Genomic DNA, 288,358 nt, shown 5'->3' with positions numbered 1-288,358 from the left:
TGTATTCCAAAATATTCCAGAAGTGATTATTTATTTTCAATCAAACAATTTAATGGAATTTCAAAATTCAAAAAGATTTGTAATGAGATCATCAAGAGTTTTGAAACGACATGTAACTTGACCCATCCTGTAAATAGGTAATAGTAACCCAATGAAAAAATATTTTGGCTATCTATTTTTCTATTAAAACATTTATTAAACAAAAAAATAATTTTTTCTCTCCAAATTTTAAGTTTACAATATAGATGTAACATAGAGCTGAGATAAAACGTATTTGTGATTCAACGCCAAACAGTGCTGTTTCGACCCGATATTCGTCTCTTCAGTGATGTTAGGCTGAACCATAAATGCATTGCTGGACTCAACTGTCCTTGAAGGACAAGTTTTTCACTACAGCTTTCACTGTAAGGCAAACCCATAGATGACGTCTTCGATAAAGGAGTTCCATCGCCCTCAGTAACTTAGGCTCGTCCGATAAGGACACTTAAGGGCAGCAATGCATTTGTGGTTTAGCCTAACACCACTGATGAGACTTATGTTGGGTTAAAACAGCGCTGTCTAGTGTTGAATCATGAATGCATTGCGTTCAGGCTCTAGTGTACAACTAGTTTGTCTTGCATGAAAACTGAAGTGAAAGACAGAGGACGATTCTCGTCGGCAGTCGGTGTCAAAGCTTCGCTTTGTAACTGACTACCTTAGGGAGCCTAGTTTAGCTTCGATTTTGAAGGATTGAGTTTTCTGTCGATCCCAGTGATGATGTCTTCGTGAGGAGAAGGTACATCGCTCTCATTTGCATCGATGTAATGTTCAAAAGAGTATTAGTATAAAATGGCACTTATAGGAATAGCTCCTGAAACTGTTGAAGTAATAAAAAGTATTTTTTTGCATTAATTTTTCGTTCTATTCCTATCTGCGTCTATTCGGGAATTCTCAATAAAGAAATAAGTGCTAAGCATATTTGAATTCAACAACTTCACGCATGAACACTATACTTCAATTATTCTACATAGTTATCACTCTTATTTCTCTTCTTCGTCGCATTTATGAACCAATCTACAAATTATTTCAATATGTCTTACAGAAATACGTTCTCTCGTATGTACACCACATCCGAATATTCTTGGTTGCTCGCGGTCGCATTCCAGTATTTTCGCGTTCAAAATCAACTCTCGACTCATATTCCATAAGAATATAATGTTTGTTATGTTACCACGTCAGTGAAGTAGATACTAGGTATTTTCGTCATGTGGTTTCTTCAACAGACGAAATCCATTATATAATGAAAGGAGGAAATTTGCTTTTGTGATTTTTTTTTCAATTTGTTCTTCTTGCTAATAGGGCGATTCATTGCCACTGTCCTTTTCTATATTCGAACAGGGTGTGTATTTCCGGTAATAAACGCACCCTAGAAGTCGAAATTTGTGCTCCCCTTTCAACATATGATTCCTAGGACGGGCCAGATAATACTCAGTGAAAATCGAAAGGCCTACAATTGGAACAAGCCGGATTGAATGGGTACTCATGCCAATCAACCGGTTCCTCTACGACAAACTCAAGAATAGGATACCTACAATAAACTAACACAATGATTAGTACTAAAAACTTATTTAATGGAGGTAACGGTTCATCCAGATGAATTGGAAAATATCTAATGTAGTTATTAGTCATCCCCTGATGATGCTAACTTGGTTAGCGCATTGAGCGTCGAAAAACAGTGTTTCTAGAGATAGAAAAAGTGCTTACATCAGATTCCATTTATGCCAGAGAATTTCACGATGAACATCAAAGGTTCAGAATTATTTTAGTTACCGCTATAGTTACCGACATATTTTCAATTTTTATACAACATATGAATTCAATTATTTGAATGATGAATATTCGGGACACAGTTTAATAATAAACAAGAATGGATGGATATATTTCGGAAATTCTGATTTTTTTTTTATTTACGATTTTTTTTTCAAAACGATAAAATGATGAGAACATTAAATGCTAGGCCACCGAAACCAAAAGTTTTGCAGCGATATAACCCTTTTTCCCAACAATGATAAAACTAACGGCCTTGTGTGATTCTCAGTCGCCTAGTTATGAATCATTCTCACAATTTCCGTCATTGTCCTAATCAAACTAAACAAATGAAATCAAATATTCAAATATGATTAAAACTTTGTGTAAATGCTTAGGTATATAGAGATTTACAGGTTTAATTCGATTTTATGATTATGATGGCAGTGACTAGAATCTAACTCTACTATGTAAATCAAATAAAACTCACCAATGAAGTGAACAAATACAAAAGAGACCGAAATGAAAATCGAATTGCCACACTCAACTGTTTCACATAACCTCACGATAATAAGACAAAAATTCTTCAATTCAAACCCAAACGTAAATACTGTCCCGAAACAAAACTGTTTTTGAATTTCGCGAGCTCCAGTGCAACGATCGCCTACTTCGAGTGAACACCAGGAAAATACGAAAAAAACGTCGGTTTTCCAGAATATTTCAGCTAAGTTCTGAAAATTAAGATGTGAAATATCGTTTTATAAGTGATAAAAAAATCTTTTGCAAGATTAGTAGCTTTCGCCAAGTTTTCAAATAGGGAAAAGGTAGATTTAATTTAAAATTGCCTTTTCAGTTATCTAGATAGGAAAATCGAGCTTTCTTGAAAAAAACCATCGATGGAGATTTTTAGTAGCTTTCGATTGACACTTCGATCACGTTCCCAGTTCTCGTGGTTCAATTTTTTTAGAGTTTGGTGAAAAATATTACATTTTTCAAACGCATTTTTCAGCCAGAACGACTGAAAATATCGAAACATGATATTTGAAGTTTCGTCTCAGGACGTGAAATCGAGGAAAACGAAAATTTGGAATTTTCGCGATTTTCCAAGGATAGCAGAGTGAGGCCGAAGACTGTTTGATTTTGTTCATCGTACGACGCATATTGAGGAAGTGAGACGACGGATGGACGGAATGAGACGCAAACAGCGGCAAGTGGATATCAAAGGAAAGTTAGAGAGCGGTTAGCGTACATTAAAAACCAGTACCATATGAAATGAGTTTTTTCGATTTGCAGACATCGGAATTTGAGTGACACGATTCGTACGATTTTATCGACCGTTTGTTGATTGGTCGAGAGGACATCGGGAAGAGTTCGCTTATTTTCTATAAATATGCCCAAAAAATGTTAGCTAGTTAGTAGGAGATTTGAGCCGGTTCTAAGCCTCCCCCCACCACTATGACGTATTAATTGCTTTTTTATTGGTTGTTGTTTGGTGAAGTCAAGGTGATGTGACCTTGAAGGGTGTGGTGTATGGATCGTTCAGAAATTTTTTCCCGGTTCTAATCCTCCCCCCACCAATATGACGTGTTATTTGCTTTTTTTTTGTTGTGCAGTGAAGTCAAGGCGTTGTGACCTTGAAGTATCTGGTGCATGGATCGTTCAGATTTTTTTTTTCATATGAGATTTTGTGTGTGTATGTGTGTGTGTGTGTTAGAGAATGCACGGTACAGGGTTTCATCATGTGCTTGTTTGTCTATGTACAAACATACGTCTGCATACTTCGAAGATCCTCCAAGTAATGAATGCTCCATCGGTGTGAGGGCACCAAGTTAGTAGTGGAGTGACGTCACAGCAATAACCGTTCAACGGCTAGAGAGCGACATGTTCACTCCACGACGTGTGGCAGAGTAATGCGTATTCATCGGTCTGCTCTCACCTCCCTCGATGTAGTGAAGGATGTGACGTAACGCCCCAGACTCGCCATCAATGGTGACACGCAGGCGGGCGAGGACTGTGCTAACGTCTGTCTTCTCCGAGAGCGCAACGACAATTGCTTGTTCGGCTATCGCTCTCGAAGCCGTGAATGATGTGACGTAACGCATCACCCTACCCTCGCTATTGATGGTGACACGCAGGCGGGCGAGGACTGTGCAAACGTCTGCCCTCTCCGAGAGCGCAACGATCACTGCTTGCTCGTGCCGGCAACTGTTATCGCATCAAATTGGGAGATGGGCTTGGCTGTGACGTCAGGCATCTCTAGCGGATGCATCGATGTGTCCTTACCTACCCTCACTCTCTACGGTGATGCGCAGGCGACGTGGATTATGGTATTTAAGAAGCGGGCGAGTGTTGGTTATGTCAGTTTCCATCGAGTGAGTTAGTGAGAACATATCATAGAAAATGTATTCTTGTGAATGTGGTAAATCTTTTACCCGTAGTGACAACCTTCGTCGTCATCAGCTCCAGAGTTGCCAAGGAGGGCCATCAGTGAAACGAGTGAGATTAGATGACGCTGCAGCACCTATGTACACATGTAATTGTTGTAATGTGATGATTCCATTGACTCAAGTGAATTCTCACAATAGAACTCTACAACATAAGAATAATACATGTGTTCAATTCAGTGATGGTGTTCAAATTATAAAGAGCGCCTTCAAACGTCGGATTGCGACATACAGGGTGCAGAGTTCCATTGTTTCCACCGATTACATGTTATTCTTTAATGAAATCAGGCAGAAAGTTATAGAATTATTGGAATCGGCCATCAGGGTTCACAAAATCATCAAAGTGAATATGGAAGTATTTGGGAGTTATATTCTACAAACACAAGACCTGAAGGAAACGAAATCATTTAATTCACAGAATAGAACAGTTGATCAATCTACTGATTTGAATTCCTTATTTGATGGATTTCGAAATGGGATTATCGCTCAAACTACAGAATTCCAGGAACGTGATTCAGGTAAACATTTCTACCAAGTTTTAATTGGATGGATTAGTAATATTGTTCTGTATTTAAGGTTGGACTTGTGAAAAAATCATGTTTCTGGAGTTGAACATTAATAAATACAGCCCGCTCAGTGGATGTTCATATGTGAAGCTGCCTGAATGTATTGAGCGTAGGAAGGCCGTGGTTAATGTCCGTAATGAAGATCAGCATTTTTTTGCATGGGCTATCACTTCAGCACTACATCCTGCAATCGATAGAACATCAGAAGTTTCATCGTATCCACATTTCAGTACAGTCATAGATGTAACAGGTATGAATTTTCCGGTAAAGTTGAAAGATATTGTGAAATTTGAAGACAAGAATGATATTTCAGTTAATGTGTACGGTTTAGAAAGTAAATTCGAGAAGGGTAAAATAATGTATGAAATAATTGGACCATTACGTTACTCTCAGAGAAGACTTAGAAGACATGTCAATTTGTTACTTATCACAGATGATTTCGGTAATAATCATTATTGTTGGATCAAAGATCTTTCAAGATTAGTTTCAAGCCAATTATCGGCTCATGAACATAAGAAATATTTTTGTGATGGCTGTTTATTATATTTTTCTAATGAACAATTACTATTACGTCATAAGATAAATGATTGTAATCACTTGAGTACTACAACACCATCAACCAATTTCAAAGTCAATAAATATGGGAAAACGGTACCTGAAAATATACTAACTTTTGAAAACTTTGAGAAACAAATGAAGGTACCATTTGTAGTGTATGCAGATTTTGAATCAGTACTGAAGCCGATTCAAACCACTAAACCAAATCCTGAATACTCGTATTCGATCAAGACATTCAAACATGAGCCTTATTCATTTGCTTATTTGATTAAATGTTCATACAATGATGATTTATCAAAATTTGTTTCGTATAGGGGTGTGGATGCAGCCCAAAAATTCGTTAGCAAAATCGAAGATGATTTGAAAAATATTTATGAAAATCATCTCAGGTTTCCTATTCCTATGGATGTACAAACTCCTGAGGAAGAGGAACAGTTTGCTTCTGCCACAAATTGTGGCATTTGTTCCAAACAATTTAATGATGGCGAAGTCAAAGTGAGGGATCATTGTCACCTCACAGGAAAAAAAAGGTCCCCTGCTGCTCATTCATCTTGTAATTTGAATTTTAAATTGCCAAATTTCATTCCTATAATTTTTCACAATCTCAGTGGATATGATTGTCATTTATTCATAAAGGAATTGTATAAAAACAAAGATAAAGTGGATGTCATCCCACAAACTAATGAAAAATATATATCTTTCACAAAACATCTCTTTACACACTCCTATACGGATAAAGATGGTAGGGTGAAGAAGAATTATTTGAAAATGAGATTCATTGATAGTTTCAGATTCATGCCTAGTTCTTTGGAGAATTTAGGTGCAAATTTAACATCTGATCAGTGTATCGAGATGCGCAAACATTTCCCACAAATTGAAAATTTCAATTTGATGAGAAAGAAAGGTGTATTTCCCTATAGTTTTGTTGATGACATCGAAAAACTGAATCATCCAAGACTTCCAACCAAAAATCAATTTTATGATAAACTCAATTGTGAACATATATCAGATAATGATTATGGGAGAGCTCAACTTGTTTGGAATTTATTCGAATGTCAGGATTTGGGTGAATACTCTGATTTATATTTAAAGTCAGATGTGTTACTATTATGTGACATTTTTGAAAACTTTAGAAATATATCTGTTGATAAATATAAATTGGATCCGGCACAATACTTCACTGCACCCGGATTATCGTGGGATGCCATGTTGAAATATACTAATATTGAATTGGAATTACTAACTGATATTGATATGGTTCACTTCTTTCAAAAAGGTATTCGTGGTGGAATAAGTCAATGTAGTGAAAGGAAACATAAAGCAAACAATACATTTTTACCGGATTATAATCCAAATGAACCATCTTCATTCATTTCATATTTGGATGCAACAAATCTATATGGTCACAGCATGTCGCAACCATTACCAACAGGTGAATTTTCATGGTTAGCACCTCATGAAATTCTCAATCTTGATATAATGAATGTGGATATCGATAGTCCTTATGGATATGTATTGGAAGTGGATATACATTATCCCCAAGAACTTCATGATAAACATTCCGATTTACCATTCTTAGTTGAACGTTTGATACCTCCATATGCAAAATCGAAAGTTCCCAAATTAATTCCAAATTTAAACGACAAAAGAAAATATATTGTTCACTATAGAAACTTACAGCAAGCTGTCAATCATGGTTTGATAGTGATGAACACACATAGAGTATTGAGGTTTAAGCAATCATGTTGGATGAAGCCTTATATAGATTTGAATACTGAAATGCGTAATAGGTCTAATAACAAATCTGAAAAAGATTTCTACAAACTAATGAATAATGCAGTCTATGGAAAAACAATGGAAAACGTAGACAATAGAATTGATGTTAGACTCATTACACATTGGGAAAATATAAAAAGAACTATAGGTGCTAGTTGTCTCATATCTCGACCAAATTTTAAAAAATGCTCTATTTTTACAGAAAATTTTGTTGCCATTCAATTGGCTAGAGTAAAAGTTCATTATGATAAACCACTATATTTAGGATTTTCCATTCTAGAATTATCTAAAACAGTTATGTATGATTTTTTCTATGGATGTATCAAACAACAGTTTGGAGAAGATGCGTCCTTACTCTACACTGATACCGACTCCCTTATTCTCAAAGTAAATACAGACAATTTCTATGAATTTATCAAAAATAATATAAATAAGTTCGATACATCTAATTATAAAATAGGAAACCAATTCGATATTCCAGTGACAAAGTCAGTTCTGGGTAATTTCAAAGATGAATTCCCAAATGATCCAATAATCAGCTTTTACGGTACAGGTGCTAAAGCGTATTACGTGAAATCTGTTGATGGTGAACTGAAGAAGGCCAAAGGTGTGAAACGATCTGTTATAAAGAATGAATTGACATGTGAAGACTATGAAAAAATCATTGAAGAGGGAGGTATGATATTCAGGAAGATGAACTCGTTCAGAAGCGTATTGCATGATATTTACACTGAATTGAAAAATAAAGTCGCTTTATCGTATCATGACGACAAGAGATTCATCATTCCGAATACCACTCGAACTCTTCCATGGGGTCATAGCGATATAGAATTTTATCGAAATGATCCTAATGATAACATTCGTTGGGTGTCTGAAATCGTTCATTCTTTTTCTCAAGAGAGCGCCTTAGACCAACTAATCAATTTGTTGACTGTAGAGATGAATAATTGAATTATAATTCGAAGTATTATTGCTTATTCCTTCAAACCGGAACATTCTTATTTGTGATTATTTGTGATTATTGTATTATGTATTGTATATGTATCACTTTTACCAAGTTACTTAGATGAATAAAAAATGATAAAAATATTATTTGTTTCATTTCTATTTTCCTAACCAATTACTGTAAAGTATATAGCATAATGTAAATGAAAGAAATATCAGTTTGAAAAGAATCATCGTAGAGTGCACAATGTCTAAAACAATCGATAAGTTTGGTAGAAAAAGAAAATTGGGTGGTAATGTCATTCGAGGTCCTCCGGGATTGGTTTTAAATTAACAAAAGATGGTCATTATGACATGCAAAGAAAAATATTGAAAAATATAAGCGAACCAATTGACAAGAGTGATTGTGTAACTGTATCATATCTTGAGGGGGAAATTAACGGAACAAAGGAGGTTATACTTCTAGCCCTACAAGCTGCAATACAATCCACAATAGGTAATATTGCTCGCGATGCCCGTCAAGCATTTGACGATAAAATTGCAGAGGCTCGGATAACTTTCACTCGTAAATTTGACAAACTTACAAATGATGTGGACATAAAAATGTCTGACATAACAGCGTCTACAAATAAAAAATTTGATGCTATGTCAAACATAACAGGGACTACAATGAAAAAGTATGATGTACTAGAAGAGAGAGTTGAAGTTTTGGAGAAAAGCCATAAAGTCAGGCCATCAGGTGGACTGGGATATCCAGGACTGGACATTGATCCAAATGTTAGAATAATAGAACCAAAACCAAAACCAACAGATGACGTATTAATTGAACCAACATGGTGAATTTACTCCCGCGTTAGGTTAGATTAGATTAATACATACTGTAGGTTAGGGTCATAGGTGTTAGGTTAGGTTAGGTTTCACGGCGCGCGAAGCGCGCGGGTGGGGGTGGCCCCATTACGCTCGCGCCGGCGCGCGAAGCGCACCGGCGCGAGCGTAGCGAATTGGGGCGTAAGCCGCGCGGAGCGCGGCCCGCTTTCTTCCCACCATTGCTCACCCCGCCCACTTCCTACCATTTCTCGCCCCACCATATTCCAACCATTGCGCATGCACGCCCCCACCTCATTCCCTCCACTCCCAATGATGTTGATACCCCGAGGAGCACGTTCTTCTACATTCAGTACGACAACTCCAGTCATCCAGAGCAGTCCAGCCATACTCAACCAGAAGCAGTGTACTATACGACGAGGAGCTAAGTTTGAGTAAGTTAACAATGTACTTTAATTTTTTACATCTACTAACTTTGTATTATTTTACATTTTCAGAATGGCATCCAACACTCAGGAATTAAATAACGCTGTGGCATCCATCATGCCTATGACAGAGCAGGAGAAGGCATCCACTTCGCGAGTTAGGTGCAGATCCACCAGCCCTGACTTATTCGAGGAGGAGGAGGAAGTCAGGCCTGTAAAGAAGGTTTGCCAACGACCTGCAGCGAAGGTTGGTCCTATTTCTAAGTACCGAGCTACTTGCAATAGGACTAATCCTTATGCAGGTAGTTGGTCGACCGCTCCAAACAGCTTAAGGCCCTCCACACCACCCGCAGCAGTAGTGGAACAACCTAGGGCGCCTTCTCCGGAGGAGCCACCAGTTGTATTGTCCCCATCGGAGGAGGCTCCCATCGTATTCACTCCGTCGGTGGTGCCGCTTTCGCCGATGCTGGCAACACCGGTGACGAATCCTGAAGTGTTAGTGCCACAAGTGCGACAGCCTATCGGAGAGGTTAGTGAAATGTTGGACAGTTTTCTACAGAGATGTAAGGAAGCAGAACATGCTTCTCGAGCTAGTGAGGCCGCGTTGGTTAAAAGGAAGCGCGAAATGGCTGAAATTGTTAACCGACGGAGGGAAGCAGAAAAAGAAATAGCCGAACTAGATCGGAAGTATGCATCTCTGGAGAAAAAGTGTGAAGCAGATACCTCTTCGATAGAGACTTATAAAAAGTTAGTGACTTTTATAAAAACTTTCCCATAGATTAAGTGTAAGTGTAGTAAGATTAGTTTTAGGTTAGTTAGGAATATTTAATTAAGATAGTTTTAAGTTTATGTTTGTAATTTTAGGAAATAAAAATAAAATAAAAAAAAAGAAGTGAAATTAAGGGTGTACATTGTTTTGGTTTGGTACACATTGAACAATGCGATGGTTGGAGCATTTTTCTTCACTTCGTCTCATTATTATTTCATTTTTTTATTTCAATTACAAGTTCTTCTATGCAAATACCTCACATCAATTTTTGTGTTCTCTAATCTATTGTAAATAATCTCTTGGGAAGAAAATATGTTTCATAATGAAATCAATAAGTATATTTCATATAATTCATATAGTATTTTCAATTTTCTCTTTCATGGAATATAGCTCATGTCATTTTTGAAATTCATTCCCACTTAATCCCCTCTCCTCCCCACTCCTCCCCCACTCCCTTTCAAAAGTATAAAAGTAGGAATTATCTGTTGGAATATTCAGTTGATCAGCCACCTTCAACATGGAACCTGATTCAACTACTGAGCCGTACAGTGACCCAGCGCATCAACATCCTTACTGGGCTTCTATCCATGAAGGTTTCGTTACCTCCACGACGGCACCTCACTCGATGAATTATGATGACATAATTTATGATGATCGGATACAAGTGCTTCACGTTACTGGAACCGATCAAGCGGACCTGTCTGATGGGGATTGTCCAGATCCCTATGATTGGCGGAATGATTACGAATGGGATACACAGTCCGGAAACACAGACGACGACGACAGCGATGACGATGATGACGGTGACGCTGACAATGAGTCCGATGATAGTCCTCCACCATCCCCTATCCTGATTGATGAAGTCCTGAATTCAGACGATGATATGTAATCGTTTCCTCATTTCTCCCATCCTTTCTATTCCTTTCCTTTCCTTCCACGGAGTACACACTTTTTGGTTGGTGTACACGAGGCACTGCGAGGTTGGGGCAGTGTCTTTTTCCCTCTCCCTTATTAGTTTTTTTTATAATAATCACTCAGAGTTTCTCATAATAATAATCACTTAGAATTTCAAGAAAATTGTCATTCTTATTGCTTTCGAATTTCAAACACTGAATTGTTCTACATTTACACTTCACCCCCTCCTTTTTTTTTCAATATAAATAAAGCATCAATCCCAGTTCTATATCATTCTTCCACAATGTCGAGTGCTGATTCCACCACCGAACCGATGAGTGTACCAGAGTGTTCTATGACGAGTACAGGCCCCATCCAGGTACATGGAATAGATTCAACGTTCGATCATTTCAGTACAAATTTTGCACAAATGCTGCAACGTATCTATGATCTACCTGATGATTTCCCGGCACGTATGGAAGAAGGTATGCAAGAGGAAGTAGAGGCAGAGTTAGAGATGGATGTCAATGAGTTAGACGATCTAGAGGATAACGAGCTAGATAATTATGCTAATGATGATGCCATTAGTATATCGTCTGATTCAGATGATTATGAGGATGACATCATCAGTATATCATCAGATACAGATGATGATACAATCATCATTGTTTCTGATGATGATGAGGAGCATTAGTCCATACCATTGCATGGATTAATAAAAAAAACAGCCCTTTTCAGGGCTACAATTGAATACTGAAACAATAAAAAAAAATAGCTCTTTTCAGAGCTATCATTATACTTTCAAACAGAAACAGGTTCATACCATTGTTAACATTATAGTCTCAAACAAAATGTATGTATGTAAAAGTATTCATCATTATATGCATACAATGATTGACAAAATGCCAACTTCAACTTTCATTTAAAGTAGTACTCATCATATGCATAGATATTCAATGACTATCAAATTCCAAATATCGACTTTTCAGTCAAAGTAGTAATTTATTTGTCATATAATGTATAGATATTCAAAGACTAACAAATTACTTAGACTTTTATTAGTCAAAGTATTCATTTGTCATATAATCTATGAATACTAATACAACTAACTACTGTTTGTGTGAATAATGTAGCCCTGAAAAGGGCTGTTGTTTTTTTTTTGACCAGTAGGTCCACGGTTATTGTGCCACAGGTTGAACATTATTACATATAATACATGTAGATACTCGGGTGAAGTTTGTTAGTGGCCTCTCGCAAGCTTCACACCAATTCTGCCCCATTTCCATAATTGAGACAGTGTTGTGGGTGTTGACATGGGCATACCACCCTCCATTATTGTTTCTATGCGAATAAAACCGAAAGCAGCACCAACATAGTTTTTTGTTCTCTCCATCTATTGTGCTGATCAATACGTATGCATCCATTGCACAATACAAATCCAAGGGATCTTCCAGTGTCTCACTGACATTGAGCGTTCGCATACCGATCCTCAAAGCACCATCGCCTTCAGTTGTGTCAGCTTCTATCCCTTCATCATCTCCTTCTTCATCCATGACCCTCTCAAACTCCATCACGTCATCATCTTCGTCGCTTTGGTTGGCCTCGTTTTCAACTTCGTCTATCTCATCTTCATCGACTCCAACATCTTCTGCTTCAACTATCACTTCCTCTAGCGGAACATTGACATCCTCATCATCTGATTCGTCTATCCAATTGTTTTCATCAACAGCAGATATTCTATTTAATGCAGCATTTATTTTTGCAGAATTCATCTTGTTGTTGTTTGATCACAGTTGTAGAGAGTGAATGAATGAACTCTAGGTTTGCAAGTCGACTTATATAGGAGGTGATGCGACTCCCACTTGACTCGTTTAGAGTGGAATAGTAGGAGAAGTTATCCCACTATACTTTCACATGATGTTGATTTGTATAAATAGAGATCGTAGGTGTAGGAGAGAGCATTCAGAGTTTCTGTAAGTCATCTCTTAATATTTCTAATCGAATTAGTAAAATGCCGTTTCCAAAAGAGTGGAATGAAAAACCAAAAGTGTGTGTCTACCCAATGATGATTGCAGGGGCTATTGTGTGCTACTTTTGTCAAATAAGTAGACCTAAGGATTCAATCAATCCATGTACTGGTATGTGTAGTGATTGCGTGTTGCGGATTCAACTATCGCCTCCTTCTCATCCACCGAAGCGAACAAAATCGGATTATCGTCAACAACAGTTACAGTGTCTGAAGTGTTCCGAACCTATAATATTTAACAATATAGGTATCTGTAGAAATATTTGCGGTACCTGTGCTGCCGTTCCAACTTCACTGCAACGTTGTTTGCGTTGTGATACATATTCCATGAATTGTTGGAATCATGTATGCAATGCATGTAGAAGTACTTGGGATCTGTGTGAGAAGGTTGGTCAACTCTACCCCAATAGGAGAATCCATTTTTTTCAATGTTGGTGTTTGACGCACGAGCAACAACTATTGAGGAATAGAGTCAAAGAACGTTCCACATCCACAGAGACATATTAACATTTTTCATTTTATATTTTTTATTATCGTTATTGTCCTCTATTATTAATAAATATATATATATATATATATATATATATATATATATATATATATATATATATATATATTTTGAATTTATTTGTATTATTTTCTAACATTTAAAAATACATGCATGCAACACAAAGTTTTCCTCTTAAATGACAAAGATTGTTACATGCGTGAATAGTTTAGTGAGAGAGCGCATGTGCCAGTTGATGAAAGAGCGCATGCGCTAGTTTATTTTCTTCTATAAATGGTGAGGTCTCAGTAACATCATCACCTTTCCTATCCACATTCTATTGCTATCATATATCATTCCTCAGACCTTAATAATCATGAGCTCTATGCCGCTATTGATTGCTGAAGATGGTTCACCACTTGTTGATATCGATCAGACTGATTTTGAAAATATTCCAGTATTACATTTATCCAGTCAAGATTCGATAAATGATTTTGATATTAACGACTTCGTTAACTTTGCAGATGTGCCAGAACCAAATGAACAAATTATTATTGAAAATCCGATCGTTTCGCAATTATCATCACTCAAACACTCTTCATCTACCCTTCCTCTTGGTGTTGATAAGAAATCTAGAACAATCAAGAGGAAGGTTACTAAGGCATCTTCATCGATTGTCACTGACTTTAAAGAAAAGAAAGAATCCAAAAGTGTTGTGCGACAGAAAAAACCCGCAACGAAAAGTGACAGATCGAAGAGGAAGCCAAAAGGTACTCCTAAAGAAATGAAGAGTGATTTGAAAGCTGAACCGCTATCTTCTTTCAGTCCCCTCCATCGGTTTGGGGAAATGAAAAGGAAAGCAAAATACCGTCTTGTAAAGGCACAGATGACTATTGCTGAACTCGAAAAGAGTGAGCGAGCTATTAATGCTAATAATGAAACTCTTGAAGCATTAGATGCCAAGATTGCATTAGCGAAGGTTGAATTGGCTAGAATGTCTAAAGATGCTGATGAACTCCGTTCAAAAATAGGTAAAGATAAGCAATTCCATCAACGTTCGAGAATGCAAGCTCAGGCTGAGCTTGAGCAGTCGACTAAGCTTTATGAGACGGCATTATCAGTGAGAGATAATTGGCAAAAAGAGTTGGATACTGCATTTCAAAGTGACGGCGATTAGTTTTGGGAATGATAATGTGTTTTCAATATCGTGAGTTGAAAAATATAAGCGGGAATGGAGTATACAATTAATTTGGTTTGGTATACACAGAACATTGCGAATGGCTGGGGCAATGTTTACCGCTGCAATATTTTTCAATTCACATACTTATAATTGAAATGAAAACAATAATGAACTTTAATATTACTTTATTCATAAAAGTCACTATTAGATACATTTAAACCATATTTGATTCATCAATCCAAGAATTTTGTTCGCTAGGAAGACCTAACCACTTTACATATACTTTATTTTTTCTTCTCTTCAACACCTTCTCAATCAGATATACGTCAGGATTCTCGGTTCGTAATAACTCTTCTTCGTAAAAACATCCTCTAATCGGCTGTTCATTCATATCTTCAAGATTATAAGTCGTTGGGATGGTTTTATTAATTTTAACAATCTTGAATAGCTCCGTGGTAAAATTCGCAGTGTAAGACTTTTCAAAAATATTTTTGTATTTACTTATACGTACAATATCATTCAATTGGAATTTGGGTTTACTTTGTCTTCCTCCAATTCCATTGATACCCTTGAATTTCAATTTTGTTGTTGAATCAACATTGATGGGTGCCATACCTATTGTACGATGAACTTTATTATTATATCTACTAGTTATAATTGGAAGAATATCAAGCCATTTGTGGTGACCTCTCATCGAAAATTCCTTGTAGAGCCATGCCTTTATTGTACGAATCACTCTTTCTGCTATAGCTGCCTTCTTTGTGCTGAATGTTGAATAATGATTGATATTATATTCTCGCATGAGAGATGAGAAGCTTCTATTAAAAAATTCTTTCCCTTGATCGCTTTGTATATGTTTAGGGAAAAATTTGGCTTTCTTCAGTACATATTTCATTGCATTAGTTATTGTACTACCTGTTTTATCTTTAACTGGCACAGTCCATAGATATTTTGAGTAACAATCAATTACTACAAGTATATATCGGTATCCTTCATTACTTTTTGCATAAGGTTGTAGTTCAGCTAGATCTATTTGCCATAGATCTGCAAAACCTTTGATGGTAGTTATTCTTCTACGAAAATTACGTCTTGCAGGTCTATGTAATTCATTAACAACTTGTCGTTTGATATCACTTACTTCATTAGTCATTCTATTTCAATATGATTAAAGAGAAAAAAAGTGATAATGTTACTGCATTGAATGATGATGTGACAGTGATCATTACTTATGGATATATATTAATATATTATACCTTCTTCACGTAATTCTTCAATTATTGAAATTATTTCATTATCATGTCCGGTATGTCCAGCTGACTTTGATGCTACCAATAGTCGTAGGCGAGCAACTAACTCTTTCGGTGAATTCCAGTACACATAATTCGCAGGTTTAGAATTATATGTTTTCTCCATTTTCACTCGTTTGAGTGCTCCACCAATTTTACTTCTACTCCTAATTGGATATTGTCGTGAGTCTAATAGTGGTTTGATGACTTCACGAAATTTTTTAGAATTTGTATTTTTAAAACCATTCTTCAGATGATATTGTTTATATGGAGCATTCGTTATTTTCAATATTTTGGAATATACTTGACGAGTTTCTTCATTATCAACATCTTGTGGATTCTTCAAAAAGATCATATCATATAATTCTGGACTACCTGCGCATTCATATTTTTTCACTTTATTAGCATCCCAAAATGAAATGTTTCCATCTTTGAAATGTACCACTAGACTTCCCATTTTCAGCTTTTGTGTAATTGGATCCATACGTACGCCAAATGTTCCATCATATGCTGGATTTCTAGATTTTACATTATTCAAATGTTTCATCAAAACATCTTCACCACTTTCATTCATAACAGGTGAGATGTCAGGATCCGAGGAATCGATGTGGGACGATGATGGTGTTTCGAATAGAGTTGTTCTCATATCGTCTTGAAGTGTGCTCGTGTCACTATTCACAGATGATACACCATCAAAAGATTGTTTTCTTCCTATTGGAGTACTCATGGGATAATTTGAAGTAGATTGAACAGATCCACGATTTGGTGATAACACTGCTGATTTAGAAGTAGCGTTTGATGATAAAACATTCAATGGTTTCATTATGGGCTCATACAATCTTTCAAGTGTCGAACGATTTTCAATATTATCATTCTTGATAGAGTTGAATTTCTGTCTGACAGCTTCTGTTGTCTCTACTAGTTGACGTTTCAAATTCATTTCATTGTTTTTATGTTCAGAATCGTTTTTTGTATTCATAATGCCCTTTTCAAATTATAGCTCAATTCGTTGATGAAGTGACCTCTACAATATTCAGTGATCGAATAAGTTTCAAAAACAAGATCATGGGTATATAAAACTATCGAATCCTTTGCGATATCTACCTTCATCTATTTTTCTATCCTTATCAATTACTAGAAATCCATATTGATCCTCCCAGCATTTAACACACATCAATTGGAATTGTTTGAATGTTACATCGGGTGAAACATGATCTGAATAAATGTGATGTAAATTCGTCTCATCTTGTTTGAACATTATAATGAAATTGGTATTGTCACGCACTAACTGTTTGGGTACCCGTGAATATGTCTGTGCTAGATAAAAACAATCAACATCCTTATGACGTCCAATACAGAAATATGATCTAATAATATCTTGCTTTTCACATATCACATCATCGAAAATGAAAACAGAATTAGGCTCAGCGTCGGAGGGTTCCACTATTTCTGCATTATTGCTGAATGTATAAAAACCTAATCCTTTTATAGGTTCCAAAACACTTCGCAAGTACTGATATTTAGGTTGATTGAGTGACTTCGAATAGAGATACACATTTCTAAATCTCAATCCTTGTGTATGTGTTAATAGTGATATCATTGCATTCGTCTTTCCACAATTTGAAGGTCCTATAATGAGTCCTTGAACTGATGATGGAAGTAGTGGACCATGTCTGAATACTCTTTGTCCATTCAATCCACACCCAAATTTCTCATCTAGATTATCTACAGCAAACTTTTCTTTCTGTTTTACAATGCGCATCGTGCCGTGGTTGGAGACTATATAAATGTTATTAGCTTATTCATTTCAATGTGTACCATCAAACGATACGGACGTATTGAAAGTGATCGTAAAATTAAAAGAGGTTGTGGTTTTGTTAATGATTTAATAAACAAACTTCCTTTCGAATTACATCTACCTGGAGGATATCAATACTGTGGACCGGGTACAAAATTGAAACAACGTTTAGCTCGTAACGATCCTGGAATCAATAAATTAGATATTGAATGCAAAAAACACGATATTCAATATTCTAAGCATCCATCTGATCTTGCAGCAAGACATTTAGCCGACAAAGAACTTGAATACAGCGCTTGGGATAGGGTTAAATCGAAGGACGCGAGTATTGGGGAAAGAGCAGCTGCATTACTTGTCACCAACATTATGAAAGCGAAAAGACATATGGGCATGGGTTGTAGTACCAATAAGAAAAAATGTAAGAGGAAACAATCGAAGAAAAATAATATTAAAAAAGTTGCATTTGGTGCTGGGATAGTCCATAAAGTGCGAAATGTATTGAAGAAAGCTGGTGGGAATCAATTTGTGACGAATAATAGCAAAAAAGCTATCACTGTGGCATTGCAGGCGGCACGTAAATACCTTAAAGCTGCCGGTGGAAAGAAGAAAATCCGCACACCACGCATAATTCCTGTTCCCAAGATCGGTGGACTTTTACCATTGATACCAATTTTTGCTGGACTATCCGCACTAGGAAGTTTGGCGGGAGCCGCTGCTGGTATTACCAAGGCCGTGAATTCGGCAAAAGCCAGCAGAGCGGCTTTAATGGAAGCCAATCGTCACAATAAAACCATGGAGGCTGTAGCATTAGGCAAACGCGGAAGTGGAATATATCTCAAACCATACCGTAAAGGTTTAGGACTATATTTAAAACCATACAAAGCCACAAACAAAACAAAAAACTGATTGAACCCCTACCTCAGAGGCCTCTTACTGATCTCGATCTCAGTTATTATGCACAAAAAATGAAAATTCCACATTTTCGTGGTGTTTTTATGCGTGATAGATTACCATCTTCAGGTCCAAAACAAAACGAGACAGCTATTGTTAATTTAGATGGAATAAGTGGACCAGGAACACATTGGGTGGCATATAAAAAATGTGGGAAAGAAGTCACATATTTCGATAGTTTTGGAGATCTACCCCCACCATTGGAATTGACTCGATTCTTTCGAAAATGTTCGAATGTAAAAATCAAATATAACTATGATCGACAACAGAAATTTAATACAGTTCTCTGTGGTCACTTGTGCTTGCAGTTTCTCTCTAAATAATTTTCCAAATAAAAATGGATTCAACACCAAAACTGGATCGGGAGGCTATCAAGGGAATGGGGTTTTCACTTAGAATGTTTTCAAAATATGGTACCTTGAAAAAAATGGATAAAGTGATGCTTGCAAATATGCCTAAGGAAGTGATACTTGCATGTGTTGCACATGAGATTGCATATGTTTGGGAAAAGTTGCCTAAGCATCTGCAAGATGACATCGATATAATGAAACATAGATATTGTTATGAGCACCACCACGATCAAAATTCAGATTCGGATGTTAATGATGGTCCTATACCTCGAAAATCTATGTGTTGTATTTGTAATATAGAGGATGTGAATATTGGTATCAATAAAAATGATACTTATTACAATACAACACCTTCCAAAAAGTGTAAATTGTCTCAAATGTGCTGTTGCTGTGTACAATAATAAATTGAAATGTGTTTCAAAATATTTATCAGTCATGTCACGAAAGTTCGAGCTACAAGCTGTCGGGACAAGTGTCTTGAGTGCGGATTTTTTTCCACCAATTGAATTGGATAGGAACAGTCGTTATGGATTAGGACTTTTGGGATTCTATGGATGCAATACAATCAATAATATAACTGAAGCTAATAACTTAGTTAGTTTTAGAATCAGTAATGACAACTCATCGATACCCCAAAAGTTGACAATTGAAATTCCATGTGGTGCTTACGAAATAGAAGAGATCAATGCCGTCATACAGAAACATATCATGTTCAGATTGTTTCATGATAAAAAACCAAATGATGTCGTTGCAGATGATATTTTCTATCTACACGCCAATAATAATACATTCAAATGTGAAATGCGATCCAAATATGAAATTGATCTGACACATCCAAATTCTATAGCAGAAATGATGGGGTTCGCTCATGGAATATTTCCACCAAATCAGATACATGAATCATCATTACCAATAAACATTACAACTGTGAGACTTATCCGCTTAGATTGCAATATAATATCAGGTTCATATATAAATGGTGAAGAATCTCACATTCTTTTCTCATTCGATATTGATGTTGAACCTGGCTACAATCTTACTAAAGAACCACACAGTATTATATATATGCCTGTCAGTCCAGAAGGTCGTCAATTGATTCACAACATTACAGTGCGTATTTTGGATGAAAAAAATAACCTTATCGATTTTGGAAGTGAAGAAGAGATTTTCATTATTTTGGAATTGAAGAAAATCGAATAACTGTTGTTATGGGTTTCATTTACAATAGACAAAATCGCATTGAACAATCCCAAACGAGTTGCACTATCAAAAGAAAGGTGTGCATAAAAAGAAAAGTGTGCATAAAAAGAAGCTCATTCCACAAGTGTATGCTAAACAGTTAGCATATAACGCTCTGTCTGTGAGTGATCTTAAATTTTTGAAATCGATTGGATTGAAAGTGAGAAAATAACAATGGTGCTCGAAACAAACAGTGAAAAGTTGAATATATTCAATGAACCAGTGCTCGATCATTCTCTCATAAGTTTACATGAGCACACATATAAGCCCTATGGATCACCGCTATTCAGGAATTCGGATGAAATCAGAATTGCAATCAATAATCAAGATGTTATACTAGATATTGCCGACAGCTTCATTTACATAGAAGGTAAATTCACCCCAAAGATGTAGCGAAAACATGCTATCTCTCGAATAATGCAATTGCATTTCTCTTTGACGAAATTCGTTATGAAATGGGTGGTGAACAAGTGGCTGTTGTTAGAAAACCTGGGATAACATCTACAATGAAAACCATGATATCATTTGAACAATCTCATGCTAACACATTATTGACATCTGGTTGGGGACTTTCACAATTGAAGCAAGATATCTTGGATACAAACAGTCATGTTTTTAGTGGAAAACTACCACTGAAATATTTGATGGGTTTTGCTGAAGATTACAACAAAAGTATCTTGAATGCCAAACAGGAATTGATTTTGATTATCGCTCGATCATTCAAAAACTCGTATATAGGTGAGGTTGATGCTGATTTGGAAATAAATAAAATCGAATGGAAAATAAGACATATTGTACCAGATGATAAACACAAGCTAAAACTTTTGAGTAGAATAAACAAAAGCGGTCTGAATGCCAAAATCAAGTTGGCGTATCGTATGTGGGACCTCTATGAACTACCATCATTACGTGGGACTTCTTCAGACATATGGGCCATCAAAACAACTAATGCATTGGAAACTCCTCGTTTTGTCATCATCGCATTCCAAAGTACTACCACATCTGAAGATAGAACACAGGATATTACAAAATTCACAACTGCTGATATCAATAGTATTCGAGTATACTTGAATTCTGAAGTTTATCCATATGAGCGTTGGAATTTGAATTTCGATAAAAAACTTGATGCTCCTGCTTATTATGCTTTTGAGAGTTTCCAGCGAAGTTATTATGATAAAGATATGAGTGAACCTCTGATGGACATTGGGCAATTTAGAGAGAATCCACTATTCGTCATCGATTGTTCCCATCAACCGAATGCAACAAAATCATCAACTATTGATATAAAGATTGAGTTTGAGACGAGGAAGACCAAGTTTCCAGACAACACTAAAGTATATGCATTAATTTTGCATGATACAGTTTTAACATACAATGCATTGGATGGTTCAGTTCATAGCAGATATTGACACTTTTTTTCACTCTATCATATACTGTTTTATGATCTTTTTTTTATTTGTAACTGACTTATATCATGTATTGTATTTCATATCATATTTATTGTTTTGTAATCATTTTCTATTGTATTTCATGAGATTTAAATAAATAAAACATGAAAATAATTCAAAGTTTTTTATTTGACATTATTTATGATTTACAGGAACATACAGACTATCTAAAATAACTTCTTCCTCATAATCATCATTTTCGCGACCATCTTCAATTTCCTCTCGATTTTCATCATTCAATTCAAAGTGATGAATAATCCATTCTGGCAAGTATGGTTGGAGGCTATACAGGAATCTTCTTAGGTTCAGTTCAATCATAACCTCACAAAGTTGCCACAATTCCAATTCATTATCCAAAAATTTGTTACAAACTTCTGCACCACTCCAATACTTCTCAGCATCACGAAGGCATAATTCGATTTGTTTTTCATCATAGCATACACTCATATCATAATTGCTTGCATGTTCGGCTCCATCACCCAACACCTTCAATTTAGACGACAAATGTTGAACCGATGATTTGAGATCTACAACATCGACCCAATCTTGACTTGCGTACTGCATCCACATCTTTAAATGGTGGAACTGAAATCGAATAAAAAAAAACAATAAGCAACCTCCAATTTTTCAGTGATATAATACTCACATTCCCATTTTACTTGTAGTTACAAAGTGGGTGTATTCAACTAAGTTAGTAATGTTTATATTTCCATATAATTATCATCTAATATATGAATATTAATAAAACAATAAGAAATTCATTATAATTACTATTATTATTCAATCATATTGAATTTGACTAGAGTTAGCGTTTTCACACCAAAAAACTTTGTAAGCTATGACCTAAAGAAATTCGCTATAAATTATTACAATTATTATTCAATCATATTGAATTTAACTAGAGATCGCGTTTTCATGCCAGCAAAACTTTGTTGGCTCTGTCCTAAATACACCATCGTATATTTACCACCTGATGAGTTGATACAAGATATATCGTCATCACTGAATTGCAACGAAATACGTTTTGGTAGCCATGTTTTAAATAATTTATCATTGCTCACATCTTGCAAAGTTAATAAAATTGATTTACCAAATCGTGTAGAATAAGTTGACATATTTTTAATTATGTACACTTCATCAATTGGCAATGATGATAAGGCCTTTTGCTCTAGTATTTCAACCTCCTGTACAATCAAATTATTAATTTTATTCAAGTCTACTTTTGAAACGGACATGATGATAATATATATGAAAATATAAACAATTTCCAACAGACAAATACACTCACCGTCTTCCTTCTATTACGAACTGAATAACACTCTACCAATTGCTAACTGCTGCAGATATATTCGTCTACTGATTTCATAGTGTGCCAGGCATTTCTTTTATATTAAACAGTGCGAGTCACCCCCACCATGAAACCGTGAAAGGTTCACATTGCTAGTTGCTATCCACTAGAGATGCCAAGCCCATCTCCCAATTTGATGCGATAACAGTTGCCGGCACGAGCAAGCAGTGATCGTTGCGCTCTCGGAGAGGGCAGACGTTTGCACAGTCCTCGCCCGCCTGCGTGTCACCATCAATAGCGAGGGTAGGGTGATGCGTTACGTCACATCATTCACGGCTTCGAGAGCGATAGCCGAACAAGCAATTGTCGTTGCGCTCTCGGAGAAGACAGACGTTAGCACAGTCCTCGCCCGCCTGCGTGTCACCATTGATGGCGAGTCTGGGGCGTTACGTCACATCCTTCACTACATCGAGGGAGGTGAGAGCAGACCGATGAATACGCATTACTCTGCCACACGTCGTGGAGTGAACATGTCGCTCTCTAGCCGTTGAACGGTTATTGCTGTGACGTCACTCCACTACTAACTTGGTGCCCTCACACCGATGGAGCATTCATTACTTGGAGGATCTTCGAAGTATGCAGACGTATGTTTGTACATAGACAAACAAGCACATGATGAAACCCTGTACCGTGCATTCTCTAACACACACACACACATACACACACAAAATCTCATATGAAAAAAAAAATCTGAACGATCCATGCACCAGACACTTCAAGGTCACAACGCCTTGACTTCACTGCACAACAAAAAAAAGCAAATAACACGTCATATTGGTGGGGGGAGGATTAGAACCGGGAAAAAATTTCTGAACGATCCATACACCACACCCTTCAAGGTCACATCACCTTGACTTCACCAAACAACAACCAATAAAAAAAGCAATTAATACGTCATAGTGGTGGGGGGAGGCTTAGAACCGGCTCAAATCTCCTACTCTAGTTGGTTTTCGAACACGATTCAGTGCTGTTATTTGGTGGAATTTGAGGAATTTTTCAGATTGTTGAATGTCTGGGACCCAATGGAGATCAATAAGGAGTAGATTACCGATTGGATATTTTATTGGAGTGCTAAACCATACTTTACGTTTGTCCAGGTTCCTTTTGGCACTCCGCCAGAGGAAAGCAGCTCAAATCATCCAAAGGAAGAGCAGGTCCCTACTGAAGTTGCTCAGTTTTCGGTACCTTGTGGAAACCTAACGGTGTCAACGAAGCAGAGCTTAAATTTGAGGGGGTCAAGACAACATTAGATCAGTACTTCAGGCTATCGACTCAACCTTTGGGACCTGCCAGGGCATCGACAACCCCATATCCAAATCTTGCGAACGGCCCTCATCCTAGGATGCAGTTCATCAGTTAGGCTTCGTGTTTCTTATCTACTAGCTCAGTTCACCCTGTAGGTCTCCCCTCTATCTATTTCCAAGCCAGAGTAGGGAAACTTTCCACAATCCGAAATGCAGACTAGGGCCAGACAAGCGCGAGCGCAGCTTGCATACGATACGACGGTGCCAAATCGCGAGGTAAGCCACTTCGACTAACCTATCTTTGATTCAGATAATTTTAGTCGCCTCAGTGCGACTTCGACAGAACGACGCGCAACCCACTTGGAATCTGTGTGCACCAGGCACAGTATTCCACGCACTCTGGCAGAGATGACTAGTATGAGGAAGGCTCCTGCTCAACGTACCAATTCTGACAACGAGGGCACTAGTACCTCATCCTTGGTCGCAGAGCGATAACACCCTGGCACTTTCGGCTCGATTGCAAGTCGAGTAGATAGAAACAGCGAAATTTCCCAAGGGACTATACCCTAAAAAAGCGAAAAAAATTCGGCAAGTCAAGTAGTATTAAACCGATTCAGGGCCCTTAATACTCCTAGCACACTAAGGATGGACCAGAAAATTTTCGCCAGGGAACGTTAGGAGATGTTGCCTAAGAACTACACTGGACATCAGACACAAAGGCTGAATACCAGGACTCATAGCGCGCCCAAATTAGGGCTCCGCGCAATGTTGAATTTGGCACGCAAAACCCCTATGCTGAGATCGGCCGCCAAACCAGCCAGCCGTTCGAACGGAGCAAAATTACTTTTTCCACGGGAACAGCGAACCGGCAGGAGGAGTCCCTCCGAAAGCGATGATTTTGCACGAATGAAGGAAAATCTTCAATACTCTGGAGATGTTGCCCACTTATGTGGGAACACCAGGACCAACTTCGCACAGGGTGTACAGCCACCCTGACAAATTATGAAGTTGCCAGGCTATTAACAAACCAGACAAGAAGTCATACTACAACGAAGGACAGAACTTTCGAAACAGGGAAAAATTCGAAAACTACAACAAAGGAAATAACTTTCGAAACAGGAAAAGTTTTGAAAACGATGTTGAAATGGAATTTGGAAATAACGCAGTACAGGCCGTCCGATGCCAGGCGTCGAGATGCCCCCAGGTGGAAACCCTTAGCGGTCCCTGAGAGGTGGTGGACACCTTGCGCACAAATGCGCCTCGTGTCCCGATCTAGGAACTGGCACCCTAGTGAAAGAGCTAGGGGGTGGTGGTAGGCCAGGGGGTCACCCTGAAGCCAAGAGAGGCTTGGTGGTGGCTTCATGATGGGGCCAGTCCTTAAACAAAAATCAAATTCCAAACCAAAGGCTAGCCGAGACACATAATCCTAACGTAGTACCTAGGCTGTGTATGGGCTTCGAAATTCCTGAAGCCCAGGTTTGGGAGGCCAGGAGGCCGTTACGCGAACGGGATGTGAAAACAGCGGGAACGATGCGCAGTGACACGCCCCCTCCCCAACCGCACAGTCCTTTAGGACAATACCAACAATTTGTATACGATATTCAGAAATCTCAATGTGTTATTCGAAACTTATTGGTGTAATGAGACATGTTTAATTCGAATCGAAACATTATTCTGAATAGTAGCAATTTCATTGAAATCGAAAAGAATAAGCGATTTACAATTAATGTATGCAGTCGCGTTATGTTACGATAGATTTCAACAATAATACCTTATTGTTAGGTAATTTAAACACTCTGTTCATATACTCACGAAAATAAGACAACAATCCTTCAATTCAAACTCCTCCTTGAATACCAACAATTTCTATATGTAGATATAGCTGTTTCGTGAGAGCTTTTTCTTCCAATTTGTGTCTGAAAGTTACTTCTTTGCATGATCTCATCTTTGTATAGAGTTATTTTTTCGAAATGAATTGTTTCCTTCCTTTTTTTGGAAGTAGAATTCCAAAACCTTTCTTTCCCAAAAATTAATATCTCCTAAAAATATACCTTTCAATTTAAGTCACATATTGTTGATAAATACTAGCTTAGTCTATTCATATATTTGAATATTTTACTTTCGAACAAATGTTCCTGCTGAAATTCATCGTTATTCAGGTAATGAAATATATTCGACATCTACAGAACCACTCCTCATTGAATCTATCACAAAGGAGACGGAAAGCTCACAAGAGGCCCTTAAACCTCCTAGAACACCTTCAAGTAGACTATCGTTGAAAAGATACAAAATCGTAACATAGAACAAATCAAAACGAGATCGGGTCAAAGGAAAGAAAGTGAATGACATTTTGCTCAGGACGATTCATGTATTCTGAAAATATAATCCATTCTGTCATTCTCCTAGAACACCTTCAAGTAGACTATCGTCGAAAACAGACAGGAATCTACCAGAGAAGATACAAAATCGTATCATAGAACAAATCAAAACGAGATCGGGTCAAAGGAAAAGAAGTGAATGACATTTTGCTCAGGACGATTCATGTATTCTGAAAATATAATCCATTCTGTCATTATAAATTTATATTGTTTTTACTAGAAAAACTGCAATTTTATATAAATTTGTCACTTTACCAAAAACTCATTATTTTCCATTCATATATATTCAGTACTATAGGTAGCACTCTGATATTTGAGTTCTCAGAATGGACCAATACATTAGAGATTTTAAAATAGACTCTTTAAAAACGTTTAAACTTAATAAACCTGAAGAATGCAAAGAGAATTTGAAACAAAACGAAAAAAAATCCAACTTAAAAATGATTCACAATAATATTCGCAGTTTGAATAAAAATATCGATGATTTCAAAATAATGTTGGATGAGATAAACTTCGATTTTGATTGTGTGATATTAACAGAGACCTGGAAATTACGTGACCCTCATATATATTGCATACCAGAGTACTAACTAATTTAAAATGAAGGTGAATACAATCAAAACGATGGAGTAATGATGTTTATAAAAAAAGATTACGAATTTGATAGTGAAATTATTGCAATAGAAAGAGTTAAATTTCTCAAAGCAAAAATCAAAATCGGAAACAAAAATGATACGTTCATGACTAGCTGCTACCGATCAACCTCAATGAACATAAATGAATTCAACCAAATTTTAATAAGATATTTTGAAACTATTCAACAAGAGAAATATGATTATAATCTCTTCATAGGTGATATAAATATTAATCAGTTAGAGGAAGATGATAACACAACCGATTATCTCAGTATATTGAACGAACTTGGGTACATATCCAGTATTAATGATCCCACAAGAATATATAATAACCAGAAATAATGTCTTGATCATATTTTCATCAAGAGTAAATGGAATATACTTGACATGACAATACCAATTGTTCTGAAAAGCAGTATCACCAATCATTTTACAACTATATTACAAATTGTTATGGATAACAAAATTTCAAAAAAAAACTACGGAATGAGATATAGAAAATATAATAATAAAAAAAATTAAATAATACATTACACCATGAAAACTAGAAGTCAGTGTACTCAACAGAAAATCCATATACTGCTATGGAAAAATGTATTGATGTTCTAACAAACGCTATTGAAAAATGTACTGAAATTAAAAAATGTACTAGGAATAACACAAAATTTGAACCATGGTTAACGAATACCTTATTGAAATCCATCAACACTTAAAACGATTTGTTTGCGGAACTAAACAACAACCCACACAACTAACAATTGAAAAACTATTATAAAAATTATAAAAATGAACTCACCAATTTAATGAATAGAGCCAAGCGTGACTACAACCGAGAAGAAATTAAAAATAACTCATGCAATTCAAAAAAACTATGGAATACAGTGCAGAACATCACTGGTAAAAAACAATCGGAAAAACAAATACAACATTCAAAGGTGAATTATTGAATGGAAAGAGAGAAATTGCAAATGAACAAATAACAGATTCATTGAAACTGGTAAAAAACTGGCTGAACAAATTATTAGGAACCAAAATTTCAAAACAAACACAACACGACTAACAAATTCTATAGGTATCCGTCCTACCGATACCACTGAAGTAAAGAATCTCATCAATGAACTGAAAAAAAAATCCGTAGGGGAAGATCAAATATGTGAACTAGCATCACTGTCGACGGCTACGATGGAGGCAAATGATGGCTGCGGGCAGAATTACACATTTCTTTTGTTGCATTGGTTTTTTGGTAGTTAAGGATTCATAAAAATAGATAAGGTATGGGTGGAAAGATTTGGAAGAGAGAATGTTAGTTCTTTTTATATAGGAGTACAGTTCGTTGATCAGTAACTGTCTTAATTATTATTGAAATAAAAGGTTGTTTAAGTGGAGATTCAGTTCATCTCACTTTCTCAAGTTCACATCAGAAGTGGGATTATACAACGGCAAATTTCATCAAATATGGGCAGTCGAAAGAGGAAGCGTTCTAGGTCTCGTTCCCCAAGGATACCGAAAGGAAGTCGAACAAGAGGAGATAGGAAAAGGACCACAAGTCGGGAAGGTGGCAGCTCCAATGAGCAGATGAAAATGAATTTAAAACTGTGTGGTGCCGACGAAGTCAATTTAATTGTGGGTGGTTTGAACAGTACGTCCATAAAATTCGCTGTTACGGCCGCCAATATCGATGATCCATCGAAGTTGGCAACTTATTTGAAGTCGTTCGATCCGAACTTGTCAGGTTCATCCCCAGATAAATATGTACGAAAATGGAACGACAGTTCTCGTAAAGACGGTAAGAGATTTAAGAATGTCCACACAACTCGAGAAAATATTATTTGTTTTCGATGTAACAAGGTGGTCCACAAGCAAATGAATTGTCATCTAGATCTTTCACAGGGTGATGCGATGAAATACTGCAATTTTTGTCGTCGTAGGGGGCACACAGTGGATAGTTGTTTTAAAAAGTCGAAAACAACCGACATACAATTAGATAAAAAGAAAGAAACAGTCACAAGAGATGATAAGCGGGTATTTCTGGTAACTAAAAATCGGAATAAAAACAAATTCTTCGAAAGTATTCTCATTGGGAATCAGAAGGAAACATGTTTTGTAGATTTTGGTAGCGAGTGTTCCCTCGTTACACACTCAATGGCAGACAAACTTCAGTTGAAAGTCGAAAGTTGTCCCAACGAAATTATATTAACGGCATTTGGAGGTTCTGAAATACTAGTAACAGAGTGGGCCGCATGTAATGTCAAAATAGATGATGTCGCCTTATCAATAGAAATATTGCTAGTGGACACTTGTATACCGGGTGCGGAGATAGTGATTGGACAAAATTTCAGTGAGGATCCTGGAATTACTTATTCGCGGATTGGCTCTCGATTAACTTTCAGTTACGTTCTGACCGTAAATTCAATTGAAGTTCAGCCTCAGGTCATTCACATTGATGTGGCAGAGGCGTCAGCTCAAAATGAAATACGAGAATTTATAAAAAAAAATCCAAATTGTTTTACAAGCAATATAAGAAAATTAGGCACGATAGCTGGTATCGAAATGTCCATCAGACTGAAGACAGACACTCCTATTATTCATCGGCCATATAGATTATCTGATTCTGAAAAATGTAAACTTCGAGAGTTTATCAACGAATTAATACAGAATAATAATATCAGGCCTTCCCAGTCTCCGTTTGCAAGTCCTGTGATAATGGTGAAGAAAAAAAATGGTGATACTCGTTTGTGTGTCGATTACAGACGGGTTGATAAACAAACAATCAAAGACCCTTTGCCTGTCATTGAGGATTTGATTGACAGGATAGTCTGTCAGAAATTCTTTACTATATTGGACTTGGAATCAGGATACCACCAAATAAGACTTTCGAAAGAGTCTGTTCCAATCACTGCTTTCATCACCCCGGAGGGCAAATACGAATATCTCAAAGTCCCCTTTGGCCTAATGAATGCCCCCTATTTTTTTCAACGCGCTGTGGATAATATTCTTGGTGATTTGAGATTCAATAAAGTTGTGTATTTGGACGATATACTTATTCTCTCTAGAACAGTTGAACGTTGAAAAGTGTACCTTTTCAGCTGATAAGGTTGAATATCTTGGATACAGAATACAGGAGAAAGAGTTAAAGCCCAGCGCTTGCAAAACTGCTGCGATACGGAGTTTTCCTCGCCCAGGTAATATACATCACATCAGACAATTTTTAGGACTAGTTGGTCACTTTCGTAAGTTTGTACCTATATTCGCGCTCCAGTCGAAACCCCTCACTAAGCTACTTAGTAAAAAATCATCCTTGGACTTGGGAAACCGAACAGGAGAATGCCTGTGCGTTCTTCAAAGAAATATTGACGTCCTCCCCAGTACTTACTCTTTTTGACAATGGCAAAGAAACCATACTGTATACAGATGCCAGTCGCTGGGGTGTTACTTGAATGTTGGTACAGCTGAACGATGGAATGGAAAAAACGATTGGATTCTTCAGCAAAGCAACCACGCCCACCGAACAAAGATATCATTCGTATGAACTGGAAGCACTAGCCATCGTTCGTCCCATAAAAAAATTCAGACATTACTTAGCTGGTATTAAATTCAAAATCTTCACAGATTGCTCAGCTGCTCGTAACGCCATGTCAAAGAAGGATCTAAACCCGAGGATTGGCAGATGGGTTCTGGAATTGCAGGACTATGATTTCGAGATAGTGCACAAACCAGGTACAAGGATGACTCATGTGGACGCACTGAGTCGTAACCCAGAGGGAAAGAGAGAAAGTCAAGGCATATATGCTGCGATCTTGTCCGATGACAACTGGCTTATGGTTACTCAAGAATCCGATGCGGACATGAAAGCTATCAAGAATATTATCTTATCGGGTGACCGAAACAGAAAAATATGATGTTCGGAGGGGAAAAGTATACCGTCGTACTGATCGAGGAAACACGGCGGTATTGTCGAACGCTTGCATATGGCAGATTTTAAGGTTTAATCACGATGACGTAGGCCATTTCATTTTCGACAAAACCTTGGAGAGAATATCAAATAAATATTGGTTTCCAAAAATGAGAAAAATTATAAAAAATACGTAAAGGCTTGTATAGATTGTTTATATCACAAAACGGCGTCGGGGAAAAAGCCAGGATACTTACATCCAATTACAAAGATTGCTCGGCCTTTTCACACTATACACATTGATCATTTTGGCCCATTTTGTAAGAGTAAACAGCGGAACACTCAGGTTCTTTCACGAAATGCACGTTCATCAAGGCGGTAAAGAATACCAAAACAAAGCATGATATCGTTGCCTTGAATCAAATTATCCAAGTTTTTAGAGTGCCCAAAAGAATTATTACCGACAGAGATACCGCGTTCACATCGAGGAGATTCAGAGAGTTTTGTTCGGAGAAGAATATCGGTCACCACCTCAATGCAGTAGGGATGCCACCAGGTAATGGACAGGTGGAGATATACAACAAACCTGTATTAGACTGTCTAGCCACGATGGGTGCCAACAAAGAGGATAACGAATGGGATAGGAACGTCTCCAATATACAGTTGGGGATCAATGATACTTGGAATAGAAGTATTAATACTGGTCCAACAGAAATACTCCTTGGATATAGGACAGGTCTGCACAATATTGGCGAAATAGAAGATAAGAACGCTGAGAATGTTAGTAAGCTTCGTGAGCTGGCTGCTCAAAGGATTCACTATAACCAGACTCGTCAAAAAGCAGAGTTTGATTCGCATCGAGCACCACCTTCAATGTTCAGCGTCGGAGAATAGTGGAAATTTCTTCAATTGTAAACATGGGTTCAGGACGGAAGCTGGTTCCTAAGTGGAAAGGTCCACTTAGGGTTCTAGTTGTCGAGTATCTCGGCAACTAGAAAACGATCGATATGAGGGTACGAACATACCCGAATGTAAAAGAACACGGTCATCCTACGTGGGTGTTTATGCTGCAGAACATATGAAAAGATAGACCGTTGGAGATGATTGCTGCTGAAATAAGGTGTGTACATGTTGGGCCGTCGGAAACCTGTCCCTGTGCCATGTTGCGCCGTCGGGAATGTGTCCCTGTGCCATATGGGGCCGTCGGGAACGTGTCCCTGTGCCATGTGGGGCCGTCGGGAACGTGTCCTTGTGCCAAAAAGTAAAAGTGTGAAAGTAAACAAAACTTCAAAAAAAAGTTAAAAAAATATATAAATGAAAATGAAAGGAAAATGTTCTCTCAACTATTTGAACCCTAAGGGAACACAACCAATGTGTGTCATTGAAATTTTTTGTATTATTTGAATTGTGCATTCTTTATAGAATTTCAGCTGACTTAGTTGTATATTTTTAAAATTTTACCATTTGATCATTTTCATACATATATTTTTCCATTTCTATTGTTTATTTATCTGTTAATTTCAAGGAAACAAGTACTTTGCACTTATCCTTAATCACTTATTCACTCCATGCAATTGTATTATTCATATATATTATTATAATATGATGATGATGTTGTTGTTATCAAGTCATTTTAAATTTGTTTGAAGGTGTTTCATGATGAATTTCACAAGTTCGGACTTCCATTGTCTACTATATAAAATGATTTGAAATCCCTGGAACAACTAAAAAAGAAGAATTAAAAATGAATAGCTGAAAATAAGAATTATATTAACCAAAATAAACCTGAAATGAAATAATAGTGAAATAAAATACAAGTAAAAATAGAAAGAAAATATAAATAAAAAGTGGAGCGATTTCAAGTCACGTTAGTTCACGACGTTTCGATTGTTAGTATCTACAATCGTCTTCGGGTGATAACTGGACTCGAGAGATGACTATTTATAGGTCGTTCGAGTACTTTCACTTAACCCCGATTTCCATTTTCCGCTTCACTGGTTCCGTGGGAGATAACCGTTTTGGCGGGAGTTGGCCATTTTTCGCTTGATGATGAGTTTCCATATGTTGCGTATTTCTACGCTGGCTTGGCTGAATACGTTGTTTGACAATATGTATGCGGCTTCCTTGAATTTTCTCCTAAACCAATGTTCCTCTCTGTGCAAGATCTCAGCTTGAGACCACTCGATGTTGTGTTGATGGGTCCAAACATGGTCTGCTATTCCTGATTTGCTGGTTTCCCCTCGCTGTGTGTGTTTTTTTGTGCTCGGCAATGCGAACATTCAATGGTCTCTTAGTAAGAATTGCATTTACGGGATACCCTGTGAGTACGGAAAATCCTATATTGGTGAAACTTAATTTAGCGTGGCCGTCTCTTTCGTTGCCTCAAGAAGAATCCTTTTGGTAATGAAAAATTTGCCTCATCAGATGAGGCCAATAGCCAGAAACACGTGTCCGCGGTTTGCCTCCTTTTTGGAGTGTTGTGTCCACGAATTGTTTCATTTTTTATTTATATCATGCCCACTCGATAAAATCTTCATTTGTATTTATATCCTGTACCCGGATGTCACGCAGGTAGCTATAGTCGTGTTAGATGTAGCCTGAGAATTCTAGGTCTTCAAACTGGAACCACAAATGTGCGGTTGGCTCCTGTTGTTGACTCCGTGCGTTTGTGTTGTTTCCCGATTTCGGCAAACAAGTGTTGCCCATCTTTACACTTGGCTGCACCGCGCTGATGAGGCCAATAGCCAGAAACACTTGTTTGTGGCTATTGGCCAGAAACACGTGTTTCTGGCTATTGTGGTATTATTATCGATAAAGCACGTGGGGACTTGTGGTATTATTATCGATAAAGCACGCTTTGTACATATTTTCACACTTTCCGCACGTAAATTTATAAAAATAACTGAGATATGTGTCGTTAGAGGAGGAACCTATCGGTTGCAGACATCCAGAGAATCTGATGTAACGTTGAAAGATTTTTCATTACAAGTTATCATAGGTCAGATTACTGAAAAATGCATAAGAAATATTCCCAATAACAAGTTCAGCCAAAAATTATATCGGACATAATTTGAAAAAAAATATATATCTACAGAAAAAATAAGTATTCTGGAAAATTCATGGAAACCTTGAAATAACTTGAAATTTCGTTCTGAAATTATAAGATAGTGAAGTAACGTTTTCAATGAAACGTGATCTTTGGTATGGAAGAAAAACATAATATTAACTTTTTAATTCTGAAAATTGTTCAAGTGGATGATACCTACCCAAACATTTGTGATTAATTCATTTAATATTGTCAACTGGATTTTATTCAAACTCGAATGTAAATATGAGCCCCCTCCATCTTCAGTAAAAACTACTTTATGAGTAAAACATATAAACCAGGTTGGAAAGCAAGTGAAGGGGGCAAATGCAAGTGGGGGCAGTCTTTTTGAGTCACAGCATAATTTTTGGATAGCCGATTTCATGATGAATCAATGAAACTTGACAGAGTTTGGATACGTTTGTGGACGAATATACCGGAATTGCGATGCACTCTACCTGCTAGTTGTACTGAACTTTATGACATATGCAATACAAATACTTGATTATTTCATAATCCTTTGAGTTTCAGAAAAAATCCATACGAATGTGTAATATTCTAAACAGTCCAGTGGTTTTATATCATAATTTTATGTTTTAGACTTCCGAAAATATTTAGTTGATAAGTAAATACTCTAATTTTCTTCTGATTTTTGATCTATCATCACAGAAAGTCACCACTGATAATTTACATTGTCACTTCTCAGTTCTCTCAACTATTTTTTCCAGTTTTACGAATAATTTTCATTGTAATCAATTCTTATCGCCGATGCAGAAATCGACCAAGCACGCTACTGATTAGGTAGACTTATTCTTACTATACCGACAGACCCTCTATTATGTAGTAAAAAATACACAATAAGGCTCCCTAAACACCAAAACCGGCAAGTCAAATGAAGTAGTGCTTTACATCCTTTGTTGATCGAATGGGGTTGAATCTAATCTTTACATGGGGTGCTGTTGTCCTCCAATGATGGATGCAACGATAAACTACGCGGATCAAATCAGTTGAAATCATGAGTCATACGAACCGGGACGCCGATTATTAAAAGTGATAAATTCACACGTGTAAGACCGTTTGAAAATATGAAAAATTGAAATGAGTGTGCTGTGAAAAAGTCAGTGTTCTGTGAAGGGTATCTAGGATTCAAATTTTTAAAATGGTCAGTGGTTTTTTGATAAATTTTTAGATTTTGTTCAGTAATTTTCATACAAAAATCTAACCGAAAATTCTCAAGGCTAAATTTATACACAAATTTTAGGAATTGTATATTCAATCGAGAAGTCAATATATCTTAATAATGTACAACTAAAAAAATATGATATTTAATTGAAAACTAACATTTTCAGAAATGAAAGAAAATAAGCACACTTTGATAATTGTAAGGAATTGCAAAGTAGGTAAATTCAGTTCAAAACATCCTTGTAAAAACACGGTAACTATTCAGGAAAACCAAGAATTCACCTTGAAAATAACAAAAATAATTCCCTGTATCTCTATACAGAAGTACTAATTCAAGATGTCCATCCATACATACAGGGTAATTCAAATTCGAACCCCCTCTTTGGAATCTGCTAAACTACAAGAGATACGACGAAGCTTAAATTGGAACACAGTTGCGTTTTTTGTGCTTGACAAAATATCATTTTGAAACTTAGAACATTTTGAGTTATTCCGGAAATATCCGAAAAAAACTGAAAATCAGAATTTTCGTTTTTATTTTTTTCTAGCGTCATTTGACAACATAACTCAAAACCAAAAACACATTTTCATGTATACTTTTTTTCAGCTACACTTTTTCATGTTCAAATTTACTATCCGACGTTTTGTCTTCAGGCAATCATCATCAATGGTACTCAACACTGATTAACGGAAAAATAGATTTTAAACAGATTTTTTTTCAAACTAGTTGTCAGATCTCATCAAACATCAAAAGTTTGCACAAATACTTCAGTCAAAATGTCCTCATTCTCAAATTAAGAAAAACGAGATATGTTGAAACTTCATTATGAAAACGTGTAGCTGAAAAAATGTATCAATGAATTTTCCAAGTTTCACAATAGTATTTTGTTGAGCACAAAAAACGCAACTTTGCCCCCATTTGAGCTTCGAAGTATCTCCTGTAGTTTAGGGGATTCCAATGATGGGGATCGAATTTGAATTGTATAGCCTTTTCTTAGAAACTCTGCAAATAACTGTGACTCGGGACAGTAAATTTTTCATGAATTTACATTTTGCAAAGACATTGATCGCATATTTGAATTTTATGTAACCACTCAGAAAAAGTTTTATTTTATGTTAAGCGCGCGATTTCTGAGGGATGAGCGTATTCAGATCCCATTGAGATAGACAAAATGACATGTTCTAAGATGTTCAGTACCATTTTTGCATAAAAAAATATGTTCTTTCATTATTATTCAAACTATGAAATTATCGATTCTACGATTGATTTCTATTTCTTATATTATTCCTAGATAATGTGTCGGAAAACGCCTTATGACCTTTCATACCCGAAAACTCTGAAAAAAGATGTATGATATCGCCTATGAATATTTATCTTAATTGACTTCTATATAACAGAGAAGGAAACTTTTCGTAATTGGTTACAAAAGGCAAGGCGTTATGACATTTCCAACAATTTTATAAAATGTTAATTCATATGCCAAAATGAAAAATCATTTATTCGAAATCGCAATCACAACCTTTGAATATATAGCTCTTGAGGTGAAAATCTAAAAACTTTAGATTGTTTCGTTATACCACAATTCATAACGAGCATTTACAATAAAACAAAATTGAAAATATCGAAGAAAACTCTCAAATTTAAAATACAAGTATACCTACAAAATTCAACATTTTGAATACAACCACATAATATTCAATAAATTAATAGTTAAAAACATTGAGTGCAAGTTTTCATTACCAAGCTCTAAAAATAAGAAAATATTAGGTAAATTAAATGAAACTCATCAATTCATCACATTACACAATTATAAAGACATTTATAAAATGGACACATTACCTAACAATTAGGTAGGTAGCAGGTACCTACGATGTTACAATTTATTACCATGAAGGTAATCTCTACGAGATCATTAGTATTAACCTCAGATTAATAATAAGACATAGAGTTGCCATGCCTATACCAATACAATACATGTATTTAAAACGGGTATCTGACTTTCCTTTTCTGTACAACCTAATGACGAGGGGGGTTGGCGGGTAATGAGAGGTTATGGAGAGTTTGTTTACATTTTAAATAAGTTGAACCATAAGACAGTGCCGCTTGGTTTAGTTGATAATCAGAGGGATATTATATATTTATAAAATTTCAGGTGAAAATGTCTGTTCAAATAGTTCCTACAAGAAAATCTGATTTATTATTAATGATTATGGAAATGGGGACAGTTTTTCTACCACCTTCTAGATTTTTATTTATGTGATTTCATTCAAAATTGGTATCTGGTGGTTTTTGTGGACTGACATTATGAAAGAGGACATTTTTGATGTTTTCAATGTCTTTTCAATGTCAACGCATCGACTGCTGGGGTTATCAGCCTCGTGTTTTAAGTGGGTTATGTTGATATCTTCCCGAGCCACCTAGGGGGCACCATCATAGTTTGCAGTCCCATCAGCCATGTCGCATCAGCAAAATCAACTTCGACTAGACTGGCCGCATTACCACCTAGGCCATAATTGATTAAATCTGATTGAAATTGGTTTCTTTGTCAACCAGTTGTCATTTCCATAGAAACGACAATCTTAAAAAATTGAATCTTGCGCTATACTGAGTTATCCTCAAACGACAAACTTATGCCATCGCGAAGTTTTTTGAAGACTCATGAGAAAATGGCAATATGAACTGAACTGTTTTGTCATATCTCAAATACATTGATAAATTATACACATAAACATTCCTCTTGAATCACTTCGTCTATTGATGGAAACCATTCGATAGATGTTGAGTTTATTGCGTTCAGACAGACAGACAGACAGATACACCGGGTGCATTAAATGCACAATATGTTTTGACGACGCGACGATTTAATAATGCAAACACTTTGTAAATGAGTGTGACTCATCTGAAAATTTTATCATAACTTTCAGGTACTTCAGGTGTCTTCAATGTCTTCCGGTGTGCTGTCGTTAGCAAAACAATGTAATGGATTCTTAGTTTTTTCCAATGAGTCGTTGATATACAATAAAAAGAGGGTTAGAGACAATATAAATCGCTAGGGAACACCAGCGTTGATGGTGGAAGTATTCGACAGATATCTACCGACAGCCACTTGCAAGGAACGTTCTTTCAGGAAGCTGAAGAGCCATACACGAAAATTATCCTATATCCGAAATATGGGTGACATACGATAAAAGGTCGTTTGTTGATCTTTGTTTCCGAAAGCCATATTGATGATCGCTCAAGATGTTAAAGCCTTTCTCTATGATTTTTGATATCACTGATGGCAAATCAACTGGTCTATAGTTATTTGAAAGATTTTTCTTGCTCGTTATGAGAATAGGTTGAACGTTAGCAATCTTCCAAAAAGATGGAAAAACGCCTTTCTTGTAAGACAGGTTGGAAAGTCTGCAAAATATTGGTGCGAGTTCATTTGCGTTTGCGTACTCTTTAAGTACGATGACGGGCACATCATCAAGACCAGACGCCTTGTTGATATTGAGCTGTTTCAAAATTCGTCTGAGTAGACGTTGTCGAAAAGTAATTTCCGGCATTGTGGATTCTAGCGTGGAAATAGTGGGTGATGCAGAAAATAGTGGGTGGTAGCAGAAAATCGGCTGTAGAGTGGAAAGCAAATGTTCAGCTGGTAAATTTGCTTTTTCATGACTGTTGCTGTAACTGAACCATCCGCATGTGTTAGTGGTGGAGTTGTGGATTTTGTAAAGTTTTGATTAATAGCTTTGGCTATTTGGCAAGCAGTTCATCTCTAATTCTCTGATTGTGACGTTCTTTGCTTTCATTTATCCTAGTTCGGTTTTCGGCACTGAGATTTTTGCGCCTTGCCGATAGGCGAGATTTTTGGAGGCGACAACTAGCTCGCAATTTTTGTCGATCCAAGGTTTGCCGTTAGGAGTTCGTTTCATTGAAAGAGAAATATATGCAACCATGGATGATAGAATAACTTCCATTACTTCAGGACCACAGATAGATGGATCTCTAGAGCTGAAACAAACATTTAACCAGGTAATATTTCGGAAATAATCATCAAGATCCTTCCAGTCAGCAGATCTGTAATGTTTAACTTTGCGCTGCTTAAATTGTTTCCCAACATTTATCGGTAATTCACTCAATACTGAAATGAGTTTGTGGTCAGAAGATCCCAATAGAGACCTTAGAGTGACTGTGTGAATTACTGGATTCGTTGTTAGATATAAATCCAAAAAAGTAGCATATTCTCCATCACGATCATAAATCCTGGTTAGCTCATTTATAATCTGAATGAATCCGCAGCTTATTGAAAAAGCCTCAACTTTGCAACCTTGTTAGTTATTGATATTTAAAAATCTGAGCCATTCGATATTATAGACATCGCACTGAGATGATTGATTTGCGGGAAGTCAATGGTGTTCGCAAGTGAAGAGAATACATTGTGTGTCACTTGGTGGTCAATAAATGCAGCATATGAACTTAGTATTCTTCTGTGATATTATTTTGAACCATATAACAAAAGTTTAGGGGTTCCAGCATTTCCTCTGATTACCAGGAGAGATCGCGTCTGATAAAATGGAATACTCCAAACTTACGTCTGAATGGACAAAAAGTAATTATTTTTCCAAGTGATCTAGTCTCCATTGGCCTACAAATATATGCATGTACTACATCAAGTAAGTTTACGCTTCTTATACCAGTATTACTGAATGATAATGATTTTGCTTGCTTTCCTTTACAGCATACTATGCAATTTGTTTTACTAACCTACGCCTTATCCTTGAATAACAGAGCATGCACGGCACCATCTCTCATGACATAGATATCGTTGCTGTTAATATGGCCAAATTTTCTGTGCCAAATATCTCCTGACACTGGTGTAAACAAACAAATAAAGTGATTCATTTTCAGTTTGTACACACCTCCAACTAAGTCTGCAGTGGCTAAGAGTTCACTCTTTATATTGTGAATATAACAGTGGTTATCTCCAAATATCACTTTGTTTCCCTTTTTTATCAATTGGCTGACTGACCAAATTAGATAGCTATATATAATATTTTCGTAACTGAAATCTTGTACTACGTATTTCCAACAATCGTTAGTTATTTGCATGTTTCCACAACCTTGAACAGAACTCACTGATTTGTCAGCGGTGATAATTCCATCCATTCCTTGTTTTGTAGCATTCAATAACCAGTTTTTTTTCGATATCAAATGAAAACTGGCGCCACTATACACATACCAGTCAGTTTGACTGAAGCACTAAGGTGGAAATACTGCAGTAAATGCATTAGATTCTTTCCAGATGATATTTTCTGGACCTTCAATCATGAAATGACCAAGCTTTTGACATTTGTACCTGTTTTATTCGTTATACGGATTAACTCTTTATAAAAGTTTAGGCTACTTTACAACTATTAACAATCAGTCATAATAATAATGACAAGAACACCTCCAAATGTCATGGGTCAAAAACCCCTTCTTCTTTTTTATAACTCTGCTAAAGGTAGGTAATACAAGATGATATATCTTCATCATAACTACTGACTAATCTTCACGATAGCGTGAAGGTCTGACAACCGCTCTCCCAGAGCGTGTTATATTCTCACCCTGGTCGATATCAAATGGTCCATCAGTTTTCATTGGTGTTGGAAGTCGTACAGGCGTTTCAGGTTGAGTTGGATGAATTTCCACTTCCTGACTACTTTTCTCTGTTTGTTGGTCTTTGGGGTGTTAGTTGTTGAGCAGTCGGTGTGGTTTCTGGAGTTGAATTTGTTCGTTGAATCCCTGGCAGTTGTTTCACTACTCCGTCGGGGATATTGCTTAGATATGGAGCAGGGATCAGATGAAAACGGTTTTTCCTTATGGTGCTTTTGGCTGTCTTAACTATGTATGACCTTGGTTTAACTTCGTTAATGATTTCCCCATGTCGTTTAAGGTCTGTGATCCATACAAAATCACCAGTTCGAAGTCGACTCAAATTCTTCGATCCATGTTTTCCATCATAAAATTTTTCGTATTTCAGACGGTACTTCCTCTCCGAACTTATTAGTTTCTTTGATGATTTAAATTCAGCTAATGCGATTGATGGTAGATTATCTCTCAATTTTCTTCCCAACTTCATTTCAGATGGACTGAATTCATTCTCCAGTGGTGTGTTTCGATATTAGAGAAGTGCCATCTCGACGTTGTTCTTATTCTTTTTTATTAAAGTTTTTGCGACTTTTACAGCAGCTTCTGCTGCGCCATTTGTTTGGTGGAATTGTGTGTTACAACTTGATGTAGAGAACCCCCATTCTCTTGCGAATTGTTGGAACCCTGATGTTTCAACAGCATGAAATTGTTTTCCACTGTAAGAACAAACCAGCTGTGGTATACCATATCTTGCAAATGTTGTTTGACAGATGTATATTATCTCATGTGATCTCATGTTCTGAACAGGGAATATTTCGAAAAATCTAGAATAGTTATCAGTTACGACGATATACCATTTTCGTTCAGTTTTAAAAAACTCAACTGATATCACTTGCCATGGATAATCTAGAAATTGATGATGGTTTGTCGAGTTTTGAAAACAGATAGGACAAGATTTTACTTTAGCTTCTATCTCTTAAGAAATTCCTGGCCACCACATCGTTCCCAAAGCACGACGACGAGTTTTAGTTATTCCAAAGTGATCAGCGTGCAATTTTTCCAACATCATTGCCCTGAGCTCGCATGAAATGATCATACACCTTTCTCTAAGAAGGATACCATCCACAACAGATAGTTCATGACGTACTGGGTAGTATGGTTTAACATCACACCATAATGCAGGCTGTGAGGGCAGTTTCCCAGTTCTTCAGTTGATTACAGGTTGGATCATTGTTTTACGAGTTAGCAACTCGTGTTACATTCTCATCAGATGTGGGAATACCTGCAAGAGTAACCCTATGAATGGAGGAATCGATTTCTTCTTCTAATTCTTTGTCATCTTCTGAAGGTATAGGCTTACGAGATAAAGTATCAGCAATATATAAATTTTTCCATGGGGTATATACAATATTGTAATCATAACGCATCATGCGCATTCCAAACTTGTGACGTCATGGAGACAGATCATCAAGGTGCTCAATTTTAAATATTTGTACAAGTGGCTTGTGAACGGTCTCTATGGTATATTGTTTTCCTATCAGAAAACTCTTCAGTCGATTGCTGCCAGGTCAGAGCTAGTGTTCCTCTTTCTATGTTTGCATAATTTTGATCAGCTGGGGTCAATGTCTTCGAAATGTATGTTACACCTTATATTTGAAGTAATACAACCCCCAGTCCTTTAGTAGAAGCATCACAGGATAGGATTGTAGGTTTATTTGCATCATACATTATTGAACAAGGTGCTGATATAAGCAACTCTTTTATTTTCTGGAATGCCATAGAAATGCATTGCTTAGATTGACTCAACTTGTAATTGGTTGCATAATTTCACTTCTATTAGGGATAAATTTCGCTAGGAAAGTTACAATACCCATAAGGTGTTGAACTTCCTTGACATTTTTTGGTGCTTCCATTCCTTCAATTGATTTCACCTTGTCTGGATCTAGTGCCACCCCATCCTTCGACAACACAGAATAGAATTCAGTTTTGCCCTCATTCAAGGTTATACGTGCTGTTTTGATTCTCTCGAGCACTTCTCTTAGGCAGTCATCGTGTTCCTCTTTTGTGTTTCCCCAAACCAGCACATAAATCATATGGACTAGGGTATTTTTTGCTCCTTCAAGGACTCGTGACATTCTTTTCTGTAATTTCTCTGGTGCTGATGTAATACCGAAAGGTAATTTCTGGAATTCCAAATGGGGTTTAAAAGGTTGTGTAGTCTCTTGATTCTTCGGCTAAATTGAGTTGCCAAAATCCATGATTTGCATCAAGATTGCTGAAATATTTAGCCCCTCTAATCTCTGCAAGTTGTAACTCTAGTGCTGGAATTGTATGAAACTGATGTTTGACACTCTTATTTAACCTTGACAGATCGACACAAATACGGACTCTTTTTCCTCCTTTTATGTTTACTACCATTGGGACACACCATTCAGTCGCATGATCTACGAGAACAATTACACCATTTTTCTGCATTCCTTCCGAAGCTTCCTTTACTTGGTCTCTCAATGGAACTGTAACAGTTCTTGGTACAAAAATAGCGAATGGTTCAGCATTTTCATTTATTTTGATTTTGTATTCACCCTCCATATTACCTAGTTCTTGGAATAATGAGGAGTATTCTGTGACCCAATTTGTCTCAGTGCTTATATAATATATTCTTTTTACTAAATATAACTATTTCTTGCTTTTTTGCACTAAATACTTTATTCGAAGATTCATTCAGAGGTGGTTCATTAATTACATCATTCAGCACTTGGACAGATACCATTGTTACATCAGCAGCAGTATCCAGTTTGAATGTGATAAGTTCAAGCATTATCTCTTTGCAGCTTACTTGTTGTTTTTGTGTCCACACATTCCTGTCATCACTCGCTTCAATTTCATGTACACATGAGTTTTCGTCACTGTCGGGCTCTGAATTGTGCTGAATGGCATATACATTTTTATTTTTGGACTTTTTATTTTTATAATACATCTTGCTGTAGTGCCCTTCGTTTTTGCATGTACCACATTTAGCATTTTTTGCTAGACATTTTGCTAATTTATCCACATCTAGGGCATTTTTTCGTTTTCTCACCCTTACTTAACTGTTGGCAATTTTGGGGCTTCTGTGAATTTTTGTATGTCGATTGTTTTCTATATATATTGTTTTTTACTATTTTTTACTATGAATAAAGTTAAGTTATTCAATAAGTATATATTCAGATGAAAATCCATCTTTTCGACTCAAATTTTGTTATTTTTGTGCATTACCAATCGAGAAACCAGCAACAGATATAAAACCATTCGTCCTACGGACTCGTGATTTTATCATGCTGTTTGCTCTCATGGTATTACTAAATTATAAAGTTAAAAGATAAAATTTCGGGGAATTGTGGTATTATTATCGATAAAGCACGCTTTGTACATATTTTTACACTTTCCACACGTAAATTTATAAAAATAACTGAGATATGTGTCGTTAGAGGAGGTACCTACCGGTTGCAGACATCCAGATAAATTGATGTAACGTTGAAAGTTTTTTCATTACTAGTTATCATAGGTCAGATTACTGAAAAATGCATAAGAAATATTTCCAATAACAAGTTCAGCCGAAAATTATACCGGACATAATTTGAAAAAAAATATATAGCTGCTGAAAAAATAAGTATTCGGGAAAATTCATGGAAGCCTTGAAATAACTTGAAATTTTAGTTCTGAAATAATAAGATAGTGAAGTAACGTTTTCAATGAAACGTGATGTTTGGTATGGAAGAAAAACATAATATTAATTTTCTAATTCTGGAAATTGTTCAAGTGGATGATACCTACCCAAACATTTGTGATTAATCAATTTAATATTTTCAACTGGATTGTATTCAAACTCGAATGTAAATATGAGCCCCCTCCATCTTCAGTAAAAACTACTTTATGAGTAAAACATATAAACCAGTTAAAAAAGCAAGTTAGGGAATGGGGGCAAATGCAAGTGGGGGCAGTCTTTTTGAGTCACAGCATAATTTCATGATGATCAAACTCGACAGAGTTTGGATACGCTTGTGGACGAATATACCGGAATTGCAATGCACTCTACCTGCTAGTTGTACTGAACTTTATGACATATGCAATACAAATACTTGATTATTTTATAATCCTTTGAGTTTCAGAAAAAATCCATACGAATGTGTAATATTCTAAACAGTCCAATATATATATATATATATATATATATATATATATATATATATATATATATATATATATATATATATATATATATATATATATATAAATAAATAGATAAGTACTTTTTGATCATGCCCATATTGATTTCAATTTAAGAGCCACCGGTAGACAGCTGTTTCAGCCTATTGGGCATCGTCAGTACCAGGCAGGTGGTCCTCTATTGAAGACAAAATGAGAAAAACCAAGAAAGTACTTGATGAAAATAGCTGCGTAAACGCAAGCGAAACATAAGAGGAACTACCTATTGGTGTGACATCCAAGTCAACTTGCCAAGTTTTTTATGTCAGTGTTGGTGGTTTGACCAATCAACCTACAACTGCGGTAGCAGAAATTTGGGAAGCTGACCTGAAATGCCATCGGTTGAATGGTCAAACCACCAACACTGACATGAAAAACTTGGCAAGTTGACTTGGGTGTCAAACCAATAGGTGGTTCCACTTATGTTTCGCTTGCGTTTACCCAGCTATTTTTATCAAGTACTTTCTTGGTTTTTCTCATTTTGCCCCGTTAGTTAGGGAAGCCACAGATTACGCTGTAGACGACCCCTCCCGATATAGAAGGCCCCGACACTCTGTCGAATGAGGCCCTCATGTCCCCCGTTAAAGGATGAATAACTTCTTCATCCATCCCACCCCAGCCAGGTAGGGGTATCCCGTGAAGGGCGGCACTGATGTTTAAGGACTTCATGCCGTCACCCATCAGTCATGTACCCATTGGTCCCTCTCAAGGCCAATGATCAGCCAAAAGGGTAGGGGAGCTGGTCTCCAAACCTGAATGAAATTAAGATGGATTTCGTCTCATTTTGTCTTCAATCTAGGACCGCCTTCCCAGTACTGACGATGCCCAATAGGCTGAAACAGCTGTCTACCGGTGGCTCTTCAATTAAAATCAATATGGGAATGATCAAAAAGTACTTATCTATTTATTTTTTGATTTTCATGGAATTATTTTCCAGCAGCTTGACTGTTAACCTTTCTAGATTCTATATATATATATTTGTTAACGGTTATAAACGGTTGTTTAAAGAAATACTCTTTATCAAAAGGAATACCAACAACATGAATAAAAAGACTGAGATCAACAACCTCAGCAACACTTATAATTACATTTTAAAATTGGAACTCATTCCCCCAGGTTCCCCAAGCAACATATAGTGTGTGGGTTTGGACCCAGTGCTGAGTCTGTCATTCACTTCAATTGTGAGTACTTGACAGTAATGTACCCATATTCAGATACTTTTGAATTTGCTAGTGTCAACAATGCTGTTGTTGTGCCTTTTGGTAATCCTGTTTTTGTTTTTTAATGTCAATTTTCAAACTTCAAATGTCACAATATCAATTATCAAATTTCAAATATTTCCTGTTTCCTCTTTCTTTATGGTTGCTACCACGCTACCAGTAAGTGCCATGCATGGCCAGTTGAATAATTTTAAAAATTTCAAATCTTTCAAATATAAGTTTTGTATTTTTTCTGTAAAACATAAAAATTTAATGTGTGACACTTTTCTACATGATGAAAAGTATTAACTTTGTTTTTCTTATTGCAACGTCTGACTTTTTACTATAACCTCAAGTTAGTAAGTACATTTTTTATCTATTTGTTTTACAATTTTGCTGCAATGTTTTCAATTTTTTGTAGATGTCATGGTAAAGGGAATAAACATTCTCGAAAGCTCGACCATATAACAAAGCCCAGTACTTTTTGACGGCATCCCCAAAAATATTCCGTATTTTTCCTTAACTAGTCGGTCAAGACTACAGGGTGTTTGGTGTAGGTGCTACAGACCAAAATTCCATTTTTTAAAATAGAACGCCCTGTATATCATTACATATTCAGATGCTACGTTAAATTCGGATATCATTTCATGTTTGGTTTTTGAAATTCGGTTACGGCGTTGTTGAGTTATTGCTTAAAATGTAAAGTCTTGAGAACGACTATTATTTTTAAAAATATCTCATACAATTATTCTCTCTACATCAGATCACATGAAAATTAGTCAAAATTTTGGGTGTTCGAAGTAATGGTTTCAATTTTGAGTTGTGGAATTCAGTCAGGAATCATTTTGAATATGAAACAATTGCGAAATTGAAAGAGGTGTATTCGAAAACAAATCTTTAATTAATAACAATGTAAATAATATAACTTGATAAATCATTTCATAAGAATGGTAGGTACCTAGAAATAAGTCATAAAAATTGTTCAAAGTGATGTCCATTAGATATTATACAGGCTTCGAAACGTCGAATCACTTCTCTCGTACAAGTCGCTCTTATAATATCAGGCGTAATATCACTGCACGCTAGTCGAATTTTCATTTTCAGATCATCCACATTCAAAGGGGGAGTAGTGAAAACAATATCTGGGAAACGAGCCGGCCACCGAATTGGGCCCTTATTACCTATCCATCTATTTGGGTACGTTCTATCCAGATATTCAGTAACAACCTGTGAATTGTGAGGAGGAGCACCATCTTGTTGCCACCAAATTCCTTGTCGTTCTGCTATGGGAATATCTTCCATCAACTGGATCAAATCATTTTCTAGAAAATGTAAATATCGCAATCCATTGAGATTTTCATTGAAAAAGTAAGGTCCTATGATGCGGCCATTGAACAATCCACACCATACATTAATACCCCAAGTAATTTGAAAATTACTTTCGCGGACCCAGTGGGGATTTTCTTGAGACCAATAGTGACTGTTATGTCGATTCACAACTCCATTATTGTGGAATCGCGATTCATCGCTCCACAAAATTTGACTGAATATGTTAGGACTTTCATGTAATATTACCTGAATACAAGCAATGAATTCAAGTCGTCGTTCAAAGTCCGTGGGTTTCAAACCTTGTACCAACTGAATTTTGAATGGGTGTACCAACTGAATTTTGAATGGGTGGTATTTATTTTCTTTCAGAATTCTCTGTACATTAGATTTACTCACACCGACTTCTTGTGCAAAAGTACGGATAGAAACATGTGGATGAATAATAATATAAGCCAACACATTGATCTCTAAATCTTCAGTTCTAACAGATCTCGTATGATGACGATGCTTTATAGTAGAAGGAAATGACCCAGTTCGCAATTTTTCTACAACTCTCGAAAAAGTCATTCGTGACGGAGTGGGTCTGTCTGGAAAACGTTCTTGGTATAGACGTTGTGCTTGACGGCAGTTTTTCTGACATTCCTCAAAAATTAATAACATATCAATGCAATCACTTGGACTAAACGCGAAAGGCATACTGGAGTTTTCGCACAAAGAACACAGTTACTGTTTTGCAAAGAATCACTGAAACGAACTGACAAGTAGATACAATTCAACAACATTTGTTCTATGGCATCAACAAGCATAAGCTACTTGATGAAATTGTGCAATATAAAGCAATTCACCCTCAAGTTAGTCACATTCTCAAGAATTTCAATATTATATTCAACTGATATCGATATCGTATCGTAGAGGTGAGAATAATGGTTTGTATTCACTAGTAGTCTAGTTCAATTTGATAAAAGATATAGACTGGATTCGTGTACGAGTAAAAAATTTTTTTGAAACTTTATATTTAAGGAAAAGTGCAATAACTCAACAACGCCGTAACCGAATTTCAAAAACCAAACATGAAATGATATCAGAATTCAACGTAGCATCTGAATATGTAATGATACACAGGGCGTTCTATTTTAAAAAATGGAATTTTGGTCTGTAGCACCTACACCAAACACCCTGTATATTTAAAAATTATATCAAAATATAGCTCTCATGAACTCCTAAAACTTTTGTATAAAACATTTTTGTGTATCCCCTTCAACAAACCAGATATTGCCTGTCACATAAAATGTGGGACACCCGGTATATATATATATATATATATATATATATATATATATATATATATATATATACAAATATGAAAGTTATTGAGTGTCTTGATATAGAAACAGAAGTTAATATCGGACATAGCACTCATGAAAGTGGCAAACCATAGACACTTGGCTGCACCATACTGATGATAGGCCAAAAGCCCGAAACACGTGTCTATGGTTTGCCACTTTCATGAGTGCTATGTCCGATATTAACTTCTGTTTCTATATATATATATATATATATATATATATATATATATATATATATATATATATATATATATATATATATATATATATATATATATAGATATATATATATATATATATATATATATATATATATATATATATATATATAAGAATATTTTTTTAAAGAAATATATGACTGATAAGTTATCGAATGGTATGCTGTAAATGTCATTGTACATTTCATTCATAAAAATTCTTATGAATCGTCGACTACTATTTACGAAATTATTCGAAAGTGAAGGAAAGGAATTCATCCTTTTTTTCCTGGTTGTTTGTTGAATATGATATTTTTCAAGGATATAGGGTTTCAATGTGCAGGTACTTTGACAAGTAGATCGTACAAAATACTCACGTTACACCACTAATGAATTGGGCCACCTCAAGACCACCATCAGAAGGAGGCGGGTATAATTGAAAAAGTACTCGAAAAATCTCAAAGACAGGATCCGCTTGATAGGTATGAATTAACACCGCAAAATTCGATATCCCGTAGTAACTCAATATAAGAAAATACCTAATATGAGTAAAACAATGAAAAAAGTAGAGGAAAGAAATATAGAGTAATACCAACATTGTCTTTATAAGATATCGATGGAGGTATCCTCGTTTCGATCAAAATTATCTACTTGGTTTAAGTTTTCGCAGGGAGTTTGTAAACGAATATCTATTTTGTCTTGGAGTACATACTGTGACTCGAGATTTATACATAAGTAAGGTTGTTTATAGGTGAATTGTAGTTGTTATTGTGTGGGTGTGGAAAACGACTAATGAATTTTCAGTATTTTCAAATTTTTAATACATAGGTTTTGAGTACTGGTTTCTTGTGGTGTCGAGATTATGTAAGATTCTAGCACCATTCGAAATCAGTTCTTGATCCTGTTTTACATCTGGTGAATTCCCAAATTGGATCCAAAGGTGAGTTAAATTTTCTTAGACAACTTATATCTGAGTTAATACTGTAATTGGTTATCTTCCTCAAGACAACTTTGGAAAGTTAGTTTTGTTAATTATTTTATTGACTTTGTGAAAATAACAGTTGTGAAGTTGTAAAAATAACAGTTGTGATACACTGTTTGGAACATTTGGTGAAGTAATGAATACTACGGGAGTTTTATTCTAACAGCAAACTGTTATTTTCAACACCTCGACACGTGTTTTGGTCACCGGGTGATCATCTTCAAGAGAAACATTGAACTGTTCAATCTTCCTCTTGAAGATGATCACTTGGTGATCAAAACACATGTCGAGGTTTTGGAAATAACGGTTTGGTGTTGGTATCTCCAGTGATATTCGAAATAACAGTTGTTCATGCTTTTCCTCCCAAAACAGTTGAATCCAGTCACGAATTTGAATCAAGAAATTTGAAATCATCATGTAATATTATAATAGGAATGATAATATTCCAATGAAATATAATTAATGAAAATGGACCGATTCTCCACGAAAACGGTAAGATTTCAAAATTAGTTAAATTAGGCCAGCGTTGCCTAAATGAGTAAACAAAAAAATTAAATTGCGAATATCAATCTTCGTTTTTGAGACATTTACAAAAATTAAAATTATCGAATATTATTTTTTGGGAAAGGAAGATTCTTCGTTATTTTCTTCTCCACCTACATACAAAAAAATGTGAGACACTTCCGATGGAAGGAAGATAGCAAATGAATGTTTTGAAAATGGATAGATCATACATGTTTCTAATAAACAGTGAATAATACGAAAATCACTTTTTCTACTCAGGTTGTACTCCAAACATTCGTTATAGAATTGAATGGATATCATCCATAGAAATGCTACACTATACTCACACTACTTCTCAATCTTTATACAAATCATGTAGGATCATTCATGGAAGTCAGTTTCAGAGTTGATTCTCAACTCAATTGTTTTCTTTTTTCCTTCAGAAGTCCCTATTGGAAAGCTTCTTCAAGACAGTAAAAATGAGTGAAAAACAATAAATTGAACATATAAATTGATGAAGAAAGTTAAACATGTATAGAATTACCCAAAGTAATACTATTTCTTATTAAGCTTCATTTCACTTTCATGTGAACTTATTCTATCATTAAGAATTCTAGATGTTGTTCCGATATAATCCAAGTTACAATTGTCACAAGGAATGTTATTTTCATATTTTGTTCATTATGAAAAAGTTTTATGATATTTGAAGATGAATTTCCAAGGTTAGGTATAGATTTATGAGAAATATTGATAGATTTAATTAACTCAATTTACAAGCGGAGAGTGACAAAAATTATTGAAATCAAATTTGACTATAAAGTAATATGCATCGATATAGATAATTGTAAATATCTCGAAAACGATCACCTCCAGCGTTGTTGAGGAAATATACCTTTTTTACTTGGAAAAGGTGTGGGAATTAGGTTTTTTCATGAAAAGTACCAAAAGTTTACTGTCAAAAAAGGGCAATTTGAAATGAATAATGACAGCGTACGCAGCGCCCTCTAGATGTTACATGACAATTAATAAGAAATTATTATTTTCCACGTCAAAAAAACCCCGGGTGCCAAATTTCGTGCAAATAACTTATTTTTTGCGAGAGTTATTTTCAAAAAGCGAACAAAAAAATTCAATTTCAACACCCCGTATCTCCAAAACGAAGCATACACAAGCATACAAACGGATACACACAAGTTCATATAGCCTTTTTTTCTTAGAATTGTCTCAGGAATACGTCACTGGAATATTTTAATGTACTTATGTTAATGTACATATATATATATATATATATATATATATATATATATATATATATATATATATATATATATATATATATATATATATTATATATATATATATATATAAATAAATACAAAGAGAGATTTATCGAGTGGGTATGATATAAAAATCAGAAATGAAACAATTAGTGGACACAACACTCCAAAAGTGGGGCAAACCGCGGACACGTGTTTCTGGCATATGTGTTGTTTTCTGCTTTCGGCAAACAAGTGCTGCCCATCTTTACACTTGGCTGCACCGCGCTGATGAGGCCAATAGCCAGAAACACGTGTCCGCGGTTTGCCCCACTTTTGGAGTGTTGTGTCCACTAATTGTTTCATTTCTGATTTATATATATATATATATATATATATATATATATATATATATATATATATATATATATATATATATATATGTTGTTCAAAAACAACAATGTGTAGAGATATTCACAACATCACAGAAAAATTCAGATACAGAAGTACAGCGAGGTCTACATGTATTGAAATCCACAGTCTTGACAGGAAACAAGTACGAAAGAGGGGGAAATTTAAATTTCAAGATTTTTATACCAAATTTCATTGATTTTCAAAACACAGACAACCGATATAGGTTATAAATAAATGTCAGATGAAAGTAAAATGATATCTGTAATATAAAATTGGAAAAGACATAATAAACTTATTGTGAATATTCAAGAATGATGAAAAATTCAAAATTTTTTGTTATAAACCATTTCCTTAGATACGGACATCAAGTGATACTTTTAAAGAATATTGATATTTATACATAAGTGAGGTTAACCATTTCTGTACATAATTGTTGAGTAAAGATGTATCTGAATTTAAGAACAAATATGAAATCATAGAATAGACAGTTTTTGTGATATTGAAGTTGAAAATTTGTTGTTATGAAAACTGAGACTAAGGAAAGTAAGAAATTTTCAACTTTTTTATCAACAACGAGATTCTTCTCAATGCGACGAAGGTGAACGCCACGAGAATTTTTGTCTTCAGAAATTGAAAAATATTATGAATAAAAGTAAAAAATTTAATAGTATTGTATTGTATACTAATAATTAAAATAAATATAGTGATAACCAACCTGATAAATCAAGTTCCAGTCCAAGTTCCAGTTCCGAAGGTTAGAAAACTCACACCACACAAAAACATTGGAGGATAACCAGGTATTTACCTATTCCACTTCAAGTAAAATATATTCATACATAAAAGAAATTGTCCAAGAACAAAAAACGGGACAATTGAATCAAATTTCGAATCCACAAATTTCGTTTGCAAACCAAATAATGAATTATTAACTGACATTTTACAGACAAAGAGTGCATTCCGATATTCACACTAAATTAGTTTGGTGTAGGTTTTAGAATATTTTTAGTAATAGTTAATTTTCTCTTTTGATAATTTATATATTTTGAATTCAACATTTTTACATTTCTTATTAAAAATTGTTCTACATTTTCTCAATTCAGTTGTGTCTTTTTCAAATTTATCCACAGGAACACATGCTATTTAGATCAATTTGGATAAGTAATCGTTGTGTATGTACCTGAATCCACGTAAGGTGTTGAGAAAAATCTCTATATACTGAGTTATAGGATTTCAACTCAACATAAGAATCTAGCCAAATCAAAATTTACATTAGTGGGGTATTGCACTAATTAAATGAGTACTCTTTTAAGTTAGTCCAAGCTTTCGGAAAATTGTATTTCCATCATCAGGGAAACTACAATAATATAAGTTTTACAGTAAAATAAAAAAATATTACATGCTGATGACTTATATCTTATGTGAGGATGGTTACATTGAAGTTGAAGAAGAAATGATGAGACATTGGTGAATATGAAACTTGATATACAATTCTGAATGATTAAAATTTTTTTTGAAATTATGATTTCTGTCAGACCGTTATTTACCTCGTGTGTGCAGGATTCAAATGAACGAGTTCGAGGTTAGAACTTTTAAATATGACAACGTGACTTCTGACAAGTAATAGAAAGCTTAAAATTTCACTAGGAGTACCAAGTGTACTCTAGTTTATAATGTAAAATTTATGTTTGGTTTAAAAATGTTTTATGATTATATTAAAATTGAGATCTGTTATACAATGAAGTTGTTCAAATTGATATTATTTTTGTAAAAGTTCTTGTCTAGAGTCAATGAGTAGGAATAAATTTCACTTAACTGATTAATATCTGTTCTTTTGTTCATACGATTGTTATTTTCAAAAATGTAGGACATTTCTAAAAATGACCTCTTAACTGAACTTGATTCATTGGTTAACACTTTCATTGAGTTATAATCCATATGGTGGTCAAACTTATTCACATGGCTCTCTAAAGAGCCAAAAGCTTGGACTAACTTAAAAGAGTACTCATTAACTTGCTGCAATACCCCACTATCCAACAGTTTTTATTCTTAACTAGTCAGCAACGACTACCTTTCCTCTAATCTACAGGCATAGGGTTCTACCAATCTGTTGGAACTACGTACGATGACAAGACATTGAAGGACGTGAAACTATGGTCCAAAACAAAAATGAAACTAGCCAAAGAAATCATTAGAAAAAGATTCCTATTACAGTGCAGAAAATTCAACATTCTCCCAAATCATATCACGAACACTACCAGATCGATAGAATCTCTCTTACTAAGACAAGAAGCTTACACCAACATCAAAGAACATCAGGTTAGAAATGAAACTTTTGAATATAGAAATTTCTTCAAATCACAAATTGATACAAAAATTGGAAAAGTCACTAGAGTCACTAAAGAGTAATATAATAGCACAAACAGGTGACTTGATTTTTCAAAATTTTAGTAGTAGACAACTAAAAGCATATAACAAAATTTTTCATAGAGTCAAATTCAAAAAAACATTTCTAACATTCCCATCCCTGATGAGGTATCAAAGTTTCTGGCATTAGACCCCAAATTTAGTATTGAACCATTAGTAGGCAAGGACATTCCTATTAAAAACATTTTAGCTGATGTAGATTATATTACGTCAAATATTCTAGACCAGTCTCAGAGAAATATCACTATGGCAAGGGCTTCAAACGTTATTACGAATCACATCCATAAAACATCACACCATTCAACGGTGTTTCGAAATTTATTATTGAAGTCAAAAAAATTCTTGAAAGGAAATCCAAATTTATTCTTAACTTCATCAGACAAAGGTAATATCACAGTAGTTATGGAAAAAGAACAGTATATAAATCTGTCAAATGATCATCCTGTGATACAGAATTAAACAAAGATCCAACAACCTCCATCCAAAGAAAATGCAATGCCTTCATTAAAGAATTAAAAGACAGTTACTACATTGATGAAACAAGAAAAAAGAAACTCACTTGCTATAATGGTATCGCTCCAAGGTTTTATGTTTTGCCCAAAATACATAAACCCACACTATCGGAGACATCAATCGTAGCCTCGATAGGTGCACCTACTGAAGCTTTAGCTTCCCTCTTAACAAGTATTTTGACCAAAGCATATGACTATAACAACAGGGTAGGTAGCATTTTGAAGTAGGAATAGGAGATTTGAGCCGGTTCTAAGCCTCTCTCCACCTCTATGACGTATTAATTCCTTTTTTTATTGTTTAGTAAAGTCAAGGCGATGTGACCTTGAAGTGTCTGGTGCATGGATCGTTCAGAATTTGTTCCACATGAGATTTTGTGTGTGTGTGTGACATAATGACGTAATTACATTTGGTTGGTGTGTGTGTGTGTGTGAGAATGCACGGTACAGGGTTTCATCATGTGCTTGTCTATGTACAAACATACGTCTGCATACTTCAAAGATCCTTCAAATGATGAATGTTCCATCGGTGTGAGCCCACCAAGTTAGTAGTGGTGTGACGTCACAGCAGCAACCGTTCAACGGTAAGAGAGCGAGATGTTCACTCCACGGCGTGTGGCTGAGTAATGCGTATTGATCGGTGTGGCCTCACCTCTCTCGATGCGGTGAAGGCTGTGACGTAACGCATCGCTCTAGCCTCGCTGTCGATGGTGATGCGCAGACGCGAGGAGTGTATTAACGTCTGCCCTCTACGAGAGCGCAACGACCACTGTCTGTTCGCATCGACATCTGTTAACGCATCCAGCTGGGAGGTGGGCTTGGCTGTGACGTCAGGCATCTCTAGTGGGTAGCAACTAGCAATTTGAACCTTTCACAGTTTCATGGTGGGGGTGACTCGCGCTGTTTACCATAAAAGAAATGCCTGACACACTATGGAATCAGTAGACGAATATTTCTACAGCAGTTAACAATTGGTAGAGTGTTATTCAGTTCGTAATATAAGGGAGACGGTGAGTGTATTTTTCTGTTGGAAATTGTTTATATTTTCATACATATTTTCATCATGTGCACTTATTCTACAAGGTTTGGTCAATCAATTTTATTAACTTTGGAAGATGTGAGCAATGGTGAATTATTTAAAACATGGCTACCAAAACGTATTTCGTTGCAATTCAGTGATGACGATAAAACTCATATCAACTCATCGGGTGGTAAATATACGATGGTGTATTTAGGTCAAAGCCCACAAAGTTTTGCTGGCATGAAAACGCGATTTCTAGTCAAATTCGATTTTATTGAATAATAATAGTAATTATTTATAGAGATTTTTTTTTGTTTCAATAATATTCATATTAGATGATGATCGGGTGGTAAATATACGATGGTATATTTAGGTTAGAGCCCGTAAAGTTTTGCAGGTATGAAAACGCGATCTCCAGTAAAATTCAATATGATTGAATAATAATAGTAATGTAGTAGTAGTAATGTATAGTGATTTTTTTCTTGTTTTAATAATATTCATATATAGATGATAATTATATGAACATTACTAACATAGTTGAATACACTCACTTTATAACCACAAGTAAAATGGGAATGTGAGTATTATATCATGGAAACAAGTTAGAGGTTGCTTATTGTTTTTTTATTCGATTTCAGTTCCACCATTCAAAGATGTGGATGCAGTATGCAAGCCAAGATTGAATCGATGTTGTAGATCTGAAATCATCGGTTCAACATTTGTCGTCTGAATTGAAGGTGTTGGGTGATGTAGACGAACATGCAAACATTTATGATATGAGTGTATGCTATGATGAAAAACAAATCCAATTATGTCTTCGTGATGCTGAGAACTATCGAAGTGGTGCAGAAGTGTGTAACAAATTTTTGGATAATGAATTGGAATTGTGTCAACTTTGTGAGGTTATGATTGAACTGACCCTGAGAAGATTCCTGTATAGTCTCCAACCAAACTTGCCAGAATGGATTATTCATCGCTTTGAATTGAATGATGAAAATCGAGAGGAAATTGAAGATGGTCGCGAAAATGATGACTATGAGGAAGAAGTTATTTTAGATAGTCTGTATGTTCCTGAAAATCATGAATAAAGTCAAATGAAATACTTTGTATTATTTTAATGTTTTATTTATTTAAATCCCATTACATACAATTGAAAATGATTACAAAACAATAAATATGATATATATGAGTTAGGAAAAATTAAAATATATGATATAAGTCAGTTACAAATTTAAAAAAAATAAGATTATAAAACAGTACATGATAGAGTGGAAAAATGAAATAATATCAATAATGTAAAGAGTTTCAATGTCTGCTGTGAACTGAACCATCCAATGCATTGTATGTTAAAACTGTATAATGCAAAATTAATGCATATACTTTAGTGTTGTCTGTAAACTCGGTCTTCCTTGTCTCAAACTCAATCTTTATATCAATAGTTGATGATTTTGTTGCATTCGGTTGATGGGAACAATCGATGATGAATAGTGGATTCTCTCTAAATTGTCCAATGTCCATCAGAGGTTCACTCATGTCTTCATCATAATAACTTCGCTGGAAACTCTAAAAGCATAATAAGCAGAAGCATCAAGTTATTTATCGAAGTTGAAATTCCAACGCTCATATGGATAAACTTCAGAATTCAAGTATACTCGAATACTATTGATATCGGCAGTTATGAATTTTGTAATATCATGTGTTCTATCTTCAGATGTGGTAGTACTTTGGAATGCGATGATGACAAAACGGGGAGTTTCCAGAGCGTTAGTTGTTTTGATGGCCCATATGTCTGAAGAAGTCCCACGTGATGATGGTAGTTCATAGAGGTCCCACATGCGATAAGCCAACTTGATTCTGGTATTCAGACCGCTTTTTTTATTCTACTCAAAAGTTTGAGCTTGTGTTTATCATCTTGTACAATATGTCTTATTTTCCTTTCGATTTTATTTATTTCTAAATCAGCATCAAACTCACCTATATTTGAGTTTTTGAATGATCGAGCGATAATCAAAATCAACTCCTGTTTAGAATTCAAGATACTTTTGTTGTAGTCTTCAGCAAAACCCATGAAATACTTCAGTGGTAGTTTTCAACTAAATACATGACTGTTTGTAACAAAGATATCTTGTTTTAATTGTGAAACACCTCAGCCAGATGTCAATAATGTGTTAGCATGTGATTGTCCAAATGATATCATAGTTTTCATTGTAGATGTTATCCAGGGTTTTCTAACAACAGCCATTTGTTCACCACCCATTTTGTAACGGATTTCATCAAAGAGAAATGCAATTGCATTATTCGAGAGATAGCATGTTTTCGCTACGTCTTTGGGGGTGAATTTACCTTTTATGTAAATGAAGCTTTTGGCAATATACAGGGTGTCCCTGGACTTCCTCTTTTCCTCTCGGGAATGTATAGATGGGGTCAAAATATCACCAGTACTTCATATAACTTTTTTTCCTAAAATCCTTCGTTACCAAGTAACGGGCCCTCGAAGTTACAAAATGAAAAATGTTTTTCTTTGATAACTTTTCAAGTGAATATTCAAAATCATCCAAATTTTGGTAATTGACTAAACAAATGAATTCCTTCGATGAGCTTTCATGCAGGAGTCAGTTGTTTTGCTACAAAGTCAGGAACGGACTACCCCCGATGGTCCACACCCCAAAACTTTGAAATGACAGATATTTTTCAATATTTTTCAACAAATTAAGGTTACTTGGACAATTTTATGAATAAAAGTACTCGTGTGGAAAGTCGATCGGAGTAACGAGTCTTGATAAAAATGTAGTTTCACTCGACGACATCAAACCCGCTCGTCCACCATTATTTGAAATGAATAATTATCAAAGCAGAAATAATAATGATAACGTTAATTCAACAACATTTATCCTGAGATGTCTACCATTATTCGAAAATATTAGTTTTTAAGGAAAATGGAAATGATAGGTAAAATGTTCATAACGAATTTTTATAATGCAAACACGTTTAACTAACGGAACTCAAGAGCCTCAAGAGCAAACAGAAATGAAAAATCCGCTACAGAAACTGCTCGATATGACCACCTTCTCTCTCTATACATTTTCTTAGTCTGCGAAGACACCCTCTCTGTACTTGAAATAGCATTCCAGGGTCGTTTCGTATGGCTTCACAATGTAATGTTATTCTATTCAACAATGCATCTCTTGTGTGAATAGGTGTAGCGTAAACAAGGCTTTTTAGATGCCCCCACAGAAAGAAATCCAATGTATTTAAATCCGGAGACCGCGATGGCCATGAATATGGCCCACCTCTACCAATCCATCTATTGTGGAAAATATGGTTCAGATGGTCACGCACAATCAAACTAAAATGAGGAGGAGCGCCATCATGCATAAACCACATATCTCTTCGGGTTTGCAATGGAACATGTTCCAAAAGTTCATTCAAATCGTTCTGAATGAACTCCAAATAACGTTCTCCATTCAATCGGTCCTGTAGAACGAATGGTCCTATAAGATGGTTTCCTATGATACCAGCCCAAACATTCACGTTGAATTTCCGTTGGTGTTTGGTTTGCAATATCCCATGGGGATTTTCTTCGGCCCATATATGGAGATTATGAGAGTTGATAACTCCATCTCTACTGAAACCTGCTTCATCAGTGAATAAAACTCGATTAATAAAAGTCATATCCTCTCTTTGCCTATCCATGAACCAATTGGCATATTCCAGTCGTGCTGGAAAATCTTGAGGTGTCATGGCATGTACCTTCTGGATGTGAAATGGGTGGAGCAGTTGTTCCCTAATTATTCTATGAATAGTGGACTTGGATGTATGGAACTGTTCTGATAGATTTTTGATGCTCATTGAAGGATCATCAGCTAAATTTAGATTCGTGTTAAATAATTTCTCCCATAAAATTATAATTATCAGTGAAACTCCTCAACAGTTTAGCTGTGAAGAAGAATTTGAAACATTCGAATGTTGAGTTTCATGAGATTCAGATAACTGATCAACACGAAACGTGATTATTCCACACGTATTATGTACATACAAAATATGGAATGAATTCGATATTTCATAGTAGAGTAGCTTGTTAGTTTATAAACACCACGAATCTACAGAACTTGATATTTCTTTTGAAAAAATATCTGCTATCACAATTGTAACTTAAACTTCCATATAGGTACTGTACTTTTTGTTTACGACTTCATTTTAGCATACTTTGTATTATTCCTGTTATAAATGTTGTTGAATTAACGTTATCATTATTATTTCTGCTTTGATAATTATTCATTTCAAATAATGGTGGACGAGCGGGTTTGATGTCGTCGAGTAGAACTACATTTTTATCAAGACTCGTTGCTCCGATCGACTTTCCACACGAGTACTTTTATTCATAAAATTGTCCAAGTAACCTTATTTTGTTGAAAAATATTGAAAAATATCTGTCATTTCAAAGTTTTGGGGTGTGGACCATCGGGGGTAGTCCGTTCCTGACTTTGTAGCAAAACAACTGACTCCTGCATGAAAGCTCATCGACGGAATTCATTTGTTTAGTCAATTACCAAAATTTGGATGGTTTTGAATATTCACTCGAAAAGTTATCAAAGAAAAACATTTTTCATTTTGTAACTTCGAAGGCATGTAACTTGGTTACGAAGACTTTTAGGAAAAAAAGTTATATGAAGTACTGGTGATATTTTGACCCCATCTATACATTCCCGAGAGGAAAAGAGGAAGTCCAGGGACACCCTGTATAGTATAACATCTTGATTATTGATTGCAATTTTAATTTCATCTGAATTCCTGAATAGCGGTGATCCATAGGTCTTATATATGTGCTTGTGTAAACTTATGAGAGAATGATCTAGCACTGGTTCACTCACAGACAGAGCGTTATGTGCTAACTGTTTAGCATACACTTGTGGAATGAGCTTCTTTTCATGCACACTTTTCTCTTTATGCACACTTTTCTTTTCAATGGTGCAGCTCGTTTTGGTTTGGGATTGTTCATTACGATTTTGTCTATCATAAATGAAACCCATAACAATAGTTATTCGATTTTCTTCAATTTCAAAATAATGAAAATCTCTTCTTCACTTCCAAAATCGATAAGGTTATTTTTTTCATCCAAAATACGCACTGTAATGTTGTGAATCAATTGACGACCTTCTGGAGTGACAGGCATATATATATATAATACTATGTGGTTCTTCAACATCAATATCGAATGTGAAAAAAATGTGGGATTCTTCACCATTTATATATGAACCAGATATTATATTGCAATCTAAGCGGATAAGTCTCACAGTTGTAATGTTTATTGGTAATGAGGATTCATGAATCTGATTTGGTGGAAATATGCCATGAGCAAACCCCATCATTTCTGCTATTGAATTTGGATGTGTCTGATCAATTTCTTATTTGGATCGCATTTCACATTTGAATGTATTATTATTAGCGTGTAGATAGAAAATGTCATCTGCAACGATATTAATTGGTTTTTTATCATGAAACAACCTGTACATGATATGTTTCTGTTGACGATCATAGTTATATTTGATTTTTACATTCGAACATTTTTGAAAGAATCGAGTCAATGCCAATGGTGGAAGTTCCTGGTCCACTTATTCCATCCAAATTGATAATAGCTGTCTCGTTTTGTCTTGGACCTGAAAATGGTAATCTGTCATGCATAAAAACACCACGAAAATGTAGAATTTTCATTTTTTGTGCATAATAACTGAGATTGAGATCGGTGAGAGTGCTCTAAGGTAGGGGATCAATTAGTTTTTTGTTTTGTTTGTGGGTTTGTATGGTTTCAAATAAAGTCCTAAACCTTTACGGTACGGTTTGAGGTATATTCCACTTCCGCGTTTGCCCAATGCTACAGCCTCCATGGTTTTATTGTGGCGATTGGCTTCCATTAAAGCCGCTCTGCTGGCTTTTGCTGAATTCACGGTCTTGGTAATACCAGCAGCGGCTCCCGCTAAACTCCCTAGTGCGGATAGTCCAGCGAAAATTGGTATCAATGGCAAAAGTCCACCGATCTTGGGAACAGGAATTATGCGTGCGGATTTTCTTCTTTCCACCGGCAGCTTTGAGGTATTTACGAGCCGCCTGCAATGTCACAGTGATAGCTTTTTCGCTATTATTCGTTCAACACAGCAACAAATGCAACTTTTCTAATTTTATTTTTCTTCGTTTGTTTCCTCTTACTTTTTTTCTTATTGGTGCTACAACCCATGCCCATATGTCTTTTTGCTTTCATAATGTTGGTGACAAATAATGCAGCTGCTCTTTTCCCGATACTCGCGTCCTTCGATTTAACCCTATCCCAAGCGCTGTATTCAAGTTCTTTGTCGGCTAAATGTCTTGCTGCAAGATCGGATGGATGCTTAGAATATTGAATATCGTGTTTTTTGCATTCAATATCTAATTTATTGATTCCAGGATCGTTGCGAGCTAAACGTTGTTTCATTTTTGTACCCGATCCACAGTATTGATAACCTCCGGGTAAATGTAATTCAAAAAGAAGTTTGTTTATTAAATCATTAACAAAACCACAACCTCTTTCAATTTTACGATCACTTTCAATACGTCCGTATCGTTTGATGGTACACATTGAAATGAATAAGCTAATAACATTTATATAGTCTCCAACCACGGCACGATGCGCATTGTAAAGCAGAAAGAAAAGTTTGCTGTAGATAATCTAGATGAGGAATTTGGGTGTGGATTGAATGGACAAAGGATATTTAGACATGGTCCACTACTTCCATCATCAGTACGAGGACTTATTATAGGACCTTCAAATTGTGGAAAGACGAATGCAATGATATTGCTATTAACACATCCACAAGGACTGAGATTCAGAAATGTGCATCTCTATTCGAAATCACTCAATCAACTTAAATATCAGTACTTGCGAATTGTTTTGGAACCCATAAAAGGATTAGGTTTTCATACATTCAGCAATATTGCAGAAATAGTGGAACCCTCCGACGCTAAGCCTAATTCTGTTTTCATTTTCGATGATGTGATATGTGAAAAGCAGGATATTATTAGATCATATTTCTGTATGGGACGTCATGAGGATGTTGATTGTTTTTATCTCGCACAGACATATTCACGGGTACCCAAACAATTAGTGCGTGACAATACCAATTTCATCATAATGTTCAAACAAGATGAGACGAATTCACACCACATTTATTCAGATCATGTATCACCTTATGTTACATTCAAACAATTCCAATTGATGTGTGTTAAATGCTGGGAGGACCAATATGGATTTCTAGTCATTGATAAGGACAGAAAAATAGATGAAGGTAGATATCGCAGAGAATTTGATAGTTTTATATATCCATGATCTTGTTATTCAAACTTATTCGATCACTGAATATTGTAGAGGTCACTTCATCAGCGAATTGAGCTATAATTTAAAAAGGGCATTATGAATACAAAAAATGATTCTGAAAATAAAAACAATGAAATGAATTTGAAACGTCAACTACTAGAGACAACAGAAGCTGTCAGGCAGAAATTCGAGTCTATCAAGAATGGTAATATTGAAAATCGTACGATACTCGAAAAATGTCAACTCTACCCCAATAGAAGAATTCATTTCTTTCAATGTTGGTGTCTGACACATGACCAAAAAATATTGAGGAAGAAAATCAAAGAACGTTCCACATCAACAGAGACACATTAATAACACTTTTGATTTTTATTGTCATTATTGTCCTCTGTAGTTGATAAATATATTATTTTGAATCTATTTGTATTATTTCCCATATTTAAAAAAATGCATGCAACACAACGTGTTCCTCTTAAATGACAAAGATCGTCACATGCGTGAACAGTTTAGTGCAAGAGCGCATGTGCCAATTGATGAAAGAGCGCATGCGCTCTATAGAAGGTGAAGTATCAGTAACGACCAACCTTCTCACATAAATCCCAAGTACTTCTACATGTAGTGCATACATGATTCCAACAATCCACTGAGTATGTATCACAACGCAAACAACGTTGCATCGGAGCTGGAACGGCAGCGCAGGTACCACAAATATTTCTACAAATACTAATATTATAGACTCGAAACACTTCAGGCACTGTGACTGTTGTTGACAATATTCTGATGAGATGGAGGCGATAGCTGAATCCGCGACACACAATCACTGCACATACCAGTGCATGGATTGATTGTTTCCTTAGGTCTACTTAATTCGATTAGAAATAATAAGAGATGACTGCTGCTGATGATGATTGCCAATAGGGTCAATAGAAACTCTGACTGCTCTCTCCTATACCGACATTCTCTATTTATACAAATTAACATTATGTGAAAGTATAGTGGGAGAACTTTTCCTTCTCACAAATATGACTTCATCATATCATCTTATGTTTTGAGATGCTATATCCTTCTCTCCCACTCAAAACGAGTCAAGTGATAAGTGGGAGTCGTACCACTACCACCACCACTACCTATACAATTATATAAGTCGACTTGCGATCCTCAAATTCATTCATTCACTCTGCAACTGTGAGAAAACGTCAAGATGGATCCTGAAAAAATTGTTGCTGAATTGAACAGAATATCGGCTGTTGATGCAAATAATTGGATAGGCAAGTCAGATGATGAGGATGCCAACATTCCGCTGGAGGAAGTGATAGTTGAAGAAGATGTTGGAGTCGGTGAAGAGGAGATTGATCTTGGAGTCGACGAAGACGAAAATGGGGCTAACGAAAACGACGAAGATGAAAACGAGGCTAACGAGAGCGATGAAGATGATGACATGGTCGATGCGCTGGTCGTGGATGGTGAAGGCGATGATGAAGGGGTTGTAGCTGATTCATCTGAAGGTGATGATGCTTTATGAATCGGTCTCCGATTGCTCAACGTCACCGACACGTTAGAAGATCGTGCGGATTAGAACCATCGATGACACCATCAAAAAGTTGTGTTGGTGTTGTTTTCGTTTTTACTCCATTAGAAACAGCAATAGAGGGTGGTATCATCATATCAACACCCACAACACCGTTTCTATGATGGAACTGGGTCAGAATTGGTGCGATGCTTGCGAGAGACCTCTAACAAACTTCACCCGAGTGTCGACATGTGTAATATGCAACAATGTCAAACCTGTGACAGAATAACCGTTAACCTATTAGTCAAAAAAACAACAGCCCTTTTCAGGGCTACATTATTCACACAAACAGTAGTATTAGTATCCACAGATTATGTGACAAATGACTACTTTGACTGAAAAAAAGTCGAAGTTGGGAATTTGCTAGTCATTGAATATCTGTGCATATGATGAGTACTACTTCAACTGAAAGTTGAAGTTGGCAATTTGTCAATCATTGAATATATATGCATATAATGATGAGTACTATAGAGTGGGATGATGGTACTTTTACATACATTTTGTTTGAGACTATAATGTTAACCTAATGTTAACAATGGTATTGTAACGAATTAAAGAATTAACTGTCTTAATCAAATTTATTTTTAACAATATTTCACTATCACAACTAATTTATATACAACACTTAGTAACTAACGCTTAATTTATCTTCACAATTAGATTCCTTTCCTTAAACGCACGATTCGCTTTCTAAGTACAGACTACTCCTCGGGACGGAGAGCGACCTTTTTATATCGTCAACGAACGTTCCGGATTTCTCTGCGGATTTCGGGACCCATCCACACCTTTCCCGCTGGTTAACGATCAGACATGCGTTTGCTGACTGGGACATCGGTCAGGGCCGGCTTCAGATTCATCACATTGCCCCCTTCTTAAAGACGTTTCGCCCCGAAATGTCATCCTTGGCGTGTGTCGATACCTGCAGAACTCTCCATATTTGCACTGTGTAGTTCAATGGAAGTAACACTCCACCGTCTTTATGCTCGGTCGTGAAAGATGGTTACCACACACCAAAATCTGGATGTCACTGGATCGGAAGATCCTTTCCAACATGCTTCTCATAATCCTCCAGTCCAACCTGTCGAGCCCAGAGGCTAATTTCGGGATTGCCAACTCCACGAGATTCTGGTCGAGCATCGTCTCCTTCACTCTAGTAAGACTTCTCCAGACATCTTCATAGGACGGTTTGTCTCGAGAATACTTTTTGGTCACCAAGTAGAAGATGTTTCTCTGACCCTTCTTCAACTGTATCGCTCCTCCGACTTCTGGATTCTGTTCTTGTAATGTTTGAAGCTGACCGAATTTCTTGTTGAATACCACAGCGATACCCTTGGACATTTGAAACAATTTCAACATGAGTATTCAATCCTTACAAAGTCTTGTCATGCCAAATTGAAATTTCTTTTAATCAGAACCTTTTTATAGTTGCACAACTTACTGAACTGTTATCTTTATCTAGCTTACTAGCTACAATCGAGTGGCAAATATGCATTGGAACTATCAACAAGTGTCATGATGTCAAAAGTTATTTTGTGATACCAATATCTGAATCATGTTTTGTGTAGATTCAATTATCTTGTCAGATAAATATGTCCAATCATTTTATACAGCTTAGCACAGTAAATTATCCTACTTCCCGAAATATATCTTGCACATGAGTACCTACCCTATCTTTGAGATATGATAGCTCAAATTACCTGGTATATGTGTATATCCATAGTAATTATCGATTTCAGGAAATGAATTGCCTAATGGGAGCAAGAGTTGTTTCAGATAGTTCATATTGATAGATTCTAACTATACTTGTTTGCCGCAGAGTTTTGATAAACAGTTCCAACTCTCCTGATGTCTTGTCCGAAATTTATTTTCAGTAGCAGATTACAGCCGGTTCGGGGCCTCCCCCCATCACTATGACGTATCAATTGCTTTTTTTGTTGTTGTTTAGTAACATCAAGGCGATGTGACCTTGAAGTGTCTGGTGCATGGATCGTTCAGAATTTTTTTTTGAATGAGATTTTCTGTGTGTGTGTGTGTGTGATGGTTCTTCGGTGAGAGTTCACTTGCGTCATAGGAAATGTCACATTACAATAATTGCAAGTATACATAGGTGTTGCATTGTCCACTCTCATCCGTTTAACTGAAGGCCCTCCTTGGCAACTCTGGAGTTGATGCCGACGAAGATTATCACTACGAGTGAAAGATTTACCATAGTCACAGGAATACATTTTATATGATACATTCTCACTAACTCACTTGATGTAAACCGACATAACCAACACTCGTCCGATTCTTAAATACAGTCTGATCGGGTCCGTCAAGACGTCATAGCCAACCCCACCTCTCAGCTACATGCGCCAACCCCTACATGAAGGATCTTCGAAGTATACAGACGTATGTTTGTACATAGACAAGCACATGATGAAATCCTGTACCATGCATTCACACATAAACCTGTATTTGGTTGTTTCGCTGTATGATGCATTTGTATCACACTCCAAATTTTGAATTATTTATTTGAACGAATTCAAAAATCGATAACTCAAAGGATAATTAGGTCAAAACCTCATAATTTATATTCATTTAAACAAAATAATATTGGATTGAGCCAATTTGATGACAAACGTTTTCTATTAGTTGACTCAAATGTCACACTACCCTGGGGTCATTATAGTATTATGGTATCACTTGATTATGTAATTCTGAATGACGCAATGACTCCCAAACATTTTTTGTGTGGGCATATTCCTCATTTGTTATGAATTCATCGTTCAACTTATTATATAATTCTTCTCGTGCTGATAACTCGGTGTCGTTTGACAAACGTACTTTTTCAACAACATGCTATGATCGATAAATGTCTAATGTAGTAAAACATATATTTCATAATTTTGACTTGGGCTAGTAGTACCAAACGTTTCGTCTGCTACTGCGACAGATACGTAAAACACTAATATAAAAATGTTATAGTTGAAAATACTTACCGCTATCATTGAAGAACGTGAAAAAATGTCACAGTTAATATCGTAAGTTATGTTTAGAATCTCGCAGTTGTTTGTTCTGGAGATTCAAACAATGATTATTGAAGGAAAAATTCTGATGAGTCGTTGAATTACAAAGTCATATATATATATATATATATATATATATATATATATATACAAAACTTGGAAACTATCTTTTATCTGTGGGTGATCAGCAGAACGAAAGTGTACTCTTACAACACAAGTTATTCCAATATTTCGATAAAATTTATTATTATCTTCAGGGAAAAGCTACAAAATTTGTATGATGGTGATAATAAAAAAATTATTAATATGAAAGGTCACAACTTACAGTTAGTGAGGTTGGCCTTGTCGAAAAGAACGTTACATTTAAACAATTGAAACATGCCAATACAATAAACAAGTCATTAAATTAAAAGAGGTTGACTCCTCACAGGATACAAAGAAGAATATTGAATTAAAACTTACTAAAATCGTTATTTGTGTAATGGATCGTATAATATCTCAGGGTTGTAGTGGATCAAACCTGGCTCTTTGTAGTGAAAAGCAGAAATGTGGTAGACTGTTTATTCTCAGACGACTTGACAAAACTAAAATAGTGCACGTTTAGATTTACACTTGAATTTTATATCCTTACCTACCTAAAATAGTGCAGGCACCAACCAAATATCAAAAGGATAATATTATGAGTTTTATTCAACCAAAAGCACGAAAACAGTTTCATCAATGTGTCGATCTTTCCTGACTTTTAAATGGCCTTGCAGTAATCACGATCGAAATAGCCGATGCCGTTTTTATGTGGAACTAAAAAAACTCGCTTTGAAAAACCCTTCTCGAGCTGCTAATCGTAGCCCTGCCTAGAGCACATAGAAATGTATTGTGGGTTCTATAACGAAGTGGCGCTGTGGAAATCACGTTTCGCTACATCTGTCCCCCCTCAAGATGAATACTTTCTATCGTAAAGTGTTCACAGTTTGGATTGGCGAATGATAAAGTTTTAGGTGACTGGCGTGAAACATGCCACGCTCAAGATCTTGGTCCGGCTGGCAAAGGATATAATTATCATTTGCAATTTTTTATTTGATCCGGTAGGGACCCTCAAAGAGAAGCAAAAGCTTTCTCGTTTCGGCCCGAATGGATGAAGAAATATTGTAGGCCTTAAGTAAAACTTGTTACATTGTCCGTAAAATTTTAGAAAAACTCCTAAAAGGTAGGCAACCAGGAATACATTTCAATGATCTTCCATATCGCATACGAGAGCTGCTGCCATCATCGATGTTATAACTCACTTGAGAAAAATAACTTTTTAAAAATTAATATTTATTGAACAGGGGAAACAGATCTGTATCCCCAGAGTTGAGTAGTAACAGTATGACAACTAGAATCCAACTAACTCTATTACGCCACGCAGGATGTTTTTATATGAAAAAATATCATGAAGTAAGCGTCTAGGTGAACAAAGAACAGTAAACGGCCCCTGGGATCCTTCTGGAACTGCGTAGGTGCCGGATGTTGATTCAGCTATGCTCTTGAATTGGTCATAAAACAACTCCCCTTTACCAAAAAAAGTTGATTCCTTATGAAGCAACTTTTGGGCTGTAAAATACAAAAAATATATTAGTAATCGTCTAATGTGATTTCCTCGTCCTCGGGAATCTCATCTTGAAGGCTAGGTCTTCTTCTTGGGAACATACTTGTAAAACGCTTAAAAGGCCTGAAGGGTCTTGGAGGCGGTGGTGGGTTGTTGACATCTGCAATTGCTAGGCTGCTGCGACATCTTCTGCATTCACAAAAGGTGTACAGAATTATTAACACAATAATTAGCGTAATGGTGAAGGATGTAAACCAAGAAATATGTTTGGTTACATATGGTTGATTTATCAAATCATCCAGGGTTTTGGAATATGAATCAAGTTTGTGTTTGGCAATTTCCAAATCATCGACATTCAAATCGTTCAATTTCAATGGCTTCAGTTTTGGAATACTTGATTTGTCCGGTAGGTTATTGCAACATTCGTATGGTATTAAGACTGGATATGATCCATACGAGATATTTGAATATTTCGAAAATCTGGAATCAGCTTGAATTTTTGTTACTCCAATAAAGGCACTGCATTCCGTTTCAAGAGTTATGAGAGAGTTTTTGTTTATTAATTCCGTTTTCACTTTTTTTTTCGGGACAGTTTATAGTCACTTGTAAAGGTTCCGAGAGTATCACTAGCCATAGGTTCGTTTCAATTTTGTGCACTTTATAATTCTGACTGAAAAATAAGGAGCTCTGACAGTTGGTTGGAACGTTTTTCGTGTACTTGAAAATTTGGGCTTCACAAATAGAGTTTTGGTCAATCGGATATGCGAACATATTGTAACACAATTTAGTTTGGAATGTCAAAGTCTTACACGCACTCATATCCATGATTGGTATGAACATTAAAGAGTCATCGTCTTTCGCGATATATTGTTGTGAAATTTGCAAAATATGATGTAGCCCTGTTCTATCATCAAATATTGGAATGGGGTACACATAGTATAGGGTATAAATTGGAGGTTCAGTCAATGGGATTTTGAGTAGAAATATTAGGTTGTGCTCAGTTTGAAAGGCTTCTAGTTCAATTATTTCGAGATAGTGAGCTATTTTGTCCAATTTTGGTTGGAGAGGGAGGTTATTTCTTCTTAAATTTTGAGAAATTTCTAGTAGTGCATTTATTAAGTGATCAGGTGTTATGATTGACTACTGAATAATATTTAATCTTGCAAATGTAATTGAATCCAAGGCGTCATCAACGTTTTCTTGAATAAATAAAAAGCTTTCCATAAGTTTTTCACAAATTTCTATAAATTTCAATTTTGCTTCCACTTGTGCTATTCTGTCGTTCAGTTCTGTTATTGACTTTTCTATAACTCGAATGTCTTCATTAAATGTTTTTTCATCAATTTGCAATTTTCTTATTGTTGTATTGAAATTTTGAATAACAGAAGTAATAACGGATATTTGATTTTTTAATAAATTCTCTAATTGATGTTCATCGTTATTTAGCCTGTTTATTGAATTCGCCATCTGAAGCGTCAAGATTTCCAGTAATTGATTTAAAAATAGATCCAATGCCATTTATGAGACCACGTTTATTTCCTCTAGGGTGTTTTGCATCCATTGCAATTTCACGAAACTTATTTCTCAACGCTTGAGCTAGTTGTAAGATAAGGCCGGTGTGCGTTTTGACTTCAGAGCGAAATGTGCTCATACTCTGACCGTAAATCGAGGTCATGCTGATTAATGAATCTAGAATCTTAACGTTGACATCAAAGGCTTCTTTGACTTGGGAAATGTTTTTATTGACGAGTAGCGTCCATTTGTCGTTCGTGAGAATAATATTACCTTTTTCATGATAATATACGCCTACGGTATTGTTGATTGTTTCAATTTTGTATGGACTGGTTACAGGGAATGCTACTGTTCCGAGCAGTAGGAGTGACCTGAAAATAAATTTAATTTTCAATATACGGTTTCATCCTATCAAAGTTCACTTTTGTTCTTTGATTTGTTTGCACATTTAGAAGTATTGCTGAGTTTTGAAAGAATTGTTCAATTATGAATGGGCCGTTGAATTTATTTTGCAATTTGTCTTTTATTTGCGATTCCTTGACGTAAACTTTATCGCCTACTTTGTAATTAGGCTTTTCTCCAGAAATATTTCTGTCGAAACGGCTTTTTCCTTTTTCCTTTCGATTTTTTCTCGTGCTACTTTGTAATAATGAGAGAGTGTATTATTTAGGTCTCTCACATATTTTGTAATAAGTTGTTCTTGATTACATAGTTTTTCTGGAGGCCTGCTTGCTGTGTGTCTGAAAACTAATTCATGGGGTGTAAATCCGTGAGATTTGTTCACATATTACCGCGAATGGTAATACATTAAAAGGGTGATCATCTGGGTGCTCGGCCAGATGGGCTCTAATCATTTCTAATAATGTTGCATGGAATCTTTCCACAGATCCGTTGGATTGGGGATGATTGACACTAGAATATGTTAGCTTTATATCGAAAAGGGTACAAAGGTCTCTTAGAAGGGCATTATCGAATTCTCGACCGTAATCACAGTGGATTCGTAATGGGGTTCCATAATGCTGGAAAAATAAAAGTAGGGTATCTGAAATGGTTTTTTGCTGTTTTGTCTGGGATTGGATACACTTGAGTATATAGGCAGCACGGCTTCCCCAAAACCCCATGTATTTTCTTATGGAGGTTCATTCTGGCAATTTTGGTCCCTAAGGCCCACTTCACACGGAAGGGGCAAAGGTCAGCGCCTTGTCACTGTCACACATCCATTATGTGTAAACTTAGCCTTAGCCTTCAAAGCCCACTTCAGACCACCTCCACTTTAACCGTCATTCAGTCAACCAATCAGCTATCACGCATACAGCGGGAAATTCAAAACCGGGAGGGGATGAAACGTGTGACGTCATCGACGCAGGATGGAACGAGTTTCGTAGCGATTCAAGCATTCACGGCCCCCTTAGTACTCCACATCACCGCTCAGGCCCTCTTGCGACTCTTCCTCACCCCTCGGCCCCCTTGGTACTCCACCTAACCTATCAGCTCCCTCGGTCCCATTCAGTCACGTGATTTTAAATAAAAAAAGTTTATAGTTATGAGATTCGAACCTGGGTCGTCCGCGCCGTAGACATTGTCCTTAGCCTCTACACCATCATAAGATATTGAAGTTAACTGCGAATGTTGGGTATTTATAACGTTAGTTTTGTCGGGACCGAAATTGACTCATTCATTATACTTGACAGCATCTTTATTTTTTATTTCCCTAGATTGTAATCGTCATTATCATATCGAAGATAGGAAAATATACTTAGATTTGGGAAATAATTAATATTTCATGTAAAGATGTGTATGTGTGTGTAAGAGCGAGAGGCGCGTGTGACGTAATCGATGCAAAGAGAGATGGAGATGGTATCGAGATTTACCGGTTGCTAGTGGAAGCAGGTGTTGCCAGTTGTACAATAAATCAATGTTTATGGAGTAATGTAGCGTTGCCGGTTTGAAAATTAAGTTATAGAACACACAGAGTCATCTATGAGTCACTAGCTGAACTATCTATTGGTTGAAGAAGGACACTGTAAACACTAGACTCATAAGACGGTATCTGTCAAATGTGAATACATGCCAGCATGGCAGGTTCGGCGTTGCCAGTTGTACAATAAATCAATGTTTATGGAGTAATGCAGCGTTGCCGGTTTTGGAATTAATCGTGAACTACTCGACGAAAATTGGAAGCGCGAAAATGATATATTTTATAATAATGAATCAGATTTAAGAAAAAATATGACAACCTGTGATCCGTCATTGTATACGGGATGTCTCAAAATACATCATTGAAAACAAACATGACGTCGAAGTGTACAGGGTGCGTCAAAATATACCATTTAAGAAAAAACATGTCGGTTCAACAGAAGTCTAGCATTCCAATATGCCAAAAGGGCACTACGTCTCGTATCTTTGTTAACCAAGTTAGTATCATCAGGAGAAAGAGGAGATTCAAAAGTGTCGAGAGGTTAAGCGTTGTGGACTCAACGTGAGGGCAATGGGAGAGCGAAGTATTCGACAATGACATTTCAAAATACGTGGTTTTCCGTGCGTTTTCGATCGTTTTTCGTGCATTTACGATCGTTTTTCGTGCGTTTACGATCGTTTTTTGTGCGTTTTCGATCGTTTTTCGTGCGTTTTTGACCGTTTTCCGTGCGTTCATTCGTTATCGTTTCATCGTTATTGTCGTAACAGGTTTTCGTGTTTCAATATGACAGTCATTTATCATTTAACGCGTTTCGCTAACCAAGTTAGCATCATTAGGAAATGACTAAAGTCCATGCTTTGTCATATGAAGATTCATTTTGCGAATTTTCAGACTCTTGAACGGAACCTTGTAGAACACCCAACCTGACTTCTGTTACAGAGTGGTGTCGGTCAGCCAATCAGAATGGTGAAATCAAATATCGCTCGATTGATTGTGCTAGATGAAATTGAACTGGAGAATGAGGGTCGAATAATAATAATAATAGTGATAAAACATTAAAAGCTTGAAAGTGACGTAGTCAGCGTGATAGGTGGTGGCGTGTGTGATAATGAATGAGTTATTACAAAGAATAATAGCGCAACTGTCAGAAGGGCACTGAGTTTTATATTCACTAATAATGATCGGATCGTCGCATACAGCACGTCAAATGACAGGATAAGAAATGGAGAATTCATCGACAGAGAAAAAACAAATATGGCGTAATGAATATACTTTCCAACGCCTAATGTGAAATAACATAGGAAGAATTGCAAATTCAACAAACTTGTAATTAAAAAATGTTGGGTTATGAACAACTATAAGTTTATTCCAATTGCAGAAGCTTGATTCAAAACGCAGAATTTATTGACAAAGAAAATGAAAAAAATCATTGGATACTGAAACATATGATATATTTGGATTCCTTAGGGTGAGAAGGATTCGAATCCATCAAAAAACGACCACTTCCGGTTTTCACTTCCGGTCCTCCGATTTCGATGATTTCAACATCAATGGATTCGTTTAGATGTCATGAAACATAATTATTCATTTGTCGAAGCCAAAAGGGCTTTATAACCTATTTTCATTATACTGGCAGCAACAGATCGATGTGGGTACTCATTTCAAATGATGTCATTTGTAGATTATGGAAAGTATAATATCGAGCAACTAATGTGAAATTGCATAGAAAGAATTGCACATTTGAAGAAAATCATTGAACATATTTGAAATTAAAAGTTGTTGGGTTATGAACAACTACGAGTGTAATGTAATTGCAAAAGTTTGATTCAAAACACATAATTTGTTGACAAAAAAATGAAATAATCATCGTACACTGAAATATATGATATATTTGGATTCCTTAGGGTGAGAAGGATTCGAATCCATCAAAAAACGACTACTTCCGGTTTTCACTTCCGGTCCTCCGATTTCGATGATTTTGACATCAATGGATTCGTTTAGATGTCAAAAAACATAGTTAATCTAATGTTAAGCTAATGTGAAACAGCATAGGAAGAATTGCAAAAAGAATCATTGAAAAAACTTTGGATCGTTACGTACATCATGTCAAATGAAAGAAGAAAAATTGTAGAATTCATCGACAACGAAAAAACAAATATGGTGCAACATGTCAGAAGGGCACTAACCCACATCTTTATTAATGATAACTGAATCTCAACGTGCAGCACATCAAATGAAAGGGAAACGAATGCAGAATTCATCGACAGAGAAAAAGCAAATCTGACGCAACATGTCAGAAGGGCACAAAGCCACATTTTCGTTAATAATTGTCGAATCGTCACGTACAGCACGTCAAATGAAAGGAAAAGAAATGCAAAATTCATCGACAGAGAAAAAACAAATATGGCGCAGTATGTCAGAGTGACACTAAGCAACATCTTTGTTAATGATAGTTGGATCTCAACGTGCAGCACATCAAATGAAAGGGAAACGAATGCAGAATTCATCAACAGAGAAAAAAAAACGGAGACGATGCCAAGAGGACACAAAGTTGTATCTTCACTAATAATAGTCGCATCATCACATGTAGCACTTCAAATAAAATGGGGGAAAAAAGCAGAATTAATGTGTTTGTTGCGCTATTCGAATCCAAGGTGACATGGATCAATGTCAACGCTGAATATGCATCTAACATGATGTCAAATGTCATGATGTCAAAAGTTATTTTGTGATACCAATATCTGAATCATGTTTTGTGTAGATTCAATTATCTTGTCAGATAAATATGTCCAATCATTTTATACAGCTTCGCACAGTAAATTATCCTACTTCCCGAAATATATCTTGCACATGAGTACCTACCCTATCTTTGAGATATGATAGCTCAAATTACCTGGTATATGTGTATATCCATAGTAATTATCGATTTCAGGAAATGAATTGCCTAATGGGAGCAAGAGTTGTTTCAGATAGTTCATATTGATAGATTCTAACTATACTTGTTTGCCGCAGAGTTTTGATAAACAGTTCCAACTCTCCTGATGTCTTGTCCGAAATTTATTTTCAGTAGCAGATTACAGCCGGTTCGGGGCCTCCCCCCATCACTATGACGTATCAATTGCTTTTTTTTGTTGTTGTTTAGTAACATCAAGGCGATGTGACCTTGAAGTGTCTGGTGCATGGATCGTTCAGAATTTTTTTTTGAATGAGATTTTCTGTGTGTGTGTGTGTGATGGTTCTTCGGTGAGAGTTCACTTGCGTCATAGGAAATGTCACATTACAATAATTGCAAGTATACATAGGTGTTGCATTGTCCACTCTCATCCGTTTAACTGAAGGCCCTCCTTGGCAACTCTGGAGTTGATGCCGACGAAGATTATCACTACGAGTGAAAGATTTACCATAGTCACAGGAATACATTTTATATGATACATTCTCACTAACTCACTTGATGTAAACCGACATAACCAACACTCGTCCGATTCTTAAATACAGTCTGATCGGGTCCGTCAAGACGTCATAGCCAACCCCACCTCTCAGCTACATGCGCCAACCCCTACATGAAGGATCTTCGAAGTATACAGACGTATGTTTGTACATAGACAAGCACATGATGAAATCCTGTACCATGCATTCACACATAAACCTGTATTTGGTTGTTTCGCTGTATGATGCATTTGTATCACACTCCAAATTTTGAATTATTTATTTGAACGAATTCAAAAATCGTTATTTGTGTAATGGATCGTATAATATCTCAGGGTTGTAGTGGATCAAACCTGGCTCTTTGTAGTGAAAAGCAGAAATGTGGTAGACTGTTTATTCTCAGACGACTTGACAAAACTAAAATAGTGCACGTTTAGATTTACACTTGAATTTTATATCCTTACCTACCTAAAATAGTGCAGGCACCAACCAAATATCAAAAGGATAATATTATGAGTTTTATTCAACCAAAAGCACGAAAACAGTTTCATCAATGTGTCGATCTTTCCTGACTTTTAAATGGCCTTGCAGTAATCACGATCGAAATAGCCGATGCCGTTTTTATGTGGAACTAAAAAAACTCGCTTTGAAAAACCCTTCTCGAGCTGCTAATCGTAGCCCTGCCTAGAGCACATAGAAATGTATTGTGGGTTCTATAACGAAGTGACGCTGTGGAAATCACGTTTCGCTACATCTGTCCCCCCTCAAGATGAATACTTTCTATCGTAAAGTGTTCACAGTTTGGATTGGCGAATGATAAAGTTTTAGGTGACTGGCGTGAAACATGCCACGCTCAAGATCTTGGTCCGGCTGGCAAAGGATATAAGTATCATTTGCAATTTTTTATTTGATCCGGTAGGGACCCTCAAAGAGAAGCAAAAGCTTTCTCGTTTCGGCCCGAATGGATGAAGAAATATTGTAGGCCTTAAGTAAAACTTGTTACATTGTCCGTAAAATTTTAGAAAAACTCCTAAAAGGTAGGCAACCAGGAATACACTTCAATGATCTTCCATATCGCATACGAGAGCTGCTGCCATCATCGATGTTATAACTCACTTGAGAAAAATAACTTTTTAAAAATTAATATTTATTGAACAGGGGAAACAGATCTGTATCCCCAGAGTTGAGTAGTAACAGTATGACAACTAGAATCCAACTAACTCTATTACGCCACGCAGCATGTTTTTATATGAAAAAATATCATGAAGTAAGCGTCTAGGTGAACAAAGAACAGTAAACGGCCCCTGGGATCCTTCTGGAACTGCGTAGGTGCCGGATGTTGATTCAGCTATGCTCTTGAATTGGTCATAAAACAACTCACCTTTACCAAAAAAAGTTGATTCCTTATGAAGCAACTTTTGGGCTGTAAAATAACAAAAAATATATTAGTAATCGTCTAATGTGATTTCCTCGTCCTCGGAAATCTCATTTCGAAGGCTAGGTCTTCTTCTTGGGAACATACTTGAAAAACGCTTAAAAGGCCTGAAGGGTCTTGGAGGCGGTGGTGGGTTGTTGACATCTGCAATTGCTAGGCTGCTGCGACATCTTCTGCATTTACAAAAGGTGTACAGAATTATTAACACAATAATTAGCGTAATGGTGAAGTATGTAAACCAAGAAATATGTTTGGTTACATATGGTTGATTTATCAAATCATCCAGGGTTTTGGAATATGAATCAAGTTTGTGTTTGGCAATTTCCAAATCATCGACATTCAAATCGTTCAATTTCAATGGCTTCAGTTTTGGAATACTTGATTTGTCCGGTAGGTTATTGCAACATTCGTATGGTATTAAGACTGGATATGATCCATACGAGATATTTGAATATTTCGAAAATCTGGAATCAGCTTGAATTTTTGTTACTCCAATAAAGGCACTGCATTCCGTTTCAAGAGTTATGAGAGAGTTTTTGTTTATTAATTCCGTTTTCACTTTTTTTTCGGGACAGTTTATAGTCACTTGTAAAGGTTCCGAGAGTATCACTAGCCATAGGTTCGTTTCAATTTTGTGCACTTTATAATTCTGACTGAAAAATAAGGAGCTCTGACAGTTGGTTGGAACGTTTTTCGTGTACTTGAAAATTTGGGCTTCACAAATAGAGTTTTGGTCAATCGGATATGCGAACATATTGTAACACAATTTAGTTTGGAATGTCAAAGTATTACACGCACTCATATCCATGATTGGTATAAACATTAAAGAGTCATCGTCTTTCGCCATATATTGTTGTGAAATTTGCAAAATATGATGTAGCCCTGTTCTATCATCAAATATTGGAATGGGGTACACATAGTATAGGGTATAAATTGGAGGTTCAGTCAATGGGATTTTGAGTAGAAATATTAGGTTGTGCTCAGTTTGAAAGGCTTCTAGTTCAATTATTTCGAGATAGTGAGCTATTTTGTCCAATTTTGGTTGGAGAGGGAGTTTATTTCTTCTTAAATTTTGAGAAATTTCTAGTAGTGCATTTATTAAGTGATCAGGTGTTATGATTGACTACTGAATAATATTTAATCTTGCAAATGTAATTGAATCCAAGGCGTCATCAACGTTTTCTTGAATAAATGAAAAGCTTTCCATAAGTTTTTCACAAATTACTATAAATTTCAATTTTGCTTCCACTTGTGCTATTCTGTCGTTCAGTTCTGTTATTGACTTTTCTATTACTCGAATGTCTTCATTAAATGTTTTTTCATCAATTTGCAATTTTCTTATTGTTGTATTGAAATTTTGAATAACAGAAGTAATAACGGCTATTTGATTTTTTAATAAATTCTCTAATTGATGTTCATTGTTATTCAGCCTGTTTATTGAATTCGCCATCTGAAGCGTCAAGATTTCCAGTAATTGATTTAAAAATAGATCCAATGCCATTTATGAGACCACGTTTATTTCGTCTAGGGTGTTTTGCATCCATTGAAATTCCACGAAACTTATCTCTCAACGCTTGAGCTAGTTGTGAGATAAGGCCGGTGTGAGTTTTGACTTCAGAGCGAAATGTGCTCATACTTTGACCGTAAATCGAGGTCATGCTGATTAATGAATCTAGAATCTTAACGTTGACATCAAAGGCTTCTTTGACTTGGGAAATGTTTTTATTGACGAGTAGCGTCCATTTGTCGTTCGTGAGAATAATATTACCTTTTTCATGATAATATACGCCTACGGTATTGTTGATTGTTTCAATTTTGTATGGACTGGTTACAGGGAACGCTACTGTTCCGAGCAGTAGGAGTGACCTGAAAATAAATTTGATTTTCAATATACGGTTTCATCCTATCAAAGTTCACTTTTGTTCTTTGATTTGTTTGCACATTTAGAAGTATTGCTGAGTTTTGAAAGAATTGTTCAATTATGAATGGGCCGTTGAATTTATTTTGCAATTTGTCTTTTATTTGCGATTCCTTGACGTAAACTTTATCGCCTACTTTGTAATTAGGTTTTTCTCCAGAAATATTTCTGTCGAAACGGCTTTTTCCTTTCGATTTTTTCTCGTGCTACTTTGTAATAATGAGAGAGTGTATTATTTAGGTCTCTCACATATTTTGTAATAAGTTGTTCTTGATTACATAGTTTTTCTGGAGGCCTGCTTGCTGTGTGTCTGAAAACTAATTCATGGGGTGTAAATCCGTGAGATTTGTTCACATATTACCGCGAATGGTAATACATTAAAAGGGTGATCATCTGGGTGCTCGGCCAGATGGGCTCTAATCATTTCTAATAATGTTGCATGGAATCTTTCCACAGATCCGTTGGATTGGGGATGATTGACACTAGAATATGTTAGCTTTATATCGAAAAGGGTACAAAGGTCTCTTAGAAGGGCATTATCGAATTCTCGACCGTAATCACAGTGGATTCGTAATGGGGTTCCATAATGCTGGAAAAATAAAAGTAGGGTATCTGAAATGGTTTTTTGCTGTTTTGTCTGGGATTGGATACACTTGAGTATATAGGCAGCACGGCTTCCAAATCAAAACCCCATGTATTTTCTTATGGAGGTTCATTCTGGCAATTTTGGTCCCTAAGGCCCACTTCACACGGAAGGGGCAAAGGTCAGCGCCTTGTCACTGTCACACATCCATTATGTGTAAACTTAGCCTTAGCCTTCAAAGCCCACTTCAGACCACCTCCACTTTAACCGTCATTCAGTCAACCAATCAGCTATCTCGCATACAGCGGGAAATTCAAAACCGGGAGTGGAGGAAACGTGTGACGTCATCGACGCAGGATAGAACGAGTTTCGTAGCGATTCAAGCATTCACGGCCCCCTTAGTACTCCACATCACCGCTCAGGCCCTCTTGCGACTCTTCCTCACCCCCTCGGCCCCTTGGTACTCCACCTAACCTATCAGCTCCCTCGGTCCCATTCAGTCACGTGATTTTAAATAAAAAAAGTTTATAGTTATGAGATTCGAACCTGGGTCGTCCGCGCCGTAGACATTGTCCTTAGCCTCTACACCATCATAAGATATTGAAGTTAACTGCGAATGTTGGGTATTTATAACGTTAGTTTTGTCGGGACCGAAATTGACTCATTCATTATACTTGACAGCATTTTTATTTTTTATTTCCCTAGATTGTAATCGTCATTATCATATTGAAGATAGGAAAATATACTTAGATTTGGGAAATAATTAATATTTCATGTAAAGATGTGTATGTGTGTGTAAGAGCGAGAGGCGCGTGTGACGTAATCGATGCAAAGAGAAATGGAGATGGTATCGAGATTTACCGGTTGCTAGTGCAAGCAGGTGTTGCCAGTTGTACAATAAATCAATGTTTATGGAGTAATGTAGCGTTGCCGGTTTGAAAATTAAGTTATAGAACACACAGAGTCATCTATGAGTCACTAGCTGAACTATCTATTGGTTGAAGAAGGACACTGTAAACACTAGACTCATAAGACGGCATCTGTCAAATGTGAATACATGCCAGCATGGTAGGTTCGGCGTTGCCAGTTGTACAATAAATCAATGTTTATGGAGTAATGTAGCGTTGCCGGTTTTGGAATTAATCGTGAACTACTCGACGAAAATTGGAAGCGCGAAAATGATATATTTTATAGTAATGAATCAGATTTAAGAAAAAATATGACAACCTGTGATCCGTCATTGTATACGGGATGTCTCAAAATACATCATTGAAAACAAACATGACGTCGAAGTGTACAGGGTGCGTCAAAATATACCATTTAAGAAAAAACATGTCGGTTCAACAGAAGTCTAGCATTCCAATATGCCAAAAGGGCACTACGTCTCGTATCTTTGTTAACCAAGTTAGTATCATCAGGAGAAAGAGGAGATTCAAAAGTGTCGAGAGGTTAAGCGTTGTGGACTCAACGTGAGGGCAATGGGAGAGCGAAGTATTCGACATTGACATTTCAAAATACGTGGTTTTCCGTGCGTTTTCGATCGTTTTTCGTGCGTTTACGATCGTTTTTCGTGCGTTTTCGATCGTTTTTCGTGCGTTTTTGACCGTTTTTGACCGTTTTCCGTGCGTTCATTCGTTATCGTTTCATCGTTATTGTCGTAACGGGTTTTCGTGTTTCAATATGACAGTCATTTATCATTTAACGCGTTTCGCTAACCAAGTTAGCATCATTAGGAAATGACTAAAGTCCATGCTTTGTCATATGAAGATTCATTTTGCGAATTTTCAGACTCTTGAACGGAACCTTGTGGAACACCCAACCTGACTTCTGTTACAGAGTGGTGTCGGTCAGCCAATCAGAATGGTGAAATCAAATATCGCTCGATTGATTGTGCTAGATGAAATTGAACTGGAGAATGAGGGTCGAATAATAATAATAATAGTGATAAAACATTAAAAGCTTGAAAGTGACGTAGTCAGCGTGATAGGTGGTGGCGTGTGTGATAATGAATGAGTTATTACAAAGAATAATAGCGCAACTGTCAGAAGGGCACTGAGTTTTATATTCACTAATAATGATCGGATCGTCGCATACAGCACGTCAAATGAAAGGATAAGAAATGGAGAATTCATCGACAGAGAAAAAACAAATATGGCGTAATGAATATACTTTCCAACGCCTAATGTGAAATAACATAGGAAGAATTGCAAATTCAACAAACTTGTAATTAAAAAATGTTGGGTTATGAACAACTATAAGTTTATTCCAATTGCAGAAGCTTGATTCAAAACGCAGAATTTATTGACAAAGAAAATGAAAAAAATCATTGGATACTGAAACATATGATATATTTGGATTCCTTAGGGTGAGAAGGATTCGAATCCATCAAAAAACGACCACTTCCGGTTTTCACTTCCGGTCCTCCGATTTCGATGATTTCAACATCAATGGATTCGTTTAGATGTCATGAAACATAATTAATCATTTGTCGAAGCCAAAAGGGCCTTATAACCTATTTTCATTATACTGGCAGCAACAGATCGATGTGGGTACTCATTTCAAATGATGTCATTTGTAGATTATGAAAAGTATAATATCGAGCAACTAATGTGAAATTGCATAGAAAGAATTGCACATTTGAAGAAAATCATTGAACATATTTGAAATTAAAAGTTGTTGGGTTATGAACAACTACGAGTGTAATTTAATTGCAAAAGTTTGATTCAAAACACATAATTTGTTGACAAAAAAATGAAATAATCATCGTACACTGAAACATATGATATATTTGGATTCCTTAGGGTGAGAAGGATTCGAATCCATCAAAAAACGACCACTTCTGGTTTTCACTTCCGGTCCTCCGATTTCGATGATTTTGACATCAATGGATTCGTTTAGATGTCAAAAAACATAGTTAATCTAATGTTAAGCTAATGTGAAACAGCATAGGAAGAATTGCAAAAAGAATCATTGAAAAAACTTTGGATCGTTACGTACATCATGTCAAATGAAAGAAGAAAAATTGTGGAATTCATCGACAACGAAAAAACAAATATGGTGCAACATATCAGAAGGGCACTAACCCACATCTTTATTAATGATAACTGAATCTCAACGTGCAGCACATCAAATGAAAGGGAAACGAATGCAGAATTCATCGACAGAGAAAAAGCAAATCTGACGCAACATGTCAGAAGGACACAAAGCCACATTTTCGTTAATAATTGTCGAATCGTCACGTACAGCACGTCAAATGAAAGGAAAAGAAATGCAAAATTCATCGACAGAGAAAAAACAAATATGGCGCAGTATGTCAGAGTGACACTAAGCAACATCTTTGTTAATGATAGTTGGATCTCAACGTGCAGCACATCAAATGAAAGGGAAACGAATGCAGAATTCATCAACAGAGAAAAAAAACGGAGACGATGCCAAGAGGACACAAAGTTGTATCTTCACTAATAATAGTCGCATCATCACATGTAGCACTTCATATAAAATGGGGGAAAAAAGCAGAATTAATGTGTTTGTTGCGCTATTCAAATCCAAGGTGACATGGATCAATGTCAACGCTGAATATGCATCTAACAAAGACTCTTTGATTTTCTTTTGTTTCATTTCAGAATATGTCATCACTAATTTTTATATTCAAACCCAAAGTGACATTGATCACTGTCAATGTCGAATCTACATCCGGAGATACGCAGTTCTCAAAGCGACGAAACAAAGGCTCTTTGTTTCATTTTAAAATATGTCATCACTTATTTTACTATAAATACGTCATGCATGGCGAAATGAGTTAGTTGCATCCGTTGAAAGTGATACCAGTGACAAGTGCACCGATTCTATTTGAAAGTAAGTGTTTTAGGTTTGACTTTTTCCTCAGATGAATTTATTCAAATGTAATTTAATTGAAAATTGGTGAGAATTGTTGAATCATTTGATTTCCAAAATTTTTCTCGATATATATATATGTTGGATGATTTCAGTCAAATGTTTTACATGTCGCGGTTTGTTTGAGATAGTATTCGCATATATTGTGAATCAAAACATAAAGCTTTCATTTTTTATTTTTCACAGATGGATTTACAAAAGTTGAATGCAAGTTCGATCGTGAAGAGAAAGCCAAATATCAAAGTAGCAGATTTGCCTGTGGAGATGCCGCAGAGGATATTCACTGCCAAAATCGTGAAAGGAAAATTTGGTGAGGCGGTCTTGTTAGATTTGGGAGATAAAGTATCATTTCTGCCCCACCGAGTGACGGAGGCGTATCGTCCTCACTTAGAAGAATGTTCATCAGGAAAATACGCTATTGTGTTCAAAGGGTTAATGGACATTGGGAAACCGAATTTTGTCGTTTCATTTGAGATTGTACAAAATTAAGGTTAGTACTGTTTCCAATTTTTTCTTTGTTTTATAGGCAAAGAGTTTTTGGGTGTATACAATATTTTTCATTCGGGTCAAAAATTCTCACTCACAGATACGATCCGCATGAAGTAGTGTTTTCATACAATATATTTCCTTCACTCAGTACGTGCAGAATATGTGTTTTAAATTCTTTATTTTGAATGACACTTGATTTTTTATTTTCATTATAAGTGTAGCAATTACTTTATGAAAGACATTACCCTCTCTGTTGCCAAAAAATTTTTTTACTGTATGTTTTTATTGAAAAATCGAATTTATTCCAGTGTATTTTTTTATTGAAAAATCGAATTTATTTCAGAATAATACATCAACGTGTGCAGTATCAGTCAGAGTCATCTCAACAACAACATTCAAAACCGTCATAGCAACCTTTCCAGAACGAGTTTGAAATCTCAGCAGTTTCCATTTTTTTCAGTCTATAGTTGCACATTATGAGGCTAGAATTTGTCGATATTCAGTGATTTGTTGGACAAACTGCGTCTATTCAATATATACACAACCGTAATGAATTTGGAAGAATTTGGAGACTGCAGTCTCAATAACGTTGATATTTTATATAAATGGCTTTATAATATACTACCAAAATAAATAAAATACATATCACACACATCTTTTTTTGAAAATGAAAACTTATCTTATACAGGGAAAGTTGTCAAAAATATGCAATAACAAAAAAATTATATACCAGATTTTATAGAGATGAAGAAACATCATATTGAAAGATACTAAGTTGACAAAAACAGGACATTTTAGAAATAAAGGAAATAAGTTTGTCTGTCATTTTAAATTCTGATTCGTTGGGTCGATATAACAAAAAGTGGCATTTTATATCTTGAATTTTATTCAGGACATTATTATAGATGATTGACATTTGTCATTAAATTTCAAGTGTGATATTTGGAAATTCATTTCGTATGGTAGTTTTTTCGAAATTCCCATTCAAAATAGCATCCTTTGATATAGATACCACCGGACGAGTCTATTATGTGTAGATAACCTGAGTTTCAATTGTTCGGAGTTCTGAGTTCTTGTACATATAAACATAACAAAGTAACGATACAGACAAATATGAAAAATCGTCATAAAATAATTCAAATCCATTCAAGTGAATACATGAATTGAAAGATATTTTAACCTCAACTTCGATATTCTGAAACAAAAACACACAGTATTCACAATTCCATCTTTCGTTATTCCAAGTTCATAGTCATCAAAATTGATACGATTATAATATATATAGGAATATAAAACTATCTTCAAATACAGTTGCATGAATGCACATCAAGCATTTTGTCGTAGTACGGTGACCGGGGCAAAGTTACAACTTCAGCATAATATGAATATTTATAAATATTAGGGAAGGTCAAGATCATCAACAGGTATTAGGAAATTCATTCGGTGTCCAAAGCTTTCGGAATACAATGCACATAATTTTCTTTATGAGTATTCGTTCGATATTAAATATTATTACCTCAAAATATATCGAAATCATAACACGTTTGCGATTCATTTTTTCAGTTACATTTGAAAAGTGAGTTTCAGTTTGCAGAAATAATAGCCCACACATGTTGGAAATTTTGCCATAGTGTGGTGAAAATCGTATTGAAAATTCTACGAAATATAAGCGCATACATAAAGAGTGAATCAATATTTGAAATATATCGTTTGGAACCCCCCATAACCCTTCTCCATCAAATTTTGGTAGAAATAATGCTGAGTCGTATTGTAGAGTTAACCTTCGAAATTGGGGAAAGTGAAGTATTCAACAGTTTTGCGTGCGACGGTTTTGCGTGCGTTTTCGAACAGTTTACGTGCATTTATTCGTTATCGTTTCGTCGTTATTGTCGTTTTTTTTCCTATTTCAATATGACAGTCATTTAACACTTAACGCGTTTCGCTTACCAAGTAAGCATAATCAGGAGATGAATAAAGTCCACGCTTTGTCGTATGAAGGTTCGTTTTGCGAATTTTCAGTCTCCTGAACCGAACCTTGAGGAACAATCAGCCTAACTTCTGGTACAGAGTGGTGTTGTAAGCCAATCAGACTGGAGAAATCAAATATCAGTAGAATGATTGTTTCAGATGAAATTGAAGTGAAGAATGTGGGTCGAATAATAATAATAATAGTGATAAAACATTAAAACTCAACTTGTGTTACAGAGTGGTGTCGGTGAGCCAATCAGAATGGAGGAATTAAATATCGGTCTAATAATTGTGTTAGATGATATTGAACTGGGGAATGTGGGTCGAAAAGTAATAATAATAATGATAAAATATTAAAACATTGAAAGTGACGTAGTCAGCGTAGGAGGTGGTGGCGTGGTAGAAAATGTGTGAGGATTTGTGGAAATGAATGAGTTATTAGAAAAAAAAATGGAACAACTGTCAGAAGGGCACTAAGTTGTATATTCGCTGATAATAATCAAATCTTCGCTTACAGCACGTCAAATGAAAGGACAAAATATCCAGAATTCATTGACGAGAGAATACAAAGATGGCGCAACATGTCAGAAAGACATTAAGTCACAATTTCACTCATGATATTTGGATCTTAACGTGCAGCACATCAAATGAAAGAGAAACGAATGCAGAATGTTATCGACAAAGAAAAAATAAAGATGACGCAACATGTCAGGAAGGAACGAAGCCACATCTCCGTTAATGACAATTGAATCTCAACGTGCAGTACATTGACTGAAAAAGAAAAACAAAATGCAGAATTCATCGACAGAGACAAAAAAAACAAAGACAACGTAACATGTCAGAAGGCAATGAGCCGTATTTTAGTTAATAATGATTTGTTCTCAACGTACAGCACATCAAATGAAATGGAAACGAATGTGAATTCATCGACAGAGAAAAAACAAACATGTCAGAAGTGCACTAACCTGCTTCTTTGTTAATAAAAGTCGCATCGTCACGTGCAGCATATCAAAGAAAAAACAAAAGAGGCAACCAAAAGGGCACTGAACCATATTTTCGTTAATAATAGTCGGATCGTCGCATTTGACATGATTCATTCACTCAAAACTGAAATGTTTAGAAGATACCAAAGGAGATCTTACGGTGACTATAAGTTCTGGTATGCTTTGTTAGGTATCGAATGATGCGTGCAATTTCATTAATTCCAGCGACGTGATTATTCCAAGATATATTGGTGTCCATTTGAACCTCAAAAAACTTATTGAAGCAGAAGGTGGAACCCCAAAAAAATATCAGATATAGTACAACAAGTCAGTGAAGAGCGGCTTTTTTCTTCAGAAAAATGTTTGAATTTCTTCAAATTTTCCAAATATCTGTAACAGAAAGACAAAACTCAGCTGCGGAACGCTTCTATCTACTGAAGTTAAGTATGTGTCGGTAGTGTGTAACGAAGGTTTCCATTAAATTCACTGGTTGCGCCCTCTGGAGGATGTTTGTTGCGATACACCATAGATGACAATATTTATTGTTTATCATTTCGAATCCGTTGAATACAAGGGGTTTGGAAATAGAAAAAAACAATGTTTTAACGCTTTGTAGACGTGTTTGATGCTCTATGACCAACACCCGTTATCCATATTTTCATTATTATCCCGATTGTATGACCACCAAACATTCAATTTTATTGCGATTGAAGGGAGCTGATAGGTTAGGTGGAGTACCAAGGGGCCGATAGGTTAGGTGGAGTACCAAGGAGGCCGAGGGGCGGAGTTACACGCTTAAATCACTACGATACTCGTTCCATCCAGCGCCCCCCTTGGTACTCCACCTAACCTATCGGCCCCCTTGGTACTCCACCTAACCTATCAGCTCCTTTCAATCCCAATAAAATTGAATGTTTGGTGGTCATCCAATCGGGATAATAATGAAAATATGGATAATGGGTGTTGGTCATAGAGCATCAAACACGTCTACAAAGCGTTAAAACGTTGTTTTTTTCTATTTCCAAACCCCTTGTATTCAACGGATTCGAAATGATAAACAATAAATATTGTCATCTATGGTGTATCGCAACAAACATCCTCCAGAGGGCGCAACCAGTGAATTTAATGGAAACCTTCGTTACACACTACCGACACATACTTAACTTCAGTAGATAGAAGCGTTCCGCAGCTGAGTTTTGTCTTTCTGTTACAGATATTTGGAAAATTTGAAGAAATTCAAACATTTTTCTGAAGAAAAAAGCCGCTCTTCACTGACTTGTTGTACTATATCTGATATTTTTTTGGGGTTCCACCTTCTGCTTCAATAAGTTTTTTGAGGTTCAAATGGACACCAATATATCTTGGAATAATCACGTCGCTGGAATTAATGAAATTGCACGCATCATTCGATACCTAACAAAGCATACCAGAACTTATAGTCACCGTAAGATCTCCTTTGGTATCTTCTAAACATTTCAGTTTTGAGTGAATGAATCATGTCAAATGCGACGATCCGACTATTATTAACGAAAATATGGTTCAGTGCCCTTTTGGTTGCCTCTTTTGTTTTTTCTTTGATATGCTGCACGTGACGATGCGACTTTTATTAACAAAGAAGCAGGTTAGTGCACTTCTGACATGTTGCGCCATCTTTGTTTTTTCTCTGTCGATGAATTCACATTCGTTTCCATTTCATTTGATGTGCTGTACGTTGAGAACAAATCATTATTAACGAAAATACGGCTCATTGCCTTTCTGACATGTTACGTTGTCTTTGTTTTTTTTTCTTTGTCGATGAATTCTGCATTTTGTTTTTCTTTTTCAGTCAATGTACTGCACGTTGAGATTCAATTGTCATTAACGGAGATGTGGCTTCGTTCCTTCCTGACATGTTGCGTCATCTTTGTTTTTTCTTTGTCGATAACATTCTGCATTCGTTTCTCTTTCATTTGATGTGCTGCACGTTAAGATCCAAATATCATGAGTGAAATTGTGACTTAATGTCTTTCTGACATGTTGCGCCATCTTTGTATTCTCTCGTCAATGAATTCTGGATTTTTTGTCCTTTCATTTGACGTGCTGTAAGCGAAGAAGTTAACTCTACAATACGACTCAGCATTATTTCTACCAAAATTCGATAGAGAAGGGTTATGGGGGGTTCCAAACGACATATTTCAAATATTGATTCACTCTGTATGTATGCGCTTATATTTCGTAGAATTTTCAATACGATTTTCACCACACTATGGCAAAATTTCCAACATGTGTGGGCTATTATTTCTGCAAACTGAAACTCACTTTTCAAATGTAACTGAAAAAATGAATCGCAAACGTGTTATGATTTCGATATATTTTGAGGTAATAATATTTAATATCGAACGAATACTCATAAAGAAAATTATGTGCATTGTATTCCGAAAGCTTTGGACACTGAATGAATTTCTTAATACCTGTTGATGATCTTGACCTTCCCTAATATTTATAAACATTCATATTATGCTGAAGTTGTAACTTTGCCCCGGTCACCGTACTACGACAAAATGCTTGATGTGCATTCATGCAACTGTATTTGAAGATAGTTTTATATTCCTATATATATTATAATCGTATCAATTTTGATGACTATGAACTTGGAATAACGAAAGATGGAATTGTGAATACTGTGTGTTTTTGTTTCAGAATATCGAAGTTGAGGTTAAAATATCTTTCAATTCATGTATTCACTTGAATGGATTTGAATTATTTTATGACGATTTTTCATATTTGTCTGTATCGTTACTTTGTTATGTTTATTTGTACAAGAACTCAGAACTCCGAACAATTGAAACTCAGGTTATCTACACATAATAGACTCGTCCGGTGGTATCTATATCAAAGGATGCTATTTTGAATGGGAATTTCGAAAAAAACTACAATACGAAATGAATTTCCAAATATCACACTTGAAATTTAATGACAAATGTCAATCATCTATAATAATGTCCTGAATAAAATTCAAGATATAAAATGCCACTTTTTGTTATATCGACCCAACGAATCAGAATTTGAAATGACAGACAAACTTATTTCCTTTATTTCTAAAATGTCCTGTTTTTGTCAACTTAGTATCTTTCAATATGATGTTTCTTCATCTCTATAAAATCTGGTATATAATTTTTTTGTTATTGCATATTTTTGACAACTTTCCCTGTATAAGATGAGTTTTCATTTTCAAAAAAAGATGTGTGTGATATGTATTTTATTTATTTTGGTAGTATATTATAAAGCCATTTATATAAAATATCAACGTTATTGAGACTGCAGCTAAACAAATTTCCTTTGAAATGACCCATACAGAACGGCGTGTTTTTCTTGAATTTTGGAACACACCACGATGAATCTTCAAAGTCTTCCAAATTCATTACGGTTGTGTATATATTGAATAGACGCAGTTTGTCCAACAAATCACTGAATATCGACAAATTCTAGCCTCATAATGTGCAACTATAGACTGAAAAAAATGGAAACTGCTGAGATTTCAAACTCGTTCTGGAAAGGTTGCTATGACGGTTTTGAATGTTGTTGTTGAGATGACTCTGACTGATACTGCACACGTTGATGTATTATTCTGAAATAAATTCGATATTTCAATAAAAAAATACACTGGAATAAATTCGATTTTTCAATAAAAACATACACTAAAAAAATTTTTTGGCAACAGAGAGGGTAATGTCTTTCATAAAGTAATTGCTACACTTATAATGAAAATAAAAAATCAAGTGTCATTCAAAATAAAGAATTTAAAACACATATTCTGCACGTACTGAGTGAAGGAAATATATTGTATGAAAACACTACTTCATGCGGATCGTATCTGTGAGTGAGAATTTTTGACCCGAATGAAAAATATTGTATACACCCAAAAACTCTTTGCCTATAAAACAAAGAAAAAATTGGAAACAGTACTAACCTTAATTTTCCTTTCACGATTTTGGCAGTGAATATCCTCTGCGGCATCTCCACAGACAAATCTGCTACTTTGATACTTGGCTTTCTCTTCACGATCGAACTTGCATTCAACTTTTGTAAATCCATCTGTGAAAAATAAAAAATGAAAGCTTTATGTTTTGATTCACAATATATGCGAATACTATCTCAAACAAACCGCGACATGTAAAACATTTGACTGAAATCATCCAACATATATATACAGGGTGTCCCTGGACTTCCTCTTTTCCTCTCGGGAATGTATAGATGGGGTCAAAATATCACCAGTACTTCATATAACTTTTGTTCCTAAAGGTCTTCGTAACCAAGTTACGGGCCCTCGAAGTTACAAAATGAAAAATGTTTTTCTTTGATAATTTTTCAAGTGAATATTCAAAATCATCCAAATTTTGGTAATTGACTAAACAAATGAATTCCGTCGATGAGCTTTCATGCAGGAGTCAGTTGTTTTGCTACAAAGTCAGGAACGGACTACCCCGATGGTCCACACCCCAAAACTTTGAAATGACAGATATTTTTCAATATTTTTCAACAAAATAAGGTTACTTGGACAATTTTATGAATAAAAGTACTCGTGTGGAAAGTCGATCGGAGCAACGAGTCTTGATAAAAATGTAGTTCTACTCGACGACATCAAACCCGTTGCGTCAGATTTGCTTTTTCTCTGTCGATGAATTCTGCATTCGTTTCCCTTTCATTTGATGTGCTGCACGTTGAGATTCAGTTATCATTAATAAAGATGTGGGTTAGTGCCCTTCTGACATGTTGCACCATATTTGTTTTTTCGTTGTCGATGAATTCTACAATTTTTCTTCTTTCATTTGACATGATGTACGTAACGATCCAAAGTTTTTTCAATGATTCTTTTTGCAATTCTTCCTATGCTGTTTCACATTAGGCACTCGATATTATATTTTTCATAGTCTACACATTAAATCATTTGAAATGAGTACTCACACCGACCTGTTGCGACTAGTATAGCGAAAATAGGTTATGAGGTCCTTTTGGCTTCGTAAAATGATTAACTATGTTTTTTGACATCTAAACGAATCCATTGATGTCAACATCATCGAAATCGGAGGACCGGAAGTGAAAACCGGAAGTGGTCGTTTTTTGATGGATTCGAATCCTTCTCACCCTAAGGAATCCAAATATATCATATGTTTCAGTATACGATGATTATTTCATTTTTTTGTCAACAAATTATGTGTTTTGAATCAAACTTTTACAATTACATTACACTCGTAGTTGTTCATAACCCAACAACTTTTAATTTCAAATATGTTCAATGATTTTCTTCAAATGTGCAATTCTTTCTATGCTATTTCACATTAGGCGCTCGATATTATACTTTTCATAATCTACAAATGACATCATTTGAAATGAGTACCCACATCGATCTGTTGCTGCCAGTATAATGAAAATAGGTTATAAGGCCCTTTTGGCTTCGACAAATGATTAATTATGTTTCATGACATCTAAACGAATCCATTGATGTTGAAATCATCGAAATCGGAGGGCCGGAAGTGAAAACCGGAAGTGGTCGTTTTTTGATGGATTCGAATCCTTCTCACCCTAAGGAATCCAAATATATCATATGTTTCAGTATCCAATGATTTTTTTCATTTTCTTTGTCAATAAATTCTGCGTTTTGAATCAAGCTTCTGCAATTGGAATGAACTTATAGTTGTTCATAACCCAACATTTTTTAATTACAAGTTTGTTGAATTTGCAATTCTTCCTATGTTATTTCACATTAGGCGTTGGAAAGTATATTCATTACGCCATATTTGTTTTTTCTCTGTCGATGAATTCTCCATTTCTTATCCTTTCATTTGACGTGCTGTATGCGACGATCCGATCATTATTAGTGAATATAAAACTCAGTGCCCTTCTGACAGTTGCGCTATTATTCTTTGTAATAACTCATTCATTATCACACACGCCACCACCTATCACGCTGACTACGTCACTTTCAAGCTTTTAATGTTTTATCACTATTATTATTATTATTCGACCCTCATTCTCCAGTTCAATTTCATCTAGCACAATCAATCGAGCGATATTTGATTTCACCATTCTGATTGGCTGACCGACACCACTCTGTAACAGAAGTCAGGTTGGGTGTTCCACAAGGTTCCGTTCAAGAGTCTGAAAATTCGCAAAATGAATCTTCATATGACAAAGCATGGACTTTAGTCATTTCCTAATGATGCTAACTTGGTTAGCGAAACGCGTTAAATGATAAATGACTGTCATATTGAAACACGAAAAACCGTTACGACAATAACGATGAAACGATAACGAATGAACGCACGGAAAACGGTCAAAAACGCACGAAAAACGATCGAAAACGCACGAAAAACGATCGTAAACGCACGAAAAACGATCGTAAACGCACGAAAAACGATCGAAAACGCACGGAAAACCACGTATTTTGAAATGTCATTGTCGAATACTTCGCTCTCCCATTGCCCTCACGTTGAGTCCACAACGCTTAACCTCTCGACACTTTTGAATCTCCTCTTTCTCCTGATGATACTAACTTGGTTAACAAAGATACGAGACGTAGTGCCCTTTTGGCATATTGGAATGCTAGACTTCTGTTGAACCGACATGTTTTTTCTTAAATGGTATATTTTGACGCACCCTGTACACTTCGACGTCATGTTTGTTTTCAATGATGTATTTTGAGACATCCCGTATACAATGACGGATCACAGGTTGTCATATTTTTTCTTAAATCTGATTCATTATTATAAAATATATCATTTTCGCGCTTCCAATTTTCGTCGAGTAGTTCACGATTAATTCCAAAACCGGCAACGCTACATTACTCCATAAACATTGATTTATTGTACAACTGGCAACGCCGAACCTGCCATGCTGGCATGTATTCACATTTGACAGATGCCGTCTTATGAGTTCGTGATGCGTATGCAATAGGTAGGTCCTTGCCAATAAGGCCTTGGGATAATACGGCTCCAATAGCGTATGCGCTTGCATCTGTAGTCAAAAGAAATGTGTCTTCGAAATTTGAGTAAATTAAAATTGGAGTTGAAACAAGTGCTTGTTTTAATTCTTCGAATGATTTTCTGCATTCATCATTAAAAATGAAAGGTGTGTCTTTTTGAAGTAGTTTCGTGAGGGGTTTTGATATTTTAACAAAATTTGGGATACATTTTCTATAATATCCGGCTAATCCGAGGAATGATTTTATACTTTTCTGGTTTTCGGGTTCTGGGAAATTTATGATACATTCGACTTTGTCGGGATTTGGTTTTACTCCGTCTTTGGTTATTACATGTCCAAGATATGCTACTTCCTTTCTAAGAAATTCACATTTGTCTGGTTGGATTTTGAGATTGGCTTGGCGGAGTCTTTTAAATACTTCTTTTAGCCTGGAAATGTGTTCATGAATGGTAGGGGAATAAATGATGATGTCGTCCATGTAGACAAGACATCGCTCATTCTGAATTCCGAGAAGAATGTTATCCATCACCCTGAAATGTTGATGGAGCATTCTTGAGGCCAAAGCTCATCCTAAAAAATTCGTAATGGCCATTTTCTACCGAAAATGCTGTTTTGGCAATGTCCTTGTCATCGATTTCGATCTGGTGGAAACCAGAAGCAAGGTCCAAGGTGGTGAAGTATTGACATTTGCCAAGTTGATCCAGAAGGTCTGATATCATTGGGAGAGGGTATTTGTCATCTACAGTAAGCTCATTTAACTTTCTATAGTCGACAACTACACGCCATTTTTGTTTTCCTGATGCATCTATTTTCTTTGGTATAACCCACACTGGAGATGACCAGGGAGAAATGGAAGGACGTATAATTTCATCTTCTAGCATTTTATTTATTTGTCGTTTCACTTCCTCTTTATGAATTTGGGGGTAGCGATACGATTTGGTAAAGACCGGTTTTGCGTCTTTCGTGTCGATTGAATATTTATTTCATTTGTGAATGTGAGTCGATCACCTTCCAAATAAAAGATGTTTGAAAATTCCAAGCAAGTTTACGTAATTATTTCGGATTCTTCTTCGTTCAAATGAACTAATCGTAATTGTTTTTTTATTTCAAATTCCCTTTCTACATAATTTTTTTCGATTTTTGTTTCATTTATGGGGTTCAAAGAAAAATTTTAAATTGGTTCGATATTCAGATTATAAAATTCTATTTGATTTGAAAGGGTTATATTTTTAGGAGTGATTAATTTTTTGGGAAAGAAAGTTTTTGGCTTTCTACTACTCCATCTGATACAAAAAAAATGTTCGATATACAAACTGAATAGAGAAAAGTATCTTGTGTATAATTTTAGTGTTCATATAGAAGTATTTGTTTCGAAAGATTTTTTTCTTTCGTGTAATTCAATGTTTATATGAAAGTAGCTATTTCAGGAGGACTTTCTTTCAGTTTGTGTCTGAAAGTTACTTCTTTGCATGATCTACACATCCATGTATAGAGTTACTTATTTTCAAATTGATTAATCCTTCCTTTCTTTGGAAGATTCTCTCATCCATTTTTTTGTATCAGATGGAGTAGTAGAAAGCCAAAAACTTTCTTTCCCATAAAATTCTACTACTTTAGATATAGCATTTGAATTTATAATTGAAGTGAAAAACTCTTCTTTTTCATTTACTTTTACTAAGGCGTTTGGCAAACGAACATTTTCTTTATTCTGAGCTACCAGTATAGCATCAGTATTTGAGAAATGACATTTTAATTTAAAAATTCCTTCTGTCCGAGGTTCGATTTCTATAGTATTTGGAATTTCGTCTTTTAAATATTGGTAGTAGTCAAATTTACTTTCAAAAGCATAATTGTCAGGGTCGTATTCAAAAATATCGTCAAGTTCTGCGGTTGATGTTTCCGGGTCCCACGTAACTTGGTATTTCTTTTCTAGGTTGGGATCCAGATTCAATGTTTGTATTTGGGTCTGAATTTCTGGCGTTGGGTCGATAGCAGGAGGGTCTGCTGTTGTTGAGCCAAATTGAAAATCCTGATTGAATTGACTTTGCAGGTAATCAACATATTCAACGTTCGGGTTTTCATGGAAATTTTGACATGTTGAAAAACTAGCTGCATAGTCTTCGTATTCGTAGGGGTTTTCAGAAAATTCATTAAAATTTTCTTGATAACTATTTATGCCTTGATTGAGATAATGTTCACTTCGAGTGTTTGTTCGATTAAAATATGGATTGCGTTGTATAGCCGATGGTCTTTGTTGGTTTGGATTTTGTTCAATTAACGATGGTCTATTTAAATTTGGATTTGATGTGGGTCGATTAGGTCTGATACCTTGCGTTTGGAAATTTTTTTTTGAAAATATTGTTGGATCGATGGGTTTTGTTGGAACATTGGTTTTTGAGAATTTTGTTGGGGAATCTGTCTGACTCTACACTCGGTTTGGAGAGATTACAAAATTTTTGTTGTGTAGGGTTTTGTGGTTTTTTGTGTTGGTTAAGATTCATATTTTTATTGAGTTTTTGTTGTTGGAAGTAAGAGAGTTGTAATTCTCTCTTAATTCTCTGGACAGCTTCGAGCATTGAGGGTGGATTTCCTGCTCTTACTATTTGTCCGATTGTTGGCTCTGAACCTACTGATAGCATGATTAGCGTCATGGTTTCGATAAGATTTTGTTGGGCTTGTTTTTCTTCTGCAGTGAGCGCTTGTTTTTGTATAGCCGCATGCATTTTTGCATTATGAGTTTGGAGTCTGTTAATAAAAACAAAAGGGGACTCATTTGGCATTTGGAAAATTCTCTGCAGGTCTTGAATTGAAGAGACTAAATCTTGAGAATCACCAAAATATTGGTTTAGCAATATTTTGATTTCTTTTCAAGTTTCTGGGTTGCGAGAACTTATTAATTCTGCTGTTTTACCTCTGAGTTTGTTTTTTATATGTAAAACAAGTAAAATTCTTTGGTCTTGAACTGCCATGCGGTAAGCGGTATTACACGCACTTATGAACGTATTAAGAAAAATTTGATCACCGTCATATTCTGGGACGATTGAAAAAATTTCACTCAATTTATAGGGTTCAAGTGGGGGTGCACTGGGTGAAGCATTTGTGTTGGACATTTTTTGTTTTGAAAATAGAACAGTACACACAAGAATGGAAACATTCAATTATATTAAAAAAAATCGAGATGATTCTTAGTTTGTTGCTTACCAAAGGATGTCCATGGAGGATGAAATCCGGCTTCACTAGCGTTGCTCCAGCGAAGTTAGCGTGCGCTTGTTCTTCTACCGTTGAAGAGACCGTCCTGCCATGCTCCTGTGGCTTGGGTTGTTTTCGTTTCTTCTTTGGGGTGGTTGGTTCTTCCTTGAAGGATTAGGATCCACCACTATCGGTTAGGCTGTTCCTTGTTCCGTATAGTGTTGAAGGATCCTACCGACTGCGCCAATTTTGTTATAACTCACTTGAGAAAAATAACTTTTTAAAAATTGATATTTATTGAACAGGGGAAACAGATCTGTATCCGCAGAGTTGAGTAGTAACAGTATGACAACTAGAATACAACTAACTCTATTACGCCACGCAGGAAGTTTTAATATGAAAAAATATCATGAAGTAAGCGTCTAGGTGAACAAAAAACAGTAAACGGCGCCTGGGATCCTTCTGGAACTGCGTAGGTGCCGGATGTTGATTCAGCTATGCTCTTGAATTGGTCACCTTGGAGATGAATGGTAGAGGTCAGCCATGGGCATATAACATCGATGAAACGAGGAAACCTTTTGTTTGTAGCGATAGGAACTATCGGGTACAAAAAAAGGATTGGAGAGTTTTATTTTTATTCAAAAAATGGCTCGAATGTATTGAACGCTGAATTCTGTCGATTGCATATTTTACGCTTTAGGCGGTTTTATTTGATCAATGTTCCTTTCGACAGTGATATTTGGTTAAATAATTCGTCGGATTAGATTATCAACTGTTGATTTGTCTCTACGGAGGATTTTAGATATCAGTCCTTTTTTTGTGGAAAAGGAAGTCAACGTCTCGCGATTATTAGGGAATCGGTAATCGGAGGTGAGTTCTTATAATTTCACTAAGTTGAATAGGTTTCCTATATTTCATTCAGCTTGAATTTCTATAATATAATCACTACAATCATAAATATGATTTTCTAGGCGTTTAACCCCAAATATTGAAATCATCTCGAGGAAATAAAAGTTACTCGGAAGAGAATATATATCATTCTCTGGTAGCAATACCGTAATATTCATGGTCGCCTCATAAGGATATAATTAAGGAAGTGAACACCCGTTCCAGGAAGTGCAGTACTCCGTACAATCCAGAAATCTGGCTAAGTACCGCATAGCGGAATTTGTTCTTGATCATTTATTTTGCTTTCCGTAACTTCCACGGGCCAATATCTACATTTGGTAATCATCAACGGGGAATTACTCTCAGCGAATATTGTTTGAATGTTTTCTATAATTTGTATTAGTTATGTTAGTTTTGCGTAATGTCTTTAGGGGACTGGACGAAGACCTAGGTACAATACAGATCTCATCCATTCCTCTTCTTCCCTCTCATGAGAGATTTCTAAGTGCACGAAACCTCCCAACCATTTTAAATTTTGTTTTATTCATTATATATTTATAGATAACAGTATATAATATATTTCTATCAAATTAATACCGTAGTCTTTCTAATTGTTACCTGCCAAAGTTCATTATCAATTGGTTACTTTTTAGAGTAGATCTTATAGATTCAATTTCTCTAATTTCTTTATTTTCAGTCAGGGTTAAATATTTGAATCTATTGGCGCCCGTTAAAGTGACACCTAGTATTTCAGGAATTCACTCCTCTCTCCCTGTTCAGGCTAGCTGTGAGCATAACCCTTTACTTCACCTTGTTTACGTAACCATTTGGTAAAGTTGTTTTTATTGTACAGTTCAAAGCTGATAAATTACGTAACAAACTAAGTCACCCGGTTGAAAACGGGTGTAAGGGCGACCAGGGTGTTTTGCGGCTTGTCGCTCCGCTCTACACCCAAGGTTTCCTTCGGCCAGAACTAGTTTATCGTTTTGCGAGTGGTTTCCCAAATTATAATCGGGATGGACGATATCAGGTGGTAACAACTTCACTTTATCCTTTCCGAACTCAAGCTCAATAGGAGCGAAGCCGGTGGATTCGTGGACGACTGAGTTTAAAAAGGAATGAAATAGCGGAATATCCATTGCCCATTTCGTATGCCGGTCATGACAATATCAACGCAAAATTCAGCCAATTTTGCGCATGCAACGTTCCGACGGATTGGCCATTGGGTGGCACACAGAAATATAGACAAGTTTAATGCCCAATGTCTCTAAATTGGCTTTCCAAACTTTCGAGGAGAATTGTGTAGCATTATCATGAAGTACACGTTTCGGACACCATGCAACGGAAAATAATTTTTTTTCAGCCTGTTCAACATGGTGATAGAATTTGCCTTTTTTATCGGATACAATGTCACGTATTTGGTGAATACATTATAAATGACAAAAATATACATAGCCCCTCCGCGACTGCGCACCAAGGGACCAAGCACATCCATAGCTAGTAAGTCCGTCTTCGATTCTGGAAGTATCGGTACTTGGGGAGGATTTGGTAAGATTGATATTTTGGATTTTTGACATAAATCACATGATTTAATTATTTTCTTAATATTTCTTTGCATATTTTGAAAAAAACTTCCTCTCTCAGAGCCATCCATATTTTATAGACTCCGAAGTGTCCCAGAGCTTCATGCACACCCATAACTAGGTCTCGTATATAAGTGATTCTGGAATGCAGAGAAGGAAAATGTTTGAACCGTCTCCTCTTTTATAAAGAATGTCTTTATATATGGCAAATTTTGCTTGGATCGCAACGTCCGTTAAAATGTTATTTTTGATGATGCGAAGTTTAGGATCATCGGTTTGCAACTCACCTATTCTCTTCAACTTCTCGCCAATCTGAACGGGAAGTTGAATAGAGGTTACTCTGAAACATTTGTCAGTTGGTGTGGGAAGTCTTAAGCAAGCATATCGTGATAGTGCATCGACCTGAAAATTTTCCTTTCCTGGCACATGTACAATCTGAAAGGTAAAATCCTGAAGGGCAAGAGCCCATCTCGTGATTCTTGGACTCAACAGTCGACAAGAGTTGAGATAGGTTAAAGTTCGGCTGTCCGTATGAAGGGTAAACTCGTTGGCCAGGAGGTAAATTCTCCAACGTAATATACACCAGAGTGCAGCTAATACTTCTTTTTCGTTCGAACTGTATCGTCTTTCCCTTTCTAGGAACAGTCGACTCTCCCAGGCCACCACATGTTTTTCACCCCTTTGATTTGATAGAGCTGTCCCGTGATTCCAACATTGCTTGCGTCCGTTGCTACATGGAACGGTAAGGTGGGATCAGGGTGATATAACAGAGTGGACTCTTGGGAGTTCCTACTTGAGACTTTGGAAAGCTGTTTCCTGTTCCTCCCTCTATTTCCACTTGGTAGGTTTTCGCAAGAGTGAGGTAAGCGGCTCCGAAAGGTCGGCAAACCTCAGTGAAAAAGCTCGGTCATAATTACAAAGGCCTAGGAACCTTTGTAGCTCTTTCAAGTTGGAACGACGTCGATAATCCTGGATGACCTGAATCCTTTCTGGATCTGGACAAATACCTTTCGGAGAAACTACAAAGCCGAGAAAATGCATTTCGTTCTGGAAAAATTTACATTTAGCCAATTTAACCGTTAAGCCTGCCCGTGTGGTAGGAAATATATTGGTTAAACGTCAAGATTACTCAAAGACAGAATCAGCTCACATAAAAGTGATAGTAGATTACATCCTGAGAGATGTGCTCTTAGTAATCATGTTTCCAAAGAAAGTCATAAAATGGACTATAATTCAACAAAAATTTGGTAAATTTTCGTTATGTGGACACCCGGCGATTTTGAAAAAATTTTTGACTGTACTTACGTATTTTGATGCGTAGATTACGAATCCGAAAGAAAAAAGCGGCGCTCCCCCTTATTTAAAAAGTTACGGCCCTTCAAAGTTCAGAAAAGGGCAACTTTTCAGCCTTCTTTTTCACTAAATAAACTATTTAAAAACACAAGCATTTATTCACTAGGTCACCTTTACACCTTATTCCTCCTTCTTTAACACTTTTCACTTCAATAATCAACATTTTTCTTATGAAAAACTTAATTTAAAAAAGAATGCTTCTCCTGGTGACATTATTCTATTTTTATGTTAGTTACTAGTGACATTTCAGAAAAAAGCGGTTGGTATTTGCCGTCGCCTACTATTTCAAATTCGTAATACACCACCAAAAACCAATTTACGATCCAAAGAATGAAGGTAAAAAACATTTGAATTACTTCAGGAATATGGACTGCATCAGTCGTACCAACCATATCATTAACCTTAAAAACGTAAAATACAGTGATTTGTAACCAAAAAGCAGCTCCGTACATTTTTAATATTTTTATAAGAAAAATGTTTATTATTGAAGTGGAAAGTGTTAAAGAAGGAGGAATAAGGTGTAAAGGTGACCTAGTGAATAAATGCTTGTTTTTAAATAGTTTATTTAGTGAAAAAGAAGGCTGAAAAGTTGCCCTTTTCTGAACTTTGAAGGGCCGTAACTTTTCAAATAAGGGAGAGCGCCGCTTTTATCTTTCGGATTCGTAATCTACGCATCAAAATACGTAAGTACAGTCAAAAATTTTTTCAAAATCGCCGGGTGTCCAGATAACGAAAATTTACCACATAGGTATATTTATTTTTAGCGTCATAGTCTAAAACACTAATAAACATATTTACTTCTCTGCTCTTATGTGACCTTTCAAAACACTACGTTACCTTTTAAGATCTTTACTCAAAGGATATTAACAATGTAATTCAGTTACAAGTTGATTTTATTCAATTAACATCATAGTAATGGGAATCTTCCGTTCCATAGAAAACTATACCTGAAATGTACAAGAATATATGTATGCTCCCTGACTAACTGCTTTGACCAGTACTTACATATTCTCCTCTTGCCAATCGACGTTGGAGAGCCGAAAATTCCTCGCTAGGTTGAAATAGTTGTTATTGTTTGTTTCTCAGTTTACTTCGCCTATCATTTTTCAGCCGTTGCCTGTCTTATTCTCTATACCTTTCCGAAAATATTTCTTGCATAGATTGTTATTCAACACTTCCAGAAGGTTTACTGACATATTAGAGCCATATCGCCTGAAAAACAATATTAGTTAGCTCTGGTTTCTGAATACTGTTTGATATTTTCGGTAAATATTCTGCATAATATGAATGTTCAAATATTCGTACTGAATGGGTAAGATGTGGCGACTTACCTTATATGTTTCTATTCCATCGCATGAATAAGGATTGGTAAATAGTTGAAAATAGGTTGGAACAATATTTTTGTAAACATTCTAATACAAGGTTAAGAGACAGCTGTTGGTTGACATCCGCCGAACTTTCGTAGTGTCGTTCCGACGAACTACACCGAACTAGTTCTACAGTTGTTCACGGGTGGAGGATTGATCGGTTACTCAAATGGTCAAGGGTTGTTTAGGGTTGCATTGCTTTGATAAGGAGTTTTGATGGGTCATGGACTTGTTGATATTGTCTCAAGTGGTTGTGGAGGAATTGATAGATTTATGATGTTGTGCACAGCGCCCCCTTGGTGCTTGTAGTGTAGATTGGACGCACTGTGGCAACAACTGGTTATCTGTTAGATGTGGCAGTCTCTTAGTATTCGGAAGCTGGCCTTCGATGAGCTTGGTTCGGAGTTCAAGGGTACCATCAGAGTGATTGTAGGATATATATGGTTGTATTTGTGCCATCCTTCACGGGGATTATTTCTACAAGTCAGGATTGTATAGTGAAAGACTGATTGGTCATTTTGGTGTGGATATTTGCAGTCTGAAACTTAAGCTCTTTTGAGGATTTGTGGTGGTTACCGAACTCGTGCCAGGTGGAAGGATTTCCGAAATTAGGTATGTCTGAATCACTGTCGCATCTCTCATGTGGTCTTAGCTATGATATCACCTCTTCAATTCTACAACCTTCGTTTCTCGTATCTAGATTCATAAGAAACAGAAGGCCCTCAGTCACTCATCAAGTCCCAGTAGGACTTCCGTGCAGAGCACCGCACACGAGGAAACGTATAGAAAACCCCTTGGCCAGGGTAAGAATTTTACCATTAAATGTGTTTTAAATGATTTTAGTAATATTTGCTCCCAGCGTTGTCATTCAAGTGAATATTAGTTTTGAAGAGAGGTTTCAACACTCATTCAATTGTCTTGATTTTTACGGGTCATATGGTTATACAGGGCACCCAAAAATATACTCTTGTTATCTTGCTACTTTGCTTAATGAAAATATACCAGGGGTATTGATTAGTCAAATAGTCCCTATTGAATGGGGGTTGAATCTCACCTTGTTTTTATCTGATTCTGATTGAGAATTTTCTTCCGTAGGGTTTTTTTCCTGTTTTCCTTTTTTTCCTGTTTTCGTGTTTTCTTTTTTTTTCTTCTTTCCTTTTTTTATTTATCTTTCTGGATCTTATTTGGTGATCCATTACTGGTCCAGCTTGTCGTGCCCTACAGGGTGATCTATCTTGGTGGTGCTACAGGGTGATCCATCTCCTCCGTACTACAGGGTGATCCATCTCAGCAGTACTACAGGGTGATCCACTTCCGTCGAACCACGGAACCACACCATATACCGGGTGGCCCAAAAGGAGCACGCAAGTTATAATTGATTTAATTGAATATTTGTGATATACTGAGATATTTGAATAATTGTTGCCCTTCTGTTTATTGATACCTGTTTGATATAGTGTTTGTTTATCGTTTATTGATTGAGAGTTTGTTTATTGATACCTGATTGATATAGATATTTGTGAAACGGAAATTGAGGTATTTTCGTACTTTCACGATTACTGATTGACACCGATGCGCCTACGCCTGAGCTCACGCGACGCAACGAGTTTGTCTTACCATCCGATACTAGTATTAACGATTTCACCTACTCAATTTTCGTGGTAGTTTTACTCGACGTATTGTAGTTTTTTTTTTGAGCGTCGTTACTACCGTAATTTATGGCTGATTGAATTCGTGGTTATATACACCGCGCTCTTGTATTGACATTTGAACATCGCGTAGTAATGTGAGTATCGCATTGTTGTCTTAGAAGCGTTGTTGGTTAATCCATGTGAGTTAGGATTACTGAATAAATCATATTGGGGATCTTTATCTTTTATTTCCAATATTAATTGGAAATACTTAGGGTATTTGGAGGATTAAATTTACCTGGCGCCCATTAAGATCTATTTGAAATTTGCTAAGTTGTTTAACCCACTCCCGTCTCCACTGTTTTGCTTAGCCGCGGATACCCATCTGTCTTATTTGTTACCGACAGATGATTTAGTCTCCTCTTGTGGTTTGTGAGGTGACATTTTTGGCGCCCAACGTGGGGCCGCGTTAAAACAACGTCTTCATAGTTCTTTTTTTTGTAAATTTGGAAAAAAATTTTTGATAAATTTGAAAAAACAAATTTTTGATCATTTTTTTTGTGTCTCATTGGAATTGTTATCATGTCCCGCAAAATGCTAGTGAACCTTTTGAGTCAAGATGAGCTCGTGTATGAGGTTAGAGTTAGAGATGCGGCATTCTCTGACGATGGCAATCAAATTAGAGGAGAAGGGCACTTGAGTAAAAGCTTGTTTTTAAAGTTTTTTTATCATTATTTTATTGAACTATAGTATTGATGTTTTTATATATACATGAAAACGTAAATTTGTGATTGTTGACATGTCCTTGTTAAGTGTAACTGAAATATTGACGTTTTTGATAATGTATGTAATCTTTGTGCATTCCATTGATACCACTACGGAACATTTTTATTGGAAAAAAAAAGAAACGGCTGTCGCCTTGGATTTATGAAGTGAGGGACTCTGATGGTAATTCGAAGGGTTCCTGGCACGTGGAGGATTTAAAACCTTCATATTCAGAAGACTAAGTTCTTGAGAATTTGAGTGAAATTTACGGGGTAAATTTCTTCGAGAAAGGGGGGAGTTGTTACGTTTCAATTTAGCACTAGATCAAACTGCTCTTATGTGACCTTTCAAAACACTACGTTACCTTTTAAGATCTTTATTCAAAGGATATTAACAATGTAATTCAGTTACAAGTTGATTTTATTCAATTAACATCATAGTAATGGGAATCTTCCGTTCCATAAAAAACTATACCTGAAATGTACAAGAATATATGTATGCTCCCTGACTAACTGCTTTGACCAGTACTTACACATTCTCCTCTTGCCAATCGACGTTGGAGATCCGAAAATTCCTCGCTATGTTGAAATAGTTGTTATTGTTTGTTTCTCAGTTTACTTCGCCTATCATTTTTCAGCCGTTGCCTGCCTTATTCTCTATACCTTTCCGAAAATATTTCTTGCATAGATTGTTATTCATCACTTCCAGAAGGTTTACTGACATATTAGAGCCATATCGCCTGAAAACCAATATTAGTTAGCTCTGGTTTTTGAATACTGTTTGATATTTTCGGTAAATATTCTGCATAATATGAATGTTCAAATATTCGTACTGAATGGGTAAGATGTGGCGACTTACCTTATATGTTTCTATTCCATCGCATGAATAAGGATTGGTAAATAGTTAAAAATAGGTTGGAACAATATTTTTGTAAACATTCTAATACAAGGTTAAGAGACAGCTGTTGGTTGACATCCACCGAACTTTCGTAGTGTCGTTCCGACGAACTACACCGAACTAGTTCTACAGTTGTTCACGGGTGGAGGATTGATCGGTTACTCAAATGGTCAAGGGTTGTTTAGGGTTGCATTGCTTTGATAAGGAGTTTTGATGGGTCATGGAATTGTTGATATTGTCTCAAGTGGCTGTGGAGGAATTGATAGATTTATGATGATGTGCACAGCGCCCCCTTGGTGCTTGTAGTGTAGATTGGACGCACTGTGGCAACAACTGGTTATCTGTCAGATGTGGCAGTCTCTTAGTATTCGGAAACTAGCCTTCGATGAGCTTGGTTCGGAGTTCAAGGGTACCATCAGACTGATTGTAGGATATATATGGTTGTATTTGTGCCATCCTTCACGGGGATTATTTCTACAAGTCAGGATTGTATAGTGGAAGACTGATTGGTCATTTTGGTGTGGATATTTGCAGTCTGAAACTTAAGCTCTTTTGAGGATTTGTGGTGGTTACCGAACTCGTGCCAGGTGGAAGGATTTCCGAAATTAGGTATGTCTGAATCACTGTCGCATCTCTCATGTGATCTTAGCTATGATATCACCTCTTCAATTCTACAACCTTCGTTTCTCGTCTCTAGATTCATAAGAAACAGAAGGCCCTCAGTCACTCATCATGTCCCAGTAGGACTTCCGTGCAGAGCACCGCACACGAAGAAACGTATAGAAAACCCCTTGGCCAGGGTAAGAATTTTACCATTAAATGTGTTTTAAATGATTTTAGTAATATTTGCTCCCAGCGTTGTCATTCAAGTGAATATTAGTTTTGAGGAGAGGTTTCAACACTCATTCAATTGTCTTGATTTTTACGGGTCATATGGTTATACAGGGCACCCAAAAATATACTCTTGTTATCTTGCTACTTTGCTTAATGAAAATATACCAGGGGTATTGATTAGTCAAATAGTCCCTATTGAATGGGGGTTGAATCTCACCTTGTTTTTATCTGATTCTGATTGAGAATTTTCTTCCGTAGGGTTTTTTTTCCTGTTTTCCTTTTTTTCCTGTTTTCCGGTTTTCCTGTTTTCCTTTTTTTTTCTTCTTTCCTTTTTTTATTTATCTTTCTGGATCTTATTTGGTGATCCATTACTGGTCCAGCTTGTCGTGCCATACAGGGTGATCTATCTTGGTGGTGCTACAGGGTGATCCATCTCCACCGTACTACAGGGTGATCCACTTCCGTCGAACCACGGAACCACACCATATACCGGGTGGCCCAAAAGGAGCACGCAAGTTATAATTGATTTAATTGAATATTTGTGATATACTGAGATATTTGAATAATTGTTGCCCTTCTGTTTATTGATACCTGTTTGATATAGTGTTTGTTTATCGTTTATTGATTAAGAGTTTGTTTATTGATACCTGATTGATATAGATATTTGTGAAACGGAAATTGAGGTATTTTCGTACTTTCACGATTACTGATTGACACCGATGCGCCTACGCCTGAGCTCACGCGACGCAACGAGTTTGTCTTACCATCCGATACTAGTATTTACGATTTCACCTACTCAATTTTCATGGTAGTTTTACTCGACGTATTGCAGTTTTTTTTTGAGCGTCGTTACTACAGTAATTTATGGCTGATTGAATTCGTGGTTATATACACCGCGCTCTTGTATTGACATTTGAACATCGCGTAGTAGTGTGAGTATCGCATTGTTGTCTTAGAAGCGTTGTTGGTTAATCCATGTAAGTTAGGATTACTGAATAAATCATATTGGGGATCTTTATCTTTTATTTCCAATATTAATTGGTAAGTTATTGATATTGTGAGTTACTTAGGGTATCTGGAGGATTAAATTTACCTGGCGCCCATTAAGATCTATTTGAAATTTGCTAAGTTGTTTAACCCACTCCCGTCTCCACTGTTTAGCTTAGCCGCGGATACCCATCTGTCTTATTTGTTACCGACAGATGATTTAGTCTCCTCTTGTGGTTTGTGAGGTGACAAATAAAAGACACTTATACACAATAATTATTCAAGTACCTTGCAGCTTTGACGCCTCTAATCTCAGCTGAAGTGAAATCGGGATGATTTGCGAAAAAACTTGTCATCATGAAGACATCTTCACTTCACTTCACTCAAAGTTCTTAGCCTTTGCTTCCCTATAGGCGCATTTAGCCAGCTCGATTCGGATGGTTACAGCTTGATCTGATTGTGAATCATGCTGTAATCCAAAACTTCTGTTTTCTTAATTAGATTTGATGTTTACTGGTCCGTTGTCTCTTCTCGTGCTAGATAATGATAAGTGACAGATAGAATACAAACAAAGGTTAAAACGAAAATAGGAAAAGGAATGGATGAAGATCATAATTTGATTTTGTTCTGTTCTATAAATTTTATTAAAGCTTTAAGTATTGGAATATTCAGTTGTCTCAATACGGTTGTAATACTAAACGGAGTAGCAATTCCTTTGAGGATGAGTTCTTTATATAAATCCTTGTTATCAGTCTTATTGATCGAGCACTCGAAGAATATATGATTAAGTGTGTCTCGCATTCCACATTCACAATTAACAATTAGGGTTATCTACAATTTTTAATCTATATAAATGTTCTTTATTAATACAATAACCCGTTTTCATTCTGATAATCGAGGTTATGTGCCTTCCATCTATGTATGGATATTTAAGATACCATGTATCCTTTGGATACTCTTCGTGAATCAGATGATACATTTTACCTTTCTGTTGGATATCTTGTTTCCATGATCTGTAAAATTCCTCCTTTATGTTACTCTGGAAAAATGGCATTAGACTATATTTATCTGGTTTAATATTCAGTGGAATATTTAGTGTTGTGCCAAGTTTAGCCAATGAATCAGCTTTTTCATTACCATCAATTTTCGAGTGTCCAGGAACCCATGCAAGTTTGAAAATAACATTATTTATAGAGGACAGATAAACCATTTGCTTGATTGTCATACTAATATAGTCACTCTTGGCAGAGATATGATTTGATTCTATTTATTGCACTTAGGGAATCCGTTATTATTATATTTTTACTGATATTTTTTTCTAGGCATATCGTAATTCCTTTATGAATAGCGATGAGTTCGGCGTCACATATAGTTAGATGCTCGTGTAATCTGGCGGTGAAAGATATGTCTCTTTGAGGAATTGTAACTCCTATTCCTACCCTGTTTTGCATTTTTGATGCATCCGTGAACACAAGATTATATTCTGCATAGTTTTCTGAAAAATTATTGAATTTGATTCTGCATAACGGATCGTTTTTTTGTATGTTAGGGTGAATCTGTTGGATATTGTGAATATACATATCATATTCAAAGCTGAAGGCTGGGATGATTTCATTGAAGTATATTTGATTTCGGACTGGATATATGTATTCCAATGCGCTAACCAAGTATGGAATTTCTCTATTCTTCCAGTATCCTTGTTTATTTTTACATATGTCACTTAATGATTCTAATAAATCTATAATAGGCGCGGTGTGATCGACTCTAATTAATACAAATTTTGTTGCCAGCCATTTACGTCTAAACTCTAAACTTATTTCGCCAGTTTCTGCCAGCAATGCATTAGTCGGGGTGGATTTCATGGTACCTGTGATTGCTCGCAAACCCTGGTAAAATACTGTGTTAAGTTTGCTCAAGTTTTTCTTGGTACTGGGTTGGAAGAGGATGGATCCAAAATCAAGATGAGTTTTGACTAGTCCGTTAAAAGCCATTAGAAAGCATTTGGGATCGGCGCCCCACCACACCCTACTGAAACATCGTATTACATTTATTCCTTGATTAGCACGTTTAATAATGTTATTAATATGTGTATCCCATTTGAGGTTGTGTGTGATTGTTACCCCTAAATATTTAACTTCTTTTTTAACTGATAAGTTGTTTGAATCAATGCTGATTGTGAGATTGTGTTTTACTTTTTTATTGTTAAAGAACCATATAGCATCGCATTTATGAATGGCCATCTGTAACTGATGGTTGTCCATCCATTTTTTTATTTTATGTAGTGTACAGTTAATTTCGTTTTCCATTACTTTTACATTATTTCCTTTGACCAATAAAATTGAATCGTCCGCGTATGCAATGAGTTTACTACTGGAAGGAACAACATCATACAAGGATTTCAGATAAATGTTAAATAATACCGGACTTAAGGGTGATCCATGGGGTAATCCCCTTGTTGCCAGTCCAGGACCATGTAAATTATCTTCATTATCTAAGACATATGTCAGTCGATTATTAAATATTCTAAAAATTAGATTGGCCAAGTCGTCTTGTATTCCATAATGTATCAGATAACTATGCAATTTAGATAAGTTAATATTATCATAAGCACCTTTTATATCTAGCAAAACTGCTACCGCCATCTGATTTTGCCCAAAAGCAGTCTGTACATATGTTACCAAGTATGCTACTGCGTCCATTATTCCTTGTCCCCTTCTGAATCCTGTCTGGAGAGGAGATAGGATCTGATTATGTTCAATATACCATTCTATTCTATTTTTAATCATCTTTTCTAAAAGTTTTAATCCGCAAGCTTGGAGGGCTATAGGTCTGAAATTGTTAAAGTTATCCGCTTTCCTATTTTCTTTCAAAATTCCCAATATGATGTATTCCTTCCAGTCTTGAGGTAACCTATGACCTTTTAAGATTTGGTTGTATACTTCTAAAAGTTTAAATTTCATAATTTCTGGGAGATTAAGAAACATGATATACGGAATATTATCCCGACCAGGAGCCGATTTCTTTCTTAACCTGACACTGATATGTAATTCGTTAATCTGAAATGGTTTAGAATAGTTGGTCTCGTTAGAGAGTTCGAAATCTGGATTTATGTCGCAAACCGTGATTTTTTCTAGGATGAATTTTGCAATATTACTATCAGGTAATTTATTTGAGAAGTATTTATTTTTTGATTCGAAAAATTATTAATGACCCCCCATACATAGGAAATGTTCATCTCTCTATTCAATGAAGCACAAAATTTTTGAAATCCTAACTTTTTTTTTCTTTTTAAAAATCTTCTGGTTCTAGCTATGATCTGGTTAACTGAGATATAATTTTCTAATGATGGAGTGTTTTTGAATATTTGTATAATTTTTTTCCTATCCTCTACTTGTCTGTCACAATCACTATCCCACCACGGGCATACAGCCAAGTATACTCCAAAAGTGGTCCCTTTTTGGAGTGTTGTGTCCACAAATTGTTTAATTTTTGATTAATATCATGCACACTCGATGAAATCTCTATTTGTATTTATATCCTGGACCCGGATGTCATGCAGGTAGCTATGGCTGCCTCCGTGGTCATGTTAGATGTAGCCTAAGAATTCTAGGTCTTCTAACTGGAACCACAAATGTGCGGTTGGCTCCTGTTGTTGACTCCGTGCGTTTGTGTTGTTTCCTGATTTCGGCAAACAAGTGTTGCCCATCTTTACACTTGGCTGCATCGCGCTGATGAGGCCCATAGCCAGAAACACGTGTCGGCGGTTTGCCCACCTTTTCGGAGTGTTGTGTTCACAAATTGTTTAATTTTTGATTAATATCATGCACACTCGATGAAATCTCTATTTGTATAATAATAATAATAATAATAAATGTTTTTATTGAAAGGTTACTCAGTACAAGGGATACTAATCTAACCTAACAAATGGCTGAATTCAACGTCTTTGCATGACGAATCAAGGCAGAAATTGCTCTTCCATCCAACCAGTAAGAGATAACTTATAATAATACACATTGTTTGCTTAATTAAAACTAGAAAGAAGAAAAAAAAAAAAAGGAAAAAAGGGAGAGAAGCAGAAGAAAAGTAGAAAAGAGAGGCAATAAACGAATAAATGAAAATTATATGTTCTATGTGTGGAAAATCATGTTACAAATATGATGATAAATTTGATGATTTCTTCATATTTATTGTATATATATATATATATATATATATATATATATATATATATATATATATATATATATATCTGTATACATATATATATATATATAGATATATATATATCTGTATACATATATATATATATATATATATATATATATATATATATATATATATATATATATATAGATATATATAGATATATATATATATATATATATATATATATATATATAGATATATAGATATATATATATATATATATATATATATATATGTATACAGATATATATATATATATATATATATATATATATATATATATATATATATATATATATATATATATATATATATATATATATATAAATAGAGATTTCATCGAGTGTGCATGATATTAATCAAAAATTAAACTTTTTCCTGAAAGTCTTCGTAACCAAGTTACGGGCCCTCGAAGTTACAAAATGAAAAATGTTTTTCTTTGATAACTTTTCAAGTGAATATTCAAAATCATCCAAATTTTGGTAATTGACTAAACAAATGAATTCCGTCGATGAGCTTTCATGCAGGAGTCAGTTGTTTTGCTACAAAGTCAGGAACGGACTACCCCCGATGGTCCACACCCCAAAACTTTGAAATGACAGATATTTTTCAATATTTTTCAACAAAATAAGGTTACTTGGACAATTTTATGAATAAAAGTACTCGTGTGGAAAGTCGATCGGAGCAACGAGTCTTGATAAAAATGTAGTTCTACTCGACGACATCAAACCCGCTCGTCCACCATTATTTGAAATGAATAATTATCAAAGCAGAAATAATAATGATAACGTTATTTCAACAACATTTATAACAGGAATAATACAAAGTATGCTAAAATGAAGTCGTAAACAAAAAGTACAGTACCTATATGGAAGTTTAAGTCACAATTGTGATAGCAGATATTTTTTCAAAAGAAATATCAAGTTCTGTAGATTCGTGGTGTTTTTAAACTAACAAGCTACTCTACTATGAAATATCGAATTCATTCCATATTTTGTATGTACATAATACGTGTGGAATAATCACGTTTCGTGTTGATCAGTTATCTGAATCTCATGAAACTCAACATTCGAATGTTTCAAATTCTTCTTCACAGCTAAACTGTTGAGGAGTTTCACTGATAATTATAATTTTATGGGAGAAATTCTTTAACACGAATCTAAATTTAGCTGAAAAAACGCACATCGGAAAAAATATTTACTATACTAATAAAAAGCAAACGAATGAACTACAAAAACGGCTGCACATGACCAGGTGAAAAATATCCAGGGAATAATTATGTTCCATTTCTTTCACAGATGTTGACAAAAAAACCTTTTAGAAAGTTTTGATAAAAAATGAGAAACTGGAATGCGATTTTGCACTTGGCTGTGCAGCCAAGTGTAAAGATGGGCAACACTTGTTTGCCGAAATCAGGAAACAACACAAACGCACGGAGTCAACAACAGGAGCCAACCGCACATTTGTGGTCCCTTTTTGGAGTGTTGTGTCCACAAATTGTTTAATTTTTGATTAATATCATGCACACTCGATGAAATCTCTATTTGTATTTATATCCTGGACCCGGATGTCACGCAGGTAGCTATGGCTGCCTCCGTGGTCATGTTAGATGTAGCCTAAGAATTCTAGGTCTTCTAACTGGAACCACAAATGTGCGGTTGGCTCCTGTTGTTGACTCCGTGCGTTTGTGTTGTTTCCTGATTTCGGCAAACAAGTGTTGCCCATCTTTACACTTGGCGGCATCGCGCTGATGAGGCCCATAGCCAGAAACACGTGTCGGCGGTTTGCCCACCTTTTTGGAGTGTTGTGTTCACAAATTGTTTAATTTTTGATTAATATCATGCACACTCGATGAAATCTCTATTTGTATAATAATAATAATAATAATAATAATAATAATAAATGTTTTTATTGAAAGGTTACTCAGTACAAGGGATACTAATCTAACCTAACAAATGGCTGAATTCAACGTCTTTGCATGACGAATCAAGGCAGAAATTGCTCTTCCATCCAACCAGTAAGAGATAACTTATAATAATACACATTGTTTGCTTAATTAAAACTAGAAAGAAGAAAAAAAAAAAGGGAAAAAAGGGAGAGAAGCAGAAGAAAAGTAGAAAAGAGAGGCAATAAACGAATAAATGAAAATTATATGTTCTATGTGTGGAAAATCATGTTACAAATATGATGATAAATTTGATGATTTCTTCATATTTATTGTAAAAACATATGTATAGGTGTCAACTGATAACTGTTATAAAAGAAGAGAACCGGATTGTAGCATGAATCTCTTCAAATTTTTCTTGAAACTAAGTGGTGATAGGGATTTGAATACAATATATATATATATATATATATATATATATATATATATATATATATATATATATAAATATATATATATATATATATATATATATATATATATATATATATATATATATATATATATATATATATATATATATATATATATATATATATAAATCAAAAGGAGGAAATCGTGGACATGACACTCAAGAAATATGGAGGCGATTTCCTCCATATCATACACACTCAATAATATATATATATATATATATATATATATATATATATATATATATATATATATATATATATATATATATATATATATATATATATATATATATATATACAAGTAGAGATTTCATCGAGTGTGCATGATATTAATCAAAAATTAAACTTTTTCCTGAAAGTCTTCGTAACCAAGTTACGGGCCATCGAAGTTACAAAATGAAAAATGTTTTTCTTTGATAACTTTTCAAGTGAATATTCAAAATCATCCAAATTTTGGTAATTGACTAAACAAATGAATTCCGTCGATGAGCTTTCATGCAGGAGTCTGTTGTTTTGCTACAAAGTCAGGAACGGACTACCCCCGATGGTCCACACCCCAAAACTTTGAAATGACAGATATTTTTCAATATTTTTCAACAAAATAAGGTTACTTGGACAATTTTATGAATAAAAGTACTCGTGTGGAAAGTCGATCGGAGCAACGAGTCTTGATAAAAATGTAGTTCTACTCGACGACATCAAACCCGCTCGTCCACCATTATTTGAAATGAATAATTATCAAAGCAGAAATAATAATGATAACGTTAATTCAACAACATTTATAACAGGAATAATACAAAGTATGCTAAAATGAAGTCGTAAACAAAAAGTACAGTAACTATATGGAAGTTTAAGTCACAATTGTGATAGCAGATATTTTTTCAAAAGAAATATCAAGTTCTGTAGATTCGTGGTGTTTTTAAACTAACAAGCTACTCTACTATGAAATATCGAATTCATTCCATATTTTGTATGTACATAATACGTGTGGAATAATCACGTTTCGTGTTGATCAGTTATCTGAATCTCATGAAACTCAACATTCGAATGTTTCAAATTCTTCTTCACAGCTAAACTGTTGATGAGTTTCACTGATAATTATAATTTTATGGGAGAAATTCTTTAACACGAATCTAAATTTAGCTGAAAAAACGCACATCGGAAAAAATATTTACTATACTAATAAAAAGCAAACGAATGAACTACAAAAACGGCTGCACATGATCAGGTGAAAAATATCCAGGGAATAATTATGTTCCATTTCTTTCACAGATGTTGACAAAAAAACCTTTTAGAAAGTTTTGATAAAAAATGAGAAACTGGAATGCGATTTTGTTTTGTTGAGTGGTGTGTTGTCATATGACTATCATTGTATTGTCAATATTCTATAGGATATTTTGAATTTTTTTGATATGGCCGAACAGTTTACATTCAATGAATATGCAGATATGCATGTATTTTATGGACGAGCATTTTGTAATGCTGCAGAAGCTCGTCGTCTGTATTCCGAGCATTTTCCCAATCGAACGGTACCGTCAAGAGAAACATTCGAGCGTGTCGATCGCAGCTTGAGGGAGACAGGTATGTAATAATTGATAATTAATTTGATCACGTTGTTTTATTTCGATATTATTGTAGGTACAGTTTTGCCAAAACGAGGTGGTGAGAGCGCTCCTAGGACTGTACGTACCGTTGTATTGGAGGAAAATATTTTGGAAGCCGTCGCTGATGATCCTTCAATGAGCATCAGAAATCTATCAGAACAGTTCCATACATCCAAGTCCACTATTCATAGAATAATTAGAGAACAACTGCTCCACCCATTTCACATCCAGAAGGTACATGCCATGACACCTCAAGATTTTCCAGCACGACTGGAATATGCCAATTGGTTCATGGATAGGCAAAGAGAGGATATGACTTTTATTAATCGAGTTTTATTCACTGATGAAGCAGGTTTCGGTAGAGATGGAGTTATCAATTCTCATAATCTCCATATATGGGCCGAAGAAAATCCCCATGGGATATTGCAAACCAAACACCAACGGAAATTCAACGTGAATGTTTGGGCTGGTATCATAGGAAACCATCTTATAGGACCATTCGTTCTACAGGACCGATTGAATGGAGAACGTTATTTGGAGTTCATTCAGAACGATTTGAATGGACTTTTGGAACATGTTCCATTGCAAACCCGAAGAGATATGTGGTTTATGCATGATGGCGCTCCTCCTCATTTTAGTTTGATTGTGCGTGACCATCTGAACCATATTTTCCACAATAGATGGATTGGTAGAGGTGGGCCATATTCATGGCCATCGCGGTCTCCGGATTTAAATCCATTGGATTTCTTTCTGTGGAGGCATCTAAAAAGCCTTGTTTACGCTACACCTATTCACACAAGAGATGCATTGTTGAATAGAATAACATTACATTGTGAAGCCATACGAAACGACCCTGGAATGCTATTTCAAGTACAGAGAGGGTGTCTTCGCAGACTAAGAAAATGTATAGAGAGAGAAGGTGGTCATATCGAGCAGTTTCTGTAGCGGATTTTTCATTTCTGTTTGCTCTTGAGGCTCTTGAGTTTCGTTAGTTAAACGTGTTTGCATTATAAAAATTCGTTATGAACATTTTACCTATCATTTCCATTTTCCTTAAAAACTAATATTTTCGAATAATGGTAGACATCTCAGGATAAATGTTGTTGAATTAACGTTATCATTATTATTTCTGCTTTGATAATTATTCATTTCAAATAATGATGGACGAGCGGGTTTGATGTCGTCGAGTGAAACTACATTTTTATCAAGACTCGTTGCTCCGATCGACTTTCCACACGAGTACTTTTATTCATAAAATTGTCCAAGTAACCTTAATTTGTTGAAAAATATTGAAAAATATCTGTCATTTCAAAGTTTTGGGGTGTGGACCATCGGGGTAGTCCGTTCCTGACTTTGTAGCAAAACAACTGACTCCTGCATGAAAGCTCATCGAAGGAATTCATTTGTTTAGTCAATTACCAAAATTTGGATGATTTTGAATATTCACTTGAAAAGTTATCAAAGAAAAACATTTTTCATTTTGTAACTTCGAGGGCCCGTTACTTGGTAACGAAGGATTTTAGGAAAAAAAGTTATATGAAGTACTGGTGATATTTTGACCCCATCTATACATTCCCGAGAGGAAAAGAAGAAGTCCAAGGACACCGTGTATATATACCGGGTGTCCCCACATTTTATGTGACAGGCAATATCTGGTTTGTTGAAGGAGATACACAAAAATGTTTCATACAAAAGTTTTAGGAGTTCATGAGAGCTATATTTTGATATAATTTTTAAATTACAGGGTGTTTGGTGTAGGTGCTACAGACCAAAATTCCATTTTTTAAAATAGAACGCCCTGTATATCATTACATATTCAGATGCTACGTTAAATTCTGATATCATTTCATGTTTGGTTTTTGAAATTCGGTTACGGCGTTGTTGAGTTATTGCACTTTTCCTTAAATATAAAGTTTCAAAAAAACGTATTTACTCGTACACGAATCCAGTCTATATCTTTTATTAAATTGAACTAGACTAATACTGAAAACAAACCATTATTCTCACCTCTACGATGCGATATCGATATCAGTTGAATATAATATTGAAATTCTTGAGAATGTGACTAACTTGAGGGCGAATTGCTTTATATTGCACAATTTCATCAAGTAGCTTATGCTTGTTGATGCCATAGTAACAAATGTTGTTGAATTGTATCTACTTGTCAGTTCGATTCAGTGATTCTTTGCAAAACAGTAACTGTGTTCTTTGTGCGAAAACTCCAGTATGCCTTTCGCGTTTAGTCCAAGTGATTGCATTGATATGTTATTAATTTTTGGGGAATGTCAGAAAAACTGCCGTCAAGCACAACCTCTATACCAAGAACGTTTTCCAGACAGACCCATTCCGTCACGAATGACTTTTTCGAGAGTTGTAGAAAAATTGCGAACTGGGTCATTTCCTTCTACTATAAAGCATCGTCATCATACGAGATCTGTTAGAACTGAAGATTTAGAGATCAATGTGTTGGCTTATATTATTATTCATACACATGTTTCTATCCGTACTCTTGCAGAAGAAGTCGGTGTGAGTAAATCTAATGTACAGAGAATTCTGAAAGAAAATAAATACCACCCATTCAAAATTCAGTTGGTACACCCATTCAAAATTCAGTTGGTACAAGGTTTGAAACCCACGGACTTTGACTTCATTTGAATTCATTGCTTGTATTCAGGTAATATTACATGAATATTACAGGTAATATTACACAACTCCAATAATGGAGTTGTGAATCGACATAACAGTCACTATTGGTCTCAAGAAAATCCCCACTGGGTCCGCGAAAGTAATTTTCAAACTACTTGGTGTGGATTGTTCAATGGCCGCATCATAGGACCTTACTTTTTCAATGAAAATCTCAATGGATTGCGATATTTACATTTTCTAGAAAATGATTTGATCCAGTTGATGGAAGATATTCCCATAGCAGAACGACAAGGAATTTGGTAGCAACAAGATGGTGCTCCTCCTCACAATTCACAGGTTGTTACTGAATATCTGGATAGAACGTACCCAAATAGATGGATAGGTAATAAGGGTCCAATTCGGTGGCCGGCTCGTTTCCCAGATTTATCACCGCTTGATTTTTTCCTATGGGGTTATTTAAAAGATATTGTTTTCACTACTCCCCTTTGAATGTGGATGATCTGAAAATGAAAATTCGACTAGCGTGCAGTGATATTACGCCTGATATTATAAGAGCGACTTGTACGAGAGAAGTGATTCGACGTTTCGAAGCCTGTATAATATCTAATGGACATCACTTTGAACAATTTTTATGACTTATTTCTAGGTACCTACCATTCTTATGAAATGATTTATCAAGTTATATTATTTACATTGTTATTAATTAAAGATTTGTTTTCGAATACACCTCTTTCAATTTCGCAATTGTTTCATATTCAAAATGATTCCTGACTGAATTCCACAACTCAAAATTGAAACCATTACTTCGAACACCCAAAATTTTGACTAATTTTCATGTGATCTGATGCAGAGAGAATAATTGAATGGGATATTTTAAAAAATAATAGTCGTTCTCAAGACTTTACATTTTAAGCAATAACTCAACAACGCCGTAACCGAATTTCAAAAACCAAACATGAAATGATATCAGAATTTAACGTAGCATCTGAATATGTAATAATATACAGGACTTTCTATTTTAAAAAATGGAATTTCGGTGTATAGCACCTACACCAAACATCCTGTATATTTGAAAATTATATCAAAATATAGCTCTCATGAACTCCTAAAACTTTTGTATGAAACATTTTTGTGTATCTCCTTCAACAAACCAGATATTGCCTGTCACATAAAATGTGGGACACCCGGTATATAAATATATAAAATGAATAGATAAGTACTTTTTGACCATTCCCATATTGATTTCAATTCAAGAACCACCGGTAGACAGCTGTTTCAGCCTATTGGGCATCGTCAGTACCGGGAAGGCGGTCCTCGATTGAAGACAAAATGAGAAAAAAATCAAGAAAGTACTTGATAAAAATAGCTGCTTAAACGCAAGCGAAACATAAGTGAAACCACCTATTGGTGTGACACCCAAGTCAACTTGCCAAGTTTTTATGTCAGTGTTGGTGGTTTGAACAATCAACCGACAATTGCGGTAGCAGAAATTTGGGAAGCTAACCTGGAATTCCATCAGAAAACGAATCCACATGTTTCTAGAAATGATATAAAATCTAGCTGCGTTTACGCAGCTATTTTTAACAAGTACTTTCTTGGTTTTTTCTCATTTTGTCTTCAATCGAGGACCGCCTGCCCGGTACTGACGATGCCCAATAGGCTGAAACAGCTGTCTACCGGTGGCTCTTAAGTTGAAATCAATATGGGAATGATCAAAAATTACTTATCTATTCATTTTTTATTTTCATGGAATTATTTTCCAGCAGCTTGACTGCATTAACCTTTCTAGATTATATATATATATATATATATATATATATATATATATATATATATATATACATCCCGATATCAATATGGCATCCATACATTGAATGCGCTGATAGGGCGTCCATCATAATTTGAAGAATTTACCGAATATATTTCATGGTAAGTACTAGAAAACTGATTTCTGTAGGCTGGCATGACATTTTTACCACCATAAAAAAATTGAGTTCACTATTGATTCGATAGTAGAGCGTCCGTCCGTCAAACATTCATAAGAACTCCTCAGTATACACCATCATCAGACATCTGATTGATAATAGGGAGTCCAATAAGTATATTTTCATACATGAAATAGATTATTGGGAATCCTTACAACGTTGCCAATATTTACCGCATTAAATGTAGGCAGCAAGTGGGTTTTAATTTCTTCACATCTGTTTTTCAACAAGCGTTGTGCCAACGACAAATTGCGTATGGATTTCAGGTAGCCGGTATGTATTTCATTTTTACATAGGTACCAAGTGATATTGACTGATCATGAAAAGTTTATTCCATAACGAAATTTTCAATATCATTCGATAATTTTTGTCTTGGTTGGCATATTTCCATTTTAACACTGTATGATATTTAAGCGAGCCGAATATAATGATAGGAGAAGTGAAACCGACACATGCATGGTGTGATTATTGAAAGTTCAACTTTAATTACAAAAAGTTCATTGTATATTTCCATTAGAAAACAGCAAGAATTCAAAGTATTCAAACTAGTTGAAGACGCCAAAATGACAGACGATAGGATAAATAATATGAATTACCAAAGAATGTAAATATTCACGGCCGTAGATGACAGTGTAAAATCTGTTTTCAGCGTTTGCGTGGTTTGCAGGTTTTTATGCCTGACGTTTCGTCTACTACTGCGGTATACATTATCAGAGGCGATGTGGTAACGGTTGCAAAGCCCGAGTTCGTGGTCGAGTTGTTGTTCCCGTTAACTGAGTTATTGAGCATTGAAAAATTTGGTTGTTGAAAATTGGACGTGCCTGAGTGTTTTGTTGAGCACAGTCATATTTACTCAGTGTCATATTTATTCCATTTGGCTGATACACACTACACAGGATAGCCATCTAGAAGGCATCAAGACCTGTCAAGATTCATTTCCGTGTATGTTATACGATTTTTCGAGTCATGCATTTTTCAATATTTCTTTAAGGACTGACCTAAATATTTTTTAATTTTTTCTAGAGTTTTTCGTTTTTAATACGCTTTTATTAGGTCGACCTGTATGTATGTATGTAACTATGTAGTCAAATCTAAGAAAACTAATTTAACCATCTTTTAAAGATCGTAGCGTTATGAAAATTGGCAGTTTTATGTGATTTTGATGACAATATGGTAGGTACTCTGGAGCTGATCTGATGATGGAGCCGGAAGATAGGCACTAGGATTCCATGATGAAATATCGTATCATAGTCGTGTTTGGTCTTGTAATGAACGTGAATCTCTTTTTATCAATGTGCTCCACAAGATCACATTATAAAAGTTCAAAAACATTATATTTTGTTCATTATGATTTTTTTTAGTAACATAACATATTGTTTTAATTTTTCTATATATTTATCATTATATCCTGTTTCTGTATCAAATAAAGACATTCGGTAAGTTGAACAAACTGTTTTAGCGCAATTTGTTTATAAATTGTGTATGACCGTATGGGAATTCAAAAAATTTTTATCTTCATAATATGATATTCAGAAAAAAATACGATTTTTAATTGTTTATGAACGTTTTTTTATATATCTCGAATGTTCAAATGATTATTCGGAGAATGTTTTCTATTTTGAAAATCATAATTGACATTTCTCTACAAATTGACAGAAACATTTTTCATAATTAATTTTATCATTTATTACCAAAACAATTTATTATTAACGCATTCTTAACCGTCAGAGTTAGTATCTGAGTTTGATACGTAGAATGCCTGAATCAGTTTTCGATATACTGGATGGTTAGTATTTTGTTGATCAACAATCATGCCGTACTCGAAGTTGAAATTGTCATCATCCCAACAACATCGGATGCACTCATCACTGTTTTTCTACTGCTTTAAGTTTTACTGCAGTTAGATACCTACTATGCAACTACAATGAACTAGTTTCAGTAATTCTAAACCTGCCAATGGTTATGGTGTTTTCATGGGCAAAAACAGAGTCTCTGTTTTTTCTCATCCCCAATCTGTAGCTGTTGAAAGATTGTTAAGCTATGTTTGAACTTGACTAATCTGATCTAATCTTTTTTCCGAACTTTCTTCAGCAGTCTCCGAAAATTATGGTTGAGGTGTCATTCGATTCGGAATAGCGTCTAGAAAGTTTTTGAAAACGGACGACTTCCGAAAATGAAAATAGCAAAAGTTATAAACAATTTAGAGAATAATAAAGAATGGATTTAATTTTTTGAAAATATTTCTAAAACTAATTGAGATTTTCAAAATCGAAAATTCGAAAATAGGAAGAAATTTCCTATAAAAAAGTTTCAACTCCCGGAACTGTAGGACCAATATATATATAATTTTCCCGAAGCCCTGAAAATGAGCTCGAAATCGGCTGTCTGGCCGCGCGTGAGCCGTGCCTGTTTGGGCCATTTTTACTAAAAAAAATTTCAGCATTTAAAATATATAAATTAAGGAATGAAAGAATTCAGGCATATACTCAAATGATAAATGAACAATAATCTGTCGGTAAAAAATGTTTATTGCAGTTATTCGATTTATTACGCTATTGTTAATTAACAATTTTCTATCGCTCGATCATCAACAAATCAGAAGTTAGATGAACATATTTCTTTAAAATTTTTATCACTCATTGTTTAAAAATTTATTATAAACAAATGCATTGTTTATAACATGATTGAATTTTTTTTGGATCTTAATTTTTGATAAAAATCATGATTTTTTTCAATTGTCTCTTGAAGAAATTTTTACAATGCAAAAAAAACGCATTTGTTGAGTAACAATTTTTTTACCACCAATTAATAATATTAAGAAACCAATTTTTTAAAATAATTATTCATCTTGTTTTTAATTCGGAACAAAAACAATTTAATTTTTAAAATTCTCCATTGTGTATTGAATAAACAATTTGTTATAAACAAATGAATGTTTTCATTTAATTTTTGTTCCAGTTGCAATTGATGAATGAAAAAAACCATGCATTTTTTTATTCACTCCATTTTTTATCGAATTTATGACAAAGTTTTAAACAATAAGTGATGAAATAAAAAAAATATTTTTATGTAGCTTCTGATTTAAAAAAAACATATCAGTAATAATGATGAATAAAAAAATTTTTTCGATTATTTATTAAACTTTTTCATTAAAAAATGCAGTAAATTGTTAATAAATAATTGAAAAATAATAATTTTTCAATATTTCGAAAATGAATCTATTCCTAACCGTTATAATCATAACTCTACGAAAGGAAAAAATTTCACACTTTTAGTTTAAAGTGTGAAAATATTACATTTGCAATAATGATAATCGAGTGATAAAAAATTGTTAATTAACAATAGCATAATGAATCGAATAATTGCAAAAAAAAATTTTTACCGACAAATTATTGTTCATTTATCTTTTGACTATATGACTGAATTTTTTCATTCCTTGGTTCATATATTTTATATGGTAAACACTCTTTTGTAAAGCTTAGCCCAAACAGGCACGGCCTACGCGCGGCTAAACACCCGATTTCGAGCTCATTTTCAGAGCTCCGGGAAAATTATAAATATTGGTCCTACAGTTCCGGGAGTCAGGACTTTTTGATAGAAAATTTCTTACTCTTTTCGATTTTTTTTTCGATTTCGAAAATTCCAATTAGTTTTCGAGATATTTCCAAAAAAATAAATCCATTTTTTATATTTCACCAAATTGTTTATAACTTTCGCAATTTTCATTTCCAAAAGTCATCCGTTTTCAAAAACTTTCTAGACGCTATTCCGAATCGAATGATACCTTAACCATAATTTTCGGAGCATATTGAAAAAATTTCGAAAAAAAAGCACTTCTTGAGTAGACTAATAAGTTTTCGAAGAATGAGTAATTAAAGCGGTCGGCGGTCATGTTGCTAAGATTTCCGTCTTTGTGTTAGTAACACTCACCGATAAACGGTCTATTCTACATTGATTTATAAAATGTTGAATAGCTCCAAACAGTCTTAACATTATTCGTTCTCCAGCGTCTATAACATCCCTGTTGAGTGGGATCTATAGAAAATTTTCAACTTCGTTTCTCAAAATTGAATCTTTCAAAATTGAATTCATCAAAGTGTTTACCTCCATTGATAATCTTCGAATTGCATAATCTTCGAAAATTTGCTGAAATGTGACATTTTTATACCAAGTGATTTTGTGCAAAATACATCCACCATCAATAATGAATTCATTTTCAGGAGGATCAGTTGTAGACTGTTCTGATGTATGCAGCAATAAACTCATACGTTCATGAAGTAAAGAAATTAAAGTTTTGTTGTCAATCATCGCTGCTACAATCCGCTGAAATAACAGTGAAGCATCGACATTGACAGATTCATTGTCGATTGAGAAGAATAGATTTGGTGTACCTGCAAGACTTTCAACTCGGTATTTCATATAAAGAAATCTGTGGGATATCATTATTTGAATTTATATTCCATATGACACAACATAAATACGAAGTACGAATGTTCAGTGAAAATTAACGATTGTAAAAATCCAATTCTTCACAGTGAATTCATTCAGCTACATGAATTATAGAATACAAAAAAACATTCTGTATTGATAGTTAATTTTATATCCTAGAAACCAAACAAATTAGTTCACTTACATAATCTGCGGGAAATATTCCAATGCTCATTTCCCAACTTCTTCAATGTCAGTTGCAAATTCACAACTTATGACAAAACAAAAACTGTCTTATGAGCTACATGATGACAATTTGAAAATTTTCAATGGCTTTATCTGAGCAACCGAATGAAATAAAAAAAAATCTCAGAAAACAACTTCCATCATAGGAAGGGGGTAACAAAATGGTGTGATAACTAACTTGTTTTCACTTACCCCCTCGCCCCCAGCCACCCCAACTTTATAATCTCAAATGGCAACCCCTACTTATACGCAGCTACATTCGATGTAGTAATTTTTGGTTTATTAAATAAAGCACTATTTATTTAAATTACAATTTTATTTTTTATTATTAGTTTACGAAATGTTCAAAATGATTTCCGTGTTAGGAATCACACGTTATAAGGTAATATCTCGTTAGTCCTTAGCATGCACAAATTTTGACTTCTGAGGGTTGTCGTTCGTAGGGGTACGATAACTATTTAACGGAAAAAACAGATTGAAACAGAATTAGATTTCCATCTTTTTCAAGATAATAGAAGAGTATATTTTCGAACTCTTGACGTATATTGGCAAATGTTTCTTTGGAAATAGCTCAGCATTCTTGGATTATTCTTTCCTTCAGTGGCTTTATTGAATCAGATTGCGTCGTCTTTAAAACAACCTATTTTAAGTAAGTGGCCCAGAGGAAAAAATCTAGAGGAGATAGGTCCAGGGATGTGAGAGGCCATTCAGTAGAATCTCTTCTTCCAATACATTGATCAGCATAATTATTATCTAACCATTGAATAACTGGAACTACAAAATAATAAGGTTCCCCATTCTGTTGAAAATGTAATACATTTTCTTTCAAAGATAAATTGCCGTGTATGTCTCTGTGATTCTCTAATTCATGAACTATCCGAGGTTCGATAGATCTTTCTAGCATGTGATCATACATTTCGCCATTTACATTTTCTTCTATATACAGTGTGTAACAACGAAAACCTAACAGAGCCGTTTTTGAATATAAAAAGTAAGATTTTCAAAAAAGCTCGGACACGTCGATTTCTAATTGAAGGGGGACACCTTTCAGACTAATCAGATTTTTTGTAGTACGCACCCCCTCAGAGAGGTGCGTCCGACGACCTTTATTTAGATGGGGAAAGTAGGTCGAGTGGCACCTTGTTTTAAAGGTCTTTCGAATACCTTCACAACTCTGTTAAAAGAAAATTTTTGTAACGATTAGTTTTCGAGATAATTTGAAGTTAAAATTGCCATGTTGATAATACATTAGACAGACCACTCGGTAACTTGTATGCCTAAATAAAAAAAAATTTAAGCAGTTCTTCTTATCAATTTTTTGTTAAATAACAACGTTCGATTGTTTTGTTGAAACGGGTCGTGTATTGTTATTTGTTTAAACATTTCTTTCACTACTGCCGAAAGGGTTTCAGTTATTGCTTCATTTTTTGGCAACGACCAAAATGCTAATAAAACATCAATTTTATTTAACGAGCAAAAACCTGGTAAACACCTAAGCAGAAATCACGTTCTGGATTTGGTCACAAAATTCAGGGAGACAGGTTCGGTTTTAAATGAAAAAAGTGATGTTCAGAGAAGGGTAGTGAATGACGATAATGCGATTGTAGTGTTTGGTCAAGTCATCGCCAATCCCAGGTTAAGTACCAGAGGTTTATTCGCAATGGCAGGAATAAGCCATATGATCGCATGGAGAATCCTTAAAAACCACAAATACCATCCTTACAAAATTAAACTTGTTCGTGAACTCAATGAGGATGATTTTGACCGAAGACAGGAGTTTTGTGAGGGCATGAGTGAAATATTAATGCAAAATCCCGAACTGCTTTATAACATCTGTTATTCGGACGAAAGCTCATTTTATTCAAATGGTTGCGTGAACCGTTACAATTGCCGTTATTGGTCGGATGAAAACCCAAGACAATACGCAGAAATACATACCCAACATCCCCAAAAGTTGAATATCTGGGCCGGAATATTAGGCAATCATATTATAGGTTCATTTTTCATTGATGGAAATTCAACCGGTGATTCTTATTAACAACTTCTTGAAGAGGCAATTCAACCTTCATAAGTAGGTGCCACTCAATTTACCTAAAATGTAATGGTGGTAACCAACCCCATCCCCCGGAGAAATCTCCTCGTAATAAACAAATAATTCGACATCAAATGGACACGTATTAGCAGGTTGTCATAAAAAGCAAAAATTTATTTTTTTTATGAGAGTTCTGAACGTAACTTGCACCTTAAAAACAATTTGATTTATTTTAAAAAGAGTTGAACTCAATGCAAATACCTTTAAAACTTCAAATTATCTCGAAAACTAATCGTCACAAAAATTTTCTGTTGACAGAGTAGTAAAGGTATTCGAAAGACCTCTAAAACAAGGTGCCACTCTCCTTCCCTATCTATCCCTATCTATTATCGAGACGAATAAAAAAAAATAGAAGAGGCGTAAAATATTCAAGTCTTAATATTAATGCTACGATGGTAAAAATCATGTTTTTGAAAATTTACTGAATTAATAATAGAAAATAAAATTTATTCTGAATGAATTCTTTTATTTGATGAACCAAAACTTACTGCATCGAATGTAGCTTTGAAGAGTACCATTGAAGAGCATATCTTAAGAGCTTTCAGATAATGTATCACAAGTAGGTGGTTGCCTTTCAAAAATATGAAGTTGTGGTGGCTGGGGGCAAGGGTGTGAGAGAAAAAACAAGTTAGTCATCACATCATTTGTTTCTCCCTTTGTATTATGAAAGTTGTTTTCAGCGATTTCTTATATTTTATTTGGTTGCTCAGAGATAGACCTTGTAAGTTTTCAAATTGTCACCCTGTGTATGAAACCGGCGCCGACCTACAAACATACCAAATCAACGATATTTCTAACAAATCATTGAGACTTCCCTCTCGCAAAAACTATTGCATTGTTGTCAGTTATATGGACGCCTCATAATCGCTCACATGTATGAAAAATATACGGCACAAGTATACGCGTACCTCCCGAGCGCCACCAAAATAAAAAAGACTCAACTAGAATATACGCCAATACATATAATTTTGACAATGAAATTGATAAATAGGCGCCCATCTGAAATTTTGTCAGATGGAAGATAGGGAACCTCTGAACTGCCTGGCATGGTGAAACAATTCGGCGTCCATATATGGACGCCTCATTGAAACCGGACGCCCGATTGATAGAAAATTGTAAATGTACGGAAGCTCTATTGATAGTTGGATATATATATATATATATATATATATATATATATATATATATATATATATATATATATATATATATGATGTATTTTGAAACACCCTATACACACATTGATACCATGTTTTTTCCTTTAATGATGTATTTTGAGACATCTTGTACACATTGACGCCATTTTTATATGTATTTTGACGCACCTTATACACATGAGGGATTGCACGTTGAAACCTAACAACCTATATACTCCACTGAATGACCGTTACATTGCCGCCATGTTTTTTCTCTAATCAGATTTTTCATTCATCATTATTAATATATTACTTTTACGCTTCCAATATTTTCATCTATATTTATTATTTTTATTATTCAACTACGCTCTCATCTTTGAATCTCTTCGATATTCATTTCATTCTTTCCCGTTTTTATTCACTACTCTGAATCGCCGATGACAGCCGACAAAACAACCGCCATCACTATCAACAATTTGCAATTACTTCCAATATCCTACGTTGGTGTCGTGGCTAAGAACGTCAACGACCTGGGTTCAATTCTCATACCGGTGAATTTTTTTAATTGAATTTCCCTCAGCTGCCGATGACCACTAGGACCACGTGACTGGTACGTGACAAGGGGATTCAGAAGTAAAGCCCTAAGAAGGGCCAAGGGGCGAGACGCAGTCCCAAGGGAACACACGCTCTTTGAATCTCTCCGAAACTCATTCCATCCTTCTCTGCATCGATTACGACACACGTTTCTCTCTCTCGGTTACTAAAGTCTCTGTCTGAAACACTGACCAACGACGCACGACCTTAAAGTGTTTTCTGACTTGAATTTCTCGCTATACGCGCGGTAGCTTCTGATTGTCGACTGAATGATGGCGAAAGTGAAAAAAAAGAGTTTATGCACTAGTTTCTCAGAGGTAAAAGGTTACTTCAGTTGAAAATGAGCATTTATAATTTTTTGATCACTTTTCAATATTATAAAGGACATTACACAATTTTATGTATATGCCTCTGAACAATCACAATAACTGATGCTATGTGAAATATTATTTTAAAGAGGTAAAGTTGAAATGAAACAGCTGCTATAAAAAATATTTATTTACATACATATCAACATAATATATTTAAAATAAAATAAAAGTGAGCAAACTAGAAGTTACAATCATATATGAGCGAAAGACAATGAAAATTATTTCATTTTTATATTGAATTCCAATGAAACTGGAACAAAAACAAAAAAAGGCGTTTTCACGAACTATTCAAAATTTTAGAAAAATGAAGAGACCTGTTAATTTTAAATTGAAGTGATTGTGATTTTGCTACTCCTACTCCCAAGCTAGGATAAGAATCATCCAAAATATTTCAATGGCACTGTGAATCGACTGAGATATCGTTTTGATGTAGTGGATATTTTTATCCCTCGAAAACACTTTTCCCACACCAGAAAAAAAATACTGTCTCTCAACCAAAACCTTTCTTTCCAAAACAATGTTTTGTTATATTTATGTATTATTTATTTAATTTTCCATATTTCATAATTGGCAAAAACTCAATGTAGTTCGTTTTGGTTGGTTTCCGGATTTTGCTATGGTCTTCTTTGGTTTTAATTTCCAAACGTTTCGACCGTAACTGCAGCAGTCATCTCCAGTGGCGTGTTCGAAGTACTCTTCTTGAGATGTCAACTGAAACTGAAGCTCTCATTTCTGCTGTGTCATTATAGTGCTGATTTTTCGCGCACTTTCTGTAATGGTGGGTTGACTTGGCTTTGTTTTGGCACTTTTCAATGCTGTGTGCTAGATCTTCAGTAGTTATGTTGTCTCCTCCTTTCTGTTGAAGTTCTCTTGGTGTGTGTGTGTATTTCTAAAGGTTCTAAATGCATTCTTGTTGAATAATTACTCGACGTTGCTAGCCTCTCGGTATTTTCGAACACGATCTTGTGTTCCCCGTCGGACAGTGCAGGATACATAGTATCCTTTAAACTCCCGCTGACTTGAGTGGATCTCAGCTGTCTTTTGCTGATCTCAGATGATCCGATATTTTCTTTGTTGGTTTGAAGACCGTGTTAATTTTCCCCTTCTTTAGAATTTTATTCGGCTGGTGACACCTTCTAGTTATGACAGATAGTGCCTTGGAGTTGATCTTCAATGGTGTTTCTCTTCTTCTCCTTTGAACGAAAAGAAGCATTGGCACCCGCCTAGTTGAGCACAAGCGGAGTTGCCGATTGGGACAGACCGAGAAGTCTGCAGTCGCTGAACATGCACTGTCCGACGGGGAACACAAGATCCTGTTCGAAAATACTGAGAGGCTAGCAACGTCCAATAATCCAATAATTATTCAACAAGAATGTATTTATAAGCCATATAAATATACAAACAGCAAGAGAACTTCAACAGAAAGAGTGAAATGTGAGTGAAGTGAAGTGAAATAGAAGAGTGAAAATATCTACCAAAGATCTGGCACACAGCATTGAAAAGCGCCAAAAAGGCCAAGTCAACCAAACCACGTGGGGAGTACGCGCGAAACCGCCATTACAGAAAGTACGCTAAAAAACAGCACTATAAATGAGAGCTTCAGTTTCAGTTGACATGTCAAGAAGAGTACTTCGAACACGTAACTGAAGATGACAGTCGCAGTTGCAGTCGAAACTTTTGGGATTATAACCAAAGAAGACCAAGACAAAACCAGGAATCCAATCAAAACATTGACGCCAGCCGTGAAAGCTTATTCCTCATTCCTATACAAAAGTAATGTGACCAAATTTACTACTGTAAAAATTTATTATCATAAAGATACAGGTTTTCATCAGTAAGAACCTTAAATCAAGTAAGTAATAAGTTAGGAACTGAACAAAAATGTATTTTTTAAATATATAGTGTTATCCTTCAATACAAAAAGGTATGGGTCTTTGCATTTTTATAAAATATTGACACTGTTCCCAAAAACATTTCCTGTTCAATTTACGTTTGGTTAATTTGTATAGAGCAATAGATACATCATTATTGTTGGGTGAATACATTTTATTAATCATTGAAAAAAGGTTTTATAATAATTATAATATAAATTGGAAAATTATTGGGATTTCTTGTTCAAATTTTATATAATAACAGTCATAATAATTGAAATAAAAACTAAGTGGGATTCCTTTCAAATTATTACTTAACTATTTGAGTATAACTTATTATTTACTTTGATACAGCTTGACAATCAAAATTAAGGAACAAATAGTTCCTCACAGCTTGACAATTAAAATCAAAAAGAACAGATTTCCCACAGAATTTTCAAACATTCAACATAAACTGAAAGTATATAATAAAGATAACCATAAATAATGCATATATGTACACACCTAAAAAACTAATTTCACCTTCGTACTAGCCAATTTACTTGAAATCACATATTTCAATTTAGAAAAATACTCCTATGATCATCAACCTAGAAACTAATTTTACAATTTTCTTATCTTTGGCACATATATTGATATTTATATCACTGAAAGCTTGTTTATTTATTTAAACATAACTTTATCTATATCATATTCATAATATTTCCTAATCAAGTATCCAATATCGCTGAAGCCGCTAGTTCAACATTCCAATTAGTTCTTTGCAAAGCGGCTTCACATTGCTCTTTCTCAGCCAAGCCCAGCCTGAAACAGGTTAGATGAAACCATACAATTGCCAAATGGGTACTGGTAAGTAATAAATGATAAACTTCATTAGATATTTAAGAAGGGTTCCAACTAGGGAATATAAAATTTGTTTCATTACTGAAATGTTGTTACTTCTTATGACAGGAGTTAAGATGGTAATAGAAAATTATTTGAAAGCAGCAATATGCATTGATGAGTAAAAACGTTTCAGAGAGAGTGTCGAACAAAATTTCTGACAAGTACAATGTTTTTGGATTACATATCTTGAAGTTAAAGATAATGAAAACATCTTCGGGAACCCTCTAGTGGAAATAGTACGGTAACATTTCAGAAATGGGATTGTGAGAGTGAATATTAATCAAATTTGTGAAAAAATGTATTGCTTATAAAATAAAAAGTGAATGAAAAATAATTACTCTATGAATAAATAAAAATTACTGGAAAATACAGATCCGACTATACTAAAAGAACAAACAATAACAAAAGTTCGGTTATGTTCATGGAGAAAGTGACAATTCATTTTATAAATATGTTCGGCAGAAACTGGGTGGAAACAAATTTCCATAACAGCTACTTACTTGATAGCAATACCATGCACTTGCACATACTTCCAGGTGGAAAGTATATTCATTCTTTCTATAAGCAAGGAATATTAATTTGAGGTCTCAACAAAATGAGCAGATCAATATTCATACAGAGAGCCAGGCTGCCCTTGAGGAATTGATTAACCCAAAGGTGAAATAACGACTATTTTGAGAATACTGTAAGAAGTGGAGGCCAGAAATAGATTGATTCTATAGCAGGTGCCAGGACATCTGGGAATTTCAGGCAACGAAAAAGCTGATCAACTGGCTGCAGATCACGAACTGTGTCATTAGGGAAAACAAAGAGTAGCGGTAAAATATAAATATGAACACAAACAGGTGAAACCTTTACAAAAGAACTGTCTTTAGAATTGAACGATTTGCTTAGATCGTTCACAAATTTCTGAAAAAGAGTGATCACTAAAAGGCATATTCAACTCAAGGCAATACATTTTATGAATTGATTGAAAGAGTATATTTTTAGGAAAGATTAATTTTGGGAAAGAGAGTTTTTGTTCCAAAGAAAGGAAGGAAGCAATCAATTTCAAAAATTGACTCTATACAAAGATGTGTAGATCATGCAAAGAAGTAACTTTCAGACCCAAACTTGAAGAAAAAGCCCTGTCGAAACAGCTATTTTCATATAAACATTGAATAACACGAAAGAAAAATACTTTCGAAACAAATATTTTATATTAACGCTGAATTATACCAAAAACCAATTTTCTCTATTCAGTTTGTATTTATTGGTATATTGTGTTTGTACGAATGTTTGGAATACAAACGGAATAGAGAAAAGTATTTTTCGTATGATTCAGCGTTCATATAAAAACATTTTATAAAGTTCTGAACTTTCTCCGTTATATTTATGAATTTCGTATGTTGGTGACCAAACACAACTACAAAAATCCTTAACCGATCTTTCCAATGCAAAGAACTAACATTTTTATTGCTTTCTGAGATTTTTTCATACTGTTCATCTCTTTTCAATTGAAATAACACTTTATTGTAAGAAAGTAAACAATTCCAAATAAAATCTCAAAATATTCATCTCTCCCAACTACCTACACAGTAGGTTCTGGTAAATGTCTGCCGAAAAACAACAAATTGTCCGGCTAATACGCTAATACCACGCTGGATGTTGTATTATACTGTTGAGAGGTAATACCTCGAAACCGATCTGTGGGTGATCTACTCGGCCGGTCAAAATGGCGACAGGAGAAGGTGCTATGTCACTTCTCTCCAGTGAACTTGAATTAACGAAGCAAAGTGTAAACATTGCTCAAAAATTGTTAAAGACAAAATAAAGTGCAGCAAATGTGCACAAATTTTCCACCCCTCATGCCTTGAACAATCTAGCAAGCAGAAAAAACAGAATGCAAACACGTTCCTGAATCCAAAGTTGACAATTCACATAAAAATGTATCAGAAGAAGCATACCTGAAAGAAGAAAATTCCCTTCTGAGGCAAATCATAATTGATAAGGACACGATCATCAAAGACAAAGATCAATAAATTCTACTACTAAACGAAAAAATGTCCTATGTGGAGGCTGAATTGGCAAGATGCAACAAAAAAGGAGGCAAACTTAACTCACAAAACCAATATTCCAATACTGTATAAAAACAATGGACGAAAAAAATGAGGACATGATACGAACAACCAGCAAAAAGGTGATTAACACTTCATACAAAAATAACAATTTGCTTACCGAAACAAACAAAAAGTTCGAATACACAGGGTGATTGCAAGTATACAATTGAATCAACTGAAACTGAAACAACTGATGGAAATTCAGACAAAACAGAAATGTGATGAAATCATAAAACTGGCAATAAACGATTCTTCGATGAATGGAAATAAACCCAACAATGTCGAAGAGCTGAACGATTTCAAAATAGTTACAAGGAGAAGAAGACGTTTCAAAATTGGCAGTGGAGAAGGAGACAGTCAAATGAGTGGAAATGTAGAAACTGGAAAGAAAATATGGCTCTTTATCACAAGGGTACTGATAACATAACAGATGACAACATAAAAAAAGTACATACATGGACGAACTAATTCGATGGAAAGCCAGATAAAAAAACTACCTATCCAAAACCACAATAGTATATTATGCAACGATCATGTAATGATGGTTATTAAGACACGAGCATTAACCGGGATACGAAACGAGCCGAAGGCGAGTTTTGTATGGTATATGCGAGTGTATTAATAACCATTACATGAGAGTTGCATACGCTATTTTTTCTAAACCCGATAAATAATGAAAAACTATAAATATTATATTTGTATTGAACACATTTACAGTAATTAACTCATATTTTTTAAAAAAACACAAACTTAATGGTATTATCATGGATATATGAAAACTATAAAGATTCTAATTATATTTATATTGAATATAACAACTGTAATTAATCTGATCTTTTAAAAATATTGGAGTCGATGGTATTCCTTCTATATCACTGTTTTCAGACATTTTGATAATATAGGTAGGTAATATGAAAACTGATTTTGACAAATAAAGCAATTAGTTACTTAGGTTACAATCTAGGACAAACAAAGGAACAGGATTCTTGATTGAAAAATTATGGGTTTCTATTGGTTGATAATCTGTATCGTTATGAAAAATCTGTATCATAATGGATATCATTATGAAACGGATTATGGTCATATAAGTGTATTGTTAGTGTACGGGTGTAGAACAAACAAAATAATCAATCATTTATGCTTGGTGTAGAACCCCATCTTCAGCGGCAAGTTTATGAATCGAAATTTTGACAAAAAAATATACTTTTTCAAAAACTACACCTCACGATTTGACCTCCACAAACTTTATTTAAAAAATATATCTAGCGAAACATGTTGTGATATATTTTTCAAATAAAGTTTGTGTTGATCAAATCGTGATTTGTAGTTTTATAAGTTATTATGGATCTTCATCAAGTAACGGCCGAATCAATCAGAAAAAAAATACTGTTTGATCGTTTGGTTTTTAAATTAGGGAAACGTTTCTTAGATTATCCCCAAAGGACACAGCAACAATCAGAAACCAGTGAACAGCCAAATTCTTTTTTTATAAAAACTGACAATATTAAAACATTTTCACAACAATACCGGGAATTCTCTCTAAAGTGTTTCTATCTTCTATCAGAATATTCAGTGTCTTAGAAACAAAGTTTCAGTAATTGAATATCTTCTGAACCTTAACACTATAATAAAGTTTGTCTGCCTCACAGAACACTGGGTGACACAAAATGATACTGATTATTATAATTTTTCACACTTCAGAATGGTAACTTACTTTTGTAGAAAAAAAAAAAATGAAGGGTCTTGCATTTACATACACAATGATATCAATGCCATTGAGCTCACTGATATTATTAAATACTCAACTGAACAGATTTGTGAAGTTTCAGCATGTTATGTGAAACATCTGAATCTGATATTGATAAATGTATATAGGACTCCTGACTATAAAAATCCAGATCAGTTCCTATTTTTGAACAAAATATTAGAAATTGCAGATAATTTAAAAAATATTGTATGCATTTACTTGGTATGTGATTTCAATGTACACTTCAATGATATCAATGATTTAAGTACTCAAAGATAACACAACTCTTCATGTCATTTGGTCTACATCAAATGATAAACGAAAAAACCGATATCAAAGAAAATTGTCTTGTTTTGCAATAATGATCTTGTCAAGGTATCCATAGTGCCTTTAGGACTATCCGATCATCCCTTGGGTTTGATAGCCAAAATTGAAGTGGAGTCGAGTAAACACAGTGAAAGTAAACTATTAAGAAAATATACAACCAATAATATAGAAACAATAAATAGTTCGGTCATTATACAATATTGAATTAACGAAAATTGCGACAGAGCTAAATTTTGGTGGAGACCTTTATTTTACCATAAAAAATAAAAATGTTAAAGTCCCAATCTGTTCCATGAGCGCTTGAAAAGTTATCCGGGGTCAAAGGTCAAAATTTCAGGTTTTTTTGAGTCTTTCTCAAAAACCGTAAGTTTTATCAAAAAAATACCTCAGACCAAAGTTGTAGATCTCAAAATTCTCTACAAAAATGGTCCTTATGATTTTTTTCTGTAAGTACCCCCGTTCCTGAGATATCGCAATTGTAAAAGTCACGTTCTATGTAATATGCACACATTAGCCACGTATATACACATTCAGGTACTTAAGCAAGTAAAAATGCCTGTTTGTGTCTCTTTTATGTATAGTATACTATATATTATATTCAGAAAATATACATAAAAAATACGTAAAACGAAAATATACGTAAAATTGGGCGCCCACAAAGTGAGGCTGTAAACTCTGTGTTGGAGAAAATTTTTGGAAAATAGTAACGACTGCCAGTTTACGTTAGATGAATTAGAGAATGTTTGTAAAAGTGTAGCTTTAGATAACCGAATTATAAAAGTACGACTGAAGTTAAAATATAGTAGTAGAATTATTATTACAGAGAAATCCGCGAAATTAACATATATATGTTTTGTAGACAATTACCAAGACATTTTAAGTCAAGCCTGGTCTAATAATAAAAACTTGGATGAAAAAGAAAAACGGAGGAAAATTTTGAAAGCTGCGGCAGCGATCGTTCGAGAAGATATTCATTCTTGTGTGTTTGACAATACAATGTACCTCCCACCAGGTAGAATGTTTGAGGTTATAAATAACGATATTCCTGAATCGTTGTCATATTTTTTAGAACAAGTCATTCTTAAAAAAAACGTCATAATTTGGAACATTTGAAGTTAGCCTGTACAAATATTTACCATAGCATAATGACTGCTTTTCGACCAAGAACCTTTAAATCGAAACTGCAACTGGGTCTTTCAGTTTTTTCCATCGGAGCTTTGGTTCAAAACGGCTCATACAAATTTTCTCGTCTTTTGGTTTATACGCATCTTATAGTGAAACAATGAAGTATGAAGCAGTAGCAGTTTTCAGTCGTCCACCTCACATTTTATCACCAGAAACAGGTACATTATTTGAACAATGTATGAACATCCGTCAAGAAGAGGAAGAAGACGAAGAAGAAATCGCAGAAGACATGATTGTTGAAGTTAATTATGACGAGTATGAATCAGATTAAAGTATCAAAAGAAATCAAACAATTACACTCCATAAACATTATCAATCCGAATAATCTTCATGCAGTTAAATAAGTATTGTGACTAAAAATTACGTAATAACGATTCGTGGAATAGGCCTACTGGGGAAACCACGTTAAAAAAAACGCGCCGAGTACACTAACTCACTGGTGATGTGTGTACACGTGTGCATATTACATAGAACGTGACTTTTACAATTGCGATATCTCAGGAACGGTGATACTTACAGAAAAAATCTTAAGAGGCCGTGGGAGCACGTGACTAAATTATTATCTGTCAACGATATTTTCATCTCTCTTCTTACTTTACTCTCTCTAGCCAAATTAATCAAAGACGCACGTCCCTGCTGGCGGGTAGTGGAAGTAAGCTCTCAAAATAAGTGCGACGAGAATAAAATACAACATTTCTTATTGCATGCCCACATTCGCCTGTTCATCACTTGGCAACGCTGCGCTGGTTTCATTTGTTTCTCAGTGGCGGGGTTAGATCGCAGTGGCAGTGTGCTTTATGAAAAAAGATTAAATTTCTATTTTTTATTAGAATAGGTTTGTGAAATGAGTAAATTTGACGCATTTTATGCTTGGCCATACTTCTAGGATAGCTATTTATGTAAAGAGTTACGAAAAGTTTAATTTTGAGTAACGAGCGCGAGTAGAGCGAGTTACAAAAAATGAAATCATATCGTGTAACATATAAGATTTTTTTAAATTTTATTAAAACATTGTTTTCATTATTTTCCGATGATGAAGTATCGAATCTACAAATATTTTCATTAATCAAGGATGTTATTCATCACATAGCTTGTCACTTTGGCGTCTTCTATACATTCATTTTGCCCCATTTACTTTGAGGGATTTCATAGAGGCAGAAGAGATAGAGTAATGAATGATCAGAGTTCTGAATGGAAATTTGTTCTTGTGTTGTGTGATTTCCGAGTTGAAAAGTATGATAAAATCACTGAACCTAGACAAGAATTAGCGAATGATATGAAAATATAGTAAATATATATAAAAGGCACTTTCGGTAATCATTTATAAAAAATAAAACATGTCGTGATTATTTACGAGAAGTGAGGCGTTCTGTTTTCGTTAATTACATAAATATATTTTTTATATCATTCGGTAATTCTAAGCAAGTTTCAATCATTTTTCCTTACTTTTCAACTTGGAAATCACTCAACACAAGTACAAATTCTGATTCAAGACTAGATCCAGTGATTGTTTGTCTTTTTTCACATTCCAAAATCACTCGAAACGAGTTGAATAAATTTATAAAAGACATTAAATCGACAAGTTATGTGATGAACATAATTGATTAGTGGAAATGAACTTTGCGTAATACTCAAAGAGAATTTCATTGATAACAATAAAATATAATGTAGAATGAGCGAAAAGTAAAATAAATCACATTTCAATGAAACATATATTTTATTGAATTTCATTAGTTCGGACTTCCATTGTCTGATATTATATAAAATGATTTGAAATCCCTGAAAGAACTAAGAAAGAAGAATTAAAAAATTAAAGAACAAGAATGAAAATGAATAGCTGAAAAAACAATTATATTAGGCGAACAAAAAACCTGAAATGAAATAATAGTGAAATAAAATACAAGTAAAAAGGGAACAAAAATATAAAAATAAAATTAAAAAGTTGAGAGATTTCAAGCCGAGTTACTTGGATTGGAAGCTCTTCCTCCTCCAGTAATATTCACAAATGAAAGTGGTAAAAAAACATAGAAATTTGCATTTTTTTTTCATTATGATTTCCTACCACGTAGTAACGGCCACATCCATCAATTTAATAAAGTATAACACTAAAAAAATAAAATGAAACTGAGAGAATCTTCAAATATGGAACACTAATATTTTGGGAAACTTATTCATTATCAATTTCAATAGAAATGAAATAGCAGATGGAAAAGTGATGATGATCGACTTTATTCTTGAGGTTGGGACTTGAGGTTAATAACAGAGATATTGTAGTACATGATACCATCTGATCTCCGGCGATTTCCCAAATGTATATCTGCCCTGTTACTAATTGTATTGTGTGTGGGAAATAAAGACCTATTATTATTATTATTATTCATGTGAAGTTGACAAATGGAAAATAAAAATGTGATATACTAACTTTCTGAACAAAAGAGTGGAGTTCAACTTATACGAAGAATAAATTATAACATATATTTGTGAAGATATAGAAATGACAGAATTGATTAAACGAGATTGGATGGTGTAAAAGTTGAAACTTGTTGTAGAGACCAATTACCCTAACATCAAACTGATATTATTTGCACTGGACGGGCGTTTCGCTAACAGCGATGTTGCCAAACCCTTCTCTGCTCTGATATGGGTTCAGTTTTTATTAGATGGCAGCACTTGACGGGTAAACATTCATTGAATACGGAAAACACGTTTTATAGATTAGTTAAACATTATTTCATATTTTATTTTGTGAAGAAGTTGACTATATTTAATCGTACAATGTCGCTATCTTAAAAATTTTGAAATTCGTCAAAGGAATGAAAAGTAAAAGTTATATTTGGAAAAATAAATGGAAAACAATGAGTTAGTGTCATTATTCGTTACATTATCGATAACTATCCCCTATACATATTTTTTATGTAACATCTCATTTCTTCACAAAGTGTTTTCGCGATTTTCAATATGGCGCTGCCATTCCATAGGGCTCATAAGGACCATTTTCGTAGAGAATTTTGGGATCTACAACTTTGGTCTGAGGTATTTTTATGATGAAAATTCACCTTCAGTCAAAAGCTTAGAGGAAATATAGCAAAATTGCGACATTTTTTTTCAAATATTAATCACTTAAAACTCTTATAGTAGACGCTTGTAATAAATACGTATATTCATTCGAACAGAATGTTTAACACTAGAAGAAGCAGGCACATGAACAACGCCACATGGACAATAGAATAGGCAGATGTTGTATTCAAGGCCATACGGGTAGAGGGGATTTTCGAAGGGACTGACGTCCTTTAAATGTATATTTTCTGAATATAATATATAGTATATACATATAAGAGACACAAACAGGCATTTTTACTTGCTCAAGTATCTGAATGTGTATATAATACGTGGCTAATGTGTGCATATTACATAGAACGTGACATTTACAATTGCGATATCTCAGAAACGGGGGTACTTACCATTTTTGTAGATAACTTTGAGATCTACAACTTTGGTCTGAGGTATTTTTTGATAAACCTTACGGTTTTCGAGAAAAACTCAAAAAAACCTGAAATTCTGACCTTTGACCCCGAATAACTTTTTAAGCGCTCATGGAACAGATTGGAACTTTAAAATTTTCATTTTTTATGGTAAAATAAAGGTCTCCACCAAAATTTAGCTCTGTCGCAATTTTCGGTAATTCATTACTGTTTTCAGGTCTAAATTGACTGTGCGAAAAAGAAATTGGTCCAGTGTATATACAAGAAATGATGCTGAAGAAAAATTCAGTAACTTTGAAATTTCATTTGTTTTATTATAACATTAGCTTTCCACTCACTAAAGTAAGATTTGAATCAAAGAGAGCATCAAAATGGATAAGTCCTGAGGTTACAGCCTCAAAATATATTTTAATGCTTGCATATGATATACACAGGCAAAATCCTTCTGAACAACATAAAAATATCTATAAAACTTGTAAATGACAATATCAAGAGTCACTATCGGAGGCTAAAAAAGCACATTACTACAGTATATTAAGTAAAACAGATAATTACAGCAAAACTGTGTGGCAAATCATCAACTCCGAAACAGGTTGAAAAAACAAAATCTTAAATAAACCAGAAAATCTAACAGCTAACCAGATGAATGACTTCTTCATCAATAACATAAACACAACTCTATTGCACTACCCAAAATCTGATGTTGACCCTATCGCTTTTATGAATAAAAAAATGAACACAAATAAGTCGATGTTCTTTAGGCCTGTAACGACAGATGAGGTAAGAATAATCATAAATAAGTTAAGAAATAAAAAACTGAAGATATAAATGTTTTAGTCATGAAGAGTGCCATTAGATGTTTAACTCAACCGTTAACAGATACTATCAATACTTGTCTAAGTGAAGGCTACTTCACTCAGCAATTAAAAATTGGTAGAATCCTGCCAATTCATAAAAAAGGTGTTACATCCGAACCAAAAAAATTTCGACAGATAGCAATACTGAAAACCTTTTCAAAGATTTTCGAACACATAATTTACGAACAACTATTAAAATATTTTAATATAAATAATCTTCTGAGTCTTCATCAATTTGGATTTCGGAAAGGAAAATCGATGTCTGATGCAATACACTTTCTCACAAATAGTAAAAAAGACGCTTTTGATAACCAAGAAAAATATGTGAGCGTTTTTACAGACCTTACTTCAGCATTCGATTCTGTAAATCAGTCGATTTTATTGGTCAAATTAGATTTCTACGGAGTGGGAGGTATCTTCCTGGACATGATGAAGTCATACCTTAACGAAATATATTAAATTGTCGATCTAGGAAATACCAAAAGTGAAAAAAGATAAATATTAAGAGGTGTTCCACAAGGGTCAATATTGGGGTCACTTCTATTTCTAATCTATATCAACGACCTGCCTCACGTGATGAACTCGGTCAAAACATAGAAACTGTATTGTATGCAGATGATGCAACCTTGGACCAAAAAATATATAAAATAGAGGATCCTCATATGATCCATACGACATATTAGAGAAAGCTCGATCATGGTTCACACCAAATGACTTGATTCTCAATGAACAAAAAACAGAAACTCTAACTTTTGAAACAATTTGCTTAAATCGAGATAACAAAAATTCTACCAAATTTTTGGAAGTACAAATAGATTCCAACCTGAAATGGATAGACCATATAAATAACATGTGTAGTAAACTTAGTAAGACAGTTTTTGCTGTCAGAAGAATTAAAAAAAAAATAGTAAATCAAAGTGCGGCACTTGCAACATATCATTCACTTTTTCTTTCAGTCCTTAGGTATGGTATAATCAATTGGAATAATGCATCAAAGGTACATCATAATAACAAATTTGTTATTCAATAATCTGCAGTAAGAAGCATAATTTCTGTCAATTATGATGAAAAGTGTCGACCAATAGATAGATAGATAGATAGATAGATATTTATTTAATCTCTTATGGTTGCTTTACAACATGAGATAAATCATGAGAGAAAACATTCTCATTGGATATAAACATTTAGAAAAAAGAAACATCACAAACATCCTAGTCGTTACAAATTAATTAAGAATAATAAGAATAAAATAAAATATAAAATATTTAAATATAAACACATATTGAAATACATTGAAACATAACTGCCTAGTGGCTAAGTTGTTTATACTCGTTTGAAATGTTTCATATTGGTAATGAGTTTCAAGTCTTCAGGCAAAAGATTGAACAAATGTGCTCCAGCATATAGAGGGCTCTTTATATGTCGTTTTCTTTGCAAGTGGTGCAAATGGAAGTCATTCTTCTGTCTGGTATCATATTCATGGTAGTCACTGTTTCTATTCATATTTTTAGCATTCTGATGGGTATATATTAATAATTTGTAGAGATAGATAGATGTTAGTGTTAGGATATTGTTTTCCATGAACGTGTTTCTGCACGTTTCTCTATAGTCCAAATGACATATTAACCTTATGAATTTTTTTGTGATATGAAAATTCTGCATGTGTCTGTAGCTCTTCTCCACACAATGATGTTACTACTAATGATACTGTATATTGAAGAATAATATAGGTTTACTAAGTGGTGCCTATGAAAACTCGATTTCAGAGTAATAAATGCAAAGTACAGCTTGTTGAGCATCAACTTGTCTATTGAAAGAAAGTTTTTGGTCTAGTTCGAGGCCTAGGAATCTCGTTGATTCTGAGTTGTAAACTTCTGTGTTACCAACATTTATTGATAATTTATTACTGCGCTTCAAGGTACTAGTGAATTCAATGGAGACCATTTTCTTTGCATTATTGATGAGGTGATTTACTTCACACCAGTATGTAAATTCTTTTATTACACTATCTATTTCAGCCTGTAACAACGATTGTTGTGTCGTCTACGTATACGAAAGTACGTCCTTGACTGATGCGGTTAGGAAGGTCGTTGACATACAGCAGAAATAGCAGCTTTTCTATTTATTTGGGAACACTCCACTAATGACAGAGTGATTAATAATGGCTAATGTACTTAAGATATTGTCAATGGACTCTTTCAGTAGAATTGCTGGTATTTCATATATACCAGTGGAAATTTTTTTTTCAAGCCTAACACAATAGATTTGATGTTATGTTCAGTCACAGGAGCAAAGAACGTAGAATTAGGCATTGTGACGGGTGATTTAGTGCACAGATCAACGGGGAGGTTAAGAGAGTCCAGCTTCTCTCTGACAGAATTTGCAAAGTATTTCCCAAAAAAATTATTGAATATGACATCCACACTTTCATCCTCTTTGTAAGAGAAAGTGTATGCTTGTAATAAGGATTTGAATCTAGAAGAGACTGCTCATTTATCCTTCGAGTCATGATGTATTTTCGCAATTTGCCTTATTTATCTTATTTTTGTTCCATGTCAATATTTGTGCATAGTGATCTGAGATGCCTACATCTACAACTTTACAAGAGATGGGCATTATATTAGTGACAATGTAATCTAAACCACTACTACTTACTCGGTCACCATACTTTGCAACACGTGTTAGATCACAGTATGGTACTCAAGCTGAAACATTTCAAATATATCAAAAAGTTGTTTTTTGTAATGGCTTTCTTCTGTGGAGTCTATATTAAAGTCTCGGCATATTACTATGTTTCTATGTCTTGCTATCTTATAGTCAAGGATAAAGGCTAAATTATTGAGAAATGTAACTATTCCTGAATCGTTATATGGACTTCTTCAATGGCTGAACACTCGAAATGTACCTCCAGTGAGCAGTTTGTTAAGTGTGGAACAGACTTACAGATATTATCTTCGAGGAATTGTGAATTTACAAAAATTGCAGTGCCGCCATGTTCACTCTTAATCTTGGAGAAACTGGATACTAGACTGTAATTTGTTAGATTTAAATTAGTCATTTTGTTTCCGCACATCCAATGTTCCGATATGCACAGGAATGTTGGATTATTGGTTTGACAAATACATTTCAATTATATTCAGTTTATTCGTTAAACTTTGAGTATTTAGGTGCAATAACTGTAGACCAGAATTTTGGGAACTAGTTACCCATCCCTCTGCATGGGGGCTGAGGCTATTTTCTGAAAATTTTCCTTCGTAAAATAATGACCCTATATTCAGTTATTGTCTATGAAAATCTGCTTCTTGTTCAAGAAAACTTGATTAATAAAGTTGCTCACAAGGATATACACTAATATGATACAAGAAATAAATCAAACCTTGTTCCTACAGCTAATAGGTTGCAAAGAACAGATAATATAGGAATTAAGCTATATAATGCCTTATCTGTCGAATTTCGTAACTTGCCATTTAGAAGATTCAAAAACTTATTGAAGAAAATATTAACCAAACATCCTTTATATGAAATTGATCAATTTTTCGAAGTTATTCAAGAAGAAAGAGACACTTTTGTGGTTACCTCCAGAACATATATCATATGTTAGCTGTGTGATTTACAATTTGTTAAAGCTCATGGCTTTACATTTTAGTAAATTTTTATAAGATTGGAATTTTATATTGTTAACTTATATTTTTTTGTAAATCTAATTTATCTACAAGAATTTTTTTAAAACTATATTGACGAATCTTATCCTCACAAACCTATTTTAGAAATTGTATTGACGTGCCTAAAAAGTGTGTGTTTCTTGATACTGATAAAAAAAAAATTATTATTATTATAATTTCAGCATGGTCCTGCTACTGGATGAATGAGAAAAATATGTAAGACTAACCTCTGTGAGGTATCTTACATAAATGTATCTCGGATATAATTCAATATCCAGTGTGGTATTGCCGGGGAAGTAGTTGTTTTACGGCAGGCATTTACCAGAACCTACTGTGCAGGTAGTTGGGAAGGATAGATATTTCGAGATTTCATTTTGAAATATCAATTTTCTTATATATCACTTCCCGATATGTTTCAGACACGTTTTGAACTTTTTGTGAGATTTTCACTGAATCATTTACAAAACAGTAGAACTTGTTTCACTATTCAGTAGCTTTCTCAGGCATGTTCATTCTTACTAAATTCTACCACTAACTAACTAGTATGAACAGGGCTGAGGGATTATATAGTGGAACATGTATTGTGGTGTTGTAAACTGTTCAGTGAAGATCTCACAATAAAGTGTCCTTGAATACGTTCAAGATGATTTTATCGAGTATCGGCCAATTCCATCAAATATTTCAGATCCTGAGCAATATATATATATATATTGATTTTTTGACTGAGAGAGACTGAGTTTTGGTATAGTTCCAGCAAGTTACTGTATATGCTGAGATTATCAATGTCAATGCACATGATTTCTTATTGAGCTTTATATCACTTTTATGTGAAGTTATTCTATCTTTAAGAATTATAGATGTTGTTCCAATATAATCCAAATTACCTACAATTGTTACAAGGAATGTTGTAAATCACATTTGACTTTTTGGTAGCATCCGTTTTATCTTTCAATTTGGTATTCAAATTCTTTATAGTTTTAATATTTTTTGGCATATTTTGATATTTTGTTCATTATGAAAAAGTTTTATGATATTTGAAGATAAATTTCCAAGATTAGGTATAGATTTGTAAGAAAAATTGATAGGTGAACTATTATTATTACATACATTTCTGCTGATTACATTGGAATTTGTATTACTGCCAGTATTGAAAATTATTTTATTGAGAAGTTTTCTGGGATAGGAATTTTCGATCAATATGTCTCTAAGAAGTTTGAGATATATATATATATATATATATATATATATATATATATATATATATATATATATATATATATATATATATATCCCGCTAACAATGCTGCATCCGTACATGGACTTGCCACCATACATTAGTGCGTCCTGTACAATGCTGCGGCCATATACCGGACGCAGTATTGTTTTTTCAGTTTCTGTCCTCTATAGTCCATCTAGGTGAAATTAACGCTCAGATTACAATGAATTCCCAATTCTTGTTTTGTGTAGTTTAAGTATCATTCAAGTGCGTTTCGTCATTAAAAAGTTATGCTGTTTTGAAAAAACCTCTTGAGGACGCAGTATTATACATACTTTGAACGAAAATGTATATTTTTAGTTTTTGATTCTATCGTTAGGGGCGTGACAATCTTTGTATGAAATATATACTCTTGTTAAAACTCAGTTGAAACGTGGCAACATTGTTGGAGAACGGAATCCCAGATAAAATTATGTCAATGGTAGAAAGGCAGGTAAGCGTGAAATAATTACTTAAGAGTACGTAAGTCTTGAACGTTTGAAACATTTTTAGAGAACAAGAAAGGAACCTGTGCACACCACCTGAATATTCCAGAATCGGGTGTGCAATGTACCTCTACCACCAATTCAAAGAGCAACTCAAGAAAAAATCATTATATTATCGAATGTACTTGTAAGTAGATAATAACTAATTGTTGATATTTAAAACGTAGGAGAGTGTGTTCATTAATCAATATACTGATTAGTTTTTAACCTAAACGATTTTTCGATTGCGGTTGTAGTTACTTAAAATTATTGAAAAATAGTCTTCTCAATAAAAATAACAGAAAAGGCTTTTCAATTCTGAAAAAATTGTGAAAGAACTTGAAATTTATTACGAAAGTCCCACCTCTTATAAATGAATAGAAATAATGATTTTAAATTTTTCAAAAAATTCAACTATCAATATTGAAGGTTCATTTTTCCATTATTAATTTCGATTCATATCTGAAATAAATATTTTCATTTATTTTTTATTTGTTATTCAAAAACAAATTGAAAGTTCTAATGAAATATTGATTCTAATTTTCAGATGGGTATTTGAATAAATGTTCATCTAAATTTCTGTAAATTTTGTTTGCTCCTATTTTTGATCCGTTCAACTCAATTCTGTAGTTTTCACTTTTTATTTTAATATAAAAATTGTAGATGTGAACTTACTGAAAATATAGGTCCTGTATATAATTCAGTCAGTAAATCAATCTATTTATTCATTACTTTCGTTTTTTGCATTTATTATAATTTTTTCTGGATACAAACAGAAATAATGATTTCTAGATGAAAAAGGGTTCCTTAATATAGATAAATGACGGAGGATAAAAAACTAATTCGATAATAAATACATTTTTGGCAATAATTTTTTCAGAAAGTGAATGTCTCAAAACTCGTTATTTCTCTTATTAATCTTTCAAAAAGTAATTTTATTTAAAATTATCAATAATTAAATGAAAATTCGAATGAAGGATCTCTTCTGAAGCCTTTAAGCCTTTCAAAAAGTGATTTTGTTTGAAATTATCAATAAATAAGTGAAAATTCGAATGAAGGATCTTTTCTGAAGCCTTTAAACAACAACTGCTAGGAGTTAAAAAAGCCTAGTTTATTAATTTCCAAATAAGTTATCTGGGGTTCATCTGTAAAAAAAATGTTTAGTTAACAGAACCATAGTTCATTGACAAAAAAGGGTAACATATTTTTCCAAAAATATATGGTTCATTCATATAACTAAATGATACCCGATTACTTATATTTAGATGGTCGAATTGATTTTTTATTTAACTATCTGGTTCAGTCGTAGAGCGACTACTAGATTTATGTGCAATTTTTACCTCCACATTGAAATTATGATGTCAATACAGTACAACTTGTCTGTTTTTAAAGAAAATTTTCTGCACTTCCTCAATTTGGTTTTAAATTGGGATATCTGACTAGACTACATTATTGAGAGTAATATTTGACACGACCACAGATTTGCAATCATCATTATTCAACGGGAATTTCTCATAGTACAATAGTTCAGTTATTATTTTCAATAATAAGGATTCAACGAGTTTTTACAATTTTGCAAAATCAATTATGGTGTTTCAATACAATTTCAAATTGATTCATTTTATGATATTTATCTCATAATGGACTTTTTCCGTAATTTTTTTGAATATAGTTGTGTGGTATCGTGAGAAAATGATATTTATATATTTTCGAAAAATATGGGTTACCAGAAGACTAATATTTTTCGTTATTTTTACTGGAACAATTTTGATTTCAATTAGTTAACAAGCAATCGATGAGAAACTTCCAAAAAGATAAATACATTTAACAAATTGAAATTATCAAAAAAACACTCACGCGACTCTTGTGAAGTTAATCTTTTTGATTTTGAATGGATAAAATTAATATTGATTAAAAACTGAGAAAACAACAATAGAAATATAACTTACAAAATTTTCTCGTTCACTTTCAGTGTAATAATTTTTTTCAAGGTGCACCAGAAGGAAAGTATTACAAATGATAATGGAAAGATAAATGTATGTGGAAATACATCAAATGATCTAGATTCTTCCTCATATAAATCGAGTCCTCCTCCAGAAATCGACTTTTCTGAATTTGAGGTATATAAATTATATTATGCAAATATGATAAAATATTTTTTTAAATATTCGTTTCAGTTATCCACTCCTTCAGACAAAGAAATAGAAACGACATCTGACGAAAAATATTTCAAAACAAGTACAGCTAATTTCAAAGAAGAAATTAGTTCTTTCCTGAAAATCAAACAAAAAGAACCAAAAGAAAAAGCATGTGAAAATTTTATTGCATGGAATGTAAAGAAAAATGTAAGTGCTTTCAAATTGAAGTGAAATTTCTTAATCATTATTCAAGTTGAACTAGCGGTCAGTTACACAGATATCATACCAGAATTCGAAAGACATTGAATGTTTCAATGAAAAAGATGTAAGTTATATTTTTACATGTTACATATTCTTAGTTCGTGTTGAAATACATCTATGAAATTATTTGAAATAATCATGAAAAAATAAGCTAGTATTCATCATTGATAGAAAAACAGGCGGGTCAACATTTCTCGTGAAAAATATTGTATAAAACCTATTTCTTCATCATAACGATTGATGAAAAATTCGTTAACGAAGTGAACACTTTTTCCCAAATACAAGTTCTAGAGCATATATATCGACGGGCGCTAACCATGTGAGCATCATCAGGAGATGACTAAAAATTTCAGTCATGACTTTTTAAGTAATCTCCTGATGATGCTAACTTGGTTACCGAAACAAAAGTCGAGACAAGTGCTTTATTTAGTCCTGGTATGTGGGAAAAACTGTCCCCTTTATGATCATTTTACGCCAGAAGTAGGTAATTCTACCTATTGAATAATGAAATATTGGAAACAAAGTTTTACAAAAGTAGGCTTCATTATCTATCTATCCTTGTTCAAGCGTTGTCCGTTACTTCATTATTTATTTCTTTATTTGTTTCTTTTTAGACATTTTTACCAGTAGATGATTCAGAAGAAGATCCTTCATTCAATCCTTCCCAATATGTTAGTATATGAATTCAACTTGTATTAATAGTGATTATAATCATGTGTCTTTTGTAGAGAAAAAGAAAGAAATAAGGTTCTGTGAAATATCTTCTAACTCTTCTGGTTCGAGCCGTCGAAGTTCATCTATCTATTCATACTCATACATACTCAAAAACCTATAATAAGAAAACTGGAAAATTTCCCCGAAAATCTTTCAATTTCACAATTCATATTATTATCTGATGAAAAAAACAGTTCTGTTGACGTATCAAAAAGATCCAATGGAGAACATTTTCCTAATCACTCGAACTTGGATAAAAATGATAATTTTCAAAAAAATGGTGATCAAATATCATACATAGACAACAAGTATCTAAATGAAACACACGATCATTCTTCAGAAAAACAACCAGTGACAAGAAATGAGGCTAATTCGATAAAGAAAATTTAAAACAAAATCTAAAAGAAAACCTGACTATTGTTACTTCTGTGAGCAAGAAATTCAGAATTATGCAATACATATACTGAGAAATCACTCGTTGGAGATAGAAGTTCAAAAAATAATGGCGTTAACACCAAAATCACGAGAACGAAGACTGCTTATTGATAATCTGAGAAAGCAAGGCAATTATTTAAAAAATGTTAATGGTTATTATAAACCAGTTAGGTCACCTCAAATCAACAAAGATAATTTGTTACCCTGCCAAAACTGTCACGGTTTCTATTCTGCAAAATGATTATATCGTCATTTCATTCTAGTTACTTCGAGAAAAATGCGAGAGCTTTCAAGGCTCTTACTTTTCATGAAAAAAATTGATCCATCAATAACTAATCTTTTTGGTGCACTAAAACCAAAATATTTCAATTATTTTGTTGAAGCAACAAAGAAAGTTGCACAGTACGACGAAGTAAAAGATGCTTACAGTGCACCCACTTTTGCAATGAATATTGCTACTTCACTCAAACAATGTTGTGAAATAGCTCTCGCACTGTCATTGACAACAAACATTTCAACATCAACAGCTAAAGTGGAATCTGATCTTAAAAACATGATTCATTTATTTACTTCAAATTGGAGATTTGAAGTTTCTAACCAGGTTGCAAATGATCTCTCGATTAAAAAGTGGAATAAGGTTACTATAGTTCCCCTAGCTGATGATCTCAAAAAATTGAGGGTACATCTAATAGAGAGGGCAAAAGATGCAATTACATCTTTAAATAATAATGAAAATGATCAAAAGGCATTCACCACCTTATTAGAAACAATTTACAGCAGAGTCATTTTGCTTAATAGAAAGAGACCACGTGAATTAGAACGAATGACGTTGTATTCATATAATGAATGCATTAACAAAACTGATTATGATAAATATGATTCTCTCCTCACCCCCACAGAAAAGATTCTTTTGAAATATTTCAAACGTGTAGTTATAAGAGGAAAAAGAGACAGGGGGGTCCCAGTTTTATTCAGTTGCGACGTCCAAGATCATATTGGTTTGCTTTTGACTCTAAGACCAAAATTTGTCGATGTGAAAAACCCATTTCTTTTTGGTAAACCTGGTTTTCTGACGTCTGTTGCAGGATATAAAATCTTACAAAAATATGCTCATTCAAGTGGTGCAAAAAACCCATCCTCCATCACTTGTACTAAACTAAGAAAGCATTTAGCGACGCTTTCTCAACTTTTCTCGATGAAAGAGACTGAGATCGATCAATTAGCGACATTTATGGGCCACACGATTGGAGTTCACAAAAATTCCTATCGCCTACCAGATGATCATCAAGTTGCCAAACATTTCAAAATTGCTCATTCTTCTCGAAAATGGGTGTTCGAATGAATTTAAAGGAAAAATGCTAGACGAAATCGATGTCATCATTGAAGGAGATCTAATTGAAGATCAAATGAAACAGCAAAAATGGAGAGTATGTGCGAAGATAATGACCTTGAACATAACGAACAAAAGACAAAGAAATTCATGGTTACAGAAAAAGAAAATATGCCTAGAGGTAAAATTAAAAAAGGAAGGAAGAGAGAACATGTACCTTGGACTGAGGAACAGAAAAAAGTAGTTAAACAATATTTTTTTGAACATATTAAACAGAAAATACCACCAAAGAAATGGGAATGTGAAAAGTTATATGAAGAATCTGAAGGGTTACTCAAGAACAAGGAATGGAAAAAAATAAAGTTTTTATTCAAAATGTGTATTCAAAAAATATTAAATAAATATTTTCTGCAAAAATCTGTTCGATTTTCACTGCAATTACTGATGCCTGTTTTTATTTTCATTTCCATTTTAATAGACTAAAATAATTGGTGACACTATACACTAAACTAATGTCAAAATATATAATAAGTGAAAGTAAACCCAACAAATTCATAAGATGAGAAAAAACTAATAATTAAAAAAAATACCTTGAAAAATCTGAGACGGCTTCCATTTCTGTATAATAACAATTACAACATGAAATATTTTTTTGAATTCCAAAAATCTACTAGCTTTGTTTTCAGCGACAACTTGATTTTTTTCGAAATACAAGAATTTAACCGAAACTGTACGACTTGTGGTTAAAAATAAATATATCATTCGATGAAAAACTGGCAGAGTATATGACTGGATTCGAAATGAATTTCACTAGTTCGGACTTCCATTGTCTACTATATAAAATGATATGAAATGCCTGAAACAAGTAAAAAAGAATAATTAAAAAAGAATAGTTGAAAATAACAATTATATTAAGCAACAATAAACCTTCGGGTCATCACCCGAAGACGATTGTAGATACCAACAATCGAAACGTCGTGAACTAACGTGACCTGGAATCTGTACACTTTTTTTTTTTATTATTTTCTTTTTGCATTCCTTTAATTTTTATTTATTCAATTATTATATTTTTACTTGTAGGTTATTTCACTATCATTGCATTTCAGGTTTATTGTTGCTTAATATAATTGTTATTTTCAACTATTCTTTTTTAATTATTTTTTTTTACTTGTTTCAGGGATTTCAAATCATTTTATATAGTAGACAATGGAAGTCCGAACTAGTGAAATTCATCACGAAACATTGTCAATCACCTTCAAACAAACGTTGAATTCGAAATAATAGACATCAAAATGTAATTGAAATAATTGTATTTATTATTTGGCGAAAAACCATCTGTTACAAAACTACAAAATAATTCAAACTTTTGTGGCTTCTACCAAACCTCTGTTCAAGCAATGCGTTCATTATATCATTTGCTTGGAATTTCTCCATGAACAGATCGAGTGAAGTGAGGTCAAGCAACCAGGTGGCCACTCAATCTACTACCTTGGACATATCCAGTCATTAAAGTTTTTGATGTGAAATTTTTTTATAATGCCCGCATTATGTACATAACCATCATCTAACTGCAAAAAATACATTTTTGGTTTCTGGAAGGGGATATCCATCAATTACGTCCAAAAATTCGTCCATTTGAAATTGTAGGAAATTTGTGGATTTGAATATCACCAAATACGAATCTTCAGTGGCCTGGAGAGACTATTTTGTGATAAAACTACTACATTTTTGGGAAAACGATTTAATTACTTGTCTTATCAATGCCGTAGACTGATGAGGAGAATTGTGTGATGACTAGTACCTAGATCCTATTGAATTATTTTTCAGCTTTCAGTATTATATCATTATTATCTTTATTTTCAACAAAACCGCTTCACTAAAAAAAATTTGACTTGATTTTTCGGGAGGGACAAAATGATGTTTAAAGATTTCTTATTGAGATTCCTGAAAACTCTGGTGCGTAAACTAATACCTAATAAAATTTGGGACGAAGTTGGAGAAAACACAATTACTTGATTTTTAAGATTCGAACTATTTCGGACTGAATTATTAGATGGTGCTGTGAAACCTGACATTGAAAAAATAACGAATGCAAATGTGACGACCATAGAAAAAATTTTTTGATTTTTTTCCGCAGAAAGATAAACAATATAAAATCAATGATTACACCGGTGAATATAACTGGAGTTTTTTCCCAACACCCAATCGTTATTTTTACACCTCGACACGTGTTTCGATCACCTAGTGATCATCTTCAAGAGGAAGATAAAACTAGAAACTACTCAAAACTAAAGCTATTTATGTTATTCAGGTACATCATACAGGTAGGTAATCAGTAATACCACCCATACAAGTATACCACCCTAAATTAATTTTACAATTGGCCTTTCTATTATTTTACAATATGTCCTTATGTATGTTTAAATGTTACAGCTATATATAGAACAATTTTCAGCTATATAAAATTAGTTTCACAATATTGCCTATTTAAATATATTTATAATGTGTCTTTTTGTAGTAACCAGTAAACCCAACAATATTATTTCAACAAGCTATATAGTATGCTATTTGGTATTGGTCCGTTATCGTTATTCATAATATTATTATGTTTACTTATTTCTACACTCATAGGCATCTAGTTGCCTGTTGTTGTTAACTTGTCTAACTAATCTTAAAGAAGTGAAGTCTATGGAATGGTTTTGTTGTAAAATATGATGGGCGACTGCTGATTTTTCAGGTTTTCCATATTTTAAGTGTGCTATGTGTTCCTTATATCTGACTTTAATAGATCTTTTTGTCTGTTCATAATATTTTGCATCGCAGTCCTTACATTCGATTTCGTAAATTCCAGACTTTTCCGAATTCTCGACTTTGTCTTTTGGACTTCCCAAAAGGCTCTGCAGTGTATGACTTGTTTAAAAACCACCTTCATACCTAGTTCCTTGAAAATCTTTCCAAAGTTCTTCGTATATTGGTGGTATGGAACTGAGATGTATTTATCTTGGTTTTTGTCCTTTCTGAAAGTCGAGATTTCGTTCATTCTTAATCTAAACTTCTTTTTCCTAATTATGTCATCCACAATACCCCTCGGGAAACCGTTAGTGGCTGATATTTCCTGTATTGTACGTTTTTCTTTTGTGAACCGATCATGTGTTAGAGGGAAAGTCAAAAGACGATGCACCAAAAAATTCAACCCAGCACGTTTGTGCTGTCCACAGTAACGTGAACTGTCAGGAATATACCTGTACGTGCTTGTTTCTTTTCTAAATATATCGTATTCTAACCCTCCATCTTTGCTCCTTATTACCAAAACGTCAAGAAATGGTAGTTTTCCCTTATTTTCTAATTCATACGTGAATTTTATTGATAGACATCTATTATTTAAAAAGGAAACAAAGTCCTCGATATTCGATTTTTTGGTATCGAATACCGTATCATCCACATACCTTAGCCAAATCCTAGGAAAATATTTTGACTTTTCTTTAGTTTCCATTTCGAATCTGCTCATGAACAGGTCTGCCAGGTAGGGGGACAAGGGATTTCCATGGCCGTTCCTTCCTGTTGTTCATAAAAGCAACCTTCTACCAGGAAACGATTTTGTTTCATACACAAATTGGTAAGAGACACGAATTCATCGATTTCGTTGTTATTGAAATTATTTTTCTCTAGTAATTCCCTGAGGTATTGCAAGGTCTGTGGAATTGGGACGCTAGGAAATAATGAACTAACATCAAAAGAAACCAAAATCTCATTGATTTTCCCGGAATGCGCCCCATCGTATCAGCTATTGGAGCTCCTACCTACCAAATAGCGAAGTGGCTCACTAGGGAATTCGAAACCTTGTCTATTGCGGAACCAGGTTTTAGTATAAAAAAACTCTTTAGAGTTCATACAGCATACAAAAAACATGGTTCTGCAAGAAGGTGAGATTTTGGTTTCTTTTGATGTTAGTTCATTATTTCCTAGCGTCCCAATTCCACAGACCTTGCAATACCTCAGGGAATTACTAGAGAAAAATAATTTCGATAACAACGTAATCGATGAATTCGTTTCTCTTACCAATTTGTGTATGAAACAAAATCGTTTCCAGGTAGAAGGTTGCTTTTATGAACAACAGGAAGGAACGGCCATGGGAAATCCCTTGTCCCCCTACCTGGCAGACCTGTTCATGAGCAGATTCGAAATGGAAACTAAAGAAAAATCAAAGCATTTTCCTAGGATTTGGCTAAGGTATGTGGATGATATTTTCGCGGTATTCGATACCAAAAAATCGAATATCGAGGACTTTGTTTCCTTTTTAAATAATAGATGTCCATCAATAAAATTCACGTATGAATTAGAAAATAAGGGAAAACTACCATTTCTTGACGTTTTGGTAATGAGGAGCAAAGATGGAGGGTTAGAATACGATATATTTAGAAAAGAAACAAGCACGTACAGGTATATTCCTGACAGTTCACATTACTGTGGACAGCACAAACGTGCTGGGTTGAATTTTTTGGTGCATCGTCTTTTGACTTTCCCTCTAACACATGATCGGTTCATAAAAGAAAAACGTACAATACAGGAAATAGCAGCCACTAACGGTTTCCGGAGGGGTATTGTGGATGACATAATTAGGAAAAAGAAGTTTAGGTTAAGAATGAACGAAATCTCGACTTTCAGAAAGGACAAAAACCAAGATAAATACATCTCAGTTCCATACCACCAATATACGAAGAACTTTGGAAAGATTTTCAAGGAACTAGGTATGAAGGTGGTTTTTAAAACAAGTCATACACTGCAGAGCCTTTTGGGAAGTCCAAAAGACAAAGTCGAGAATTCGGAAAAGTCTGGAATTTACGAAATCGAATGTAAGGACTGCGATGCAAAATATTATGAACAGACAAAAAGATCTTTTAAAGTGAGATATAAGGAACACATAGCACACTTAAAATATGGAAAACCTGAAAAATCAGCAGTCGCCCATCATATTTTGCAACAAAACCATTCCATAGACTTCAGTTCTTTAAGATTAGTTAGACAAGTTAACAACAGGCAACTAGATGCCTATGAGAGTGTAGAAATAAGTAAACATAATAATATTATGAATAACGATAACGGACCAATACCAAATAGCATACTATATAGCTTGTTGAAATAATATTGTTGGGTTTACTGGTTACTACAAAAAGACACATTATAAATATATTTAAATAGGCAATATTGTGAAACTAATTTTATATAGCTGAAAATTGTTCTATATATAGCTGTAACATTTAAACATACATAAGGACATATTGTAAAATAATAGAAAGGCCAATTGTAAAATTAATTTAGGGTGGTATACTTGTATGGGTGGTATTACTGATTACCTACCTGTATGATGTACCTGAATAACATAAATAGCTTTAGTTTTGAGTAGTTTCTAGTTTTATCTTCCTCTTGAAGATGATCACTTGGTGATCGAAACACGTGTCGAGGTGTAAAAATAACGATTTGGTGTTGGGAAAAAACTCCAGTAATATTCATTACTACACCAAAGGTTCCAAACAGTACATCATAAGGATTACACCAGTGTTTCTAGATATCTTATCTGAGTTTAACTGACAAGTGGTTCAGCTAAATGATTATGATTTGCCAAAATTTCTAAATTAAATTACAATAGAACCATTATAATAAAATCAATCAGAAAATTACTTATACAAATATCTAGTATGAAATCTAGAATAAAATAATGAACATTTCTCAAAAAAATTAAAACAGTCCATTTTTTATTTCACACTACATTAGATTGTTCGTTATTTAGGCGCAGGAGATCCTTGAAGAAAGTTAGAATAGTGGAAAATACTGTTGATGGTGAATATTAGAAAACTTTAGTTCAGCAAAATTTAGCAACATGGACGCAACAAAATTATCATAATATACGAGTATAATAGATTTCTGTGCAGCAAAGGTTCAACTACGAAAGTATATATACATCGGACTCGATAAGGTCGTAATTTGAGTCGGACGCGGTATTGTCAAAATATACATCTTTTTTATTTGTAGAGATATTTCTAATCTGAAAGTAGCAATATAACATATTTTTCATTTTGTTCAATATACTTCTTCAATCAGATTATACGTAGATACAGTAATTCTGGGAGACACAGTAGGGTTGTTGAAGCTTTATAACTTCTATTTAATTATGTGCGAGCGCTTCCGCTAGCTGGTCGTACTATCATCATCTAGACTCTACTCAAACCGAACGTGTCATCCTGTTGTATGTCCTTTTATACGGTCCGAACGCCTCAATACGGGTACTCCAGGTTCTTTAGGTAAATTTGCCTGTATTTGGGTTACATCAGGTACTATTTATTCTTTGTGTTGGTTCTTCTCTAGGTTTACTGTTTCTAGGAGTGTGTATTGATTTGTTTAATATATTGAATGTTAGGTCTTGTTATTAAACAAATCAATACACACTCCTAGAAACAGTAAACCTAGAGAAGATCCAACACAAAGAATAGTACCTAATGTAACCCAAATACAGGCAAATTTACCTAAAGAACCTGGAGTATCTGTTTTGAGGCGTTCGGACCGTATAAAAGGACATACAACAGGATGACACGTTCAGTTTGAGTAGAGCCTAGATGATGACAGTACGACCAGCTATCGAAAGCGCTCGCATATAATTAAATAGAAGTTATAAAGCTTCAAATCCTTTCTGTAACTTACATCAATATTGAAATACTGAAAATAAAGGAAAATTAGTTGCATCATTCAATATATATATATATATATATATATATATATATATATATATATATATATATATATATATATATATTGTGTAAATATATACATGTACTAATACACCCAAATGAGCACATACACATACAGTATGTTTCTTAAAGTTCTCTTGAACCATTTAGGACAAATATTATTTGACATTTGCCTTCTGGCTTCAAGTGTATTAAAAAACTATTAAATTTAAATAACTTTCAGACATACCTGACTAATTTATTTATTTTCAACGATTTTACAGTCAATGCTACATCCCAACCATTTGATTGGAGAGCAAAAAGGCATTCATCCATGTCCACATCAGAAACACATTCTCTTACTTGGCTTATTTTGTTTCTACGGTATTCTGGAGTCATCAATCTTTCTGCATCTGCACTCAACTGAAAAAAAAGTTTAATTAAAAAATTCAATGTCAGTTGCAATACATATTCGTATTTCAAAAAAGTGTGAATGAGGTAGATAACTGAAGGAAAAATAAATTAGATAATGAATATTACTGGAGTTCACCAAGTGATAATCTTCAAGAAGAAGATTAAACTGAAGATGATCACTTAGTGATCGAAATACATATCGAGGTGTTAAAATAACGGTTTGGTGTTGGAATAAAACTCCAGTAATATTCATTACTACACCAAAGTTTCCAAACAGTGCATCACAAGTAAATTAGATAATATTAAGTGTATTATAGAAGGTGACAATTTTAATATTTATTAAAAAAAGATAAAATCTTCAAAAATACAATTGATTTTTTACCAATTTAAAATAAAAATGTATGCTTCATAGCAAAAAAGCAAATGTATATAGTATACAAATATAATAGATATCAGGTATCATCTCACTGTTATTTGGTACAAAAAAATCTTCATCAGCCAACCAACCTAGATTATCAATCACAGATTTAATTGAAGTGCATCTGTTGCCTGACAAAATGATGATCGTAATTATAAATTTTAACCTCAAATTTGGAATGACTTTGTCTAATGTTCTCCACAGTAGAAAATTCAAATTGCCTGATATTGGAGTTGGAAAATGCAACATAAAATATATTTTCTCAGAATAATTGATAAAGTACTGACAAATTCATGAAATTGATCCAAAATCGAAACTTAGGGCTCCATCACTATAAGTGAATTTCAAAAAAAAAAAAACATTTTTTTTCATTAAAAGGTTAGGTTGTTCGAAGCAGTAGCCAAATAGTTTCACCTTAATTACTTTCGGCCAGTTTTAGGACTCATTTCAAATGCACGAATTGATAACTCAAGCGCATTCTTTCATTAGCCTAATTGTATGAATGCACGCTCAATATTGAACAGAAAATTCAATAAACAGCATCTTTATTGAAGGCATTTACAGTTAAAACAATTTTATTGAAAGCAGACCAAATAAAGCCGGATTCTTTAACAAAATGTCTAAGGACATAGATACTGAATATTCACACTCTTTAATAACCGAACTCAATGGTTTGTCTTTCGAAAAGTCCTTACTGAGAGGGTATGAATTCAAAAATTAATGTACTCAAAATAGGAAAATATAAACGTTATATTATTATGAATGTTGGATGATAAACGGCAGGATTATTGGTAGATTTTCCATGAGATCTGCAAGGTATTATCTTGTCAAGATATTACTAGTTCAGTTACAAGTAAAGGTTTTCTACCAAGAAAGTAAAGTAGGACAGTTGATCTTTGGAAGTGAAAAAAATGGATACTTCTCTTGGTTCTTCATAGGAGGGCCAGTCACAAATTAACAATGTTATTCAATTAATCAATATACAACTTGAACATTTAAATGTCAATGTCACTTGATATTATTTATTTCTCTTATTTGCTATCACTTACAAATCATTTATGATTTTTACCGAACTGCAACTACCTATTCTGCAAAAAATACCTAACAAAATTCACTTTTCTGCAAAAAATGCCTCACAAAATTCAATTTTCTCAATTACAACAGTTGAGAATTCTTTTGTCAATTATTAAAACTTCAATGGAAATAGCCAATACTTGATGAGAACCTATATCAAAACTCACTGATAAGATTTATTTTGATCTTCACTATAAAATGTTTACAAAACCGCGACACGTGTTTCTCAATAGCTTTCTTTATCAAGCAGGATTTCAATCCTATTAATACATAATGTTGGATTCATCGATTTTTGACCAAAACTGTATTTTATTTGGAGATTGTGATATATTTTTTATTTTTGTTTTTTCTCAGTATGAAGTAGTAGTTACATTTATTTGACCATGGATAAATTCATAATACAAGTGGTAAGTCATAATTATATTTATAATTTTCTGTAAATTGGTTTTTTGATAAATGAAGGATTATTCTAATATTCATATACGCTCATTGGCTCACTGTGTTTGCAACATTACAAGAAGAATAACAAATATTTTATGATTAATGGGTATATACTAGTGGTAAAGTGGGTTGATGTTTGAAAATGAGTTGATTTCGAAATGTTATCTCTTCCTGAATAATTTTCAAACTATTCAAAATATTATACCTGTCCTTGTTGAATTTTTCTTTGAATTTGTTGCATACTCAAAGGCTGCATTCCTCCAGGTTTAGTTGGTGCCGGCCTGTGTGGTTTCAGGTTTTCTTCACTAGGCACGTGGCTGTAGTGATTTTCTGGTATCTCATGATAAAGTCTATCTTCCGCTAAATCACTGTAGTGCCGACCGGGAATAGAACCATATCCATATGATGATAACTGGCTGCTGTACAAATTGGAGCTATCTCTATTTTTCGACCCATTGGAAGTGTTGTATGAAGCAGCCACATTATTGTAAAACGTATTTGTAGTAGTAAGTGATGATACAAACGAAGTATTGTTACATATTGTTTGTGAAACTGCATTGTGGGAGCCATCTGTGAAAAAATTAATTTGTTATCAACAGTTTTTGTGAAATCCCATATATTTAGCTGTATTTTTGAAAAATCTGTCATATATATATATATATATATATATATATATATATATAAATATATATATATATATATATATATATATATATATATATATATATATATATACACAAAAAGGATTTGAAGCTTTATAACTTCTATTTAATTATCTGCGAGCGCTATCGACAGCTGGTCGTAGTGTCATCATCTAGGCACTACTCAAACTGCCCATTGCAGTTTAAAAAAATATAGTCACATGTTTCGCTAGCACAGTAGCTTTTTCAAGTGTATGAATACTTCAAATTATTCTTACTTTAATATTTATATACTACAGGTAACCATAATTGAGACTACCTCCAAAAACTTACCTGAACCTCTACCTAAGGTACCCGTTGAATTATGATTACCTAAAGCATATTACCTCACATCTACATCAATAATAATTCTTTCTGGAATTTTAAGAAAACAAGTTCAATAATGGTGATCTATTCAAATCCAGTTGATCATTCATTAGAATGTTTGAATTTTCAAGTTTATTAATTTCCGCTGCTTCCAAATGATTCAGTTTCAAACCATTATTTTCTATGCGCAAAATTTCAAACTATTTGTTAAATATATGATTTTCTTCTAGAAGATGATTTGTATATGTTGAATTTGTTTATTTACATAGCTTGTATGATGTTCCTGGATTCGATTCTTAAATGTTCTGCCCGTTTGACCAATATATACTTTAGGACACATTCCACACTTTAATTTATATACTCCTGATTTCTAGACTTTGGATGTCTTGTCTTTATTATTTTTAATTAACTTTCCCAACGTTTTACTTGTTCTATATGCAATTTTAATATTCCGTTTCCTCAAAAATGAAGCCACTTTTTCCGTTGGTTGTCCAAAATACGTTAAAGCTCTATAATTTTGATTATCTACCTTATTAATAGGAAAAACGTCTCGAATCGCTTTTGCGTAGACTTTCTTTGTAAGTATTTTGTTAATTAATTCGTCTTTAAACCAATTGTTAACAGCAATTTGCTTGATGATATTAAGTTCTTTATTGAAATTATCTATTGTGAGAGAAACATTGACTAATCTGTGAATCATACTGTTATAAGCTGCTACTTTGTGTTGATAAGGGTGGGTAGAATCGTAATGTATAGTAATATCCGTATAGGACGGTTTGTGATAAATTGAAAAATAATGTTTGTTTTTTTTTTTTTTATTTATTTATTTTTTTTTTTTTTTTTATTTACTAAATCGCTTCAACCTCTTGGGTTATTAGCGAAAAGGTTACTATTACACCGAAAAGGTTACTATTACAATTTTGTTATGATATTGATTAATCTAACGTATTCTATAATATTTGTATAAGAACAATTGCTGCCGAGTGCTTCTTCTAATGTAGGTGGGATATTACAATTTTTTCTTTCTTCTTCGAATTGCGGGCAATCTATCAAGATGTGTTCTATTGTTTGTTTCATGTCACATATATAACACATTGGTTCAGGTTCCTTTTTCATCAAGTAGGCGTGTGTTAAATTTGTATGTCCGAGTCTCAAACGCGTTATCAACACTTGTGATTTCCTGTTCATCGGTAATATTCCCATGGTTTCACTGAAACTTTGATTTTTCGCAGCTTGCTAACTGAGTCATTCCACCGGTTTTGCCACGCTTTTTGCAACTCTGATTTCAGGTGGTTGTTCAGGTCACATACTAATAGATCCGCTACGTTTATTGCATCTGCCATATTAATTGATGCTCGAGCGAGTTTATCTGCTTCCTCGTTTCCACTGATTCCCACGTGTGATGGGATCCAGATGAAAACGACTATCTTCCCTTTTTGTTGAGCTTTGTATAACTCTTGTTTGATTTTTGCTGCCATTGCGTTCTTGGGGTATATTTTCTTCAGAGTATCCAGAGAACTGAGAGAATCTGTCATCAGTACATAATTGAGTTGGTGTGTACTGTTTATATGTTTCATGACTCCATAGATAGCATACATCTCAGCAGTGTATACACTGCTTTGGGATGGAAGTTTATATTTCAGTGATATATCTTGTGTGATAACCGCTGCTCCAACTCCTTCCACTGTTTTCGATCCATCTGTGTATACTTTCGTGTAACCGGGATATTTGTCCAGAATATTATTTGAACTTTGAATGATTAGTTCTCTGTTCGTTGAGCATTTTTCAAAACGAGTCAATTCTGTTATCATTTTTGGTTGTTGCACTATCCACGGTGGAGGAAATTCAAAACTTGGTGTGAGGCAGGTTGGTAGGGTTAGATTAAGGTATGAAAGATCCATTTGTACTCTATGATGGAATGGTTTTGTAGTTCTTGGCTTATTGTAAAGTGTTACTGGTCGTTCATTTCTATTATAGAGGTTCGATCTGTTTCTAGTAGCATGTGTGAGTCTTAGATATATTCTTCTATCTTCAAGGGAAGGTTCTCCAGATTCGCTGTACAAACTATCCACTGCCGTTGTCCTGAAAGCTCCTAGTGCTAGGCGAAGTGTGGTGTTGTGAATACCATCCAATATTTTCAATGTGGTTTTATTTGCCGATGAGTAAGCTGCAGCTCCATAATCCATTTTCGATCTTATTAATGATCTATACAGAGACAGCAATGTCTTCCTGTCTGCTCCCCATTCTTTATTTGCTAGTGTTTTTAGTATATTTAGCCTTGCTTGACACTCTATTGCTAATTTCCTTATGTGTTCTTTCCATCTCAACCTTTGATCAAAAATCATTCCTAAAAATTTCACTGTGTCTTTCTTAGGTAATTGTTCGTTATTCAATATTAACGATGGGGGGTTGACAATAGTTTTCTTCCAGAATATTACATGTGCTGTTTTAGTTGGTGAGAATTGAAAACCAGTTTTTTGAGACCACTTTTCGATTTCATATAGAAAGTTTTGTGCTATAATGGTAAGGTTGTCCACACTTTTACTCTTTCCGAATATAACCAAGTCATCTGCGTATAAGCGACCTTTGAGTGGTAGTTTAAAATTATTCATAATTTCGTTCATGGCAATGATGAATAGTGTAGGGCTCAAAACCGATCCTTGAGGTATTCCATTTTCTTGCTCTCTTTTCGAGGATAGGACACCATTGGATTTCATTCGAAATTCTCTATTTATTAGAAAGTTGTTGATGAAAGAAAGGCAATGTCCTCTAATGTTATGTCTGTGTAGGCATTTAACAATTCCGTATCTCCAAGCTGTGTCATATGCCCTCTTAATGTCAAAAAATATTGCAATTGTTTTCTGTTTATTAGCGAATGCTTCATGAATTTCATTTTCTAGGGCCAAAATGTTGTCTACCGTTGATCTATTTGGGCGAAAACCATTTTGGTCTGGGCTGATGATATTTCTGTTTTCTAATGTCCACAATAATCTTCTGTTTACTATTTTTTCTAATAGTTTCCCCATAGCACATGTCAATGATATTGGTCTGTATGATTCTGGGTCGGTTCTCTTTGATTTTGGTTTCAATATTGGGATTATAGTGGACTCTCTCCATTTCGTTGGATATTTGTGATGTAGCCATATTATATTGAAGAGTTTCAGCAGATGTTTGTGGGCATTAGATGGAAGATTCTTCAGAAATACCATGGGAATGTTGTCTGGTCCAGCACTCGTTTCTTTACAAGAATTTAGGGCTTCCTCATATTCCTTTTCTTGTATAGGGATATTGAGTGGGTCGTTTCCTCCCGTTGTATAGTCGATCTGATTGAGTTCTTCGATATTTTTCAATTTCACGAAGTTTTCCTCATAGTTGTTATTGCTTGATCGAGATTGATATATATTTGCTAATGTTTCTGCAATTTGATGATCTTCGACTATAATTTCATTGTCTACTTGTAAGTGGTTGATTTTATATTGATGATGAGTTCCTGAAATTTTCTTTATTTTCGTCCAAACCTCTGTCGTTGGGGTTGAGCTGTTTATTGTAGACACATAGTCCATCCATGATTTTTTCTTTGCCGTTTTAATTATGCATCTAGATATTGCTCGAAGTCTTTTGAATTCCGTTTTATTTTCTGGTGTTGGTCGTCTTTTGTATTTGTTGAATGCTTTTTTATAGTTTTTTATAGCTTCTGCACAATTTTTGTTCCACCATGGCACTGGTTTATGATGACGAATGTAAGTTGTTTTCCCTACATATAACTCCGCTGCTTCAAGTATTATTTTTTCAAAACTTTCATGACTGTCGTCTTTATCTTCTGTTGTTATGCAAGTAGATATTTTATTTTCTATATGCTGTGAAAAAAGCTTCCAGTCGGCATTTTTTAAATTCCATTTTGGTAAAGGTGGAGTATTATCATTAGGCTGATATGTTTCTAAAATTATTGGATAGTGGTCACTATTATAGGTATACTCCATTCGTAGCCATTTAAATGATGGATATAAGTTGCCGTCGCAAATCGTTAGGTCTAGTGGTGTAGCTACCCCTGTTCTGATGTTGAACCTTGTTGGGCTACCATCATTCAATAGACACAAGTTGAATTGTTCTATTGCTTCTTCTATAAGATTTCCTCTGTGATCCGAATATGTGGCTCCCCATGAATGATGGTATGCATTCATATCTCCTAGTATTATTCTGGGAACTGGTATTTGTTCTATCAGTTCATGGATTTGTTTTCTAGTTATTTTGTCCCGGGTGGTAAATATATATTACAAATATTTATGTCTGTTTTACCCTTTATCGAGACAGCAATTGCCTCTAAATTTGTCTGTAGGGGAATCCTTTTTGTAGTGAATTCTTTTTTAATCATTATTGATACTCCTCCACTTGCTACCTTTTGATTTGGTCGTATTTTATTAAAATTATGAAATTTCTTCAAAGGCTCTAGATCTTCTAGTTTGAGATTAGTTTCTTGCAGGCAAATAATATCTGGATTTTCTTCCGCCATAATAATTTGTAGCATAGGTAGGTTATTATAGAGACCATTGATGTTCCACTGTAAAATTTTATTAAATGGTACGTTATCCATGAATGTAATGACAAAAAATAATGTTAGTTTTGTGACAAATCACTTTCATTGTCAGTGGTTGTATCACTCTGTAGTTGAATATCCAGGTGTTTTAATAGGCTTTTTCTCAATTTGGTGATTCTAGTTTTGATTGCTCTTTCTTGTATATGTGGATATATTTTTGTTAACATGTCGATAAGTCCTGCATAGTTTTTCGTGTAATTTTCAACTATATTAATTGGGTCCGGTGTTCCTTTGATATTTTTTAGTAAGTCTTTCATTTGAGTAAAATTCAGTAACATTGGAGAATTCTGTTGATTTATGTAGTCTTCAAGTGTGGCTGGTGGAGGGTCTTTTGCAGTGTTTTTTTTCTTTGGATTTGGGGAACTAGTCATTGGTGTTTTGAATTGCAAAGTTATATTCGTATTTGGATCAGGTGGAGTTTTTGTTTCGTCTATGCTTCTTTTAGCTCGGTGCTGAGTACTGTTTGATGCTGATTCGTTTGGAATTTCGGACTGTACCTGGGATTCTCCGCTTGCTGTAGTATTGGTGTAGATATTATCTGTTGATGGAGGAGGATTCAGTAATGTAAGGATTTGAGGTAAGGGTGACGGATTGGGATTTAAATTGAGGGTATCATTTGTGGTTGTATTATTCGTTGTTGTGTTGATACAGTATGCTGCTATATGACCTGTCTGTTTGCATTTATAACAAGTTTTGCTGTCATTAGATATGAAGATTCTGTATGTGGTATCCTCGAACTCGATCAAAACTGACTCTGGTACTGTTGTATTCATTGGACTAATGAAGACTTGTCTACGGAAACTCAATATGTGGCTGAACTCCGGTAATGTGGCATTAATTCTCAGTGGTGTCATTGGCGACAGTAGTGTGATTCCCATTTTCTCCAGTTCTTTGATAAGGATTTCATTGGGTATTGAGGGACAGACATTTGATAGTACAATCCTTTCTGATGGCGTTACATAACGCCGGGCTTGTATTCTGGTATTGTTCATTTCAATGATTCCGCCATGTTCAGTCATGAATTTGTCCACAATACTTTGGGATGCAAAATACACACATATTCTGTTATTTGAGAGTCTTGAAGAATATATAATGTTTTTTGGGTTCACTATTTCTCCTAAAGGTATAAGATATTCTTGTAGTTTGGCTTCCTCCATCGCGGGAAATATTATTGCCTGTTCTTTTGATGGATATCTATGTTGCGTGAGTACGGTGGAATAGCTTCTGTTGATGACTGGTTCTATTTGACAGTTCCTAGAACTCCTGTATTCAGGAATATCTTGATTTGTTCGCGACATCTTTATTTTATAGTCCGCCCCTGTTCCCCCATGCACGGTGCCGTACAGAAAAACAGGTATTGGCCGACTTCGCTTACTGATAAGAGTTCAGAGTTCGATATTTGCAAGAACATACACTTTTCACACCTTTTTTTAGTTTTATCACTCGTAGAATTTATTAGCGGACACTACAACCATTCACGACGGATTGTCAGAGTCGACTCCAATGTTTGTTGTTCCTTCTACTAATTGTTAAGTCCAAGAAATTGATTGAGTTGTCTGCTTCTATTTCAATAGTGAATTTAATGTTTTCATGAATTTTGTTAATATCCCTATGAAAAGTATCTAATTGCCTCTTAGTATCTGTAAAACATACCAAAACGTCATCCACATATCTATGCCAATACAAGAAATTCTTAATCAAAGGGTGTTTAAAGATCGACTTCTCTAGATTATCCATGAAAATTTCTGCAAGTAAGAGGCTTAACGGATTTCCCATAATTAAACCTTTTGAGGAGGAATAAATATTGTTATTGAATTGAAAATAATTTTGTTTGAGACATAACGATAGAAGGTCAATTATTTCTCGTTTTATGACTGGGTTCACTCTATTTTTATCTAATAGTAAAGTAATAGTATGATCAGGAGGTATGCTAGGAAATAGATTCTGCACATCAAAGGATAGTAGTTTTGCGTTGTCTGGTAGAGGTATGTTATCTATTTTATTGATTACGTAATATGAATTCCGTAGAGTGAATTTTGGTTGGAAGTGACAATGGTTCAAGATGATATTGATTAGCTTTTCTGATAATTTCACTGATGGTGCAGTGACAAAAGAAACCACTGGTCTAATTAGATAACTCTGTTTGTGCAGTTTTATGAGTGAATATAATTTAGGCATTTGGGGGTTCATCAATGTTAATTTGAACTTTTCCCTTTCAGTAAAAAGTATGGTTGAATTTTTCAAAAAATCTTTCACTCATCTTTGGAAAGAATTAGTTGGATCACGTTTCAGCATTTCAAAATGTTCTAAATTCAAGAAATCAATGGTTTTGTTGATACAGTCAATTCGGTCAATAGCAACACCGTGTTGCCTTTATCTGCTCTAGTCAATATAACATTCTTTTCGTTTATTTTACTGCGTATTAATTTCACAAGATTCAATTCATTCTTAAAACTACCTTCTTTCAAAAATTCTGCTTTCATGATATGTGACGCGTGGTGTTTGTTATTAATGCTATTCAATGCCCCTTCCTAATGCCATTTCTGTTTAGATCCCCAAAATTTCAAAGTTGTCAGTGCTATTTTCATTTCCAATGTTATATTTGAAACCTTTTTCTATCAACACATTTTCAGGGTCTGTGAACTGGAACTTCGATAAATTTATGAACCTGTCATAAAATTTATGATTCGTGAATTTTTTTCTAATAGGTAGAGGTGGTTTCTTTTCTATTAGTGAATTTAGTTTTTCTTTTGAATGCAGCACTTTTTATGAATGATTTGATTAACTTGTTCTCTTACCTTAAAATCTAAAATATTGAATTCTAGATTATGACACCTAGAAAGTATTATTATTGATGTAGATGAGAGAGAGGTAATATGTTTTAGGTAATCATAATTCAACAGGTACCTTCATCAAGTAACGGCTGAATCAATTAGAAAAAAAAATACAGGTCAGTATTTGAAAATTCAAAGATGGGAGTGGCCCAAGTCAGATGACACCCTGTATAAAAGATTCATGGACATATTCTGATAGCCCACATCATCAATAGCAAAATGTGGACAGATTTTCAATAGATAGATAGATAGATTTTCACCACGTTACATATATAAATACATTTATGGCATGTCAATAATAGATACAATATAAAGTATACAATGAATAAAATTATACAATAAAACATATGATATTTTGAAAGTGTTACAAACATAATCAAGTGAGGCATAAATAAATAGCATAAACAGAATGGAAAATTTCAGAGAAGCCATGTGTTGAGCGCGTGACTCAGTTGTGACGAGAAACTCGTCTGTGGAGTAAAAGCAGTGTTCAAGAATATACTTTTTGGTGCTTTTTTTGAACTGATCGAAAGATAGTGATTTGATTCTCTCCGGCAAGCAGTTGTATAGATTGATATTCAGAGAATTATGTTGAGATTTGGTTAATCTATACCTTGGAGTTTTTAATAACTTAGCATACCTAGTATTATGGTCATGTATATCTCACTGGGTTTGTAAGTGGTTGATATTTCTGTGTATTTCTAATAAGGAATTGTAGATATATAATGAAGGTAAAGGCATGATGCCAAACTTTATAAAGTGTTGGTGACAATGTTCTCTATATCCAACTCCAGCTAAAATTTTAACTGCCTCAAGAGAAATAGAGTACTTGCTAATTTGTTACAGAACTGTTCTATGTGATTCGAATATGTGAATTTGTCATCAATAACAATTCCGAGTAGCTTGACACTATTTCCCATTTGTAAGTTCATATTAGAGGAAAAGGTTATTTTTTGGGATTTGCTTGCGTTCAACTTGAGTTTGTTTGCAGTAAACCAATTTTCAGCACGTTTTTCAATGTTATGAGAAGAATAAGTGAGTTCCATAAGGTTTTTACCGGTATTCATCAAAGTAGTGTCGTCGGCGAATAGAACACTTTTATTGGGTAATAGGAAGTTGCATAGGTCATTTATATAAATGACAAATAAGAATGGCCCGAGCACTGTCCCCTGTGGGACACCATGTTTTATAGGTAGAAAGTCCGAGTTTCTTTGGTTAACACTAACACATTGTTTTCTATTTTCTAATAATGAACTGAATAACTTCAATGCCACCCCTGTAATACCGTAATATTTGAGTCTTAAAATGAGTATCTCATGAGAGACACAGTCAAAGGCCTTTGACAAGTCATAGAGTGTAATATACGTGAGTACACCTTGTTCCAAACCCTCAACTATGCCTTCCAATATATTAAGAATTGCAAGAATTGTAGAGCGATTTTGTCGCAAACCATACTGTGCATTATTCAAAAAAAATTTTTTCAAAATATTTCACTAGTCTATTTTTCAGAATTATTTCGCTGATTTTAGCAAATATGGAAATAATTGTCAATTTCTGTAATATCTCCCTTTTTATGAATAGGAATAACTCTGGTAAATCTGGTAAATTTGAAACTATCTGAAAAAATGCCTTCACTGAAGATCAAATTGATCATTGATGTTAATGGCGCAAGAATTGGATCTGATGTTTGTCTTATGATATTGTAATTTGAATCATGTGTTTCTACAGATTTCGAATTTTTTAATGCATTAATTGCATCAAGAACCACATAGCTTGTGACTCCCGTTAGGAAAAAAGAATTGCATGGCACAGGAAAATGTTTGTATTGGATCAAGTCGTCTGGTATATTGGGTAACTGGTTTATTATATTTTCAGCAACACTTGTGAAGTGAGTGTTGAAAGAGGTTTCACATATTTGGAGTTTCAGGGTTACTTTTAGTTTTCTTATTTAACTCATAGTTTATAATTTGCCAATTAGCTTTTGATTTGTTTTCTGATGTACTGATATGATGTCCATATGAATTTCTTTTTGCTTCTCTCAATTCCTTTCTGTAGCTTTTCTTAAATGAATTGTATGCCACCTTATCAGTAGGATTTTTCTTTATATCATAGATACATTTTACTATTGAAAGTGTGTCCCTCTTCTCCTTCAAAGAATTATTGTACCATATAACTGGCGGTTTTCTCCAATTTTACACTTTTTATATGTAAAGTGTACTCCCACATAATCAGCATAAGTATCAACCAAGAAATTTGCTAGAAAGTTGATACCTTAATTTGTATTTTCAAAAATACCCCAATCAATACTCTTGAGGGATTCTCTGAATTTTTCCATTGAGGAGTAAAATAAAAGATTTTTTCATAATTATGTCGGGTTTACATTCAGTGATTTTGTTCAAGATTATATATTGTCCAATATGGTCAGACAGACATGGATCCAATACACCTGAAGTCATGTTCTGTTTCTCTATATTTGTCAATACATTATCAATGCAGCTGGATGAATATGTTGTTATCCTGGTGAATTCAGATATGATTATAGTGAGGCCAAACGAATTTAGTAAGCATTTCAATTCAGATAAGACATTCGAATTCGACTTGAAATCAATGTTAAAATCACCCAGTATTATTATTTTATTTTTACCTCTCACGTATTTATTTAATAAATTTTCCAGGTTTACCAAGAAAATTTCAGCATTTCCCAAGCAGGATCTATAAAGTGTTATTATTAAGACTTGGTCTGATAATTCTATATATATATATATATATATATATATATATATATATATATATATATATATATATATATATATATACATTTTAACTTTTGTAGTTTCTCTGATGATGACAATAAAAAGTAACAATATTTGGATGTGCATAAGCACATTATTGGAAGCACAAGCTTCCAATAATCTTTATTATCATCATCAGAGATGCTAAAATATGTATAAGACAGATTAAATCTATAAACAGAGATCAGTCAAAAACCCAACTTATTGTATGTGAGGTTAGGCGGCAGGATGATTAAAATGTAGACACAACATATACTTATAGATGCAGAGACCAAAAAACCTCAAGAAAGTCGAGACAAACACAAATAATTTACATCATAAATGATATATTTTTTGAAAAAAAGAAAACCACCTGTTGTTTTTTGAAGAGGACCATGTGGTCCTTGTGGTCCATGTGGTGTAATTCATTCGTACATGTGTTGCTCAAGTTAAAATTGACATTCGACATCAACAAATATATGATCTGTGACCGTAACCACAGCCCTGTTGCCAAATAACAGGGCAACATCCACAGCCGCCACTTTGTAGGTGCGGCATTTTTGGCTCTGCATCTTTTTTGAAGTGTACTACTCTCCTACCAAGTCCTGTCATTTGATACCCATATTGAAGAAGTTGCGAAAAAATATGTAATCCAACATTTTGTAGCTGCGACCATCTTGAATATGCATCTTTTTCAAAGTATACCACTCTTCTACTAGCCCAGTCCTGTCATTTGATACCCATATTGAGGTAGTTGTGAAAAAAATATGTAAATAATATGTTTTATTTCCGGTTGACCCTGTGAAGATTTTTATTATAAAAAATATCAGCTTCGAAGAACCCCGAATTTCAAATTTCTCACTACAAAAACAATTAAATGGGGCCGTGTACAATAATTTCGTTGTCACCCGGTATAGCAACTTCACAAGAGGAATCGACATGCCCACTTTCTATTCATAGTCTAGTTCACATATACCATTTTCTCTTGAAAATATGAAAATAGTCAATAGTCAATAATTAAATAAATAATAGAGCTGGAACTCAAAAATAAATGGAAAAAAGTAATTTATTCATAACAAATTGTTTTTCAAATAAACAATCAAATAATGAATTTTTTTTTTTCAAATTTTGAAGAATAGATTTTATTATTTTCTGAAGAAAAAAAATGGTTGTCTAATTTGGTCGCAAAAAACGATTGTTAATAAATAAAGGCATTTTTTAGCAACAAATAATTTTTTTCTCTAAAAATCATAATTTTCATCAATAAATAAATAACGAAAAAATATTTTTAGATTTACTCATAAAAAATATAACAATTTTTCAAACAATAACCGTAAAACTTATGATGCACTGTTTGGAATCTTTGGTGTAGTAATGAATATTACTGGAGTTTTTTCCCAACACCAAATCGTTATTTCAACACCTCGACACGTGTTTCGATAATCAAATGATCATCTTCAAGAGGCAGATCAAACAGTTTGATATTCCTCTTGAAGAAGTTCACTTGGTGATCGAAACACGTGTTGAAGTGTTAAAATAATGGTTTGGTGTTGGGAAAAACTCCAGTAATATCAATTAACAGTAAAAAATAATAACAAAACACCGAATAAAAAACCACAAACAATGGTTGAAACATACATACAAATAAAACATGCAAAGTTAAAAATGATCGGTATTGAACTCAGTCAAACTGTAATATGGCCTACTACTCAAAATTTATTTTAATCATCAAATCGTTCATCAAATCGTTAATATACAACAGGAACAATATGGGACCGAGAACCGATCCCTGTGGCACACCAGTATTTATTTCAATACTGTTTGAACATTTGATCGTTTTCACAATCTGACTGCGACCATTGCGATACGACTCAAACCACCTTTGTGTTATCTCTCTACATCCATAGATATTTAGCTTTCGTAGCAGTTTTTTATGATCAACGCAGTCAAACGCTTTTGTAAGGTCACAAAATACTGCTGCAGCAGCATCTCCATCATTCATATTGGAATACACCTCAAACAGGAAAGAGAATATTGCATCATGTGTGCACTTGTTGCTCTGGAATCCAAATTGATTTTTCCTTATAATGTTATGGCGAAGGAGAAATTCATTGAGTCTTTTCTTAACTAGTTTTTCAATTATTTTTGCAATAGTAGGAATGAGAGATATCGGTCGATAATTTGAAGGATCACCTACAGAGTTACCTTTATATAAAGAAATCACTATCGACAATTTTAGAAAGGATGGAAACCTGCCATTTCTGAATGAAAGATTGATTAGTGATACAAGAGTTCTGAGCACTTCTATCGGAAGATTTTCAATAATTTTGATTGAAATTTCATCATAACCAGATGTTGATTAATTCCTTATATCACAAAAAACTTCAAACTGTTCATCAATATTCGTATCATCCAATTGATTGCAACATTTTCTAAATTAATCACATTGTTAGGATCTTTGAAAAATATATACGGACCTCACTTCACTAGGAGAATATTAGTCCTCACTTGGTAGATGTATATTGAAAAAAACAAATAAATAAATTTCTCTCTAAGATTTATATGAGTATATTTTCCATTTTTCTAGTGGAAGAGAGAGGCCGCAGCTAGTTTTAAAGTTATAACATTCTGTCCCCATTTTGATACATACATATGTATGTATACACACACACACACACACACACACACATATATATATATATATATATATATATATATATATATATATATATATATATATATATATATATATATATATATATATATATATATATATAGATGAAGAGATATAGATATTATTGAGTGTGTATGATACAAATCAAAAGGAGGAAATTCGTGGACATGACACTCAAGAAATATGGAGGCAAACCGCGGACACGTGTTTCTGGCTATTGGCTCCTGTTGGTGACACCGTGCATATGTGATGTTTTTTTTTCCATTTTTGGTAACCAGTTGTTGTCCACCTTTGCAATTGGCTGCACCGCGCTGATCAGGCCAATAGCCAGAAACACGTGTCCGCGGTTTGCCTCCATATTTCTTGAGTGTCATGTCCACGAATTTCCTCCTTTTGATTTATATATATATATATATATATATATATATATATATATATATATATATATATATATATATATATAGATAAATATGTTATTGAGTGTGTATGATATAAATCAAAATTTTTTGAGTGTTCTGTCCACAAATTTTCCCCTTTTTGATTATATATATATATATATATATATATATATATATATATATATATATATATATATATATATATATATATATATATAATTGATAGTGTAACGACCGTATCAGAATAGTAATAGAATAGTAGTTCTAATCAGACCGAATCCCCGAAAAACTACTATTCTATATATATATATATATATATATATATATGTATATATTTATATATATATATATATATATATATTTATATATATATATATATATTTATATATATATATATATATATATGTATATATGTGTGTATATATATATATATATATATATATATATATATATAGTGTGTAAAAGCAAATGGAATAAATTCTATATATATATATATATATATATATATATATATATTTATATATATATATATATATATTTATATATATATATATATATATATATATATATATATATATATATATATATATATATATACAGTGTGACCCATTTAAAATGGAACCACCCCTGTAGAATGTGCATTTTTCAATCAATCTCAATTTTTTTTTATTGAAATATTAAGCATGAAAAACTGTATCTTGACACTAACTTTCACAATTTTAGTTTCATTTCCAAGGCACTCTATGGTTTTTTTTGTTTGTCAAAAACGGCAAAAGTTTATCAGGCAATTTTTGTTTTCAAATTTGACTACACCACTGGATTCGTAGTCGTTATAAATCAAAACTGTCAAATTTTCATTAAAAAATATTTGTTAACAACGAAGTTACAACAACTTCAATTTTGGAAACAAAGTATTTGTTTGTAATTTTTATTCAGATTATAGACATATTTGAGATCTGACAACACTGTCATCACCAAGTAGAACACCAGTGAATTTGTACAGTGAAAATCCGAAGTCAACAGCTCAATGCGTTCTATAGTTATAACTCCTGAAAATATGGTAATGTGAGAGATTTGTGGTGCAAGCGTTTTGTAATAAAAATCTGACTACGCCACTGGATTTGTGGATAATTTTCCCTTAAAATCATTCATTTGAGTGTAGGTTACGAGAAGTGAAAATTAAAATAAAAATTGAATAATTGAATAACAGAAAATTAAAAGTTCATTTTCAAGTTACGCAGTAGTAGACCAAGTTCAGAATCTCATGTCATGGGATCTCCCAATTGCGCTTTTACCAAATCTTGATAGAATCTTGAAGTATTAATGGTCATACATGTAAGCTTTTTGGAAGTTTCCCAATAATAAATAATAGTACTTTTGTAACAGCGCACCTGGAAAATCACATTTTATGAGATTCTGAACTTACTCTACCTTCTTCTATAGCTGATGAAAACAAAATGTATACAAACAAGTTTCAAAGTATTTATTCAACAATTAATTGCCATTAAGAAAAAACTGATACCAAAATAAACATTGATTTAAAACTAAACATTCAAATTTTTGTGGCTTCTACCAAACCTCCATTAAGTTCAATACATTTATCGTATCTCTTCCGAATATTGTTTACACTATTTCTTATTTGTTGAACTGTAATTTCGGCACAAGCTTGTCGTATCCTTTGCATGAGTTCAGCTCGATTCGTTGGTCTTGTTCTGTATACTTTTTGTGTCAGAATACCCCACAGAAAAAAGTCTAATATTGTTAGATCAGGCGATCTAGGTGGCCATTCAATTAAGTCACTACCTCGTCCTATCCAATGATTTGGAAACTGGTTATTTAGCCACTCTTTAACAATCCTCGAATTGTGCACGGAACAGCCGTCGAGCTGAAAATATAAATTTACTTGTTCCGCAAGAGGCATTTCATCTATTTCGTCCGATAATTGGTTATTTAGAAATTCCAAAAAATTTTGCCCGTTTATGTTTCCATCAAAAAAATATGGACCTATTATTCTATTTTGTACTATACCACACCAAACGTTAACTTTTTCGGAATATTGACTTTTACAATTTATGATCCAGTGCGGATTTTCCGTAGCCCAATACCGAGCATTTTGCGATGAAACTACCCCATTGGTGCTGAAAGAAGCTTCATCACTAAACATTATGCAGTTTAAAAAATTTCTTGTATTCAGGTACTCGCCTTGTGCCCACAAACAAAATTCCATACGTTTCACTTCATCACCTGCCTTTAAAGAGTGAAGAAATTTAGGTTTAAATGCTCTCATTTTGTTTTGTTTAAGACATCGTCGAATAGTCTCTCTCGGTAAGTTTAAATCCAAACTGGCGACTCGTAAACTTCTGTTTGGGTGGTTTCTAAAATAATCTAAAACAGCACCTTCGTTTAAATTTCTTCTTCGGTGATTATTTTTTAAAATATGTTTGCTGACTACACCGGTTTCTTTAAATGTTTTGTTAATTTTACTGACGGTGCTTCTGTCAATGGGAAGTCGATTTGGATGTCTGTGATTAAATATCCTAGCTGCTTCTCTTTCACTATGATAATTGTCCCCAGAAATTCTCACAATTTCAATTCTTTCTTCTAATGATAATTGCAAAGCCATTATTAAATGCAAGTAACTAACAACTATTATTTTATTTATGATTAACTGTCAAAATCACAGCCTACTGTTGATTTATTATAAAACCTTTGCATAATGAGTTCAGCTTTCTCAAATTATTGATATCTCCTCTAAAAGATTGTTTTAACTGAGTTATGAAGAATTTACAGGGAACAATTTTTGTCCTGTTTTATTATTGAATAAATGATTTCCATGCTTTAAATCGATTTGATTTTAGCGGCTATGCGAAAGAATGTACTAAGTACTGCATAACTTGAAAATGAATTTTTAATTTTCTGTTATTCTAGAATACACTTCTCGTAACCTACACTCAAATGAATGATTTTAAGGGAATATTATCCACAAATCCAGTGGCGTAGTCAGATTTTTATTACAAAACGCTTGCACCACAAATCTCTCACATTACCATATTTTCAGGAGTTATAACTGTAGAACGCATTGAGCTGTTGACTTCGGATTTTCAGTGTACAAATTCACTGGTGTTCTACTTGGTGATGACAGTGTTGTCAGATCTCAAATATGTCTATAATCTGAATAAAAATTACAAACAAATACTTTGTTTCCAAAATTGAAGTTGTTGTAACTTCGTTGTTAACAAATATTTTTTAATGAAAATTTGACAGTTTTGATTTATAACAACTACGAATCCAGTGGTGTAGTCAAATTTGAAAACAAAAATTGCCTAATAAACTTTTGCAGTTTTTGACAAACAAAAAAAACCATAGAGTGCCTTGGAAATGAAACTAAAATTGTGAAAGTTAGTGTCAAGATACAGTTTTCCATGCTTAATATTTCAATAAAAAAAAATTGAGATTGATTGAAAAATGCACATTCTACAGGGGTGGTTCCATTTTAAATGGGTCACACTGTATATATATATATATATATATATTTATATATATATATATATATATTATATATATATATATATATATATATATATATATATATATATGTATATATGTGTGTGTATATATATATATATATATATATATATATATATATATATATATATATATATATATATATATATATATATATATATAGTGTGTAAAAGCAAATGGAATAAATTCATTATTTCGGTTACGGTAAATATTTTAACAAAATTCCGAAACACATCAAATTCAAATTATAATTTGACATATTTCAACGGAAAACTGCTATCCCTACCTTCAACCCCCGTCGAATGACAGGTACAACCCCCAAATTTTTTGAATGGGAAGTATAGGCTTGTGATATATCGTTTGAAAGGTCTTTTCATTCTCTTTTCAAAAATTTTATCTCTTTCAAGTTTATTGCATCAATTAACATAAAATATATTAAAACCATGTGGTTACCGAAATTCCATATGTTATATACTCAAAACGCATTTCATGTTGAGGTATTGATAATAAGAAAGTAAGCAAAAACCATAGCAATGTTCTTTTTAGATGGTATCCTTTGAAAACCTGTAAATACTTTTCGTGGCAACGTTAGTTTAAAACGCCTTGTCAACTTGTTTTGTATGTTACAACATTAGTTGTCAGTATTTTAATTTGAATTTAAAGTTCGTTAACTTCAAGTCTGACAAATGGTTAGATTAACGGAAATGCATGAAATAACAGTTTAACAAATGATTCGTTAAGGAGATAAAACCCGAACGACAGGAAATAGCTCGCCCATTTCATGAGAAATTTCCTAATTTACCGCCCATATCTCAAGAAACAATAAGCAAAATAAAGAAGCAGTTTCGCGAACTTGGTCATGTGGGGTAGATAAAAAAAGTAGCTGCCAATGCAATGAACTCAAATTAGATGTGATGCTTGAGTTTGTCATCTTCTGGCACTCCTCAAACTTTGAGGAGTGCCAGAAGATGACAGTATTATCAACTGTCGAAAGCGCTCGCAGATAATTAATAGAAGATATAAAGCTTCAAATCCTTTTTGTGGAATTTAATATTGAAATATATATATATATATATATATATATATATATATATATATATATATATATATATTGTGAACACGAGATCTATCAACTGAAACCACAAGTGTGCGGTTGGCTCCTGTTGGTGGCTCCGTGCATTTGTATTTCTATCTTTTGGTAACCAAGTGTTGCCCATCCTTACACTTGGCTGCACCATACTGATGATGGGCCAAAAGCCCGAAACACGTGTCTATGGTTTGCCACTTTTATGAGTGCTATGTCCGATATTAACTTCTGTTTATATATCAAGACACTCAATAACTTTCATATTTGATTTGTGTATATATATATATATATATATATATATATTAAAGTACGTTCATGAACGGTTCAGAGTAACTTTATGAAAGCAATAATAATTGTAAAATTCATTTGGCAACAGAGGATATATATATATATATATATATATATATATATATATATATATATATATATATATATATATATATATATATTAAAGTACGTTCATGAACGGTTCAGAGTAACTTTATGAAAGCAATAATAATTGTAAAATTCATTTGGCAACAGAGGATACAATTCTCATACACAATGATATTGAAAGTACTATACTCACTAGCTGAATAGTTGAAAGTTGCCTGATCAACTTCCACACCGTGGGAGAGGGGATTTGAATAAATTGAAGTGTTCGAACAGTGAACAGGGTCGTATCTTCTGTTACTCTTGAATTGTCCAAATTCTGAATTAACAACATAGGTTTCAGTCTGAGTTTGTCCCCAATTGGTGTCAGATTGAATGTTTTTGTTATTTTGCTTCAAGTTACCATTGTTGGTAGTTTCAAACCAAATTTTGTTCAACACAGATGTTGTATCATTCTTCTCTGATAATTCAGATGATTTTGCATATCGATCACCTGAAAAATAAAGTTGACTTTTTAGGATGAGTGAAAAATGAGAACATTGCATTCTTACCATTTTGAATTTTTTGTAAAGTTTCCTTTATGTCTTTATTATTTCGATTCACATTTCTAGTGAGCTGTGGAGGAGGATCCAAGGTTGGAATTTCACTATTCTTCTTCCCTAAGAAGTTCTTCTCTAGATCATCCAAAAACTTTCCATCCCCAATTTTCTTAGCAGGAGATTCATTTGACATTATTGGTAACTTATCATCAACTGTCTTCTTAAATGAATCTTTCAACTTCATCAGTGATATACTAGTTTCCAATTCAGTCCCATAAGTTTCTATAGGCGCTGCCACATCTTTTTGCACAACAGTAACAGATTTGGAAACTGCTACTGCTACTTTGGAATCTTTTTCTGAATTGCTGTTCATGAAATTTAGTCCCCTATTTGAAATATCACTTTGAACAAAATTCAGATTTTCTCCGTATCCATTTTTTATTCGGTTAGGACTAGAAATTCCTAATGAATGAACCAACTGTTTATCAATGTTTAATAATGGGGTTTCGATTTTGTCGAGAGAGCAGGTATAGCTTTGTATAGGACTAAGTAATTTTTGAGGATAGCTATACTTACCATGGATTTTATATATAGTTGATGTGTCAAATGGATCATTATCTAGGAGACCGGAAGATGCAAAAGCTGAAGAATTGTAGTAAGAAGGCGGAGAATGATATGGAGGAGGAGCCATTTCTGAACTTTGCCGGGCATCCAAGTCCCAAAATTCGTTTTCTAAAATACACTGTTTATATAGTACTATATACTTGAAATTACTAGTAGTAGAAATAATAATTATAGGATATATCCTAATCTTACAAGATATACTAACTAATAACAATTTAAATTTCCACACAGTGCCAAAAATATTAATAACATTCAAATCTGTGTATAGATAATAACAATAATAAAGATAAAACAGATAAAAGATAATAATAAAAAAGATACACAATTTATAAAAACCAATGTTAAAAACAAATAATGATATAGCAAGCAACACACACATACATATATTCATATTTTCCAACAAATTAACGCTCTAGATATTCCAATAACTGACAGATATCATCAACATCAATAATGGAACCTATTTATGCGATATTTCCTAAATATTTTTAATCAATTCTTCCCTAAGAAGAAAGTGTTGATGAAACACAAACAAAATAAAAAACTGGTTGGGTATGATGCTGAACTCACTGAATGTAAAATTAGATTAGATATTCTCGGACAAAGATGCAAAATCTGTAGCAAACGACTATAATAACTTGATAAGTGCAGTCTTCAACTTATTGAAGCAACAACAGGATGAAAAGTTTTCACACAAAATAAAATCAAATGACAAATCAATACTGCCAACACCAACAAATGCAAATGAAATTTTAGAAATTGTTAATAAAATTGAAAGTAAGATGAGTAGTAGACATGATGAAGTCCCCTCTAAAATTATCAAATTGAGTATATATTGTGAACAATTCTCTAAAATACGGAGTTTTTCCTGACTCGCTAAAGCTAGCATTAGTCGAACCCATATTGAAAAAGGGGATCCCTCTAAACTAGAAAACTTTAGACAAATTAGTCTACTGTTTTAATTGTCAAAAATGTTTGAGGCTGTATTATGCAAATGGGTGATGAATTTCTTCAGGCAGTGTAATCTTATCACTAAGTGGCAACATGGATATCAGAAAGGGAAATCAACATATACAGAAATTTTTCAGTTCATTCAAAATATCTTTTTACAACTTGAGGACAATAATTTGGCATTGGGATTATTTCTAGACCTGTCAAAAGCTTTCGAGTGATTGAAACACACAGTTCTTATACAAAAGCTGGAATCACATGGCATACGTGGCCCTGCGCAGAAATGGCTTAAATCTGATATATCAGGTAGAAAACAAATGGTGTTAATTAAACAGGAAGGAATCAAAGCTGAATCAGACATAAAATGAATTGATACTGGGGTACCACAAGGTAGTATAATTGGCCCAATGATGTTTATCATTTTTCTAAATAACCTATAGGAGATTTGTGGGGAAAATTGCAAAATGACAAATTATGCGGAAGACACAAACTTGCTGGTCAATGCAGTAGACTATCCCGGTCTGATATCCATAACTGAAGAAATCCTCTGTAATACAGATGAGTGGTTCAGGAGAAACAAACTTATATTGAATGACAATAAGACCAAAACTGAAATTAGGATGCACTGTTTGAAACCTTTGGTGTAGTAATGAATATTACTGGAGTTTTTTCCCAACACCAAATCGTTATTTTTAACACCTCGACACGTGTTTCGATCACCAAGTGATTATGTTCAAAGAGGAAGGTTGAGTTTAATATTCCAAATATCACTTGGTGATCAAAACACGTGTCGAGGTGTTAAAAATAACGATTTGGTGTTGGGAAAAAACTCCTGTAATATTCAAAACTGAAATGTTCAAAACAAACCATGCAGGATTTGACTCACCTCAAGAAATTCGACTGACGAATATTTCACTCAAAATAGAAAATGAGTGCAAATTTTTAAGACTGCATATCGACAGCACATCGAGTTTCAACAGTCATATTCAAAATGTTTGTCAAAAGTTGAACTCGGTGTTGTATTCAATGAGAGTTATTAGTCAGTATGTTGACACAGATGTAATCCGAATGGTCTATCATTCAAATTTTGAATCTGTCTGTAGGTATGGGATAATTTTTTATGGAGGTGGTAGAAATACAGAGCAAATTTTTATTGTCTCAAGAACTATGCTGAAACTAAACTCAAGAGAATCATGTAGAGGCAAATTCAATAGTCTTAAAATACTTACACTTATAGGAGTCTATATACAGAAACTCTTGTTATTCCTTTTTAGAAACAAATATCTTTTTGAAAATTGTTTACAACAAAATTTATATAACACTAGAAATTTTGAGTATGTATACCCAAAACATAGAGTAACTGTTACAGAAAGGAGCCCGTTTTATCAAAGCATGAAAATGTTCAACAAACTCCCCACCAGCATCAGACAAATGAATAAACTTAGTGAATTCAAAAAGGGAATTCAGAAGATTCTACTGAATATAGAACGCTATACTATTGCTGAATACCTCAGCCATACTGTTTGACATAATATATCTTACTGGTGACGTTATTTCTGTTTTTGTATCCTTTTGCGATTATTCTTCAGAAATAAATATATTTATTATTATTATTACGGCCGATTTCATAAAGAAACATAAAGGTTACTTCAACTTTAAAGAATACTTCAATAAACATTTTTGATTTCATAACCAAGTTAAAGTATTCTTTAAACCAAAAACGCCCTTCAAGGTTAAAGTGTCGATTTCTCTACTTTAACTCGATAAAGCGTCATTTAACTAAAACATAACCTCAATTTTTATAATTGTGATTTGTTGTGCTACTCTCTACGTTTGCTAGTTTTGTGTTCTTTAGCCGTTGATCACAATAATATGAATAATTTTGAAATGTCTAGCTCAAGTTCATCTGATGAAGAATTTATTTGAACTAGAAGACCAAAAGTGTATAGGAAAGGAACAGACTGTTTTGAAAAATATAATGAGCTTGACTTTTACCAACGTTTTCGCTTAAAAAAAAAACTATTTTGTATCTACTAGATGAAATGAAAGAGCAAATTGAATTACCTACTAATAAGTAAGTTGTAAAATTTTCATTAATAATAGCATCATCAATAACTTTTATAATTTTTAGAGGAGGGTGCATTACACCATTACAACAATTATTGTTGACTTTAAGATTCTACGCATCAGGAAATATGAAAATAATAGTATCAGAGTTTATGGGAGTGTCTAGAAGTTCAGCTAGCAGGATTATCAAAAAGGTGTCTATTGCTATTGCCTCACTAGCCCGACAACACATTCGCATGTATGAAAATAATCGAGAAATGGAAGAAGCAGTTGAAAAATTTTATGAAATAGCTTCATTTCCCAAGACCATTGGAGCAACTGATTGCACATTAGTTAAAATAAATTCTCCTGGTGGACATGATGCAGAAATATTCAGATGTAAGACAATCTTATTTTGCATTAAATGTTCAGACAGTAAGCAATGCTAAATTGCTAATAAGAGATATAGTTGTGAGATGGCCAGGATCGGTGCATGACCACACAATTTTTAATAATAACAGTTTAAAGCAAAAATTTGAAAATGGTGTATGTGGTCAGTATTTTCTAATCGGTAACAGTGGATATTCTCTAAAGCCATATCTTATGACTAAGTTACAAAAAAACTAGAACACCTGCTGAAAATGTATACAATGAGTCTATAATAAAAACTCTAAATGTAGTAGAGCGTCAATACGGTTTATGGAAAAGACGATTTCCCATTTTGAGGTTTGGCATGAGACTAAAACTAGAAACCACAATGGCAGTAATAGTTGCAACTGCAGTTCTTCATAACATTGCCATTGATATGGATGATAACTTTACTGAAGAAGATGAAATAGAGGAAGATAATGAGAATGTATTACCCCAACATGGAAAATAATCCAAATATTGCAGAAAACATAAGGAATTTGACAATTAATGAACATTTTGCTAGATTGTAAAAATTAATAATATAATTAAAAAGCACAGTTTTATGAAACAATTATTTCATTCAATTGTTTTTCTTTTAATTTTATTTCTAAATCCAATAAAATATTTTTTTTAAATTCTTCTTCTCTCTCCCTTCTCCTTGATCTCTCCTTCTCCTCTGCTTCTACCCTTTTTTCAAGAAGCTCCTTTTTCTTTTTATAATATTCTTCTTTTGCATTATATAATGTGTTTATTTTGGTTGGGTGTAGTTTTTCATTTACTTTTCTTTTTAAATTATTTGGTGCATAACTACTCCAATCAATTTTTTTCTTAATATGCGTTTGCTGGGAACAGACAAGAGTTATATAATAAAAATTATAACTATGCCACATACAATAATTCAAAACTCACTTTTTTACTAGACATGCTCCCTGAGGGTGTCACTGATCTAGAAGGTGATATCTGGTTTTGTATGGTATATGCGAGTGTATTAATAACCATTACATGAGAGTTGCATACGCTATTTTTTCTAAACCCGATAAATAATGAAAAACTATAAGTATTATATTTGTATTGAACACATTTACAGTAATTAACTCAGATTTTTTTAAAAAAACACAAACTTAATGGTATTATCATGGATATATGAAAACTATAAAGATTCTAATTATATTTATATTGAATATAACAACTGTAATTAATCTGATCTTTTAAAAATATTGGAGTCGATGGTATTCCTTCTATATCACTGTTTTCAGACATTTTGATAATATAGGTAGGTAATATGAAAACTGATTTTGACAAATAAAGCAATTAGTTACTTAGGTTACAATCTAGGACAAACAAAGGAACAGGATTCTTGATTGAAAAATTATGGGTTTCTATTGGTTGATAATCTGTATCGTTATGAAAAATCTGTATCATAATGGATATCATTATAAAACGGATTATGGTCATATAAGTGTATTGTTAAAGTTATCATCCATTGATATGGATGATAACTTTACTGAAGAAGATGAAATAGAGGAAGACAATGAGAATGTATCATAATGGATATCATTATGAAACGGATTATGGTCATATAAGTGTATTGTTAGAGTACGGGTGTAGAAAAAATATATTATCATTTAAAAAACGTTATATTTACTTACAGCAAATTGTTGAGGATATTCTTTTGCAAGTTCTTCCTTTAAAACTGAAGATGATGCATCCATTCCAAGATCCTATAATATCACGAACAATTAATATTTAATTTTTTTGCCCTAACCAATACAGATAAATCATGAAAGAAAGAATGTTTTTAATCATTAACCAAATTTTAGTTTGGTAACTGTTAAAACAAAATGGTTAAAAAAATGTAATTACATTTATGAAATCGCTATCCAAGATGTTATTCAAACCCACTACCGTTTTCATATTTGTTACATTTAGGATTGCTTCTGTAACAGGATCTAAATCAATTTTTATTGCGGGACCATCCCTTGTTCCCGTCATATATGATTTTTGTTTTGCCATATCCTTTCTGGCTTTTGTTTTTAGATTATCAAATTTTGATTTAATCTGAGATATACTTCTTACTCATAGATTTCTTGAGTTAAAGCTGGAAAGTACTTCTCGCCAAGCCTCTTCCTAAAACCATATTTAAATTTATATTAAGATATCTAACTACATAAATATATATAGTTTTAATTTATTATTTCAAGCTCACACCCTTCACCCTTGATGAAGTAAAATTAGGGTTATGATTATATAAGCGTATATTCTACAATAAATAAAATACACACAAAAAATTGGTTGTATTTGTAATACATACCTTTTCTGCATTAGTTACTTTAGTTTAGCATTCTAAAATATTCTTGAATTTTTCAATTTCTTGTATTAAATTCATTTCTTCATCTCAAGAAAAATTTGATGAGCAAACTTTCTTATTATATTTCAACATTTCCATTTCTGTCCAAATAAATCGTCCTCACAAATAACAAAAACACCAAACACCAGAACTCTTAACTTTATTTATTTAAACACGGAACTTAAATACTCGCCAAATATGACAAATCTTGTTAAAATCCATGAATTCCAAGTTAACCAACATCTTAAAAATTACTTGAAAGATACTTTATGGAAAGGGCACTTTTATATTAATTATGAAACCAAATGACGGCAACAGCTACTTTAAAGGGGACTTTAGTGTAAAGTCTCCTTTCGGTAAAGTGTACTTTACATATATGAAATCGGCCGTTAATCAGTTATCTTAGGCGTATGAAAGACAGATGCATGAACATCACTACAGTTAGTTACCGCATAATCTATTAGAGTTTTTGCGTTTATTGTAATTCTAATATTCTGCGTCACTATTTGAGCAAAACCATACATATTTAACAAATTTTGTATTTCTCTCTATAAAAAGCATTGTTATGTGCATAATTACTCATATTTCAATGCATATAAAATTTTAAAGGGCACCATTCAAATTTGATATCTCCAAATAAAATTATTCAGTATATCATCATTGAATGAAGTAAATAACAAGATGGTTAGTATGTAGTGATTGAAATAAAATTATATCAAATTCAAACTTACATATGAATAAGTTACATACCTTGAGAAACTTCTATTGGTTCGTCAATCAGAGATACTGTTCTTGATTCTGGCCTATCGGGTATATCTTTCATTCGCAAAACTGGGATTTCCTCTGGTGATATGTCTACAAGTACTTCTTCCCTGGTTGTGTCGAATAATGGTTGTGGAGGTCTAGTAGGTTTAGTATTGAAACTTTCTTGATTGGTCAATTTTTTATAGTTGAATTGTTTTTCTAATGGTTTTCGTAGAGAGCCAGACACTAAAACTTCAAAGATGAAATGATACAAAATAGAACAAAAAACTATCGAACTTATATTTTGTTTTAAATAAAATTTTAGATGTCATTTTTGTTAATTTGAAATGTTATCTATAAAAATTTTGTAACTGTTGAAGATAACCAAAAAAACTAAATAGTCGAAGTCAAAGTATTTTTCGTTCAGTTTGGCATAACCCCAACAAAAAACAATGCCCTTTGCATGGTGTCATGGATGTAATTAGTAGTAGGACTAGATCTGAAAAGATCTATCAGTTATAAAAGGTTCCAACTTCTTTTAATAATAAATAGTGAAAGATCCACAAGAATATGACAATGCCTCGAATGATTTTTGTAAAGATTGTACATATTACTAGATGTCGGTAAAATAAGAAACTAGATTGACAATCACTGAAGGTTTGAGAACATAGGCCGGAATCAAGATTGAAGAGAAGAAAATTCGGATTGGCTATTGTGCGAATGGAACCTGAAATACTAAACATTTCATATGCTTCTGCGGTAGACATAATCAGTATGTTCGTTGACTTCAGGACTTTCATCCTTGCAGTCAGCACACATACTACTGATGTCTGCCACAGTAGCAGACGAAATGTCACCAGCTCAGATTTTGTTCCCTTTAATCATTAAGGGTATCTCTTAGATTAATGCAAAACAATAATGTTTATATTATGATGAATAATATTATAATGGATAATAATCTTCATGATATTAAGTTGGTAGTACATATTTTCCTGTCAAAAATTAAAGATAATGATTGCTTTAAAACTCTTCAGTACAATTCTCACCAGATTTTGGAGAAGTTTTCCTCCTATCACAAAGTTGAGGTGAAGGTTTGGTTTGTTTTTGTACACCCAATATGTCAGGTGGATCCATAGGATTTTTCAGGTACATATCATCAATATAAGACGGGCTACCCCAAGATTCTCCAAAAGCTGAACCGTGGCCAGTGTGTATGAAAGAATTCTGGAGTGGTTTGCTGAAAATTAATGAGTTTGAGGTTTCAATCAGGATAGTTGATTAAATAATGTATTCAAAGTTGACTTAGTGTTATATTTTTGCAAATATAGAAACTGAAATATTGGGAAAGAATCGATGTTTTTTAAATATTACTGGAGTTTTTTCCCAACACCAAACCTTTATTTTAACACCTCGACACGTGTTTCGATCATCAAGTGATCATCTTCAAGAGGAAGATTAAACTAAATATACTTACTATGTTATCCTTATTCATACCATAGATACCTCTTTTAGGTACCTGCGTTTTAAGTGTCCTTAATGTTGTAAATCATGCCCGAAAGAAAATAACGCCAGCCGCCACTCACTGGTAGCCATAACCAATGGTGACGTAGATAAGAGCGCGCGAATGTACGATGATTCCCTGCCACTCTAGAAGCAGCGAGAATAATGCTAGCGATGTCGACGGAATTTCAGAGACATTTTCTAGCGCATTCCATTATGATATATGAACGCTAGCCATGAGCGTATCGAGACAGTCAAGTGGACGTTACAGTGCGGTACGTGAAGTGATCTAGTAAGGCGATAGACATTCAAATAATAGTTGAAGTTTCAGTTGAAGTGTTTGTATATTTAAAGCGAAATGAAGTTGAGTTTGATTATTCAGTGTAGTCAATTATTGGTCAACCCACGGGTAAAAATTTTTCTGTTTTAGCACGGCCAGCAGGAAAAGGGTTACTGGCTCCAATGGGACTCCATGAGCATTCGAGATGAAAGGAGTTGTTGAAAGGAACTAGGTATGACGACGGTGATTTTTTAAACAAATCATACACTACAGAGCCTTTTAGAAAATCCAAAAGACAAGACAAAGTCAGGAATTCGGAAAAGTCTGGAATTTACCGAAATTAAATGTAAGGACTGCAGCGCAAAATATTATGGACAGATAAAAAGATCTTAAAATAAGATATAAGGAACACTTAGCATACCTAAAATATGGAATTTCAGAAAAATCAACAGTCACCCATCATATTTTGCAACAAAACCATTCCATAGACTTTAGTTCATTAAGACTAGTTAGACAAGTTAAGAGGAATGAACACCTGCACTCGGGTTGTGAAAATGCATTAACCTCAAAATTTCGAGCGGATCGGTGGGCGTGTTCCAAAATATGCAAGTGAGATGACCAAAGACAACTTTTCAAATGGCACATCTCCCAATTTACTGACGATTTCACTACGGAAACGGGCGAGTACGTCGTCGCGCAATCTCCGCCTTTATGTTGCATATTACAATAAACACACATACAATAAAACCTAGGGTTTTATCTAGGTACTTGCCTTATTCACGGATAAATACCTAGGTAACCATATTTCTATCGATAAATACATGTTCGATTGTTTGGAAACTGTATTGTTATGGCAAACAGTCGAGAAGTAGGTATGCTGTTTTTTGTCTAAAGACGAAAAAAATTGAAAGCAATTTGAAATGTATTTATTTAGGTATCAAAAATATGATGTCGAATGTATTTTGTGAGGATTAATATGCAGCTAACGTTTTTTCATTAGTATGTTTTATTGAACGAAATTCATTTCTGTATGTTTACTGTCGTGGTGGATTGCTAATTTCCAATTTCCTCAGGTATCTAGGATCTATCGGTTCGGGCAAGAGGCAAGCCATTTAAAAATCTCTAATTTTGGTTTCATATCATTCGTCCAAAATAAATCGTCCTTAACAATCTAAAAAAATGCCTAATAATTTTGTTATTTTTTATGCAGCATGAAACAAAAATTATTCACAATTTGCTTAACCTAAAACTTCAATATTTATGATCACAAAGTTTTTTAAAAAATAAGGTTAAATTTTTGAAGGCAGATAAAATATGAATAAAAACCAATTTTTTCGTTTCGATATCACATATTGTGAGATTGTTGAGATCAGTAGGTAAATCTGGATCAGGATTAGCATCCGGGCCATAATCTGCTCCTTCTTAGTTCTGGAAAGTTTTTATTCTTGCGTCTCCTGATTTTCTGAAGTTCACGTCTCCTTTTGATCTTTTCTACATATCTTTCAGTATAAAACAGATCTTTGCGTTTTCCAAGAACATTATATTAGTTCCCGGTAGAATTGAATGATAAAGCAGCAGCTTTACAACGTATCGCATAGGATCTTCTACGGGAATAGTGAATTCCTTTTCCTCCAACAAACTTGCAGATGATGCCATTGTATTGTTCAGCGATATTGGTATCCAGATCCGCTATCAATGGTTGCATTTAAAACTAAGCGGTTGATACAAACTTCAATATCGTCCAATAGACCACACGCTCTCATGCTGAGGATATGATCAACTTCATTTAACCTTACAGAACACTTGAAATATGCTATCTCCTGACATTTTTCATGCTGTCCGAATACATGTGATGGAATATTCTTAAGGCCTCTGCATAGCATAAGTTTGCAACTTTTTGGACCAAAGAAGTTTTTTCTCTAATCCTGGACATCGTAGCAGATTTTATTAAGGTGCGTAGTCTTCTTCGACTAGTGCCTATGACTAGACTGGAGGTACTGGCAAATTTTTTTAAATACTTTGCTTTCTATCTGTTAATTGAATTTTGATTATTATCTTCATTTCATTGCACAAATAAAAATTAAGTTGCACGGAAAAAAACACTTCTTCATCTAGATGGGCGGGCTTACTTTACCTAATTTTAAAGGTATATTTTCAGATTATTTACCCAACATAAAATTGCAGATTTTTTATTTACCTGACACTAAAATCAGAAAACTAACACTTCATTCCACATTTCAATTTCCTAATTGAATTCGTTCAAAAAATAAGAGGGAAGAAGACAGATTAAAGAAAAGCACTGTAATAGGTCAAAATATAATCTGTACTTTCTAGGAGAAAATCACCCACCTCTCCTAAATCCTGAGCTATTCGAGCCTCTTCTTGACCTGCTTCCTCCATGACCTTCCATGCAGTTTCTTCAATGATATCAGCTACATTTTCGTGGTGTTGCTGATAAGTAGAGTTACTTATGAACGGTACATTCAAAACAGAGAGCATCTCATTTACTGTAGAGTAGCCATTTCCGGTTGAAACTGTGGCCAACGTTAAAACGCTATTTATGTCCATTCCTCCGTCAGTTTCTTCTATACGATGAATGGTTTTTTGATATTGCACATTTTGCATACTAACTTTGGTTTTCAAACCCATTTTATATTCATGAATTGGATACATATCACTCAATGTACAATCGAATGGTGGGTGCTTAGATATTTCTGCTAATTGCAGAAATAAATAAATATCCAATATCTGTCAAACGTCGCCCCTGCAGAGATATGCCTATACAAGACCTGAAAAAATGACATATAAGTTCATACCAGATAGATCAGAACGAATATATTTCTACCTTTGGGTAATCTTATCAGTCGTTTCCACATTTTGAACGGGTGAGGCTACGGCAGAGAGATATTTGCTACACATTGACTGAACATCATCACTGATATTATCACTGAAAAATAAATGTTTGATTAATCTGCTGATGTATCCACAAGGAAGTACTATGTATGTTTCATGGGAATAATGGATTACCTTTCCGAAACTTGAGCAGATGTTGGAAAAGTGGAAATGAACTCTTCACTCTTTTTAGAATTGTCAGTAGTTGACTTTGTCCTACAAAAAACGAAATAATGATCTTTCTACAACCTACGACGAAAAGTAACTGATATAATAATTATAATCTACGAATTGACAGGTTTCGAATACCACATACTCGATGAGGCCAAGACCAACATGGGGATATCTGAAATGGTATATGTTCGTTCTCAAAAGCTTGCTATCGAAATTATTATGTTTTTAGAAGTGAATCTTAATTTTTTAGTATTTAGCCTAGAGTTGCCAGCTCTAAAATTTGTACAACAAAACAGACTGTTTTATGGCATTATTTTTATTTTATGTATTGCTAACTAATCTTGTTTAAGTCATTTAATTTTTCATTATTCATAATCGGGGTTTTCCCCCGGGTCTTTCTAATCCACTTATGCTAATAAAATTCAATATTCCCAAATATATTTTCTCAAGCAACCAGTACATTTTTAATTTTTTAATTGTTCCTTGTATCCCTTATCTTGGGAATTACCCGCTATTATAATCTCTCCTATCTATTTGTTTATACCTACAATCTGAAATCCCTTCTCTAACTGCCGATGTGGAACATGGCCATTTTGTAAAATGCATTCATTATGTTTCAAACCTTTTAACAGTACAGTTAGAATTAAATCTTGTCTTGTCTACAGTACATCTAGCTAGTTATTTTTATTATCCTATCTTTTCACAAGAGTTATTGTAGTTCTTGTGTGCATTGAGCATTCATACTCACGATAAAACAATCGTGGGTCAAAACAGTATAAGACAGAGTTTTGGTTAAGTGAGCAAAAAAAAACGGCGTAACACAAGGGCTATTCATAGGAAAGTATCGTATCGGATACGTCCGTTCAGTCATACCTCTTAATAACCAATTATTTAAGGACATATTTTTTCAGAAATTTTATACAGAAACTAAAAAGGTATTACAATTCCATTCAAAAGGTTTTCAAAAATTTTCTCTGGGAATACCTGAAAAACGTTTAGTTATAAATTGATTCCCAGATATCCTATGAACGAAAGGAAATTAAAAATTTGAAGGAAATATATACCAAAATGAAAATAATAGCATCATCAAAACGTTTAGAATTGAAGGGGTTATATTTTTAGGAGTGATTAATTTTTTGGGAAAGAAAGTTTTTGGCTTTCTACTACTCCATCTGATACAAAAAAAGGGATGAGAGAATCTTCCAAAGAAAGGAAGGAAGTAATCAATTTGAAACTCTATACATGAATGTGTCGATCATGCAAAGAAGTAACTTTCAGACACAAACTGAAAGAAAGTCCACCTGAAACAGCTACTTTCATATAAACATTGAATTACACGAAAGAAAATAATTTTTTCGAAACAAATACTTCTATATGAACACTGAATTATACAGAAGATACTTTTCTCTACTCAATTTGTATTTCAAACATTTGTTGTGGAATAAGAATCAGATATCATTCACATGAGTTCTACTTTGAATGAATGGTAATAAATTGTACTCACATGGAACACTGCCACCCTCACTGGTATACACCGATGTTTCGCCTTAAGACACTTGCCCTAAGGCTCTTCAGTACCAAATTGGATAACATTATAGAAAATACACACACTTCATTCATGAATTACGATTTTGAATGTCACGGAATAAGCTTGATCTGCTTATGTCATCGATGACATCGTAATGACATTCATTCACCTATTTGATTTAATCCCAGCCAAGAGGAATCTTATTTGAATTGAAGGGGTTATATTTTTAGAAGTGATTAATTTTTTGGGAAAGAAAGTTTTTGGCTTTCTACTACTCCATCTGATACAAAAAAAAGAAATGAGAGAATCTTCTAAAAAAAGGAAGGAAGTAATCAATTTCCTACAATTCCATATTAATACTTCAATTATATGTGCTTGGTCGTAGGATAAATGAATAGTGAATATTCATACAATATGTATGATTCTTTATAATAAAAACTGTTTTGAGAGATAACCGAAAAGTTCAAATATAATTTATCAATAAATGAAACTTCGACAACCTGTATCCCAATAAACCATGGATCTAGAGACGTTCATACGAAAAGAATGCGATTTTTTTCTTCTATGAATGGAGAATCGAGCACGATTACTCGTTTTGTCATATAAAAAAAAATTGCATGCGAAGTTGAATTCCAATAAATTTGCCTTAATCATCGTTGCTCAGTTATAATGAAATCGTTCAAATTTCCAAAATGGTGTGATGAAACTAATTATTTGAATAGTCAGAAACACTTACCTTGTCATCAATGATTTCTTTCCGACATTTCTACGACTACGTCTTTTCTCACTTGCGAACAATCGTTTTCCCTCCGCAACGCCTAGCCTGCCTTTTATCTTTCCCATGATCACAAAAGAACCAAAGAGTATATATTTACCGAAACGTAATAACATAATTCGTATAAATACAAACTCACACTGATACAGTGAACGTAATATGTCTGCGCAAGATTCCGTACGCCTGTGGTTCGGGGTGGTTTGCAATTGCAATCTCGGAAAACGAATTCTCGGATGATTAGAGGGCGCCATGAACTGGATGCCGAAAATGCATTTTCTATTTTACTTTTCAATGGTTTAATTTGAAAATGTAATGATTTGGAAATGTACCGAATTTTTAAAACATATATTCACTGGAGGGAAACTCCCATTTTCCATTATTTATAAACAATCAAGTATAGATTTTTTTTTATTGAAGAAAAATCGAGAAACAATAGTTACCCATCTCAAGAATATTTTTTCGAAGCTATCGGTGTAAGCTGCATGAAAATCAAACAACTTTTCGTGAAATTATAAGTAAAATCGTTTCAAAGTGGGTATGGATTCCTCTTAACAACAACAGGCATCTAGATGCCTCTGAGAGTTTAGAAATGAGTAAACAATAATATTATGAATAAAGATGGTGGACCAATACCTAACAGCATACTCTATAGCTTGTTAAAATAATATTTTAATTATTAGATTTACCTGACTATTACATAAAGACATTGCAAAATTGATTCAAGACTAGTAGATAATTGATTCAAGACTAGTAGAAATTAATTTAAGACACTCAAGATGCAGGTACCTAGTAGAGGTATCTAGGATATAAATAAGGATAACATTGTAAGTATATTAGTTTATTCTTCCCCTTGAAGACGATCACTTGGTGATTGAAACATGTGTTGAGGCATTAAAATAACGGTTTGGTGTTGGGAAAAGCAATATTCATTACTACACCAATGGTTCCAAACAGTGCATTACAAGTGATGTTTATTACGCAATTGAAAAGTTACTGAATGTTTCATTAGTGGTCTTTCTTGCAGAAAGATCCACCAATATTTTTGACCAAATGACATCAAATGTCAACTTTAAATGTGATAATGATCATTAAAAAGGAGCAACATAAACAGTCATTATTAGATAGTTTTATTTGAAATAAAAAAGTGGTAAAACACAATAATAAGATTATCACAAATAAAACACATTCTAATATGTGTCTGTGTCAATAAATATAATAGTTTCTGGAGTTTCTCACTCCAGAAAAAAGTTATTGAATGAAGAGTCAGGAAAGTCAGAATAACAAAATCTTTGAACAGTTCTTTATAACAATATGACTTGGGCTTTCCTGCAATACGACATAAAATATGTTCACGAGCAATAAAAGGTTCGTTCCAACCTTGAGTCACAAACAGATTTCCAACTGTTTGTAAATCGTTGTCAACGAGCATGTCTGGTAAATATTGGTTTCTGATTGATTTGAAATTTCTGATCGGAACAGCTGACAGCTGATAGTTCAACTGAAGTTTGGCATGGAATTTCAACATAAGCTTGAAAAATAAATCTAATCAAGTGTATTTCTGGAGAGTAAAAGAAGGTTGCAGTATTTTATATCTCTATTCTATTTACTAATCAACATGGAACTGGGAGGTCACCGCAATAATTAATTTGTGTAATTAAAGATGTTCATATTTTAGGTTCACTTGAAGAATTCCTAATTTTTCCTGCGCCAGCAAATACATAATTCATTTTATAACAATGTTTGCAGGTTATGTTGTTTACAAGTTGCATGAACATAATACAGAAACAGTAATATAGAATACGCATGCGTCCGATTGATGGTTAGAAGATAATCCTCAAACCATTCTGATATATTTCGAACAGGTTTGAATCTTGGATGGAACAGAAAATTGATAGTTTACTAATGGTTGGAAACTCACGTTGGAACGTAATCACATTACTGCACAGAATCCTGACTGTCAGAAACTGTTTCTGACGCTGGTTGGAACGAACCTAAAGACATCTGACAGTTACTTCAGGAGCAAATGCAAAATCTCAAAAATTATTCCACTTTTGCATAATACCACATTATTTACTGATTCTCTAACAAATAGTTCATGTTCATGTGTGGTAAAATAACTTCTTGCTGAGAAGTATTTTCTGACTAATTTTTATAACAGATACATCATTTTCTATATTGACTAGTTTTGTCATTTGCCCAAATATTAAATCCACCATACTCAATGATTTGGTCATTTACAGAACTGTAGAAGTTTGGCTTGAAAATATAATATATTTTGTAGATATTCTTTTGGAAATGAAAAGTCAAAAATTTTCACAACTGATGTCTTTTATTAACGATCAGAGAATTGGTTGGAATTGGGTCAAATAACTGAAACCACTTTTGACTTTTGATGTTTCTACTCTTACAATGTCGTTCTCAGGGCACTAAACTTGCACTGGTGAAACGTTAGGATGCAGTTACAAACTACGACGTCCTTCAAACCAAAATGAAGATAGTAACACTGATTATTATTATCATTATATATTTTTAATCTGTTGTAAATTTGTTCAAAATTACCATTCGCACTATTCTAGAAGACAAGTTCTAGAATTTATTCGAATGTAATCAATTAATCAACTGTCTTTAAGTATGTGTTTCAAAATTTCAAATACAAAATATTTCTTTCTGAAGTAATTGAGTATTTGGGAAAACTGACTTTTTCTAAGTTACAATTTTCAGAATCTTTTCAACATTGATTTTAATATTCAAGAAGGTAATATTTCGAATTTTCTGTGGAATTTACTCAATTATTTTTTTCCAAATTTCTTTTCGTTGATATATTTATCATATGTAAATGATGAATACTCCATTATCTACAAACATTATACTCTGTAACGTGTCCTACCCTCCAGACGTTTTCCTTGTCACTGTACGTATAACAATGTACTTTTTAACAAGGAAATAATAAAAAATTATTATTATTATTATTATTATCTATAAATTTCGTATATTTCAAAGGCAATATTAAATTTAATTTAAATCTATTGGAAATAAACATCTCATATGACTGGAAAAAAATGTACTCATTCTACAAATTATATTCGCCAAAGAAATCATACCTTATATCTTCTGGCTGCTTTGGTCTCAATGGATCCACAAGACATCTAGGTAGTAGTCCAATTTCAAAAGTCTTCTGGTGTTGTCCTTTCCACCAGTACAGTTCAGGACTACCATCTATAATAGCAACCTCATCTCCTTCATTCATCTTCAGTTTATCTGGATCATCTTGTTTTCCAAGGACTTTCATCACTGGCGTTGTATTTTTTCTGAAGAAATCTTTGAGTGATGAAAAAGTAGGACGATCCTGAGGATTCTTTGCCCAACATTGTAGAAGAATTGCATAAAAAGCAGGAGGGCACGCTTCTGGCATGGCAAGACGTTCATTGTCCTTTTCAATTCGGCGGAGAATTTCTGAACCTAGAAATCATTAAGAAAATTAATTTGAACAATCCTAGCCATATTTAAAAACTTTATTATCGTTGTAACTTGGTCAAGATGGCGCTCAACTCTATTTGTTCTTTTCGATCGTTTTAGGTGTCGCGTCGCTTCTAAAATGTAACGAGTCAAAAATTTACAACGAAATTTTCAACTGATTTTAGCACAATCACCTTGTATTTCGGATAGATAATGCTGATTCATTGTGTTTCAACTTATTCAAATTTACAGACAACCAACTTCGCTTTGAAATAATTGCTGAATGGGTCATATATCTAAAGGGCGCTTTATCGGCCATTGTCGTACATTGATTGCTTTTCACCCGAATTTCATATGAATTGTATTTCAAATAGTTTTTCTAAGCAGGTGTTTTTTAAGTAAGGGGTTGGCGAGCAATTGTAAAAGATTTCGACTGATGTACCTACATAGATTAGTACTGGTTTTCTGTTACGTGATGAGAATGTGAATTTGTTTATTTGCCTAGTGTGATATCTAGCTTCTCATCCAGTATTCAAGCATTTGGTTATACATGGGAAAACGTATTTAATGATTTTTTTTGGATTTGGGAAAACTGTAAACGGCACGATTGATCACGTGAAAGTTCTTTTACATAAAGCCTATACAACATGACAAGTGAGTTAATATAATTGCAACTTCCCTGCTATGTAATATTTTCTAATTATTTCTTTTCCTGTTTTGTTTACCACAAGAAAAGATCTAATTACCAACATAAATAATTTGGGTTGTTAAAAGTCTACGCACACTGCGACAGGGACGGAAACATGATGTGATATGGCCTTCGAGCGGAGACAGCACGGCATTGGCCTGGCTCGTCCTGGCATGTGCCTGTCCATGGCCTGCCTTAGTGTGCGCCTCTCCATAAAAAACTATAGAAAGAGAAAATAAATTTTACGTCATGTTCCCGTCCTGTCGCAGTGTGCGTAGACTTTAAAACGGTTCTGGAGGCCTGTGTATCGTTGGACTTCTGCAATTGATAGCTTAAAGATAAGTTTTATGGGAAAGAAAGGTTTTATGTTTGTATCCACATTTTAATACTTTTATTGCATATACAAGCAATCGTTTAAGAAAAACCAATTGGACATTCCTAGATGAGATATAATTCTGTTTTTTTTTTTCAATTTCAAGCAAGCAATCAATTAAAAAAAACTTTATAGAGAGATGTGTAGATCATGTAAAGAAGTAACTTTCAGACACAAACTGAAAAAAAAGCCCTCTCGAAACAGCTACTTCCATATAAACATTGAATTACACGAAATAAAAATACTTTTGAAACTTTTATATGAACACTGAATTATACAAAAAATACGTGGCTCTCTTTTTTCCTCACGAATTATGACTCAAGTCCACTCTCTGAGCTAGTCGGCGATCAATCAATTGTTGAGTTCCCGGAAACTATTTGAAAATAGGTAGTCGAAGTCACGTCGGTAACATATTTGGCGCCCAACGCTAATTTTTTTTTTTTTTTCCTTTCGAACCTTTATTTCAATTTTTTGTCGGTTCATTGTAAACAGATATATGTAATTGGTTTGGAATTAATTATTTTTTATTTGAGTCCACAATATCGAATGTCTCAAGTTTCAAATGGTGATGGAGAATATGCTAGTCTCCTAGATTTATATCTAACAACCAATCCAGAAATTTACACAGTCACCATAAGGTCTCCGTTGGGATCTTTTGACCACAGACTCGTTTCAGTGTTGAGTTAATTACCGATAAATGTTGGGGAACAATCTAAGCAGTGCAAAGTTTGGCACTACATATCTGCTGAGTGGAAGGATCTTCAAAACCATTTCCGAAATTTCCCCAGGCTACATGTTTGTTTCAGCTCTAATGATCCATAAACTTGTGCTCTTGAACTCACGGAAGTTATTCTATCATCAATGGATGTATATACAGGGTGTCAATTTTAAAACTTACCACACTCAATATCTGCCTTCCATGTAATTATATGAGTAATCGAAAAGACAGGTCAATTTTACAGTCAAGGGGGACACTTTCTGGGAACATTTGTAGCCCTCGTGATTCAACCCCCAAGGATTGGTAGATGTTACCCTTAGAATTTTGAATGGGAAGGGGTGTCAAGTGGCACATCATTTTGATTAGCGTTCTATTCTGCTTCCAATGATACCCTGACGTTTTATTTTTTGATGAGCAGTTTCCGAAAAATAGCGTTCTAAACTTACACATGTAATTAGAATTTGCCTGTTCTGAGATGCATTCAAAATTCTAAGGATAACATCTACCCCTCCTAGCGGGTTGAACCACGAGGGTTACAAATAGTCCTTGAAAAAGTCCCCTTGAGAATAAAATTGACCTGTTTTTTTAATTCCTCATATTGTTTACTGGAAGGAAGATATAAAGGGTGGGAAGTTGACACCCTGTAATTTATTTTTCAATGAAACGATCTTCTAACGGCAAACCTTGGGTCAACAAAAATTGCGAGCAAGCTACCGCCGCCAAAAGTCTCGCCTACCGACAGTGACACAAAAATCCCAGTACCGCAAACCGAACTAGGTCTGTTGATGCTCGCAACAGCAAAACACTATTCCCATACTAGAATCCACGATACCAAAAATTCTTAATATCAACAAGGCGTTTGGTCCTGATGAAGTACCCGTCATCGTACTTGAAAAGTGCGCAAATGAACTCGCACCAGTATTTTGCAGACTTTTCAACCTGTCTTACAAGTAACGGGTTTTTTCTTCTTGTTGGAAGACTGCTCGCGTCCAGCCTATTCCCAAAAAGGGCAAGAAAAATCTTTCAAATAACTAAAGACCAGTCGGTTTGCTATCAGTGATATCAATCTTTCAAATAACTAAAGACCAGTCGGTTTGCTATCAGTGATATCAAAAATTATAGAGAAAGCCGTAAACCACAATATCCTTTTGGAAGACTTCAACATCTTGAGCGATCATCAATATGATTTTCAAAAACAAAGATCAACAGGCGACCTTCTATCCGTATGTCACCCATATTTGTAATAACGCAATCGAGAAACATGGAGAGTCAAAGAGCTGTTGCACTTGATATTTTTTTAAGGCCTATGACCGTATGTATCATGTGGGTTTGCTGGCGAAACTTCGATGCTCGTGTCATTTTCGTGTATGACTCTCTAGCTTCCTGAAAGAACGTTCCCTGCAAGTGGATCCATATTGTCTCCAACCTTTTTTTATTGTATATCAACGACTTATTGGAAAAAATAAGAATCCAATATATTGCTTGCTAACTAACAGCACACTTATTTTTCCATTTGAATTCCAGGACATCGACTGGGGGTGCACATCTTCACCGGCAGCAGAAGGTTGCATATCTTAATGAGGATCTAGATGTGATTTAGAATTGAGGTGAAAGTAAACAGGTTCAATTCAATGCCACAAAAACCCAAGCATCGGTTTTCACCGAAAAGATAAATGTCTCCGAACTGGATATAATAATGTCAGAACAGACAACTCCGCTTTCTGCTTCGATAAGTTTGTTTGGGATTAACATGGACACCAATATATCTTGGCACAATCATGTCACTGGAATTACAAAGGCTGCTTCTCAAAAGCTTAGAACACTGTTCCGCAGCGGTTCTTCGTGGATAAATTCAAAAGTAGCAGAATATCATAGTACTCATAATCGGACCTCTGATACCCGAGCTTGAATGCACATGAGCTCAGAAATTTGTTTTGTACTTTTTCAATCCTAGATATATCTGCCTGATATAGATGAGCCACGCAATTACTTTCCAAGACCAATCGTACCAAGAACAATACAATATTTTAAAGGTATTTATAGAAAATTTGTCTGTGGATAGTTGAACAAATCTCAATAATTTGAGTGATTTAGATACATTGTGATCAATAGTATCTTTTGAAGTTACTTGGTTATCAAACTACACTACCAAGTCTCGAACGCTGTTGGTCAACATTAGATTATTGTTTTTGATTTTGTATGGATATATAATAGACGAGATAAGTTATTTAAAACTAGCTGTAATAGTTCTGCATCACAAGTTATCTTTCACCCTATAAAGTTTGAAATCGTCTACAAACATTGAGTAATGGCTGTGATGTATGACATTCGACACATTGTTTACAAAAAGAATGAAGAGTATTGGGCCTATATGCAATATTTGAGGAACAAAGGATCTTGGCACAAGAAGTTAAAACCGTTTCCGAAAATAATTAGGTTATGTCAGCAAGTGGACAATTCTAAAGGATGAGAGAAACGAGTCAGTACTCTACTGGCCATCAAAAAGACTTATTTCTACTTTCAACCCTGATCGGTGATAGTGATGTACCTCAGGGCCCGGCTTTTGGCGCTGTTATTCAAGAACCAGTTTGCACTATTGTGTACTGGAGTTGACATCAAAATGGTCATATTAAACTCAATTGTCGCAATCCAGCAACTGAGCACTGTTACCATTATCCAAATGTTACTTCAACAAATTGTCCTACATGTTCGGGAACCTTGCAGATGGTTCGATGGTAGGTTGTCCTGTGAGCTATTCAGGTGATTTAGACCAAAATCACAAAATTCAACTAGATTTTATTCTTGCTAACGTTATCGGAGATGGACATCCCTACCTAAAGATGGAATATTTGATCAAGAGATTCTTGGGTTGCTCGATTCTTGAGCCTCAAAAACAATTTGGGCCAAAAGGGTTATGAGCTTTTCAAAAGTTTTGAATTGAAACTATTGCCTATAGCTGTGACGTGGCAAACGGAAGTAGTTGTGGAGACGACATTGTTTTGATTCTGATTCTGAAAATAGCTGTTTCGAGAGGGATTTTTCTTCCAGTTTGTGTGTGTGAAAGTTACTTATTTGCATGATCTACATACACATCTTTGTATAGTTAATTTTTGAAATTGATTGCTTCCTTCCTTTTTTTGGAAGATTACCACATTTTTTTGTATCGAGATGGGAAAGTAGAAAGCCAAAACCCTTCTTTCCCAGAAATTAATCTCTCCTAAAAATATACCGTTTCAATACACTAATTAAGTGTTTAATAATGGTTTATGTGAATTTTGACTTTTCTAACTATTTTTTTTATGGGTCGAAATATATTGCCTATGAATCATTTCTTTCGTTCATTTCATGAATTCTCTTGTAACTATAGAGTAATACTGGAAGTTGCTCATACAAAGTCACTGTTTCGTGATTTATTTTATGAATTAGGTATTCATCATGAACTACTGACTGGTTTAAAGCACGTGGCGTTTTTTTTTTACCACAAATTATGACTCACGACTCGAAGCCACGTTGGTAACTATATTCCTATCGTCTTCCAAAAAGTTCCATCGGGATATACAAGCACTACCAACAGGCAGAGACTGCCGGTCTAGTTGAAAGTACAGTACGAAGTGAACTTATAAGGCGACAAACATTTATAGTTTTTGTGTTGTATTGGCAATGTAGTAGTGAAATAAATTTGAGTTTAATTGTGCTGTGTGGTGATCAATTATTATCGAACCCAGGGGAAAATCTTAACACTTGGTGTCATTAGTGGAATAATTTACAAAAATTTTCTGTTTTATGGTGAAAACAACAAGGAGTATCCATTACAACAGGGTGGAAGAACTAAAGGCCAATTTGAGGTCGCTGCTAAAATAATGGGTGGAAAAATGACACCATGGCACTATGAGAAAAGTTCTTCGGAAATTCTACAAAAAAATTTCAGTGAATAAGCAGAAACATCATGGAGCACTCGTATCAGCTTTGGAGGTACGGTGGAGAGCACCTTCAACAAATCTACCAAGTCAACTGAAGGTGAGAAATCAAGGTTCATCCAAGAGTACGCAGGCGTTTGGGGCTGAAGTCGAAAGGTTGGTAAGGCTGGACTATCCAGAAGCACCAGATAACTTCACCCAATAGATTAGTGTCCATAGTTTTATCAACGGGGTTCGTGACACGGATTTGCAGCAGTCGCTGAGGATGTAGCGTCATAAAAAACTGAATGATCTATCATTTATGCCCTAGAATTCTAAACTGCCAAATATGCTTCGCGCCATCAAATAAAAAGAAGATGAAGTAACAGACCGATTCATGGCAGGTCTAGAGGATCTCCTAAGAAATATTTAACGAAAGAAAATGCAAGAGTGCGGCCTAAATGCTATAACTGCGATAGAGAGCGGCATTTGATGTGTGAATGTCTAACATGTTCAGGACCCAAGGAGAGAAGATACTTCCACAGGGGATTGTCCGAATGAAAACTTCGAGGTTCGGAAAAAATAAATAAGCTCAGTCAGTGTTAGAGGCTACATTGAAGCTGCATCCCACGCCCCCAGGTACCTATTCAATTTCCTTAATAGGACGCCGCTGTAACAGCTTAGTTGTCGATCGACTTCTGAACGATCACCAGTAAGAGAAAATCATTAAAGTGAAGATTGCTGGACCTGGTGGCTTGGGCACCAATGGCTCTGAAGTAGGCTCATAATCAGAAAAGAGTAGGCACCTGGGAACCGATTGTGGAAACTGCCAGAATAAATAAAGTCCATCCGCAGCATGCGCAACAACCCGCAAAGGAACTCATTCACTCCTTCAAAAAAACGTGGAGCCTTCAGTTCGGAAAACTTATCAAGGCCACCCGATTCGTAGAAGATACCGATGTTTGTAAAGGGCAAAATCATTGGACGAACGGACTTAGTTCAACATCGGATCGATGCTGCCTAGGCCAGTCCCATTCGACAACCACTGAGACGACTGCCCTTCGCAAAGCAGGACAAAGCTTCATTCATTGTTTAGGACATATTGAAGTTAAAAGTAATCGAAGAATCAAGTAGCCCTTGGTCGTCACCTGCGGGGCTAGTTACCAAGAAATATGGATCGACGAGATCCTACGTAGACTACGAATACCTTGACCCAATGCAAATGGTGCCCTCAAAAGTATTTGAAACAGATCCAGAAAAAATCAAAGTAGTGCAAGAATGGCTGACACCGATGAGCAAGCACGACGTAAGAAGTTTCCGGTAACAGCTGTAGCTATTACCGGAGTTTCGTGAAGGACTTTGGAAAACTTGCCAGATCACTGCATAGCTTGACTGAGAGGAAAAACTCCTTCAGTTGGTCACCAGGCTGCCAGCACCAGAATGCCAGGCATTTGACCAGTGCCCCAGTCCCGGCATAACCAAAGGAGAAAGTCTTATTTATACAAGACAATGATGCATCCCAACATGGAATAGAAGCAGTACTTTCTCAGGTACAAGAAGAATAATTCGTCATTAGCTATTTCAGTAAGTCCCTGGGAACATCCGAAAGAAATTACTGCGCCATGAAAAAAGTACTCCTCGTAGTTGTCAAAGCAGTGGATCACTACCACACTTTTTTATAAGGCCGTAAATTCTTGATTAGGTCAGACCGCACAGCACTTTGGTAGCTCCTCAACTTTAAAACCTTAGAAGGATAAATATCCAGATGGCTCGAAAAATTACAAACATACCATTTTGAAATTCGACATCAGAAAGGATAGAAGACCATGCCTGATATGCGAATGCAAATTTTGTCAACGCCTGGAGGACAAATATACCCATTTACTAGAAGATACTCCGTAATGGCAGCTCTGATAGGAAGATAAGCTCCCCTACGTCCCTCTGCTTCGTATCGGGTTCCCTCTGTCCCGAAGGGTTGCAACCTGTAAGGGTCCCACGGTGACCATGGTCTGGTAAGGTCGTTAACAGCTTAGGAGGGTGACACTTCAGTATACAAGAATGGATTGACAAAGGAGTGGCGCCAGAATGGCAAGCGATTTCCAAGCACGGCCAGCAGAAAAAGGGTTATTGGCTCCAAAGGGATACCATACGATATGAACTAGCCATTCAGAAATAGAAAGCCCGGATGGAGGAACCCTCAAATTCCAGATAATCCTCCCAAATATGTATGCCAACTATACTTACACAGCTCCACGCCACGTTTGCACTGGATGGCATTTCGGAGTAAATAGAACTCTAGCAAGAGTACTATTGGATCAATAGTCCGACAAAATTTAAAAGAAAAAAATTACAAAGGCACTTGGATTTCTATAGGCAAATGTGTAATCTAATCAACCAGGCTATCAAAAGAGAAAAACTTATTTCGCCCATGAATTTGATAACACTTCACCAAAGGACATGTGGAAAACTCTCAAGTCTAACAAATTCATACCAGAAAAGAAACATGATATACCGGAAATTTTGAAAAACCCTCAGGAATTAAATTGGTATTTTGTAGAATCAGTTCCACAAAATGATCCACCGCAAGGTTTATTGAATTTTTATAAAAATAAGAAACGGGTAGATACTGAATTCAAATTTGATGAAATTAACGATCTGTTTGTTTACAAAACTATTTGTGAAATAAAAACAAACGCTAAAGGATGCGATGGGATGAGTATTAAACTGATAAAGCTGTGTTGCCCTCATATCGTACCCTATATCACCCATATCATAAATTACTGTTTAACTGAGAATGTCTGCCCAACTATCTGGAAAACAGCCATTGTGAAGGTCCTGCCTAAACACAAACTCCAACGGAATTTGAAGATTTGAGGGGTATCAGTATCCTGCCTGTATTGTCAAAAATCCTGGAGAGAGCCATGAAGTTCAAATTAAAAACCATATTTTCAATTTTTCTCTGTTGCATTCTATTCAATCGGGATTTTGGAAAGGGCATGGCTGTTCAACCGCCCTTCTACATATTGCGGATTATATAATGAAAGCAATAGATGAAAACAAATGTACGGTATTAGTCCTACTAGATTTCAGCCGGGCGTTAAGCATTTTGGATTATAATGGTTTTTCTGCCAACGCTCTTGCATCATTAACGGACTATTCAAGAAATAGACAGCAACTGGTTAGTATAGAGAAATACTACTCAGATATCTTATTCTCAAATCAGGGGTACCTCAAGGATCCATACTTCGCCCTTCATTGTTTATTATATACATCCAACAGGCTCTTCACACTTGTCAGGTGTTTATATGCTGATGATACTCAAGTATACCATAGTTTTTTGACGAAAATGGCAGACAATTCTTGTGACATTATCAATGCAGATATAAATAGATTTGTTGAATTGGCAACGGACCACTGTTTATTTATAAACCCTAGTAAATCAAATGTAATGATCTTTGGTCCAAGATTTCACCATTCCATAATGAATGGTTCTGCGAATATCTGCATTCGAAATGAGTCACTATATTTTGTTATAAAACATTTTGGTGTTTTGATGGATGTAGATCTGACATTTGAAAAATTTATAAATAAACTCTCACAACGTGCCTATTCTGCACTGAAAATCATTTATGGTAACAGACATATTCTGCCTTATTATGTGAAAAAGTCCTTACGTGAATCTTTGGTGCTTTCAGTTATCGATTATGCGGATGTTCTTTATGGCCTATTTTCAACCAATCAGTACAAAAATAAGATTCAAAAAGTTCAAAACTCGTGGCTGAACATGGAGAAAAGAAGGTTACTTCACGCTGTCTGTTTTTTTCCATAAAATAATTGTAACAAAAAACCTTCATATCTTCATAGGAAAATCACATACCATACGGACATCCATAACCTGAATATTCGATATAAAATTCTGATCAGAAGTGTTCAGGAAGTCTTTCAGGTACCGAATTTGTCGAAAGTATAATTCTGTCCCCAACCCCCTCAAAAAATTAAATTTCACAAAGTTCAAAACTGAATATAAAGACTATATTTGTTAGACTGAAATTAAATCAAATTATTGATATTGTTGTAAATCATGCTCGAAAGGAAATAACGCCTGTCGCCACCGGTAACCATAAAACAAACGTGACGTAGCTGAGAGCGTGGGAATATCCAATGTTACCTGCCGTTCGAGAAGCCGTAAGAAACATGCTACGGATATCGATGGAACTTTGGCGAAAATTCCACGAAGTGATCTAGTAAGGCGACAGACATTAAAATAATAATGAATCGAAGAGGTTTTTTTTGTGTAATAAAGTGTATAATTTTTAAAATTCTTGCAAAGAGCTTTCGACTTTCGTCATCATCAGTGCTCACTTGTCAGGCAACAGGAAGTATCAAATTAAGTACATTGCACATTTGTAATATTTGACTTATATAAAACAAAATAGACTTATAGCCAAGAAAATACATTTCAAATCCAAAAATTTATCTTCTTTGATTATTCATTGTAGTCAATTATTGGTAAACCATGGGTAAAAACGTAACATTTGGTGTCGGAAGTGGAATAATTGACTGAAAATTTTCTTTTTTATGCCTTTTTGAGCTCTTCCATCTCGTTTACAATGAGACGGAAGAGCTTAAGTAAATGTTCGAGGCTATGCAAGCGAGCCTGGCGAAGAATGAAAAACGCAGAAGAGAGGAAGATGAACGCAGAAGTGAGGAAGAACAATTACGCCGAAATGGGTATTCAGGAAAAACAGGAAAAAGACAATCATTTATTGGAAGATTTAAAATCTTCCCAAGTAAGTAAAGGAGAGGTACAGAAATTCAAGAAGAATTTGGAAAAGTGTTTCAGGAAACAAAGGAGGGGTTGGAAAAAAGTAGTCAATAAGAAGCTTGAAGGAGTTGAAAGGAAATTTGAAGAGGAGTTTGAAGATGTCGGAAGAAAACTTGAAGGAGTCGACAAAAAAATTAAAGGGGTTGAAAGGAAACTTGAAGGAGTCGATAAAAAGTTTGAAGAAGTCGAAAAAAAGTTTGAAGAGATTTTCCGGGAACTTCGGAGAGAATTATCGGAACCGAAAAGGATTACTGTGGAAAAATGCAAATCGGAATCGACATCTTTTCTTTCTAGCAGTGGTTTTATTAAAACTTATGATGGCGAAAGCAACAGCTATCATACTGGCACTACGAGGAAAGACATCCAAAATTCTGCAAAATATTCCAGTGAATAGGCAGAAGGATTATGAAGCAGTTGTATCAGCTTTGGAGATCAGATATGGTAATGAGTACCTTCACCGAGTCTTCCAAGTTCAACTGAAGGTGAGAACTCAAGGTTCATCAGAAAGCTTGCAAGAGTTTGGAGCTGAAGTTGAAAGGTTAGTAAGACTCGCCTACCCTACGCCTAACTTCACCCACTGGATTAGTGTCCATAGTTTCATCGATTTCCATGATTGGACGCAACAGTAACAGCTTGGTTGTCGACGGATTCCTGAATAATCGTCAGTGCCTTTTCACCATCTATACTGGAGCAACGAGGTCAGTAATGAGAGCCGACATTTCCAACAGAAGCAGTTCGAAGAAATTATCAGTAGTACCTGTTCTGGAAACAGCCGCCGGAGATAGATTAACAGTCTATAGAGAAGCTGAAGTGAGACTGAGACTTGGAAACTGCGAAATAGAAACTAAGGTATTAGTGGCCAACATCGCTGACGAGTTCATTTTGGGACTAGACATCATGTCCCCCTACGGATTTGTGGTGGATAAAAGGAATAAACACTGCTGATAGTTGGAAATGAACAAATTTTGCTCGACGTGTCCTCTTAGCGTTATGACAGCGCCAAAGTGGTTATAGTGAAAGATTCCAGAATCTCTCCTAACACCGAGAAAATTATTAAAGCGGAAAATGCTGTACTTGGTGCCTTGTGTACAAAATTGATAGAGACATCCAATGGCTCTGAATCAGGAATTAACGTGGCCAGATCCAGTTCCAGTGGTCTGAGGAATTCCAAGACTCATTCGAAAAGTTGTCCGACCATGGGAATAAATACATTGTGGTAGCCATGGACTACTTCAGTAAGTGGGCAGAAGCCTATGCCCTACCCAACCAGGAAGCCTTTACCGTCTCTGACGTCCTGGTAAAGGAATATATATGTCGATTCGGTGTCCCATTGGAGCTGCATCCGGACCAGGGCAGAAATTTCGAGTCCAACCTGTTCCAAGAAATATGTAAACTGTTGGACATTCGAAAGACCAGAACCACAGCCTTACTTCCACAGTCTGATGGAATAGTGGAACGAATGAATAAGACCATAAACCGCCACTTCTCCAAGGTAGTCTCTGACCATCAAATAGACTGGGACCAGTACCTCCACCTGTTCCTGTTGGTCTATCGTTCGGCAGTGCACGAGTCAGCCAGCCAAACCCCTGCCAGTATTATAATGGGCCGAGAGCTGCGGCTTCCTTGCGATCTGAAATTTGGGACGCCGCCAGAACAAGAAACTGCGGGGGAAGACTATGTCAGCAAGCTTCGGCAAAGAATGACGACATCCATGAACGAGTCGTCTGAACATCCGGAGTGCCAGCGATAGGATGAAGAAGGTCTATGACGTCCATGCGAATGCTGGAGGATTCGAAATTGATGACTTAGTTTGGCTGTACAACCCTAAGCTACGCCGTGGTTTATCACCGAAGTTGTGGAACTCGTGGGAAGGTCCGTACAAAATCATAAATAAGATAAATGACCTCGTCTACCGACCTCGACGAGAGCCTAGGGTCGTCCATTTTAATAGGTTGGCTCCTTATGCTGGAAATCACGACCAAGTTCGCGCCCTCAGATCACCAGAGGATGAAATGATGTTCCAGAAGTTAATGCTGTATACTCGAACGGACAGAAGGTCATACATGGGGTAACTCAAGAAGAGTCATGAGACCTTTTCAAGGTTCCAGTTGATTACGCACTAGATCACTGCATGTCAGAGGATCTCCAAATGTCCTGGGGTATCGCTGTGAAATTCGATCAGATCCGAACATTACGAGAACAGAATCCTGAAGTCGGAGGAGTGCTACAGTTGAAGAAAGGTCAAAGAAACGTTTTCTACTTGGTGACCAAAAAGCATTCTCGAGACACACCGTCCTATGAAGATGTCTGAAGGAATCTTACCAGACTGAGGGACACAATGCTCGACCAGAATCTTGTGTACTTGGCAATCCCGAAATTAGCCTCTGGGCTCGACAGGCTGGATTGGAGAATTGTGAGAACCATGTTGGAAACGATATTCAGATGCAGCGGCATCAAGATTTTGGTGTGCGCCAGCCGATTCATCAAATAAATATATGCCTCACCGCGAAAGAATGCAGTCTAAAACCGCCGGGAAAATTCAAGACGAGTACCGAACGACTATACTCGTCCAGAGAGGGCAGTTGATTTCAGAAAGTGAATCGAGCGGTTAAACAAGGAATTCAAATGGTGGAAATAAATTAAGCGTTAGTTGCTAATTGTTGAAAATAAATCAGTTTGTGATAGTGAAATATTGTTAGAAATAAATTTGTTTAAGACAGTGAATTCTTTAATTTGTTACACTACATACAAAATTTCAGCCTCCGAAAATATAGCAGTACGAAGAAACAGTGATGAAAAAGTGGGAGCCCCCAGTTGAAATATTCGAAAATGCTTTCTTATTGCGCATCTATGACCTAAAAAACACTCTCGTATTTATAAGTATAGATATACTTTCTTCTCACTCATCTTTTGCTTATTTTGAACATTTTATAAATCGAAATTGTTGCCGAAAATGAACACATGGTAAAACAATAATTACTTGAAATCATTTTTCATAGACAGTAAAGTGAAAAATATTCAATCAAGACATCACAACACGAATACGAATAATTTGAATTTCAAGGGATATGTTCTGTACTGTCACTGTATACTGTGACAGATTATTCTGATTGGAAAATGAATATTACCTATCAATCCCATCCATGGATCCTCCCCAAAAGTGAACATTTCCCAAACGGTAACTCCAAACATCCAAGTGTCTGAAGCATGGCTGAACTGTCTGCTTCTCAGAGATTCTGGAGCACACCAAGGAAATGGAACTTTCTTGTGTTCTGTCATAACGTAACAGTCTTCTTCTTGAGGAAGAGCTCTCATCAGGCCAAAATCTCCTATTTTTATCTGAAACACAAGCAGTCTTACAAGTTATCCTTACATTGACAAACCATTTTGAATATAGTATATATTTGGATTTTTTGTAATTCAGTTGGTTTAATGACATGTACCTTGTCAACTGCTGATAACAAAACATTCCTGCAAGCTAGATCTCTGTGGAGAAACCTTTTACTCTCTAAATAAGCCATGCCCGTAGCTAGTTGGGTAGCATATTCACACAACATTGGCACTGGAGTGTGTTGGCACTGTTTCCTTAAAAAGTCTAATAAGGATCCTAAAGGAGCTAATTCTGTTACCATCATCATGGGCTGGGAGAGAACAACTCCATACAACCTGAAAACCAGAAATAAATAGTGATCCTGGTATGAAACTTGTAAAAGTTTTGATTTTACCTGATCAAATTTTTATGACTCAATACATGCATAGCTTGTACTTCTTTTATAAAGTCTTCAAAAACTCCTGGTGCGGTAATAGCGTCAGCTTTGAGAATCTTTACTGCTACAGGTATTGATTTTCCATTCGGATTCATCCATTCACCTGAAATGTAAAAATTAATTATATGTGTCATATAATTAGAACTGGAGCCATTTCCCGTGGAATCGGAAGTGACCGTAATGTGAAAAATCTCCTCTTCACATACCATTCACCTATACCAAATATCATTTTGATACACCTAGAAGTCTAGAAGTTATGAATTGTCCGATAGATCTGTTATGGAATATATTCGTATATATATATATTTTGATTGATGCAACTAATTTTCCTTTATTTTGAGTATTTCAATATTTAATTCTACGAAAAGGATTTGAAGCTTTATATCTGCTATTAATTATCTGCGAGCGGTCAGAGCGTCTTAACTCAGGTATTTCAGGTACTTAAGGTAAATTTGCCTGTATTTGTTCTGCATCAGGTACTCTTCTTTGTGTTAGATCTTCTCTAGGAATGTGTATGGTTTTGTTTAATATATTGAATGTGAGGTCTTGTTGTGTTTTGATTTGTACTTGTTCCTCGATAAGTGATTTATGACTGTTAAATTTATGGATGTTCAAGTTTTCCCAAATGTCCATGCGGTTTCCCTTGTTGACTTGTTTTATAAGTTTTATGTTTCTGGTGGGGGGAAATTATGTTTGTTTTGTATGGCGTGTGTTGCAAGGTTTGATTTATATACTGTTGGATTTATGTATGCCTTTTTGTGCTCATTGTACCTTTGGATCAGTTTTTTCTTGGTTTGGCCGATATAGAATTTGTTGCAGTCCGAGCATTGTATACTGTATATCCCGTTTTGGTCTTTGTCTTATTTTTTTTCTTGGTTGTTTATTTTTTGTGTTATCTTCGTGTTCGGCTTGCATGTGATGTTGATGTTCAGTGGTTTGAAGATGTTTGGTGTCCTACGTACGTAAATGCTGTCCATCGTTGTGTTGTTTTGTCTGTTGGGGTAACTTGATCCTTGTTCTGTATTTTTTGTTTGATTCTGTTTTCTAGTTTATCTATTGTCTTTTGGGTGTATCCGTTTTCGTTCGCTATTTGGTATATGATTTTCCGTTCTTTGTTTCGGGCTTCATTGCTGAGTGGTATCCTTAACATTCTATATATGAATGCGTTATAGGCAGCCATTTTGTGTGATGGTGGATGGTTTGAACTTGCGGGTATGGTGGAGCTTGTTTGTGTAGGTTTCCTGTATATTGCCATTTGAAATTGTGTTTTGTTGTGGTTATATCCTATGGTTATGTCCAGGTAGTTAAGTTTTGAGTTGTGTTCTTCTTCAATGCTGAAACAGTTTTTGATTTATTTCGTTAATTTCTTTTTTTATTTGTTCTATTCTTATTTCATTGTTTTGTGATATGTACAGTCCATCGTCAACGTATCTGAACCATTCTCCTTTTTCATCATGTGTTTTTATTATTGTTAAGATTTTCTCATTTATCGTTTGCAGGTATATTTCGGATATAATGCTAGATAGTGGGGATCCCATCGCTAGTCCATCTGTTTGTTTATAAATTTTTCCTTCAGATTCGAAATATTTTTGATTAAGTATTGTATTTAGACTGTGTTCCATTTGGTTAATGTAGGTTTTGTCTATGTTTGGGTGTTTTGGTTCTCAGATATGATGTTTATACTTTCGTCTATGTTTCGCTTGCGTTTACGCAGCTATTTTTATCAAGTACTTTCTTGGTTTTTTCTCATTTTGTCTTCAATCGAGGACCGCCTGCCCGGTACTGACGATGCCCAATAGGCTGAAACAGCTATATACCGGTGGCTCTTAAATTGAAATCAATATGGGAATGATCAAAGAGTAGTTATCTATTTATTTTTTGATTTTCATGGAATTATTTTCCAGCAGCTTGACTGCATTAACCTTTCTAGATTTCATATACCGGGTGTCCCACATTTTATGTGAGAGGCAATATCTGGTTTGTTGAAGGAGATACACAAAAATGTTTCATACAAAAGTTTTAGGAGTTCATGAGAGCTATATTTTGATATAATTTTTAAATTACAGGGTGTTTGGTGTAGGTGCTACAGACCAAAATTCCATTTTTTAAAATAGAACGCCCTGTATATCATTACATATTCAGATGCTACGTTAAATTCTGATATCATTTCATGTTTGGTTTTTGAAATTCGGTTACGGCGTTGTTGAGTTATTGCACTTTTCCTTAAATATAAAGTTTCAAAAAAACTTATTTACTCGTACACGAATCCAGTCTATATCTTTTATTAAATTGAACTAGACTACTACTGAATACGAACCATTATTCTCACCGCTACGATACGATATCGATATCAGTTGAATATAATATTGAAATTCTTGAGAATGTGACTAACTTGAGGGTGAATTGCTTTATATTGCACAATTTCATCAAGTAGCTTATGCTTGTTGATGCCATAGTAACAAATGTTGTTGAATTGTATCTACTTGTCAGTTCGATTCAGTGATTCTTTGCAAAACAGTAACTGTGTTCTTTGTGCGAAAACTCCAGTATGCCTTTCGCGTTTAGTCCAAGTGATTGCATTGATATGTTATTAATTTTTGGGGAATGTCAGAAAAACTGCCGTCAAGCACAACGTCTATACCAAGAACAACGTCTATACCAAGAACGTTTTCCAGACAGACCCATTCCGTCACGAATGACTTTTTCGAGAGTTGTAGAAAAATTGCGAACTGGGTCATTTCCTTCTACTATAAAGCATCTTCATCATACGAGATCTGTTAGAACTGAAGATTTAGAGATCAATGTGTTGGCTTATATTATTACTCATCCACATGTTTCTATCCGTACTCTTGCAGAAGAAGTCGGTGTGAGTAAATCTAATGTACAGAGAATTCTGAAAGAAAATAAATACCACCCATTCAAAATTCAGTTGGTACAAGGTTTGAAACCCACGGACTTTGAATGACGACTTGAATTCATTGCTTGTTTTCAGGTAATATTACATGAAAGTCCTAACATATTCAGTCAAATTTTGTGGAGCGATGAATCGCGATTCCACAATAATGGAGTTGTGAATCGACATAACAGTCCCTATTGGTCTCAAGAAAATCCCCACTGGGTCCGCGAAAGTAATTTTCAAACTACTTGGGGTATTAATGTATGGTGTGGATTGTTCAATGGCCGCATGATAGGACCTTACTTTTTCAATGAAAATCTCAATGGATTGCGATATTTACATTTTCTAGAAAATGATTTGATCCAGTTGATGGAAGATATTCCCATAGCAGAACGACAAGGAATTTGGTGGCAACAAGATGGTGCTCCTCCTCACAATTCACAGGTTGTTACTGAATATCTGGATAGAACGTACCCAAATAGATGGATTGGTAATAAGGGTCCAATTCGGTGGCCGGCTCGTTCCCCAGATTTATCACCGCTTGATTTGTTCCTATGGGGTTATTTAAAAGATATTATTTTCACTACTCCCCCTTTGAATGTGGATGATCTGAAAATGAAAATTCGACTAGCGTGCAGTGATATTACGCCTGATATTATAAGAGCGACTTGTACGAGAGAAGTGATTCGATGTTTCGAAGCCTGTATAATATCTAATGGGCATCACTTTGAACAATTTTTATGACTTATTTCTAGGTACCTACCATTCTTATGAAATGATTTATCAAGTTATATTATTTACATTGTTATTAATTAAAGATTTGTTTTCGAATACACCTCTTTCAATTTCGCAATTGTTTCATATTCAAAATGATTCCTGACTGAATTCCACAACTCAAAATTGAAATCATTACTTCGAACACCCAAAATTTTGACTAATTTTCATGTGATCTGATGCAGAGAGAATAATTGTATGAGATATTTTTAAAAATAATAGTCGTTCTCAAGACTTTACATTTTAAGCAATAACTCAACAACGCCGTAACCGAATTTCAAAAACCAAACATGAAATGATATCAGAATTTAACGTAGCATCTGGATATGTAATGATATACAGGGCGTTCTATTTTAAAAAATGGAATTTTGGTCCGTAGCACCTACACCAAACACCCTGTATATTTAAAAATTATATCAAAATATAGCTCTCATGAACTCCTAAAACTTTTGTATGAAACATTTTTGTGTATCTCCTTCAACAAACCAGATATTGCCTGTCACATAAAATGTGGGACACCCGGTATATGAAATCTAGAAAGGTTAATGCAGTCAAGCTGCTGGAAAATAATTCCATGAAAATCAAAAAATAAATAGATAAGTACTCTTTGATCATTCCCATATTGATTTCAATTTAAGAGCCACCGGTATGCAGCTGTTTCAGCCTATTGGGCATCGTCAGTACCGGGCAGGCGGTCCTCGATTGAAGACAAAATGAGAAAAAAACCAAGAAAGTACTTGATAAAAATAGCTGCGTAAACGCAAGAGAAACATAGGTGGAACCACCTATTGGTGTGACACCCAAGTCAACTTGCCAAGTTTTTTATGTCAGTGTTGGTGATTTGACCAATCAACCGACAACTGCGGTAGCAGAAATTTGGGAAGCTAACCTGAAATGCCATATATATATATATATATATATATATATATATATATATATATATAAATATATTAATATAAGTCACAAATAATATAAGACAGCTGGTCGTGCTGTCATCATCTACGCTCTACTCAGTAGAGTAGCAACTGTTTCAAAATGGAAGTTGAGGTGGGAATTGAAAATATCGAACTCAAAGTTGAACGAACCTTTACGCATGATCAAATTAAATTGCAACTTTTGAAAGCTATCCAAGCTGACACTCCCAGTCTAATACCTTTCAGAAAATAGGAACTTCATATGCTGTCTGCTCTCACACAAGGTGCAAAAAATGAAATATGGGCCGTTAAGACTTCCTCGTTCTTCGAAAGCCTTGGCTGTGATTGTGTTTCCAAAAAAATCGTGATTACATTAAAGTCAAAAATGATCCAATAATATTCGATCATTTGAATATCACCAATATAACGCTCACTCTAAACGGTGAGAAATATCCCAAAGAAAATATGCATCTGAATTGTGCAAAGGGAAATTTTTCGTAAGTTTATTTTAACTATTCGGCCTAAACTACAAAATCATTAATCAACATAATCCTCTTCTCACTTCCACCGCCTTTACGGACATCGATTGTTCCAGAAAGGAGGAGAGCATCAAAAGTTCCAGTGTTGATGTTAAACTTGATATCGAAGCATTCGAGAGTTTTTCTCAAAATACTATAGTCTATTGCATCATTGTGCACGACACTGTCATAGAGCACCTCCCACTCAGCGAAATTATTAAAAAATGGAACTGAACATATGAATAACTCTTGTAGATATTCAGGGCTTTACACAGTCGAGCGAAAAAGGTATCCCCTATTAAGAAAGGTAAAATGCCCCCCACAATACCCAAACTCTCCCATAGAAAATGTAAATCGGGCCGAAAAAACATGTTCGAGGTGGGTGGTCCATATGTCACTTGACTCGCCTTCCCCCTGCTGGGGAGCTAAAGATTTTTTTTTATTTATCTATTCCCAGCTCACTATTTGATGAAAATTCCTGAAAAAATTCATTAGCGTAGGTGATGATTACACGTTCGGAAAAAAATTTTTTTGGTCCCTAAAATCCCATGCCCACCACTTGGAAAAAATTTAAAAAAATTAAAATGACAAAAAAAATACGTCAAATTTTTATTTTGCTGAAACCTATGAAACTACATGACTTTTTCATATTTTTTAGGAGCTGGGCACGTTTTAAACGGCCATTTTTTGTAATTTTGATCGTTTTTTACGTTTTTTTTTGCCGTTTGTCACCTTTTAGAGCACCTTGCGAGCTCGGGAATGCATATTTGAGCTCGTTGAACCTGAAAATTGAATTCCTCAGAGAATTTCACACAAGTATAGACACCAAACATTAATTGTTTTGTTGTTAAAACACATGGATAGGTAGGGAACTGCATCTACTTAGCCTGTTTCGATCGTCAGTTTTCGTCCGACTAGGTACGAGGTGCGAACCGATCCCGTTCTGCTGGGATTTGATTGCGATCTAGTGCGAAAAAAGACACAAATGGACTATGAAGAGTTAATTTCGCTTATTCAGGAAACGAAATATTTGTGGGACCAACGGGAAAGTAACTATCGATATATTGATAAATATTAACATTCAATATTAAAAATACAGTTTCTTCAAAAGAAATTAAAAAGTAATTTTTGCTTTATACATTTACCGTAATGTCACCAACCAGCCGTTCTTGTGAAGAGTTCGTCCCTCGAAAATTGCTTAATTTTTCGAGTTTTGCAGAAATGTGTGATTATGTCACAGATAAGAAAATTCTCTCTTCTTTCTTTTTGCGCCTTTGTCGATATTGCCAGTGCCTGATAAGACGGTGAATCAAAGGTGATCATTCCAAAGCGAATTTTTTATCAGAAAACCCGTTCCGAAGAGCCATTTCGCCTACTACGAATCTGAACGAATACTGAGGCTAGAGGAAATGGACGATGTGCATTGAACGATTTCGTACGAATGGCGTTCGCAAGAATTCGTTGCTTCTCAGTTCGCAACTTTTCGCCGCCAGTGGACGAGAGGCCTCACTTCACTCTACTAACTCTGCGTGTGTATATATTGTGATTATGTTTACACATATATGGTTGTATTTGTTTTGTGTATTATTTGAGCACGCCGTGAGTTACGTGGTCATAGTTACCACGACACGGTCATTCACACGGAGATTCAGCTGAGTAAGAGATATTCCAGGAATCCCTTATCTCGACATGCAGTTAGCATCCAGTTAACATTATATTAATTATCATTCTGTTTGTAGCTCTCGTAAGAGACAGTCGTCTCTAGTTTGTAAAATAAATTCTTTTTAAAAAGATATTTTCTCGTTCCAATCATTTAATTGGCGCAGTCGGTAGGATTTGTGCAGCGTGAAAACGAACTTTTTGCGTCGTGGAGTTTCAACCCCTTCAGCACAAATTCAACAAGAATCCTTCGAGGACCACCCAGAACGAGCGGACAAGGAGACGATAGAGCCCCAGGGAAGCTGCAAGGAATCAACGGAGAAGGAACTGGAACTTACAAGTAAGTGCCAAATATTTCCTTCTTGCCTTCACGAACCCTCTGTATAAGGACTTCGGCGAAGATATATAGTATCGTTCATTGCGAACAAACTGTTGTCTATTCGAGACGAGTAATTTTAAGAAACTATTTATTGAAAAAAACAATTATTTATTTATGAGTGAAATTGAAGATATTTTATCACGATTGAATAGTTTATCATTTCAAGAAAGCAAATAATACTGAAAATTTTGATAATACTTTTCAACCTACAATGGTTCCACCAGTTCCGCCCCAACCAACTCAAATAAATTGGAACCTTTTCAAATCTAGAATTAACAATTTAAAAACTTTTGATGGTGATAGCAATACATTGAACAAATTTATCAGTAGATGCGATGCTATAGTTAACGCGTACAATGTGTTTACTGATGCTTCACTTAATGAACACGTTCTTGAATGTATTCAAGAAAAATTGACAGGTAAAGCCGAGTATATGGTTGGTAAAAGAACCGAACCTAATACTTGGGACGCCTTAAAATCTGCTCTGAAACAATGTTTTTCGGATATGAGAGATTTGGACTGTTTAGTTCAAGAATTAACTAGAAGTCGACCCCATAGAGGAGAAGACCTAATGACGTTCGGTAGTAGAATTCAATTAATCAAAAGTAATGTAGTTCAAAGAGTCAGTAACAACCCAGACTTAACTCCAGAAGAAAAACTTTACCAAACAACTCACTACGATAAAATAGCCCTCAGTACTTTCATTGCTGGTTGTCCTGGTATTTTACGAAATAATTTGCATCTTAAAAAGCCAGCCTCACTGGAAGATGCCATAGCATACGTAAACGAGTTCGAAAATTTTGAAAAAATGTATGGTTCGTTAAACGATTATAAACCAAAGTTCAATACTTTCGGTAGACAATCCATCATGCCAAACGTCAACCAAAATGGCCCTAGATTTATTCAACCTCAAAGACAAAATTTTCAAAGCGAAAATTTCTCTAACCCAAATTATTTTTCAAAAAATGAACAACATTTTTTCAATCCACAATTCTCAACTAGACCTAATTGGCCAAGTCAACCAATTAATATCCAACCTAGACAATTACCACCGCAAAGATACCCTACAAACCGAGAAGTTTTCGGACCTCCTCAGAATGTTTTTAAAGCAAAAAATATTCCACCTAATCAATTACCGAAACCGGAACCCATGTCCACTACATCAAGAAACCCAACAAAAATGTCTCAAAGACCTTTTTCTCAACAAAACAACACTTTTAGGAACCCTAATAATTACCGAAACCCTCAAAAAATGTTTACCGCAAGTCAAAAACCGAATTTTATATCTGAGGAATTATTTTCTAACGAATACGATGAATTTCCCCAATATAATGACACTGATCAACAATTTTATGATAATCCCAACCTCAGTGAAGAAGCATACACTTCAGAAAATGCAGTTTATTTAGAAAACGAACCAAATTTTCAGAATGAATACTTAAGCGACATAGATTGTGATGAAACTGGAAATTTTCATTTAACAACCCAATTCGAAGATCATACTTAGCTGAAATCAATGCATTTTGTAACAATGCATTACCTTATGTCGAAGTTAGTCACAAAAATAAAATTATTAAACTACTAATCGATACTGGAAGTTCAAGATCGATTATTAAACCATCTATTATTGAAAAATTATTTCCAAACAAAATTTATCACTCAAATACTATTATCAAAACGGCTTTAGGAAGTCAGAAAGTAAAGTACCAAGCCTCGATACCTGCTTTTCCAGAGTTCAACACAAACTATGAAATTACTTTTATTTTATTTGATTTCCACGATTACTTTGACGGAGTTTTAGGATTATCAGACTTGATAAATATGCATCTGAATATAGACCTTGTAAATAAGAGACTGATAGGAAATCATGTTGAAATTCCTTGCAAGTTCAGACAGTCTACAGATACGAGTTTTTCTTTCTCTGTCAACCCACAAGAAAGATTACTTAAATATCTGCCTGTCACAGTTCCTGAAGGTGAAATTCTTACCCTTGAGGGAACACTTAATGATCTTTTCATTCCGCAAATATTGACATCTGTCAAAAAATGGTTACGCCCTTATGGAAATACAAAACCCCACCGATAGAACAATATCAGTGAAATTGATACAACCACTTCCTGTAGAGAGCTTTCAATCCTCTACTTTCGAAATGTATTCTTACGAAACTTTCGAAAATACAGGGACGGACTCACCTAAATTGGCAACCGAAATTAATATCGCTGATTTGATACGTCCAGACCACATGAACAAGGAAGAAACAAATGCTATACTGAAACTCTGTAAAGAATTTTCAGACATATTTTTGAAACCTGGAGATAAATTAACATTCACCTCCAAGGTCAAACAAGAAATCAAGACCACAGACGAAATACCCATACATACAGGTATCCATACGTTCATAAGAGCGAAGTTCAGCGTTAAATAAAAGACATGCTTGAAAAAAATATAATACGACCAAGCTGTAGTCCCTGGTCTTCCCCGGTCTGGATAGTTCCAAAAAAGATGGATGCTTCCGGGAAGCCAAAATGACGTGTGGTAGTCGATTATCGAAAACTTAATGATAAAACCATTAGTGATCGTTACCCACTCCCAAACATAAACGACATTTTAGATAAACTGGGACGAGCTCAGTACTTTTTCATCAAATCGAGATGGCCGAAAATTCAATCCAAAAAACGGCTTTTAATGTAGAGCACGGACACTACGAGTACCTGAGACTTCCGTATGGCCTTAAGAACGGTCAATCAAGTCTTAAGCGCGTATTAGACGAGGTTCTGAAAGACCTACACAATAAGGTATGCATGATTTACATGGACGACATAATTATTTTTAGCACTGGACTCCAAGAACATATCCAAAACTCAAAATTGGTCTTCTCTAAATTACGAGAGGCACAATTTAAGACCCAACTAGATAAATCGGAGTTTCTCAGAAAAGAGGTAGAATTTTTGGGTCATGTTATTACGCCCGAAGGCATAAAACCAAACCCAGAGAAAATCAGAGCTGTTCAAAATTTTCCAATCCCAAAAACACAACGAGAAATAAAGTCATTCCTAGGACTATTGGGATACTATCGAAAATTTATAAACAACTTTGCTAAACTAACAAAACCTCTAACAAGTTGTCTTAAAAAGAACGCAAAAGTTGAACACACAAAAGAATTTATCGAATGTTTCAATACTTGTAAATCAGTATTGACTTCAGAACCGGTTCTCGCATACCCCGATTTTGAAAAACCCTTTGAAGTCACAAATGATGCTTCAAATTACGCCCTTAGCGCCATTTTGTCACAAAATGGACATCCAATTTGTTACGCTTCTCGAACACTTGACCCACCTGAAATTAATTACTCAACTATCGAAAAAGAACCTCTTTCGATTGTATGGAGTTGCAAATATTTCAGGCCATACCTTTTCGGCAGAAAGTTTACAATTTATTCAGACCACAAACCCCTTCAGTGGCTTTTCTCGCTAAAGGAACCTAATTCAAGACTTGTGCGATGGCGTTTGAAATTAGAGGAATTCGACTATGTTGTAAAATATAAGAAAGGAAAATGCAACCAAGCAGCGGATGCTCTTTCTAGAAATCCTCATACAAATGACTTCAATGCTATCGAAACACTTTCAATTCAAAATAATCCTGTAGACATAAACGAACTTATCGACACCTATTTGAATAACGATAATATTCCAGTTTTAGACAACGACGTTCTCAATGAAGTCCTGGAACCGCAAGAACCGAAAAAACAAATTAACATATTATCTGATATTCAAATTGTTCCCCCAAAATTAAATGAAATCGAAAAAACATCGGATTCACAAACCGTTCACACTTCTCTCGAAGACCCTGTCTTTCAAATTCCCATTTCAGAAAGACCAGTTAATACATATAAAAATCAAATAATTGTAGCTATTGGTGACATAGAAAAACTTAAATGTAGAAGAGAAAAGGTATTCGAGAATTTGCGATCTTATATTACCATACCCTCTAAAAATCTGAGCGAGAATATTGTTAAACTCATTAAATAATATATCGATCCAAAACAAACATTTGCCTTCCATTTTAAAAACCCAACAGTCTCATAAATGTTCAATACAACAATCCAAAATTTACTCAAGAATTCTTCATTCAAAATTGTTCATTGTCCAACATTCTTAGAGGATGTAGAAACATTGAAAGAACAGAAAGAGAAACTTAAATGCTATCACATTAAGAAAACATGCCATAGAGGTATAAATGAAATGAGGACATCCCTCAGTTCACGATTTTATTGGCCAAAAATGGCAGATGACATACAAAATTATATTAATAATTGCGAAACATGTCAGAAAAACAAATACGACCGGAATCCTCCTGTAATTGAATTCAACCTAACACCTACAACTTCTAAGCCATTTGAGCATGTTCACATAGATACATTCAAAATTTCAAACGAAACTTTTTCAACAATTATCGACACATTTTCACGATACGGTCAGGCATATCCATTAAAATCCTTAACCGGAGTTTTAGTAGTCGAAAACTTACTCAATTTTATTATCCATCATGGTTTACCACTCAAAATGAACGCTGATTCAGGCACTGAATTCAAAAATAAAGATCTAGAAAATTTTTGTAAAATTTATAACATTGAGTTGCATTACACAACTTCAAAAAACAGTAATTCTAATTCACCAGTTGAAAGATTTCATTCAACACTGATTGAGCATTATCGATGCTTAAAGGGAGAACAGCTGATGAAAAGAGCTGTCCTTGGCTATAATAATTCAATACATAGTGTTACCAAATTTACACCTTTCGAAGTAATTAAAGGTCATATTAATAACACAGACCCATTTGATTTAAATGATCGTATAATTGTTTCCGATTACGTTCAAAAACACAAAGAAAATTTCAAAAAACTGTATCAATCTATTCAAAATTCCAACCAAATTACTAAAAAAAAAGTCATTGAAAACAGAAATACTCAACGAAATGAACCCCCACAACAAGTATATTAGAACAAAGGCGCGAAATAAAGATCGACCGAAATTTAAGAAAACTGAAATTATTGAAGAGACCGATATAAAACTCAAAACAAATAAAGGCACCTACCACAAAACAATAGCCAGAAAACCAAAAATTAAAAAAAAAACTTTTGTTACAGGGAGTGAAAGAACATGAAGATACACGTGTTGATAACGCTATACCTTCTACTTCACGTGCTCCGAGTCCAAAGTGACGATATTCAAATAACCCGTATAACCAACCCCATCCTTCCCATACAGCTGGGAAATGCAAGAATTATATACAGCAAACATACATTTTTATATTCCATAGAACTTAGCTCAATTATAAAACAATTAAACAAACTAGACGACTACTTCCAAATAATCAAAAATAATTTTGATAAGGGAACAATTAATAACCCAATTTCCTATCATGGATTAGCATACAGCCTGCTAGTCAGAACCGAGTATCTTATCGATACGACAAAAAAGAAATTAGAAAACCTCCAACCCCATATCCGTATTAAAAGAGGTATGATAAATGTTATTGGAAAAATCGAAAATTGGTTATTCGGTACTCTTGATGCTGATGATGGTAAACGATACGACCAAAGTATCGCTATATTAGAACGTAACCAAGAAAATATGATTAATGAGGTAAACATGCAAATCTCTCTGTCCAAAAAATTAATCAATCACTATAATAAAACTATCCAAATTTTGAATTCAAATCAAGAAAAATTAGAAAACAGTCTAAAAACATTTCAAGTTGCAGTTCAAAAAACCATTGGCGACCTGACGAATTACATTAGTTTTCAAAGAATTGTTTCACAAATAACCCTTGACTGCCAAAATATGATTACTTTTATCGATAATCTAGAAGATGCTATCACATTTGCAAAGTTAAATACCTTACATAATTCAATAATACCTAGTTCTGAACTAAAAGAAATAATAAATTATTTAAGCAACATCTATTCTGATTCAAAAATCCCGAAATTTGAAAGTATGTTGACATATTATCAATTTTTCGGTGCACAAGTAACTTTTTCGAATGACAGAATAATTTTCGCAATACACGTTCCTATTATCGGAAACGAAGTTCTTACATTTTTCCACCTTTATCCTATCATCCAAAATCACAGTATTTTTATCCCAAAATACCCATATTTGGCAAGAGCAAACCACAATATCCAGTTCGAAGACAGTCCATGCCCAGTATTAGAGAAAACGTATTATTGTCCAGAAGATTACTTTTCCGAAGACCAATTTGGAAATAAAAGCGCCCACCATAGTCAAGATCCCGAAAAATTGCCAAATTGAAGTAAGAAACAAGATTTTCACCAACAACGTGAAAATAGGAACAGGCAAGCCACTGATCTTACCTAAAATTGAAATGAAAAATATCGAGAAGTCAACAATATATGAAACACAAAATTTCTCTAGACTAAATTTTGAAGAACTCTACGAAATCAACAATATAGTGGACCGATTGAAACCAATCCACAAATTTAACAACTCCGAAAATAACACTACCACTTTTGGCGTCTTTGCAGGAGTTACTATCACAATAATTGTCCTGATATTGGCAGCTTTTAAGAAAAATTGGATTAAAACTCGTATACTGGGATGTTGTTGCTTCAAAACACCCCAAAAAGAAGAAAATACCAATGACGAAGATATGGTTCCAAGCCGCCAAAATAATTCCATTATTTTTTCGGCCTAAGGAGGGAGGAGTTACGTGGTCATAGTTCCCACGACACGGCCATTCACACGGATATTCAGCTGAGTAAGAGATATTCCAGGAATCCCTTATCTCGACATGCAGTAGCATCCAGTTAACATTATATTAATTATCATTCTGTTTGTAGCTCTCGTAAGACAGTCGTCTCTAGTTTGTAAAATAAATTCTTTTTAAAAAGTTATTTTCTCATTCCAATCATTTAATTCGTGCATGCGTTGTGTTACAGTCGTAATTGAAAGCAAAAAGAAAAAACTGAATGGTTACCTTCGAAATTCAATTTTTCTCTCAGAAACTGTTACAGTATAATTTTTCTTAAAGTGGTTGTCTGTCTGTTTCGCATATTCGATAACTTATATCAAGGTCATTGTTCTGCAAAGTTCGCAACTATGTACGTTTCTCGATGTCTCGTCAATTTTAAATATCGCTCCGCATCAATCACCGACAATTAGCTGTCAAATTAGGTGAAATATTCTCATGAGTGGGACAAAGAAGTTCAACAACGATATTAAATATTTTGATTCGTGAACGGGAGACTAGACGCATTCCAACATTACAAAATTTGAATCAGTAGTAAAAGATTTCAGGCAGGAGTACAGTGTGTTCATTTAGTGAATGTGAAAATACGAGTTCTGGATTATTTTTCATTACTATTACCCACGATTGGGGATTGAATTGCCGTGTTCCATTTTTAACAACTAGTGTTGTGAGCTTAGTTGTCATTACCTCTTTTAAAGGGGATACAAAGCTGAAATCAGACTCTAAGGTCACCCTTCATCAAAGGTATGGATAAAATAGTTGATAAAGTATTCTAGAGTTATAGTGTTCTCTCTATCCTCTATAGGCCTTTTTCGTTTTATGCCGTTGGATAACGTAATAAAAGAATTTCTGAAATTTGAAAACCTGACAGTTCCGCTACTTCCTGGAAATGGGGGGAGTGCAGTTTCAACTTCCCAGGTTGCAACCAAAAAGGGAGGAAAGCTAACGAATCGGATGAGTATCACCATTATTTCTTTGATTATTGCCTTTTTCTTTCGACACCCAATTTCGTCACCACCAGCCAAGTTATTTGTAGTTATTTTCAAGCTAATTTAACTATATAAATAAATTAGACTTGTTTCAACCCCTAGTACGTACAGTATATTAGAAAGTGAGTTTTGTAAAGTCACGTAATATAGATGTTCCCTCTCTCTCTCTCTCTCTCCAAAGAAAAGGTTGCATTAATTGAACTACTTAAGAAATACGAACCACCCGTCTCCACTGAGCTAACCAGTGCTCTACCCTACCTCAAATACTGGCTTTTGGTAGAGCAATATGAAATTTTGATACGGTTTCACCCTTCAGAGTAACAACTCTTACACAGTATATAAAGACACCTTCTGAGCCAGGAAAAAGCCCGTAACAAAACTACGCGCGATCTCATATTGCATATTACATTTGAATAAACACGAAGAAACCCACATCTCACAGGTTAGAAAAAATGTAAATATTGCGATATTATAAAATAATTTTTATCAAACCTTAAATAAGCTGCGAGGACCGGCTGTGTTTGAATTGCTGGTTCGTCAATTTTTGCAATCAGACTACTTTCTGTGGGATTTTAAAATTTGTTTATTTGGCTATTTTGAGATGTGTCTTTCTTAGGTGACGTAATTTGTGATTTTTGACACCTTCGAATATAATTTTTCAAGCCAGTTTGACGAGCGACTGTAGTACAAAGGGTTTTACACAAATATTCATTCATTGACGTTCTCAATGATAAAATTCACTACGAACACTGCTGGATACGTCCACTCGAGTAATCTGTGATGTGATGCCATGATCATAAAAACAACAAAAACCAACGTTCATTTGTCTTATGAGTAAAAAAGACTTAAAAACTTAGTTGCTCGTCAATCATGGCAGATGTTTTTGATATGGTTGCGAAGAATCTCTTGTTAGAAAAGTTCAATCAAAAGTCATAACTTTATTGAGAAAACTCATAAACCAAAGTGCTTTTAATTTATAGAGAAGAATGATGCCCGGAGAATTGAAGTCTCTGCCAACAAAACGGGTTCGGAGCGAGTCAAGGTACACTTTATGCTCCAAACGCTTACGAGATCTAGATCCAGACATAGGAAGAGAAAGAAAAATAAAATCAAGAGTAGAGGCTTCAACTTTTTCTTCTGACTACGGCATTCAGATTCAAGAAGGTGAATACGTTTGCAAAAAGTGCTACAATATTCTTCGATTGAACAAATTCAAAAAAGAAAAAGCCAAGGCTCAAGAAAAAGTAGCAACGGCTCAAGCAGATACATCAATCTAATCGCAGGTTCCAGATGTCATCTCAACTCTTGCTACACCAACATCCGGTAATCTCCATAATCCTGTTGAAGTGGATGAACCCGTTTTCCGCAGTGGTGATGAATGAGCTTGTTTCATGATATGGAAAATGATACTGGTTTGCTTATAGACTGATCGAGTTAGGGGTATATTATACTTATGAAGCCTAATCGGTCCCATGATCTCCTTATATTTGCAAAAAAAGAACAATTTGAAAAGCAAGAATTTAAATTGGCCGCATGTCTGTTGACCAATAAAATTGGTAGTTTCTGGAGCGGAGTTGCCAAGTGTATTGGTTTTTAATATCCAATCACAGATCTGATGATCCAATTTGACAGACGCCATTTTTGTTGTTATTGTTGTCAACTCGGTGTGAAAACAACTGTTACAATTATCTAATTAAAGAAAGTTTTCTTTTGTGAAAGGTAGGTATCGGCGGGTGCCTATTTTGCTACATATTCCGTGTCATTAGTTTAGATTCCGAAAAATGTTTCTTCGGGTTATTTTTGGATTGAATTTTACCATTACTACCTTGGCCGAGCTAAAATAAAAATTAAGTCAAAACTTTCAAATCATTCAATAAAATACAAAGTCTGAAATGAATGTCATAAAAATAAAAGGGACCTACTGAATATACCACTTAGGTACCGTTTCAATTTACCTTCTTTATTTCGGTACCTAAGTATTGCAAATTTTTCAAGTAAAATCCATGGATCACTTCAAAATCGATTCTTGGTAAGTTGTCGGAGTCAGTTTTAACAAAACTTGGTTCAACATTCATTTTGAAATTATTTTGAAAAAAATTCGAAGTTATGTGTAGAAACCATCAACATTAGAAAGAGCACATTTTCGCATACGCTACAGTGGGCACTGGCTGACTGGATGACAATATGGCTTATATACCAGTAACGTTGAAGTTCTTATTTTTGTTGGGTGGCATGAATGCATAATTGATTTATTTTATTAGGGTTCATGATCATTCGAAAAACATTTGAAAATACAGCTCGTTAAATTCTATTTGGAATCATATTAAAATATAACTTGAACTATATCAGTTATCAAGTCAAATATTATTGTCCATTTTTATGCTTAATTCGTGGATTCGGGCGATCTTATTATTGTATATTTATTTGTTTGCTGGCTTCATTCCTAACAAAAATGAATGAATAATTACAGGAAATTTTAATTGATCGTTCATTTTCTCAGGAAAATGGCGTACCCATATCACAATTTATTGGTTTACTCGGCATTAAAAATGTATGTCATATCGCATCCATTCTGCTAGTTTTCGCAATATTGAGTTTCAACTTTTTCTTAGCTGACAGCTCGCGTAGGAACAATTTCGCGTAGGAACAATTCGTTTTTTCATCGAGTTTGGTTTGTGTCTGTTTTAATATAGTGCATTCTTGTGCTGATTTCAATTGTGCTGGAAAGCACAAGAAAACAGAAAGCGCATTGGTTTATAGATGAGTTATTTTATATAATGAGTTTAGGATAAAATGATGAGAAAAAAATTGATGAAAGTATTGAAAAGAAAGAACTACAATCCTACTCTTTCAAGACTTTATAGAAATCATTTAAAAAGTGACTATAAATGAAAGGGGGACGAAAATATTGAATTTGATGACACAGTTTTATTTCAACTTCAAGTATTCTCCATAGAAAGTATTATCTGGAGTTAATACTGTTGCTGAAAGTATGATACATTTTACTTCATTAAATTTTATCATATGGTTAATGGTATTACCTCAGAAGCTTCTGTTGGGTCAGTTCGAGTACAATCAATTCTGTCTATACTTGACCTCATTCAACCTTCCTCTCAAGTTCTGGATGATTCAACAGATTACCCAAGCGAGCCTATAATGTTTGAATTCAGTTGCAATATTAAAAAGAGGTATGTATGTGGGAATCTTTTTTTTTATAATAAATTGTAGTTATACAGATTGGGGAATGTAGAATAAATTGAATATTTGAAATGATTCTGTAATCCAGTTTGCTATATTTTTTGATTTTCATAACTGTATATTATTAAATAATGCATAAAATCATAGTTTAGGTAAATATTTCGTGATCTTTCAACTTTGTGTACGGATTTCAGATATAAAACTCAGTTCTAAACATGATTTTTTGTGTACATTTTATTCAATGTGGAAAATTTTTCATTAATTGAAACGTTAACGAGTTCATATACACTTCCATAATTGAATTGATAAATATAGGCTTCGTAAATTTAACGATTTGGCAATTTGATTATTTCTTTTGTTCCTATTGCTCAATCGAACAAGAAGCGGTAATAGGGCCGTGACGTTACCACCCTACCACATTCGATTTTTAACAATTAATTACGGGAAAACTACTGTACTTAGAGAGCTGAAACAAAGTGCACTGGTTTTCAATTTAAAATTCCTATCAAGTGAACTATAAACCAAAAATCATGAAACAAACCCATTGAATATGGAAAGCGAGTCAGGACCCACTCCGAATAGTCAATCTGTCACGAACACTAGTGAACTAGGACTGACTATAAAGCGAATCTCAGTCCGTAAAATCTGATTCTCAAACATCAAGTGAAACATCAATTTACTCTGAACCATTTGTCAAAGAACCTGCAGAAACTGTAACGATGCAATTCAACCGAGTACTTGCAAGTAAAAAATATTGCTTCATTTGCCATTCATTAAAAGATTTCCGGGACGTACCTGTTAAAAGAATTCAAGTTTTTGTAAATGAATTGGATAGAATTGTTATATTCTCCGATGAGTCCGAGATTGAAATATCAGAGGTTCAAAATTTCATGGAAAAAATATCTAAAAATGCAGATTCGCGTGTCATAGATAAGATTGGAAACTACAGTATGTCAGAAGAAAGGGTAAAATCTTTGACAGGATTTTTATGGACCGATATTCTGGAGTTGCGTAAAGTACTTGTAACCATGAGAGATTCTGAAAATCGAAATGTTCTTAAAGCTCTCGTCATTTTCTTGCTCAAATTGCGATCTGGAAACTCGGACAAAATTATAGCAGCTGTTGTGAAATTGAGTGAACGGGTTGTGAACGAGTCAATCCATGGAGTCTTGTACTGTTTCGAAAAAGAAGTACTTCCATAATATTTCGGTGTCGACGCAAGGGGCAGAGAATTTTTTCTCAGTCAGATCTCGCCTGTTGCTGAGCTATTGCACAACATAACTAACAAATTAGTTTTAATTTGTGACGGCACTTATTTGCGACACGAAAAAAGTAGCAATAACATTTATCAGCGAAAGTCTTACTCAAGTCAAAAGAAAGTAGCATTGTGTAAGCCTTTTACTAGTTGTACCTCGAATGGATACGTTATTGATTTGCCAAGACCATTCAACGCCAACCTCAACGATGCTCAAATATTGCAAGGCATACTGCAAGATCCGGAAAGAATCAGTAAAATTCTGAGACCGGGAGATGTTTTTGTCTTGGATCGTGGATTCCGCGATGTTGTGGAGTTTTTGAAAAGTGAGGGTAATGTGGTTCTCATGCCATCCTTAAAAGGCAAAAGAAATCAACTCACGGCAGAAGAGTCGAATTATTCGAGATTTGTTACTAAACTTCGTTGGGTTATAGAAGCAATTCACGGGATAATAGCCCAAAAATATCCCTTGCTTCATCATCAGTTCCGAAATAACATGTTAAAAGATGCAAAAGTTTACTGCCAAATTGCTAATTGCCTGCAAAATCTTTTCGGAAAACGGTTAAACAATTTGGACGAAAAAACAAGACTTGTAGTAGAGCACATGAAACTAAAAAACACAAAAGTTAATAATTTCGAGGAAAGGATAAACGAAGAGAATTTGAACAGGGAAACGGTCCCATTTGAAACCACATCTTCGGAGGAACTTTTGGATTTTCCCCAGTTAACGTTGGATGATTTCGAAGTATTTTTCACCGGTTCGTATCAACTTAGTCAAGCCATATCATACTTGGCAGAAATCAAATCAAACCAAATCCAATTCATTCATCATTTTTGATACAAGAATGTATATATGACACGTCACATTTTACAAAAGATATTTTATCTAATATCACTTATATCAACAACAACACGTTACACAAAAATATTATTTTCCTACTCTTACAGGGAATAAAAACAACTAGTTACCAAAAAGTCTATGACTTTTTTCTTGAATTCGAGAAAATTTGTTTCACTTCTGATGCTGTGTGGTAATAAGTTAAAATATTTTGCCCCGGCATAAAGTGGTGAACCTTTGTACTCATTACGGTTTATTTTTACCTGATGAAAGTCGTTTCTTCGTTTCGTTTGATGAGAGACGGAGCTACATGAACGTAGCTTAATATTTTGTAAAGATAAATACATGGTAATGTGAAAATTTTTTTGTCGTAGAAAGTCTTCTTACAAGATTATCTGTATTTGAGATCAAAAATTAATCTAATGAAACGTTTTTGCATTATAAATATTCTATTTATTTCTTATGAGTGTCCTCAAATGGTAATATTTATATTAAGCTTAGAATACACTAGACCAGGGGTCTCCAAACTACGGCCCGCGGGACAAATCCGGCCCGCCAGTGTCATCAATCCAGCCCGCGACAGTCAATGATTTACTGTCAACAATCTGGCCCGCGACAGCCAATGATTACCTAATTGTTGTTACTATTGCTGTGATAAGTTGAAGAAGAAAACACAGAATAATAATTACTCGGTTTTATTTACTTGCAAGGAAAAACTTAACGACAGAAATGATGACAAAGAAAACTTAACTTAAGTATCTAGGTTTAGGCAAATTAATAACTAAACAAATAATTGAAATGAATCACAGTAAAACAAAAACACTAATGAGATTTAGTAATTGTGATTTTCCACTGACAATACTTTGTAGTTGTGGATCAATTTTACTTGTACCAATTATCAAAAGAGATTTAAGATGCTCATCGGTTAATTGAGATCTGTAAACATGCTTTGTGTACTTCATCTTGGAAAACGTTTTCTCACACAAGTAAGTAGTACCAAAAACAGAAAACAACCCACGAGCAAATTTATGCAAATTATCAAATTGTTCCAGTGGAAGACTCTTATAAAATTCCAACAAAGATGAATTTTGATATTTGTTCTTAAGCATATCACTGCACCGTAAATCAATAATTTCCATTTGGACTTCCGGAGCCAGGGTTTCAATGTCAGAATCAAAAGGATTTTGAAAAAGCTTAATTTCATTCGCAATGACATCAAAATCTGAAAAACGAGTATGAAAATTTATCTTCAAAGCACTCAAAGTTTCGATTGCAAAATTGACGGGAAATTCAGTCTCTGTAGTGTGGCTGAATATTTCACATGTTTCAAAAAACACCATTGGAGATGGCTTAAGTAATCAGAGAACATTTTTTTGTATTAGTTATTCGATCAATAATTTTGAATGATTCCATTCTTGTTTGGAATTCGTGAATGTTGGGTTGGGAAAATATACGTATTTCTTTTTCCACGATATCATTTTGTTTTTGTATGATATTTTGATGCCATGTTAATAATTGACTTGAGTGGTCAATTCCAGTCTTAGTAATATAATTACCATATTTGGCACATCTGGTTGGTTCATTTGAGATGACTGTAAGTTCAAATGAGTCTAATATATCAATGAGTCTTATATATTGAGGGCAAGTTTTGTCTAGAAAATTGATATTAAAATCAGCTGATATGATAATGAATGTATATTTCTGAATAATACATTTCAAGAGACACTCAAGTGATTTGAAAAATGTTTTAAAGTCACCGGTTGGTGGGCGGTATATTGTTGTAATACACAAATTATTATCTTTTTCAATTGCCGAGCATTCGAAACAGCCTTCTATTGACATTGCTACTATATGTTGAATGTTTTTACAGTATTTACTAGCGTTAATGAATCCCGAAATGTTAACTTGCTCTAATCGATCACTGTTCATCCAGTGCCCACAAATACAAATGAATTTTACCTCATTTCGATCACATATAATTTCCAACAAGTTAATTTTACCCCCTAAACTTTGTATGTTAAGGTATAATAAAACATTTTTGACAGACGCCATATCATGGTTACTAGTGAAAATTTGCTGAATTTCCGAATCGTCATTTTCTTCTAGTTTTTTGCATTGGTATCCTCTTGAGTAGTGGTAGTATTATAGCAAAAAATATACCTATTCACCAGAGCACCCGAAGGCCATATCTCAGGTTTATAAACTTCCTTAACAAATTGTATTGGGAACTTTACTAACATAGAACACTTTCAGTTATTTTTTGTCAGTATTTCACATGTAAATGGGATATGGGGAGCTGTTAATTTCAAACCTTCAAGTTCATTCGGAGTGGTTTCTTCTGCTAAACTGTAGACATGTAGATATCCTTGTTTAGTTAAAGTCCTTATGGAGTCTATTTGTGTGCTATTTCCTACAATTGGTATCTTCTTTCTTCTGTGCCTGTTTTGATTCTGCCACCCAGTAGATTGTTGTGCGTTTTTTATCCCTTCACTGACCTGTTTATTGGTTATAGTTTTTCTAGCGGGAATGTTTGTGTTTTGTATCGACGTAGTAGAGGAGGTTTTCTCATTGACTTTCTTATCAATACATGTATTTTCATCATTTCATGTGAGGTGATACTTTAAATGTTTGTATTCTGTGACATAGATGGCTGAGGATGTATTGTATTCGGCCATTTCTCCTCGGGGGTTGGTTTACAAATTCTCATCAAGTTGATTTCCTAGAGGTTGGTGATTCTCTTTTCGAGTTCACTTACTAGAAGAAGATGGATTGCTTCATTTAAAATTACTGATAGAAGAACCATGCATTATTAGCTTTGAGGTGAGGTCACGCCACTTAGTTCAAAAGTGTACAAATGTTACGTTAAGTATGACAAAGACGGAGCTGGTATTGATGCAATCATGGGATACTGTTGTACATGTGCGAGTTTTTTGCGAACCATTGGCTGCTGTTCTCACGTCGCAGGCCTAATATACCACCTTTCTTACGGAAGATATTTGTCGAGGATCGACCTGCAGAAATGCTCGATATGGAAAATATGTGTCCCGTAATCGATGAAGATAGCGACGAAGATTGAACATTTCTTTCCACAATTTTTCAATATAAATGTGATTGTATTGATAAAACGATCTTTTGAACAATTTTTTTCGATGTGAAAGAATAATTACTTACTGAAAATGATATCAACCTAGTATACTGCTCAGTGATCTTCAAATATACACCGTTACCTACCTGATATGTTATATAGAAACAGTACGTTAAGAAATCGATTTCATCCTCTCCCTGTTCTTTCCACGGATTTAACAATAGAATAAGAAAAGAAAAAACATTTCCATAGAGAACATATCATTTTTACAAGTGCTCAGAAGAACATGCACCATTCGCAGCAAAGTCCCGTTTATCACTACGATAATCTTAAAACGACATTTGTTTATCACAAGAACCAAAAAATTAATAAAAATGCTCTATAGTAAAATTTATATATGTGAAATTTTCTGAGGAATTCAATTTTCAGGTTCAACGAGCACAAAAATGCATTTCCGAGCTCGCAAGGTGCTCTAAATGGTGACAAACGGCAAAAAAACGTAAAAAAACGACAAAAATTACGAAAAACGGACGTTTAAAACGTGTCCAGGTCTTGAAAAATCTGAAAAAATCCATGAAGGCGTATTTTTTATAAGTTTTCAGAGTAAAAAAAATTGACGTATTTTATTTTGGTCATTTTTTTTTTATTTTATCAAGTTGTGAGCACGGGATTTTGGGGACCAAAAATTTTTTTTCCCAAACGTGTCATCATCACCTATAATAATGAATTTTTTTCAGAATTTTTTATCAGATAGTAAGCTGGGAAGAAATTAATGAAGAAAAAGTAATTTTTTGGCTCCCCAGCAGGGGGAGACGAGTAACATGACCTATAAACTGTTATAAGAACTATGTTTGAACACGTTTTTTCAGCCCGATTGACATATTTCATGGGTGAGTGGGCATTAGAGATGGGGGGCATTTGACCCAAAGAAATAGCCATTTGGATTGGAATTCAATGTAATAACGTTTTAATGCTGCCAAACACACCATTTTCCTGTTTGAGTAAAGAAGATCGCCGTACCGCCTGTTAGTTGAAGAGAAACATTCACGGATTGAGGTATTCCTCTGGCTTTGTAGAATATAATCAATTGGATGCCCTCCTCATGGAAAATCTACAAGGTGTCGATGTCATTTATGTGCGAGGACATCAAAGACATGACTATCTGCGAAATTTTACGAGTTGGATATACCTACACGCGTTGTGAATTTGGAGGGCTATGACAATATGACATGGATGGTTCCCATATTCTACAACAACGAAGGTGTCTCACACTGTATGCATCACATTCGCAACCGAACCAACTACAATTGCAGTCTCTGAAACGTAGATATTTTATACAAATGGCTTTGTGATAAGTTACCAAAATAAAAATGTATAAATATTTTTATTGAAAATGTTTTAGGGTAATTCGAGGAGAGATGGGCACAGTTTTGAAAAACGAATAGTGTCACCGTTAGTATGCAGACTATTTGCTAACCTCTGTTGAAACACGTTAGTATAGAGATTATAACACACAATGTAGTGCAACAGTTACGTCGAAATGGATTTATTTGGGATCTATTAGGAAAAATTCTCGCCCTTGTCTTTGTCCATCTCTCCTCGCCTTGCGAGGAGAGTTGGGCACCAAGAAATTTACCGGTAAGGAGAGATGGGCATAGCTTTAAGTTACATTAAGCGACAATTTTTTGTGATTTTTTCGCTGGAAATCACAATTTCTACCTAATTCAATTGAATTGTATTCCTCTAGTTTTCGAATAGGCAAAATATCGAAAGGCAATGTATGTATCAGGTATAGGTATAATGAAAGAGAATTAACCAAAGAACAATTCAAAATGAGGCCTAAATGTGCTAGGCTGTTTTATTAAAAGAAACAAGTTACCCAAGAACATAGAAAATTCAGATAAATCGTTACTAAAACCTATCATGTTCTGATATCTTGCTGGGCTTGCCTCGATCGGATTTGACAGCACTATGACAAGGTCCTCTTCATCTGCATAATTCGTCTCGTCGGTTTCCTTAAATTTCATTAACATCTCTACTCTTTTATAAAATTTGACTTCCAAGCCTTCTGAACTTTTACAAATTATTTTGGCAACGAACAAACGGTAGGCCATTTTTCCAGAAACTCTGACTACCACAAACGTGCCCTCTTGCAACTCTTTTGGTCATCTTCTTTAACTTCCTCAACTTCTTCGTCCCATTCGTCAGTACCGTCGTCATGTAACGAAATGGCCTCATCACATTCAGACTCGTCGTACTGATAAGAAAGTTTTCTTCTCCATTTCTTCTCTTTATTTCCTTTCTCCATCGCTTGCTTTTTCTTAATTTCTCTCTTCAAAGCTCTATCCCTCTCTTTTTCTTCAACTTCCTTTTGTTTAATTCCTTTGTTAAAAGCTCTCTTTCTTTTTCTTTCCTCAACTTCCTTCTGTCTCATTTCTTTTTTTAGAGCCTTATCTTTTAGCTCGCCCTCCGCCTGCCTTATTCTTAAACTTGGTTTTCTGCGCATAAACGAATTAAACCAGGGAAAACCTGCAAGACCAGTATCCTCACTGAAGGAAGTTTTAATTTGAAGTGCCTGCGCAATCCTGAAGGCCATTTCACGCACAGCCCTTCGGTCTGGTGCGAACCCTCTCGCTTGTAATTTTTCGATATAGTTGACAGTTTTCGTTTTCACTTCTGCGCCTAGTTGACTAGGCGGCCCTAATGAACCTTTTGATTTTATTCCACTTTCAAGTCTGTTCTGTAATGTAGTTCTGGGGATGCTATATAATTTTGCAATAGCAAGCACCTTCTGTCCGTCTCTTACTTTGGCAATGGCCTCCTGCAGAGATTCCTCGGTTTAGGAAGCTTGTGTGTTTCCCTTCCGAACATACACAGTTGGCATCTAATAGAAAAATATCAGAATATAATCTAACTCAGTTATCGAGGATAGATGGGCACCTGCCCAACTATCCTTGTGCCTTTAATGCCCATCTCTCCTTTTTGTTGAGGAGAGATGGGCACCTCGGCCATACGGTTTACATGTTCGTTAAGCGACTCCAGTGCATTTAACATTATTATCCAGCCCCATCCTAGTTATGCCAAAGCATATTTATTCAAAAAACAGTAAAAACGAAAATGTAACACATCTTTAAAAATATGAGCGAAAAATTTTGAGACCTTACCTTGACAGTGTTTCCTAAATAATATAAAAATATAGACACAACGACTTATAAAACGACTCTACAACAATGGCCGCGCCTGCTCCTCCAACTAGCAGCGGACGAAATGTTAATAGTTCTTTAAATAACCGCTTGAGGATATTGTGCCCATCTCACCTCACTGCCCATCTCTCCTCGAATTACCCTATTTCTTTTTTTTACCTAACCTCACCGCCTTATGATAATATACCTTTAACAAAAACTGGAATGAGACGAAAACGACAACGAAAAAACGACAATGACGACGAAAAGATAACGAATAAACGCACGCAATACGGTGGAAACTCACGCAAAACGATTGAAACGCACGCAAAACGGACGAAACGCACGCAAAACGGACGAAACGCACGCAAAACGGACGAAACGCACGCGAAACAACGTATTTTGAATTGTCATTGTCGAATACTTCGCTCCCCCATTGGCACTTCCACCTTCGAACGTTAACTCCACAACACGTAACTACCAGACACTTTTGAATAAATATATACGTTTCTCATTGAGATCGCACGTTGAAACACAACAATTTTGTTAAACCGACATGTTTGTTTCTTAAATGATGTATTTTGAGACACTCTGTACACATTGAGGAATCGCACGTTGAAACGTTACCGCCTCAGTGTTACTATTTTCAATCGGATTTGTAGGCCGTCGTAGTTTGGAACTGCATACTACCGTTTCGCCAGCACGAGTGGCTGGCTTCTTTGGAGGTTTATTCACCTTGATGCTTCACCGATGACAGTCATCGGTCTGCAATATGTGCTGACTAATTGAAAACTTTCTATATGTAAATGTGCCAATTTTATACCAATTTCTACCAAACATAAAAACTTCAAGCTTTTGAATTCACAAATTGAGTCGATATAAAGTTGATCAATCACTATTTATATTGTGTTCACACTCGAGACAGAGAAACAGATAAATTTCTCAGACCTGACCATTACGCACAATCAGAATAAATTTGAGTTCAATGTTTTCAGAAAACCTAGCTATACTGACATTACCATCCCAAGCTATCATTTCCATCCAGACAGTCATAAATTAGCAGTGCATTCTCACTGCCTTTATCTGCTAACAATCTAGCTAGGGAAAATTGATATAATTACACAGATAGGTCATAATGGTCATAAGGGTTACAAACTCAATTATTTAGAATCCTTGGAAATTCACAAGCATAAACATTGCGGGTGCAACCTGTTACATGATAAAATCGATTTAGTCTACTCACCAGTTTTCAAATTAGCACATCCGCATTGTAAATTGTAAATTCAGATACTAAATCAAGCGAAGTACCTCTATTATTACCTACAGGGGTGTTATATAAGAGCTAATATATAAACTATTGTTAGTTTAATGTATAAGTTTGAAAATTTCCTTATAAGACGAAACTGCAGTAACTAAGTTATAAATAAAATTGGTAAAAAACATAGAAAGTTTCAATTCTATTTTCTTCATTACGATTTCCTACCATGTAGTAACTACATCCATCAATTTATTGTGTTCACGTTAAGTAAACGAAAACTTGGTTGGAAAATTAAGTAGTTATTCCTTTCACCTAGCGCTTCACGAAAATACAACTTATGCACGCACCAAGAGTACACAATTCAGGGTTAATGGCTTTCTTGAAATGATTTTCATTCATCGTCACCGTATAAGATAAATAGAGGGTCTGAGAGAGAAAGAGATAGAGAGAGAGAATGAATTACGTTTATTGTCATGAGAAAAAGTTCCTGTTGACAAACGTTTTTGAACTATGTTGAAATTGTAAAAAGGAGTACCTGAAAATCTTATCTATATAAAATATAATGTCAAATGCATTAGTACAAATAGGTGCAAATAAATGCTATACAAATTAATATTTTCTTTAAAAATATATATATTATATTGAAATACTATAAGTAAATCCTATAATTCATAATTAACAACATTATTCATTGCTTCCGGCACGCCAAAGCACTATTATTTGCAGGTGATTTTAAACTTTTCCTAATTATTAAAACCTCTTTGGATGCCAATAGGCTTCAGTCTGACCTTGACAATCTATCAAACTGGTGCTCCTAAAATGGCATGGACTTGAATGCCACAAAGTGTCATACCATGTGCTTTTATCGATCCCATGTACCTTCTACCACTTTTGATTACACTTTAAATGGTCATGTCTTGGAGTCTGTTAATCAAATATAAGACCTTGTGGTTGTTCTTGATCCCACCTTGAGCTTCAATCTACATTTACCCACGGCTATCCATAAAGCCATGATAATACTAGGGTATACCACGATTTGATCTCCACAAACTTTATTTGAAAAATATAATCACAACAAGAATTTTAAAATATTATACACTTTAATACAAAACCTCTTCGATTCATTAATTCAAATAAGTGTATTCAGCTTTTCCAAATCCTTTTATAATCACAACATGTTTCGCTAGCACAGTAGCTTTCTCAAGTGTATAAGAACAATTTGAAGTATTCATACACTTGAGAAAGCTAGCTAGCCAAACATGTGATTATATTTTTCAAATAAAGTTTGTGGAGATCAAATCGTGAGGTGTAGTTTTTGAAATAAATAAATAAATAAATAAAATGAGTAATCATTGTAAAATTAATCCAAATCATTTAATTGATAAAGCCTATTGGCTTTATCAATTAAAATTTCGCCAAATTTTTGCCTGAAAATATTCAAAAAATAATCCTTCAGGTGCATGAGAATTTTATTGTTAATCTTTAATCCACTGTATAATAATCCTTTGTTGTGGGCAGGGCAAGTCTGATTGAGATAGCTTGGCATGTATTGTAGTGCGGCTCGTTTGTATCATCTAGAGCAGATATATTTTTGTAAATCAGACTTACTGCTAGGATTCGTTGTTCAATAAATAATGGTTTGCAGTGTTCTTGGAACTTTGCCCTGTACACACACCAGACAGCTCGCTTCTGTAAAACAAAAACAGTCTGCAGAATGTTTTTGCTGCACACTCCCTAGATGGCAATGTCATATCTTATATGTGTATCTACAAAGGCAAAGTAAGCAGATCTTGCAAAGGTTCTACCTAATTCTCTTGAAACTGACTTGATAACAAAACAGCCAGATTTGAGTTTTTTATTTAGCTAAATAATATGAACCTCGAGAATGTTGTGGGAGTAAGCTGTGGGAGTTCACATTTGATGATGAGATGAAGTTTAAAGAAAGCTTGTTTGAGTCGTACCAGCACTTTTCCATATCTTCAGTAGCACCCTGAGCTAGTTTTGTAGGATCTTTCCCCTGCCACAGCACCGTGATGTCATTTGCAAATAATGCGATGCTAGAAGTTAAGTCCAGTTGTGTTATATTATTAATATACAATAAAAACAAGATGGGTCCTAGGATAGTACATTGAGGGACACCTGCTTTGATTTCTCCCGCACTGGAGTCTGTCGAAAGTCTCACAAATTGATTTCAATGCATCAAGTATGATTCACAACATCTAACGCTTATGTGCCCAAATCCATAATGTTTCAGCTTCCGCAACAAGATTTCATGATCAAAAAAGTCAAATGCCATGGAAAAATCACAGAATGCGGCTGCTGTGTTGGCACCAGAATTTATATCACTATAAATCTTAAAGAGAAAGTTAAAAATAGCATCATTGGTACTTTTATTGTTTTGAAAACCATACTGCTCTGGACTTTATATGTTATTCTTATAGAGAAAGTACATTAGTCGCTTTTTGATGTTTTTTTTTTTCAATAATTTTGGATAAGGTCGAAACAAGTGATAAAGGAATGTGGTTTATTGAATCATCTATGGCACCACCTTTGAAAAGTGGAATAACTACAGAAGTTTTCAGAAATTCTGGAAAAGAGCCATTCACCAATGAATCATCTATAAATGTGACAAGAACATTCAAAACACAATCTGGCAGTGACTCGAAGATTTTGATAGACATATCATCAATACCTGAGATTGTCTTATTTCTAATTCATTTTGCATAATCAGCAGTTTGTATGTATTCTGCGTGTTATAATTTTTTAAATTTAATAATATCCAGTTAATCACTGACAAGTTAACTGTCATATTTTAACAGTATATATCTTTATTCATCTGTAATGACAATTCATCGAATATATCAGTGATGTCAAAGACAACTATCAATGTGACTCATCGATGGACTTAATAATAATAATACTTTCATTATTTATGATTTCTACAAATCACAAATGTTGCATAAATGTTGTAACTGAGGATATAATTAATATAAGGTAATAGTACATGAGACAATACATAAAATGTGCATAGTGAATGAATAGCAATCTGATTCAGATAACTGGTGTGCATTGTTTCTGTTCTTCTAGCGATATCAAGGAAATTGTGAAAGAACAATCAAGGCGAATGATTTTCAACATATTTTATTTGGAAAAGGGAGAAATAGAACAAAAGAATACTAGAAAATATTCAAAAAATGAAAGGGAAAATTAGGTCTAGAGAAAAGAAACGTAATAAGTTATATTTACTGCTCAGCAAATTCTCTTTGAATTTAAGGCAGAATGCTTTTCTGGGTTAATTCAAAAAAGAAATATCATTTATTGATATTATTGATGCATGATGCGACATTGTAAGAGAAAGAACAAAAGAATAATAATAATAATTATAATTTACTGAACAAAATTAAATTACAATTTTATTCAACTGGCTATCGACCGAAGTCCTTCCGCCTGTGTAACAAAATTGCTTTGAAATAACATAGCTTATTTTACAATATGAAAAAAAAAAATATTATATGGATACAAAAATGAACAAACAAAACAATTTCATTGATGAAGTTGTGTTAATTTTTCTGACAGTGTTTCTGTTGTGTGTCAATGTCGTACTCTTGCATGGGGGTTTTTTGTCACAACATACTTTCTAATGATTTCTACATTGTCGTTTTTTCTAGAAAACTTCTGACTAAGTGACAGTAGTCTTTCCTCGATAGGAATAATATCAGTGAGTTGGTTCAGCAGAGGGTTTGGAGGGTTGTATTTGGGGTTATTGGGATGCTTTAATCTTGCCATTTTCCTTATAGTCGTTGTTTCAGATACTTTATTTTCAAGGCCCTTTGTTTGATATTGACAAACAGTGGGTGCAAGTATTCAATAAGTGGACGAAAAATTAGTTTATATATTCGGCTTGCTGTTGATATGTTTGCACCTGCTCCCGGGTTTGTCAAACTTGTGAAATGTGCGGCTCTTGCAATCACATTCTTTTTTTTTGTTATTGACGTGGCTGTTGAAATTTAGTCTGGAATCAAGCATAACACCTAGGTAATTAACTGTAGATTTTGCATGTAAGATATGTTGGAAAATGTTAATTGTTGGAGAAGTTGAGGAGATCCGATGATTAAATATGATGAACTGAGACGGGTTTGGCTAGAGCCTCCATTTATTGAACCAGTTATTTGTTATTGTCGCAAGCTGTTCCAAATTGATAATAACTTTGTCTAGCGTTTGATCGTGCGCAATTAGGGCGATATCATCTGCATAGTGGAGAATATATGCTTCATGCCTAAAGTAGTTGATATTCCCTTGTAGGTGATGATAAATATCAGAGCTGTATAAGTTATATAACAATGGTGAGAGCGGTGAACCCTGTGGAACTCCCTTCTCTGGGATAAATTCGTCTGAAAAACTACTCAGTATTTTAACTCTCAGTTTCCTGTCAAAAAACTATTGAAACAAAAAATGGTTCTCTACCGAAGAATAAAAACTCGAAAAATGCTAGCCAACAAAAATCTTTTGTTTGGACAGGCAAGAATAATACCGAGGGGCCATTTAAAAAATATATAATAAACAACGAGTCATCTGAATCAGAAAAATCAGAATTGGAAAATGAAGAGAGATTTATAGAAATTAAGTCAAAAAGATGGAGGAAATTTTAAAAAACAGCAACCAAACAATTAGGTCAGGCCGAAGATGAAAACAACTACGGTTTTGTGGGAGTACAACAAAGAGCATGCATGTATATATATATATACAGGGTGTTACCAGAAGTAGAAGATAAACACATTACAAGTTATTTAAAAAACAGACTGGGAAAATATGAAAACTTTATTGTGAAAAAACTGCAATCGAATATTCCAAATAAAAAATGTTTTATGGTAGGAACTGATTTCGCATCTCCTGAAATGGATTGAATCTTACCTAACAGATCGCCAACAATTAGTAACTATTAACAATCATGGTCGAACATACAAATCTGAGAATGCGGCAGTGAAAGTAGGAATTGTTAGAAATATATATACTGTCATGACATAGAACAGAGTTCTAATATATAGGTATGTTTCAGGACTCTTCGTACTTTGTTTTTTTAAATGTAATAAAAGATGATTGTGTTACTGAGGATACACTACAAAAACACACTTGTGTCTATTTTCCACTATATTTCTTTATTGTTGACCGGTTTCGGCTCTTATACCATTTTCAAAACTAACTGATTACATTTAAATCCGAGTAATTTATACCTATATTATTCTAGCATAAATGATTTGATATACCTGATATATCTGATATACCTGATATCCGATACCTGCGTTTCATATACCTGTAAAATCCATGAACATAACAAAGCTTTCAATATAATGTAGGTTTTGGGATCTGGACTATAGGTTCAGGAGAGGACTATTGTTTAATTCAAGTTGTTCATTGAGGACAATAGAATTGGGATCTTTCTTTGACCTGTTTATTTCCATAGATTCCAACAGATTCATCATTTTCCCTTTTTCCCATGTATGTAGGATCTTTAAATTATCTTTATCTATTTTATGTTTCGAATTTTGAAGATGTTCGTACATTAATGATTTTTTATCCGAAATGACATGTTCGTGGTACCTTGTATCAAAATTTCTCCCAGTTTGGCCTGTATATATGGCAGGGCATTCACCACATTCTATTCGATATATACCAGATCTCTTTCCTTTCTCTAATTTAGGTTTGGCATTAAATAATATGTTTCCTAAATTTCCGTTGGATGTGTAGGATGTTTGTAAATTGAATTTTGAGAGATAATTTTTAATATTCTCGGAGATTCTACCAGCATAATTGATACTAACATATTTGTGTTCTGGTCTTGTGGAAATTGAGTATAGTTCTTTCAATCATTAAACAAATAGCAGTTAATAACAAAATACCTACCACTCTAGTTAACAACATAATAATGAAATATCAACAAAAATCAATAATGAAAGAACTATACTCAATTTCCACAAGACCAGAACACAAATATGTTAGTATCAATTATGCTGGTAGAATCTCCGAGAATATTAAAAATTATCTCTCAAAATTCAATTTACAAACATCCTACACATCCAACGGAAATTTAGGAAACATATTATTTAATGCCAAACCTAAATTAGAGAAAGGAAAGAGATCTGGTATATATCGAATAGAATGTGGTGAATGCCCTGCCATATATACAGGCCAAACTGGGAGAAATTTTGATACAAGGTACCACGAACATGTCATTTCGGATAAAAAATCATTAATGTACGAACATCTTCAAAATTCGAAACATAAAATAGATAAAGATAATTTAAAGATCCTACATACATGCGAAAAAGGGAAAATGATGAATCTGTTGGAATCTATGGAAATAAACAGGTCAAAGAAAGATCCCAATTCTATTGTCCTCAACGAACAACTTGAATTAAACAATAGTCCTCTCCTGAACCTATAGTCCAGATCCCAAAACCTACATTATATTGAAAGCTTTGTTATGTTCATGGATTTTACAGGTATATGAAACGCAGGTACCAGATATCAGGTACATCAGATATATCAGGTATATCAAATCATTTATGCTAGAATAATATAGGTATAAATTACTCGGATTTAAATGTAATCAGTTAGTTTTGAAAATGGTATAATAGCCGAAACCGGTCAACAATAAAGAAATATAGTGGAAAATAGACAAAAGTGTGTTTTTGTAGTGTATCCTCAGTGAACATGAATTTCCACAAAATAAACAAGTCGTCAATCGAAGAAATGATTGTGTTAGTTACGAATGTATTTAATGTGGATAAATGCAATACAGAAATGCATTAATCTTATCAGGTTATGGGCCCAGAGCATGCAGAAACTCAGGAGAAATGATTGAAAAGAAAAACATTATAAAATATAAGAAAAAAACATTTTGAGGTTAGCCACGTTGAATTTCTTCTTGAAGAAAAGGAAATCTGTAGATAAAATGAATACAATCGCAATACCACTGTTGAACTCTGACAACTTTAATAATTGGAGCTTTAGAGTACGAGCAATCCTCAAAGAAAAGCAATAACAAGACACATTAGAAAAGGAAGTTGATAACTTCACTGGAGACAAGAAAAAAGAGGAATTCAAATTTAGAGATGCGAAAGCCAAATCAATCATCATGCAGTGCATAACAGATAAGCACTTGTATATAATAAAAGACTCAAAAAGTGCAAAAGAAATGATGAAGGCTCTCGAAGGTGTGTTTCAGCAAAAAAGTGTTTTCACAAAATTAACACTCAAAAGACGATTATTGACATAAAAGCACCAACGAAATGAAAAACTTGAAGACCACTTTCAAAACTTTGATGATTTGATAAGAGAATTAAAAAGTATGGGATCCAAAGTTGTTGAAGAAGACATAGTGTGTCATCTCCTCTCGACACTAAATGAAGGCTACGAGGCTGTCATCAATTGAAACAATGAATTCAAAGGTAACTATGGAGTTCATGAAGTCTCGATTATTAGATGAAGAACTGAAAGCAAACACAAAACAGAGAAAAGACAACAGCATAGAAGTATCATTTAGAGCAAAAGCACATGTTCCATTATATACTTGCTATTCATGCGGCAAGCAGGGACACAAGCCTTCAGACTGCAGAAACTCGAGTATTAGAGGGGCAAGCAGAGTTCGAAGAGGTTGAAGCAGTTACAGTAGAGGAAGAGGCAGATATAACTTCAGCGGGCAAACATATCAAGAGACAGGTCAATCTCGACGTCAACAAAGTATTGCTCAGGATGCTGAAGAGATAGCTTTCATTGCTTCAAGTAGCACATTGAGAACAACAAGACATAATGGTTTTGTTCTGGAGTCTGGATGTACGCAACATATGATTAGAGAAGAACTAGAAAAGTAATGACAAACATTACAGTTTTAGAAAAAACATGTTAAGATAGGAACAGCAAAAAATTATCAATTATTGTATACAACAAAACAAGGCACAGATAAAGCAATTTGCCAAGGTAAATACATTACATTTCAAGTTTTAATATTAGAAGGAATGTCTCATAACTTACTCTCTGTGTCAAAACTAATAAAAGAAAATTTCAGAGTAACTTTTGATAAACTAGACAAAAATTTGTGGCATTAAAGGTTAGGTCATATTAATAGAAAGAGTTTAAAATATTAGAGTTGCCTTATAATAATGAAATTTGTAAAAGCTGTATAGAAGGCAAAAATACTGGTAAGCCATTTTATAATTGTATAAAGAAATCTGTTGAAATTGGTGAGTTGATACATTCAGATATAGCAGGACCTATAGCAAAACCTACTTTTGAAGGTCAAATATTTTCAGGTTCTACTTGACGATTTTTCCCATTTTTTGGTTGTGAAATTATTGAAAAACAAAAGTGAAGCCGAACAAAATTTAATTGAGTTTATACAGTTGATTAAAACACAGCATGGCAAAAGAACAAAACGAATTAGATTGGATAATGGTGGTGAGCTCACTTCAAATAGTTTCAAAGTTTTCTGTAGAAGTAAGGGTATTCGGCTTGAGTATACGATGCCACACACTCCACAAGAAAATGGCATTTCTGAAAGGATGAGCAGGTCTCTCTTAGATAAACTAAGAACAAAATTTGCTGAAACTAATCTACCAAGAGAACTATGGGGTGAAGCAGTACGATGTTCCGCTTATGAAATAAATAGTTCCCCAACTGGAGCAAACAACTCAAGGTGGTACAAAAAAACTGACTTATCAAAATTGCGGATTTTCAGAAGCCAAGCATGGGCAAGTTATTTTGCCTAAACAAAATAAACTGGAAAGACATGCCCAGCCATGTATCATGCTAGGATACAGTGGAGCTGTATGGACTATGGAACTGCAAGGAAAATAAAATTATCACTAGAAGAGATGTACGATTTAATGAAAGTGAAATAGATTATGAAAACATCTTGAAAAACTCTAAAAAGGAAAATACGGAAATAATAATTGAAGAAAATGAATCACAAAACAAGAATAAAACTGAAACAAAAGAAGAATATGAAACCACTGAAGAAATTCAGAAGAACTAGAAGAATCAAATGAAAATGAGGGAAGACCGCTAGAAACTAGAAAGGGAAGGAAAATACAGAGACCTAAACATTTAAATGAATATGAAGTATATAATGCATATTGTCTATTATCAGCAGATGAAGAAAACGACCCAGTAAAGTATGAGGACGCAATAAAACATGAAGATTGGAAATTTGCTATTCTTAAAGAATTAAAGTCACATGAAAAATAGGGCACATTGTCTGAGGAAAAACTACGAGAAGGAAATAGAGCTGTAGACGTAAAATGGGTATTCAAAACAAAAGCAGACGGAACCAAAAAGGCAAGGTTAGTTGTGAAAGGTTTTCAAATACAGGAGGAGAATTCATTTGAATCAATTTATTCGCCAGTCACAAGAACATTTGTTATCCATAGTGCTACAACGTGACATGAAGATAACACAATTGGATATTCCTACAGCATTTTAGAATGGGACACTTGAAAACAAAGTTTACATTCATCCGCCACAAGGACTAAAAACCAAATCACCTATATTGCGGTTCATACATCATTATATGGTCTATGCGAAGCATCAAAAGTGTGGAACAACACTTTCAATAAATTCGCAGGAGAAAACAACTTCAAATGATCAAAGCATGATTGTTGTTTGTATCATAAAGGAAATGTTTGGATATTGATATATGTTGATGATGACATTTTGATATTAGGAAACAGTGAAGAAATTAAAGAAGTAGTGAAGCTATTGAAAGACAACTTTCAAGCAAAGGATTTAGAAGAAATAAAATTGTTTTTAAGGATGGAAATTACAAGACTGGAAAACAAAATAACAATAAAACAAAAAAAAATTACAAAAAAAACTTTTAACTGAATTCAATATGGAAAATTGTAGCTCAAATAAACACCAATGGAAAAAGGATTCCAAAACAACCCAGAAAGTGAAATAATTGTTGTCCCATATAGAAAACTAATTGGTGGATTGATTACTACACTACACTACACTAAACTAATTGGTGGATCTATTACTACAAGACCCAATATCACATTTGCAGTTTCTTTTCTAAGTCGATTCTTAGATAGAACAACAGCAGAAACCTGTAAAGCAGGAAAAAGAGTTTTACGCTATTTAGCAGGGACTAAAGACGTGGGGCTAATCTTTTATAGAACTAATGAATTGAATTCAAATTTAAAACCCTTTTCAGATGCTGATTGGGCTACCTACAAAAATGACAGAAAAAATGTCAATGGTAGTATCATATTTTATGGAGACAATCCCATATCATGGTACTCGAAGAAACAAAACTGTGTTGCCAAGTCAACAGCCAAAGCTGAATTTGTGGCAGCGGCTACTTGTGAACAGGATGTTGTAAATCTTAAGAGCTTTTTAAATGATTAAAAAGTTGAGAATGATGCCGTACTTTATTTTGACAATCAAAGTTCAATTCTTATGTCTAAAAGTAATGAGAACTCTAAAAGAACCAAACACCTTGACATAAAATATATTTACTTGAAGGATTTAATCTCTAAAAAATTTTAATAATAGAATATGTGTCAACTGATCAAAATTTAGCAGACATGTTAACCAAAGCTTTAAGTACAGATATTTTTGTAAACCTTAGAATTAAGTCCAATATAATTTAAGTGATTTTCATTTTATCAAATTTCAAATCAAGGGGGAGTGTTAGAAATATATATATACTGTGAATATAGATAGATGACAGAACGGAGTTCTTATATGTATGTTCCATGGCTCTTTGTACTTTGCTTTTTTATATATAATAAAAGATGATTGTGTTGATGACAAATATATTTAATGTGGATAAATGCAATACAGAAATGCATTAATCTTATCAGGAATACCCCAAGGAAGCATTGCATATAAACGATTTATGTTACCATGCACATCATTCAATTGCAGCTGATTAACAAAAAAACAGATTTTGAATAGATTTAAACATACCCTGAAGTAGTAAAAACAGGTATGGAAATGTTTAATGATACAAAAGAATAGTTCACTAGGAATAGGTTAATTTTGAATGAATCTAAAACTAATCTTATACTTTTAAGAACTAATCAATTACAGATAGAACGACCTCAAAATTTGAATATTGAATACATTATTATAAAATATTCAGAAGACACCAAATTTCTAGGACTTCATATTGATGAATTCTTAAAATGGAACAAACAGATTGATTATACAGCTAACAAATTGAGCAAAATTTCGTATGGACTAAAGGTGGTTCACAAATATCTCAACAAAGAATCGGTAAAAATTTTATATTTTTCCAATTTTGAGTCTGCAGCTAGATATGGAATCATATTTTGGGGAGGCAATAGTAATATAAATAAAATATTTGTATTTCAGAAGAGAGCAATCATAATGATGAGTAATTTGAAGTATAATCAATAGTGTAGATATGTCTTCAAGAATAATGGGATAATGAAGATATATACTCTTTATATTTATGAATGCTTAATGTTTGTATTGAAAAATAGGCATCTGTTCTTTAACAATATTAATCAACATTTCTATGGAACAAGAAGAAATGTTCAACGAAAGTCATTTTTTTTTGCGGAGGAAAAAATCAGTTTTTTATCGACCTTTTTTTGGGTAATGGTTACATCTGTCGAAGAAGTAAAGAAATAAGCTCTCAAAAAAGGAATAACTGCATATTTATTCGAATTTTTATCCATTTCTGAAGACGGAGGCAGATTTTGGCCTCCGAAACGTAAAAGATAAGTATAATTTCTTAATATTTTTTTGATAGGCAAAATTGTGAAATACGACAAGTTACTGATAAATAGAAGATTTTTCTTTGTGAAAAATACTTTGATTTTTACGCAGTAACTTATCGGGGTAAACTAAAAAGTTTGCCCTTCTACACTTGTATAAAGTTCTCCATTATAATTTTTATATTTTTTCAGATTGTGGAAGGTAACCATTACCCAAAAAAAGGTCGATAAAAAAGAAGAAATGGTTTCGTGCTCCCTATACATAGGTTAACCATAACAGAAAAAACTCCTCATTACATATGAATGAAGCTGTATAATAAATTGCCTAATGGAATTAAAGATTTGAGGAGCATAAAGAAATCTAAGAAAGAAAAAAATATTTAATAGATTTAGAACATATAGGGTTAGTGACTATTTAGATCAAACCGAATTATAGAAATGTATATATTTATGAGTATATGTAGTATTTTTCTTTTATTTTTTGTTGACATTATTTCATTCTATGTTGTTTTGTACAAGCTGTAATAGTTGGCATATTTTTGAAATAAAGTATTATTTTTATTATTATTAATTTGCAGATTCTTAATTGTATGTACTAAATAGTTAGGACAACCCAGTTGATGCAGTTTGAATAAAAGACCCCTGTGCCAGATGCTATTGAATGTTTCTTGTTGATCAGCTTGGTTGTTTCAATGTTGTTCGTGAGAATCGTGAGAGGATGTATAGTAGATCTTCCTTGTCTAAATCCAAACTGGTAGCTTGTAATTTTATCAGATTGTGTTTTTTATTTTTACGTGTCGAGGTGTAAAAATAACAATAAAAGTAACAAATATAGTACTTGTGATGCACAAATATAGTACTTGGTGTAAGTAATGAAAATTACTTCAATTAAATAAAAAATAAAAAAAATATCTTCATGAAGAAGATTAATCTTCTTCTTGAAGATGATCACTTGGTGATCGAAACAAGTGTCGAAGTGTTAAAATAACGATTTGGCGTTGGGTTAAAACTCCAGTAATATTCGACAAATATAGTATTGAAACAAAAATCACATACCTTTTTTTGTACCAACTTAGATCAATAGTAAGGTTTTTCTTTGTATAAATGGGGTAGTAGAATAATCAGAATTGTTTATACCAAAGAAATACCAATAATAAAATGTGGTTTACAGATTTTTATGATTTACGTTTTGTCTACTACTGCTAGAGTTGTTGTTTCTGTTCCGAACGGGGTACTACCATGCTGGTATTTGACTCTGGTTTTATATTATCATTAGTGGGCTTGGCTTGTTTTCTCTTAACTGGATTACCTGTCCTTGTTTGTGTACCTGTAAGGACAGGTAACCAGATTTTATTGATATTCATTGCCTCTTCTTTTCTATTGAATTATCCCTGTGTTCATGAATTTCTATTACCTCTCTATATACTCTTGGAAAGCAATTTTGAGGTTTAATGTATATTACTGTATCTTCAAATGAGATAATGTGAGTGCCTTCCTTGTTGAGAGCATGTTCGGCTACAACAGTGTCCAGAGAGTAAGGTACCCACACGTCTTTTCGTGGTTCCAATGTAGACCGACCCACAGCTATAAGAAATCCGGTATACTTCAGGTGGTGTGAAAGGTTCTATGGGAGCCTTAGCTGATCTCAGACTTTGTCTGATAGTGTTTGTTGGCCAAAATATTGGTTTCACGTAGTGTTTCTCTAAGATTCTCACAATCTGGTTTGTAACATTTTCAACACAGAGAAGGAAAGCTTTTTCCTTGACGCACCTAGCTGGGGTTACTTTGGCGTTCTCTCTCCCGGGTCACATGGCAAGCTCAAATTCTAAGGTCCCCGAGAACCTTAAGCATCACCCTTGTAGCTGGGGGTCAGTCTATATTGGAAACAAGAGAAGAAATGTGTGTACTCGTCTCTATGGATACAAGAGAAATTGTTGATTTGGACAAACCAAAAAATCAGCTGTAGCCGAACATGCTCTCAAAAAAGAAGGCACTCACATCATCAATAATTTCAATAGAAAAAAAGAGATGATGAACATCAATAAAATTAGGTTACCTGATCTTACATGTACACAAACAAGGTCAGGTAATCCAATTCAGAGAAACCAAGCCATGTCCACTAATAATATTATAAAAACCAGAACATCATAGTTATTGCGCTCGGAACAGAAACAATAACAACTCAAACACCAACTTGGGCACTGAGACTGTTACCACATCACCTCTATTAATGTCTAGTGAAGTAGTAGATGAAACGTCAGATATAAAAACCTGCAGATCACGGCCAAAAAACCTGGAAAATAACTTTCACACAATTATTAATTTTGGCAAATATTTGTTCCCAAAGTTTTGTAATTTGTATAGAATTAAAAATAGCAACTGGAGGAGCTAAAAATGACAGAAACGGTAATTCAGATGTCTTTATCTGTATCTACATTAGCAGTAATATTGGTTTGTGACACAGTGGTAGACTTACCCCGTCTTACAACACCAAAGCTCCCATCACCAAGTTTAACAGACAGTGTAATATTGGCTTCCTGAATTAAGCAGGAAGTGAAGTCACTAATGACTACACCATCTTCATTTATTTTTTTATTTGCAGGTGTCTTACTTGACACTGGTATTAACTTGTTTATCAAGTTTCTTATCTTTTGTTGAGTTCGTTTTTTCTTGACAGCTTCTAATAGTCTTCGAGCCCCTGAAGAAAATTTTCACAGTAGAAAGAAAAGTTTTAATTTTGATAATAATTTACCTGGTTTACTCAGACCAATTTTTTCTAAATCTTCTGGAGTAACAAAATCAAAATGTTCAAGTCTAGATATCTGAAGATCATCACGAATTGGAACCAAAAATTGCCCTAGCTGTATCTCTGACAATATATTTCCAAGCCATTCTAAACCTTCAGACATTTTCTGCTGTAATAAATGAAAAAATAATATCATGTTTAATCCAATGAGTGCAATTCTCAGTTATTGATGTAACAGTTACCATAATCATAAATCTTAAAAAATATTATTGTTGATTAGTTGTTACCCTCATATGGGTATTTCTTTTTATTATGATGAGTTTGAATTTACTACACTGTCTGAAAAAACATTGCATCACAAGTGAAAATAAATTAGAACCTTACCTTGAAAATTATAACTTTATCAGATTAAGACAGAGTTAATTGAAAATTATCATATTGTATATGTACACTGCCTATAGAATGGCCAATTCAATATTCTCAGTCTCCAGGAAATACAGATTAATATAACAATGCCTTTTTTTCAGGGTGAAGTAACTCTAGTTGAATTATTATACGAGATTCTTAATGTTACTTTAGTGTCACTGTTAACTATAAAAGGATCCATTTACGATTTGGAGTCATGCTACACATGCAATTATTACACCAAACAAATAAAAACACCAGAAACAAGTCAACAATACAAATGAATGAATAAAAGAAAAAGTTGAAATTGACAACTGACAGAATAGGTTATTGAAAGTACCAACATAAAGTTGACTGGCAGACCCAGCTGCTAAATTTTCCGAACTATGCCCACCACAATGCCTAGCGACCAGTAGCGTGTATCCCCACTATCAGCGGAATGAATATTGTCGTATAGGAATATATAAATAGTCATAATTGATATTTGTTGCAGAAAATCGACTTATACAATAATTGAAACAAGAAATGAAATATAAAATTGCTTCATTATGCATGAAACTGTGAGAGAACTTTTTTTCTGAAATATTTATCTCTGAAATTGCTTGCTAAATTATTCTCCTGGGTCATATATAGCGAAAAAGAAATTTTCAACAAAATATTTTTGGTTAACCAGTTTAGTGATCCAATAATTTCTCTGAAAAAAGGTTGGTTGGGTAACAGGATCAACTTTTTTACAAAAAAATTTATTTGTTTTCTTGCAGACGTTTCGAATTTAATTAACTTCTTCTTCAGGGCAAATTATTTTTGATACCTTTCGCAACCGACTGATCAGACGATAATAGTGGGATGTGATCATAGTGACCCAATCTAATCCCTCCGTAAAAATGATTTCTTGCTTACGATTTACTCGGGTCATACAATGCGAAAAAGACATTTATAAAAAAGATATTTTTGATACCTTTCGCAATCGACTGCTTAGACTATATATAGTAAAATGTGATCATGGTAACCCAATCTAATTCTTCCGTAAAAATAATTCCTTGCTTACGACTCACATGGGTCATACACTGCGAAACAAAATTTTCAGTGTGTACCTACTCGGTGCCCACTTTATTTTTTATTCCACGTTTCTTGTGATAGATGTTCATAGAAAGGATCAACATTTTTCATACGTTGTTTGGTCAACCTCTCTTTCGGAATATTGTGTGACCAAAAAAATTTTCAATGTACGAATTGCTCATATGTTGCTCAGCTCTCCTTTACTAACCCCCGTCCAAAGTGAATAAAACGGTATGTATTTCAATAAAATAATTTTGTGAATCATGCCCTGAAGAAAATAACGCCGGCTGTCACTGGTAGCCATAAACCAATTGCGACGTAGCTAAGAGCGCGCGAATTTACTATGTTTGCTGCTGCTCTAGATGGAGCGAATAATGCTACCGGCCTCGATTGAATTCCGGCGAATTTTCTAACGCCTTCGATTACGCTAACCACGAGCATATCGACACAGTCAAGTGGAAGTTACAGTGCGGTACGCGAAACGTCTAGTAAGGCGATAGACATTCGAATGATAGTTGAAGTGTTTGCTGTATTTGAAGTGAAATAAATTTCGATTATTGTTCAGTGTAGTCAATTATTAGTAAACCCACGGGGAAAACATAACACTTGGTGTCAGAAGTGGAATAATTGACTGAAAATTTACTTTTTATGGTGAAAACAAAGATTGTCAATTACGACGATATGGAAGAGTTCAAAAAAATGTTCGAGGATTTGCAAACGGGCCTACAAACACGCAGAATAGAGAAAGAACAATTACGGCGAAAGGAAGGTCGTGAATTATTACTAGGTATTCATGAAAAACAGAAAAAAGACAATGAGATGTACCTTTATTCATTTGAAGATTTAAAAACTACTCAAGTGAGTAAAGGGGAAGAATTTCAAAAAGTATTTCAGAAAACAAAAAGAATTGGAATAAGCAGTCGATGAGAAGCTTGAGGGGGTTGGAAGGAAATTTGAAGAGGAGCTTGAAGAAGTCGAAGGGAAATTTAAAGAGGAACTTGAAGGAGTCGAAAGGAAATTCGAAAAAAGCTTGAAGGAGTCGAGAAAAAGTTTAAAGATTTTATCCGAAAACTTCAGAAAGTATCACCGGAGCCAAAAACGATTACTATGGAAAAATGCGAATCGGAAACGATATCTTCCCTTTCAAGCAGTATTTTTATTAAAACTCCGACCTTCGATGGCAAATCTTCATGGTCCATTCGTCGCAGATAATTTGAGACTGCTGCGGAAAATAACGGGTGTAAAAATGAGGAGAAAGCAACAGTTCTCATACTGGCACTACGAGGAAAGGCCTCCGAAATTCTGCATAATATTCCAGTAAAGAGGCAGAAGGATTATGAAGCAATCGTATCAGCGTTGGAGGTCAGGTATGGTATCAGCACCTTCAACGAGTCTTTTAAGCCCAAATGAAAGTGAGAAATCAAGGTCCATCCGAGAGTCTGCAGCAGTTTAGGGCTGAAGTCGAAAGGTTGGTAAGACTCGCTTACCCAGAATCACATGATAACTTCACCCACTGGATTAGTGTCCATAGTTTAATAAAGGGGGTTCGTGACACGGAGCTGCAGTAGTCATTGAGGATGGCACGTCATAAAAAACTGAATGAAGCCATCATTTTTGCCCTAGAATTTGAAGCTGCCAAAAGAGCTTTGCGACAACAACGAAAAGTTCTAGTGAGGGCTATTAATGAAAAGGGAGGCGAAGGATTAGATCGACTCATGTTAGGTCTTGAAGAACTCATCAAAAAATATTTGATAAATAGACTTGCGCCCAAGGCAACAGGACGGCCTGAATGTTATAACTGCGGCAGAGGCGGGAGTGTCGATCTCGTTCAACATCCAACGAAGGAAAGAACTGACGTTCGAGATCACCTGAACTGGAGCATCGGGGTTTGGAAAAACCAAATTCAGACTGCTTTAAGAGAAGTACGTTGACTGTTGCATCCCAAGTCCCTAGGCATTCGATTTCCACGATAGGACACCACAGTAACAGCTTAGTTGTCGATGAATTTCTGAATAATCACCAGTTCCTTTTTACCATCGATACTGTAGCAAAGAGGTCAATAATGAGAGTCGACATTTCCAACAGAAGCAGTTTGAAGAAATTATCAGTAGTACCTGTTCTGGTAATAGCCACTGGAGACAGATTGACAGTATATAGAGAAGCTGAAGTGAGACTTAGGCTTAGTAGTTGCGAAATAGAAACTAAGATATTAGTGGCCCACATCGTCGACGAATTCATTTTGGGACTAAACATCATGCCCCCTATGGATTCGTAGTGGACATGAAGAAAAAATTGTTAAAAGTTGGAAATGAGAAAATTTGGCTCGACGTACTCCCTCAGCCTCATGACAGCGCCAAAGTGGTTATACTGGAGATTCCGGAATCTCCCCCAACACCGAAAAAATTATTCAAACGAAAATTGCTGGACCTGGCGGTTTGGGTACAGCCTTGATAGAGACATCCAACGGTACTGAAGCAGGAATTATCGTGGCCAGATCCCTCGTGAATGGTAACAATTAGGCCATTCCAGTAAGAATAATCAACCCTGATAATAACAGGGTGACTTTCAAATTAGGGCAAGTAATAGGCACCTGCGAACTGATCGTGAAAATCACCAACATCGAAGAAGTCCCTCTACAGCGTGCTCAACAACCCGCAAATGAACTCATCGAGAGTTTCAAGAAGACGTAGAACCATCTGTCTGAAAAAAAACTACGCAAGGCCACAAGATTCGTAGAGAAAGAAAATGATATGTTTGTGAAGGGCAAAATCATTGGTCAAACGGATTTAGTTCAACATCGGATTGATACTGGTGATACCAAGCCCATATATCAACTACTGAGAAAACTTTCCTTCGCAAGGCAAGACGAAGCTTCATCCATTATTAAGGACATGTTGGAGAAAGGTCACCTGTTGTGTTAGTGACTGAGAAAGAAGAATCGATGAGATTTTGCATAAACTACAGAAGGATTAATGCTGTCACCAGAAAGGAGTTACCCTCTTCCTAGAATAGATGACACCCTGAACATCTTGGCCGAATGCAGATGGCTCTCAACATTTGATCTGAAAAGCGGTTATTGACAGGAGGCCGTTCGCGCCGAGGATAAAGAGGAGACTGCCTTTTCCACTGGTAATGGATTATACCAGTTTATGCCGTTCGGATCATGCAATGCACCCGCAACATTTGAACGCTTGATGGAGTTGGTGTTTAGCGGACTTACCTGTTAAACATGCTTGGTCTATCTTGTTGACATTATAGCAAGCAGGAACTTGGACTCTGTAGGCTACAACCGGCGTTTCGTGAAATACTTTGGGAAAATGACCAGACCGCTGCAGAGCTCAACTTGAAACACCCTTCGTTTGGTCCCCAGATTCCCAGCAAGCATTTGCTATTGTGAAGAGACATTTGACCAACGCACCGATCCTGGCGTACTCAAGGAAAAGGGCTTGTTTATACTGGACACGTATGCATCCCGATATAGAATAGGAGCAGTATTTTCCCAGGTACAAGAAGAAAAAGAAGTCGTCATCGACTATTTCAGTAAGTCCCTGGGAACGCCCGAAAGAAATTACTGGGTTACCAGAAAATAACTCTTCGTATTGGTGAAAGCGGTGGATCACTACCACTCCGTCAATTTTTGATCAGGTCGGACCACTCAGCACTTCAGTGGCTCTTCAATTCGAAAACGCTAGAAGGACAAATAGTCAGGTGGATCGAAGAGTTACAAACTTACGATTTTGAAATTTAACGTCGGAAAGGAAAGTGTCACGGAAACGAAGATAGCCTCTCAAGGAAACCATGCCTGACATCCGAATGCAAATTTGGCCATCGCTAGGAGGAGAAGATTTCCAGCTACCAGAAGAAGAACTTTCCACCAGACGTGATAGGGTAGTAGGCAGAGACTCCTCTATGGACAGCTCTAATAGGGAGATAGGGTATCCCTCTGACCCGGATGGTAGCAACCTGTAAGGGTCCCTTGTCCAGGGATACGGACAGATAATTTGAGGAATCACCTGATCATGCTGTGGTACGGTCGTAAACAACCTCTGAGAGTGACACTACCTTCATGACGAGGCGGGAAATCATCGTAGCATAGAAGGAGGATCCAGTCTTGAGCATTCGAGATGACCTACTCACTCGGAAATGGGAAAACCCGGAGGGAAGAATCCACAAATTCCAGATGATCCTTCTAAAGAGTGTTTCCCGAGTATCCTTGAACAGCTCTACGATGGTCGCACTGGAGGGCATTTCGGAGTAAATGGAACTCTAGCGAGAGTACGTGAGAGGTACTACTGGGTCAATTGCCGTCGAGATGTGAAGAAGTGGAGTAAGCGCTGTTACCTGTGCTCTTCGAAAATGAACCGAAGACAAGGCAAAGAGAAAAGTTGAAGCAGTACCTCAGTGAGAGCCCTTTCAAGAAAATCGCAGTTGACATTCTGGGACCACTCCCATATGACCACATCCGGTAACAAGTACCTCATAGTTGTGATGGACTATTTCTCCAAATGGCCTGAAGTAGTAGCCTTATCCAACCAAGAGGCTAAAACCGTGGCAGAAGCCCTGTTGCAGAACATAATTGTCAGACACGAATTACTACAAGTATAACACTCGGACCAGGACTTCGAATCGAATTCATGGAAGGAAATGATGACTCTGTTGGAAATAAATAATACAAGAACAACTGCTTTTCACCCATAGTCCGTTGGAATGGTCGAGAGGTATAATCGCATTATCAATAACTACATTTCGATGTTTGTCTCCGAAAACTGGGATAAATTGGTTCATCTTCTTCTGTTAGCATATATGAGCTCCCAACATGATGCGACAGGTTACACACCATCCATGTTGTTAACTGGTAGGGAGCTGAAGCTTCCGATAGATGTATTGTGTGGGCAGTCCTTTCGATGAATCTCAAGAGGTACCTCTTTCAGAGTATGTGAGTGACCTGAAGTAGAGACTCGAATTTGCCAAAACTAAATTACAGCTTTTCAGTGAAAGAATGAAGTTAAAATTTGACGAAAAGTCTACCAACCCCAATGTCTGAAAGGTTTGTGTCTCGAGTGTTTGTGTCCCAAGTTGTACAGACCATGGTGTACAGAATCCAATTGTCACCCTCCCAGAAGCAAGCCTAAAGTTGTCCACCGAGAGCCTGAGTCCTTACGTGGGTCATGATGTACTTTCTTGGAAAATTGTTCGGGGCATACAACCTCAGGGAAGGGGGTAGTGTTGTAAATAATGCCCTAAAGAAAATAACGCCGGCCGCCACTGGTAGCCATAAACCAATTGTGACGTAACTGAAAGCGTGCCAATATGTACGATGTTCGCTGCTGCTCTAGATGTATCGAGAATAATGTTACCGACTTCAATGGAATTCCGACAAATTTTCTACCGCCTTCGATTACGATATATAAACTCTAGCTACGAGCATATCGACACAGTAAAGTGGAAGTTACAGTGCCGTGCGCGAAGCGATCTAGTTAAGTGATAGACATTCGAATAAAGTTGAAGTGTTTGTTGTATTCAAAGTGTAATAAAGTTAGGTTCGATTATTGTTCAGTGTGTTCAATTATTGGTGAACCCACTGGGGAAACGTAACAATATTATAAAAAAAAATTGCTACTATATTTATGAACTGGTTCTTCACACCCGAAAAAGTTATGAATTTATTTATTTATATATTTATTCAACGGCAAAGCCAATTTACAAAAACATATTTATTTAACAAAGTGTCAGGAACTACAAAGTATTTTCGAATACTCATGTCTGATGTCTACATTATGATTTATAATTTTACAAAACATTTAGCAGAGTGTGAAATATAAAATATCAATAAATCCCTATGTCTAGTGACTACATTACTAAAAGATGAAACAATTTTGGTACTTACTAAGAAAATGGTAAGGTAAAGAAAAGTTTCGAAAACACTATAGCCTTTTCAATTAATTTTTAAAGACATGAAGTGATACATTGAACAGATCTGAGTTATTATGATATTGATTTCCCAGCTTCAAAATACGAGAAATCGGACTGATCAAAGCATAATTGGTATGGAAAAATGTATATGAAAAATGTCAAGATTTCTCGTATCTTTTTGTTTGATATGAAAAGTTATAAGTTGAAGTAGTTCTGGGCAGTTTATCTCACTATTTATCAATTTGAAGAGAAAACTCAAGTTCATAGAAATTCTCCTATCTTTCAATGATTTTATATTTAACTTGGTTGAGAGTTGAATGTACTCATATTCACTTCGTTGAATACCAAAGTGAAAAGAACAATTCCTCAAGAATTTCTTTTGAACATTACATTATAGTATGGGTCCCATATAACCGAACAATATTCAAGAATGGATCTTATGAAAGCACAATATATATATATATATATATATATATATATATATATATATATACATATATATATATATATATATATATATATATATATATATATATACATATATATATATATATATATATATATATATATATATATATATATATATATATATATATATATATATATATAGGATGTCTTAAATCAATTGCATTTTGATGCTAGATCCACACAAGTAATAAGACACGTAATATTCATAAACAAATATATTCCAAAAACAATACACACTGAAATATTCTATTAGGAACACTACCAATATTTAAAATAAAAAATCTAATTCGAGATATTCATTCACTGAATAAAATATTACTGAATATTTTCATGTTACAAATATTAGAAATGTATTTAAATTTGGATGGTCCTACTCTCAAAAAAATAACAATTCTGTGAATTCATCAGCACTAATTGAAAAATAATAAATATATCATTTCATTGAAGAAGAAAAAAGTATTACATGATGAAATGAGCGAGATATAGGTTTCTCACTTCAAAAATCAAACCCACAAATGAAGTATTTTGAAAGAGTGGTATGATGGGTTCTTCAATGAATTTCACCTACTTAAAGTTATTCAAACTTTGCTCACCAGAGGAGTTTTCTTGATTTTTGTCCAACAATGCATCAGCCAGTCTTTCATTATTGATACCTAGAACGCATTATCACTATTTGAAAGTGGCAAAACGAAATTGGAATGAAAATCAAATAGATATTTTTCTCATAGATTCCTCATGAACATTTACAACTTTTCATGACCTGGAGAGCAACTTGCATTCCCATTGTTGAAAAGTATTCATTACGTTTTCAGTTTCTTGGCCAGGTACCAGTCCTTTTCCTTTTGGGCATATTGATACTATCTCATAAATTTTTCCCACATGTTATATTATTCTCCACGAAACAAATGCTTGTACTTATCGCAGAAGTTCCTTATTCACTCCCACCATATTATTATTATTCGCACAACAAAACTTTTGGAATTGGAGTAAAATGATGAGATGGATTACTTTCGAAGTAATATTTCCAAACAAATCGCATATATAGCCAAGGTACAATCTGCTATCAAGGAAATCAACAAGATACAAAATGTTGTTTATGAATCAATATAATAAAATAGCAAGTTTGGCATTTTCACCATCAGTCGTCTTGACTTTCAAAGGCAAGATTCAACGAACTTCATAAACCTGTTAGAAAAAATTCTCCTCGACGCAGTACCATTATTAAAAGATGATTTATAGCAAATGGACTTGGCTGGTACGCTCACCAAAATCGAAATTTCAAACTCATGTGTTGTCAAGACGGTACCTGGGTTGTCTATTAAAAATAGTACCCGGCTGAGCGTGAGATTGCAGAAAACCTACTACCCCGAGGCCACTCAGATCAGAGACGGCGGGTGCTAGTCCATTGGAGGATCTATTAACTGTAGCATTTTCCAAAGCCGGAAAACCCCAACATTTGTGAACCTCGCGTTTTCTGCATATTGTAAATTTCGGAAAGTGAAACATAATTTATGAAAAAGTTCTAGTTTACAAATATTTTCTATCATCTAACTACATTATACGAATCCGTGGGGGTACAACTGACCACCACGCAAGGCCGGACACTTAGCCGACACACTTATCCGCGACTCGACCTACTTAACTTCCCTAGCCCGTTGTTGAGAATGGCCTCCAGAGGCACAACGACGTTTAAAGCCCCCAGTTACTAGTGCATTAGGACTAGTAACTGGGACTATTTTTCTTGTTTTACCATACAATTAGATGTAGACAACTATGGATTGAAACATAATTTTATTCAAAACATATACCACATATTTCAAATATATACAACACAAGTGAGTAGAACTCCGTGGTTCCAATTGAATATTTCTCAATAATATTGTGAGGTAGGCAGGCGCATATGTCATGAAGGAAATGTTCCAAATCTGCCTCAATCATCAGCTCACAGAACTCATATGAATATTTGTGACACAGTGACACACCAAGCTCATACGTCTCACTACGCTCCAAGAGTTTTCGCACCTCGTCAGCATCATAGCATGCACTCAATCATAATTTGATGAATGTGAGGCATCAAAACTCAGATCGGCCATTTCTCCTTATGGCCTAACCCAAATTCAATGCTTATGGCCACTTCGGCTGAATACTGCATCTACATATTTGTAGGAAATACACAAATTGTATTCATCAGTTTGCAAATTATATCGCCAAATAATAAATACTAAGTGAAATTTGACTATGTCTATGAAGCGAGCATGTTGATATATATTTTTTATCAATCTTTCACTATTTACCAAAGCCTGAAAGCTTCGAGAGTATAACTTTGTATATAACTAACATATTGAATTTGATCAGTAAATGGGTTTTAGTACCAGGATAATCCTGTGAACTTTCACCCATGAAAGTAAATGTGAATTTGGCTTTGGATGAATTCACTTCACGAATGAAGTCTGTGAATTACTCTGTGATACGTTTTGGAAACGATTATTTGGAAGAAGTATTACTTTCCTCATCCAATAAAACTACTCATATGGATTTACCATATCGAGCATCCAGGGCAGAACCAAGGTCGAGATCAGATCAACTTCCATGTTCAAAGTTATATAATCTGGCATATGTGCCAGAGCTATGGCTCAAGGTCATGTGACGTCATTTGAAGTTAGCATCGAGTATTGAGGGAGGTACTCAACCGGCTTTAGCATACTACTCTCTTTGAAACTTCTATAATTGAAAATAGAGAAATGAGAACTATTTGGAATCCAATACATGACTAAATATGCATGGAGCCGAAATAATTTGACATGTGCTTCTTCCAAACAGCAGCGAAATAATCACGTGATCGATTGATTGTTTTCAGAGATGTAGCGATACAACGATATTATGTCGGAATAACACATTTTCAAGATATATATTTTAAGCAAGGAATGTTCATTTGGTTATAATTTGTAATTTTTTCTTCGAAAATGTTAGAGGTTCGAAACTTTATTGCCTTGAAGATTTGAAATATAAGATGAAAATGGATGTTATATCGTGAGTAGGACGATATCAGATTACCAAGATAACGACTTCCAAGACTTTGAGTCAGCAGAGTCAGCAGAACGTGATACTTTTGTTATTCCCATCGTCTCCTACTGACACCGCTGTCTACACATTATAAATGGACCCTGCGAGATCAAATCATAGTCAGAACTAATTTAGAATTCTTGTAGTATCAACTTAGATTCTGTTCCATTTTTCATTGTAGTTTTTGTAACGATATTTTTGTTGTTATTCAGAAAAGTCTGTAATTGAAAATAAAGTGTTTTTTAAAAAGTCATATTCAAAAGAGTGAATATAACAATTGGCGCAGTCGTTGTAGGATCTGACAACGTTGCTAGAACAAGGAAACCCTAATTAGTAGCGGCGGATTCTAATCCCTCAACAGAGAAAGAACCAACAACCCCTGAGGAGTCATCACTCGAGGAAGCAGCGGAAGGAACACCTGGTGAAGCCCCTGGCTGGACGACTTCGAGAACACGACGAATCGGAATGAAGATTGTAATACTGTAAGTCGATATTGAATTGTCTCGATTTATTTTGCAATCTATTTACCATCACTTCAATTCTTTTCAAAATCAATAATCATACTGATTGATTATTGTAAATAGTAAATAAGTACTGTTCGATCATTCAAATTTTGACACCAAAAATTTGTTAAAATAAATCAAAATGCCTCAAAACCAACCAGAACCAGAAGCAATCGAGCCATACAAGTTATCGGAAATATTTTCAATAGTGCCTGAATTCGAAGGTGACCAAATATTTTTGAACACTTTCTTAAATGCTTGTGATTGTGCATATGGCATGTCAACAGCAGACCAACGCAATCTATTAGTGATTCACATCAAAAACAAACTCAGAAGTAGAGCAGCACAATTGATAAGTTCAAGGAATCCTGGAACTTATCCCGAAATCAAACATTTATTAAATTTATATTTTGGAGACTCTAGAGATCTAACATCATTGATTCACGATCTCCAGCGTATCAAACAACTTCCAAATGAAACACCTTTAATATTTTTCAATCGTCTTCAAGTCCACAATGCCAAAATGCACGCATGTGTACAAAAATCCGTCCTTTCTGCGGAACAGAAACACGCGCAATCCGCACTAATTGAAACAATGGCATTAAACACGCTCTTAACCGGACTAGAACCGCGAATAGGTCAAGTAATTCGTGCCTCAAATCCGACAGATCTACTTGAAGCCCATGTTAGAATTAGGAGAGAAATGCAACTATCCTATGAACATCAAAAAAATGAAAGACCAAACCAAACACGTCCTCAACAAACAATCAGACGAAACCCCCAATCAACATCCCAAAGAACCTGTCACACTTGTGGTCACATTTCCACAGAATGTCGAATGAGACAACAAAGACCCCAAAATAATTATCAATATTCCAACCAAAGGTTTGCGAGACCGAACCCTCAACCCAATCAAAATTTTTCGAGTCAAATAAACCCTCAACCAAATCAGAATTTTTCAAGACCAAACTTTCAAACAAATCCTCAGCCAAACAGGTCCCAGACTAATCAAAACCAAACTCGACCTCAATCTCAAAACCAAATGAGACCACCCGTAATTCAAAGAAATCCGAACTACCCTGTCAATTTTAACCAAAACCAAGGAGTTCATTTCATGACATACGAATCTCAAGATTATCATACAGGTGATAATCAAGAGTATCATACAGCTGATAGCTATAACTATCAATACAACGATTACTACCCCACCGATAATGACTATGATTACTATACCCCTAGTGATCAAGATTACCAATACAACCAAATTCAAACACCTGAAGATCCTTCAATATACCAGGATTTTCTTTCACTCCCGAATACGAACCACCCACCTATTTAACCCCAGACAACGAACAACCAACCGATCGACCCTATATAAGAAGTCCAATCCCAAATTCAGTCTCTGAATATACAAGACTTCAACCCGAACGTGAACTTCCCGGAACAAATTTTCATGTAAGCCCTATGCTTTCTATGAATTCGAAGAATCTGTACTACATCAAAGATTCTTCCAATACTTTTGAAATCCTCATCGATACAGGTGCAGGAATATCCATTTTCAAACCCAAAACATGCGAAAAATACCCCCTTAGATTCCCTGAAAACGTCACTATTCAAGGTATCACTGACCAGAAAATTGTCGTGAACGAATCCACTCTAATAAATTTCACACAAAACGATCCACACAAAGTCTTTATCTACGACTTAGACATCGACTTTGACGGTTTACTCGGATCTGACTTTCTCGAACATTACAATTGTATAATTGACCTGAAAAATAAACAACCTATAACAAACTTTAAAACGGTCCCTTTGTTCAAAGTTTCAGACATAAATGACCATATACTCACTGAAAAACCGAACCAAATTCAAATAGAACCCCGAATGGAGAAAATATTCAAATTACATTGCAACCTCAAGAACACTGAAGCTATACTGCCAGCTGAAAAAGGAGAAAAAGTAAGAATTCCCAATGCCATAGTCAAAATTGATGAAAACGGTATGTTCTATACTACTATCGTAAATACAAACGCGATCCCAAAACAAATTGATTTCTCTGAAATAAAATTCGAACCCCTTCCAACACATGAAACAATTTTGAATATTAATGAATCGTTTTCCCAAAACCAACCCCTTATTGACCGTATCCAAGAAATCAAAGCGCAACTAAGAATCGAACATTTGAACGAAGAGGAACATCAATCAATAACTGATTTATGCCTCCAATTCGAAGATATCTCACCTTTACCAACGAAATAAAGCATACCATTCATACCAAGGATGCTAGACCCGTCTTTACGAAATCCTACAGGTACCCACAGGTACACAAGGAGGAAGTAAAAACACAAATATCGAAAATGCTAAATCAAGGCATTATTCAGCCATCAATATCCCCATGGTCATCTCCAGTTTGGGTTGTACCCAAAAAGATGGATGCCTCCGGTAAACAGAAATGGAAAGTTGTCATCGATTTTACCGAAAACTCAACGAGCTAACGGTTGACGACAAATACCCATTACCCAACATCTCTGACCTCCTAGACCAGCTTGGTAAATGTGAATATTTCACCACGCTTGATCTCGCCTCCGGATTTCATCAAATTGAAATCGAACCCAAAGATATTCCCAAAACGGCTTTCTCCGTAGACAATGGTCACTACGAATTTGTTCGTATGCCATTTGGCTTAAAGAATGTTCCAAGTACGTTCCAGAGAGTTATGGATAATGTTCTTCTGGGTATACAGAACGAAAGATGTCTCGTATACATGGATGACATCATCGTATATTCTCCTACCATCCATGAGCACATAGCAAGGTTGACCGAAGTATTTAAAAGACTTCGAAAAGCGAACCTGAAAATCCAACCGGATAAGTGCGAATTCTTGAGAAAAGAAGTCGCCTATCTTGGACATGTCATTACCCAAAACGGGGTCAAACCCAATCCAATGAAAATTGAATGTATCCAAAATTTCACCGAACCAAAATCCCAAAAAGAAAGAAAATCATTTCTAGGTTTAGCTGGATACTATCGACGATTCATTTGTAATTTCGCCAACATTTCGAAACCATTAACCAAATTACTTCAAAAAGATACCCCCTTCAACTTCGACGCAGAATGCAGACAAGCATTTGAACAACTAAAAAATTCACTCATAACGAGCCCCATTCTCATTTACCCTAATTTTGAGGAATCATTTTTGCTCACAACTGACGCCAGTGCGTTTGCAATTGGTGCCATTTTATCACAAGGTCCCATTGGCAAAGATCTCCCAATAGCATATGCGTCTAGAACACTTTGTAACGCAGAATCGAAGTACTCTACAATAGAAAGAGAACTTCTTGCCATCGTTTGGGCAGTAAAGCATTTTCGCCCATATCTTTTCGGACGAAAATTCCGACTAATTACTGATCATAGACCCCTCACCTGGCTTTTTTCAATAAAAGACCCTGGTAGCAGGCTGGCACGCTGGCGACTCAAACTCGAAGAGTATGATTACCAGATAGAATACAAACCCGGCAAAATCAACAAAAATGCAGATGCATTATCCCGAATCGAAGTCAACTACTTCAAAGAATGCACGAATTTCCAACACAAAATTTCCATTCACGCATCTAACGAGAACGAAACCGAAGTAAAACGACACCTCTGAAAACGAAATACCCGTAGAAACCATTCAAGAAGAATTTAATACATTTGTTAATTTATATAAATCAAAATCTCTAATCGATTATTCCAAAATAGAGTTTGATAATTCTCAACTTCTTGATAAACATCATAAAAACATTGTTAGTTTCTTTTGGCAAAACAAACTAGAACCATTACATTATGAAATCATCGAAGACCTCTTCGAAGAACATCCAGTTTCACAATGATAGAATCAACATACTTTCTAGCAAATCAGTAAAAGATCATAAATACTACATCATACCCCTTCCTTTTGATCCTGAATCTGTAATAGAACACATGTTCTATATTATTTATAAATCCCAAAATGAGTTCGATCTTAGAAAAACTTTTTCAATCGAAAACAACTTAGAACTACCCATATTAGAAATATTTTCATTCATTTTTGCTGACAAGGAAATCAAATTAAAAGTCTGTCAAAACTTAACGAAAACTCCTGACCCCGATCAAATTCCCATAATCATTGATCAGTGCCATTCAGGGAAAACAAATTTACACCGTGGCATTAATGAAACCATCAGAAGAGTAAAACAGAAATACAACTGGCAAGGTCTCATTAAAGACGTCGAAAATTTCGTGAAAAAATGCGAAATTTGTCAAAAAGTCAAAATTTGCCGAAAAAACCTTAGTACACCTCTCGTCATAACTGAAACACCAAAAACCCCTTTGAACGTATCAATGTAGACATTTTCGAAATTCACACAAAATACTACGCTTTGACAATAAGAGACGAATTGACTAAATTCACACAAGCATACGCCATAGAAGACAAATCCTCGAAATCAGTCATGAATACTCTTCTTCTTTACTTTCAACACTACGGTATACCACTTAGGATACATTGCGACTACGGTCGAGAATTTACAAGTCAACTTATGAAAGACTTATGCTTTTTGTACGACATCAAACTAACATATTCGAGTGTAAATCACCCACAATCGAACGGATCAATCGAAAGATTCCACGCCACATTTGCTGAAATGATTCGCGCCTATAAAGCCGAAAATCCCGATGAACACCCCATGAACGTCTTACCATATGTAGTTATTTGCTATAATAATACGAGAAACAAAACAAAAGGTTTCACACAGTACGAATTAATATTCGGACATACAGCTAGTCGATCCCCAGAAACGCTCTATAACCAAAAAGACCTGATATCAAAATATGTTAGAGATCCTAATAACCGCATGACGTATTTCTATAAATTGGCCAGAGCAAAAACCGAAAGACAAAAAGAAAAGTCCAAAATCAGATTTGATAGGACAGTTTCCGAAAACGTCCCTAAATATAAAGTAGGAGACAAGGTTTATGTGAAAGAGTCACAAATTTCAAATAAACTCGAAAATAAATTTAATGGACCATTCGAAATATTAGAAATTCATCCCAATTCCGCGATGTTAGTAAATTGGAAAACGCGAAATAAAACTAAAGTAAATTTCGACCGCTTGAAACCTTTTCATGAATAATAATAATCTTTTTCAGGACACTCCTGCCGTCATCAACAGCCAGTGCCCAATACAACTTAGAGTCAATCAATAACTCAATCGGTGTTTTCTTCCATCAAGAAGGAACCCTCAAAATAACGAACGAAAAATGGACCCTTTTGGTCTACAGAGATTTATCATCCATCAAAGACGCTTTATACAATAATGATAAAATCCTAGAAAACCTCATTTATTTTCTTGACAGAGAAGAGCCTAGAATACTAGCTTTCAAAGCTCAAATAAAAACACATACCAGTCTTTTAACCCAAATATCAGACTCACTACAAGTAAAGTAGAGATATCTTCACGGACACAGAAAAATTCGAAAAAAGAACAAAACGTGGTTTAATAAATGGTGTAGGAACTTTTTGGAAAGCAATAACCGGAAACCTTGACGCATCCGATGGAGAATATTTCACGGATTGTATCAATAAAATAAGCCAAGACGAACATCAAATTGAAAATCTATTAAAAAATCAAATATCTGTAACCACATCGGTGATCAAAAACTTCAATTCAACAATTCAAAAGCTACAAGTTGATGAAGAGACTTTCAATCAAGATATAAAAGAAATCGAAAAATCATTAATGGAAATATCAGACGATACGGCATTTTACGAAGCTCAAATAAAAACTCTAGAGATATACGAATCACTCATGGAAAGCTACCTATTCCTTGAAACTTTTTTTGGCGATATTATCAATTCAATCACTTTCGCTCGATTGAGATAAATCATGGTTCAATCATTACATCAAGAGATTTACTTTATTTACTTCAAGAAATATCACAAACACTGAACAAAAATAATTTACCATTATACGTCAGTATTGGAAATATCCCCCAATACCTAGACCTTATTGAATTGCAAGCATATCAAACAGACAATAAAGTAGTATTTGTTTTGAATATTCCCCTAGTAGAGCCTGAAACATACACACTTTTTCGTTTATATCCAATACCAATCTTGGATGCTCGAACAGGACTTCACCATATATTATTAACATTTCAAAAATTTATTGCGCGAGATGACGATTCAATGTTGTACACTTCTTTTCAAAATTTAGATAATTGTAAAGTGATCAAAACCGACTTGAAAATTTGTGCAGAAGTGCTTCCATACCCGTTAGACAGCAACGCTATTTGTGAAGCCCAGCTCCTCAAACAAACTTTGCAATTGCCTGAAAATTGTAAATCAACAGTGATCTACGCAAAGGACTACAACGTTCAAGTGATTTCTCAAAATCTGTGGCTGATATCAATATCCGATTCTCTACCGATCACCATAAATTGTATTGGCAGAGAAGTAATAACAAAAATCATCGAAACCAATACTCTCCTGAAACTTCAGCCTGAATGCAACGACTTCATTGGAAACACGAGAGTTCATTCCAAATATTTCGTTGAAAGATACCAGAACATAACTTACAACATACATGCAGTCCAGATACCATATCGATGCTGTGACCACCTCCCGGAAAAATCAAAACTCCCGGAGCTGAAACCCCTGAAATTGAATAAAATAAATGTCGACGATCTCAACATCGCCGAACACAAGTTGAACCAATACTCAGATGAATTGGACAAACTCATCAACGAACCGTTCGTGAACATACATATTTCTTGGTTCACGTATTTTACAATTGCTCTCATCATCGCACTAGTGATTTTGTATATTTTCTGCAAGTGCCGTCGCAAGAAGTCAATTGCGATCGGAATCACCTCTTCAAGCAACGACAACCCACCGAGACCACCAAGAACGAGAATAGTACCCAGAACCCTGGCAAGATTCGTTCCTAGAAGAAGACCCAGCGTCCGTCTAGAAGACCCCGTTGAAGAAGATGTCGAGCTAACCACGAGTTTGAATGAAAAAACTCTTTCTTAATAAAAGTTGCTGCAAAGCACCAACTTTTCTTTGATAAGGGGAGTTGTTATATCGTGAGTAGGACGATCTCACCGGTATCAGATTACCAAGATAACGACTTCCAAGACTTTGAGTCAGCAGAGTCAGCAGAACGTGATACTTTTGTTATTCCCATCGTCTCCTGCTGACACCGTTGTCTACACATTATAAATGGACCCTGCGAGGTCAAATCATAGTCAGAACTAATTTAGAATTCTTGTAGTATCAACTTAGATTCTGTTCCATTTTTCATTGTAGTTTTTGTAACGATAGTTTTGTTGTTATTCAGAAAAGTCTGTAATTGAAAATAAAGTGTTTTTTAAAAAGTCATATTCAAAAGAGTGAATATAACATGGTTGAAGATGGATGACATAATAGAAATACCAACACCTAAATATTCGGATGACTCAGATTCTACAATCGTCTTCAGATGACACATTTTCTTTAATTTTTTTAGATTTCAATTATGTTAACACTGTATTTAAGAAAGCAACTCATTATTCACAACATAAGCCAAATCAGCTACATTCATAAACTGTATTATTTATTTTTGAAAATATTTACTATTTTCATCTCATATATTATGGTGTAAATTTATTCACTGCTCATCGATTCATACTATCTCCGATGCAAAATTTTTTTCACTTGTCAACTCTAATTTTTTATTTTCTTCCAACTGGAGAAACGGCAAGAAATTTTACACCTCTCTTTCCATGCCATTGTGAATTGTGAGTCGAATAAATCATAGTGGAAAAACTGCAAAACCTAATTAATCCAATTCTATCGATAAAATCTAGGGCAATACGCCTGGATATACCTATTCCATTTCCAGATGTTTCATTTACTGTCAATAGCTGAGTTCGAGTTGTTTGTCGCATGTTTTTGCATGAAAGTTTCTAGTGAAGTGTAGACAGAGTCCGGCTAGAAAGTTTCCGGGTTGGTTGCTAAGGTGACGACTTAGGGGCGGATATTCATAAAAAATACAGGCTATGAAGCTTCAAATGGGCTGTTTTGTCGCAATGATATATCATAAAATATGGCAATTACTTTTCAAAATTTCAAAATGAAGAAATAGTCAAATGCTGCTATAAAAAACGAATACAATAAAAAATGAATCATTGCCCATGAAGGGAAAAAAAAGAAAACCAATAAATAGCCAATCATCATTAACTTAATTTTTTCCATTTTCTATTGTCTATGTGTTTATATATGTATATTACACGTCGGCTTTTCATTTCAATTTCCTTTCAACAGCCCTAGGTCGGTCACGTACATTCAACAATTAACTTCATCAAACTAATTTCTGAAATATTTTTCAGTTTCATTGCATAGGTAAAGGTAGTATATTCTTAAAATAGATCGCAATCCTGAACATATTGAATTCATCTTTCTTCTGATGAGCTACATCGACACTAAAACATTGATTTTGATTTTTCGAATCAATCCACTTCACATGAATTACTGGTTTTGCAGTAGATCTCGTTTTTTGGTTATCGAACTACTGTTTCACTGTTTGAGAGTTGAAATCTACTGATGAATCAGTTTACTTCCTGTAATAATTATTGAATGAGTGTTGATTACCATGTTTATAAAATATATCTTCTACTGGTTTTCGTATCAATCTGCTGTTTTTATGACACACAATGTAGTGCTAACCATAAAAATTAACTGGTAATACTTGTTGTGGCCTAACTTTGTACTTCACAAACATTCGATTGACACATTTTTTCACCGAGTGTATTAATCGATCTGTTATGAAGTTGTGAACAGGAGTCTACACCGGTTTGCTATTTTCTAAATTAAAATGTCATGAATAATTCGGTCAGAAGATCACTGACATATTGAAGAAACTGATAATAACAAATCTTCAACATTATTTCACAGTGAAAGAAAAGTAAATCGGCAAGGTTCAGAAAATTCGATTGTTTGGTTTTTGAAATATTTTTGCGATCTAATACCTACTTAGAAAGTGTTGAAAGGTAGAACTCTCCGTATATTCACGACTATAATAATGCATCGTCACGAAAACAAATATATTCGAGTTCGATTCTCCCTTGTCATTGTCTACGAGAAAATAAACTGGGTTGGTTTGTTGGTGCCACAAAAGTTAGTTTCAAACTTATACTGCTTAACTACCCATCTATCTATAAGCACCCCTGTAACTTTGGACACTTATGTCTCTCTCTCTTTCTCATCAAATTCAATGCCTGCCTCGCCAGAGGGTCATCTGTTTCACTTACAGATTCACAATCAGATTGGTTTCCGGTAGCAGGAATAAAAAAAGTTTTGATTTAGTGTCTCCGAATTCGGAATACAATTTACGTAAGTGAGAAAACTAACGTTTTACATTTGTTTATACCTAGTATAATATCTATAGAAATAAATTATAATGAATGATTTCGAATGAGTTACAATGTTTGTTTGAAAATCGGCAAAAGGGGCTTACTGTTGGAAATATGTTTTGCTGTAAATTTTCACATCTTAGTTAATGAATTATTATTTTTTTCCACTTACTGTTGTAATGAGAATTGAAAAGTATCAAAATACTATGAATTCGGAAATTAAGAAATACAAATATTTATTAGCTTGCGTTAGACAGATGGTTATGCCCAAAATAATACTATATTTTCAGACCTTATTACGTTGTTAGGTTCTTTAATTTTGCATTGATCAAAATGTTCATTTTTTCTTTCGATACCAGTAACAAATGAGTTTTTATGATCACTCTTTCAAAAAAGTGAATGTTACAACGGTGATTAGCTTAACAGTTTTGTTGGGAATAGGTAAAATAAATTAATCCACCCTCAAAGTGATGTTCTTGCAATTTCACTGATAATTGAATAAGAAATAACAAGATGAGCAATAAGTGAAAGGACGAATTCTAGTATATTTGTTTTATCACACCTTAGATACAATACTTTACAGAACAATAATTGATAATGCGAAGCCGATAATGAGTGTTTCCGCAACACATACATCCGCAATATACTGATATCACTGTTAGGTGCACTAAAATCGGGGCAATGTCGTAAAATGTGTGAGGCATTCAGTGTAATCTACTTGAGCTGACTGAGAAAGTTTCCAATGACAGCTATTGTTAGTAGTAAATTGCTAAGGAGCAAGCAGAGTTGCATCATGCAGGAATTGATGAACATATGATGGGTGTGAGATCGTATTCATCTCAAATGAGTTTATTCCTACAGTATGATTGTTGTTCCTATCACGCTATCTGCTTGCAGTGGCAATGCACGAGGAGGACTCAGAAGAAGTGGGATGATCCGACAAATTGTCGATTATATCCGCAACAAAACACCAGTCTTGCTTATAGAATCGTCTACTCTGTTCGGAACACAAAATACACAATGGAATCGGTAAAACAATGAACTTTTACGGGAAAACACAGAGGAAACATGTTGCTTTCTTGCCCAGCAACTGCCAAGTTCCCTTTTTCTCTCCTCTCTCTCTTACCCACTTCTGTTTCTTCATTTTACATCTTACTATAGTGATTGTATGTATACCATACCCGAGTCCTTTTTTTGTCTTTCTGGCATTGAAACTCAGGGAATGACAATAAAAATCGTTACAACGATCAACTGTAACGTATACAACGATTGAGCACATTTGAATAACTGAGTTTGACAAGCAAAGGCGTCACCAACGGAGGGCAGGGGGGCACTTGCCTCCCCCTAGAGATCAAATGTAGCTAGCCGCAAAGTGACCAAAGTGCGCGCAATTGACTTCCTTACCTATTAATAAATTACGCATCGCATGACAAAACGTAAATAAATTCACAAGGTTTAATGTATATTGTAGAAATAGTAAGTACTTTATTTAACTACTTTATATACAGTTGCATATTTATAGCAAGTCACAAAAGTTTGTTCATTGGATAAAAACTAACTAAGTAGATATAGCACTGGACATATACCACAATAGAATATAAACAGAATATATAAATATGCATATATATATATATAAATATATATATATATATATATATATATATATATATATATGTTTAACTCGAAGATTCTCACGGATAAAGTATGATGAGCTGTTTTCTCGGTTTCGCTCCGTGTTCTGTGTATTTTCTCCCCATTAGGATTATTTTCACAACGTTTCGGCAAAGTCTCATTTGCCATCTTCTGGTGATGTCTGGTTTTTTCAACTAAAAATAATCCTTATGGGGAGAAAATACACAGAACACGGAGCGAAACCCGAGAAAACAGCTCATCATATATATAATATATATATATAAATATATATATATATATATAAATATATATATATATATATATAAATAATAATATATATATATATAATATATATATGTATATATATATATATAAATATTATATATTATATATTATATATATAAATAATATTCCTGATTGGCAGGAAATAAAGACCAAAAATATGCGAAAAGCATGAAGTGCAGACCACTGCATGAAAAGCAGACCACTGAGCATGAAATAAAGACCAGGCTGAAAATATGAATGAAGGTTATGTAGACCGGTACTCATTTCTTGCATTTGGAGAGGGGGAAAAGGGGTGGAGCTTGATTTGAGGGAAGTTGATTATTCCAAATTGCAGGAAATAAGGACCATGATCGAAATGTCATTGAAAGTCTCATTTTCTAAATGTTATAAGGTCTAGTATTCGAATATCAAGGTAGCGAGTCAACGTTTCACCGTTTCTTAGGAAATCCAGTAAAATTTCTACAGATGTTTACTGGTTAATGAACAATTTTCAGGCTATATTTCTAATCATTGAATCCGGCCTCTAATATTCAGCATTCACAAAAACGAAAATAAAAATTGAATAACAGAAAAAAATTACAAAGTTTGTTGATTTGAATCTGGTTCAAAGATAGGTCAAAGTTCGCCCTGGACAACCGGAATAACAGGGTTTTCTCTCCAGGGGCTGCAACCTAGTCTCAATTTGTCACTAGAAGTTGATTTTTGTCGTTTCTAACTCGATTTTAGCAATCAAATTCGATCTTTTTTCGGTTGTGCTTAAAAAATTTCCAATTCATCACAAGAAATTGAATTTTGTCGTTTCGTACTCGATTTTTTCAACAAAAAACCCAGAATATACATTCTGGCAAACGAATTAAGTTTTTTCGGTTATGAATCAAATATTTCCAATATGTCACTAGAAGTTGATTTTTGTCGTTTCTAACTCAATTTTACCGGCAAAAAACCCAGAATTACATTCTAGCAATCGAATTCAGTATTTTTCTGGTTATGCTTCAAAATCTTCGAACTTATCACAAAGAATAATTTTTGTCGTTTCTAACTCGATTTTTCGGCCAAAAACCCAGAAACATTCTGGCAATCGAATTTAGTTTATTTCGGTTATGAATCAAATATTTTCAATTTGTCACTATAAGTTGATTTTTGTCGTTTCTAACTCCATTTCAGCAATCAAATTCGGTCTTTTTTCAGTTGTGCTTCAAAAATATCCAATTCATCACTAGAAATTGAATTTTGTCGTTTCTTACTCGATTTTTTCGGCAAAAAACCCAGAAATACATTCTGGAAAACGAATTAAGTTTTTTTCGGTTATGAATCAAATATTTCCAATTTGTCACTAGAAGTTGATTTTTGTCGTTTCTAACTCGATTTTAGCAATCAAATTTGGTCTTTTTTTTCGGTTGTGCTTCAAAAATTTCCAATTCATCACTAGAAATTGAATTTTGTCGTTTCTTACTCGATTTTTTTCGGCCAAAAACCCAGAATCACATTCTGGCAATCGAATTTAGTTTATTTCGGTTATGAATCAAATATTTTCAATTTGTCACTAGAAGTTGATTTTTGTCGTTTCTAACTCGATTTTAGCAATCAAATTCGGTCTTTTTTCGGTTGTGCTTCAAAAATTTCCAATTCATCACTAGAAATTGAATTTTGTCGTTTCTTATTCGATTTTTTCGGCAAAAAACCAGAAATACATTCTGGCAAACGAATTAAGTTTTTTTCGGTTATGAATCAAATATTCCAATATGTCACTAGAAGTTGATTTTTGTCGTTTTTAACTCAATTTTATCGGCAAAAAACCCAGAATTACATTCTAGCAATCGAATTCAGTATTTTTCTGGTTATGCTTCAAAAACATCGAACTTATAACAAGAAATTAATTTTTGTCGCTTCTAACTCGATTTTTCGGCCCAAAAACCCAGAATCACATTCTGGCAATCGAATTTAGTTTATTTCGGTTATGAATCAAATATTTTCAATTTGTCACTAGAAGTTGATTTTTGTCGTTTCTAACTCGATTTCAGCAATCAAATTCGGTCTTTTTTCGGTTGTGCTTCAAAAATTTCCAATTCATCACTAGAAATTGAATTTTGTCGTTTCTTATTCGATTTTTTCGGCAAAAAACCCAGAAATACATTCTGGCAAACGAATTAAGTTTTTTTCGGTTATGAATCAATTATTTCCAAAATGTCACTAGAAGTTGATTTTTGTCGTTTCTAACTCAATTTTATCGGCAAAAAACCCGGAATTACATTCTAGCAATCGAATTCAGTATTTTCTGGTTATGCTTCAAAATCTTCCAACTTGTCACAAGAAATTGAATTTTGTCGTTTCTAACTTGAGTTTTTCGGCAAAAAACCCAGAATTACTTTCTGGCAATGGAATTTAGTTTATTTCGGTTATGAATCAAATATTTTCAATTTGTCACTAGAAGTTGATTTTTGTCGTTTCTAACTCGATTTTAGCAATCAAATTCGGTCTTTTTTCGGTTGTGCTTCAAAAACTTCCAATTCATCACTAGAAATTGAATTTTGTCGTTTCTTATTCGATTTTTTCGGCAAAAAACCCAGAAATACATTCTGGCAAACGAATTAAGTTTTTTTCGGTTATGAATCAAATATTTCCAATATGTCACTAGAAGTTGATTTTTGTCGTTTTCAACTCAATTTTATCGGCAAAAAACCCAGAATTACATTCTAGCAATCGAATTCAGTATTTTTCTGGTTATGCTTCAAAATCTTCGAACTTATCACAAGAAATCAATTTTTGTCGTTTCTAACTCGATTTTTCGGCCAAAAACCCAGAATCACATTCTGGCAATCAAATTTAGTTTATTTTCGATTATGAATCAAATATTTTCAATTTGTCACTAGAAGCTGATTTTTGTCGTTTCTAACTCGATTTCAGCAATCAAATTCGGTCTTTTTTCGGTTGTGCTTCAAAAATTTCCAATTCATCACTAGAAATTGAATTTTGTCTTTGCTAACTCGATTTTTCGCGCCAAAACCCAGAATCACATTCTGGCAATCGAATTTAGTTTATTTCGGTTATGAATCAAATATTTTCAATTTGTCACTAGAAGTTGATTTTTGTCGTTTCTAACTCAATTTTATCGGCAAAAAACCCAGAATTACATTCTAGCAATCGAATTCAGTATTTTTCTGGTTATGCTTCAAAATCTTCCAACTTGTCACGAGAAATTGAATTTGTTGTTTCTAACTCGATTTTTTCGGCAAAAAACCCAGAATTACATTCTGGCAATCGAATTTAGTTTATTTCGGTTATGAATCAAATATTTTCAATTTGTCACTAGAAGTTGATTTTTGTCGTTTCTAACTCGATTTCAGCAATCAAATTCGGTCTTTTTTCGGTTGTGCTTCAAAAATTTCCAATTCATCACTAGAAATTTAATTTTGTCGTTTCTTACTCGATTTTTTCGGCAAAAAACCCAGAAATACATTCTGGCAAACGAATTAAGTTTTTTTCGGTATGAATCAAATATTTCCAATATGTCACCAGAAGTTGATTTTTGTCGTTTCTAACTCATTTTCACCGACAAAAACCCAGAATTACATTCTAGCAATCGAATTCAGTATTTTTCTGGTTATGCTTCAAAATCTTCGAACTTATCACAAGAAATTAATTTTTGTCGCTTCTAACTCGATTTTTCGGTCAAAAACCCAGAATCACATTCTGGCAATCGAATTTAGTTTATTTCGGTTATGAATCAAATATATTCAATTTGTCACTAGAAGTTGATTTTTGTCGTTTCTAACTCGATTTCAGCAATCAAATTCGGTCTTTTTTCGGTTGTGCTTCAAAAATTTCCAATTCATCACACTAGAAATTGAATTTTGTCGTTTCTTACTCGATTTTTTAGGCCAAAAACCCAGAATCACATTCTGGCAATCGAATTAAGTTTATTTCGGTTATGAATCAAATATTTTCAATTTGTCACTAGAAGTTGATTTTTGTCGTTTTTTAGCAATCAAATTTGGTCTTTTTTCGGTTGTGCTTCAAAAATTTCCAATTCATCACTAGAAATTGAGTTTTGTCGTTTCTTACTCGATTTTTTCGGCCAAAAACCCAGAATCACATTCTGGCAATCGAATTTAGTTTATTTCGGTTATGAATCAAAATTTTCAATTTGTCACTAGAAGTTGATTTTTGTCGTTTCTAACTCGATTTTAGCAATCAAATTCGGTCTTTTTTCGGTTGTGCTTCAAAAATTTCCAATTCATCACTAGAAATTGAATTTTGTCGTTTCTTATTCGATTTTTTCGGCAAAAAACCCAGGAATACATTCTGGCAAACGAATTAAGTTTTTTTCGGTTATGAATCAAAAATTTCCAATATGTCACTAGAAGTTGATTTTTGTCGTTTTTAACTCAATTTTATCGGCAAAAAACCCAGACTTACATTCTAGCAATCGAATTCAGTATTTTTCTGGTTATGCTTCAAAATCTCCCAACTTGTCACAAGAAATTGAATTTTGTCGTTTCTAACTTGATTTTTTCGGCAAAAAAACCCAGAATCACATTCTGGCAATCGAATTTAGTTTATTTCGGTTATGAATCAAATATTTTCAATTTGTCACTAGAAGTTGATTTTTGTCGTTTCTCTCTAACTCGATTTTAGCCATCAAATTCGGTCTTTCTTCGGTTGTGCTTCAAAAATTTCCAATTCATCACTAGAAATTGAATTTTGTCGTTTCTTACTCGATTTTTTCGGCAAAAAACCCAGAAATACATTGTGGCAAACGAATTAAGTTTTTTTTCGGTTATGAATCAAATATTTCCAATGTGTCACTATAGGTTGATTTTTGTCGTTTCTAACTCAATTTTACCGGCAAAAAACCCAGAATTACATTCTAGCAATCGAATTCAGTATTTTTCTGGTTATGCTTCAAAATCTTCGAACTTATCACAAGAAATCAATTTTTGTCGTTTCTAACTCGATTTTTTCGGCCAAAAACCCAGAATCACATTCTGGCAATCGAATTTAGTTTATTTCGGTTATGAATCAAATATTTTCAATTTGTCACTAGAAGTTGATTTTTGTCGTTTCTAACTCGATTTCAGCAATCAAGTTCGGTCTTTTTTCGGTTGTGCTTCAAAAATTTCCAATTCATCACTAGAAATTGAATTTTGTCGTTTCTAACTCGATTTTTTCGGCCTAAAACCCAGAATCACATTCTGGCAATCGAATTTAGTTTATTTCGGTTATGAATCAAATATTTTCAATTTGTCACTAGAAATTGATTTTTGTCGTTTCTAACTCGATTTTAGCAATCAAATTCGGTCTTTTTTCGGTTGTGCTTCAAAAATTTCCAATTCATCACTAGAAATTGAATTTTGTCGTTTCTTACTCGATTTTTTCGGCAAAAAACCCAGAAATACATTCTGGCAAACGAATTAAGTTTTTTTCGGTTATGAATCAAATATTTCCAATATGTCACTAGAAGTTGATTTTTGTCGTTTCTAACTCAATTTTATCGGCAAAAAACCCAGAATTACATTCTAGCAATCGAATTCAGTATTTTTCTGGTTATGCTTCAAAAACATCGAACTTATAACAAGAAATTAATTTTTGTCGCTTCTAACTCGATTTTTCGGCCAAAAACCCAGAATCACATTCTGGCAATCGAATTTAGTTTATTTCGGTTATGAATCAAATATTTTCAATTTGTCACTAGAAGTTGATTTTTGTCGTTTCTAACTCGATTTTAGCAATCAAATTCGGTCTTTTTTCGGTTGTGCTACAAAAATTTCCAATTCATCACTAGAAATTGAATTTTGTCGTTTCTTATTCGATTTTTTCGGCAAAAAACCAAATACATTCTGGCAAACGAATTAAGTTTTTTTCGGTTATGAATCAATTATTTCCAAAATGTCACTAGAAGTTGATTTTTGTCGTTTCTAACTCAATTTTACAACAAAAAACCCAGAATTACATTCTAGCAATCGAATTCAGTATTTTTCTGGTTATGCTTCAAAATCTTCCAACTTGTCACGAGAAATTGAATTTTGTTGTTTCTAACTCGATTTTTTCGGCAAAAAACCCAGAATTACATTGTGGCAATCGAATTTAGTTTATTTCGGTTATGAATCAAATATTTTCAATTTGTCACTAGAAGTTGATTTTTGTCGTTTCTAACTCGATTTCAGCAATCAAATTCGGTCTTTTTTCGGTTGTGCTTCAAAAATTTCCAATTCATCACTAGAAATTGAATTTTGTCGTTTCTTACTCGATTTTTTCGGCAAAAAACCCAGAAATACATTCTGGCAAACGAATTAAGTTTTTTTCGGTTATGAATCAAATATTTCCAATATGTCACCAGAAGTTGATTTTTGTCGTTTCTAACTCAATTTTACCAACAAAAAACCCAGAATTACATTCTAGCAATCGAATTCAATATTTTTCTGGTTATGCTTCAAAATCTTCGAACTTATCACAAGAAATTAATTTTTGTCGTTTCTAACTCGATTTTTTGGCCAAAAAACCCAGAATCACATTCTGGCAATCGAATTTAGTTTATTTCGGTTATGAATAAAATATTTTCAATTTATCACTAGAAGTTGATTTTTGTCGTTTCTAACTCGATTTTAGCAATCAAATTCGGTCTTTTTCCGGTTGTGCTTCAAAAATTTCCAATTCATCACTAGAAATTGAATTTTGTCGTTTCTTATTCGATTTTTTTCGGCAAAAAACCCAGAAATACATTCTGGCAAACGAATTAAGTTTTTTTAGGTTACGAATCAAATATTTCCAATATGTCACTAGAAGTTGATTTTTGTCGTTTCTAACTCATTTTATCGGCAAAAACCCAGAATTACATTCTAGCAATCGAATTCAGTATTTTTCTGGTTATGCTTCAAAATCATCCAACTTGTCACAAGAAATTGAATTTTGTCGTTTCTAACTTGATTTTTTCGGCAAAAAACCCAGAATTACATTCTGGCAATCGAATTTAGTTTATTTCGGTTATGAATCAAATATTTTCAATTTGTCACTAGAAGTTGATTTTTGTCGTTTCTAACTCGATTTTAGTAATCAAATTCGGTCTTTTTTCGGTTGTGCTTCAAAAATTTCCAATTCATCACTGGAAATTGAATTTTGTCGTTTCTCACTCGATTTTTTCGGCCTCAAACCCAGAAATACATTCTGGCAAACGAATTAAGTTTTTTTAGGTTACGAATCAGATATTTCCAATATGTCACTAGAAGTTTATTTTTGTCGTTTCTAACTCAATTTTATCGGCAAAAAACCCAGAATTACATTCTAGCAATCGAATTCAGTATTTTTCTGGTTATGCTTCAAAATCTTCCAACTTGTCACAAGAAATTGAATTTTGTCGTTTCTAACTTGATTTTTTCGGCAAAAAACCCAGAATTACATTCTGGCAATCGAATTTAGTTTTTTTCGGTTATGAATCAAATATTTTCAATTTGTCACTAGAAGTTGATTTTTGTCGTTTCTAACTCGATTTTACCAATCAAATTCGGTCTTTTTTCGGTTGTGCTTCAAAAATTTCCAATTCATCACTAGAAATTGAATTTTGTCGTTTCTTATTCGATTTTTTCGGCAAAAAACCCAGAAATACATTCTGCCAAACGAATTAAGTTTTTTTAGGTTACGAATCAAATATTTCCAATATGTCACTAGAAGTTGATTTTTGTCGTTTCTAACTCAATTTTATCGGCAAAAAACCCAGAATTACATTCTAGCAATCGAATTCAGTATTCCTCTGGTTATGCTTCAAAATCTTCCAACTTGTCACATGAAATTGAATTTTGTTGTTTCTAACTCGATTTTTTCGGCAAAAAACCCAGAATTACATTCTGGCAATCGACTTTAGTTTATTTCGGTTATGAATCAAATATTTTCAATTTGTCACTAGAAGTTGATTTTTGTCGTTTCTAACTCGATTTTAGTAATCAAATTCGGTCTTTTTTCGGTTGTGCTTCAAAAATTTCCAATTCATCACTAGAAATTGAATTTTGTCGTTTCTTACTCGATTTTTTCGACCAAAAACCCAGAATCACATTCTGGCAATCGAATTTAGTTTATTTCTGTTATGAATCAAATATTTTCAATTTGTCACTAGAAGTTGATTTTTGTCGTTTCTAACTCGATTTTAGCAATCAAATTCGGTCTTTTTTCGGTTGTGCTTCAAAAATTTCCAATTCATCACTAGAAATTGAATTTTGTCGTTTCTTACTCGATTTTTTCGGCCAAAAACCCAGAATCACATTCTGGCAAACGAATTAAGTTTTTTTCGGTTATGAATCAAATATTTCCAATATGTCACTAGAAGTTGATTTTTGTCGTTTCGAACTCAATTTTATCGGCAAAATACCCAGAATTACATTCTAGCAATCGAATTCAGTATTTTTCTGGTTATGCTTCAAAATCTTCCAACTTGTCACAAGAAATTGAATTTTGTCGTTTCTAACTTGATTTTTTCGGCAAAAAACCCAGAATTACATTCTGGCAATCGAATTTAGTTTTTTTCGGTTATGAATCAAATATTTTCAATTTGTCACTAGAAGTTGATTTTTGTCGTTTCTAACTCGATTTTAGCAATCAAATTCGGTCTTTTTTCGGTTGTGCTTCAAAAATTTCCAATTCATCACTAGAAATTGAATTTTGTCGTTTCTTATTCGATTTTTTCGGCAAAAAACCCAGAAATACATTCTGGCAAACGAATTAAGTTTTTTTAGGTTACGAATCAAATATTTCCAATATGTCACTAGAAGTTGATTTTTGTCGTTTCTAACTCAATTTTATCGGCAAAAAACCCAGAATTACATTCTAGCAATCGAATTCAGTATTTTTCTGGTTATGCTTCAAAATCATCCAACTTGTCACAAGAAATTGAATTTTGTCGTTTCTAACTTGATTTTTTCGGCAAAAAACCCAGAATTACATTCTGGCAATCGAATTAAGTTTTTTTCGGTTATGAATCAAAAATTTCCAATATGTCACTAGAAGTTGATTTTTGTCGTTTCTAACTCAATTTAATCGGCAAAATACCCAGAAATACATTCTAGCAATCGAATTCAGTATTCTTCTGGTTATGCTTCAAAATCTTCCAACTTGTCACAAGAAATTGAATTTTGTCGTTTCTAACTTGATTTTTTCGGCAAAAAACCCAGAATTACATTCTGGCAATCGAATTTAGTTTTTTTCGGTTATGAATCAAATATTTTCAATTTGTCACTAGAAGTTGATTTTTGTCGTTTCTACCTCGATTTTAGCAATCGAATTCGGTCTTTTTTCGGTTGTGCTTCAAAAATTTCCAATTCATCACTAGAAATTGAATTTTGTCGTTTCTTATTCGATTTTTTCGGCAAAAAACCCAGAAATACATTCTGGCAAACGAATTAAGTTTTTTTAGGTTACGAATCAAATATTTCCAATATGTCACTAGAAGTTGATTTTTGTCGTTTCTAACTCAATTTTATCGGCAAAAAACCCAGAATTACATTCTAGCAATCGA

General features: G+C 34.5%; 4 protein-coding genes, 1 long non-coding RNA gene and 1 pseudogene across 10 annotated transcripts; 2 read left to right on the top strand and 4 right to left on the bottom strand.

Annotated features, from left to right (window-relative positions):
* The first annotated feature begins 9,178 nt into the window (after nucleotides 1-9,178).
* On the top strand, nucleotides 9,179-14,807 carry LOC141481175 (uncharacterized). The gene is made up of 2 exons (XM_074172309.1): nucleotides 9,179-9,333; nucleotides 9,397-14,807. The coding sequence occupies exons 1-2, from the start codon at nucleotides 9,179-9,181 to the stop codon at nucleotides 10,100-10,102; spliced, it is 861 nt and encodes a 286-aa protein (XP_074028410.1). The 3' UTR covers nucleotides 10,103-14,807.
* A 64,412-nt stretch (nucleotides 14,808-79,219) lies between these two features.
* On the bottom strand, nucleotides 79,220-102,599 carry LOC141481174 (uncharacterized). Its single transcript, XM_074172308.1, has 3 exons — nucleotides 102,286-102,599; nucleotides 98,355-102,232; nucleotides 79,220-80,224 (listed from the first exon to the last, which is right to left on the bottom strand). Exons 2-3 carry the CDS (start codon nucleotides 98,366-98,368, stop codon nucleotides 79,780-79,782), a joined length of 459 nt encoding a protein of 152 aa, XP_074028409.1. The 5' UTR covers nucleotides 98,369-102,232; nucleotides 102,286-102,599; the 3' UTR covers nucleotides 79,220-79,779.
* A 27,829-nt stretch (nucleotides 102,600-130,428) lies between these two features.
* Ack (Activated Cdc42 kinase) lies at nucleotides 130,429-256,843 on the bottom strand. 5 transcript variants are annotated; one of them, XM_074172297.1, is made up of 15 exons: nucleotides 256,502-256,842; nucleotides 256,124-256,286; nucleotides 255,848-256,069; nucleotides 213,873-214,017; nucleotides 213,591-213,813; nucleotides 213,276-213,486; nucleotides 199,293-199,650; nucleotides 190,089-190,279; nucleotides 189,049-189,294; nucleotides 182,496-182,651; nucleotides 181,932-182,381; nucleotides 181,577-181,873; nucleotides 162,324-162,688; nucleotides 160,022-160,194; nucleotides 130,429-132,991 (listed from the first exon to the last, which is right to left on the bottom strand). In XM_074172297.1, exons 2-15 carry the CDS (start codon nucleotides 256,278-256,280, stop codon nucleotides 132,898-132,900), a joined length of 3,288 nt encoding a protein of 1,095 aa, XP_074028398.1. In that variant the 5' UTR covers nucleotides 256,281-256,286; nucleotides 256,502-256,842; the 3' UTR covers nucleotides 130,429-132,897. The 5 variants fall into 5 exon arrangements, with proteins under 5 accessions (XP_074028398.1, XP_074028397.1, XP_074028395.1 ...); XM_074172296.1 differs by having other exon boundaries at nucleotides 181,932-182,651; nucleotides 189,049-189,288; nucleotides 256,502-256,843; XM_074172294.1 differs by having other exon boundaries at nucleotides 181,932-182,651.
* Nucleotides 182,660-189,034, bottom strand: LOC141481217 (uncharacterized; annotated as a pseudogene).
* LOC141481171 (uncharacterized) lies at nucleotides 193,177-199,286 on the bottom strand. 2 transcript variants are annotated; one of them, XM_074172306.1, is made up of 4 exons: nucleotides 196,153-199,286; nucleotides 193,850-193,930; nucleotides 193,668-193,769; nucleotides 193,177-193,611 (listed from the first exon to the last, which is right to left on the bottom strand). In XM_074172306.1, exons 1-4 carry the CDS (start codon nucleotides 196,440-196,442, stop codon nucleotides 193,527-193,529), a joined length of 558 nt encoding a protein of 185 aa, XP_074028407.1. In that variant the 5' UTR covers nucleotides 196,443-199,286; the 3' UTR covers nucleotides 193,177-193,526. The 2 variants fall into 2 exon arrangements, with proteins under 2 accessions (XP_074028407.1, XP_074028408.1); XM_074172307.1 differs by lacking the exon at nucleotides 193,850-193,930.
* LOC141481173 (uncharacterized) lies at nucleotides 228,365-242,156 on the top strand. Its single transcript, XR_012464788.1, has 2 exons — nucleotides 228,365-228,566; nucleotides 228,628-242,156. It is a non-coding gene; the product is annotated as an uncharacterized lncRNA (long non-coding RNA).
* Nucleotides 256,844-288,358: the final 31,515 nt, after the last annotated feature.

Source organism: Leptinotarsa decemlineata, unplaced genomic scaffold (genome assembly GCF_025532065.1).
Source record: "Leptinotarsa decemlineata unplaced genomic scaffold, Ldec_3_MD MMD2_tig00000090_RagTag_RagTag, whole genome shotgun sequence".
NCBI lineage: Eukaryota > Metazoa > Arthropoda > Insecta > Coleoptera > Chrysomelidae > Leptinotarsa > Leptinotarsa decemlineata.
The sequence above is the reverse complement of the archived record's forward strand: the minus strand, read 5'-3'. Positions and strand labels throughout refer to the sequence as shown.

Bases quoted from the DNA above. Each gene is read 5' to 3' on its own strand.
- Ack (XM_074172294.1), bottom strand. From the start codon at position 256,280: ATGTCTGAAGGTTTAGAATGGCTTGGAAATATATTGTCAGAGATACAG. The intron at 214,018-255,847 runs GTAAGTCTACCA...TTTACATTTCAG, and splicing joins CTTTGGTGTTGTAAGACGGG to GTGAATGGATGAATCCGAAT. The intron at 162,689-181,576 runs GTGAGTATAGTA...ATTTTTTCACAG, and splicing joins AACTTTCAACTATTCAGCTA to ATGGCTCCCACAATGCAGTT.
- LOC141481175 (XM_074172309.1), top strand. From the start codon at position 9,179: ATGCACGCCCCCACCTCATTCCCTCCACTCCCAATGATGTTGATACCC. The intron at 9,334-9,396 runs GTAAGTTAACAA...TTACATTTTCAG, and splicing joins CGACGAGGAGCTAAGTTTGA to AATGGCATCCAACACTCAGG.
- LOC141481171 (XM_074172306.1), bottom strand. From the start codon at position 196,442: ATGGCGCCCTCTAATCATCCGAGAATTCGTTTTCCGAGATTGCAATTG. The intron at 193,770-193,849 runs GTAATCCATTAT...TTTATTTTTCAG, and splicing joins TCTGCTCAAGTTTCGGAAAG to TGATAATATCAGTGATGATG. The intron at 193,612-193,667 runs GTAGAAATATAT...TCATTTTTTCAG, and splicing joins ACTGATAAGATTACCCAAAG to GTCTTGTATAGGCATATCTC.